General features: G+C 33.3%; 7 protein-coding genes and 1 pseudogene across 19 annotated transcripts in view; 4 read left to right on the top strand and 4 right to left on the bottom strand.

Annotated features, from left to right (window-relative positions):
• Positions 1–605: 605 nt before the first annotated feature.
• Positions 606–22,402, bottom strand: LOC129223427 (trans-1,2-dihydrobenzene-1,2-diol dehydrogenase-like). 6 transcript variants are annotated; one of them, XM_054858030.1, is made up of 8 exons: positions 22,266–22,402; positions 16,541–16,641; positions 13,100–13,211; positions 9,396–9,559; positions 7,931–8,183; positions 6,864–6,988; positions 5,672–5,822; positions 606–862 (listed from the first exon to the last, which is right to left on the bottom strand). In XM_054858030.1, the coding sequence occupies exons 2-8, from the start codon at positions 16,628–16,630 to the stop codon at positions 759–761; spliced, it is 999 nt and encodes a 332-aa protein (XP_054714005.1). In that variant the 5' UTR covers positions 16,631–16,641; positions 22,266–22,402; the 3' UTR covers positions 606–758. The 6 variants fall into 6 exon arrangements, with proteins under 6 accessions (XP_054714005.1, XP_054714009.1, XP_054714007.1 ...); XM_054858034.1 differs by having other exon boundaries at positions 16,541–16,636; positions 22,266–22,385; XM_054858032.1 differs by lacking the exon at positions 22,266–22,402 and adding an exon at positions 21,867–21,993.
• On the top strand, positions 22,139–47,222 carry LOC129223429 (serine/threonine-protein phosphatase CPPED1-like). 5 transcript variants are annotated; one of them, XM_054858035.1, is made up of 6 exons: positions 22,139–22,426; positions 31,938–32,028; positions 36,094–36,303; positions 42,135–42,364; positions 44,532–44,724; positions 46,310–47,222. In XM_054858035.1, exons 1-6 carry the CDS (start codon positions 22,379–22,381, stop codon positions 46,510–46,512), a joined length of 975 nt encoding a protein of 324 aa, XP_054714010.1. In that variant the 5' UTR covers positions 22,139–22,378; the 3' UTR covers positions 46,513–47,222. The 5 variants fall into 5 exon arrangements, with proteins under 5 accessions (XP_054714010.1, XP_054714013.1, XP_054714015.1 ...); XM_054858038.1 differs by having other exon boundaries at positions 22,139–22,364; positions 46,310–47,220; XM_054858039.1 differs by having other exon boundaries at positions 22,175–22,221.
• A 26,819-nt stretch (positions 47,223–74,041) lies between these two features.
• LOC129223426 (locomotion-related protein Hikaru genki-like) lies at positions 74,042–134,779 on the top strand. The gene is made up of 9 exons (XM_054858028.1): positions 74,042–74,306; positions 106,160–106,369; positions 107,074–107,331; positions 120,448–120,607; positions 121,268–121,416; positions 122,029–122,205; positions 129,561–129,737; positions 131,197–131,367; positions 134,089–134,779. Exons 1-9 carry the CDS (start codon positions 74,063–74,065, stop codon positions 134,283–134,285), a joined length of 1,743 nt encoding a protein of 580 aa, XP_054714003.1. The 5' UTR covers positions 74,042–74,062; the 3' UTR covers positions 134,286–134,779.
• LOC129223454 (U4 spliceosomal RNA) lies at positions 86,822–86,946 on the top strand (annotated as a pseudogene).
• Positions 134,780–134,981: 202 nt separating the features above from the next.
• LOC129223420 (uncharacterized) lies at positions 134,982–168,552 on the bottom strand. Of its 4 annotated transcripts, none has more exons than XM_054858018.1 (14): positions 168,463–168,552; positions 162,377–162,639; positions 160,988–161,096; positions 159,932–160,073; positions 157,727–157,938; positions 155,838–155,982; positions 152,442–152,858; positions 148,110–148,191; positions 145,431–145,572; positions 142,544–142,665; positions 141,102–141,254; positions 138,507–138,653; positions 136,484–136,601; positions 134,982–135,209 (listed from the first exon to the last, which is right to left on the bottom strand). In XM_054858018.1, exons 2-14 carry the CDS (start codon positions 162,608–162,610, stop codon positions 135,034–135,036), a joined length of 2,199 nt encoding a protein of 732 aa, XP_054713993.1. In that variant the 5' UTR covers positions 162,611–162,639; positions 168,463–168,552; the 3' UTR covers positions 134,982–135,033. The 4 variants fall into 4 exon arrangements, with proteins under 4 accessions (XP_054713993.1, XP_054713994.1, XP_054713996.1 ...); XM_054858019.1 differs by lacking the exon at positions 168,463–168,552 and adding an exon at positions 164,031–164,059; XM_054858020.1 differs by lacking the exon at positions 134,982–135,209 and adding an exon at positions 135,218–135,314.
• LOC129223423 (BRISC and BRCA1-A complex member 2-like) lies at positions 167,249–168,530 on the bottom strand. Its single transcript, XM_054858025.1, has one exon. It carries the CDS (start codon positions 168,433–168,435, stop codon positions 167,326–167,328), a length of 1,110 nt encoding a protein of 369 aa, XP_054714000.1. The 5' UTR covers positions 168,436–168,530; the 3' UTR covers positions 167,249–167,325.
• A 41,620-nt stretch (positions 168,553–210,172) lies between the features above and the next one.
• Positions 210,173–271,757, top strand: LOC129222986 (zinc finger C2HC domain-containing protein 1A-like). The gene is made up of 10 exons (XM_054857550.1): positions 210,173–210,182; positions 216,377–216,450; positions 219,149–219,298; positions 220,401–220,545; positions 222,409–222,560; positions 223,181–223,389; positions 234,638–234,736; positions 249,421–249,573; positions 264,561–264,611; positions 269,306–271,757. The coding sequence occupies exons 1-10, from the start codon at positions 210,173–210,175 to the stop codon at positions 269,619–269,621; spliced, it is 1,359 nt and encodes a 452-aa protein (XP_054713525.1). The 3' UTR covers positions 269,622–271,757.
• Positions 271,758–273,373: 1,616 nt separating this feature from the next.
• The window catches only part of LOC129223425 (enoyl-CoA hydratase EchA19-like), a 43,813-nt gene continuing 28,828 nt past the window's right edge, over positions 273,374–288,358 (bottom strand). The window contains exons 4-7 of the mRNA XM_054858027.1: positions 286,908–287,052; positions 280,106–280,255; positions 277,693–277,863; positions 273,374–274,379 (exon numbers count right to left, since the gene is read on the bottom strand). Coding sequence (XP_054714002.1) covers positions 274,315–274,379; positions 277,693–277,863; positions 280,106–280,255; positions 286,908–287,052 — 531 coding nt within the window. The 3' untranslated portion in view covers positions 273,374–274,314. The remainder of the gene's footprint in view (positions 274,380–277,692; positions 277,864–280,105; positions 280,256–286,907; positions 287,053–288,358) is intronic.

The following is a 288,358-nucleotide window of genomic DNA, read 5'->3' as shown; positions in this document are numbered from 1 at the left end:
CTGCTACAACCCCTCAAAAGATCAAGCTCAACAAAAGTGGTAAATATTTGCAAAACTTTTCCTCCATTATTTTTTAATTTATCCAACAGCTCTAACAATTGTGCAGATATTGGTTAATATTATTCACCATGATCAAATTAAGATACAATTCTAAAATTATTTTATTTATTCATATATATATATAAGTTCTTTTTAAGTTTCATTTTCATACTTTTGATGAAAAATGAAATTTTTTTGCATCTGTGTGTGAAGTTTAACGTTTTTTTTAACATTTATTTATGATTAATATTAAGCTCTGTTAAATTGTCAGAAAATAAAATTTGTGTTTATTTTCAATCAACCTTAATTCAGAAATGTTTATTGAAAATTTTGAGATCGTTCTGACTGCGAATTTTCAATTTTCATGAAATGAAATGCTGAACTGAATGAAATTTAATTAAACTAAATTTGAATCAATTATAGTCTTAAAAAATATTCTCAATGTAAAATCGTACTGTTCCTTGCTGTTGAAGTAAAATCTACTGTTCGTGGTTCTTTCAAAAATGGCTGATATGTTGTTTGTTCTGGGTAAAGAAAGAAAGACACATTGAACTGTATCTAAAATATAAACTATTTAATAAAATTAAAAAATATATGTATATAATTCAAACATTTCTTAGTATTCTTAAATATTTTTTTTCCTTTAAAAAAATAAGTTTTGTTTTCCACTGATTTGAATTAATTTGTGAGTGTTGATCCAATTTCATGCGGATAGCTCTTTAATCATCCGGATAAGAAACTCCAATCTGTCTGTGAATTTCATCAATCATTTCAGATAGAGTAATGGAATCCTTTAGTGGCATAATGGAACTTTCCAATTCCCCTAAAGGTAAAATTGAATGCATATGTAAATTTCATGTTTGAAATGCATTTAATTATCATTGAAAATTCAGACTGAATTTCTACTGTAACCTGTACATAATTGTGTACAGGCTGCAACAATTTACAATATTTATCGAGCTTGCAAAGATAATTCATGTTTGTTGCTCCCTGCATATTTTGTTTGATTAATACTGAGATTTTTTCAATGATTCAACTGAATTTTCATTGAGCATCTATCAATGTCATTGTGCATAATTTTTATCTTTCATTTCAAAAAAATAAATTATTACACAATTTAACTAAAATTTATTTTACTTTTGTCACATTTAAAATTGCTGATGCAGTAAAATCTGTAAAGTCGATAACCCTTGTCAATTGACCATCTGTCTCAATTGACTGCTTTTGTCAGGTACAGAATTAGATCTATATCTAAGGGATGATCTAAAAATGTTTTAAGGATGGGGCCGTTCAATTTTTAACTTACTTTTTACTAAGTATCTGATTACAGATGATTGGAAGGGAGAGGGGGGGAGGGGGCGCTGCCACAACATTTTTATCTAAAACTACTAAAATATATAGATTTAGCCAAGGAGGTCCACAAACCTATTCCTTTCCATTTCCGTTCAAAGAGGTACTCTACAACTGTGTTTTCGACCTTCAATTTTGTAGTAATTACGGGGGAATGTTTCAAGACCCTTTAACATCAAAGGTTGACTAAAAGTGTGCTTTTTGAAACTTCTGTTCCAAAAAAATTACTCAAAAAAAATCACTGAACCTATTTTTTCCCTTAACATTACCTGAGCTGTCTACAATTCCAACTGGCGAGACCTCCAAATACCTCCTATTAACATCGCCAAAGGTTGTCTAAAATTGCCTTTTTGAAACTTCTATTCCGAAAACTTTCCAGGAAGAAGATGCCCCATTCCTTTCCTTAACAGCATCAAAATGGCCTCACACTTGGCGTTTTAGAACTTCAATGCAGAAAAATTTTCGGTGCAAGGTCCGTCCTTGTCTGTATCATATGTATCCCAGGGGTGTTTGTGATCCAAAATTTCCAACATTTCCGAAAATGTTGGGTTGCGGTTTCCAAAAATTTTTATCTGGCAACCTTCTAAAACTTAAAAATTATATCAAAAAAAAATTCTTTTAAAATGGTTTTTTAAATGATTCCAATGATTTTTGCATGCATATTTGAAATTTTTAAGAAGAAGGCGGGGGAGGGGGGGGGGAGCTTCCGAAAATTATTTTGAGTCCACTTACACTCCTGATGGACCCATTATCATATACCTCTATATTTTGACTACATATTTAAGTTAATCGCCAAAGTACTGCACCACAAGTGGTCAACTTACACAGGTTTGACTGTATTTAGGTTCAAAAGAACCCCCTTAAATTATCTAGACATGGACAGTATTTAATTTTTATATGTATTATAACCAAACTATACGTTATCAGATAAAGATGAATAAGAGATTTGTTGCTTAATACGGTCAGGCGCCATAACTCAGAGCCTTATAACTGGAACATTCCTTTATCTCAAAGTTTTCATTGGGTCCCCAACTCTTGAGTTGGCTGCAGGAACTTCCCAGAACTCGAACTATTAATAACTCAAAGGTTTTAACCATTCCCTGGGACTTAAGAGTTGACTCTACTACTACATTGCAAACATTTTTCAGAAAGAAAAAAAAAGAGTTCCTTTCAGAATAAATTAAAAAGAATCAATAATAATGAACTAAAATACTTTTGAAAGAAAGGAGTACAACTTTGGGATCTGAAAAAAAAAAGTTCAAGCTTCGAATGATAGTTATAATGATTTATAAATGGAAATCAAAAGCATGCATGTGTGAATATGATCAAAATTCAGATTAAACAACAAATCATATTTTTTATGAAAAGTTTGTTGTTGACACACTTGAATATTAGGTTAATTAAAGATCATTTTCAGAATTTTCTCATTTAAAAACACTTGTGACTTTCAACCAGGCGTTATAGTTCTTACTTTATTTATACAACATGACTAAAATCTTAGAAATAAAATAAAATGTTTTGAATCCATTCCTCTAACTGTATACAATATAAATAGATTTTTTCAAACATACTTTAAGCAATCCTTTATTAGGAAATTTTTGATAATTTAACTTTCATGATTATTTTATAAATTATCATAAGTACTTAAATTTTTACTTTACTAAAGCGGCACCTCGATGGAAGGTCACTGTGATCTCCCAAAAATATCCTTATAAGGTAACGACCCCAGTAATTGGCACTTTTAGAGTTTGCCCTTAAATTTACCTCTGTTTTCATTACTTAGAAAAAAACATTTACTTGCAAATATTTTTGTATTAAAGCATTTATAATGGCACCATCCAGGGAAATTCTGGTACAATTTATAAGATGATTGTTCTCAATTGGCATGAAATTTCTCATAGGCACTTTTTCTATTTGCAATTAAATTTATGTTCACAACTTATCTGTTGGCAAAATGTAAATGCCACCATAGACTTAGTGCTGAACCTGGTCTGAGAATGCAACTTTCATCCGTAAAGTCTGATATTTAGGATATGCCTGTCATAGTAAAAATAGGTACCACCCATATCAAGAAAATTGAAATTTAAAAACATTTGTTTAAAACAAGTTGTAGATGTTTAGAGAAATTTGTGTTAAATTTTTTTGAGAAAAATATTTTTTTTCAACCAAAAAAAAAAAAAAAAAAAAAAAATGTTTTTATTGAAAATAAACCATTCCTAGACTATTGTATGCAAACTACACTAATGACGAGAAAAACGGGCTTTACAAAAAAAAAAAAAAAAAATCGACATTCAAAAGGATTCCACTTATCAAACATATTAAGAAACACTGCTCTATACACAAGGCTGAGCATATGAGGTGTAAGAAATTTTCTATTCCCCATTTTGGTTCTTGAGGTGATTATGTTGTATTATAATTTGTGCAATATGTCTTTTTGTGATTTTTAATTATGCTTCATGGTAATTCGACTATTTCAAGTTATCATACACAAAAAATACTGTTTCCTCATTTGCATGCATTTTACTTGTGCGTAATATTTGTACATTATAGACAACAGTTTTGGTCAACTTTTTAGTTCCAAAAAGTAGCAACTTGACTATAATTACTCCATTCCCCTCGCCCCCTCCATTTTCTGACACTACTTGTGAGTCAAAAACAGAGCTTTGGACAATGTGTTTGTTTTAGATATTATATTCAATGCGTTCCGTATTTTAGAATTATTGGTTTTAACGGAAGATATTTCCATTTCAGATTTTAAGGAGGGACCTCCTCTATACTTCAATTTAGAAATATAATGAGTACTCTGTTGTAATCTTTTAATAGGCATATAAGAGGAAGAGTAATTATTCATCAATTAAAGAGATATTTAGAACGGCATTAACTTTGCTATATTAAAAATATTTATTCACTTTTTCCAAAACGCATTTTAGCATATTAGAGGAGCAACTGAACTCGAAATAACTTCGAGACATGAATTAAAAACATACACTGTAATCCAAAATTAAATACACATTTTTATACATTGTTTTTTCAATAAACTAAATGCTAAACATATTTTTTTCTACGTCATATTTGTCAACAAAAACTCATTACAGGTGTTAACTATATTTTAGCCAAATGCCACTGCATAAAGGCACTTATAAGACATTTGCACGGCGGCGTTGATCAGGCTTGGCACAGACCTGTAAGGGACCATAAAAAATCAACCGATTCTCTACAGTCGCAATCTTAGACTGATGGCCAAACATATTTGTTTTTTAATAGTTCTCTTAAAAAATGAACAGTATATTCTGTAGGATTCAAACCAATAGTAGAACCCATATAATATAGTTGCTGCAAAAGTATCAGAAATCAAACTAGTGACATATTGCTCAACACATTAGTGTTTATATACACATGTGCCAATTACTGGAGACTAGCAAAACTGAAGCACCACTAAATGGCATCCATCATTATTTCAAAAATCCAAAAAGGGACAAAAATATATTTCTATGCACTAAAAGTAACACCTTTGAACTAAACAAAACTTTTGATAACGAAAATTTAAAATATATGTTAAGCCAGATTTTAATGGAGTGATGCACATGCTTCCCTTAAGTCAGAGAAGAAGCTTTTGCAACAAAAATGGCTGATTTGATACAAGCCACAATTGTTTCTTTTCCCTATGCACTGCTACCATTTAGTAACATGAATTGAAGTTATCATCTTTAAATAAATGTACATTCAGTTGGTATATAGCCTTCTACTTTTAAAAGATTGGATACAAATCTTATTTTAGGACTTTTTGTTCGAAGTGCCAATCACTGGTGATCTGCCAATTACTGGACGTGTTACCCTACGGCAAATTTTATCAGACAATTCAGCAAATTTGAAGCCATAATTGCAATATTGCAGTTTTAAAGTGGTCTAATGTCCCTTTTCATTAGATGTACATGTGCATACATGCCCATGATTTGCCTTTTGGCAAAATTATGAGTTCCATGCAGCAAATTAAGAATTTTCCCCCACCCAAAATTTAACTGAATATTCCCCCACCCAATTCCTTGTTTGCTACTCATGAATTTATAAATTACTTGATTTGAAAATTAGCCATAAAATGAGGGCTGATAATCATTATTGAATTAAAATCTCCAGTTTTTATGGAGAGAAAATGATAGAGAAGGAAACATTTTGATTACAAATTAATTTTGTAAACTATAAATAAATTTACTAATTATACCACAAATAAAAATAGAAATTCAAAGAAAAAGTAATTTTTAAGTGTAAGATTTACCATCCATACCTTTTTGAATACATTTCCTAACTTCCATGGCTTCAAATCGGAGTCCAGAGCTGTTTTCAAAATTGCAAGGAGCTATAGTATCTGGCAAAGGAAATTCTAAAACTTCATTAGGTGTTTGAATCACTGTAGGACACCACATTGGGCTCAATACCTATGATATAACACGAGAGAAATTAGAATTAGCGCCACATGCATAAAATTTTGAAAATTGCATGAAGTAAAATGTTATGCAATAAAACTCAGTATGAATTAAAAAAAAACATATTGTTTTCTTCAGATTATCAATAAACATGTTAATTATTGCACAGGAAAAAAATTAATAGTTTATCACAGAAAATGCACACACAAGGAGTGTTCCCATAGGGACTCTCCATACATGCCATACACCCTTAAACATTTTTAATCATCTTATGTGTATGGTCGCATACATATATTGTGCATACTGGATTACTGGGTGAATTTACCCTTAGAAAAATTGATGGGAAGATAATTGCCAATTTTAGTCGAAATGAGGTTCGGAGTAGACGATGTCATCGAAAAAAGAGTTCAGATCTAAACGAGTTCCAAGTTCCAAGGCAGTTCTTTATGGATGTTAGATTTTCCCATGTTCTTCAACTCATTTAGAAAACATTGTTTTTTCCTTTTTTTGATATTGGATTTAAAACTTGGCAAGTTACTTTATAATTGGAGTAGTCAAATGTTTTGAAAACAACTTACTGATGACTAAACTTGCCAGAAGTTTAAAATCCAATATCAAAGAAAGTAAAAAATTGTTTTCTAAATGATTTGAAGAACATGGGAAAATCCAACATCCATGAAGAACTGCCATGGAACTTGGTACCCGTTTAGATCTGAACTCTCTTTTCGGTAATATCGTCTACCCCGAACCTCTCATTTCAATTGAACTTGGCTCCTTTTTCACTTTATGTTTTGTTGGGATTTTAATTACAGTAGGTAGGAAGACTCTTTTAAAAGCTTTTACAAAGAGGTGAAAGTATTGCCTTGACTGTTTCATAAAACTAACTCAAAAGCTAGAATAAAAGCTAACGATGCAGTAATTTTCTGTTATGTGCAGTAGGGAAGCATAATTAGAAGTTTGCACAAGAGATGTTTCAAATATGTAAATGAATATAGCAGTCTCGATACATAATTTCATCAAAAATAGGAATGAGAACATATGAAGTATATTTACTTTTATATGGCCTTTTTTTCCAGTAATAACTAGCTCATTGGGCATTTCTGCTGTAGCAGTAGTTGCAACATTTGCAGTACGATTATTGCTAAACTGCATACTACTTGCCATACCTATATCCACTCCTAAAAGCAATAGGAAATTGGTTAGAAACTATTTATTTCAGAAGAAATAACTTTTAAATGAAAGTGAAACTTATTGTCACATAAAAAGAAAATTCAACTGTTGTTTAAGAAAGACTGAAAACAACATTCTGTCAATTGCAAATCTTTTATTTTAAAAGTTTGTTTTGTGCTGTATTAGAACTGCAATAAAATATTTTTGTTGAAAGAAAAAAAAAAAAACACACACACACACACAACTTTCAGCGAAGAATACAAGCAAAATCAAAATATAAAAATTAGAGGCAAGTTTAAGCAAAGGAAGTGGAAAGGGGAAATAGGATTTTAACCGTTACCATTGAAAGAAAAAGACTTAGGGCTAGTATGCGACATCCATCACTTGAGGTGATCAATTAATGTTGGCATCTGTGCTGAGACATTTATTTTGTTTTGCTTTAACTATCATAGCATATTTTATTACGCTGAATTTAAAGGGAAAGCATTTTGTATGATAAGAGATTAATAAATACCTTTGTGCAGAAAAGTAAAATTTAAAATAACAACACTTGATTGCACAGAACTTGCAGGATTACTGCAAAGCTAATGCAGAAATGTGCACGTTCTGGGGAATAAAACTTTGTTTTTTCCAAATTTTACTTTGAATAATAATATTTAAATTTTACTTATGGCATTTTGGCATATCTTTGACCATAAGTATAATGTTATAGCGTAAAATATTATATTTTATGTGCTTCAAAATTTTTAGATATTTATAAATTCAGAATTAAAAAAGAATTGCACTAAATGCTCAATTTTGTTGCTTCAGCATTTTACACCCTGAAAAATATTTTCTATCATTGTTTAATACTTCGGCACATAAAACTTCTTGTTCCAGAAAATCCAATTGTATTAACCAATAGAAAGATTACACAAAATTCAACTATGCTGTAACTAATGTTATCTTACCTTCATCATTTAGGTGACCAACAGCTACAATTTTACTTGGTTTTTCTCCATTGTAAACGAAATTTACAGCATTTAGTACATAAATGCCAAGATCTAACACAGTGCCTCCACCCATTGATTTCTTTACCAAACGTTCCGCATGAAGAAGTGGCTTTCCAAAAGTGACATCAACATGGACAATATCTCCAATAGTACCTTTTTGTAAGAGATCCTTCAAGGTCTTATACACTGGGAAAAATCGACTCCAAATTGCCTGCAAAAAACAATTTTGAAAATTAGTCTATCATCAAATGTTGCTCAGTTTCCAATTTGGTGAACAATTTTGTGGTGTTTTTTACATACTAATTCTTAATAAAAATAAAATTATAATAATAAAGAAAAAAAACCTGTAAAAATTTCTTCTCTGCCAGTGCATTGCTAATGCAAGAAAAACAACCAATCTGCAACATTATTATCTAATAATGATGACAGGTAAAAGTAGCAACTTAAAAAAACAATTAATTTGAATTTAGACATCTGAATTCAAATTATGCTTTTCGCAATCACGAGTGTGTGTGTAGGTGTGTGTGCTTGTGTCTGTTTGTAGGTGTGTGTGCTTGTGTCTGTTTGTAGGTGTGTGTGCTTGTGTCTGTGTGTGGGCATGAGTGTGTGAGTATGTGTGTGTGGGTATGTGTGCGTGAATGTATGTGTGCGTGAATGTATGTGTGTGTGCACGTGTGTATGCCTGTCTGTGTGTGTATGTATGCGTGTGTGTGTGTATGTATGTTTAAGTGTAGGCAAGTACGTGACGCAACCTGGAGATTTAGCTCGCTATAGGAGCAGCATCGTGAGGCCGGTTGACGCTGGTGCTGCAGAGGGAGGCGGGGGGAAAATAAAATCATAGGAATTCAAAACAGTCAAGTGAGAACAATAAGCAATGTGATTGCTCAAAAAAACAAATTTCAGTGCAAAAGTAGCAGATGAAATTGTTCCTCATCACATAACCATTGTTCAACCAAAAATCTTGTTTGACATTTAATCTATTTTCACACTTCTCTTCATAAGTTCTTCTCAAAGTGAGAAGGCAGTTTTACAAGTGTAAGCAGTAAAATCATGGAATACAAATTTGCTAAATCTTTAACACTTTTAGGACAAACAAGAAAAAAAAATCAATATAAAAATGAAGGGCTCGAGGCAAGAATGTCATATACCACATGATGCGATTTTTCAGTCGACCAATTTCCAACTTATGGAAAATATTTTTAGAATTTTTCAAAGGTATTAAACATTATATGTTCTGCAATACTAAATCCAGATATATTTTTCTCCAAATGACATAATCCATTGTCATGCTTGTTTTAATTTTAGTTACGAAAAACAAAAATTTTGATTGAAACGTCACTCCTCGTGGCTTGTCACATTTCTGCTCTGAGCTCTTCAAATTAAGATTAAAAAGACACAGCTACATATTTCCACAGCTACTTACTTCCATGAGAAACCTCCCATTCTTACGAGCAATATCCACAAGTGTTTTTGTTTGCTTTGAATTAAGACACATGGCTTTCTCCATCAGTACATGCTTCCCATTTTCCAACATTAACTTCCCCACAGGAAAATGATAAGGAAAGATTGTTCCCACATATACAACCTCTAGAAGAAAATAAAAAGCAGTGTGTATAAATAAACATTTTTCAGAGCAATTTATAATGAAACTAAGAATAAGAACTGACTACGAGATACTTTTTCAGAAATCACTTTATTTCAAAGTAGAAAAATGCTTCAATACCGTAAATTCCCAATTATCTGCGGGGCCTTTCACACATTAAAAAAAAGTTTTTCTGCCGATGACTAACCATTGTAGATAACTGCACACATTTAAACTTAAAAAGTGCAAAATCTATTTATAAACATCCCAACTTCTTTCCTTCTTCTCCAATGACATTTAACCTTCTATGATCACTGAAACCAGACTAGTTAAAACCTGGTTTTTAAATCTACACTATTTACTGCTCTGAATCTACACTACTTATTAATTTTTGGATTTACACTACTTAAGTGCATAATCCAATGACTGAACCAGTCTTATTCAAAAAACTTCCCTTCCTTCATCATTCCCTATGCATTTTTGGGGTGACCTAGCTCGATCTGTTTCAATTACTCTGTTTGCATTATTTCCTCATGTATGTGTGCAATCCATTTACAATAATGTGAGCTATCCTTTTTTTTAAAAAATCTTTTACATAAATTTTTATATTGTTATCACTTTTAGCTATAGTTCAGGGGCAGGGTTGGCAAGGTTTGGACACTACAGTAAAAACCACAGCAAAAACCCTGGTTTTTACCATCCTGTCCAAAATCTTGTGTTCAAAACTATATTTTTAGAAAAATTGTATTCTGTGAGAAAACATCAAAAACAGAGTAAAATGTATCAATGTTTCATATTGAACATTTATTCAATGAGAATATTCAACTTATTTATGCAGCAGATTTTAATCTAGCTACATAAAGTTGAATTCTTGATTAAAATTTAAATTTGTATGCATGAGTTGATTTATTTATTCTTTATTTATTTATTTTGATATTAGTAATCAAATTTCCCTATGTTTATGCATGTGTGCAAATGAAAGCAGGGTTGGCAAGGTTTTTACCATCCTGTTCAAAATCCTTGTGTCTAAAACTACTTTTTGAGAAACTATATTTTGTGAGAAAATCTGAAAAACAAAACAAAATGTGTCAAAATTATTTTTTTGACGATTTAATGTATTTATTCAATGTGAACATTCAAGTATAAATATATATATGTAACTTATTTATGCAGTTGCTTTTAATTTATTTACATAGAAATTAAACTCTTCATTAAAAATTTCAATTTGTATTTTTTTCCATAAACCAAATTTTTTGACATTTATGCAAGTGTGCAAAGGAAAATGTTCAAAATATAGTGCAATAAACACAAAAAATTACAATTTTTTAAAGTTACAGAATGTATTGCATTAAAAACATGAACTAAAAAAAGAATAGCGTTTTACAACTTAAGTGTTTAATCATTAATTTCTTTTGTTTTTTAATCTATGAATTGATATTTTTTGATAAAACACCATATAAAACTTATTTGCAAAAACCATTTTTCTTCTCAAGATTTTTCTTTTTTTTTTTTTCTTTTCTTTTTTTTTTTTGCACCTAAATATTGTACTTTAATAACATTTGTTTGAGTTATAAATGGAACTGAGATTAGTTGTCTGGGTAGTATTGTGAATTTCCTTCAAAACCCTACCAATTGTTACATGTAATAGAGTTTTTAGCAATTTTTTTAAGTAAAATATTTTCTTAAATGAACATTTCAGAGAAAAATATTATCAAATACTCATTAAAACGTATTAATATTTATTTTTATGCATTATGAATATTGCAGTAAAAACAAATTGATTATATTGCACATCTTTAGCTTTAGCATACTTTTGGATAGTTTGAGATATTTTTGGACAGTAAAAACAACCTGTCCTGTCCTAAACCAGTTTTGGACAGTCCAAAATCCAACCCTGTTCATGGGTGATAGTGAACTCAAGTAAAATTTTCTGAAGACAGTGGAATTTTCGGAAACTATGACTAAGCTTGATCCTCCCCCCCCCAACCCCACCATAAAAACTCTTTAGCATACAAAAATCATTGAAAAAATCATTATAAATATGTTTTTTTTTAAAAATAATTTTTAGTTTTAGAATGTGGTTTCAGCCCAAAATTTTCGGAAAGAACAATCCAAAATTTTCAACAAACATCTCTGCTAAAGTTAAAATATACGCTAGTGTTATTCATCTTTCTGAAGCTATTGCATAAATTAATATCGTTTTTTACTTTGTGGATTATTCACGTATTTGCTTATCGGTGGTAAACGTGCCACCCTATTCCGGAGATAATCAGTCTTTTACTCCATTATTATTATTTTACATATTTCTAATGATCAGGGGCACCCAGAATTTAAGTATTAGGGAGAGGGAAAATTAATTCTCAATTTACTGAATGAAACCCCAAATTTTACCAAATGATGAAACATGTGCATGTACATGCAAGGCAGTGAGAAGCAAAAGGACATAATAGCCAAAATTAAAATTTTGGAGGGAAACAATACAAATGATTAAGTGAACCTCTCCTCTCTTTTGGTGCAAGAGATAGTATTAGTAGCTATGGTACGTGCTGTTATACAGCATGATTTAGAAAAAAATTTCAATGAAAGACAACCTACGACCTTATCTTTAAACACATTTTACTCAAAAGTTGAAAATGTCCACTTACATCCCTTTGCTTCTCACCACAGCATACATGCATCTAATGAGAAGAGGAATCAAGCATAGTTTTAAAAAAAGAAGAAAAAATGATGCACTATTGCAATACTGTCTCCAAAGCCGTTGCCGAATTATCAAACAAACTTTAACAAATACAATAATTTTTTAAGGAGGTCACCAATCATGTCATTTTGAATTTTTATCCAGAGCAGATCAAAGGGTATAACCTCAGTGCAAATTTCATCAAAAAATATCAAAAACTCACCCACTTACGTATAAGTACATTAATTTTTCAAAGCCGGGGGGGGGGGGGGGAGGAATTTTGTTTAACAAGCATTTTTTCACTTGTAGGTAAGCATAAATTGCAATAAAATCATCTGAATATCCTGTCATTTTTCATACTGTATAGTTGTTACAAACCTCAACTGCCAACATTGTGAAGGCTATGCTGATCCTAATCACAGCATTAGAATGCTGCCAGGTTAAGCTTGCCGTGTTAAAAAAAAAAAAAATTGCCTGATTGGCGAAAGAAATACTTCAATATTGTGCAAAAATTCAGATTTTAACGGGGGGGGGGGGCATACAGCATCTGAGCCGTCCTGACTATAGTTTGAAACAAACTAAATGTATCAATCATTAAAATGGTAGGGGAGTGAAACAAGTCAAGGGACAGAATCCAACAGTATATAATGATCAAAATTTTTCCTGTTACGGGACATACATAGAACACAAACTAGTATTTCATACAGCAAAGGCTTTTAAATTCAAGATTATTTTAAGGGTATTAGTTTCAAATGACACCATAACCCACCACTCATTAAAGTAATTTGCTATTCTACTTAAATTTCAAAGAATAATTTAATGAAAAGAGAATATGAGTTCAAAAAATGACAGAAATAAAAATACAAACCAACGTCAGGATCTTTTGCTAATTCTTCATATGAACCGTACGCCTTAGATATACCATGCCGAGAAGCAAATTCTTTTGCCGAATCCAAATTTCTAGCAGCAATAGCAACAAACTAGGAAACAATTTGTGAAAGCATTAAATGGAATATGCATTCTAGTGAGTTGTACAAATGTATGATCAATAATAATAAAAGTATACTTCAGAACTTAAAATTTTTGAAAAGATTTTTTAAAATTCAGTTATATAAAAGTACAGTACAACCTCATTTATCAGAACTGACTGGGACCAAAGATAAATGAAAGAATCAAAAATTCGGACCATCAGGGTAATAAACAAGACAAATCCTTTATAACAGATTTAATATTTATTAATATCAAAAATAATGTTTGAAATAAAATTACATAAAAATATTTATAAGGCATTAACAAATATAAAATTAATGTTCATGTCATATCTCAACAAAGAATTGTTTTTTTTTTTTGTTTTAAACATTTGAATGAAGCAAGGTCATGTAAATGCTTCATCATTAGCCCATTCACCAGGCGATTTGGCACTCGGCAAAACAGACAAACCATCAATTGAAGCTTTCCTGAACCAAGGAAAGGATTACAATCCATGGTCCAAATGTCTGACCAAAAGTTGAGTAGTCCAGTAAATACTGCCCTGAAAAGGTAAACAGCAGGATCTGCAAAATTTCAGGTTTTTTTTTCTTATTTTTATTATCTATTTTACTTAAGCTTTACTGTACAAACTTCCATATTTGGTTTACACTGAAAATATTGTATGAAAAGGACGTTCAATACCAAAATTTTATTATTGTTTGTATGGAATGAAAAACTCATTTTTGTAGATACTGGTTGTTTATCTGCCACCACAGAATAAAGGTTGTAAGGCTACCATGGGAAGGTAAAGAGCAGTATCAGTAAAAATGCGTTTTTGAGATACTTGAAAGAAATGCATTTTAGATACCATACCAGTAGTAGAAAACTGTTGGAATTTGACATTTTTTCGAGCTTTATTTTAAGTGGAAACCAAATAAGCAAACTTGTACAGTAAAGCTAAAAAACAAAGCAAAAATGCAGGAAAATGAAAAATTTGCAGATACTGCCCTTTATTTTACTATGGAGGCAGAATAGTTCCGCAGGAGCTATGTCCAGCTGACGCTCTGAGTACATTACTTTTTGCATTGAAAAAGGCATTCCTTGTAACGGGAAACACATGTCTGCAGTAGTCTGCAATTTGTGCGTTTTGACGTTGATATTTCTTACTTAACTATTCAGCACAAAGGTATTTGCTTATCTCACACCATGTTTGTTAGATTATTATAATTTATTGTACAATCTATAGAGGTACAGCATATTTAAACAAAACAAAAAGCTAATGACTTACTAAAAGTTACATTTTTGTTATCATAGCCATAAACCAGGGCCCACTCCCTAAGGGCAAGGGTGCACCGCCCCTCAATATCGTGGAGACCCCCTCCCCCCCCCAAAAAAAAAACAAGAGCCTCACAACAAAAATGAGAAAAAATACCCCTCAAAACAACCCCCCTAAAAATTTCAATGGCAGTCTGCCCCATAACCCCCCCCCCTCTAGATGGGCACCCCTGTATAAACTAAAATTTGAAGATATCTGGATCCACGAGGACTGGATAAACAAAGTGGTACTGCTATTGTAGTTGCTTAAACCACTCAAATATCCAAGCTTGAGTATATAATACTACCCCATTTAAGGCAGAAAAGTATGGCTTCTATTTGTAGAGCACCATTAAAGTGGAAATCTGATTTAGCTCAAACAGCACACGATGCACAAAAGCACTATCTATTAGTGATGTGCCGGATCGTTAAAAAAAGTAGATTCGCGGATACGGATACGGACCTCAATTTTTTTTTTAACCCAATTCAACTATCCAAGTGTAGAATTTTTACGGAAGGTATTCCCGTCAGAATAATGGCAGTTTCTTCACAAAATGTCAACTGCGGCAAAAATATAATAAAGACTGTGATTTACTCTTTAAAGAAATCTCCGTTGAAATTGAGGGAGAGTTGGAAGGAATGGGTCAGCGCTGCATTAATGCTTAGATGGAATATGAAAAATTATTTCTCGCTTACTTAGTAGATGTAGGATACAGGAGCAAGAGTGTAAAGCTGCTACTGGACAGGCTAGAGATTATTTTTCGCGGTTTCTTTCAGCATAAATGCAGCGCTGACCCATTCCACCGAACTTACACTGACCGATGAAATACAGAGCCGGGAACACCTTTACAAACAGTAAATAAAGAATTTAGTCTCACTTTTTTTTTGAAGGATGCCGAGAAAAACCAAAATAAAGAATAACAGAAAAATCAAATTAATAACAAAAACTAATATTAAATTAAAAATTAAAAAAACAAGAGAGCCGACCTCATATTAAGATGAATTTCGCGGGTCAGAACACACATTTGTTAACAAATATGAACTGACAGCAGGTAAATGTTTTAAATCGTTGTGCTTTTACTCCTTATCTTCCGACTATGAAATTGCTACCAATCACTCGTATAAGGGCTTGGAATTGCATTTAAAATTTACTTAACAAGAAAATAGTTCCTACTGTATATAAGTTGGAAGTTTCAAATAAATATCAAACGCGGAAAACTTCTTTACTACCATTTTTACTACATAATTGTGAAAAATGTTAAGTCGGTTTTCAATTAATATCTGCGGTAATTAAAGTTCTACAAAAACGAGGCTAAGCTAAGAACTCTTTCGATCAAGTCACCTTTTGAACGAAAAATGAACTATCAAAATCGGTTCATCTGTTTAGGTGCTACGATACCACAAAAAAACGCACTGATACATACTTTTAAAACTTATTTTTCTTTCCTTTTTGCAACGGGGGGGGGGGGGGGAGGGGGGTACAGATTGGCTTCTGAAATGATGCCTTATAATTTAAATAGGGAATAAAACCTAGTTTAAACGGAATTTAAGAGTGTTTTATTCAAATATTTTAAAATTTTTAGAATAGAAATGATCCGTTTAAGATTCGTCAAAAAGTAACGGATACGGATACAGGTCTTTATTTTCCCTCGGATATCCGCGGATACGGATATCCGGAACATCACTACTATCTATCACCTTTCTATAACTTTTATCCAAACCAAAAGCTGAACAATCCCTAGAGTAGCTCCCCCAGAGTTATTCATTTTGATTCGGAGTAGAAATGTAGTGGCTTTGCAATCATAGCCTGTTCAACGTCCCCCCCCCCCTCCTCAGTCACCGTTAGCTAATACAGAGGATCTTCGACCGGCTGGCATTGAACCCGAAATTCATGAATTATGAATCTCATGTCTTATCATCAGGTGACCACAGCTGCTACTGTAATTAAATTGAGCAATCCAAAGCTCTAAATTCTATATATATGTCAGATCTAGTTTCTAAATCAAGGGAAGTAAAGCACACATACCTCATGTTCATTACTTTGCATACTCCTCACAGCTGTTACGAAATCATGACTTATCTTTCCTGCAGAAACCACACCCCATTTAGTTGCCATGCTTAGCTATTCTTGAAAAAATAAAAATAAAAATATTTTATTAATTTATAAAATAATAATAATTTCATGACAATCTGTAGTTTCTGTAGCTATAAATGTAGACTGTATAGTTTTATATTTCATTTCTAAAGTACAGACAAAGTACAATACTGGTGTATCCTTAATGCTTTGCTTTACTAACATGGACAATTCTTGGTGAGAAAATTCTTTTTATAATCCAGTTTCTTCCTTATTATTCAAACATTTAGCTTAGTGATTTTTTAAATTATGCTTAGGGAATTTTTAAATATATTTGAAATGTAAGAATTGTTGTTCTTATAAGTGAAACAAATAATGAATCAGCACAAAATTAGAATTATGGGGAAAAAAAACTGCATACCAGTATGAAGTTAACTTGAAAATTTTATAACAGAGAAATTCAAGACAAAGACCAGTGGTCAGAAAAACAACTTTTTTTTTGTATTTAACTAAAACCACCCTTTACTCCCAAATATAATTAACACAAATACAACTACTCCTTTTAAAAAGTAGCCTCTACAAACTACTTTCAAAATGAAACCCCCGCCCTCTTCTCCCCTACTTGACTTCCGTATTACTGAGAGATTTTGTGTCTAAATCATTGTTCCACACTTTTTTTTTTCACCTTGCTTCCAGTATACAAGAAAACAAAAAAATTTACTCAATTTACACTTTTAAAAGCTTTTTTTAGAGAAATTTGAGGAAGGATAAAGTATTTAATTGTATTTTCTGATTTTTTCTAATACTGAGCAATTTTAAAATGCAGATCAAAAATAAGCTTCTCAACATCCAGGCGTACGGAAATATAATGAGATGCTGTTTTCTATGTGACAAAATTTAAACAGAAAAAGAGGTAGATAATAAGTCACCTTATGAATGCTAAAAAAACTGTTATAGAAATGTCATTTTATCTGGTGTAAGACAATTTTACTTTAAGGGGGCTGAAGCTCCCTGTATCCGCTAGTGCACCAAAAATGTGAAAAGGCAAAGGAGGGGGGGGGGGGTAGGTTTGGTTGTGGTACCCTTACCGCTGACTTTGTATTATAATTTAAAGTTTCACGTCAAAATTGATTGAATAACCTCCACAAATGATGGATTTAACCTCAAAAATCGGGATGGATGGCTACAGGAAACTATTCTTCCAATTATTTACATTTTATGAAATAATAACTTTAAAAAATATATATAAAACCCATGCACACTTATTAAGTCAGTTCTTCATTATTTTCACATGAATCAATAAATTGTTAATTTTGAACTTGAAAAAATAAAGGGGCAAAGCCCCTTTACATTTAAAAGTAATGAGGCAGTTGCACCCCCCTCCCCCCCGGAGACGAGCAGCCTATGCATTGTGCAATTGCTCTATCACTAGTCATAACACAGAAACATTCCATTCTAGACCAAATTTCTTTCCAATCACTGATTATAATCTTATAGACATTAAATTCAACAGTCAATTTTATACCACTCTCTCTTTAGTATAGGGTAGGCATTTGAGAACTCCTAAGTTCTTCTTTAACCCGTACAAGCACTTTGTTTACGCTTTTCTGGGGATATTTTCCTACATAATTAATTTGCTATTAACAGTTAATAAAAAGCTCTCAAGAGACAAAACAGTAGGAGATAGAACAACTTGCACACAACAATAAGCACACTTTCATTTAACTGACATGTAACAAGACAGAAAAAAGGGCCATACACTTGTAAAAACACGATGCTGATGTGCACTTGCTTCACATGTCTTTACAGTGTAATTTACAGCAGCGGTTCCAAAACCTGTTAGGCCATAGAACCCTGAATGCTCCACTTTTATTCAAAGAAACCCTATTATTTTAGTAAGTGACCGCCCTATAGCCAAGGCTAAGGCAAAAATACATGAAATACCATGCTTTGCCTTCAATCTTCGAGTTGAACCGAACCATTGCTTCGGTCACTCGTCTGGTCAGTGCTAATTCTAGTTTAGCTACCAGTTTGTTTGGCACTCTGGGCTTCCTTAAAATGTTTCTCCATCTCCAGCTTAGTCACTTTCCTATCCCGGGCTGATGAGTGATAATAAGCAAGAAACTGCAGTCCTCGGCTGGAATGACTGAGCTGTCGGTGTATTTCATGAACCCTATTATTGTTTATGAGTAGAAGACAAATGTTACAGATGTTAGGAATCAAATGTTAAAGATAAAGAATTATAATTATTTGATTTTTTTTTTCTGTATGGAAGAACTTATTTGTTTTGTAAAAATTTTGCACTTTGACAGATTAACCCGCCTTAAGGTGTGCATAGCAAGCACTACATAATACGGGTGTGCATAAACAACATTTGCATTGAACAGAAAATTATTTTGTTGAAAATGAGCTCAGCAAATTGCATCAATCAAAGAAATTAAAAATTAAGAATGTGTACCATTAAAAAAACTATCACGTTTATCTAATTAGAAAAAAATAATAATAGCATGCTTTATTGCTTACTAGAGGCCTGTCCTGAACTTGTTCGGGTTGAAAAATTATCTGTCTTAAATAAACATTATACAGATTTTTTTTTTTTTGATATCAAGATATGCAATACTTTTTGTTAAGTTTTTATGAGGTTTCAAAAGAAATTGATTCACTTTATTTCCTAATCAGGAGAGACCAATTTTCTCTTTCACAAGAACAACATAACCTTCCTAAATGTAACGTCGTACTGCGAACAATTGTACGTTTGACCTTCAGTTTTAAGTACATTTACCTTCAGTTCAAATACAACGTTCCTAAAAGAAGAAGAATTTAACCAGGCTTGAAGTATATGAGCAAGTGTTCATCTAAGGAGCCACTGCAATAGTTTGATTAAAGTTACGGGGGAATGTGACGGTGAAACTTCTTAAAATCTTGTCTTAACCTTTTGGTTTTTTTAGAATTCTATCCACAGCTTCTATATTCAAACAGTGACTTATCGAACATTTGTCCTGCATTATGGGGCTGACCTCCTGAAGACGCTTTGCAAATGGACCATTTTTTTTCTTATGAAACGTACAGAGTCTTTTTAAAGAGAAACATTCAAAGTAGTTTAAATCTAGAGTGGTCACTAAGTAAGTAAAATTGCTGGAATTTAGTAAAAAAAACCTTGCAAACACATTCTTAGTCAGCATGTTGATCTTGGTCAGTGATAAATTTAATAAACATTTTTCAGTTCCAACAGGTATGCTGATAAACATTACGTTGCGCTTTGGTATCATACGCGAGTCGCTGATAGGTTACTAATTTAGTTATGTGATTATGAACGTACTTATTCAGTAACTTGCAATCATGTTTCAATCTTGCTACAGAATCGTTTTGGTCGATTCTCTGTGGCATTGGCAAAAAAAAAAAAAAACTCCCCCATTGACTCTTCGCTTCATATAACCATGGTCTTGTGTGTGTGTGTGTTTTTTGTATGTTTTATCTTTCCTTGCAATGTGTCGTCACAGAGATATTTTTTAAATGTTTGTCTTGAAGCTAAAAGATCAAGATGTTGATTTTATAGTAAAATTGTTACAAAAAATTCTCTGAGTTTAGGATTGGATTTCGAAAGCTGTATGCATCAAGTAAGGTGAGCTTCAAAGGGTATATTCTTCTAAAAGGTAGAGGAACTACGAAAATTTTAAAAAAGAATTCTTAAATTCAAAAAATACGATTAGCAAGTAGGATGAATATGATATATTCTATTAAGAGGTGAGTTTTTCTCACTCCCAGGATGTCATTCAACCTCTTGTACTTTTTTCACTTTTTTGTTTTACAATTTCTTTCGAATGGGATATTTGTAAGCTATTGTCTCGTTTCATACTCTTAAATATGGTCATCATGAAGAATAATTCTCCAAATCATTTTTATTTCTTTTTTGCTCTTCTTTGGTAATTTCTTTCGTATTGAACGTTCCTTGTTCATTAATGCTTTAACTCTTAACTGTAAATGAGCGGAAACTATGTGCGATTACTCTTTGACTTAAGAGCTTTCTAAACTAAATACAACTTAGGTGAATTCATTAGCAGACGTTTTTTTATTTCAATTTTCGTATGCATATAATACCTGAAGTAATGTATGCAAAATTGCAACTTTTAGAAACACGGATTCATTTGATTAAGCTTTTGATGGTTGTTAAGCTGACAACGTTATTCCTTTCATTTTCCTCAGCATATCACTTGAAGGGGACTTTTTTACCAGATATAAATCTACAATCAGATTTCGTTTTCACTTATATTATACTTAACAAAACAGTACGAAAGTACTGGTAGCAAAGATAACATATTCGTTGAAAAAATTCGTATAAAGACATATATGCATACTTTACAGCCTATGTCACTCAGTAAAAATGCACCTATCATGTAGTGAATGAATTTTTCAAATAGATTCAGTGGTTACGGAGGTTACCCGAAGCATATAAACATACAAAATAAACCCACTCTATTTATAATATTAGTATACATAAAAAAACACTTAAAGGATCATGCAAAATTACAACTTTTAGAAGCACGAATTATTACTGTCTATCTGCACTACTTTTGAATTCAAATACTAATTTACTGGAAGCATATCTCAGTTATAATTCGCTTAAAATTTTTTTGAAGGATAAACATTCTGCGACTTTTAATGATTTACAATTTCCTAAGCTATTAGAATGCTAGATATATTTTATCCTATGCAGCCTCAAATACATTAAAGGCTTAGGCAGTTCTTATGCCGCCATTGTGATTTTATTTGCTTTCACATTTTTCCATCCCTCAGCATTCAGTTCAAAGAGAACCTTCGACTCGTTTGTCGCTGCAAGTGACGGACAATCAGTGATTGTTTTTACGATTATAAGAACAAAACGGTACGAAACATAAACTGGTGGCGAAGACAAACTATTGGTTTAAAAAATTAATGCAAGTATATATATGCATAATTTATATCCTACGACACTCAGTAAGAATGCACCTTTCATACAGTGAAATAATTTTTCAAATAGTTGCAATGGTTCTGGAGATTACCTCAAACATACAAAAATCCGCCCTCTCTCTTTATAATATTAGTATAGATTAAGTACATATTAAAACACCGGTTCCGCGAAATTTGTTGAAATTTTCCATGATTGCCTACCTTTCAAAAAAGATCCTCACCTGGCTTTAGCAAACTGGAATTTGAATATTTTATCAATAACAACTGCCTTTAACTAAAATATGATCGTGTACAAGATTTAATGAAAATTAACGTTCATAAAATCTCTCACCCGCATGTCTCATGTTCAGAACATTTTCGTCTGCTTAAAAGATTACGATTCATGAAAATCAAAAGTAATTAAGTTTTGAAATCTTCACTGTTAGTTGGCTCAGGGCCAAATGAATAAACAAATTTAGTTACGAACTATTAATGTTAGTTTTATTTTTCTAATTCAATGCGTTAACTCATTTTCGGACCAATATACTAAATAAGAAGTTAAAGAATTTTTATAATTGTAACCGCGAGATTGATTTATTTGTTTACTTTTGTTCGATGAACGGCCTGCCATGCTCGCGTTGAATTAGATAATGTAACGCTTTTTGGGAAAGGAAGGAGCCATCGATTTGCTGAAGTTCATATCAAAAGTATATCAGTATATTCATGGAAATTTAATCAAGATTTCATTTACCTTCGTTGCTGTTTCCTGACTGAGATTACTTTCTTTTCAAAAGATATTTTAATTTACGTGTTTGTAGAAACACAAATGTGAAATCCAGTTCTTTTGAAGGTTAGAAGAGTTCGATGTATTTTAAAAGTAATGTTCACTCCTCTCCTTTCAGGTTTTTCAAGGTTAGTCCGAAAGTCCTTAGATATGATCTGTAGATAACAAAGCGGCAAACGGGCAAACCTCGATGAGCATGCCTTGAAAACACATGATCTTACTTTTACGTAATGATAAGACTTTCGACAAATCAAAATGTATGATGGGGAAAACTATAATCTATAGATATAGGAATCACTTTTTTATTATTCAATGAATTTTATGTCTATATGCATTGATTTTTTAAATTTTATTTAAACCAGTTTTAATTTCTTGCTGTTAAAAATAGGAAGAAAGACAGTTTGAGAGTGCTATTATTTTCAAATTCCTTTTTAAATGTTTTAAAGTAATTTTCATTTATCTTTTATTGTTTGATGTTTTACATTCAGACTAATTCAAGTTAATGAGAGGAATTGATTTTAAATTCACTGCTTTTATATGCTTGAAAATGAGAATAGTTTTAACAAAAGTTTTCTAAATAGAATTCACAATGAATAAATAGTGTTGTTAGATTATAATTATTTGCAATTACTTACATGTGTTTCATGTTTCTACTTGTTTGAATAACGATTGTGTTTTCTAATTTCTAAACATATTCACATTTCAATGCTTGTAACTTTGCATGCTCAAGAAACAAACAAAATATTATTTTAGTTTTTAAATCCCATTTATTATTTGCAGTGGCATTGCAATTTCTTTTAAGAATTCTTTTTTGATGCAACAACATTGCCTCAATAATGGTGTTATTTTCTTATTTGTTTATTTATTTTCAAACTATGGAAATTAAACATATTTCCCTAGATAAAGTAGCAATTGAAACAAACTCATACAATTTCTAGTTGAATTTGAACAACTGTACAGGGCTGCAAGACTTCTTTCTAAATGATTGGAATCTAAACAAAACAAAGATTCTTTTAAAAAATCTAAATGTACCACTTCTCTATTGATTCTTTGTTTCTTCAGGGGTGCCCTATGCTCGACTACCATGGCTTCCCTGGAATGAGATCTCCCCAAAAAAGGAAAAATACCTCTGAAGACCCATAAAAATTTCAATAACATAGGGGGGGGGGGGGGGTGCAATCTATATAAATGAAATAAAGAATATATGCTATGGATACAGGGTGTCCACCCTATAAGTGGACCAATAGCTGATTTTTAAACCGTTAGAGATAAGCGGTAGTTCCATTTTGAAAAAAATCTCTAAAATCCACAGGGACTCGAAATTCATGAATTTTTTGTCAAAATGTTAATTTTTTCAAAATGGAACTATACGCTTACCTCTAACAGTTTAGAAATTAGCTATTGGTTCAATTTTAGGGTGGACACTCTGTATATGTATGTATACACAGTACATACTCTATACAAATCAATAGTAGGGTCAGGTGCAGGGTTGGTCGAATTGGACCCAATGGGAGTTTTTGAAAAAACCCATTATTTAGCCCACTTTTGGGTTTTTTTTTAATTTTCTGAGAAGTTTTAAAAAAAATTTATTAATTTAAATGCTTTCACAATTTAAACTTCCTTTTTATTTTTTCTTCACCACAGACAATTAACATAAAAAATGAATTTTGAACTTTAATAGTATTTCTTAACTCTTAACGGCATTAAAAAAATACTTCAAAGATTTTAAATAAATGTATTTAACTTTTTTCTTAAACTGGTCAATAAATAACTCAAATTATCTTGACCAAGTCCTGTCACATCTGATTTTTTCAATATTTGTGGATTGTACAGAGGAAACTAATCTAGTTAAAAGGCTTTCATGTGAATCATTTTCTGCTAACCAACACGTCACAAATCTCGAATAAACACAAGGTATATTTTTTAGAAATAAACAGATTTTTCAAACGGTCGACAGAAAACAGAACAGGTACAGTATTTTCATTACCTTACGAAAAATTTCAATATTTCTTATTCTGTACACAGAAATAGAAAAACAGGCAATATAAAATTCAAAGAAATGTCTTGATTAAGCTGGAATTCAATAAAAAGGGATTTTTAAACTACTTGAGGTTCTACAGTAGTTTTGCATAACAAAATGAAATACAATAAAGTAAAATGCAAAAAAAAAAAATGCAGTAATTAAAAACGAACAATAGATTTTATCACTCGAGAAGTAACTTAGCCTTAACTGTTGGTAATAATGAAAATTATAAAATCTGAAACTTTACCATTCTTGGGTTTTTTTGTCTTTTATACTTTTATTCAGAAAATGCTGAATTTTAACTAGTTTTCCAGCTTTTTTACCCGAAGACAATTTTTGCACTTTGTCCATATACTTACGCTACAATATGCTAGCAATACCCCACATTTTCCTTAAAAAAGACAAAAAACTCACATTTCTTTTAAAAAACCCAACTTTAGTTGGTTTTTTGGGGTTTTATTTAAAAAAACCCTGGGTCCATGGGCTTTTTTAAAAAAACCCGGGTTTTTGCCAACCCTGGTCAGGTGGGATAAAATTAGTAGTCAAAATATATGGTTTTAAAAACAAATTATTTTAAATTAAATTTGAATTTTTTTGAGTGGGATATTATACTTGGCTGTTCTGAATTCTATTTCACAAAATATATTTTTTTCAATAGATTATTTTTTAGTGAGAGGTAACACTTTAAATTAAAGTAGATAAATTCAAGCCGCATGTTGTCTGCTTAAACTTCTATCTCCAGCTCCTGATTTTTGAGAAATTTTTATTGCTGTGTCATAATATCTTTAGTTGGACATTTTTGTTGCTGCTTCAACTTACAGGGAAGAAAAAATATTTTTTTTTTCTATTTTTAATCTGATATTTTGAAAATGGGTACATGGTTAGGCTTACATCATTCCAGAAAGTTGTTTTAAAAGATACAGCATATTTTCCTTTAAATGAATATTAATTCATTTGTGATTAATTTAAAATGATTGAAACATAAAAGTATGCAACGCCATGACTTGATACAATAAACTTCGCTCTATCATAATAAATAAGAAGAAGCCAGTGGTGTACTTAATCTAGAGTTTGTGTGCACTTGCGCGCAAAATAACATTTTCCTCAGAATATGCTGGGGCCAGCCTGTTGCTGGTCATCACATTTGTAGGGTCAGGTAGGGGTAAAATGGGTATAAAATAGCCTACTTTTGAATTTTAACTCAAATATTTTTGTCAAAATATTTTGTTTCTTTTTTTTTTTTTAAATGTATACATTACATATGTTGAGAGTAGAATTAAATGATTTTCACAGATAATTTGATAGAAATTTATTTTTGAGAGGAGTGTTTATGACTCTAATGTACCTTTCCCAAATTCTCTATCCAATTATCCAATTTCTCTAATGTACCTTTAAATTCTCAGAACACATCCTCGTTTCAATCTGAAAAATATGTCACAAAGCACAATTTCATCACCTTATAAAGATTTGAAAAGTGCAATATTGTCTGCAATTTCAACAAGAGCTTCAGATTTGACAACTACCTGCATGAGTCATTTAAAACAACTTAAATGTATGCTGGCAAATACAGGAAGTATTGACAAAGATGTTTTAGAAAGGCTAAGATTTGAAAGTGAAAAAGATAATGAATTAAAAAACAAGAAAATAAAAAACAATGAAAAATGAAAATTTCCATTCAGAGGAAGTATCTAGAATAGAAACTGCTAAAAATATGCTTATGAAGCAAAGTTTAACCACAGGTGCCTGGGTATATACTTAGAGGAAATAAGCAAGAAAGAATTTATTGGCAAATATATGGCTGTTGAGGGAAATATTATGAGATGAAATATTTTTAAAATGTCTGAGATAAGGGATTTTTTAAAATTTTTCCTGATGTATACGACATGGATTTCATTGAAAAACATCAAATAATAAAAAAATAAATTAATGAGCCACAATTTAACAATAAAGGCCATCACTTTTTTAAAAGAATGACAAGTATGGATATCGTGCATTGAAAGAAACCTTATTAATATTTTGTCAAATTTACTGTTTGCACTATTTTTTAAAATTAAATAGTTAAATTTTGTTAACTGACTCTTAAGCAGTGTTGGCTTTCTGCCGGCAGAAACTAGTTTTTGCTGTGCCAGTGGCAGAAACCGGTAGAAACCGGCAGAAACTGGCAGTAACTTAAAAGTGTCTTTAAGAACTTTAACTTTACTTAACTTTTATAGCAATTACTGAATGACATTCATTTAAAAACCTGAGATATCAAACTTCATTTAATCATTGTAAAAAAATAAAATCCTATGCTAATTCCCTTGATTTAGTTTAGAAAGGGAACTTCAACTGCAGATGCTTGTAATATTTGCATTGATTTTACAAAGGACAAAAATCATATGGGTTCTTAGGCAAGAGGAGTGACATATAGAACTAAATAAGCATTACTGATAGTAATTTGCTCGCTTTATATGCTTCACCTAAATTACTTGTGGTTGAAATTATCATGTCTTTCAAGAAGAAAGTCAGAATTTTGCGTGCCAATATTAACCTAGATTTTGTATGTATCTAATGTCACAGCTTTGCAAAACAAATTGGCCCCATTTCTCGAAACTTATTTTTCCAGTCAAATTTTTACCAGTTTCCCAGTTACTAGATGGTGGACCAGTTTGAAACAATATACAATCGATGAAAGTTTCACAAGCATTGTTTGTTCCTTGATGCATTGCCTGCTAGCTCTTCTGTTGCAAGAATATTCTTAAGTTTCTCATTTGTGCACATTAAATTGAGAAAACGGTTTGGATATTTGAAACCACCTTTTCTAAGAGGCAACTGCAGGGTCCAAACAATGTAACATTTGTTGCAATGTAATAATTGATTGTGCTTTAGTTTATTTTTGTGGCTGTTTCTGCCATGCCGGTTTTAACCGGTTTCCACCAGTGGTTTTAACCACCTTGGCAGAAACTAGCCAACCCTGCTCTTAAGTCTATATTATCACACTGCATTGAACAAATAGTATGCTTTTTTTGTCACTTCTTAGACTTCAATACCCATTTTACCCCACAGGCTACCCATTTTCACCTGCATAGGGTAAAATGGGTATAGAAAACATAGTCTGATATAGAAAACACTCCTCTCAAAAATAAATTTGTATCAAATTATCTGTAAAAATCATTTAATTCTACTCTCAACATATGTAACGTATACATTAAAAAAAAAAAAAAGAAACAAAATATTTTGACAAAAATATTTTTAGTCAAAATTCAAAAGTAGGCTATTTTATACCCATTTTACCCCACCTGACCCTATACATCGGATCTCGACCAAATTTAGCGGGGAGGTACTTGGGTATCCCAGAAGGAACATAGGGCTGTCTTTGACTGCCAAAAAAGCACTGAACCATTGAAATTTTAATTTTAGGACCTGAAATTGGCATTAAATGACTCTTTCTACCCGAAATGATTATTCAATCAGTTCAATTTCAGTCTCATTTGAAAGCCTGCAAAAAATACCCCTTTAGAGCAGTTTTTTTCCCGTTAGAAATGAAACGACCAAGTTCTTAATATCACCAAAATTAAAGTTATAAGCATTTTTAAGAAAGAGAAAATCAACTTGAAATAGGAAATTTATGGTCTGCCACAGTTTTAATTAGAGTGAATAAAATCAGTGAGAAGAAAGATCTATTGCCATTCTTTTCTCGACTGTGAGCTAATAAAATTCTTGCTTTTGTTTTAAAGGCTTTTCCTGAAATTGGAGGGCATAAAAATTTTCCTTTTTGATTTTTTTTTTTTGCGATCTGTCGGGAAGTTTTACACACATATATATATATATATTTTTGTTCAGACTCGATAGTTGAACACATGTCACTTGACATAACTTTTACTTTCAAGGAAAACGGCAAAAAGCTGGTCGATGCAGCTAGTTAATAAATAAAACTATTTATAAATGCCATGTTCTAAAATAAAATGTAGTGATAAATACTGTAGCATTTTATCTACCCACTCATATAGCTTCTGATAATAGAGAGGGATCTCTTGCCCTTCTATAGAAATTCTGTGTATGAGAGACCAGTGGTGGATCCAGACAATCCTGTTTTGAAGGGCGATTGAGTAATGCAAGGAGGGGGGGGGGACTAATGAAAATAAAATTTTAAAAAAGTTTAAGAACTGAAGCACTTTTTTTAATTATTTTTTCAAATAATGTGTGTTGTTCAAAGAGTTTGACTGAAACTTATAAGTGTTTGGAGTACCAAGGATAAAAAATTGAAAAAGAAAAAAGAAGTTTCTCTGCTAATATTCTGCATCTATTATCTAAATTAAACCCTTCAACTTTTGGTTCATTTGAGGAATCGTGAAGTTTTTCAGTAGGCTATTTAGGATCCTCAATTGTACTTTTTTCCTTATAAAAGAAAGGTTGCAGTTAAGATGGCATCTCTTTTTACCAATTTCCATACCAAACATAATGAAATACTAAAATTGCATTTGTTAATAAAATTTGAAGAAAGTTATGGATTTGTTTCTTGATTGAGTTGTTTAATATTCGTGCATAAGTAGGAGTGTTTGCAGGCTCTCCCCGAAATTTTTTTGTTAGGAACGCATTTTTAGACTATTTGGTGGTTCAAAGAGGAAGGGAGGTTTGGAGGTCCCTTTCTGGAGTTTTTTTGAAAGTTAAGGGTATATTTTCGAAAACACAATTATTTGCTGTCTTTGTGTTCTTGAAAGGAAGAGATGAGATTCAGGAATTCTCCCCAGTTGTTTTATGATATTAGAGCTTCCAATTTTAGATATCTTTAATAATGCTAAGAACCATGGGGTTCAGGGCCTTTCCCCCGTAAAAATTTTTGGAATTGAAGTCCTAAGAACGCAATTGTGAGTCATCTTTGATGACGTAGCAGAACACATGGGTATCAGAACTTTTCCCCAGAAACTTTTCGATGAAGGAGTTTGAAAAACGCTGTTTTAGACGATCTTTGAATAATGTTGAAAGCTGAAGAAAGAAGGACATGGTGGCTCCTCTCCGGAAATTTTTCAAAATTGTAGTTTCAAAAACGCAATTGTAAGCCATCTTTTATGACGTAGAGTTAAGGAACAGGATTTGGAATTTTCCATCAGAAATAGTTCAAAATTAGAGCCTTGAAATGTGATTGTTAGCCATCTTTGGTGGTGTTAAGGGAAGGGATGGAGTCGGTAGTTATTCCTCAACTTTTCAATATTGAAACTTAAAAAACGTAATGTTAGCGAGTCTTCATTGACGTTAGGGGAAGGACTCGAGATTGAGGGCTCTCCCCCGAAATGTTTTTGGAATTGAAGTTCTAAAACGTAAGTGAAGACCCTCATTAACAAAATTTTTGAAAACATTTTCGATTCCGGCAATTTTTTTCGAAATTGAAACTTGAAAAATTCAAAAGTTTTGACGATCTTCGATGACATTGGAGAGATGGGGTTGAGGAGTTCTCCTCTGGAAAATTTTTAGAATTAAAGTCATAAAAATACAGTTGAAAGCGATTTTTTATAATGTTCTGGGGGGGGGGGATTTGTTGATCTTTTCCCGGAATTTTTTTGAATTTACAAACCTTTGGGGGCGGGGGGTTGATCGCCCCAATGGCCCCCCCTGCCATTTTACATATTTTCATATATTCAAAATGCCATTTTACATATTTTCCGATGTGTAATTTGCAAGAACCAGTAATATGTTACATGACGTTTTCAAGGTATAAGGATCTGAAAATTGGTGTACACATTTTTCGGTTTAATTACACATATCACTTATCTTAAAGGACATTTATATTTTGTGGTGAGCTGTCAATGGACATACAGTAAAACCTTTAAAGTTGACCACCCTTGTAAGTTGACCACCTGCCTATGCTGACCGCTTTAGTTGGGAACGGAATTAGTCCTATCTTATATAATGAAGGAAAACCTCTGTAACTTGACCACCTCTCTAACTTGACCACCTGTCTATCTTGACCACTAATGTACACCAAATTTGGTTTGGAGTATTGTAAAAAACCCTTTGTAAGTTGACCACTTGGTTTATTTTTTAAAACTTAATCAAGCAAATTATTTTATTTTATTTTTATTTATTATTTTTAAAGCTTTCCGTGAGTAATTTTAATGCTTTGATGCAGGATTGCCAACTGCTCCGCTAAAATAACTTAACTCCATAGCTCCGCAAAAAAGTTATCTTGCTCCGCATTTTCCGGTCGAACGTTTTCAAGCATGACATAGTGTTTAAAGCTGTTTTTCTTTTGTTCTATATGAGATGGCCTTTCGTACTCTGTTCAATTAAAACAAGCGTCAGTAGAAAAGTACTAAGTCTTTTCTTCTACTTGTAATATTTTGTGGCAACACTGGAATTGTGCTTAAGAGTAAAGTTATTTATTTCTGGTGCAAGGGATTTAGAGATAGAATATTTTCATTTTCCACAGCCTTTATGAACTATGAGAGTCCAGCTTGTTGCTCTTTGTGTTATAAGTTTTACATAAAATGGCTTCAAAAAGAAAGTTGGTTGAACTTGAGGTTGATAAAAAATATGAAATATTAAAATTAACTGAAAAAGGGGAAAGCAAGAAAAAATTAGCTGACACATATGGAATTTTTAAAACCACAGTGTAAAACTACAGTGAATTTTTAAAACTACAGTTAGGAAAAAAACAAAAATATTTGAATAACATTTTTAATTATTGTTTCAAAGTAATGTTAAACAATGAAAGTGAGTTGAACAGAGAGAGTAAGTGAATTTGTCAAAAAAATGAATACATGATGCAAGAAATGACAAAAAAAAAAAAAAAACAAATAAATAAAAAAATAAATAAAAATCAGTACCACCCTTTATAAATTGACCACCAAAGTACTGCACCGCAAGTGGTCAACTTACACAGGTTTCACTGTATATTGCTTGTGGCCGTAAGTCTAAAACCAATTCTTAAAGTTCACCAAACTTTCTCCTCGTATTTGACTCAATGCAACGTCATAGCAGTCCTCTTAAATCCAGAAAAGGCAAGTCTAGGTATACAGGAACATCTTTTAGCAAATTAAATATGGTGTTTGCCTTGATATCTGGAATTTCATAAATGCTTGCACCCTACAAATTTGTTAAAACTTTACAATTCTCACTGACATTCCTCAAGTAGAAATAAACTCATCTTCTAGTAAAGCACTGGCTACTTTTAAAAATAAACAAACGCACACACACACACACACACACACACAAATTTTTTAATGGGGGGGGGGAGACAAGCCACTCAAACCCATAGGGGGTGTCCGTAAAAGTTGTTTGTGATGGGCCCCAAAATTTCTATGCACGCCCCTGCTCAAGCCCTATGGATTCAGTGTTAGTGACCACTAAGGAAAGACTTCAGATGCCAAAGCAAGTGAAAGTTGAAGGAGGAAAATATTGGAGATCTGGAAGGGGTTTTAATCGCATAACCCCTCCTACGGCTACACCACTGACTCCTAGGCGAGTTCCATCTTTCAACAAATACTCTTCTTTGTCCTATTTCTATGTTTATATGGGAAGAACATTATGTGTATGAGCTATATGCTCAATGCTTCAATTTATACAATGTGGAAATTGTTGAGAAAATTTTGATTTTTTTTTTTGTGTGGTGTCTCTGATTCTAAACATTTTATTTTTAGCATGTGATACATTTTTTTTCAATACAAAAGATGCAAAAAATAGAGCTATTGCGGAAAGCTGAAAGTAGAAAATATCTTGGATTTGATAAAGGTATTCAATTTTTCTGTTATTGCACTTATTTCATTGGTAGATGGTAAATTAAATGGTCTTTACACTTTGCTTACGGGCCATTTCACTCTTTCACCCAAATGTGGAGTTTGCAACATGACACTTTTTTTTGCCATAACTCTTTAAATTACTGTTTGATTATTTGATCAGCAGATTGTTTTATTTTGAGTTTATATGTTGGTAGTATTAACTCAGAACAAAATTTTATGCTAATAAAACAGTAAATTAAGTAGTTATGCATAGGCGGATTTAGGACTGAATTCCTGGGGGGGGGGGGGCAGGATGATTTTTTTAGCAACATTTTTAATTCCCCCCCCACTCCCATGTTTTTGTCTGTTTACTGTGATGCATACGTCCATGCTTTACTTTTTTGTGTGTCTTTTCATTAATGTGTGTTTTCATGCTGTCCTTTTTGAATTTACCTTAAGAGAGAGAGTTGGTATCAAAAGAGTGACGCAGGGCTCCCTTTTAAGGGGGAAATAGAATAACTCCAATTTTAGGGAGCCGGGGGCTTCTCCCCCAGAGGAAATTTATAAAATGGATATAAAATTCTGCATTTTGAAGCCATATAAAGGTTAACTGGATAGACGTAGAAATTGATAACTAGATTATACAGTTGTACAGTATTGTTCAAACTTTGTAAGAAACAGCCATTTTAAGTTTGAAAAAAAAATAAACTATAGATTTCTCATTCTAGTAACCTTTTTTTAATTATAAGTAGTGCAGAAAACGAAAAGGAATAGAGGTAGTGTATCATTTTTTTTCCTGGCTAAACAGAAAAACAATACGCAGTAAAAGTAATTGGAGCCCACTTTGCTTAGGATTTTCAAAGACTTATCTAATTATTTTCAAGGACTCTAGAATGAATAAAAATTTTTAATCACTTCATTTGTAATTTCCAGTCTCTGATATTTTAGTACTTGATTGTAAATTTTTACAGTCCTGTTCTAACTTTGTGAGAAATAGCTATTTTAAATTTAAAAGAAAAAAGAACCCATAGATTTCTCATGACAACAACTTTTCTTCAGTTGCAAGTGGGGCAGAAAACGAATCGAAATAGAAGTAGTGTGTATTTTTTTTCTGTGCTAAACAGATAGACAATATGCAGAAGAAGTAAGATAAAAGCAATCAATACAAAAGAATTTCCAAAATACTGCATTTAGGATTGAATAAATAGCAAGATATGAAATATGTGAGTCACAAAAACTTATTTCAAATAATATGTTACCAACGTGAGAACCATGGTTTTTACATTTTTAATACAGGATGTGGCAAGGAGCTGAATTTGACATATTTCGGCATTCCTCCCCCTCTACCATTTGTTAGAAATTTTAAAATTTAAGGTTTGTAGCCACACGTTTCCAAATATTCAAGGTTTTCAAGCACTTAAAAATGAAATTAGTTTTTTCAAGCAATTTCTATTTTTTAAGGAAAGAATCATGAATTTTTTTGGGAGTTAAGGACCCACTTTAAAGCAGGGGCCCTAAGCAATAGCTTGTTTATCTTATAGGCAAATTCGGCCCCATTTGTAATTCATTCTTACCTACAAGTTGCTTGATTTTTTTTGTAATTGTTATGAAAATTCGTCAGTTTTTACGGTTAAAGCATTTTTACGATTTTACCAATCTTTGTTAGGCTTTTATCGACTTTTATGAAATTTCAGCAAATTTTTCCAAAACTTTTGATTACTCAATTATTTAGATTTCAATAATGACAAGGACTGACTCATTTAGACTTTGATGATTATGACTTACCTTACTTTTTAAACAGTATTTATAAAGTAATTAAAATTGTAGTCCCCCTCTAAGTAAAAAGATTCATTTAATCTAAACACTCAGATAACTGAAATTTATTCAGTTTGCGATAGTATTTATTAGAGAGAGAAGGAAAAAAAAACTATGTTTTTTAGAATTTCTCAAAAGGCCAATTAATCTACTAAGAACATAAATATTATGCACAAATATACTTTAAATGTGGACACAAATCATAACGAGTAGATCGTTCTGTTAGCGCAAATGGGAGGGGAGGGGGGAGTTTTTTCTCCTTTGCTTTAGGTTCCAATTTGTTAAAATAATTGTCAATTATTATAAGTGTTGCAGCTTAATGTATAGCTCATTTAGCCTATATTTTCATTCATATGCTTGCCCAAATGGTTTCCAATCCAAAATAGTGAATTTAGACACATTTTCAGCACCCCAGTGACAACTGTACTATTTGTATTTAATGTTTGTTTTTTTTTTTTCCTTTTCTTTTCTCCCATCAGAAAACGACATTCGCTTTTCTCTTCATTTTCATTGAACTATTCAAAAAAAAAAAGTCATGATTTTTTTGTTTTAAGATTTTGGAAAATGTGTTGTTATTATTACATGAAGTTCTCCCAAAACTGGGGGGGGGGGCATTGCCCCCTCTGCCCCCCATAAATCTGCCTATGTAGTTACGGAAAAAAATGTGTCATGCTGTGGACTCTATCTTTGGGCAAAATACTGTGAAATGACTCTTATTATAATTTACTTTTGTTCCCTCTCAATGCTAATAATTACAAATTATTGCCTGGCAATGTGTCATGGTTAAAATAGTGTTGTTTTCAAAGAACAAATAAAAAAAATCAAATAATTATTTTACTTCTGACTTCAAATTTAAAATTTACTAATTCCTGTACATTGTACTGCAATTCAAGCAGCAACTAATGCATACCATGATAGTGCATTTGTAGATGAGCTAGCATGTTGTCAAAAATAAGCCGTAAAAATGCCCTTATATGTGCAAGGGCGCTTTGAAATGAGAACTTCCTTGCTTTTAGTACTTTTTTCTTTGCAAAAATGTAAAAACATTTCTTCTCCAGCAATTAATGAATAAGTTATTAAAAATGTCAAATTTTAATAACTGTAATCTGTACTGAAATCGGTTAATACGAGGAAAATATCCTACTAAACCATGGGGAAAATATCTGAGGCCCCCTTAAAGTTTTGCATATGGGCGCCCTTGTATATGTGTGCAGTCGATTGAGATGAAAACTGGGTCTGCTTTGCGAGCACTTCACAAAAATCTATTTTGTAAAAGTGGCCACCTCACAAAATTTAAGATCTTAAAATTAGATCTTTCACAAAATTTCATTTCTAAAAAAAAATCTTTCATCACTTTTAAGCTCATTCAATTCATCTGAAAGTAAAAAATCCTCCTGCTTTCAAGTCATTACCAGTGAAATCTTTCAGGCTAAAAGGATTTCAGATAAAATTTGATAGAAACATACTCTTTAAAATATGACAGGATTTTTTTTCACAAAAAATATCTATAAAAAAAAATGCTCAACACACTCACAAAATATGGACCTGAAAATAAGTACCTGAATTGACCCCTGGTGTGAGATTTTGTATTTCACTTTTGGAAGATGTGTTGATTTTCAAAAAAAAAAAAAAAATACATTTTAAAGAACAGGTGGAAAAATATTAATAATAGTTAATCTTCTTGCCAACTTTGTCTATAGTTAGATTGATAACCATAAGTTTTAGTGTTCTGATTTTTTTTGGAGGATTGTTAATACCGTTTCGGCATTTACTTTTTCATTACCATGAAATTGATATTCATTTATAAAGGGACACCTAGCAGGTGGTGTTATTATTGTCCCTAACAGCCTAACACAGATGTGTGATAACTGGCTTAACCATTAAGGGATGGGATCACCAGTTATCTCCACTTCCACAGTTTGGATATAAAGTTGAAGAGAAGGGATATTTTCTTTGGCCTTCCATATCCTTGGTAAACTGTTCAACAACAACCGACCACAGGACTTTCTAGCCCATAGATTTGACTCTGCATGTACTCGGTGGGTTTTTATGATCTCGGGTATCGAATTTCGGCTCTTCCAACTTCCAATCACAAATCTGATATCCTAACCACTGTGTTCCTCCCAGTCTGATTACGTATTCTGATCACAATAGTTTATCTATTTCACAGTTGTTCTTTTAAAGATATTTTTTCTATCATTTAAGTGTTAAGCAAAAATAGCTCATATATACATCTACCTATGTATTTATTTTCAATTTTTAGAGGATGAAAATGCTTGGAAGGGTCCTTTTTGCTTTATTCAAGGAGCTGACACACAGTTTGGAATGATATCGTCTTATATCAAGCATGAAAGTCTCATTGTTTGGGAGAAAGAAATGGAACTTGCAAGAGAGGCAATAAAGGCTATCAATGCAATGTCACCAAAGCCAAGGTTTTTTGTTGTTTGTGGAGATTTAATTGATGCAATGCCTGGTGAGACATTAATGTGCTTTTCCTCATAATCTAGTTTTGAAGTCATACTTGTAAATAAGAGATCTAAATAAGTTATGCATTTTGCAACTGCTGTTAAACCTTGTTAAGACGTGTTTATTTAAGAAAAAATGTTGTTTTAGACAATATCAATCCCCACCAAATATTTAAAAATTACTCTAAATTTGTTTTTTGAAGAAATTGCTAAAAATGATACTGCACTAACAGGAAAGATAGACTATATGATGAACAAAGTATTGTACCATTTGGCAACCTCAATCTCATGTTGGATTTGGATAAGAACAAGTTAGTGCCAAGCAGCAAATACTATTGGTTAATTTTTTTATTATTCCTGAGAAAATCCTCAAAAGACGCCCATAGTAGCAATCTTTCTGTCAACCTGTTTGTTTAGTTTTGGTCTAACTTTTCCATGAATAGGATATAGAGAGAGAGAGGAAAAGTATGTAATTTTTTGTGTTAAAAAACAGTTATTGGAAAATTTTGTACCCTCTTAGTGGCAATTTTCATAAATTGCAATGAACATAGTTAGAATTAATAACATCAGTTTCTCAGAAATAGACAAAGATACTCATCTAGAACAGGAAACAAAATCTAAAACGCAATTTTTGTGAAAACTTCTTTTACTAATATTAATTTAATAAATAATAAGCTGCAATTGCTCATGAAGACATTTAAAATGAGGAATTTAAAATAGTAAGAAAAATATTTGATTCAATTGCATAAAAATTTTACTAAAATCAGTGGGGAAAAGCAGAAGAATATTGCAAAGTTCTGAGTCCCTAATTCTTTCAATCTAGTTACTTGTTTTAATCAAATTATTTTTGATTAATTGGCAATTTTTAATTTTCCTTTCATTTTGCAAAACTTTTTGTACATTATACATTTTTTTTCTGTTTGGGTAAATATTTTTTTAATATTCAGATTTTGCTTTGCAAAATTAACTACTTAATTTCCTACTCATTTCCCACCTATTACTAGATAAAAAAAGTAAAATTAATGAGGTGTGAGTAGGGGAAAGTGGGGGTAAAACCGGGAAGTTGGGAGAAAACTGGGTACCCCCTTCTAGCCTCTGAAAGTGCTGCAGTCGCGTGGACAAGAGAGGAACTACCTTCCACCTCGCTTCTTTCGATCCTGTGAAGAAAATTCTGTTTGAGTGTTTTTTGCTTTAAATTTTTGAACAAAACTAGACCAATTATACTACATTCCTGCTTCTGCAAAAGTAAAGTATGTAGCTCTCTTTGTACAACATTTAATTACCTTCATTATCATTCTAAGCAATTGCCTTACATTACAGCAAAAAGTTAAAGGTGAAAACAATTAAATTTACTGACAACTCATCAATATGTGTCCTTTTATACTTATTCTATGATGTTATGACAATAGTTAATATGTGTCACTAAATAAAACTTGAATTTTGTGGAAACTTTTAAAATTTTTATTTTCCCATAGTAATAACGTGTACCTGGCTTTACCTCACTAGTGGGGCAAAACCAGGTAAAATAACGTTTTTTTTTACAAAAAAATTAACAAAAATTAAAAAAAAAAAAACTTATGGTTTTAAAACTGTGGTTACATTAGTAGATAAGTAGTGCATACTTTTGCAAAATTTTGTTCCTTTATGCTAAAAACTGTGATTTTTGAAAGCTGCAAACCTTAGGGTCCCGGTTTTACCCACTTTCTCTGATACATTACGGCATATTTGTCCATTTTTTCCCCTCAATGTCAAAGAATTGAATCTTAACTTATTAACTACACGGTGAACTTCCCAAGATTGCTTCTGTGTCTCTTAAGTTTATTTTACATAGCTTGATTTTTTTTCCCACCCGTTCCATGCTACATAAAATAAACAACCCTACAGGCAAAGAGGAAGCTGTCATTAATGCCTAATTTCCCTTGCCTTTACTCATTGTCTTGAAGTAATTAGTATACAGTAATCACAATTTCAAGAAAACATCTTTGTTTTTTAAATTAATACTGATAAAAGCGTAAAAGTTATTCCTTCTTAGCATTTTAATTTTAATTTCTAAAATTGAATGTTAAATCAAAATCAATGTTGTTTTTTTGCCATTGAATTATTCACTGTCGCTGTGTGAGATTACATGAAGGATTTTTTTTCAGACTTTAAAAATTCTTTTATTTTGTTACAAAAAAAGTAATCTTAGATTTTTTTTCAACAAACAATGAAATCATTTGAAATTGAGTAACCTGGTATGCATAAGTAAATATTTTTATTGTTTTTAAATAATTAAAATACTGTATTCATTCATTAAAACCTAAGTTCTTAATTAGAGAATATCTCAATTTGACTAGTTGTTAAAAGGTTTCAATTCGGTTTACCTATATTTGTCTATTATTTATGTAAGTAAATCTACAGTATTTCTATACTTTCACTATTACTTGTTATTCTTGCAGCAATAATTGTACTGCTTGAAAATTTGGTTCAAACTTATTTTCATATAAACTTTTTAGTTTTATCATGATTAGATATATCTTAAAGAGTGGTTTTAATAATTTCTTAGAATTCTTATTGTTACTGGTTACTGGAAGTAAAGTATTTGTTTTAAATTGCCTACAATACTTCCCTGTAGATAATTTAATATACTATTTTTACTAAAAAAAAGGAGCATTTTTTCAAAATATATTTTTATTTAACAGCTTAAAACGCTTTAAACACTACATTTTATTTAATATGCAATGGTTCTCAAGTAGGGCAAAGAAATGAAACCATTATCACTGGTAACATAAATCAGGGAAAATTGGTAAACTTAATCAGCGAAAATTCAGGGAAATTTTTTTCACAGCTCCTGCCGCCACCCTGTTATGTTCTTTTCTTTCAACTTTTTAAAACAGTAATTGTCCATAATATATTGAAAGTTCTGTTTCCGCATACCTTTTCAATAGTTAATATCATTAAAAAAATGCATATATCTTAGCTGGTAAATTTTCTGTAAATAACAATGCATGGGAAACCCTGTTCTATCCTCTGATAGGATTATTTTTATAGTCTCAATGCTCTTACAATGTATTCCTTTCTTTCACAGTCTCTCATTTTGGTGCCTATAAATTTTTAGTTTTTAACAAATCTATGCATTTTTTAATTTCTTTTGACTATCTCTGTATGAAGGGCGTATGTAAGGAGGGGGCTGAGGGGGCCCGGACCCCCTCCAAAATCTGGAAAAAATTTTAACTACATGTAGTTCTTATTTGGTTTCAGTTTGCTCACAGATAATTTTCAAAACTTTAGGCTAAAAAAAAATAAATAAACAAACAAAAAAAAGAAAAATTAATTTGAATTTCGACATCTTGAATTCAAATTATGTTTTTCACAATCACGAGTGTGTGTATGTAGGCGTGTGTGTTTGTGTGTGGGGTATGTGTGTTTGTGTGTATGGAGTATGTGTATGTGTGTGTAAGCATGTGTGTTTGTGTCTGTGTGCAGCCATGAATGTGTGGGTAGTTTTGTGTATGTGTGTGTGTTTGTGTGTGTATGTGTTTGTGTGTGTGTGTAGTTGTGTATGTATGCGCGTGTGTGTAGGACATGGATGCAACCTGAAGACGGCTTTCGCTGTAGGAGCAGCATCGTGAGGAGCCGGTCGACGGTGATGGTGCGGAGGGTGGCGGGGGGGGGGGGGGAAATAAAATGATAGGACATCAAAAACAGTCAAATGAAAGAAATAAGCAATTGTGATTGCTCAAAAATTAATGAAAAAATAATGATAGTGCTAATAATAATTATATTACGTTAGATCAGGGATTTCCGTACTGGGTGCCGCAAGAAAAAGTGAGGGGTGACGTGAACTGTCTGTGGTCACAATAATATGTATTTAAAACTAGACTAGGATGCCGTGAGAAAATTCTATTCTTTAAAAGGTGGTGCAAATCGTTAAAGTTTGGGAACCCTGCGCTAGAATGTACCAGACAATGGTGCGGTGTTCAGAAGGGGTCAGGGGCTCCATACCCCTTACTCAAGGAAAGAACACATCTTGGGAAAGCGAAGTTATTTTAACAAAAATAAAAGCAAATAATGTTGGGGAAAAAACTTGATTCTTTCAAAAAGAAATCTTTAAATTAAAAACATTAAACACCTGCAGTTTATTGCTTAGTAAATTAAGTTCCCCCTCTGTTTCTTTCATCCCCCACCCCTCTTTTTTTTCCTAGTCAGTCTGAAAAGAAGGGTCTTTAAAATGTTTCTCTCTTTAACTCTCGTCCCCTGCAAGAAATTTAAAATAAGTTTTGGTTGTTCGATTGGAGTAATAATGGAAATTGATGTCCTAAAAACGCATTTATTTAGGCCCTTTTCGACCATCAATTTCAAAACGATTATGGAGGAAGGTCCCCGAACCGACATCCTTTCACTAAGGAAACAACCAATTATTTTTAAATTAAAAAAAAAAAACACCCTTCAAAAAACACCCAGGAACTAAAAAACAAAAAATAATTGGTCACATTTACATATGACTTTCTACTCAAACCTATAAATCAAATTTATTTTACAATTCCAGTAGAAAAATCAACTAAACTAATCACCCAATTTTAAAATAAACACTGATTTTAAATACATTACGACAAATTATTTTAATACCTAACTAATTATATATTTTAAATCACTTTTTGAAGTCAGTGCCTCCTGTAAACTACTACCTAACCTAACTGACAACCCACCAAATCCTGAGATAAACACTAATTTCACTAACAAGAAATTAATCTTCAAATCCAAACCTAATAAGTTACAATAGGTTTATAGGATTTCAATTTTTAAAAATTTTGAAGGAAGATCCCTAACCGCTCCTTACTTCTGAACGTCTCTAAAGATAACCTGAAATTGAGTTTTACCTTTCAGGGGAGGATTCTCTCTTCCTTTCCAAAAATTGCCTAATGTTGGGGGAAAATATGAATTGCTTTTGAAAAAAACCTTAAAATAAAAAATTTCAAAAGTTGCTGACTAGTCATCAGGTAATCACGCTAACGTTACAAAAACAGCTAACGTTTCCAAAATTGATCTCCAATCAAATTTTTAAGACTTCAATTACGAAAATATTTCGGAAGAGGCTCCACTGCTCCTGTATGAGATCTGAAAATGAGTCCTACAATTTTAAAAAGTAGAGAGAACTTAAATCCTTCCACCTAGTATTACGGAATATCTCTTTAAAAATTCGTTTTTTAGGACTTCAATTTCAAACTAGTTTTTGGGTAGAACTTTAGAACAGGAATTTAAAGAAGTCTTGTTCCTTTCCTTGCCCTAACGTCAACAAATAGTTTATAATAGCGTTTTTAATATTTCAATTTCTAAAAATTTTCACAGAAAGCCCCCTGAAAATTTCCTCCCCATAGCATCACCAGAGACCGTCTAAAACTGCGTTCTTAGGAATACAATTTCAAAAAATTTTCTGGGGGAATCCAACGGACCCCCCCCCCCCCCGTTAGAAGCGAGAGTTTTTTACGAGTGCCATCCTAAAATTTTTTCTTTGGTTGCGCCACTGGGTGACAGTATGAAGTCCTTGTAGCACCTCAAAAAAAATTGAGAAGATCTAGACACTGTTGCTCCTCCCCCTCCAAGAAAAATGGAAATTACCAAAAAGGGGGGGGGGAGGTGAACTGTTCTCGGTTTTGGGCTCCCTCCAAAATAAAGACATATATACGCCACTGCTCTGTATATTGTTATTTTGCATGGGCACTTGATTATAAAAATATTTTTTTTAGTGAAAAGTGTTGTTCTGTTACTATTGGGAAAATATTTTTTAAATGTTCATTTGATGCTAAAAATGTAATTTTTTTTACCAAATTTATTTTAATCATACAGAAAATACTTTCAGGCAATAAGTATCGCAATGCGCAAATTGAAGATTTCAAACGTGTTTTCACGGAGTTAGATCCTGAAATACCATTAGTGTGTGTCTGTGGTAATCATGACATTGGCAACCAGCCTACTCCTGCAACTGTTGCTGATTACAGAGAGAAGTTTGGTGATGATTATTTTTCATTCGTTTGCGGCGGAGTTCTGTTCATTGTGATCAATTCCCAATTTTACGAAGACCCTTCTTTGGTAAGTGCCATTTAATGATGCAACGTTTTTTCTATTTATCGTCTCGTAAAATTTATTTTTGCGTCAACTATTAAACTGATTTTGATAATATTTTTTTGTTCAAAAGAACTTGATTGAGAGTGTTCTTAGCTTTTTTTAATGAAGATATAAATTAAGAACCTTGAAAATTACAATTTTTTTTCGTAAATTGGTAATGAAAACATACTTGCACATTTAAAGTAATAGTACCATTCAAAAGAATGAAATTTTCTGCGTCTAATGGAATTCATTTGGACTTTCCAAGTTAGATATAACTTGCATTATATCCTTGTTTTAGCAGATTTGTGTGCAAAGCCAACAAGGAAAGAAAGTTCAATGATTTAAAAATTTTATGTGTTGCTGGTTTTTACCTACTGAGAAATAAAATACTTACAATTGGTTTTAACATAGAAAAAGACTTTAAAAATTATTTTTAATTTTCCCTCTTGATTCTGCTTTTGCGACTAGCAATTTTTTCTAGTCATAATTATCTTTCCTTTTCCATTTATCATGTTATCTAGAAAACATTTAAATGTATTTAAATTTTGAATGTGTTCTGACTCGCAAAGTTCATCTTAGTGTGAGACAGTGAGAAGCAAAGGGGTGTAAATGGACATTTTCAAGTTTTGAGTAAAACAGATTTAAAGATAAGATCTTAGGCAGATTTTCATTGAAAAGTTTTCTAAATCATGCTGTATAACAGCCCCTACCAGGGCTACTAGTACTATATCTTGCTCCAAGACAAAGGAGATGCTCACCTACCATTTGTGCTGGGTATCTCCAAATTTTTAATTTTGCCACTTACATCCATTTGCTTCTTACTGCTGCATGTGTGATTTGTAATCAGGGTCGGAGTTTTTATAAATTTTTACATGAAGTTCTTGTTAGTTACTAGTACTAATATTAGTTCTTGATTCATAGACAGTGTTGTAGTGCTGAATGTTTTCTTACCAGACCGCTAGAGTAGAGGGAGAAAAAAGTCAAACCTGTTTTGTTCCTAAATCAATATAGGAAGGGGGGGGGGGATCTCTAAAAAATGGATTGATTCCTATGCAAAGTAACTGTGAAATTCTCATACATTAACAATATTACTTTTTACATGATTCACTCAACTTTCTTTTGTGAAGAAGGGTCTTCTCATAACTTCAAAATTTATGTAAGCACATTTCTTGGAAAATTTGTGTATTTAGAGGTCAGTTTATAAACTATACAGTAAAACCTGTAAAGTTGACCACCCTGGTAAATTGGCCACCTGTCTAAGTTGACCTCTATTTTCAGGCACAGAATTAGATCTTATCATATAATTCAACCTCTATAAGTTGACCACCTGCTTAAGTTGACCACTAAAGTAGTGCACCACACGTGGTCAACTTACACAGGTTTCACTGTAGCTTTATTTTTGCCAATTAAAAGTATTTGATGGTATTGTGTGGAGGAAAAATTCTTGACCATTTTAATTGCAATTGTAAAAATCTAATACACAGTTGGATAAATGTGCTGAATAATATATTTGTAAAATGCTTTCAATGGATTGATTTTTTTTTCATTGCATGAATGATTGGCAGTTAATTCAATCTGTATTGACTTGGTTATGATTGTACCAATTGAAATCTTTAGAAAGATAGCATAAGTATGGTATAAGCATAAACAGCTGTTTGGAACCATAAGCATGTGAAGAGTTTAACTTAATGTTAAACCACACGAGTGTATGCACTTTAACAATGTTTAACTGCATGTGAGCCAGAGACTTAAGGTTTTCAGTCGAATTGCCACATTTAAAAGTGACAGGTTAGGATCTCAAATCATTGAATAAAATTGTTAAATTTAAAACATATAATTTTGTTTTATGAGAAACTGTCTATGCCTGTTGCATTTAGTCTTTTTCTTTTCTTTCTTTAAAAAAAATATTTTTTGAAATCTATGGTTCTGGTCATTACTTTTCACAATGCCATATAACCTTTCTTCTATTCTTGTTACCTAACTAAACAATAAAGTATCTGTTTTAAACTTCTGCTTTACTGGTAACCCATAACTGTCATGAAATTGCAATTCTGATATGCTTTAGGTACCCAGTGCTTTCATGTGTTTACATATACTCTACGTTGTGTAGATTTGTCTGTTTTTGAAAATTAATTTTTCTTCACAATAGGTTCAGGATTTAGCCAAAGAGCAAAATGTTTGGTTGGAGAAAAAACTGGAAGAAGGTAAAAGTGGAAAATACAAGCACGTTATTATGTTTCAACATATTCCATGGTTTTTGAGAGAGCATGATGAACCCAAAGAGTATTTTAACATTGAGCCACAGCTTCGTCAGGAAATGCTTAAAAAGTTTTATGATGCTAGTAAGTAACTGAACTTTTATGTCTTTAATTTTGTGCTATATGGATGCTAAGATACTTAGCCAGTAGGCTAAAAGGTGCACACTGGGATTTTATCTTCTGTTAGAATAATGGAATATTCCAACTTTATGTTAGTTATTTTCTGTGTAATTATTTGTAGCTTTCTTCCAGTTTACAACGTAAATTAGCGTTTTAATATTTTAGAAGTTAGAGTTTCCTATTCTTCTTTTATTTTTTTATTATAATTTTTTCATGGGCTGTTTTAATTTTTCAGTTGAACATAATCATGTGGTGAATGCTTGTTTTGTATAATTTTTCTAGGGTATTGTATCTTTGTGTACCTCACCACTTTTTACTGTCTTTGAGTTCCATATTTTTGCAACTTTGCTCTTTACAATTATTATTATCAGTATTATCTTTACTACTGTCAGTGCTGCAGTTTGAAAAAAAATGTTTGGGGCAGCTCATCTTTCTATTGAGCAGATGTCATATTTAATGGAATTTTGTTAAAGCACAGAAAGAGATCTGTTTAGATTACTTTGCAAACTTTAATTTTAAAAGCAGATATTTTATTTGGAAAAGGTAATATAAATTAATTTGCATTAGATTTTTGTCATTGTTACAATGTCAAATCAAATATTTCTTAGAACAGTGTTCCTCCATGTTCCCCTTGAAAACTACAGCACTGACTGCTGATTGATTTGTCTGAGCACACCCCTTTTCCCTAAAACCTTTTTTGTCCATTATGTATTTTCTGGGTGCAGATGTCCTTGCTGTTTTTGATGACGTAACATTTCCGGTTCTGGCTACTTCAATTTTATTTGCTCACTAGTTTGTACCCGCACTGCTTTGTCCGTAGTAGAAAATTAAAAGGTCATTTGGTTTGTCTGCATATTTACAAATAATGGATGATAAACCTCTCTGCAATTTGCTATGTTCATTTGGTCGCCCATGTTACGGTTCCACATTATGTTAATTTGGTAATTTAATCTTCCACGTTATGATAATTTTGCTCGGTAAAATGTTCTTAAAATTGAAATAGAAAAAGAACAAAATTGAATTTTCGAAAAATCGCTTTGAGGTGCACACCCTCATGCTACAAACTAATTCTGTGCCAAATTTTGTGAAAATTGGCAGAATGCTATGCGCGTCACAGAGAGACAACCCGACAGATATCCCAACAGATAGCCAGACAAACTTTGAGCTTTATTATTAGTAAAGATTCTGGTCTTGTACTTCTCGTTCATTTGTCCGTCATCAGACTTTGCGAATGGTTCATTGTCGGAACCATTTTTCTTTTATGCTCTGATGAAGGGGTTTGCTTTTATAACCTCAAAGCAGCTGTTTTCAGAGTTTTTAAACTCTTTTCGATTGCTTTTATTTGTACGTGTATATATGTCGTAAATTTACTCATTTCAATGTATAAAGATTTTGACTGCTTTTTTATGTACTGACTACTATTTTTTTAAGTTTATAAGTTGTTGCATTCAGATCATTTTCTAGTGCTAACACTGTTTCCCCATGATTTATTATTATTTCAATTTTTATTTTAATGCTACTGTTTCAGAAACATTTATGCTCTTTTTAGATGTGCGAGCCATTTTTTGTGGACATTATCATCGCAATGCAGGTGGTTTTTACAAAGACCTCGAATGTGTGGTTACTTCGGCTATAGGTTGCCAATTGGGAGACGATAAGTCTGGATTCAGAGTTGTGAAACTGGATGGAAAGTCTATAAATCATAAATATTATGCTTTTGCAGAAGTGCCAAAGCACATAAGTTTTGACTAAGTGGAAGATATTATAATCATAAGTATTTGTGCATGGAAATTATCAGGAAGATATTTATCCAGTTCTATAAATTATGAATTTTACTAGTCATTGTTAAACGAAATGTTAATTGATATTTTATGTTTTAGTAGTGTCTTACCTACAGTAGTTAACTGCAACTCAAGAAGAAATATTGTGCTTGTACATGTGATAAATACAGTGCCATACCATCCTTCTCTTTTGTATGACTACTTTATATTACTACTAGCTGTGCATTGCCCGACTTTGCAGGGCTATACCTCTAAAATGAAAGTTATGTCAAGTGAAACATGTTCAACAATCGGGCTTCAATTAGATAGAAAAAAAAAATGCTGTAAAAATTCCCATCAAAATAATCATTCTTTAAGAAATACAACGGCAAATCAAAAATTCCCAAATAAATTAAACACAACCCTCCATAAATAACAACTAAAATCCTTGATTATCTCCTGCTGGCAGTACAAAAAAAAAAAGAAAGAAAGAAGATAAATCGTCAAATAATACTCAAAAGGGGAAATTTTTGTCTTAAAACAAAAACAAAATTTTATTTAGTCACAGTTGAGGAAAAAAGTGACAACCTTCTGAACGCTGATTTAAAATGAGATCGCACAAACGATAGTTTTCCGACATAAAATTTCTGTTTCATTAGGCTTAATGATGCTTTTAAATTTTTCCTTGTTTTTTTGTTAAAGAATTGTTTTTTTTTTTTTTTTTTTTTAAGTCGAAGGAATTAATTCAATTCTATGGGTATTTTTCGCGGGCTTTTGAATGGCGCTAAATTTGAACTGGTCAAATAACTATTTTGGGTCAAAAGAGCCGTTTTATGCCATTTTCGGGCACAAAAATGAAAATTCGTACGGTTCAGTTATTTTTTGGCCTTCGACCCCCCCCCCCCCTAGGTTTCTTCTTGGGCAGAGCTACCGCTACTAGAAATGAGGCTCGGTACCAATTTTAATGTCGAGCACCCATGCCCCCCTTCCCTATTGCATATCTTCATACCGTCGCTTCTTTTCCTCTCATTCACACACTAGTAACTTCAAAATGAATAGTTTCAAATTGCACTCATGTATGATGTTGCATTGTTTAGTTGCTTATGATTGAATTTTTAAATTTTAATGTAAGTTTAAAATCTAATTTGAAGTTTGCATAAAAATATATTTTCAACTACAGAATCTTTATACAGTAAAAATTGGAGAATTAGTCATATCTGAGATAACTAAGGTAGCACTGTATACTATGAATTTTCAGTAAGGTGAAGTCAGATGAACCAAGGAACTAACCCACATATAACCTCTCTGAACATCAGTTTTCAATTTATATTTAAATTAATTTACGTATATTTCCATTACTTGAACATCCAATGAATACAGGTATGCCTGCCTGGATTAAAAACAGGGCATTTAGTTTTTTTTCTTTTTCTTTTTTGTCTCTAACGTTTACTAGCATATTTTCCCATAACATACTTTCTTTTCCCCAGACTCCTGTATGACTGAGTTAACTCGTGCTACAAGTTAATGCTCAATGCCAAGACTAGCTAGAGAATTTGGTTTGTCTTGTCCAGTTGCTGATCTGGTATACGTTTTAATTTTATTTCCTAATTTACTTAATGCCTTTTCAGCTTGGGCAACAGTCAAATGGAGAGAGCAGAATATGCTAAGGGCAATACTTAGGTTAGGAAATATCGTTTGAAGGCTCCTGTTGTATAGCTCATTGACTTGAATAGGGAACAAATTCCCTTCAATTCTTCAAAACATGCACTTAAACCACTAGTAATAAAGTCCAAAACTGTAAAAATTACTTTTGTTCGAAATTATATTCACCGAGTATAAGTTTACTTTGATGTATTGTTTTTCCTTCAACATATGCTCATCCAGCAAAAAATGTTATTCTCTTTTTTATTCGTTCTTTTTTTTCGAATTTAAAAATTCCATCTCTAAATTTATTACTTCAAAAACCAATTTTGTTTCTTGAAAATTGTGGGTCAACCATCCCTTAACTTTTGAAGGTTTTTATGAATATCATTTAAAAGATTAGGTTCCACATCTAATGAAATTCCACGTGTATGAATAATTACGTTACGTTCGTCAATACATGATAGCACTTTTAACCATAAGCATGCTCTCAAAAGAACTGAAATATTTTTTTTATTGCTTTTATTTCACTGCATGCCTTCTCGGTTAAGTGTAAGGCAAGTTCTTCGCACAAACAATCGAGTGCTTTCATTAGTCCATTCAATATTCAAATAGTCCCAATGGTGCAAGGAAATGGGTTGAACATCGTCAATGCGTGTACTCTAGCGCATTTCTGAAAATCCCGTGAGAGATATTGATATATCTTCTAAAAAAAAATGAACCATCTCAAAGGACTGGCTGCAATGACACATCTTTGCAGCATTTAGTCCAATTAAATTTTATGAATGGGCCCCTCCCAAGAGGTGAAAATAGAGCAAGTAGGTTTTCGTTTAATATTCAGATTTGGATTCTCTTCGGAGCGCTCTTCATGTTCGACCCATTGTTGAACAATTGTCCTTTGCAATCTTCTAATGGAATTCTATGTCTTTTCAGGCAATTTATCAGTTTTTGAGTAATATCAAATCTTTTTTTTCCTAAGAAATTCAGAAACCCAATAAATCTTTCCTGGAATAGCTTTTTTTTTTGATGAAATAACTAATTATTATTATTGGAAAAACAGTTTCATGACTTTACGAGCCCCCCAAAGCTCCGGGCCCCAGTACTTTAGGTCCGGCATTCCCTCACAAACGAGGGCCCTGTTCTCGGATGCCCAAGTACCTCCCTGCAAAGTTTCATCGAGATCCAACATAAACTGGATTTGTAAAGGGAACATACACACACACACACACATATATATACACTTATATTCTTTTTTTTATTTATATAGATTGGATTTTGATGGAGTGTAAGAGCTGGAGTACTGACTCGACTGACAATGAAATGTGTGCCAAATGTTTACTGTTTGATGGTGTTTATATTTGATCATAAAATTAGTATTTTGATTAGAATATGAAGAATTAGCAAGATATCTGATGATTCAATAGCTTTTCAAAAATATATCTGCACAAATCATGGGCAATTTGTGTAGCTACCTCATCAAAATTGCCAATACATCTTCATTTAAAGGTTTAATATAGTTAAAGGAGGACCTAGTATTTTAAAGCAGTGATCATCTTGGGGCTCATGGCTTGTCTCAGTGTTTTGCAAATCCAAGTAATAATTTGTAAGGCACTTAGGTTATTTTTTAATAACTAGCTTTCAGGCTCTTGTGGTTTGGTTGAAGCTGCTGTCCTTTATTCAGAGGACACAGGCTTGATTCCTGACATGGGAAGAATCTACTTTACTATACTAAACTTTTAGAAGTTTATCATAAACTTCTAAAAGTTTATGTTAAAAACTAACCAGCAAGATTCTTTTTTCATGAACATTGGTTTGCGATTCACGTAAATTGAATTTACTCATTTTTTTATCATTAATCTCAAAAAATTTGGGGGTGCGACTGTCCCCTCTCGACCCCCCTATTTGCTGCCCCTGACTTCAATGAAGCTAGGCGTTGACAGTTTGAAAAAAAAAAAGAAGAATGCATCTCATTTGCCAAATATAATTCAAAAGAAAATGACACTTAGAGTAGTACTTTCTAGTACTATTTAACATTAATTTTTTAGTACTAAAAATGCAATATACTTCTTTCTTTGCTTTTGCATATAACAAACTGATACTTACATATTATATTTACTGATACATTTTGTAAAGGGTAGGATCTGGCTCAAATGAAAAAAGCTTGTAAAGATTCGCTAAAGTACTGCTAAAGTTTCTATGAGTTGGCAAAGTTTGAAGACCACAGTTTTAAAGCAATAGCATTTCAAGAAAAGCTATTCTATCTGTTTTCCTAAAAAAATGGTCCACTGTGGTCATCAATTTCTTCCTCTCTCTTTTTTATTTTTTATTTTTAAAAAAGTAATTGCATGGATGATTGAAACCACTTTTAATCTCAACTCTTGGCTGGTACGGTGCTTTTACCAGATGGTGCTTGATTCACAGAAGGTAGATAGAAAGATCAATCCTGTCAGTCGGTGGAACTTGCCATGCCTTAAAGGGATAACATGTACAGGGTGGAGCGTGAGAACTTCCCTTTTTGAGTTTGGCGTGCAAAAAGGGTGGAGCATCACAGAGTAGTAGGAACAGGTTCAAAGGAAATAACTGAATAGGAAGTTTTGTTACATCATGCTTTCAGTTGCCATCATGCTTTGGTCGAGATTGCATTGCGCTTTTACTGTAGAGGCGTATTTTTCTAACCGCAGCTCGATTGGAATGGAACTGAAACTGGCCTGCACGCTCGCCTGATTTAGCCCTCTGTGATTATTTCTTGTGGGGTTATCTGATATCGCAGGTTTATAACCATCTTCCATTAACCCTGGAGGACCTAAAGAACAGCATCCAAGCCAAAACTGGCAATATACTGGTCGACATGCTCTAAAGGAGATAAATAAATACCTTTGTGCTGAAAAGTAAAGTAAGAAATAGCAACGTCAAAAATCACAAATTGCAGATTACTGCAGACACGTGTTTTGGCGCTACAAAGAACACTTTTTTTCAATGTAAAAAAAATGAGCTTATGGATCAAAAGACATCCGACAAAAGAGGATGCCTTTTCATCCATAAGCTCATTTATTTTGCACTGAAAAAGGCGTTCCTTGTAATGCTGAAACACATGTCTGCTGTAATCTGCAATTTGTGCCTTTTGAAGTTGTTATATTTTACTTTATGCTCCAAAGAGTTGACCAAAACTCCCGAGTTCGACTGAATCGGTGTATTGACACTGGAGGGCAACACTTACAAGATGTTGTTTTCAAAACATTGTAAAGCATAATCTCCCATTATGTGCAACAGAAAAAAGATAATAATGAAGAATTTTTAGGCATGAAATTTTCTTTTTTATTTCCTTTTCAAAAAAGAAAATTCCTGCGCCTCGCCCTGTATAAAAGAATTATGTGTGTTCTAAAGAAGATGGCCTCATCTGGCTATCCCCCTTTTTTCTAATTTCTTTTCAAAAATAAAAGCATGGAAAATTGAAACCATGTATAGTCGCTTCTTTTGGGTGGTACAGCAGACCAAGTACCAGAAGTACTTGGTTTTCAGAAAATATATGGAGACAACAATCTTTATCAGTAGTTGGAACTTTCCATTTCTCAGGAAAGCATACTGTACTGTACAAATTCCGAAAAAATCTGTGACTCAGAGTGTTAATAATAAAGTTTAAACCTTGACTTCTGGAAATAAAATATTTCTGATATAAAAGCATTTTTGGCTGAGTGCTTTAAAATGAGATGTTGTTTGCTACATGCAATATACTGACAGCCCGGTTATGACATGCGACTGCAGTTTTGTACTTGTTATGGACTCATCAAACTAAAATAGTCAATAATCAAGCTGAAGGCAGATGTCATATTTTCAAAATATTACCTAAAGGTATGTTGACAATATTTATACATTATAATGAAACCAATATTTTGTAAATTTTGTGCAATAAAATTTATATTTTAATAAAAATGGTTTTTACTGTTAATTAAGAGTAAAATAAAATAGTGTTTTTTGTTTATGATCCAACATTTTCTATGTTTTGCATTCTTGACTCTGTTACAGCCATTTCAAAAATAAAATATACAATTACATTGAATCTGAGAGTATTAGTGATTGAATCTGGTAGTAGTAGTGAGTTAGCTAAGTCAGCAAACAGTGTGAAAAGATTTTTTCCTTCAAATTGCAAACAGAAAAATTTTAGAGCCATTATTTCATTTTATGCTTATTTTGTACTTGTGATTTTTTTTTTCATGGCTGGAGCACTTTTTTTTAAAGGTTAATTTATTCACTGTGGTTTAACTATTTGAAAACCCTTTATAAGTTACCTATGTACATACCATTGATATTTTATTAAGCTAATGGAGAATAAAAGAAATTTGACTAGTTGATGGAAATTATTAAAACTGATAAACAAAAATTGAAGTGACAGAATATTTCAATAGATCTAAATAAATAGGAATATCCAACTTTTGAAATGACTTGTTTCGATCACTAAGAGGTAAGACGATTATATCTAACAACACATTACTTGTTTCTTTCTTTTTAGTGTGTTTCGCCATATTCGGGCTTCGTTTTTTTTATTACACATTGCTTTAATGCATAGCATTCACAATAGTGACCCATTGGTTGAGTTGGGTTAGAGAGTCGGGCTAATAATTCGAAGGTCGTGAATTCGAACCCACATGGACTGTAAAATATTGTTTTAATGTCTTAGTTTCTTTAGCAGAATTCTAATACAAATTTCCATGAATATATAAAGCATATGGGCCATGGGCGGATTTATGGGGGGGCAGAGGGTTGCAATGCCCCCCCCCCCCAGTTTTGAGAGGACTTAATGTAGTAACAACACATCTTCCAAAAAAAAAAAAAAAAATCATTATTTTTTTGTTTTTGAATTCTCAATTATGAATTTGAATGAGTTCAGAAGAGCATGGGTGGATTTATAAGGGGGGGGGCAAAGGATGCAATGCCCCCTAGTTTTGAGAAGAGTTCATATAGTAACAACTTATCTTCCAAAATCTTACAAAAAAAAAAAAAAAAAAAAAATCATGATTTTTTTTTCTTTTTTGAATAGTTCAATGAGAATGAAGAGAATAGCCAATGTTCTTTTCTGAAGGGAGAAAAGAAAAAGAAAAAAACCGAACATTAAATACAAATAGTACAGCTGTCACTGGGGTACTGAAAATTGGTCTAAATTCACTATTTTGGACTGAAAACCATTTGGGCAAGTATATGAATGAAAATATAGGTTAAATGAGCTATGCATTCAGCTGCAACACTTATAAAAATTGACGTTTGGGACACTCCCTCCCCCTCCCCAATTTGCGCTAACAGAACGATCTACTCGTTACGATTTGTCTTCTCTCTTTTGAGAACGCTATTTTCAATTTGCGTGATTTCAAAAACTAGATGTTTGGGTTGTTACAGACGAAAGATTTTGAAGAACCTTCTGGTATCACGCGTTCAAATGAAATTGGCTGATTTGAAATGTATGCTATTGCAAAAGAAGTACATAGCTAAAAGGTTTTTATACAGCAAAATACTATCAAATGTAACAGTTAACACCATACTCAACGAATGTATGTAACAATGAAACAAAAGACTAGAAAAATTGTCCAACCATTGAACAAACATAACGTAAAATCACTGTAAACAATGCTTTAATTTTTTTAGGGGAAAAAATTAAGAATCTCAATCCCTAGCAGTTCAAAACTAAATTTCTGATTTTCCAGAATCATACATTGTAAGGAAAACGTCTGAATAAAAGAAAAAGTGAAGGAGATATATTTCCGGCACGAAAGCTTTGCACAATTCTTGTAAGATCGCATTATTACCTGATGAAATGTTTTTCTGTGTTTTCTTTATTTTTTAAAGGAAAAAATTTATATATATGAAAATAATAGTTAGAACTGTACTTCATGCGCTTGGAAAATTTTCGGCTTTTTTTTTTTTTTTTTTGAGAAAGAAAAGTAAATACTATCGCAAACTGAAAAAATTTCAGTTATCTGAACGTTTCGATTAATTGAATCTTTTTACTTAGAGGGAAAATACCATTTTCCTTACTTTCTAAATACTGTTTAAAAATTAAGGTAAGTCATAATCATCTAAGTCTAAATGAGACAATTATTGTCATTATTGAAATCTGAGTAAATCAGTCATCAAAAGTTTTGGAAAAATTTGCTGAAATTTGATAAAAACCGATAAAAACCTTACACAGATTGGTAAAATCGTAAAAATACTTTTAACTGTAAAAACTGACGAATTTTCGTTAAAATTACAAAAAATCAAACAAAAATCTGCAGGTAAGAGTGAATTACATGCAGGGCCGGATTTGCCTATAAGATAAACAAGCTATAGCTTAGGGCCCCTGCTTTGAAGTGGACCCCTAACTCCCAAAAAATTGTGATTCGTTCCTTAAAAAAATGGAAAGTGTTTGAAAAACTAATTTCATTTTCAAGTAGTTGAAAACCTTGAATATTTGGAAACCTGTGGCTATAAACCTTAAATTTTAAAATTTCTAACAAATTGTAGGGGGGAGGAATGCCAAAATATGTCCAATTCAGCTCCTTGCTACATCTTGCATCAAAAATGTAAAAATCATGGTTCTCGCGTTTGTAACATATTACTTGAAATAAATTTTTTTGTGACTCACATGCTTCATATATTGCTGTTTATTTAATCCCGAATGCAGAATTTTGGAAATTCTTTTGTATTGATTGCTTTTATCTTACTTTTACTGCATATTGTTGATCTGTTTAGCCCGGGGAAAAAATGATACACTACCCCTATTCTTTTTCGTTTTTTGCACTAATAATTTAAAAAAAAGTTGTAATGAGAAATTAAAGTTTATTTTTTCTTTTAAACTTAAAATAGCCGTTTCTTACAAAGTTTGAACAATACTGCAAATTATTGGTTCTAAAATCCCTGAAAAGAATTGGGGCAGTATAGCCTACCAGGGCTCTTCAGCCAAAAACCCAATCTTTGACAAACTTTGAAAATAATTAGACAAGTCTTTGAAACTCCCAAGCAAAGTGTGCTTCAATTTTATCTCTTATCAAGTGTATAAATTAAGAATTGTTCAAATGGGTAGTATGTTACTCTCTTTATACCTATTCTCTAAATCTGTGCACCTTTTCTTTAAAGTATTAACTTGCATCACAAATCACTTTTAATGTGTAAAACTTTTTAAAACCCTTATAAGTCTTCAAAATGCAGAATTTTATATCCATTTTATATATTTTCCTCCCGAGACCCCCGGGCCGCCTAAAATTGGAGATATTCAATATCCCACTTAAAAGGGAGCTCTGCGTCACTCTCTTAATACCAGCCCCCTCTCTTTTAAGGTCAATTAAAAAAGGACAGCATGATTAAACACAGTAATGAAAACGGCACATAAAAAAGTAAAGAATGGCCTTATGCATCACAGAAAACAGATAAAAACATGGGAGAGGTGGGGGGGGGGAGGGCAATTAAAAATGTTGCTCCAAGAAAAAATCCTGCCCCCCCCCCCCCCCCCAAGAACTCAGTCCTAAATCCGCCTATGCATATGGCTACAATATTAGGTAGGGTAAGAGCTCCAGTAATTGGCCAGTTAAGACAGCGATTGCTGTTTTTTGTTAACCTATAAATTTCAGCAATCAATTCAACAACAAAAAGATTGTTAGGCTTTAGACTATATATTTCTGATAATGATTCACTAATTTGTTTGAGAAATAAATATTGTTACAAATTCTGTAAATAGTGATTATTGTAGTAACGTAACCTGTAAATAGTTTCCCGTAATGAATATACAGCTCCTATACATTCGGTCGAAGTATATGGACCCCCTATTTTTCATTGATAAGATTCGGGAATGAATAAAAAGAAGAAATAAAATAACGGTCTACTATTTTCGAGAAGCATTTGGAATCTTGTGGAATATTTGAGAGCTCTCTTTTCGGTGTGTGTAAAAAGCGTTATGCATGATAAAGAGTTCAGTTTCGATTGAGAATTTGTACTGAGAGTGTATTAGCTCTGTTGATTGCGAGGCATTTCGCTGTGTTGTTTTTCGTATTTGGAAGTAAATACGTGTGTAACCGTTGAGTTTACGGTGTTGTGTGATATTTGCTTAATTGCTGATGATTAATTTAGGCAGTTGTTGACGATCTTCCCTGTACATAGTGTAAATAAATTTCCTGTATTCTTAATCAAGAACTGTGTCGTCCTTTCAAGAAAGTTGGAAGTCGCACCGGATCCGTCACAATATATTTTTATTTTAAAAACTAGCCTATTGTTAACACGAGAAAATGCTCCAGTAATCGGCCGCAGAGATCCAGTTCTCGGATATGTATGAGCGCAGTAGTCTCTCTTATGGGGTATGAGTGAATAAATTTAAACAAAATTTAATGCGAAACTTACAGCACAGCATTGTACACTTAACAAAATAATTTATAACAATAATTACGAAAGAATTCTGCATTCTTGATGTCTTCATAACATCCATCTTTGTATTGTTTTTCAATTTGCAATCAGTTTGAATATGCATCACATGCAATAATTTTTTTATTATTTATCTACATCACTTACTGAAGTAGTATCATATACTGCGAAAACAAAAATTGAAAAATTGAAAAGACCCAGATTTTTTTTGAAAAAGAATTTTGAAAGCATGAGAACGTAGATCCCCCCCCCCCCCCGACCCTGGCGCAAAAGTTTTAACTGTGTATGCTAAGATACAGACTGAATAAAAAAGTTGATAGAACTCATGATCGATAATGAGTGAATTGATGATCAATACAATTGACACTTGACTGGTCCATGTTCATTAGAACGAATCTTCAACATACGGTACATGAAATTAAAATTGTAGTTTTGGAAACAATTTCACCTCAAAACAAAGCAAGTAAAACTCTGCTCGAAAAATACTTGAAAGATTGGCGATCGGAGGCACATCTAAAACAAAATTTACCGTAAAAAAGGGTACTTTTATTGTGAACGAACTGCAGTAAAAGGAAGTATGTTGGAAGGTCTGTATTTTCTGGTTTCAAGGGGGGGGGGGGCAAAGGTATGAATTCATTGCATTTTATAGGGAAAAACATTTAAATACAAGCAAAAATTCCCATTTAAATTATGTTTTGAAAATACAGAGGGTCAGTTGCCCCCCCCCCCCACTCGATTGCTCAAATGACGGGCCTGTATGTGGGTAAATTGAAATTGAGAAATGGGGAACGTCATGAAGGTAATCTTACAGCTTTCAACAAGAGTATTAGTAAACAATGAATAAACTAAAATGGAGTGGGTAGCAACGTAATGCAACTTTGAAACCATGTTATTTTGAAATAAATTCACAAACTTGGCAAACTTTTAAACAAGACGTAATTTTTTATTTCCTTGTGAAGAAAACCCAGTGAATTAAATATTTGGTTAGAAGCAGTAATGAGAAGTCGTACCAACATTTGGAAGAATTAGTTTGAATAGAATTCAGGTTTCTTGAACTTTTGGTGGCGTAAATAGTTTAGCAAAATGAGCAATAAAAAGAATAATCGTAGGTTTAACGCTCATTGAAACAATTTGAACTAACGTAACTATTGAAGTATTATTTTTTAATATTTTACAATGGGAATGTTTTTTTTATTGCAGATTAAATACTAATTGAAGTCAAATCATTTGTTTTATCACTTTCATCAACGCATCATGATTTGAATTGAAAAAAAAAAAAAAAAAAAGAAAACGATAAATTGCTATTTGGTAATGACAAGTTGAGTATTAGAATATAGAACTTATATATTCTAAACCAAGGCTTCACTTGATATGCGTCTTATCAAGACGCGTATCAAGTGAAGCCTTGTCTAAACGCAATGACGGACTAAATTTACTACCTGTTTTCAACCCTGTTTTCGAGAAGTCTTCACTAAAATCAACATTAGAAGCAGTAAAATGATGAAACGACTCTATTTGTCAAAAAAAGTTAAGGCACAAAATTTAAACATTTTCTTTTAAGAAATAATGTCAGAAAAGGAATTTTTACTCAAAACAGCTAAATTGCCACTGCGTCAATAGATTATTTTAATTAATATTTGATGAACTTTAGAAAATCCATATTAAGTACGTAGTCGACTACTGGGTACGTCAACCAAACAGTACAGAACCAATGGTCAATCTGCCAATGCCATGGCCGACTGGAATGCATAAGAATTCAGTACCCAATGGTCGCCCACCCCTCCAAAAATAATTGAGTCTAAGAAGGAGTTTATTTTTTAATTGAAACGTTGTGTTATACAATCCATTTAAACATAAGTAAAAGCAAATTTACAGTAGAACGAAAAACATTTAAAGATGATGTGTCTTTTTAACAAAAAAAAAATAAGCAGAATCGCAAATTAGGATGATGGGCACACCATTTAAAATTAAATGACTGATTACTACTTAATGAAAAGTAATTACAACTTCACTGTAATTGGATGATAGTTGGGGACAAGTAAAGATGCATCATATCCGATTTTGAGTTATACATATTCTATTTATAAGCAATTTTATGTAATTGTGACCGACTACTGGAGCACTTACCCTATCTCAAAGGGAAAAAAAATTGGAAAAATTCACATACGCTACAAAAAGGTATGAGTTAAAATAACTTTTCTTGTTTTGTTTAGACAATTTAGGGGATTATTTTGAAACTCTCGGACTGTCTTAGGTTGTTGACCTACCTAATAGTATGGCGATGAAAAAGTTGGTGTGGTGTGGTGTGGTGGTGGTGGGGAGGGGGGGGGGCTTTTCCGGAAAAATAAGAATGGGAGATACCTACTTTTGCAGCTACACTTTTCATTTAATCTAAACTCATTGCAGAATTCTGTGCAACAGCTCTGTTGTTACTAAAATCAAGGAACAAGACATTTATTTTAACATGGTAAACCACAGCATAACTTTTAAAAAATATTTTTACAAAGTAGTGGCATCGATTTCCTTTTATTTTGTTGCTTTGTTACTACGCGTTGCTTTAGTGCATATCAACCCGAGAGGAAGGCCCTTTAGCTCAGTTGGGGACAGCATTGGCGTAAACTGGGGGGGGGGGGGGGCAAGTGCCCCCCTACTTTTTTGAGCCATGGGCAGAGTTATTATTTTGCCCTCCTAGTTTTTAAGCAAAGGATTTTTTTAATTGTTTGTCAAACGATCTATACCTTATTTTCAAACGATAATAAAATGTAATTCGCTTATTACCAATTCATTTTTTATGAATTATATGCAAAGATATATCCCTGTCTTCAGCCACCAATTAGTAATTTCAACCTATTGTTAATCTGTTTTTAAACTGCACTACAGCGGCGCAAGCTGAAGCCCAGAGGAGGCCCGTGTACCTGATCGCCTGATCCCAAAGGGATGATGAACTTCTCCCCCCCCCCGACAATATGTATAAGTATGTAATCCTAGTTTACTAAATTTAGGTAGTAAACTACTATTACATGCCTAAAAAAATGAGTTTTTCGGGAAAGGGCGGAAATGTTGCTGCGATTCCGAAGTTTTTCTTAAAGCTAAATTTACTTTTAATCCTTTAACTGGCACTCAAATGAATGAACAACTAACCATGTGATAGACAGGTCAAAATAAAACAGTGGCTCAACCACAAAGGGGGCCCACAGCCCCCCCCCCCCCCCCAGAATGATGAGTTGAATGTTTTTCAAGACTTCTTTATTAGAGGTAAGAAGAAAAGAACACATCTTTGGAAAACAAAGTGATTTTTAGAAATTAATAAGGCGAAAATTTTAATTTCTTTTAAAAACAAATCTTTGAATAAAAAATATTCAAAGGTAAAATCTTATTGATCAGCTAATCCCCCCTCAACCCCCTCTCCGTCCTATCTTTATCTTTTTTTTTTTTTTTTTTCTAGTTCATCTGAAAATAAGAAAGTGATCAAAATGCTGCTCCTCCGAAGGCACCCCGCCCCCCTCACACACCGGAAGCATTATGGAGCATCTGAAATTTTATTTTAGGTCTTCAATTTCACGAATTTTCCAGGGGAAAGCCCTCAATTACCGCATAACATCGAAAATCGCTTAAAATTGCGTTTTGGAGCTTTAATTTCGAAAAATTACTGCCCCTAATAAAACAAAATGTGGCTTGAATTTCAGAAAATATTCGGGCAATGGTCCGTATGCAGCTATCCTCCAATATCATTAGCAACTTGGTTTTTTAAACTACTTACAAAAATTTAAGTGGAATAGCCCCTGAATATAAAACATTGCTTTAGTTTTTCGCCTCATAATTTTGAAAATTTTATCAGGGAAGAGCTTCAGAACCTCCTTCCCGTAAAATCTTCAACGTCTGTCTAAAATTACGTTTTTGAAACCTCAATGTCCAAAGCAGGGGGAGGGGGACTTGATTTCGATCTATAAAAAAATCAATCGGGGACAGTCCTTGAGCTCCATTTGTTACCCTGACGTCGATAAATATGGCCTATAATCGTGTTTTATAAAGCTTCAATTTCTAGAAATTCCGCTGAGACCCCTGTATCTTTTGTCCCCCTAACATCAACGAAGAAAGTCTAAAAATGCATTTTTAAAGCTAAAAGTTTCAAACATTTTCCGGGGGAGAGCCCCTAGACCCCCCTTTCCTATCAGGTATAATTTTTTCTTTTCTTTCACGATGTGCCCCCCTCCCCCCATTTTTTTTTCTTGTTGCGTCACTGAAAAAGAATATCACTTTGGTTCAGGGCATAAGTCACTAATAACAGGGTGTGTGTGTACACTGTACAGAGTTTTCATTCCTGGGATCCTGGAAAACAGCTTCGGAAGAAAAAATTTTTTCCGAAGTACTTAGAATTCCTTGGACTTTCTAATTAGTCCATGGAATTATATCGGCGGTTCCGGCATTACTCTCTGTAGCTATGTTCTCTTTAAACTGAATAACATTCATTGCGTTAAAAGTTATTATGATTTCTTAAATTTATTCATTATTTTTTTTAAAAGTAAATTTTTCAGGATTTTAGTTGAATGGTAGAATATGAATCAAATAAATTTCCCTTGAAGAAAAAGTTTGCCCCCCCCCCCACTTCACGTGGCCAAGTTACGCCTCTGGGGTACAGCGTCGCGCTAATGATACGAATGTCATGGGAACAATCTTACCATGGATGCATGGATCAGAAAAGCGTTTTTGAAAGGCTAATTTTCCTCAATTGGATTCTAGTCCAAATTTCCGTGAACTTATAATCTTGACTCCTTGGGGCAGGATTCTAAATCGCAGTTGTGTTGTTGCATTGAAATCAGTGAAAAAAACCTTTATTTTATCGCGGTAAATAGCTGTATCATATATAAAGGTGTTTTTCGTGGGTTCGCCATAACTTCCTCCTTCCTGAAAACTTCATCAAAACTTCAAATGTAAGACATCTCTTGAAAGATTTTTCACTGCTATTAGCGGAAAAGTAACAAGTCATGTTTTCGTGGTAATTCAAAAACATTACTCCAAAAACCGGGTTTTTAAATTTTTTTTGTCGAGCTCAACTGTTTCGCTCGTGTTAGCTAGGGTAAGCTAATTCACCGAATGGACGGCAAAAACTGTTGCTACGCTACTTGTCTTGCCTCATAAAAAAGATGAGAGTTTCTTACCATTTGTACCGATTATCTCTTAATTTTTAAGTTTGGCACTTACACCCTTTTTCTTCTAGGTGCTTCAAATGATTGTGAAATGGGGGTAAATGACAATGATCACACTTCTCTCTGTACGTACCAAAAATAATTGGGATTGTTGAGTGTTCGTATTATCAAAATAATCTTTGCCTGTTTAGGCCCGTTGAAAGTGATATGTCTCTTCTCTTGTTGATTCCCATAACTAGCAGCAAAATATATAATTAGCAAAATTCTTGCAGGAAACTAAATGATTGTCCACCATTCTTGTATGATATATATGTGTGTATATATATATATATATATATTAAGCGAAATGAAATAAAAGCGTAAGACCAATTTATAGATGCATAAAAATTTACTTTTAGTGCTTTCCCATGTGTTAGTTATTTACATGAGCGCATGAGCCTCCCTTAAACATTAATACTTATTTTATTCTTTCTTTTCCATGTTTTTTCCGATAAAGTAGAAATAAAAACGATTGTTAACGCTAATAGCGTTTCACTACCTTCTTTGCCTTTAGAGTTTTTCGTAACGAAATGATGTAGAATTGCAATGCAAAAAGATCCGACATTACACAACATACCAGTTGACACCAAATTCAGGCCAAAAACTCCTAAGGATTATACATTTTATTGATGAATTAACCACGTTTTAAAACGTCTGGATTCTACTATAGACCACGCAGAACGTCTTAATTGACAAAAAATAACACAAAATAATGGTGTTGTTGATATTGAGCAAATAAATCGATTTAGAAAAAGGAAATAGATGCATTTACTCTTTCTCTTGGCTCTTTCTGTGCTCAGATGGGAAAATGTTTTAGTCTTTTTTTAAAAAAATTTTAAAATGAGTTTTTTACGCTATGATATGCCTCTCACGTATACTACAAATACAAATAATACTATTTTCTGAATTATTGCTTTGAAATTTGATGGTATAAAATTTTTTTATGATTTTCCCTGGTTCATTGAATTTTACAACTGCTTTAATGAAAACTTTGAAAAAAGTGACCTATAACATTTTTTCAACTGACCACAAGTTTTATTTATCTAAAACCTCGCATAAAGGACTACCTGTTTAATTTTAGTTTCAGATGTTCCATTAATCAAAGCATTATTTCCTGTTTTTTAAACATTTTGGAATTGTGACAGAACGAGCATCCTATATCAAGTCAGGTTTTTACTGAATTGTTTCATTTTTGTACATTTTTCGTGAGCTATTTCTTGTCCGTAGCGTTGAGTAGATATCTTTACGCCAAAACATTGGGTCATGCTTAAAAAATAAATGCGAGGAGCGAAAAAATGGCGCGTAAAAAAAATCCACACTCTGGCTGGGCTCCAAATTGTTCGTGATGGACGAGCTTGTGCGGCATTTGGCCGATCTGTTTTCTGCTTGTAAGTGTCAATAACACAACAGTTTTGGCGTCGGCCGCTGACACCGGCCATTACTGGCCACCGAGCATTCTAACTAGTTTAGTCGGCACTTGGAGAGAAAAGACGCACCAGATCGATAAAGTGGCATACAAAGTTTAATTTAAATCACAAGCAATGGCGAGGAAATTTTATTTTTAACCAGCGAGAACAATATGTTGGCAAGAAAATAATGTTGGCTGTACAAGTACAGATATATCGATAATCTTAACGAAAAAGGGAAAGGAAAACCGTGACTATAAGGTGAATTGAAACTTGTTCTTTCCAGATCTTCCAAAAAAATAATGTGGTGCTGGCAGAGGGTGCTGGTGGGAAAATAAAATCAGCGTAACATCAAAAACTGTCAAGTGAGAACAATAAACACTCGTGATTGCTAAAAAAAAAAAAAAAAACCTTGAAACATACCTTACCTTGAATAGCCCAAAATCTCAAAATGTGCTCTTAAAATGAGAATAAAATATTAGTTTAAAAACTAAAAAAACACGCTTTCGTAGCAAAATGAACTAAAAAGTAAAAAATAATCTTTGGATGATAGTAGTTGACCAATCACTTAATTTTAATGTAATACAAAAAAGCGTGGGGTGCTGTCTATTTACATTTTTGCATGGACAACAAGCAGAAGAAATTCAAGACAACTGATAAGAAGCCCCCCACGCTTTTTTGTATTACATTAAAATTAAGTGATTGGTCAACTACTATCATCCAAAGATTATTTTTTACTTTTTAGTTCATTTTGCTACGAAAGCGTGTTTTTTTAGTTTTTAAACTAATATTTTATTTTCTTCTTTTTAGTTTAACTTGTTTTACGGAAAAATGTCGATGTATGTGTGCGGTAATCATATCTACTTTACTTTGAAAATTTGAGATGCATTTGAATAAAAGTTTTGTTCAACAATGGTCTGATCAGCAATGAATTTCCAATTGAAGGCTCACCTAAATTTTGGCATGAAATTAGTTAAAAACAATTATATTTCATGTTCTAGTTACCTTCGAACATTGGAACAAATTTTGTCTGATGCAAAAAAATTAAAGGTTTTTGTAGATATTTTTAAATAATTTTTACGAGCATTTTTAAATGTATTTTTAAAATTTTTTCCCTTTTCACATTGTTGGATTTATGCCAAAAAATTGATTAAAATTGAAGGAAACTAACAATTAAAAGAGTTAATTAAATAATTTGATTATAGAATATTGCATTGTCATCGGGTCTGAGGTCACGTGCCAAATTTCAAAAGAATCCGATCGCAGGAAGTGGGCGAAATTTGAGCTGCAAGATTCCGTTACAAAATACATACATACATACATACATACATACATACATACAGGTGAAGCTAATAAAAGCGTGTTAAAAAAAAAAGACTCCCCCCCCCCCGCAAATTTAGTTGAAATCAGAGTTGCACAGTACGCGGAGTACTTTCTCTTTGTGCCATCTTCAAAATAACACTTATCAAAATAGACTTAGGGAAATCAAATAAATCGAATCTTCATGGTTTCTGTTTAACAATTTGAGGTCGGTTCGCTTTTTCTTGTTCGAAATTTTATTCGCTTTTATTGATTCGGGTTGGGTTAATGAGCATTTTCGTTTTATGCAGCCGAAAGCAGCAATTGAGAAGATTTACTTCTCGATTCGACGTGCAGATGAAAAATAAACCTCTTAACTTAAAATTACACTCGCAAAATTAGAGAAATCGCTCTCCACTATAAAAATGAAACGCCATCAACTCTTCACCCCTGTCCCCAAGACCAACACTTTCATAGATTGGGAAAAATATTTTGAAAATGGAATATGCCGCATTCTAATCTTTATATATTTTCGATTTCATTTGCGATGCCGATTCGTGGTATTGAGACACAACGTGCCCAAAAATGGCGCGTTTTCTTTCGGTTTAAGCTAACGACAGCGCAAATGACCATCTTGAGGGAAAAACAACCATCTGCAACGTATCCAGACTTGTCAGGTAGATTTTCCGCCTGCATCCCTTCTTATCTGCGAGTCTGACTCGCTGAGATAATTCCCAGCATCCCCGGGCCACATATACTTTGCCATTCGAGTGAAAAAATCACTCCGATCCCGAAGAATATGTACCGTGTGAAGAAAATGGCTTCTTTGACTTGCGAAAAAAAAAAGAATAAAAACAAGAATCTCTCTTGCTCATAAATAATGTCTAAACCTATGCTTCTTTTTGAAAAGCAGAAGTTGAGGGAAATGTTACTTTCTTCGTTGCACATATTTTTAATGGGAAAGATTCTCATTGAGACAGTGTGAGAACCTGAGTCCAGGAAAAAAAAGTTTCTGACAAATGAAAGTAATCGTAATCAAGGATTGCAGCCACGGTTTGAAACATTGTTTCTAATGTAATTATTTTTTTTTTCTCGTAAAGCATTTTCTTTATTTTCAAATTCCTATACTCTCTAGTTCAGTGGTGCCCAACATTTTTTAGCATCTGGCTACACCTCATATTAAAATGAATCTCGCAGGTCAAAGCACTTATAAAAATTAAAAAAAAAAAAAAACACAAAGAAACAAATCGGGATAACATGGAGGGTGGCAGAAAATTATAAACTAAGTGTTATTGTCGTCATTACTTGTTGGTTTTCCTTCATTAAATTTTTGTCTATTTACTAGAATCCAATCTCTAAATTAGGTTTACTACCAAGAAAGAGCAGGAAGGAGAAACAAAAAGTTAAATAGTTTATTGGTGAAGAGATTGATTGGCTGTGACTTGGAGGGGAGGGGGGTGTTGTTGCTGTATTGTCTAATAAGATGTTTTTTCAGTTGTTTTGGAGAGATCCAGAACATGGTTTTTTATTTGCAACATTGAACTAAACAACGGGCCATACGGATCTACTTTGCGGGCCACGTATGGCCTACGGGCTGAAGGTTGAGCACCACTGCTCTAGTTGATTATTCCGTGTTTCTAAAAGTTATAATTTTGTATTAATTTTTCAGTCTGCCTTATCGGATTTTTATTCATACTAAATTTCACACAAAAGGGACTCTCACAGATCGTAATATTTTTAAAGTTATACCATAATACATGAAGCAATAGTCAAAAAACAAATGATCTATGCAGTAAAAAATGTGCGCAAATAAATATTAAGTAAAAGATACTGTTTAAAAACTTGTTTAACTCATTTCCGATCTTATTATTTTCAAGAAAACGGTCATAAAAGTGCCTATTTTTTTCATTCAAGAAAATTACATTAATAAAGTTGTTTGTGCAATATAGGGGAATGTGGGGCAAAGGGAAATGTTGAAATATTTACTCTGCTTTTAACACCACCTATCTGGTAATATTTTAACTATATAGTAGGACATGTAGTCTATTTCAGTTAGGAAAAAAATACCTCCGAAGATTGAAGCATATTATAATACTAGCAATTTTCAAAAATCCATACTCATATTGTAATATTGTAACGGATCTGGTGCTACTTCCAACTTTCTTGAAAGGACGACACAGTTCTTGATTAAAAATACAGGAAATTTATTTACACTATGTACAAGAAAGATCGTCAACAACTGCTAAATTAATCATCAGCGACTAAGCAAATACCACACAACACCGTAAACTCAACGGTTACACACGTATTTACTTTCAAATACGAAAAACAACAGCTCAAAAAGTTTCACAAAACAGAGCAATAAATGCTCTCCAGCGTTCCGCTGCAACGATTCACAAGCAAAAACTAACTCGAAACTGAACTTTTTATCCAGCTTAACGGCTTTTATACACACCAAAAAGAGAGCTCTCAAATATTCCACAAGATTCCAAATGGTTCTCGAAAATCGTAGACCGTTATTTTATTTCTCTTCCTTCGCAAATCTTATCAATGAAAAATAGGGGATCTTATACTTCAGCCGAATGTATAGGGGCTGTATATTCATTACGGGAAATTATTTACAGGTTACGTTACTATAATGATTACTATTTACAGAATTTGTAACAATATTTTGTTGTAAGGCAAAAATTATTTCTATTAGATAAAGTTCTTGTTATTGACATTTTAAATTCAGGTCTTCTAATATTCGGTACAGTATTTATTTTGTTAAAATTAAGCATATTTGTATTTTAAATATTTTGTACAATTAGCCAAGTACATGTGGGGCAAAGTGGATGGGGCAAAGTGAAATAGTTTTTTTTTTTTTTAACTCACTCAATCCTTTACTAAATCACCAATTTGTTCATTTTGAAAAAGCTTAGTTATATTAACTATTTCCCTTTGCCCCACATTCCGCAACGAATTTATTTTTGATTTTTAGAATACTTCCTAGCTTGAAGTTTGTACGCTTTAGCCCAAAATTATCACGAGCATGAGAAATAGGAGACGGAAGCTTGGCCAGTGATTTGAAGACACCGGATTGGTCAATCGTGTATTTTGGGAGGATGAGACCCCCCATCTGAAATTTGGACCAAATGGGAAATCACCACTCTATATAAATTCCTTTCAATATCATTGGTATAAGAATTTCTGAACTTAAATATGATTTGAAGAATAGTCATTCAAGATTACTGCATTAAAGCCCCCCCCCCCATTTAAAGTTAAATAATATACCAAATGTAGGCAGGAATAAATTTATACCTACGAAAAATAGACAATCCCGAGAAAAAAAGTAAGAAGTAAAAAAAATAAACATCGCGTGTTTACATGCGAAACAAAGCTAGCGATAAAATTTATTACCTGAGATGCGATTTCCGTAAATAATTTTTCAAGCAATTGCAATGGATCATTTGACTCGCTGTGAAAAAACCACAAACGGTAAAGATCCACGGTAAAGAAATCTCAATTGCTTAAAAAAAAAGAACAAAATCAGTTTCAAAAGATCAATCAGTTCAGAATGGAGATTTTTAAAAAATCAAATGATTGATTTAAAATTTAATGCAACATAAATTTCAAATAGTAATTTTTTGAAAAATAGGAATAATATTTGGAAAAATGAAATTGGAACACTTTCATCTTTCTTAGGAAAATCTGTAAATTGTTTCAGTTTTTAAAAAAATCTATAAGTTTTGGTGACTACAACAGATTAAACGTGCACCAGTCAAAGTTAGCGAACATGGAAGATCTTTAACTAATGGCAACAAATTCGCGATCCTTAACCTACGAGTGCACTGCCGTGGGATTCCGTACTAACAGTAGGGAAATGTTGGAATTTGACTTATTTTTATTGCTTTAGTTTCAGTGGAAACAAAATAAGCAAGCTTGTAAAATAAAGCTATAAAGTACAATAGATGGGAAAAATGCACAAAAAAAAAAGGAAAAATGAATAAATTACAAATGCTGCCTTTTACCTTCCTACGGCAGTACAACGTCTTACTAATCAAGCCACCACGGCGCATAAACACGCACACACACACACACACACACCAAAAAGAAAGAAGTCAGCAATGACATTTGTCGAAGTTTGCTCTATAATCGTTGCGAGGATCATTTTGTAAATTTTTATACTCCTGACGAGGGTTTTATTTGTTGCATTTATGCAAGCAATGAAGAATGGTTCCCTGTTGTAGAGAGGAATGAACTATAAAGTTTATAATTATTCGTCAGTAAATTGCAGTGCTTTTATCAAACTATCTAGAAAATCCCGTGTCTTTTAGTATTCGCAATAAAAATCTGGATAGTATCAGCCATTTTTCCTTAGTGTGAATTCTATACCCCTTTGCAATTTTTCTGTGTTGCCAAGTCCTTAATTATACTGTCGTGCCAATATTTTCCAAGTCTTAGTTTATTTTCAGTCTAGTTTTTAAAAGTCTAAATTGCAATTTTGTTATTGCAGATACTGCGTTATGAAGTATAAAAGCAACGCTGTAGTTGGGGGGGGGGGGGAGGTTACCAAATTCTTGGTTGTATTGTAGTATCGTAAAAGTAATTCAAATTTAATGTAAACTGGTTTCAAACCTCTTCTTTTTAAAACAATAAATGTTTTTGAATGAAAGTTGGCATCAGAAATTTAAACCGGCATTGTTTGGCCTAACCAAAACTTGTCAACCATGACAACTGCTTTGGAAAAAAACGTGCGTTCCTCCAAAATATCCCCCCCCCTTCCCCCAACAACTACAGCGCCGAGTAAAAGTTTCAAGTTTCTTATTCATGAAATTATATTGATTTACAAGCGTTCACATTTATTACAGCTACTAGAAAGTCGCCCGTCAAGGTATGAGGAGGGAAAATTGTTTCTACTCTTCTACATTTGAACGAAGCAATTGCCTGTTTGGTGATACTTTGATATTTGAAATTTTAGCCCGAACTCCAGTGGATTAACCCTAAACTCCAGTAGATAGCGTTAATTTTCAACCACTTTTTTGATTCTTCAATCCCTTGAAATGACAGCCTTACCAGTAAAACAGTTAAGTTACCGGATCGAGTTCAGACTTGTCACAATAAAGCCTTTCCCTGCATGTGAAGCATTACCAAAACATATTATCAAATTATCATGCCGTGGCTTGAGTTTCATTGTTGAAAGTCTCTTGTTACTCGATCATTGGCTATTATTTGTATGAGAATATTCATTTGCAACCAATGCCGTACCATTTCCTTGTCTTCCAGCCGAAACCGCTGAAGCTTCAGACTTCAAATTTGGCAGGCATGTCCGCATGATTACAAAAGTAACCACTAAGAAAGGATTTTTCGAAATCTCAATTAGTTCGGGAGAAATCAATTAAAACCTCTTAATTTCTGCGAAATTAAAATCTGTCATTGAATTTAAATCCCTTATTTTCGAAGGCTTTTCTCCATTCAAATCATTATTCAGTACTTCATCTCAACTTTTGGTCGATAGCGAACTATAAATTTGATATTGTTTTTGTTTCTCACGTGGTTCTTCGAGGCTTTTCTCAAGTCAAATCATTATGTTTCTGTCTATTGCTTTCATTTTTTCAAAACTAGAAACGAAGTTTTTAAGAACATCATCACAGGCGGACTATCCTTTTGAATTTAGAAGAGTGGAGTTTCCTGTTAAAGTTTGCTTTGCCATAACCATTAATAAGTCACAAGGACAGACATTAAAAGTAGCAGGGACCGATTTAAGAGAAGACTTTTTTTCACACGGCCAATGCTATGTAGCTTGCTCCGAAGTCAGTTCATCAAGCAGCTTAATAATTTTAGCACCAGAAAAAAAAACTAAAAATGTTGTATACAAAGAAGTTCTTGCTTAAACATAGATATATCAATAAAATGTGGATGGCCAGTGTTTGCAAAGATAATCAATACTTTAAAAGAATCGTTAATAACAGTTAAAGATCGGTTAAGGACAAAGGCATATATGTAAGGAGTCCAGGGGCCCCGGGATCCTCCCCAAATTAGAAAAAGTTATAGGTAATAAGTAATTATTATAGGGGATTTTCGAAACTAGGTGCACGAAGCACTTTTAACCCTGCTAATTCCATTACCCTAGCAATGCCGGGTACGGGAATGCTAGTCATCTTTAATAGTTAAATCTTTACCTACCTGAGCAATAACTACAGTAAATGGTGCGTTTATCCGGAAGAGAAATATTTTTATTCATTTATCCAGAACCTGACCAAAATATTTCACGACGGCTGCAAGGAAAACATATTTGGAACATAAATTCAACCACAGGGCATTTGTAGCGAAAAAAGCGAAAGTTCTTTAAAGGGAAAACATTCATCAAACAGCCCATGGCAACAGTTTTCCGGAAAATGTTCAAACTTCAAACCGGGATTTAAATAAATATTTACATAACGTGTAAAAGAGTGAAATATGTTCCACGATTCATAACAGTGGTGAGGTAATGTGAGGAAAGAAGAAGAAAAAAATGTCAAAACTCTTGGAAACAGAAATCGTTATGAAAAATGTTTCTTCTAGAATGCGCAAATGTAAGTTTTCTCCGATTTCAAATCTAAGGTGATCAACTATGTTATGCAATCTTCTTAATTTTTTGGCGAAAAGTTGTTAGAATGATTTTTTTTTAAATTATGAAGAATTTGTATTTATATTCAATGATTTAAAAAAAATATCAAAGGCTTTTTTTTCTTCTCTACAGTATTACCGCTGATAGCGATATGACATCATGGCAAAACCTCTATATATGTGTCTAACATTCGAAATTAAAAAAATACTGGTATTGATACATGGACCAAAGACATTGTTTTTTTGACCCATCGGTGTTCCAAAACACAGGCATGCATTAATAACCTTTAAAAATGTTTTATAAAAGGTGTGAAATATAGTAACAACAATGATAATCCTCACATAAATAATAGCCGATGATCGAGTAACTCGCGTGCTTCAACAATGAAACTCGCGCCACGGCATGATAATTTGATAATATGTTTTGGTAATGTTTAACATGCAAGGAAATGCTTCATTGTGACAAGGCTGAACTCGATCCGGCAACTTAACAGTTTTACTGGTAAGACTGTCATTTCAAGGGAATGAAGAAACGAAAAACTGGTCAACAATGAACGCTACCTACTGAATTTTAAAGTTAATCCACTGGAGTTACGGTTACACTTTCAAGTCTCAAAAATATGTCACCAAACAGGCAATGACTTCGTTCAAATGTAGAAGCAATAATCACCCGTCATACCTTGACGGGCGACGTTCTAGTAATAATAATAATTGTTATTATGATATAGAGCCGCTATATATACAGGCCGACGCATCAGCTTAAGTTCAGTCATTTTGGATCGGATTTTTCATTGTTGCGGATCTAGGGTTACCAGAGCAAAGTTTCGGGCTTTTCCAAACGAGCCAAAAATAATACTTTATTTAGTAAACAATTCACGTGCCGCTAATAATTGCTGGCAGTGAGAAATTAACAAACGCGATAACTTGCTAGAAAAGACAATCACTCAAACACGCGCTCCGATCCAAAATGGCTGATCTTAAGCTGATGCGTCGGCTCCTATGTATAAAGGCCTTATTATGATGATGATCATGAATTAATAAACATAAATATTTTTCAAATTAAATAATACCAAGTAATGAATAACTGATGCATATATGAGGTAGTGAGAAGCAAAGGGATGCAAGTGGCGAAATTAAAAATTTGGAGATAACCAGTACAAATGGTAGGTGAACCTCTTGTCTTGGGGCAAGAGATTGTACTAGTAGCCCTGGTAGGTGCTGCTGTACAGCATGATTTTGAAAAAAAATTCAATGAAAGTCTACCTAGGATCTGATCTTTACACGCGTTTTACTCGAAGCTTAAAATAGTCCACTTGCATCCCTTTGCATCTCACTGCCTCATATGTAAAAGACAAAACATTGAAACATCAACACAAATGAATAGGTAAAGTTTCGCAATGAGGTTTAATTCTCTATCTGAATAACACAAAATCTACAAACTGTGGTATTTAAATTTTAGCACTAATTTAAAAATTGGAGCAATCGGGTAATATTTTCCAAACTAGATTATAAAAAAAAAAAAAAAAAGGCTTTAAAAGCAATTAAATAAGTATAAATTAAGTGTTCATTCTTATTCATTGCTCTGAAGAAAAAAAGACTTCATATTTCATTAAGTGTTTTTTAGGATCTTTAGAAATCCCTCCGACGTCGTATACAACCTGTAATTACGTCAAAGAGTGTTAAAACTCCTTGTTAATAAAGCTTTTCTCTTATTTTTAGGACATTCATATTATTTGTCTCCCATCTGTAATTTGGGAGGATCTGTGTGATGCAGCAGAAACTTTGAATTTCCATCGCCGACTGCTGTAAAAGGTCAGACGCTCGAAATTTTTCTACATTGAAGTGAAGATTTTTCCGTGTAACCCCGAAACACATATGTTCGATAGTTTTTTTTTCTCGTAATTTTATCCTCATATTATAATAGCGAATTCACTGATAGAGTACCGCTAACGTCATCAACAATGAAACTCGCACCACGACATGATAATTTGCAAATATTTTTTGGTAATGTTTGACATGCTGGGAAATGCATTATTTTGGCACACAAGGCTGAACTGGACCCGGTAACTTAACTGTTTTACTAGTAAGACTTTATCATTTCAGGAGAATGAAGAAACGAAAAAGTGTCAACAACGAACGCTACCTACTGGGGTTTAGGGTTAATCCACTGGAGTTGGGGTTAAAATTTCAACTATCTTAATATCAACAAACAGGCAATTGCATCATTCAAATGTTGAAATAATTTTCACCCGTCTTACCTCGACGGGCGATTTTCTAATACAGTAATAATGTTACTTTAATCTCCCCCTCTTTACAAAAGTAGATAGTCGCTTTATTTATTAATTATTACATTATTTTTAATTTAAAGGAAGATAAAACTGAACAGGTGACTAGAAGAAGGGCACATGGTTTTTTCTAAAACAGATCATTATCATCATTATTACTTTGCGAGAGAAAGTTAAATTTAATGTAGCAAACGCGGTTGTAATAGATTTTAGTGTTTAAAGCTACACTAGAACCTCGATAAACACCAGTTATTGAGACCGACCTTTTTCCATAGAAAATCAAGAATAATAGAGAGTACTTATAAATAAATGTCAGGAGAACGCGACAACTTTAAATCTAGATTTAAGGATGAAGACAATTTCAAAATAACAATTTAAAAAATTATTAACTGATCTCAAAAAAAAAAAAAAAAAAGTGAGAGAGAGATTCTTTTACGTCTAAGCAAATAACTCTGAAGGTTAAAGTTTCGACTTTTTGGAAGAGAAAAAAGCTAATGAAAATAATATTTTGAGATTCTTGATTTTTTACCAGCAAAAGACCTCAAGCAATCCGAGTCCTCACATTTGTTAAAGTTATTCCAAATCATACGTTTAAAGAGAAGCACAAAAGTTCCAAAAAAATGCAAGACAACCATAATCGCAAACCGTAAGTAAAACCCACTTCACCACGTCTTTAAAACTAAGTTCTCACAACTTCTAAAATCGTTGCCTCCATTTATTACTTCATACTCCTTTTGCAAGCACATTTTGTTCCGCGCATGCGCCCCAGGTCGAAAGGGGCTGCCGCGGGAGTCTCCGTTCGTCCCCTCACACGTGTCTGGACGATGGTGGTCGCGTGCCGGCTCCTGCTCGTGCTGGGGCTGCTGACCGGGGCGGCGCTTGCCGCCCGAGTGGAACAGAAGCGGAAAAAGACCACCCCCCGCACCACCACCACCCCCGCGCCCACGGAAATCAGGCGCCCCGGCAACAGGCTGCCCACCATCGACGGAAGGCCCAAGCCTGGTTAGTTTATTTTATTACTTAAAAAAATCTAAGCTATTGTTAAACTGTTACATGATAGCAAGGGGGGAAAAATGCTGTTAACAAATTTTTTACTTTCAAGGATTGCAGCTAGGTGATTACTTAGTGTTTCTCAAAGTCCTACTTTGGCGTAACTTTCAGTCAATCGTTTTAGATTTTTCACTCATGCTGAATATCTCACAAAAAAGAGCACTAACTACATAATCGCAATATTCTGGAAAATTATGCCATGACACATCAAACAATCATCAAAAATAAATTATGTGTGAAATAGTAATACTAAAAAAATAATAAAAAAAAAATCCCTTAAAAAATTGATGTATTAAAAAAAAGAGTAACCTATTTGCTTTAGATGAGACAAAGTGAAAATTAAAAACATATTCTGTCAGGGGTCTCTACCTTTCAGGATCTGCGCCCTTTTTAAACACTGATGTTAGCTCACAACCTACATCTGGCACTACCATATATGATCAATACAAGAGGACAATAAAAATTTGAAACTGAAGTTAGTTGGGATAGCTGAATCTGATTATTTTATTAAAATATAGATGATTTTTTTTAACACAATTCAATATTACTGCACACAACTTTATTTTGAACATACATTCTTATTCAAACAGATGACAGAGAGAACTAAATACACCTAAATTTGTAGTAATCTAGGTTATGTTGGCGTGTTAGTTCAGTCACTTTCACAACATCAAGACGAGGATAGTCATTTTCCTCTTGAGAAGTTGCAACTTAATATTCAAAATATTAGCTTGTAACTTATGAAAAAGCGCATCTAATGTCTATCCTTCCTCGATATTATGACTTTGTGCTTGCTAATGCTGAAAATACAGATTCACGGGTATATGTGGGCGAAAACTACGCTTCAGAATTCTCCCATGCCCCCAGGTTAAGAACCCCTGTTCTAAATTAATTCATAAAAAAATCTATGGCATAAGAAGTTCTTAGATATTATTTAAAAAAAAAAATCAGTCGCAATTCCCTTATCTAAGCGTATGAAGTTAAATAAAAACAAATAATGACGCCCCAGAACACATCTTATAACACAATTTTTGCTTTTGGGAAATCAATGTAATTTTCCAATTGGTTCTTCCATAAAAATATGAAAATCTGCATCCCCAAAAACTCGTTTTAGAGGTCAAGGAAGCGAAAAGTTAAAATTTGAGTAAAACGTATAAAATTTCAAATTTTATATCAAAGAAAAAAAAAAAAAAAGAACATCATATTTCCATTAGTAGCATACTTCAGACAAAATTCCACAAATTGATGACAGGAGACCTAGAAATGTCTAGTTTTGCCAATGTATCTTTATATCTTCTCACTGTCGCAAGTAAATCCCGAAATGCAGTAATATCATATGTGTGTTAATGGAGTTGTTTCCGAAATTTTAAAAGTATTTTTTCCTGAAAGAGCATGCTTAAAAACATATGATCTGACCATTTTGTAAATAATTTGACTAAACTTAATATTAAAAAAAAGAAAAAATTAATTTGAATTCTTAAATTTTAAATTCAAATTATGTTTTTCGCAATCACGAGTTGCGACAGGACCCTACTCATTGGTTACTACTCTACTCACTTGTTTCTAGACACGGCTCCTGTCCCTCCAAGTTTACCCTCCTGTTGAACGGAGACGTGTGTATTAGTTGTGTATGTGTAGGCTTTTGTGTGTGCTTAGACCTGTGTGTATGCACGTTGGCGTGTGTGTATCTGTGTGAGATTGTATGTGTATTAGCGTGCTTGTATCTAGGACATGGACGTCACCGATTAGGAGTGGCTACCGGAGGACGGAGCCGCGGCTGCAGGTGGCGGTGGTGGTTGAAAAAGGCACGGAACATCAAAGATGGTCAAATGAGAACAATAAGCAATCGTGATTGCTCAAAAAAAAAAAAAAAAACTTTAATCGGTGCCGATGAGATCACAAATGATGAAATTCCATTAACTGATGCACTTCGCAGAGCACAATATTTAATTCACTTCTTTACTCACATGTGTTGGCAACGATATGATTGATAGCAAGCGTAGAGTACAATCCCTAAGCGCAATATTTAATTAGCTTCCTGACTATCATAACGTAGAAACGCGGTTGGCAGATGCGCCTAAGTAGGGGAAGGTTGCCGTCAATGAAGCACATAACAGTTTTCGATTTTTTTTGAAGGAAATTCAACTTAAATTTCAGGTTAATGATAGGAACAATTTCTCAGTATATTTCTCTTTTAGTAATCATATTCACTTTCATGGTAAATATGCACAATAAAGAATGAAAATTAAAAATAAGCATTTTACCATGTGGTCCATTCATGGATACCGGTTGCTGTGGATAGACCATCGAGTTTCCATCGATGGACCACATTCTTAAGAGAGATTTATTTTCAAAAATAATATATTTTCGGGTTAACAGGAACATAAATAAACCCCAGCATTCACATAACATACAGCTGTTGTCATCACACATCGTTCACCACTTGATATTTTCCCTACCTGTGCAACTTTTGTCCACTACTGAAACCAGAAGCTTAAGTCTCAAACTACCAGAGAATATAGTACTAACATACTTTTTGTCTTAATTAAATCTATGGGGCATGTTATTTTTCTCAGTCTCTAGAAAATCCAATTCCCCCAATTTTTCGGAAGAAATTCCAAATATATCTTCTATAGTTTAAAAATATGATTCACTAATTATATTCCTATTTCGGAGGGCTTATCTCCTAAATTTCTAATAGGTGACTAAAGTAACGAAATGGTTTTGATCTCTCTCCATATTTTTATATCTCTATTTATCTCTCTCGGAGTCTGTATTGTCAACAGACTTCGTCAAGGTCCATACCACCATTTCTGTAAGCTACTGTAGCACGTTACATGCTCTCACTTGTCCACTGGCCATATTTTACCAATTTTTGCATTTTTTTTTTTTTTTTTTTTTTTTTGGGAACATCAAAAGGATTTGAAACTTTTATTATTATGTTTTAAATTTTTAATCAGTTTTATAAAAAAAATTGAAATTAAATTATAACAGAACAGTGGCGTGTATATGTTTTTATTTTGGAGGATATAAAGATTAGCACCCCCTTTTTTTTGTAATATCTTTTTTTGAGGGGAGAGGGAGCAACAGTGCCCTGATCTTCTCCTTTTTTTCGAGGTGGGACAAGGACTTCATATTGTCACCCAGTGGCGCAACCAAAAAATAGTGTGACTAGAACACTCATAAAAGTTCTCTCTTCTGGTGGGTAGAGGGTGGAGGGGGGGCAGTGGTTCTCTCCCGGAAAGTTTCTGGAATTGTAGTCCTAAGAAAGTGAAGGGTTTAGACAGTCAATGGTAATGCTACGGTCAGGGAAAATTCAGGGGGCCTGCTGCGGAAATGTTTAGAAATTGAAATTTTAAAAATGCCATTTTATAGGCTCTGTTTATTGACGTTAGTGTAGGGTCAATCAATACAGGTTCGACGGATGGGTGCGCTCGACTATTTTTAATTTTTTTGAAACTCATATCCTTAAAAGCTGCATATGAAAGATGTTTAAAACCACTTTTATTTTTCTCTTAGCTCGACCTTTGATTTTTTTAGAGGTCCTCAAATGTGGTTTTCGTTGTCAAAAATGAGACTTTCAGATCTTTGCATTTTGGCCAAAATCTATTTGAATTACATTTATGGCAGTTAATTTTACGCTTTGATGTTAAAGTGCATAAGATGATAGTCTTACATACTGAGTTACGTGGCTGTAACTTAATAATTAAAATAATGGCAACAGGTTAAAGTTCAAGGTCAAATGTAAAAATTTTTCTCTCAGTTAATAACTCGCGTAGAGGACGGAAACACAAAACGAAATCTGGCTAAAACTAATCACTGGAACCTCGCAAATAGGAATATCTAACTGTTAGTGTGTGTCTGTTTACCCTTTATAGATTACAGCTCCTCAAAAATCAGAAAAATGACAAAAATGACATTTTTAGACCCCTGTAAACCAAAAGGGGATGGAATTAAAAATAAAATTTCTTGGCCAATTGAATATTCCATTTAAGTACTATACATGTTAAATATTGTTTTGTGTATTTAGATATATTTGGACATGAATGAGTAGTTCATACTTGATTTACAGCTGAAGTAGTTAATTTATAGACAATGCTGATAATCTACACACACAAATTTTCAACACATACAAACATACACATCTGTACAATAATTTATCTAAATTGCCTCAAACATATGCAAAAACATTATGTATACAAAATTTTTCTTTAAAAAAGTGAGTTTTTTATTTCTTGTTTGAGTGTTGTTTTGAGAAAATGAACTAACCAGGTAGTACTATAGCTGTAATAGTAACTCAAACATATCGCGTTTTGGAATGCTTTACCAAGGCACCTTCATTCTAAAGCACCGATCCGGTCACATGGTTCAACTACGACGACAGAGCACATGTTTTGCGTGAACTTTCCAGTACTTTACTTTAAAATGTATCACGGGACCTAAAATCGTTGCTTTCAAGAGAGAGAGAAATGAAGGCTCTCTCTCTCTACGTTTTATCTATTCTCAATTGACATATCACAGTTGGAAATTTCACTACAAAAAGCAGAGCTGACTTTCTTATTGTCCTTTGGCAACGGGTTAAACATTTATTTCAGTTCTCGCTCAACAATAGTTTAAAATAAATATTAATCATTTGGGAGATATAACCATCCAATGTTTAAATTAATTAATTAACTAACGGAAACGTTTCCGATTCGATCCATCGCGCTTCGAAACCATGTTTGCCACAACTTAATTACACACAAAAATTTGATCAAAATTGATCCAGCCGTTTAAAAGTCTTATGGTGACAAACGTCCTTTAAAAGAAATATATAGGATATTAAGATTTTCAGTTTTTGGCAACAATTGACAAGCGAATTTCGAGAATAGTCAAGTATTGTTAGTTCGAGTATTTCGTTGTGCATAATCTATTTTCCTCATCGAAATATGTAAGTTTGTCGTGAATATGTCTAAGTGAGGCGCAGAAAGAACGAGAGTGAGGGGTGAGAGAGCAAGGCGTGATTGAAATGAGTTAAAAATGCAAAAAAAAAAAAAAAAAAAAAAAAGGATAAAACACTTCTATCATGTGTTTTAAACCTACAATTTTTTTTTCATTATAATTTTTACATTAAATAAACGAGCCGATATTTCTAAAATCGGAATCGGATGAAATAAGCACAATTCAAAAAGCACACAAATTGATTGTAAAAATTTTGGAAAAAAAAAAAACGTTGAAAAATGAAATGAGCTTACTGACTTACTTTCATTGCACTGCTGATGCTTAATGAAATTTTCAATGCATCAATAAACTTACATTTTTATCAAATAACTTGAAAAATACCGCTTTACAAAGAGATAATTTTAAACCTTTTGAGAAAAAAAAAAAAAAAAACGTCGAATGATATGAAAGACGAAAGAATTGGATTTATTTGGTAGTTGGGAAGAGTAGGTATCGATAGAAATCCAATTATTCGCTTTTCTTCAATTCTTTCTTTTCTTCTCTGAAGAGCTCTTAAGAGCGAAATAAAATCTAATTCATTTGAAAAAACTATCAAAAAGCATTTTTAGTTCCACAGTTCGTTAGAGGAAAAGAATTGAGTAAAATGTTATTTAAGAAAAAAGTTTTATAGTTTATTTTCTTTTTTCAGTAGAAATTCAAACCTATTTCTTTTAAATTAGCAATCACTACACAACGTAAAATAATAGTTTATTTTATAAATTGATGTCGTAAAGAAATGTGTATATATATTTTTAGGTTTATTTATCACAATGGTTCTTAAAGTGGTTCACATGAACTATTAAGGGACCACTCTATTCAATAAGGGTCCATCCAGGGGGGGGGGGGGGTAAAAGAAAAAAAATGGAAGTGAATGAGATGTAAATAAGGGTCCACGAGCCCGGATCCAATTTAGAAAGCTATCACTAGAACTCAGGTTGTCAGGTTGTAAAAATAAGTGCTGTTGACACATTTTTTACCTCTTCCTTTCTAAAGGGGTTGCGTTAGAGGCACAACCTTTTGCAGACCTAGTGCGATCCCCGATATAGCACCCATTCGTCACGTGACACCACTATCGGCGAATGCTTTTACCATGAGAATTTTGACGCTATGTTTCCCCATTATATGGAGACACCTGAGCTCTCTTCGATGCGATACTGCACTATTTAATTTTTTAAATCTATGCACGAACATAAAACTTACTTACGTAATAAGAATATAACGTTGTACATGACAGGAAAACGAACTCCGTCAAAATAAAATTCAAAATTTCGTTTTAAAGTTAGGGAAAAAATGTTTTTTTCTCTTTCCCGTTATACAGGAAAGACCTCCATTTTTTTTTCGGTATTGAATAACCATCGGCATCATCATATGCCACTTAGTTTCACGACAGAATAAATGCTTGGAACAACGACAGAAGAGATTTGTTAAAATTATCTGAAATGTGACCAAGCTATCGAAATTTTTTATTGCTTATTTCAAAGTTTCTAACTATTTCAAACAAACGCATGGAAAAAAAATTTCAGCACTTTACTTCTATTGTTTAGAAAGTTATGAGATATTCTAACTCATGCACCTATAGCAAAGCAAAAATTTAATGGGTTTTTCTCAGTAATCATGGTGAAGTGTGTATGTGTGTGTGTGTGTGTGTCTACATTGTTTTTTAATCCTTAAAACTTGTTAGTAGTTGGATATAGTTGGAAAAGCTGTGGATTTGATAAGCATTTTATAAATTGTTAAAATTTTTAGATCATAGAAAAACAAAATATATGAAAGAATTTTCTTTATTTTTAACGTCGTTGACAGCAAAATATTTCTATCAAATATATTGGCAAATGAATTCACAGATTTATAAAGGTTCCTATTGTGGTCACTTGACAAAAAAACTTTGAAAAAAAGTGAAAAGTAAGGGGTCACTGTATTTTTTTTTTTTTTTTTTTCAAAACGCTTGAAATTTTCAACATTTTTGTATTTCGAATTTTATTAATAAGTGGGAAATATTTATTACATTTGAAAACAAATTACAGATTCTTAGTTTTAAGTGTGAATATGAAGGTTTAAAAAATTGATCATTTTTCAAAAATTAAAAAAAAAAAAAAAAAATGATAATGCGACCCCTTAATTCTGACAAATTTGAAGTAAAATATTAAAAATGTATTTCCAAAATAAATTGTGATTACAATACTTCATGTTTTTCGTCCAAGGAAGTAAAAATGTGCTTCAAACTTATTTTTGTAGATCTGTTGACAAAAATAGAAAAGGACAATGGCAAAATATGGCAATGAGCGCCCGGAAATAAAATCGGGGGCCATGAGCATGAGTAGCCCAATAGGCTGGTTTCCATCAGTCAAAAGTACTACTTTTAGTCACTGAAATTGATAGAATGAGCAAAAAAAAAAAAAAAAAAAACCATGGAGCGAGAAAATTCTTCTTTTTTTTTTTCAAAACGCTTAATTTATAATTGATTTTTTTTAAATGTCCGATTTTTTAAACAAGGCGTGGTCTTTATGGCGTCACAATGATGCACTTTGGTGCGTATTCCACTGGCAAGCTGAATGCTTACGCTTGCTGTCTACCGCGTTATGATAATTCAGAAGCGAATTAAATATTGCGCTCTACGTTTGCTATCAACCGTATTATTACCAACACATGTGATTAAAGATGCGAATTAAATATTGCTCTCTGCGCTAATGGAATCAGTGAATGGCATTTCATCATTTGTGATGTCATGTGCAGAAGCGTAAAAAATAAAATTGAATCTGCGCACCGATTAAAAAGATGTTTTAAAAATATTCAACTTTGTCAAATTATTTAAAACGAGCTGATGACACATGACTTCCTTTTACACTAATTTAATGACAATAGTGCCTTGGACTTGGAGTACGCAAAGAAACACTTCAAATATTTTCACCCCAAGTTTGTTGCAAACCAAAAAAAAAAAAAACATTTCATGCAGAAGATTAATTTTCCCAATATTGGCAATTTTAATGTGATTCCATGGTTAACTCTCTAAATATCGCCAATAGTGGCCAAATTGAAACCAGATTTAAAAAAAACTTGGCGACCAAAAGCTTAGCGATATATTGCCAAGCATTTGCCAAATTATAACATCACTTGAGTTTGCATTGAAATTAACAATGATTTCCCCCCAAAAAGGTATGAAGGACCCCCTTTGGATAATTTAAATACAACCAAAAAGGGAGTTGCACTTCTAGACCCCACTAGCAGTCTATGTACCAAATTTCAACTTTCAAGGACATACCGCTCTTGAGTTATGCGAGATACATACGCACATACACACATACGCACATACGTACATACAGACGTCACGAGAAAACTCGTTGTAATTAACTCGGGTATCGTCAAAATGGATATTTCGGGTGTCTATACGTTATTAGGCATATATCCACGTGTGGGCGGGTTGAAAAATAAACTCAATATTCATTCGTGGGCGAGCAAAATGGAACTTGAGGTCGATTTTTGAGTGAAATTTTTTTTCATGAATACAAAACTTCCTTTTTGGTAAAAGGAAGTAAAAGTGGTTGGATTCTATAGTTTTAAGCATGCTCTTTCAGAAAAAAAAATACTTTTATAGTTTCGGAAACGACCCCATTATGTTTCATCTTGTTTCTCTCCACGCATGTTCCGCTCCGCACTACATTCCATACCAAAAATATTTCCATGCTCACACATTTAATACAGCGTTTTGAAACATTTTTTCTTTTCAGAAACTTAAATTTAGAGTTAGAGTTCTGTTTGCAACTAGCACTTTTTAATCTGGTCAAGTATATCTCTGAAACATGTGTTTTTTACATTAATTAATAAACCCGACCAACTTCAATGAGAGTAACTGTTTATAAAAACTCCAAAGAAGTAAAAAATATTTGCGTTCAAGATGAAGCCCTAATTAAAATATTTTCTTCCATTTAGTCGAACAAGGCACGATTCTCCAAAAGAGTTCTGAAGTGGAGTAAAAACACTTCGATTACGATAAAGCGTGTTTAACTAAAATCGTTTATGTTCGTCATCGTTACGAATTGTTACGGCTAATTTTCGCTGCTCATAAAGATATTGGAGAAGAGGGGATATATGTAAGTGGATAAACATTTCTCAAGTATTTCAATTAAGAAATCTATTTATTTTTTTCGTTAATCAATTCGTGTTTGAATTTGCATATTTAGGCATTCACTTGTTCTGGCTGTTGCCAGAAAATAATATGTTGTTGCTCGCCAAAATGTTCTTTTTCGACTACTTAACAACCAAACATAAAAAATACAACTGAAAAATCTGAAATAAAAAAACTAAAAGAGACAAAAATAACAAAAGAAATAAAACTGAAAAATTGTATAACTTTGCAGTAAAAAGTTCATTTAACATAATGAACATTTTAGTCCACATTTTAGTTAATTGGACGAGAATAAAAAACTGAATGTAGTTTTCTTTCTGTTTTTTTTCTATGAGAAAATACCCTATGTTCTTATGTCGATCGGTCTGTCAGTCATCCTCCCCCCCCCCCCGCCCGTAATGTTTTCTGAGGAAACTTTGTGACTGGGATAAACATTTTTTTTAATAAAGAACTTAGATGGAAAACACCTGATTGCCATGTTTTAGTTTTATTGGAACACATTTTTTTTTTTTTACTTTTAAAAAGAAAAGAAAAAAATTGAAAAGGAAAAAAATAAATCCACCAGGTATGAATGAAAAAAATGCCCATTAAAAGTTACGGCAGAACGGTGAACTTTAAGAATTTTGCGGTTAGTATATTTGTTATCACTTCACGTGTAAAAAACTGATATTTGTATTATGTATTAAGAATCCGCAATCAAAATCGTTAAAGATACTTCAAATGCCAGCGGTCTGGACAGTTAAAATTGGATGCGTTAAAATATCGGCTGTGAAAAACTGAACACTTCGAACAGAACAGTAATGATGATTGCAATGAAGCTGGGAAAAAGATTTTTTGGTTTAAAAGTGGAGCCGATGGTATTTCTTTTCCTTTTTCAGCACTAGTAAAATGAAATTGCATTACGGCATATTGTTTTAAAAATATTATTAAGAGTTCTACTTTTCGGTTTGTTAAATTTGCAAAAGTGTCGTTTGAGGAAGAATAAGTATTTTTTTGTATTTCAAGAGAATAGCAGAAGTAGTGGCTGGGAGAGCTCTGTAAAAGCATTTTTATAAAATTGCTAAAATTATGATTTCCTACTGAATTTAAAACGGGAAAAGGGGTTGCGCACAGTAGTGAAAATGGCATCGAATGATATAGAAAGAAGTGACAGCATTAAGGATGTGTCGTTCATGAACCAACGGGCCTAAAGGAACGAATCTTTAAAATGAATGGGTCAGAATGATCTCCTAAAAGATGAACAACCGTTCTTTTGAACGGTTAATAGTTTGGAACATTGTATTGATGCGCTTGTGATAAAATCGCGTTTTTTTAAAAATTACAATAAGAATCATTTTCAAACTTTTTACTCCCAATCAATCGCAAATTTGCTTCTCCTCAATTCAATATACTGCATTCATTTCAAACCATTTTTTCAATGTGTCCAATAGTAATATTTTGGGCAACTTGTTTAGGCTACTAACAAAATGTTTGACTTTCCACTTCCTATCCCACACACCTGTTAATATCCTTTTCGCGCTTTCTGTCGCCAAAACTATTTATAAAAAATCCTTTTATCTCTTTTCTGCCGAGCCCTTTGCCTATTATTGTCTGTTCTCGAACTCTGCGACTAGCAGTTGCGAACGGTTCCAATTGAAAATGGGGTGATGGTTTAAGGAAGCGCACTTCCCGATGCATTCAGTTTTCGCTTGCTAGTTACTTTCTTTTTGCTATCACCCCTGTTTTGATAAAATCAGAAGAGACCTGACGCATGCGGAAATTCGAGTAAGGTTTCACGTTAAAATATTGAACAGTATCTACGTTGATCCAAAAAATTTTTTACAAGCAGAAGCATTTGAAACGTAAACATTGTGGAGCGAATATTTCCACCCAGGGTGGTTGACAGATGGCGCTAATTATCCTACAACGATTCGACGAGGAAGTAGCGTCAGTAAGCAAAACAGTAATCGCAAGACGTCTAGAAAAATGGTGTCGCAGAGTTGCGAGCCGTAATTCGATTCTTATGGACCAAAAATTTGGCGCCATCCGAAATTCACAGACAAATCGTTGAGGTATACGGGGACAAAGCAATGAGTAGACAACTGGTAGCGTATTGGTGTCGTTCTTATCAAGCGGCAGGGAGCAAGTGGAAAACCGCAATATGGAAGCGAGCGGCCGTCCAAGTTCTGCAAAGACAGATATCAACACAGCACGTGTGGAAGAAATCGTCCAAAAGAATCGACGAGTAACCTTGCGTGAGATCGCCTCAGAGTTGGACCTGAGTTTTGGTAACGTTTAGCGTATCGTAACCGACGAGTTAGGATATTCCAAAGTTTGTTCCCGCTGGGTTCCACGTGCGTTGTCTGCGGAGCATAAAGCCACTAGAATGATGTGCAGCCTTACATTTCTTCAGCGATACCAATCAGACGGCCAAGACTTCATTGATCGCATCGTTACCGGAGATGAAACATGACTTCATCATTTCATTCCCACATCCAAAACAGGAGGTGGAGTGGAAACACGCTGGATCACCGACGAGGAAGAGGGTTACACCCTCTGCCGGTAAAGTGATGGCAACCGTTTTCTGGGATACGACTGGTATTATCCTAATCGAGTATTTGGAGCGTGGCCATACCATTAATGCCGATCGTTATTGTGCCACCTTAACGAAATTGCGTGAAGCCATCCGACACAAACGGGCTGGATTACTGAGGGAAGGTGTCATTCTTTTGCATGACAATGCCAGGCCCCATACAGTTTGCAAGACTCAGGAATTACTGCAAAGGTTCAAGTGGGAGCTCTGGAATCACCCCCCCCCCATACATTCCCGACTTGGCTCCCATTGACTATGTCTTTTTTCCGGACTTGAAGCGAAACTTATCCGGAACACGGTTTACCACCGACGATGCAGTGAAAACAGCTGCCGAGAAATGGCTCAAGGAGCAGGGCCCTGATTACTACCAAGCCGTTATAAACAATTTGGTCGAACGTTCTGACGAATGCCTAAAACAGGTTTGGCGATTATGTGGAAAAGTAAAGGCCAGATGTGTCTCTTGATTCCCATTTGTATCTTGTTTCTATTGTTAATAAATACATTTTTATTTGCCTTATAAACTTTTTTTTTATCACCCCTCTTATAACATCCTTATTAACCACTATCTATATAAATTTGGCTGTCTTTTTAACTAGCTTGGCGATTTCCAAGTCTCAATTTTACATTCAGTATCCTGAGAATTTTAATAAGGATTATTACTGTCAATTTTTTCTCTTATTTTAATACTTGCCGCGTCTCTTTTTCTTTTTTTGGTGTTATCCCATGGGTACTATGGGATCATTTTTAAGCTCTTAATATTGAAGCGAGTCCAGCTTTTGAAATTAAACTATTAGCTTTGCGCAGAGGCAGTGTCATAGCCAATGAGGTTCTACCGAAGCGTGACTATTGCTAGTTGAAAATTAAACTATTCGGTACTCCAGCTGAGTTACTGATATTTTTGTTTTGTTATATAGGATCTATTGATAGCTATATATACAACTGAACTTTCTACATCTGAACCTAAATAAAATATTTTAGATAAGTTTAGTTGTTTTTCCTTTAAAGAACATTACTGATCTAATGAAAAATTTCGAATGTACGCGAGTATGTCTTGCAGAGAAATCACCGGAAACATTTTGAATGAATGATGTCGTTCAAATGAACAAGTTCAGTGAACGTGTCAAAAGAATGAACGATCCTCTGATGAACCGATCAATAAAAAGAACGACATTGCCCATCTCTAGACATAATAGAAATGAGTCCTTAGCTTTTTGAACCCACGTGGTTTCACGTGAGCTGCTTTATCGGGAAACCTAGTTTTTGGGAGTTTAAAAATATTTCCATGTATATTATAAAATATTTTTATATTTTTTAGCTATTCAGTAAAGTAAGAGCCTTTCACCTCATACCAAAGTAGATATCTTGAACTTCAGGCATTGTTGTTTTGATTGATTTCTTTTTTGTAACGGTTTCCTGGACCATTACCTTTACGCACCGGGTGATCTGAAAGTGAGTTACTTCAGATAGTAAATAAACAGGCTAGCGGAATCAATAATAGACAAGTAAGCATTAAGGATTTACCACCCTGTATCAGCAACGAACTCTTAAATATGCAACTTTCAAATGGGTTGATCCATATGATGCAGGTCCAACCTTCACCTTTGCTACAAAAAGAATAATAATAGTCTCAAGAGCTTTAAGACATGCTTCATATCTGGATTTACTCACAATGACTTGAGGAAACCCCTGGTGAGTAAAGCTTTAAACCCGAAGGTTGTGAACTTGAAATCAGGCTGTTCGAACGAAAAGAAAGACTTCAAAATCGTCTTAACCCTCAAAAGGTCTAAGCGAGAGAGAGAGAGAGGAGTCAGATTCCAATTTCAAACAATATCTCCTACTGATAACAATAGCATCCTCCTGAAAAAAAAAAAAAACAATGAACGCAGTGATAATGTATTCAGTATGCTCTTGGGGAAGACTATGAAAGCAGTATGCTCTTGGTGAAGACTATGAAAGCAATCTGCCTTGAAGATAACAATGAATGCATTATGCCCTTGAGGAAAACAATGAATGCTATGCCCTTGGCGCAGACGATGAATCTTGTATGCACTTGGTCTAGGTGAAGAAATGAATGCACTATGACCCAGGACTCCTGGTGAAGACAATAAATTCAACATGCCTCTGGTGAAGACAATGAATTCAACATGCGTTCCCGTTACCCATTTGGAGGACAATGAATTCCCTGATGAAGACAATTTATATATGTATGCCCCTGGTGGAAATAATGAATACAGCCTGCCTTTGATGCAGACAATGGTTTTAGTACGCCCCTGGTTCTATAGTGAAGACAATGAATGCAGTATGACCCAGGCACTGGTGAAAACAGTAAATGCAGCATGTCCCAGGAACTCGTAAAGACAGTAAATGCAAAGACAATTCATTCAGAATGCGTTTCCTGTTGCCCATCGTGAGGGTAATATGACTGTCTGATGGAGACAATTGATGCAGTGTATGTCTCTGGTGAAGCGAATGAGCGCAGTACGCAGCTGGTGAAGACAGTGGATGCAGTGTACATTTTTCGCTGCTCACAGTGAGGACAATGAATGTTTTTGATGGAGAAGATTAATGCAGTAGGCCTCTGGTGAGGCAGTGGATGCGGTGTGCATTTTTCGTTGCTCATAGTGAGGACAATGAATGCCCCTGATGAAGACTATTGATGCAGTACACCTCTGGTGAAGACAGTGGGAGCCACATGCCTTCGGTGAAAACAATGAGTACAGTATGCATTATCCGTTGTTGCCAACTTGAGATTTCCTGCTTATGACTTTGTTATGGCCTTTCGAGATTGATGATCGCTAATAAGCGTGAAACAAAGTCTCTGGGCACCGTCGCAAACTTTGTAGTACACTCTTGTAGTTCTGCTTTAGCCCCGGCTATTGGACAGAAAAATATAACTTTTCATTCGGACTGTTCATCGTGAACACTGATAATAAAACTAGCAAATAAAATCGTTTTCAGAGTTTTATTCGGTGAAATCTAAATTAGATTCAGTTCATGCATTTCTCCAACAAAAAGTTAAATGAGCCCATCAAAATATTATTGAAACAAAGTAAAATTCAATATTAAAGTGAAAATGTTCTTTCTGGATGGCGTGTGTGAATTTGATACAGTCATGAAAAAAGAAAAATAGAACACTGCATCAAAAATTTTTAATGCAAAGTTTTCTTCGAAAAATGTATTTCTTTTAACGATGCTGGAAATAAAAAGTATCCAAAAAACTTCAAAATTTCCTGCATTAAGGAAATGCCACGTTCGATGATGTTGGTCGTTTTTTTTTTTTTAATGAAGAGCTCTTCCGACAGGATCTGGCAAACTGCTAACTTCCATTTCACTCCGGGCTCTCTCTCTTATCGGCTGTGGAATTAATTAACTGACGCCTCCGGGTTCGAGAGTTTCTAACGCCGTCATCTGTCTTCTGCGCGCCCTCTGGAGGATATAAATTTCGTTAAAGAGTGCGGAAGTATGAAGAGGAGTGGATAGATTAAACGCCCAATCTAATTTGGGGCGCTGGGAGAGGTCATTATAGAAACCACTGGGACGTTATGATTTTAATATCCTGCGGAATCAGATTTTTTTCTAATTTTGTGATTCCCTTTTTACATTTGCTTATTTTTGGACACATTTCATAAGAGAAGCGAAAAAATAATGTTAGTAGCTTCATCGACAAAAGAAGCTGAAAAATAATTTAATACAAATCATTTGGTTAAGTAAATTTGATAAGAGAAGAATTAAATATCTCCAGGAAAATTTTTATTTCCAACATATGTGTACTTGTGATTTTATTCTTACCGTTTCACTAGGATAATTATTTAAAAAATAGTAGACAAAACTGTCAGAGTAAGGGGTATGTACTCTTTTGAAAAGTGTATAATTCGTCATTCAATGGTTAGATTGTTATTAAAAAATATTTTTTTTAGGCATGCATTTTTTTCTTACGCCTCCGCTAATGCAGAAGCAAAAAGTACTAAAAATGTAAAACTGTAACGGCTAAGATTAAAATGAAAAAAAAAAAAAGGAATGTAACACAATTTGTCCAGCAAACGCAGCACATCGCTATTTTAAGGATAATACTGAAGGTTTGAAAATGCATTTTTAGACAATATTTGATGATGCCAAGGGAAGTGCACTAAGCATTTGTACTCTTTTGTACCTAATTGATTCAGAGCTGCTCCTACACACCTTTTTTCAAGTCTTTATATCAAATTTCAACGAAAAAATAGGGTGATATAGGGTGGATTTCTCGCATCCGGAAGTTGCTTTCGAGGAAAAGGGGTCCGGCTTGCTCCCCCTTGATCCAGCACTGAGTTGTTCGCTACCGTAAATTTTTTGTGGGACCCATTTATACTTTTATTAACTTGAATTATTTTCATTCATACTGGTTTAAGAAATCCATTTGCGGCAATTTCTGCAGAATTTTACACTTGCTGACAAAGAGAAAGAATAAGAAGATGAAGAGAGGGGCGCCGTATTTTGCTCTTCATCAGTGCAAAAGTTATAGACAAAGAAGTCGTGAGAGAACGGTCATGAAACAGCTATTTCAAGACCTTTTTGTTGTGTGTTCAGCCATATTATATCCTTGAAACAGCTAGATGCTGCATTTGTTGGACTATTTGTGCTTTAATCGCGTTGTTTTTTCATCATATTGCTACAAATTCTGTAAACAATAATTATTTTTGTGATTAATTTGTTGTAATCTGGCTAAATTTGGCGTTTATTCCATTCTTTTTCATCTAAAATTTTCTTACCTAATACTGTAAGCTGTAAATAGTTTCTTGTAATGTCCAAACAATCCCCTAACATTCGTATGATGTTATGGTCTATGGATAACATTTGTGAATGGAATAAAAAGAAAATATGAGAAATTGGTAGAACGTTGTAGGATTTTCCGGATGTTTCTTCGCTGGGTATATAACGCTGGATGTTCTTGTGAATGGGAGAGTCAGTTAATTTGAAAAGTTAGTAGAATTTCATCTCTACTGTGTTTAAAGGCTTATATCAAATTCTCAAAATTGAGAAAACTAGGACAACATCACTACACCCACAATCGGACGGCATGATGGGGAGATTTAACCGCACAATCCTGAATAGTCTCTCGCTTATGGTCTCCAGAAATCAACAGGATTGGGAAAAGAAGCTACCTTTGTTCCTGCTGGCCTACCGCAGTGCTGTCCACGAAACTATCGGGTATGCCCCATCTCAGATGCTTTTCGAACGAGAGCTTCGGCTATCTTGTGATCTCGTCTTCGGTCGCCCTCCGGATGCGCCTTCATCGCCTGAGGAGTACATCCAAGATCTCCAGGCCCCCGGTTGGAAGACGTTCATAACTTCGCACAGGAGCGAATCAGCATCGCGGCGGAGAAGATGAAGACCCGATACCACACAAGGTCCACTGGACATGAATTCCACGAAGGTGGCAAGGTTTGGTTATGGAATCCCATCCGACGGAAAGTTCTTTAACCCAAATTGCAGTCGCATTGGGATGGACCGTCCAAAGTCCTTAACCGATTGAATGCCGTCGTAGTGAGGATCCAAAAATCACCTAACGCAAAACCTAGGGTTGTACATTATGATCGGTTAGTCCTATACTATGGCCATAGCTTATGAGTAATTACGTAAGCAACCATGGTTGATAACATAAAAGCTGTAGATAAATTTTACTTTTAATTTTTAGTAATATTTCTTGTGTTTTCTTCGTCTGATTGATTATCATTTAATATGTGTATTTGTAAACTTGTGATATAAGTTTGACATCCTTTCTGGGGAGTGTACTGCCCGGGACGTGCAGTCCTTAGGAAGAGGGCAATGTTACAAATTCTGTAAATAGAAATTATTTTTGTGATTAATTTGCTGTAATCTGGCTAAAAATTTGGCGTTTATTCCATTCTTTTTCATCTAAAATTATCTTAGTAACGTAACCTGTAAATAGTTTCTTGTAATGTACATACAATCCCCTAACATTCGAGTGATGTATATGGTCCCTGGATAATATTTGCGAATGGAATAAAAAGAAAATATGAGATTTTGGTAGAACGTTGTAGGTTTTTCTGAATGTTTCTTCGCTGGGTTTATAACGCTGGACGTCTTGTGAATGAGAAAGTCGGTTAGTTTGCTTTCTAACTGTGGAGACTCGTTTTTAGCGTTCCGCTGGAAGTGTGTATTAGCCTTTGCGCTGCGTTTTTGCGTATTTTAATGTAAATACGTATGTGACCGTTGAGTTTACGGTGTTAATTGATGTTTGCCTAATTACCATGGTTAATTTAGCAGTTGTTAACGATATTAATTGTACATAGTTGTAAATAATTCTCCTGCGTTTTACTCAAGAACTGTGTCGTCATTTCGAAGAAAGTTTGAAGTTGCCCTGAACTCGTAACAATATTTTATCACAAAGCATCTTAGATCATTTTTTACATATAACAATTTCGCCAAAAATAACGTTTGAAAACTTAGCATATTACAGCACAAATTTACATTAAAAATTGTATGCATTTATTTCAGATTTTTAATGAATCTATTGTTCAGTAGGTTGAAAAGAAACTATGTAGCAGGAATAGGTGAGGGTCGCCCAAAGTTGGTATGGCTTCGTATGCCTCCCCCCCCCCCATGGTGTGTAAGCGGCGATGAATACGCATGTCGTGTTTACATGAATACCCTCGAGTTTTAATCGGTCCAAGCAAAGCACCAATGAAGCGGCATGGCAAAACCAGGCTTAAAATAAAAAATATGATACATTTCTTTAAAAAAAATGTTTTGTAACTTGTGATTAGTCGAAGTCCAGCTTATTTTTTTAATTGTCAATAATATTACGTTATTCTGACACCATCCACCTACAAACTACGGTAGTCATTTCGTTTATCTCTTTTTCAAATTTAAGGTTATAATTATTGAAATAGAAAACGTGCTTTCGGGTAAAGTGGGTTGGGCAGAGCGGATATAGGATATAATCATATATCTTAATATATAAAAATCAATGTCCTGAGATAACATATATATATATATATATATATATATATATATATCAACGCACAGCCGAAACCGCTGATGCTTCAGACTTGAAATTTGGCAGGCATGTCCGCATGATTACGAAAGTAACCACTAAGAAAGGATTTTTCGAAATCTCAATTAGTTCGGGAGAAATTAGTTAAAACCTCTTAATTTCTGCGAAATTAAAACCTGTCATTGAATTCAAATCCCTTATTTTCGAAGGCTTTCCTCCATTCAAATCATTATTCAGTACTTCATCTCAACTTTTGGTCGATAGCGAACTATAAATTTGATATTGTTTTTGTTTCTCACGTAGTTCTTCGAGGCTTTTCTCAAGTCAAATCATAATGTTTCTGTCTTTTGCTTTAATTTTTTCAAAACTAGAAACGAAGTTTTTAAGAACATCATCACAGGCGGACTATCCTTTTGAATTTAGAAGAGTGCAGTTTCCTGTTAAAGTTTGCTTTGCAATAACCATTAATAAGTCACAAGGACAGACATTAAAAGTAGCAGGGACCGATTTAAGAGAGTTTTTTTCATTTACTTTTTTTCACACGGCCAATGTTATGTAGCTTGCTCCAAAGTCAGTTTATCAAGCAGCTTAATAATTTTAGCACCAGAAAAAAAAACTAAAAATGTTGTATACAAAGAAGTTTTTGCTTAAACATAGGTATATCAATAAAATGTGGATGGCCTGTGTTTGCAAAGATAATCAATACTTTAAAAGGATCGTTAATAACAGTTAAAGATCGGTTAAGGACAAAGGCATATATGTAAGGAGACCAGGTGCCCCGGGATCCTCCCCAAATTAGAAAAAGTTAGAGGTAATAAATAATTATTATAGGGTATTTTCGAAACTAGGTGCACCAAGCACTGTTAACCCCTGCTAATTCCATTACCCGAGCAATGCCGGATACGGGAATACTAGTTTATTTATAATTTCTTGACTCGTGTGCTGACTTAGTTTTTCTATTTCAATAGGATAAGTATAACTTCAAAAAGTTATTTTTTAGGATGGCAATTAATAAGTGTATTAATTTAATCAGTTAGTTCTTTATGTTTTATAAACAAATGCCCTGACTTTAACTTTTATATATATTTTTTTAATAATGACGGGTAGCCTGTCAATTATTTTAATCATTTATAACTTCATATTTGATTGACCAAACCACAATTAGTTACACTTATCTGTTTTGGGCTCCCTGCTTGAGCAAAGCGGGTTTTTCGAATATTTGTAAAGTTTGATAGAAGATGATCGAGTAACCCGCGTGCTTCAATAATGAAACTCGCACCACGACATGATAATTTGATAATATGTTTTGGTAATGTTTAACATACAGGGAAAGGCTTTATTGTGACAAGACTGAACTCGATCCAGCAACTTAGGTGTTCTACTGGTAAGACTGTGTCATTTATAGGAATGAAGAAACGAAAAAACGGTCAACTATGAATGCTATCTACTGGAGTTTAGGGTTAATCCACTGGAGTTATGGTTAAAATTTCAACTATCAAAATATCACCAAACAGGCAATGGCTTCGCTAAAATGTAGAACAAGAGAAGTTATTTTCACCCGTCATACCTTGACGGGTGATTTTCTAGTAAATAAATGATGGGTTTGAAATAATACAAAAATCACTTTTTTATTTCGAAGTTCAAGAACCCTGCTAGGAAATAAAACTGAAAATGTTACGATAAAAATCCAAAAACTGCAATTTTCGAGCCTTCTTCGAAAACATACCCGCTTTGGGCCACCCTCCTCTAACTGTAACTTGCTTTTTACAATCATCAAAAAGCAGGCTCATTGGAAACATCTTCAAACCACGATTAGAAAAATCTCCATGTCAGGGGACAAAAGCGGATTATTGTTGCTAGAGTTTCCGACCACTCCTTAACACAGATGAAAAGCGGGTTTGTTCAAAGGTGGGATTGATCAACAGCTGGTTGCAATGATGAGTATTACAGTGGTGGTAAAAAAAAAAAAATGCATCACCCGCGCCGCAAGGAGAGGAATATCATCCCCAATGAATTCAACATACAGTCAAGTATCCCGTATCCCAGATGATTTGGGGATGTGTTTCTGATCATGGAGTTGGTGGGTTTCACTTTGTGTGAGGAACAGTAAACGCTCAGGTGTATATTGGCATTTTGGAGGAGAAATTGCTTCCTACTATCCGGGACCACTTTACTTCAGTTCCAAACGTCATTTTTCAGGATGATTCTACTCCGTGCCATAGGACAAGGCTGGTAAGTAACAATTTAAAAACCTTTATTCTGCCATTAGACTTAAATTGACATGGGGTTAAGTCATTTTTTCCCCTCTAAACTCACACGCAGGTTCAGAAATGGAAAAATGAGCATGGGGTCAGCAGTTTGCCTTGGCCCGAAAACCGCCCCGATCTATGAAAACAATTATCGGATTCCTGTTGTTAAATGCTTATTTCATAGGTTTTGCAGAATATCACATACATTCATCGTTAATCGGTCGACCAAAGCTTCTCACATAGTCCTATTGTTGTGAAAATGCGAGGCAATTTTTTTTACCAGCACTGTATGTTTACTGTGTGTGTTCTTGTGTGTTTTAAGTGAACAACGCTAATCATTCACTTTTAACGACTCATTTAAAATCGACCGATGCACTATCGGACTATGTACAAGAGTAGCTCTACAGTTCTTAATTGTTTTCTAAGCAGACAATATTTTTTCATCATATGTCGTTGTGGATGAAAGTGTTTTCAATCTCTGTATATATACTATTTTGTAGACTTTAGTGAAACATAAAAGCATGAATTTACACGAAACTGGTCAAATGACCAGTTTCATGTGTCAATGACACTTCACATGTGTCAGTGAAACACAGTTCAATGACACTTTATGTGAGGGGAAATACTGTGTTATGTGCTTTGTACTGTAAGTCACATGTTGTATCAATTGGCACTGCAAACGTTTATGTTTTCGGTTCAATTTACTGCGAACTTTTTCTGCACTGTAAACACTCCATTTTACAAAAATATAAACCCTAAAAGTTTCCTGAAATTTTAACAGTGTGGTCACTCGCGTCAGTTATGGCGAGGTCTTCTTTCACTAGCAAATCAGAAATATCATTTGCTTGATACTTTTGATAATTTTAAGGAATGGCTCAAAATTTTCAATGTGAACGTTTTTGGTTGAGTGTCATCGATGTCAGTATCCTCGTTATTTTATTCCTTCTTTGTTACTCCACAAGCTCTTCTTCCAGTTAGTTCTGAATTGTGTGAGTTTACTTATGGAAAACGCTCCGAAACCAATCGCAAGTGGCCCACGCTCGATTATTAGTTCACCAAATAGTTCGCCAAAATGCAGGCTATTGCGTGTAATATGCAAACTCAAATGTCTGTATTTTGAAAGAGGGGAAAATTTTGTCTGTTTGCAATGCTGCATCCGAGTAAAATCAAAACTCATTCGCGTAAAATAAAAAAAAAGGTGTCAAATCTAGCACCGCCTATAATCAAAACCGCGTAAAATAAACCCGCGTAAAACGAGTTGCAACAAAGTAAAAAAAAACTGCTTTTCAAGCAATCAATTAAATTAAATTAGTTACCGCGTAAAAAATATCATTCTATGAATTCAACTAATACTAAAAATAGTTTTTATTCAAAAATAATTGAAAGGTGTAAAAAATATTTTAAAGTATCGAATTTTACAGTTGCAACTTTTTTTTTGAGAATGACTCAATGTTTATGCAATTTTTAAATTTTGATTTGAATTAATATTTTTGTTTTTAAGAATAATCGGCCAAATCAGCAAGATTATAGATCTAAAACAAATGAGAAAATATGAATTTGAGCCTACGGAATGGTGATAACAATTACAAGTCATTATTCAAATATATTATAGCGACAACTATCTCCGAAAACGATTCCATAAAGACTTTTCCTCTAATTAGGACGCAGTAAAATTTTCCAAAATGCAAATCAAATGAAAATGTTGCAGCTAAGAAAATGCAGATCAAAGATACTTTTGACAAGATATTTCAATTATCAAGTCAAATGCATAAAAGAAAACGTGATACAAACAATCAATTAGGTATTGCAATCCATTGCAAGAACTGGGAAATAGATTTTAAAAAGCAAACTAATAAGAATTCTTATCTTATTTAATCTTGAAAACACAAGTTTTGGAGAAATTAATCGTGTCGTTGTTATTGTGCACGAATGAGCTTTGTATTTCGTGCCAGTTATTGCTGTATTTTTCAGATTTAGAAAATAATTGCTCGATATTTATTAAATTTTCGTAAGAAACCTATATTTTTTTCTTCAGTGGAATGTGAGGTGTTGAAATAATTGACGATTACGAGCAGCGTATATTCGATCCAATATAGTGTAGCACATACAATATGCAAACAAGGCGTTTTGAAATATTTACCACGCAAAAGTATTTGGTTTTACAATATTATTATTTATTGTTCAAATGACTAACTTTCTTTCAGCTTTTAAAGAGATTTTCATTGTATAAACTTGGATGTTATCTCATGTTTGTGAACTAAAAAAAAAAGAGGGGGGGGGGAGAATACGTTGGGGATGTTCTGCCTGTCATGAATTGTCATGAGAAATACGTTTACCTTTTCTTCTTTTTTTTAAATTTTTGTTACGATTTTTCTATTTTACTTTATTTTACTTTTTTTTTAAATACATATACCAAATTTTGTTTTATTTTTTAAGTTGTATTTCAGGTCTTAGTTTTTTCCGTCTGTTGATAATTCAGTTTGAGAGTCGACATTGGTTGGGTTAAGGAGATAAAACCACAAATCATTTTAAATCAAATAATATTTATGTAGTTAAAATCTTTTATACTAACAAGCTCATATTATATTATACAACAGTACATAGTTACTCTAATAACAACTGATTCATTTAACAATTAATTTATTTAAGCGCATGACTTAAATAAACTATACAATAGGAATACAAAATTTGCATACATTTCTTGATATTCAGAACTTTGCGCTTGTGGAATGCTGCATGCTGCAATCTGGAACCCTTTTTGTCCTCCAAAATCAGCTTTAAAAAAAATTAAAAACGTTTAATTTATCTTTTTAAATTTTCTTTCCAATAAACTGGTAGATAAAGTGAATTTATCTCACCAGCGAGTGTACTGTAAGTTACCACCCTTAAGCAATTCACGAGTCGAACCGCACCATGCATAGGTCATCATGTACTTAATTATGAAAATGAAATTATGTTTAAGTGTTTGTTTATTGCCCACATTACCCTAAATAATTATAAAATCCCAACATTTTTAAGGTAATAAGTTGCTTATTTAAAAAAAGAACAGACAAACTGATTTTTGCTTTTATTTTTGAAGGTATTATTATTATTTTAAGTAAAATATTTGTCTTTTCCAATGCAAGGGCGTCCTGTCGGGAGGGGAATGTGACCTCTTGGGTAGTTTTAAGAGGACTCTTGGGTCTTCATTGGGCTTTGATAAATTTAGAACCAGCCTCGCTGGGCCAAGAACTTGTTGCTGGTCGTCACTTTGTATTTGTAGAGAAACCTAAGCTCTATGCTCCTTCCCAACTATTATTCCAATAGAGAGCGCTGCAAGCGCTTATTGAATTAAGTAAGTTGATTATGGAAAAATTTAGTGGTAACTCTGACAGTGGAAGAGATGAAATAGAATTCGAAACACGAGCGCAAGCTCCGTGGAAGCGAGTAATTCGCTGTTTAGAATAAATGATTTGGTTTTAATCATCAATGTAAATAATGTACATAGTCTTCAATAAAAATAGTCGTGACAATTTGAACCTATCACTGAACCACCGGATCTACATAGAATTGCACATTTTTTCCCACAGTATTTACATTTGTAAAAATTCATGCTAAATTATTATTATTTTTTTTTGACGTTTAGGTTTAGTTTGTGATGCTGTAAGGAGAGTTAAAAATGATAAGTCGGATTTTATGCGGAAAGCAACTAATAAATACTGTTTCTAAGTGCTAACGCGAGATATGAAAACGAATGGGCAATCACCCACAAGATGGGCGATTGCTCTTTTAGAAATATTATTGGCTACTTGGAGGAGCAAATAATGAAAAAAGAAAAAAAAAAAAAGACAGAAATAATATAAGTTCCCCGAATGTGGCGATTGATCCTTTCCATTGAAATAAATAATTGAAATAAATAATGGAATTTTCAATAATGTTTTTTTTTTTTTTTTGGTTTTCAACTGTGATTTAACATATTTTGTATCGGCAATAAAGAATTGTTCTTCTGTTTGATAGTACTTATTGGAGGTGTTTGAGAGTTGGTCTTATTAGGGACTTGTGTTCCTAATAAGGCCAAATCTTTTTTTTTTAACTGCAGAAAAACATAGTTCATGAATTAAACTTTCACTTCCATTTTTTTCCTTACATTTTATGAATCATGCTATGCTGCCGTGGGCAGGTAAACGGCAGCAACTGCAAAAATAAGTTTTTGAGATATTTGAAAAAACGCGATTTGGGTTCAATATTAATAACAAGAAAACGTTGGAATTACACGTTTTTTTTTTCGCGTATTTTTTTCAGCGGAAATCAAATGAGCTACCTGGTACAGAAAAGCTAACGTGCAATAAATGACAAAAATGAAAAAAAAAAAAAAAATAAAAAATAAATAAATAAATAAATAAAATAAAAAGTATGCAGTTACTGCCATTTACTTGCCCTCGGCAGTATGCACGTGCAAAGTATGCTGCCGATTGATTTTTAAATGATCGAGACACTAGACCATGAACCTTAGAGTGGCTCTATTTGGCGCACTTACCATATAGAAGGCGAGTGCGCCAAATAAGGTCACCCTAATGCTTTTACAATTTGACAATTGTGGGACAATTGACATTACCATTGACAGTTGAGGCAGCGAGAAGCAAAGGTAATAAGTGCCAAAATTAAAATTTTGGAGGTAATCAGGACAAATAATAGGGGAACCTCTCCTCTGCTTTGAGGCAAGAGATAGCATAGTAGCTCTGGTGGATGCTGCTGTACAGCATGATAAACGTGTTTAACTTTTAAAAGTCCACTTACATTTCTTTGCTTCTCACTGCCTCAATTCTGCTTAGGATAAACTTTTGAAACTCCTTTTTACTTCCTTTTACAAAAAAGGAAGTATTGTATTCGCAAAAAAAATTTCACTCAAAATTCGGCCTTAATTTCCATTTTGCTCAACCCTGAATTTATGTTGAGTTTTTTTTCCACCCGACCACACGCGGATAAGTGCCTAAGAACGTATAAACACTCGAAATATCCATTTTTATATTCCCCAAGTTAATTACAACGACTTTTCTCGTGACGTCCGTATGTGCGTATGTATGTCGCATAACTCAAGAACGGTATGTCCTAGAAAGTTGAAATTTGGTACGTAGACTCCTAGTGGGGTCTCGTTGTGCACCTCCCTTTTTGGTTGCATTCGGGTGTACCTAAAGGGGTCTTTTGCCCCTTTTTGGGGGAAATCATTGTTAATTTCGATGTATACTCAAGTGGTATTATAATTTGGCGGACACTTGGCGATATATCGCCACTCTTTGGGTCGCAAGTTTTATCGCTAACTTCGCGACAAATTTGGCAATTTTCTTTTTAAATCTGGTTTCAATTTGGCCACTGGTGGTGATATTTAGAGAGTAAACTACTGAATCACATTAAAACTGCCAATAATGGGAAAATGACATTAAAATTGGAGTAAAAGGAAGTCATGTGATGCACACATCAGCTCGTTTCTTTAAATACAAGTTTTCCTTTCACCAGGGTGTGTTCGTTCACCGGTCGGGTTACCCCAGTATTTTCCACAAGACGAGATATTTTGATTAAATTATTTGTTGGAAATATGCAAATACAAAACAAAAGAATACGGAGATAAAGAAATGAAAATCAGTCAGAATCAGTGTGAAGATTTGGAATCAAGGTACTGTATCCGAAATAATTCTGCAAGAAAAAAATTGAAAAGGACACACACAAAAGAAGGTAGAATCGGTGACTTCTGGGTGAGAAGAGGTGTTTGTTTTCATCAATTGTCGCAAATACACTGAGAGATTTTTTTCTTTTTTTTTTTTTTTTTTTTGCGACCAGAGTCGAATAAAACTTTTGGGCGACCTCGCCTCGAGCTATTATACAGTAGAACCTCTCTGAGCGGCCACCCCTCCATTCCGCAAACTTTCGGCCGCTGAGAGGGGGTGGCCCCTTTAAAGAGTTTTCGTTACAGTTGCAATATAAGTCTATAATACACGATCTAAGCAAGTCTAATACATAGAATAAAGTTTGAGACAATTCTAAAAGGAGTATTTTATTTAATTATTGTTTAAATTTTTCGAAGAAAGGATACAATTTGTGGCTTAAATTTTTAATCTTCTCCAACAATTCTTTTCAAAATCGAATTCAAAATGTTGCTTGTTGGAATTCAAAATGTTTTTGAATTCAAAATGACAAATAAATTGCTCTAACTAATTTATTTGTCATTGCATCTGAATTTCCGATGATTTTCTTTATCCCCAAAATGGCTTCATTTGAAAGTTAAGTTTGCTCATGATTACAAAACGTATTAGTAAATTAATTTTCAGAGGCTGAATTAGTGCCTGAAAGGCATGAAAATGTATTTGCTCAAAATTTAAATCAATCCCAAAACTAATAGGTATGGTTGAAAAACGCTTATTTTCGCTGACTCGTTAACCAGAAGATTTTTCTCCCAGTCGGCAGTGTAATTATCAAAGCGCTTCATTGCTGTTTCATGCTGGAAAGAATTCGAAATCGTACTCTATTAATGGAGTCGTTTCCCAAATTTTAAAAGTATTTTTTCTTAAAGAACATGTTTAAAAACATGGGATCTAACCATTTTTTAAATAATTTGTTTAAGTTTAATATTTAAAAAAAAAACTTAAATCGTTGCACTTTCATTGTTAACATTTCTTGCGGATGACATCACAAATGATGAAATGCCATTCTATGTTGCCATTCACAGTGCAAAATATTTAATTCGCATTTTTACTCACGTGTATTGGCAACGATATGGTTGGTAGCAAGCGTAGAGCGCAATTTTAATTCGCTGCTTGATTATCATAACGTGGAAACGTTGTAGAAAGATGCGCTAAACTGCATCATTTGTGACGTCATAAAGACCACGCCTTGTTTTCAAAATCGGACAGTTTAAAAAATTAATTAAAAAAACAAACTGTTGGGAAGATGAAAGTATTTTCTGGATTCATGTTTTTTTTTTGCTCATTCTATCCATTTCAATGACCAAAAGTAGTACTTTTAACTGAAGGAAACCACCCCATTCTCTCGCCGATTTTCCGCGTTCATATTGCTCAGAATTTCGTGTTGTTCGAGATTCGTAAAATGATCTCCGACAGTATTGTTTGCAATCCAGATTACTACACATACACACTGACCAACTAATAAAATAAACATGTGTGACATTTTAAATCCAAAATTCGTTAAAGACTAATACAAAATCTCCTCTTTGAACTGAAAAACTGCAGATTAGAAACAGAAAATGAATAGATTTTCCTGAAAAATGGAATGGACACATCCATTTGGCGGCCGTTCAGAACTGTTAGATGGCCGTTGCTAGGGTTTTTTTTTAACATTAAGTCTATGGGCTAAAAAACCCGTGCCGCAAAAAAGTGACCGTTAAGAGGGTTGACCGCTCGGAGAGGTTTCACTGTACTTATCTTAACAGAATGGTTACTCCATCTATAAAATGTTTCATCACGTTTATTGCCAAGAAAATTGCTTTGAATCTATAGGTACAAACTTTAATAGAGTTTGTATACGATGAAACTCATTCAGTGTTAGAGTTCTATGCAGTTTCTATGAACTACATACTAAGTAGACAAATTGAACACAAAAATTTAGAAAGACAACCCCACGCCACAAGTTTCAAAAAACTTGAAAGTGGGGTTATGTAATGGAATTATGTCTGTCGGTCTGTTAGTCTGCCTGTATGTCAGTTTTTTTTCGGTTCGTTCTCCCTTCCATAACTCATGGCAGACAGACAAACTGACGTACCATAATAACTTTTAAATGATAAATTTCAACCCTATATAAAAACCTTAACTAAAAGACATGCTTTGGGCAAAGTTTGTTGAAAAAAGCTTTGCCAACAAACTTGTAGATAAGATAAATTTACCTCACTAGCGAAAGTTCGCCGCCCATAACATTAAGGGATGTAACTCATTGCTTAAAAAACGCTCTGTTACACGATATTTCCCCCCAATTTCTCATTTCTATTGACAACTAGCAAAAAGTCCAGAAGGTTTGATAGATTTAAACTGAAATGGAGAAAATGAAAGATTCGTTTACCACTTTACTGCTGAGAAATTTTCAATAAAAATGAAAGCTTGGTTGGTAAAATATATGTGTTTCATTCAAATTAAAAATTAATAAGACTTAGTAGTTTTTTTCCATTACTATTTTTACAGAATTATGCTTATTATCTTTTCATTATGCGTTTAGTATAACATGCAAGAAAATGAAATTCAGTTTTAATGCAGTATTCTTTATACTAATAATAAAGCACAAAGTCTCTCTGTCTAGATGTCTGTAGGATGTCTGTGACGCGCATTGCGCCTAGACCGTTCGGCTAATTTTCATGAAATTTGGCACAAAGTTAGTTTGTACATGGTGGTGTGCATCTCCAAGCGATTTTTCGAAAATTCGATTTTGTTCTTTTTCTATTTCAATTTTAAGAAAATTTTCCGGAGCAAAATTATTGTAAGATTGACGAGTAAATTACGAAATTAGCATGACGTGCAATGGGAGAGCGAATGAACACAGCCAATTGGCGAGAAATTCGTCATCCATTATTTGTAAATATACAGGCGAACCGAATGACCTTTTAATTTTCAACTACGGGCAAAGCCGTGTGGGTACCACTAGTAAAATATAAAAGTGAAGAACCGGAATTCGGTTTTTGCTATAAACTTCGGAAGCTCTATGTTTGTAAGAGATTAGGATGCAACTGAAGCTAAAATAAATCAAGAAAAACTGAAACTATTTACAACCGAATTGATGCTTGCTTTCTGATACAATTTTTCACTTGAAATAATAGACAGCTTTCATTTGAAGCTTTAAAAATGCTCGAGGTTTACTCTGTGCTCCGAAATCGAAGTTTACAGAAAAAAGGAGATTCTGAACGAAGCGAGTGCTGCGGTGACTTGAAAAACAAATAAACACGCGAAGTTGCAGCTTGTGCAAGAAAAGGCAACTCCAACAAGAAATCGATATTTCAATTTTGACCAGAGAAAGAGGCGTTTCAAACCATCCGAAAGACCCCTAATGGCTTTTGCGTGTACCCCTTAAGAAGAAAGAGAGAGAGAGATGTGTTCTATATTCTCGCTATTTACAAGGGGTAGACAGCAGCCGAGACAATAAATCAAAAGCTTTCGTCGTGACTGTAATGAAATTTTTTAACGTTCTCTCTCTGAAAGTAAATAGAAGAGTTTGTTCTTTTTCATTCTTTAACAAACAAACATCCGATAATTTAATTATGGTTATTTTTTTGGAAGATTATATACCGGATCCGTGCATGCATAAGTAGCTTTTAGAGATAAAAGAATCTTTAGTTTATGCTTAACATAATGTTAGCATTTATGTAACAAAATTTTAGTGCTTAGTACTTTCTACTACGAAGTTTTTAAGTGCTAGTACCAGGTACGTGCCTGTCCTTTCTGTTTTTGGTTTTTGTGTTACGTTTTCTCTATTTACGAAGATATTTTATTTAGTAACTAGTGGTACCCGCACGGCTTTGCCCGTAATAGAAAAATTAAAAGGTCTTTTGGTTCGCCAGTATATTTACAAATAATGTATGGTGAATTTTCTCGCCAATTGGCTTGTACCCATGTTACGGTTCCACGTTATGATAGTTTCGTATCTCACCAATTGACTTGTGCCCATGTTACAGTTCCACGTCATGATAATTTCGTAATTTACTCGTCCCTCTTATGATAATTTTGTTCTTAAAATTGGAATAGAAAAAGAACCGCATCGAATTTTCAAAAAATCGCTTCGAGGTGCACACCCTCATGCTACAAAAAAACTTTATGCCAAATTTCATGAAAATTGGCCGAACGGTCTAGGCGCTATGCGCTTCACAGAGATTCTGACAGAGAGACAGACATCCGGACAGAGGTCCTGACAGACAGAGAGACAGACATCCGGACAGAGGTCCTGACAGACAGAGAGACTTTCAGCTTTATTATTAGTAAAGATTTTAACATTCGATGAACTGAAGCATAATTCCTTTTATGCAAAAAACAGGGCGATTATAATTAAAGTCTCCGTTTCAAAATGCTGTACAAAAAGACCAATGTTCAGAAGGACTTCAAACTTGAACTGGATGTACTTCCTATTCCTATTCAGAGTCACAACTGACTTCAACTGTATTTATGTCGAGGACTGCATACTAAGTGCCTTGCCTCCATTATTTTATATATCGATAGATGGCAGCACCATCACCGGATCGAACAGTTAATGAGAATTTAGAACTAGTCCGAGAGCTTATAGCTACCTGGTGCTAGCACCCCCAGAGGTATTGTTTCACTTGGAGGACATTGAGACCAGGAGCATATTTAACGTCGCCCAGTCCCCTTTAATGACGACGGTGGGTCTTCGACCAGCGAGGATCGAACCCGAGACCCTCCGGCCCCGAGTCCAATGCCTTACCGATCAGGCTACCACGGCCCCTGGATGTACTTAAGAGAGGAAGAACTCTATGGCAGAGCGGTGAGGAACTTGCGACCTCGAGGCCGCATGTGGCTTCCGTGAATTTCTTGTGTGATCATCATAAAAGTTGAGTTTCAGAAATTTTAAGAAAGTGCCAAATTTAAAGAATTTGGGAGAATTTAAGGTGCCGTGTTACTTTACATTAGTCTGGATGTGGCAGGACTTTTGCAAAGAGTGTGACATATGTTTTCCATTACTCACCAGAACTCTCTAGATTCGACCACTTTTCTTAAAAGTTTGTCAGACTTTATAAACTCATATTTCGATAATAGGGACACAAGGGCAAATAATTTATTCGTTCAATTCGTGGTGAAGACGTAATCAAACCTCTAACCATAATTGACTTTTCTCCGCATTATTCCACTTCTTAGCGTTACGCCTTAGGTTTTAACCATATTTGACTGGCATTTATTTTTCATTTAGACGGTATTCCTGTGTCCAGAGAGGGTTGCTCTCCCCCGGAAGTGATGTTGAACGGAAGTGCCGTGCCCGGTGGAGGGGGAGCCACCGACTTCTCCAGTGTGCAGGAGGTGCAGTTCTTGGGAGTCATCGGGCCCCTTGAGCAGAAACGTGTCTGCAAGATCAAGTGCCTCAACGGAGTCTGGGTCGGACCCTTATGCACTATAGATCAAGGTGAGTTGAGGGGAAGGATAATGACTCATTTATTAGAGGTAAAAGATGTAGGCTTACTGTCAGTCGGTCGAAGATCATTCGTGTTCGCTAATGGTGACTGGTGCGCGTTATGTCCCAAGTCCTCAAGTTCCCATTGCAAATAAATACCTCTAAGGGTCATCGGTCATCAGGACTCCATCCTACTGGTTGAAGCACGTGTGATGACAGGCTCGAGAAGCCCTGTGGTGTAACGGCTCGGCGTTAGTAGTCCGGACCATATGCAGCATTATTGTATTCTTACCATTGTTGACACTCGGGTGAAGAGACAAACAACAAAAATTCGCAAGATATGGGAAAGCAATAAAAGCGGTCAGCAAATCAAGACTTTTACAGTGTGCTTATCAACACGGAGTTTGAGATGCGAGACGTCAATTTATATTTATTTCTCATTGCTAACGAGCACCGACACTTCACAAACAATACTTTTTGCACGAACGTTTGATTTCGGCTACCCTTGCTTCTTTTGTTTTCAAGCAATTTTGTAGTGGACTCTTCCGAAGACGATTGCCAACAACCTTCAGGTGTACTATAATAAGAAAAACATCGATTTTTTTTATTAGATATTTCGATAAATAATGTATATATTTAGTCAAAAAACTGTTTCTAGTCACATGTTTATGACAAACCTCAGTCGTTATAATCTCACTTCTTTATTCTTATGTTAGACAGCAAGAAATTTCAACCCATGCTACGCCCTTGCTTTTTGGGTCCTCCTCCACCTGATGTGTTGATGTCGTTTGAGGGACGTCAGTTGACCTTGGAGAACGAGGTAGCTTTGCCCCATGGAAGTTTGGTGGAACTGCGGTGCACCCAGGTCGGCACCTATAAGTTCGTGGGCCAACCGGCCATCCGATGTGGGAACGGACAATGGTCAGCCCCTCTTCCGGTCTGCCAAGTTACCTCCATGCAGAAAAATTTCTCCAGTAAGTAATATCTTAGCATTAAAAAAATAAAAATAAGCGGTATTTTTTAAAAATAAAAACTCACTATACTTTGTTTGTATGAAAGATAGACAAGATGTAAATAAAAATATATGCCAATAGGTTTTTTGGTGTGTACGCATTTTAGTTCAAGAAAAATGATCATTTCCTATCGAGGGAGGGGGGGGGCTTGAACTTCTTTATTTAACGGACTTCCCTTAAATTCTTAGCACGAGACGTTTCGCTGTTCTATTTTACGTTACATATTTGCGTATTTAAGTTTTTAAAATAGTGAGGTGTTTCTTTTTTTTTCTTTTTTTTTGCAAACGTTGCTTTTTGCACACTACGGGGAACAAGGAGAGAGCCTTTTTTTTTTTTTTTCAACGAGCGAAAATAATTTAAAAATCATGTTAAATGCGGACACATGTTCCTTTCGTATTCATGTGGTTATTGAAATATCAAAACACAGACTTGGTCATTAGTTCATAGTCAGGTTCTGATAAGTTGACATCTGATCTGCTGAGACTGACATGTAGGTAGCATTAATGTCAGTCAATTACCGCATTTTTAACCATTTTGCTAAAATCATCCGAAAAGTATTTTAGGAATTCAAGCACTCCATTAAATAAGGCATTAAAAACAATAAACCAAGGGGAAAAGATTTTGTAAGTTTGTGTGGAATGTATTAAAGAAAATGCTTATTGATTTGCTTTGTGAATGTCATTAAATTGCCCCCAAATTACGACTCTTTAGAAAAGCCTGTATCTTTGCTTTTTTGCCGATACACTACTTCGGCCATGTAACCCATTTTACGGTAAAACACGAATTTTTGAATCAAGTACCGTTCCATTGAAAGACACTACCACTAATGTCCTTCAACTCATACCTTATAATTTCCTTGACACTTTTCAAGAAATGAATATCAAGTCTTGGGGTAAAACAAGCAGTTGCTATTTGAAATCAACTCTTCAGATAATATTGTGAAACAAATTGATATAGTATTATGAATTTGAGATTTTTCTTGTTGGACAGTTCAAAATGATTTCTAAATTTATAGTTCTTGAGAGGGTAAATTTTATTTCCCATCCATCGAACACGATGTAATACTCCAAGAGCTCTGAAGCGTATTTTCCGTTTGAAAATTCCTGCAAGAAATATGACGGTGATCTCTAAAAACATTTTTATAGTCGTCTTGAGGATAGAAATGTTCAAGTTAATTTTAGTTAAACTCAACTATATGTGTTGGGCTTGTTCTTATGATATGTTGTGCTTGTTCTTCTATATGTTGCGCTTGTTGTTGTTTATTTTCACGTAAATTGGAAAATTAGACATGAAAGGAACGCGATTGATAGAAGTACAGTGGTGGTAAAAATAATTGCAACACCCGCGCCGCAAAGGAGAGGAATATCATCGTGACTGCATTCAACACAAAGTCAAGCATCCCGTATCCCAGATGATTTGGGGATGTGTTTCTGATCAAGGAGTTGGTGGGCTTCACTTTGTGCAAGGAACAGTAAACGCTCAGGTTTCGTATTGGCATTTTGGAGGAGAAATTGTTTCCTACTATCTGGATCACTTTACTTCAGTTCCAAACGTCATTTTCCAGGATGATTCTGCTTCGTGCCATAGGGCAAAACTGTTAAGTAACAATTTAAAAACCTTTATCCTGCATTAGACTTAAATTGACATGGGGTTAAGTAATTTTTTTTTCTCTAAACTCACACGCAGGTTCAGAAATGGAAAAATGAGCATGGGGTTAGCAGTGTGCCTTGGCCCGGAAACAGCCCCGATCTACGTGAACAAATCGGATTCCTGTTGTTCAATGTTTATTTCATCAGTTTTGCAGAATTTCACATACATTCATCGTTAATCGGTCGATCAAAACTTCTCACATAATCCCATTGTTGTAAAAATGCGAGAGTGATGCAATTTTTTTTTAACCAGAACTGTATACAAATATTAAAAATAGTTTTAACATTGTTGTAACTAAATTATTAACTACATCTACCTCGAGCACAATTTTAAGAAAATTATAATGCTTAACAATCCAGAGAATTACTTTGTTCATCTTTTCTAGAGCAGGGGCTAACGAGAGGCCCTATCGGTCTAGTCGGAGACTCAGGGCCGTCACTTGGGGGGGGGGGGGGGATCGTCTCGGAATCGGAGTGGTATAAGTTTTGAAGCTTTATAGATTGAGGGTGTCTGGCGACCAAACTGAGAAGGGGGCCGCCTTGGCTCTCGGCATCCTAGTCTTCAATAAGGACACATGTTCCTCTCGTATTCCTGTGGTTACTGAAATTCAAAACACAGACTTGTTCTTAGTTCATAGTCAGGTTTTGATATTGAAGTTGACTTCTGATCCGCTGAGATTAACATGCAGGTTGCATCAATGTCAGTCAATTACCGCAGTTTTAACCCATTAAGCGCCAAGTCTCCCATTTTGGGAACCTTCAATTAAGATTTTTTTCTTCATCTAGTAATTAAGATATCATTTTGAAATTTTTTAAAATGAATGGTATAGAACCAAACTTAACTGGTAATTTTTTCAAAAACGTTTGGAATGTAAATTCTTTTTTAAAAAAATTTTAAATTTTGCGAAAATTTCTTGTTTTTGCATTACACGGGGAAAAAATTCCCTAAAAATAATAAATGCAAATGCAGGAAATTAGGAACATGGAATATGAAGCTCAACAGACCTTTTTTCAAATCACAACAAACAGGGGCCAACAAGAATAATTTAAAGGAGTTTTAGAGGACTTTATTTACTGAAGTCCCAAAATGGGAGACTTGGCGTGTTCTGATTAGCAGAGCAAGTCATGCCCAGTAGAAATCGTCTTCACCCATTTTGCATGAATGAACTCTTCCCTTTTTTCCCACAGCCCCCCTTTGTAGTTTCTCATTGTAAACACTTTTGCTGTTCAAGGTCAAGAGTAGGTGCTTTTATCAAAACAAGTAACATTCCATTCGTTTAGAAGAAAGTTCTGAAAAATCAGGGGTGCCAATCCTCCCTAAGGAGGATGACGCATATCTCTGAATTTCTACAGATCACGAAAGAGATTTCCGTAAAAAGAGTTCAAATTCCCTTTAAAACTATTCCTCAGCCCTCCATAAAAATATTTTGTAGCTCAGTCAGCTCCATGCTCCCCTCCCACTTGAGGGCACTCCCCTTTCAATTAGGGAGGTTGAATTTCAATAGAGAAATTTCCTCACCTTTTTTTTTTTTTCTTTGAAATCAAAAATGTAGTAAGAACTTTTGACTTTGCTTCAAACACTATTAAAATAATATATTTTAGCTTAAAATAAGATGAGTGCAGTATCACTTGCTTGTGAATCGCCAAATTCCTTTCAGATAGTTGAGAAAAACACTAATCGAAATCGTTTAGATCACAGATAATGCGATAACTGTCTCACTCTACATTTTTTCTATTTATCGTAATTTGTTGGATGAAATCGGAGAAACTATGATCGTTGATAATTCTTCAATGCGAAGTATGCTAGACATTTATCTCTAAAAACATTATGATGATGAATAAATCATGACATCAAACATGTTGTGAAGCAACCGAAATGTTGACTGCAGAAAAACACTTGCCCATAATAACACAATTACACCGTCTTTTTGCTAAAAGGTAGTAAAATGTGTGGGAAAAGTTCCGTTTTGTACAAAAATGTATAAGAAGAAGGAATGCAACAAAAATGAAAACCAGACACGGAATGATGTACGGGCAGAGGGAGGGGGGAAGACGTTCTTAAGGCCCCCAACGGCTCAAGAAATTGAAAATAACTAGCATACTAATACTTATTAATGTTGCAAATATACACTGCTAGCCTCTGGGGCTGGGCTCCACAGCTTTTGTTGAAAGGGGGCCCAAAATGTATAGCTTTGGGTGTTACGAAAACTTAAAATTCTACATTTTAAAGCTTGAATATGTTAAATATGTACATAAAGTACCAATACCTAGCCATATTAATTACATAAAAACGATTTTAGGGCTTTCTAATTGGATTTAGCCAGAAATTATTCAAGTATCAACATAGTGTCAGAGATATGTATGTTGTCCCCATTAAACGCCAAGTCTCCCATTTTGGGACCATACCATATCTCGTAACCTAATAAATATTTTTGCGAAATTTCAGCTACAGATGATTAGAGATGTATATTGAATATCAAAACACATGAAAACTTAAGTATTTTCAATGTGGTTCATATAGCGGCGCTTAATGGGTTAACCATTTTGCTAAAATCATCCCAAAAGAATTTTCGGTATTCAAATACCGCATTAAATAAATCATAACAAACAATAAACCGTGGGAAAAGCTATTGTAAGTTTGTGTGGAATGTATGAAAGAAAATGCTTATTGTTTTGCTTCTTGAATGTCAGTCAATTGCCCCTTTGTCCCCCTCCCCGCCCATTACGAGATCTTCAGACAAGCCTGTATCTTTGCTTTTCTACCGGTACACTACTTCGGCCCTGTAACCCGTTTTACGGTAAAGCACGAATTTTTGAACCTAGTACCGTTTAAAAGTTCACTTGTTCATAACAATAATAATGATCATAATAATAATAATATAATTGCAAGAAATTAAACTAGGAAAGCTAGGCTCTAGTTGTTTTAAATATACTTAAAGGCAATACTTTCTGAATAAAACTTTCTAGAGCATTCCGAAAATCTCTCTGCTATTTTGTCTTAGAAAAAATTATAGTCTTTTTTTTTAAATTAAAGATATACAGAAATTATAGTGCTACTGAATGTAAAATAAAAAGAGATTTCAAGCGATATTATTATTTTGTTTCAGTCATGATGTTTTATTGCTCTTAAAAAAATTGTAAAAATACGGTTTAACAGAATATGTAACGAGTTTAAAATTGAATAATAATTATATATATAAGTGTTATTATTATTATTAATAATTATATTATGAACAAGATCTACGCTCTTTTAAACAGTATTTGATTCAAAAATTCGAGTTTTACCGTAGAACGGGCTACATGGCCAAAGTTGTGCATCGGCGGAAAAGCAAAGATACAGGCTCGTCTAAAGATCTACGAATTCATAAAATAAATGTCGAAGAAAGTTTTGTGATGGCATCAACATACTAGTTTAGAACGGTACGATTAAGATTCAGGTTTTACTGCAGAACGAAATACATGGCAAAAGTAGTGTAACGGCAAAAAAAAAAAAAAAAAAAAAGAAACATACAGGCTCGTCTAAAGATCTGGTAAATTTTAATCTTAAAACGTTTCTTCCTTACAGATAATTCTGTAATTGTTCAACAGCTTACAACCTAAAGTTAAAAAAAATATGAATTGCTATATAGTTCTGGCCCCACAATGTAGTCCCGTAAAATTTTTTAGGGCCAGAGAATTTCTCTTTAGAATCTTGATCTGTAAGCGTTCTAATGTGAGAATATCTTGGATAGACATGTTGAATCCTGCGCGAAATAATGTTACAGGTCATCAAAGATAGCGGCCATTTTGGTTCACTTGCTTATAATGTTTTTCGCAACGGGCGTACCTATGAATTTAATTTTAATTTCGAACTGAGATTTTTGGGGCCTAGAAAGTCAATTAATGTATTAATTATTTCAGAAAAGCCGCTCTTGCTGTTTCCACAGTTTTACGTGGAGATATCTCTGACAATTGTTATTGAATATTCTGATTACTAAAAATGTACAAAAATTAATAAAAAATTCAGAATGTTCATTTTAAACTCGTGTTTATCTCATACAAGTTTCTTTAACAACACAATAAACGAAAGGTACAAGATTAGTTACTTTTAAAAAAGGTTACGATCTGATTTCGCATTGCATGTTATCGCACTACGACGTCTGTATCATTTGATGCCGCAGCCACTTTTTCTGAACCATTTTTATCAGCCCAGTCTATGTATGGAACAATTCGTAGATCCGCTTCTTCTAATGAGCTATTCTAATTAAGTTCTTCAATGATCTGTCTTAAATCTCCTATGAAAACTATTGCAGATTGCTTCTTCATTAGCTGTTAAATCGGTTTATCTTCGTATCGGTTATTATCGGTAGCAGTTTTCATCGAGGATACTTTGCTAAATTGAAAATGTTCTGGCAACAGATGTTTATGCAGTTGTGCAACAATAATATTCAGCTTGGTAGGTGAATGACCATCACATAATGTGTTCGTTGGAAACACGTTGGTTCCTAGTCATGAGCTAAAATATTTTTAATTCATTCTTTCCTTTCTTTCGCTGTTTCCATGTCTCTGTACTCTTTAAAGTTGATTCTTTCCCATTAGCTTAGAAGTGATATTTTGTGAAGAACTGTGTGCATCAAAGCATGGTAGGTTGACTTTCGAAAGTAAAACAGACAATTTTTGAAACAAATTTCTCCTGTTTAAACTGGCGGTACTGTTCTGATCAATGATTCATGATACTGAAAAAGCGAATCTTGACACTACCATTCACAAGTTGTATAGTGAGAAAATTGTCAAGTTGCACTGTTTCAGAAATCTCATAGGGATTTATGTGTTGATACATAAAATCAACAAGTCTTTTGACATTTTCATCAAAATACTGACCACGATTGCCTATAACGATAATGATGCGGAACACTCTCACAGTGATCCATTAAATGGGAATTTGCAAGACCACTAAACACTTTGCATATCATTAAAATTTCATGATACTCTAAATGCCACTCGGCAACATACTTTTTCTCTTCTCCCCTGCAATATCTCCGGCACTTTTCTGTGACCGTTGAATCGTTTGTTCCAACTTCATGTCTGGCTTCACAGCATTGAATTTACCATTCTTTTTTTAACACCAAATTTAAATTGAATGATTCTTTTCTACAAGTAGGGACACTCATTTCCTAGCACCCTTATTCTCTCTATGTACCATGTTGCTTACAGTAGTAGATCATTGATGCAGTCAAATTCACGAAAGACTGGAAACAGTAACTCAACAGTTTGAACGTATAATTTGTAACTTTCTTCGCGATCAACAGTAATCAAGTGTTTTACAAGTGATACCGGTGAAGTAAACACTTCTCAATACCTGCACAGTTCCGATTTGTCACTACATCCCTTAACAAAAACTAAAACTTCAAACTCTGTTTTCAAGCTTTCAATGTTTGTGCGTAGCGGTTGAATCATTAGTTTACTTTTTTCCTTATCCTTTTGGACTAAGAGTATCCTGAACCATCTTTACTCACACCGCAGAACTTCTCTTGTAGTCTAAAATCAACACCTTATAATTATTTTCTCAAGATGCACTGTACAAATAGTTTGAAGTGTTCTGTTATTGACTGAAAATTTATGGATTCATATGTATTGTAATCAATGTTTTGAAATGATTTCATACGCAGGCATACTAGTATTTAAATTGAAGCATAAAAATAACAAATCTTTATTCTTGCGCATCTGCTGTTCACAGGAGCTTGGCGAGAAGATACTCGTCAACAAAGCAAATGTACACAAAATGCTTAAGAGCCGTTAAAATAATTACTAGTTAAGAAAAAGTGTTTTTATGGAACTAAAATGATATTTGCACTCAAGATATACAATGTTTTATAACTTTTATAGCTAAAATAAGTACAAAAATTTAAAAATTATAGGTAACTGTGGAATATGTACTCGTTGAATGCATATAAATATTATTTTTTCCTTATTTAGAAGTAAAAAATATTCGTACATGCTAGGGAAAAGTTACTGGACCTCCTGGTGTGGCTTTTTCCCATTGAGAAGGAATAGATGGAGAGAGTGCAACCCTACTATCCCGATACGGCAACAGTACCATGTGACTTGGGGAGCAATTTCGAGTTGACCGTAACCGCTGAAGAAGTTTTCATTAGCTGAAGCCATGCATGATCACAACTTTTAACTGTAGAAGGGAAAAATTAGTTTTATAGTAATAGTGCAGTATTCTAGCATTGTAAACTGTGAGGAAAAAGCCACACCAGGAGGTCCAGTAACTTTTTCCTAGCATGTACAAATGTTTTTTACTTCTAAATAAAGAAAAAAAATAACATTTATATGCATTCAACGAGTACATATTCCACAGTTGCCTATCATTTTTAAATTGTGTGTTAACTTATTTTACCTATAAAAGTTATAAAACATTGTATATATTGAGTGCAAATAACATTTTAGTTCCATAAAAACACTTTTTACTTAACTAGTAATTATTTTAACGGCTCTTAAGCATTTTGTGTACATTTGCTTTGTTGGCGAGTATCTTCTCGCCAAGCTCCTGTGAACAGCAGATGCGCAAGAATAAAGATTTGCTATTTTTATGCTTCAATTTAAATATTAGTATGCCTGCGTATGAAACCATTTCAAAACATTGATTACAATACATATGAATCCGTAAATTTTCAATCAATAACAGAACACTTTAAACTATTGGTACATGCCCGTCATTTCAAGGAATAAACATCAAAATATATGAAAAATGCAATTACATTATATTTTAAAATCCGGAAAGAAGTGGGGAGAGGGAGTTTGAATGATAGGCCTATATTTGTATCCGTTATTTATTTATTTATTTATTATTATGCGGTAAATGAGTTGAAGCCAGAGTTGCTCTGATTTGTAGCCCCGACTTCATAATAAGCGCCCTCGCGTCGTCTGAAAAATATTTAATGCCAAAAGAGCGATTGCGTGCCAAAACGCGAAAACTTCGCAGCCAAGCAAGTCACCTGACCTGGGAAACATTGGACCCCAAGCTTATTTCACTGAGACATTTGCTATGGCTCCCTCCATTAGTATTCCTTCTCAATGCTTTTTCCTCACAGTTTACAATGCTAGAATACTGCACTTCTACTATAAATCTAATTTTTCCCTTCTACAGTTAAAGGTTGTTATCATGCATGGCTTCAGCTAATGAAAACTTCTTCAGCGGTTACGGTCAACTCGAAATTGCTCCCCAGGTCACATTGTACTGTTGCCGTATCGGGATAGTAGTGTTGCACTCTTTCCATCTATTTCTTCTCAATGCTTCGAATATAAGAACTCATATTTTGGATGTGCATATAAATTCGCAGCAGAAACATTCATATCGTTGTTAAGATCTGCTACTCTGTCAAAAACTTCGTCTTGATTTGGACCTCCTTCAGTACTTTCTGATTTTTCTAAAACTTTGTTTTCACTTTCAAAATAACTTGTCTGTGAATTTTTTTTCTATCATTTTTTTAGCGTTTTTCCTCGCTTGTATTTCTTGTAGTACTGGTTGATGCAATGACACACTATATTTTCTTGCAGCGTTTTTCAATATTGCGACTTCAAGAACTCGTTTTTGGCCAGAGAACATAATTTTTCTCTTGATACCTTTTGACATATAATACATTCTCGTCTGCCAAAACTGTCTTCAGATGTCTTCAATTGCACACCAAAACTTCTTAAACTCAGTTTAGAAATATCAGCCATTGCTTAAATAATTTTTGTTTAGAAAAACATGAAACAAAACGTTTTTATAACTGTGGAATATTTATACTCGAAAAAAATTACTTTGATAGCAGACGATTAATGACCTTGAACAGTGGCGCAGTCAGGGGAGGTGCAGCTCCCCCCCCCCCGACCATTGGTTTTAACATGAATGCAATCCTAATACAGTAGCTTATACACATGAAAGGGCTACTTTTATATAAAAAAATCCTTCATAAAGTATTTTTGATCAAAAAAACCCTGTTCAAAAGGTATTTTTGATCGAAAAACCCATCTAGAAGGTATTGCTGGCTGCGCTAGTAACCTTAAAAAATATTGATTTGCACAAACGATTTTACACTTTAAAATCGTTTGGTTTTATTAAGAGTTATTAATGTTTGAACATTTTTAGTTACTTGAATGTCAAACAAAAAACGTCAGAGATATCTCTCGTAAAAAACTGTGGAAATAGCCAGAGTGGCTTTTATGACGTAACTATTACATTAATTGACTTTCTAAGCCTCAAAAATCTCAGTTCAAAACTAAAATTAAATTTATAGGTGCGCACGTTGCGAAAAACATAATGAGCAAGTGAACCAAAATGACCGCTATCTTTGCTGGCCTGAAAAATAATTTTGCGCACGATTCAACATGTCTACCCAAGATATTCTCACATTAAAGCACAAACAGATCAAAATTCTAAAGAGAAAATCTCTGGATCTAAAAATTTTTACTGGCATACATTGTGGGACCTGGAATAATATTGGCAGAAACGTTAACGAGAACTTAGCTTTGCCAGTTTAATTTATTATAATTATTATTATTATGATTAATCTACTTTTTTAAACAATATGATTCAGATTCATGCTTTTCTGTAGAACGAGCTACGTGGCAAAAGTAATCTGCAAAAACACACACACCACGATTCAGGCTCGTCTAAACGTCTGGTACTTTTTAAGCTTAATACGCTTTTCCACAACAGATAATCCTATATTTGCTTAACATCCTACCCCCCCCCCCCCAATATAATTTTATTTTTTATATTTTACAATATTTACAAAAAAAGTTTACGGGAACATAGCTTGTTTAATTTATCATTATTATTATTAGAACTATATCTACTTTTTTAAACGGAATGATTCAGATTCATGTTTTTCTGTAAAACGAGTTACGTAGCAAGAGTAGTGTATCGGCAAAAAAGCAAAGATACAGGCTCATCTAAAGAACTGGTAATTTTGGAACAATTCCTCGGACAACTGACTGACATTCACAAAACAAAACAATAAGCATTTTGTCACATACATTCCACACAAAATATACGTTATTTAAAATATCTTTTCCCTTGGTTGGTTTACTGTTTTTTTAAATCTTCTTTAATGGCAGGAATTGTGACCACCTCCCTCTAATTAAACGACTTAGCAGCGCTAGGTCACTTAGCCTAAAACTGCGTTAAGGCGTTAAGGGAGATATATTTCAAAACATTCGTACCAGACTTCCTATTTGTGCCTGAGTATTACACCTATCCCCCCTTCCGATACTGACCCCTCCGAAACCAGAACTTTAATCCGCCTTTTGTATGAAATAAGTTTAAAACTTATAGCAATATAGCAAACATTTTCCATTGTTTTTTGAAAAATAATTGTTGTTTTTACTTACTTAATAAATAAATATATTTGTGGCAGCGAGGAGCAAATGAATGTAAGTGAACTTTCTAAAGTTTTGAGAAAAAGGCATTTGAAGTTCAGATCCTAGGAAGACTTTCTTCGATTTTTGTTTTGCTAAATCTTGTTGTAGAGCAATACCTACCGGAAATACTAGTTCTATCTCTTGTCCTAAATCAGAGGAGAGGTTCTCCCGCCCATTGTACAGGTTATTTCGAAAATTTTAATTTCGGCACTTTTACATCCCATTGCTTCTTACTGCCTCATTTATTATTCTCATTTGGCATTACAACCCGTGAATAATCTTAAGATTTCTCTCGGTCCACTGATTAACTTAAAATGTGGAAATTTTCCCACTCGATTATCGGTATGTCCGTCATGTAAATAAATATGCAGGGTTAGCATAAAGAATAACCCGTTTTGAAAATTTATATTTCATAAATTATTACAATTACCACTTTTAATGATACATAAAATAAAGATAAACTGTCCAAGTTTTTTGAACATACGTAACTATTTAAACGTTCTTGTTCTGCACTAGCGCAGCCAGAAATTCCTTCTGGATGGGGATTTGTTGGTCACAGCAGTCCTTGCACGTGTATAAACTACTGTTTTAGGATTGGCAACAACATTAAAACCAAGACCTCTGAGGGTGCCCACTTTATTGCGCCACTGACGTTTCACAACGCTGGATTGGCAACAGGTGATGATAATTTACCCATTATGCGTTGGCCAGCCAGATCCCCAACCTAACCACATGTGATTTTTTTTTATGAGGTTTCGTCAAAGACACTTTTTATACACCACTATTGCCTACAACATTGCAAGAACTAAAAGATCGCATATGTGTAGCATTAAGAAAAATTGACAGTGAAATACTCCAAAAAGTATGTTAGATGTGTGTCGCGTTGCGCATACATCGAACATTTGTCAGTGAAAAGAAACTTGGACAGTTTACCTTCATTTTTATGTATCATTTACAGTGTAAGAGTTAATTAAAAATAAATTTTTAAAACCGAAATATTCTTTTATGCTAACCCTGTATTTTTTGTTTTTAACAATAATGATCGATTATGTTTAGAGTCACGTCTAAAATGCGAAGTACAAAAATCAAATTTGGGAACTACAAGTCAGCAATTACTTTCAATAGTCATTTATCTAAGCTAAATATGTCCGTGGCAAAATTTTCTAATGCGAAAAGGGCAACTGCAAAAATATTATCCATGTACATGGCTAACTCCTTTGTACTTAAACTCAGGCCCGTCATTTCAGTTTTCGACGGGACGAGAGGGGGAGGGGGGGGGGGTTATTAACATTCACTCTTCGTAGGAAAAAAAAGCAGAAAAATTCACACGCAAGAGCACATGTGTTTATGAGGGCCGGCTTAATCCGAAGAAGTGAATGACTTAGTCTTAAACTCTGCACAGTTTGTACAGTGCTAGTAAAAAAAATTGCATCACCCTCGCATTTTCACAACAATGGGATTATGTGAGAAGTTTTGGTCGACCGATTAACGATGAATGTATGTGAAATTCTGCAAAACTTATGAAATAAACATTTAACAGCAGGAATCCGATAATTGTTTACGTAGATAGAGGCTGTTTCCGGGCCAAAGCAAACTGCTGACCCCATGCACATTTTTCCATTTCTGAACCTGCGTGAGAGTTTAAAGAAAAAAATTACTTAACCCCATGTCAATTTAAGTCTAATGGCAGGATAAAGTTTTTTAAATTGTTACTTACCAGTTTTATCCTATGGCACCGAGCAAAATCATCCTGGAAAATGACGTTTGGAACTGAAGTAAAGTGACCCGGATAGTAAGAAGCAATTTCTCCTCCAAAATGCCAATACGAAACCTGAGCGATTACTGTTCCTTGCACAAAGTGAAGCTAACCAACTCATTGATCAGAAATGCATCCCCAAATCATCCGGAATAAAGGGTGCTTGACTGTGTGTTGAATGCAGTCGGGATGATATTCCTCTCTTTTGCGGCGCGGGTGGTGCAATTTTTTTTTTACCATCGCTGTATATCATGCGCAGATTAAACAAAATTTCTTTCGCAGCGGATGTGCCTCCGACAATTGTGTACAACGTGGTGTCCGGAGACGCGGGAATCTCAAAGGCGGGAGAAGTGGTTATTCTGCCCAACTCCATCATTCACTTTGACTGCCTACTCCAGAGGCAGGATGGAAACCCGAATTGGACATGGACAGCCACACACAGGTCAGTTGTCTGAAAATTACTTTTTTAAGGCAGATTCTTACCCATTATGAATGCAACAAAATGCCTCTCACAATAGACTTCCCATGACTATCAAATCAAAGACTAACGACAAAAGTAACGAACATAAAAACTGCTGCACATTGCTTGCGCTCCTGTTGGATCTTTGGTGGTTTCAAACGTTTCTCATTACCTGTTTCGTTAAAAATCTATTTTTTACTATCTCGTTTCTTTTATCATGCGTGTTTACATCCATAAACACATTCATTTTGCATAAAAAAGAGGATTCCTTGTCACACTGAAACACCAGTCTGAAATGTTTTGCAAATTTTTGATTTTATAACGTTGTTGATTTTAAAACTCCATAACCTACGACTTTAAAAGAGAGCCAAATCATTTAATGTACGTTAGTTATTGAGATGATTTAGAATAACATCAACTTCACTCTGAATTTTCCCTCGAACATTACCACAAATAAATGAAATTTGAAAATAGGGGGAGGGGAGGATTCAATTAACGGAAATTGTTCTAAAATGGACGCTGGTGAGTATTAAGAACGTTTCATTTGAAAAATGCATAAGTTGACGCGTCCTTTGTACTTGAAATCTTTTTGCAGCTGTGAGAACTGTTCTATACATTTTTTTTACGTTAAAAATATTTCAGGCAATATCCTAGCGCTTGGGCCATAGCCATAGAAGAACGTAGTTGGAAGTACCGTCTGTCCATTTACTACGCAAGAGAGACTGATGATGGAACTTTCATTTGTACCACTCCGAAAGGACATTCCAATGACGTGCGTGTTAGAGTAAGAGGTAAGAGATGTTGATAATAGATCTAATACAGTATCTTTTACTTACAATAAAGCAATATTTCATTATTTTACACAAATGTATGTTTTATGTAGACACAGAAGTTGTACAAAAAAATATTCTGATTTTTTTTTCTCAGGAATTGGATGAGATTTTTTAACCTATTAAATGTTAAGTTTTTCAAAAATAGAAAACATTTTGTGTTCAAACTATGAGCGACTATCCATGTAAGGTTTTTCAGAGATATTTTTTGTTGCAAATGGGCGAAACTTTAGGAAACCAAGAATAAGTTTCCATTGGCCAGTCAGGACCTGATAACTGAAAAGGTTCTGGGAGTTTAAATTTACCCTCGGAATTTTCAGAGGGCCCTAAACTGTAATTGAAAATTTCTGTTTCTGCTTACAAATGCATTTTTAAAAAAGTTGCAAACATTACATTATAACTGGTTCAATAAAATTTTTTTTAAGAATTTTAAAATGTGAGAACAACTGTGGACTGATTCCCTAAAATGATCTTTAAGTGCTCCCACAACCTATCTTTAAGTGTAGCATTATGGACCTCACATTAAGTGTGTTTTCTTTAGACCGATTAATTATTCATCATTATCTTCCTCAGATGTGCAGTGTCCTGCCATCGAATCCCTGGATCGCAACCGGGTGATGGCTGTGGAGGGCAACCGGATGCACAGCCAGGCGAGGTTCGCTTGCATGGAAGGATTCAACCTGGTGGGACCGGAAGAGATCACTTGCACTGCCGATGGAGCCTGGTCGAGGGAACCACCTCGCTGCGAAGGTATCATCAGACTTTAGACTTTCAAAATTATATTTTCAAAAACCAAGTACAGTAGAACGCCGATTATCCTAACTCCAATCAAACAAACTGTCTAATCATCCTCTCATTTTTTTCCGAAGGAACATGCGTGGAATTGAAAATGTTCCCCCAATGTATAAGATAATACTTGGAGAAGGAATAAATTCGAGGCTTCAAGTCAACAGAGTTCTAATTTCTTAATCCTCTTAAGTGTGAAAAATCAGGTTCAAATTAATATCGACGGTAGTTAAAGACATACAAAGATGAGAATAAGCTTAATGAAAACCTTGTCAAATTCCAAATTTTTTTTACACTTTGTTCAACCCTTAGCTCTTGAAGCGCTCGTGAGGAAATTTAATCGATTTTTCACATTGTTCATTTAATCGTGCTGATAATAAAGCATGGATATCACGACAAAAATAGCCATTCATGGAGCAACTGGTGCCAAAGTTGCACTGCCTGTTACCGTTTTGGTTCATTTGTATACCAAATTTTCTCTTAATCCTCGTATTATTTCTTGTGCTCTAGCAATCTCAATCAACCAGAAAGAGCGCTCGATTGACAGTAATAGTTTTCAATGGAGATTATTTCTGTAAATATTAGTTAGGCGACCTAGGACCCGTATAAAAAGTTAAATTTTGTACTTTTTGACTCATTTTTATTTTTGCTTCAACCTTTGTGGAAATTTTTTATAAAAATCGTCAAGTATACCTGTGTGCAAGAGGGCGCTTTTCGATATGCAAATTTCCCACCTATCGGTTCAATTTAGTTAACTGTCTTTCTGTTAATGTATCGTGGATGCGTGGCATTCGATAGCTTGATTTTGTTAATGTTGGTCGTCTCGTGGCAGTTCGAATAGCAAGGGCAATTTGGAAGCCCTTTCGTGTGTAGAATCCAAATCAAGTTAATTTATGTTTTTAGATAGTTGCCTTAGCATTTTCTTTAACCTTTCAGTAACTTTACTCTGCATCTGATTTTGAACATTTTTGCAATTGGAAGTATACATCTAGGACTAACGGTTTCAAAAATAAAGGTCTTGCAGGTTAAAACGGAACACGCTGTATATACATATAGTATTACCAATAGACCATGTACAGCGAAAAAAGTAATGAAAAATATATTGGTAACTCAGCCGGAGCAACTAACTTAATTTAAAACTTAAAACCTAAATTTTAACTTAATTAAAAAAAAAGGTTAACCTAAATATTACGGAGTTTCGAAATTATTCCACAGTACCGATGAAAACAGAAAAAGAAAACCGCAACACGTTTTTAAATGGGGGAAAAAATTAGACAGTAATAATCCTTATTAAGAATCATTGGATATTGAATGTTAAATGAGCGACTTGGAAGTCGCCAACCAAGTTAAAAATAAAGCCAAATCAATATAGATGGTAGAAGATAGGGGCGTTATTGAAGACAAAAGGATCGCAAGAAAAGTGATGAAACGTATTATTAGAAATAATTTTGACGACAGAAAGTGTGAGACGGATTTTAGCATGTGCATGGGACATTAAGTGGACAATCCAAACTTTTTGTTAGTAGTTCAAACAAGTTACGCAAAACATTACTAATGGATACATTGGAAAATTGCAAAAGAACTGCAACGGTTAAAGAAAAATGATGAATAAAGCAGAGAGTAAAAAGGTTCGAATTGAATATATTGTACTTCACGGAGAAAAAAGAAACTTGTGAGTGATTGAGAGTTAAAAATTTGAAGATGAATGTAATTAAAGAAAAAAGCAATTTTATCACAAGTGCATTAATACAATGTTCCAAACTTCTTACGTTCAAAGGAACGGTAGTTTATTTTTTACGTGAACGAACGGATCCGTTCATTTTAAGGGTTCTTTCTTTTTGACCCGTTCGTTCATGAACCACACATCCCTAATCCCTATTCCAGTCGCCTAATGTCGATCAAGCATCTGCACTAAGCACGGTGTCGCCTGGGGAGCCCTAAGGAGGAGCGCTCCAGCTCGGCCAGAAAGTGCCGCACAATGCAACAATGGGATAGTGCCTGTGAATAGGTGATTGCTGTCAAGATTTCTGAATACAATAGGGAAGTTTTCGATTTTTCAATTTTATTTTTATATGATAGAGTAACATGTATGATGAACATACGTGAAAAAATTTTTGCGATACGATAAGTAGTTTTTTTTTTAAATTAATTTTTAAAGTTCAAGCTCTTGTGACGTCAAATGGCATAGGAAGTGACGTCATCCCCTCTTCCGATAGGGGAGAAGCGAAGGTCACGCATTCGACTTCGAAGACGAAACGTAAAAGGCTTTCTCCTCGCATTTAACTCCTCGCGTTTCTGGAACATTAAACCTCTCATCCTCTCGAAAATATTCGAATATCTCATTGGTGTTACTTGAGGAAGATTATTTAGATTGTGTTTTAACGAATCCGGCCTCCATAGTGTGTTCAAAAGGATTATTGAATTTTTAAAAAATAAAAATATCAGCGCGCTCAAAATGTTCCTAGCGAAAACAAGGGATCTTCGGCGGAAGGCTGCCCATTCGCGCCCTGTGACGTAGGCTCGTGACGTTTCAGAAGCGCGCACTTTTGCGCGTGGATTTTTAAAAGTTCATTAAATTCTCAAATTTCGAATTTTGATGGATTCGAACGTTTTGAGGTGTGCTGAGTCCATTTCGACCATTTTTACTTTCTTCTATATCTAATATATAGAAGAAAGTATTGGATTCGTGCAAATTTTCGAATTTCGAATTTTGACGGATTCGAACGTTTTGAGGTGTGCTGAATCCATTTCGACCATTTTTGGAAAATGTCTGTCTGTCTGTGTGTGTGTGTGTGTATGTATGTGTGTGTGTATGTATGTGTGTCACGTCTGTGTGTGACCAGTTTTTTGTGGCCGCTCTACAGCAAAAACTACCGCATGAAATCGAACGAAATTTGGTACACATATGTGCCCATATGTGAACTTGTGCCCATTAGTTTTTGGCGCGAATTCCTCCAAGGGGGGTGGAGCAATGGGGCGTTTTTCGAGTTACGCATGCTTGCTATTCCTCAGGAAGTAACTGGCGGAATCAAACAAAATTTGGTCCATATGTTGGTATTAACAGGAACAGGTGCTGATTCAATTTTGGTGTCAATAACTCAAACGGGGGTTGAGCTATAGAACGTTTTTTGTCGTCAATTGTGACTGCTGTATCTCAAGAAATAATGAACGGAATGAAAGAAAAATTTATCGGCAAGTAGCCCTTAGTGGGTATAAGAACTGATTTTATTTTTGTGTCAACAGCTAACTAGTATGTTGTGGCCATCACGAAACTTTCTTCTATATTTTTCCTTTTTCTGATCCCTCCCCATGCTTGACGAGGAAGCAATATTCCCAACAAAAACAAAATTACACATGCAAAAACTTGACGACTATCCCAATGTCTGAATTATTGCAAAAGCAAAGCAAAGAGCGAAAATTGAAAGTTATTTTAAAAGCCTTGCTTGAATTAATTACAAATATTTTATTTGTTAACAAACATAAGATGGCAACAGTTAAAAATTTTAAATCATTGAGATAATATTTCCTATCATTTCCATACAATTAAAATCACGAGAAATACGCAGACGACAATTTATTACGATTTATCTTTCTTATTGTTGCATTAATAAAAATATTTTTATTCGCAAAAAAAAAAAAAAAAAAATCAACACCTCTTGGAGCGATCGGCGTTAAAATAGAACCAAAGCCTGTTTACATATGGATTCACATATATTCCAAATTTCAACCAGAACGTAGCATTACTTCTTGAGATAGGGCACTCAAAATGGAAAAAAAGAACGGGTGATTGCGCTACCCCCCCTTTTAGCTGTTGACACAAAACTAAAATCAGTTCTTATACCCACTAAGGGCTACTTGCCGATAAATTTTTCTTTCATTCCGTTCATTATTTCTTGAGATACAGCAGTCACAATTGACGACAAAAAACGTTCTACAGCTCAACCCCCGTTTGAGTTATTGACACCAAAATTGAATCAGCACCTGTTCCTGTTAATACCAACATATGGACCAAATTTTGTTTGATTCCGCCAGTAACTTCCTGAGGAATAGCAAGCACGCGTAACTCGAAAAACGTCCCATTGCTCCACCCCCCTTGGAGGAATTCGCGCCAAAAACTAATGGGCACAAGTCCACATAGGGGCACATATGTGTACTAAATTTCGTTCAATTTCATGCGGTAGTTTTTGTTGTAGAGCGGCCACAAAAAACTGGTCACACACAGACGTGACACACATACATACACACACACATACATACATACACACACACATACACACAGACAGACAGACATTTTCCAAAAATGGTCGAAATGGACTCAGCACACCTCAAAACGTTCGAATCCGTCAAAATTCGAAATTCGAAAATTTGCACGAATCCAATACTTTCTTCTATATATTAGATATAGAAGAAAGTAAAAAGGGGGTAGCGCAATCACCCGTTCTTTTTTTTTCCATTTTGAGTGCCCTATCTCAAGAAGTAATGCTACGTTCTGGTTGAAATTTGGAATATATATGAATCCATATGTAAACAGGCTTTGGTTCAATTTTGACGCCGATCGCTCCAAGAGGTGTTGATTTTTTTTTTTTTTTTTTTGCGAATAAAAAATATTTTTATTAATGCAACAATAAGAAAGATAAATCGTAATAGATTGTCGTCTGCGTATTTCTCGTGATTTTAATTGTATGGAAATGATCGGAAATATTATCTCAATGATTTAAAATTTTTAACTGTTGCCATCTTCTGTTTGTTAACAAAATATTTGTAATTAATTCAAGCAAGGCTTTTAAAATAACTTTCAATTTTCGCTCTTTGCTTTGCTTTTGCAATAATTCAGACATTGGGATAGTCGTCAAGTTTTTGCATGTGTAATTTTGTTTTTGTTGGGAATATTGCTTCCTCGTCAAGCATGGGGAGGGATCAGAAAAAGGAAAAATATAGAAGAAAGTTTCGTGATGGCCACAACATACTAGTTGGAAAATGTCTGTCTGTCACGTGTGTGACCAATTTTTTGTGGCCGCTCTACAGCAAAAACTACTGCATGAAATCGAACGAAATTTGGTACACATATGTGCCCTTTTGTGAACTTGTGTCCATTGAATTTTGGCACGAATTCCTCCAAGGGGGGTGGAGCAATGGGACGTTTCTTGAGTTATGCGTGCCTGCTATTCCCCAGGAAGTTAGTGGCGGAAGCAAACAAAATTTGGTCCATATGCTGCCCCTAACAGGTACAGGTGTTGATTCAATTTTGGTGTCAATAGCTCAAATTAGAGTTGAGCTGTAACGTTTTTTGTCGTCAATTGTGACTGCTGTATTTCAAGAAATAATAAACGGAATCAAACAAAAATTTATCGACAAGGAACCCTTAGAGGGTATAAGAGCTGATTCTATTTTGGCGTCAACAGCTGAAAAGGGGGTGGCGCAATCGAACGTTTTTTTCCCCATTGTAAGTGCTATATTTCAAGAAGTAATGATACGTTCTGGATGAAATTTGGAATAAATGTGAATCCATATGTAAATAGGCGTTGGTTCAATTTTGGCGCCAATCGCTCCATGGGAGGCTATTTTTTTTCTTTCTGCGAATAAAAATAGCTTTATTAATGCAACAATAAGAAAGATAGATCGTGATAGACTGTCGTCTGCGTATTTCTCCTGATTTTAATTGCATGGAAATGATCGGAAATTATCTCAATGATTTAAAATTTTTTAACCGTTGCCATCTTATAATTGCTAACAGATAAAATATTTGTAATTAATTCAAGCAAGGCTTTTAAAACAACTTTCAAATTTCGACCTTTGCTTAGCTTTTGCGATAATTCGGAAATTGGGACGGTCCTTAAGTTTTTTGTGTGCGTAATTTTATTTCTTCTCGGAATATTGCTTGCTCCTCATGCGTGGAGAAGGGTCAAAATTCATAAGAAATATATACAGTCAAGCCTTGATATCTCGAACCTCTTTATCTCAAAATCTTTGATGTCTCGAAAAAAAAAAAAAAAAAAATCCCCAGCATTTTCCATAACAACTCCTATGTATTTTCCATAGTTGTCTCGAAATTTATTTTTCGAAACCCTTGATATGTCGAAATTTTTGCACAGAAGCAAGTTTCAATCGTCATTTCTCTTTGGCAAACTTTGCTGTAAAACGAGTTCCAGGGACAGGGAGCTGTAGTAGCCCCGAGTTTAGAATCAATGTGCGTTTCTTTTGAACCTGTTGTCCACTTTGAAGACAGGACGGTCGCTTTTTCGTCACTTTTCAATCGAAAACGGAAAATGCGTTCCTCGTTTTCATCATTCTGCTTTTTTAACACTTACAAAATGGCTGCCGAAAAGTTTTTTAATGTGGGGGGCTATTGGTTGAAGATAAAATTAGAATTTTTAAATTTTTAGATGAAAAAACAAAGTCAAAATTGTTGTTCATTTCAAAATTTCAACTTGTACAGTATCGACAATTATAAAATTTCACATCCTGTAAACTATTAAAGACTTAACTTATTAATCGTAATTCAAAGTGATCCTATAGTACATACTAAATGTATGTAGCATATGTGTCTGTAATTATGAGATTTACTAGTGTAATTATTTCAAAACCTTGATAACTCGTAAACTCGATATCTCGCATTTTTCCTCGTCCCGAAAGGTTTGAGATATCGAGATTGTACTGTAGAAGAAAGTTTCGTGATGGCCACAACATACTAGTTACTAAATATTATTGTTATTTTTAATTAGGTAAAGTGAAAACTTTAACAATGAACTTTTAATCAATTATAGGTTATTTTCATACTTTTTCTACATTTGTTTTCACTTAGGGGCTGGCCATACATGTAAATTATATTAAAATTATTTCCAACACCTGTGACATCCTCCCACCTCTTCGTCTCGAAGGATCACACTTCTTAAAATCCCCTCCCCTTCCTTTTTTCACCCATTTTTTCACAAGCACATTTTCATAAAAAATTCGTGATGTCACACTTCTGGTTACACCTTCCTTCTCCTTTGTCACAATTTCACGAACCCACCCCCTCCCTCAATGCGTGAGATCATTTGTGAACAATGCCTTAATTTTATTTTCCCGTTACATGCTCGAAAAAATATGGCTCGTATATGACACACATTTCAAAGCTAATATTGATTCAGACACGAATCTGAACTCCCGAATAAAAATCATGTTGGCAGCCAGAGGTATTAACAATTGCAGTTAAAACCAAAAAGTATTTTTCGTAAACGATTTTTTTAAAAATAAAATAATCTGTTTTGGGGAAAAATTTTTTTAGTTACTTAAAAGCAAAATATTCAGATGTAATGCAACTAGATTTTTCTTTTTAGTTATCCAGTGTCCGCCACTGATATTGGAAGACCAACATCTGAGAACGGAATCTCATAATCGAACGTATGGCTCTCGGGTAATGTTCTCCTGTCCTACAGGCTATAGGCTAGTAGGCATCCCCGTCATCATTTGTCTCAAGAACCAGACGTGGTCGGATTCTACTCCAAGTTGCGATGGTAAGACTAAATCTTTGATAAAAATCTATGAAAATTTCTCACCTTGAAATACATTTAAAATCCCTATCGTTCCTATTTCATAATATATAGTAAAATTGAAAAAAGCGGTTGCGTTGAAAGCCATGTTTTATAGTTTGAAAGATAACAAGACATTTGGATGTTAACGTAGCAAGTGATCCCCACTCTAATTATCTAATTACTCAGTAGATGGCGCTTCTGAAATCATTTGTTCTTTATAAAGTTTAAATGGAGCCATCTATTGAGTAGCTAGATAACTAGAGAAGCAGATCGCCGACTCACGATACCCATTTTTGGCTCAAATGAGTATTTTAAAAACCGTTAATATTGTTAAATTACTCCTCGCGTTAAATAGCTGCAAATTAAAGCAGTGTAAATATCAATCCCGAAATATTAACATTATAAAAATACAGTATTTGCAAAAGTAACTTGAGAATAGTGTTATAAAATGCATTCTACCCAGATTTTAACGGTGAACTTATATAAAACATTTTGGTCTACTCCAATTACAAGAATTTAGTTCATTGTTGAGTTATCTCTATATATTAAAAAGAAAAAAATAACATCAAAGAAATTGTAAAATTTTATCTGTGGCGGGCTCGAGTCCAAGAACCATATAGCTCCTATAGCCTTGAAATTTGGTACAAAACTACTTTGAGCCCCTGGGTTTTTATTATTTTTGTTTTGAATTAGTTTTTTTGTAATTATTTTTCAAGTAAAAATTACATAAAAAATGCCTATTGAAGGGGTGAAACATTTCCAACATCTCTTATCCTATGTCATTCGAAAGAGATATTTTCTGCATCTGATTGAGTTTGTTCCAATTTTCTCAATTAATTAGAAAACAGATATAAGGGTTACTAATTTAGCGAACGTCCTAGGCTAAACTCAATTCATGCCCAGAGCTAAAGAGTAAAATATTACAAGAGACCACGAATTTGAAAGTAACTTTTCAAACGTACAAAACGGCCGTTTTGCTACGTTGGCGTTGTTAGGAGGCCCTAAAGCTGCAAATTTTGGTGCAAGTTAGTTTGGACTCTACAGGAGAAGTGCTCCTTTAAAAATAATTTTGTTATAGGTATTTTTATCTAATTCTTTTTGTCTTTGGATTTGAGTGGAGATTTAATATTTTTCTAAATTTAATGAGTTCTTTACTGAAACTCTACTTCAAAACGGGAAGAAGAAAGCACTTTCTAACTGTAAAGTGTATTTTAATCTGATTCTTCTTAACAAGAGCTTTAAATCTTCGCGAACCAAATAAGATTGCGCAGCAATCTTCAGGGGTTGGGAAATAACAACGAGCAGGAGGCGGAGCCATCTAGTATCAATCAATGAAACTATTAAAAGTCAAAGTCATTGAAATAAATATTTAAAACTCGTATTTTGGATTAGTAACTTCTGTTTCAATGGAAAAATTCTTCAAAGTTTTCCTCTATTCCAGCCATCGAATGTGCTCCTCCCTTAGCCCCAAGCAACGGTCGAGTGTTGGACAGCGGACGATACCTCACAGGTGACTTCTTGCAATTCACCTGCAATGCTGGATTTGTGATAGTGGGAGAATCCATTACAGTCTGCAATGACCAAGGAGAATGGACCTTTCCGCCACCAACATGTGAGTATCACAGTTCGTTTTAACTAGGAGGAAGTTGCGATTCATATTTGTATACAATGCATAAAATTTAAATTATTTACTTCCAAAAGAATTAGAAATGCATTTCAGTAAACATGGAAAATGCAGGACTTAGGGAAATTTAGCTTTGGGATGGAGCTTTATCGAATTGTAGTACATAAATGCATCCACCACAACTCGAGAAGTGTGATGGATTAGATCAGGGGTCTTCAACCTACTGCCCGCGGTCCAAATCCTGCCCACGAGCAGATTTTTCTGGGCATGCAGGAAGCTTACTGAGAACAAAAAATAAAATTATTCAATAGTATATTTCTTTTATTTATAAAAAGAGAAAACTAAGACAAGAAAATCTCAAAAACCTCTACTAAGCATGATGGTTGCCAGAGAGGGGCATGAAGGGGACTCTGCCTCTCAATACAAGAGTTTTCTTCATTGACTTTCCTCCCTCAAGTCACCAAAGATAGTTTCAAATTGCATTTTCGACTCTTCAATTTCAAAAAAATTCTGGAGGATTGTTGCTTACCAGATATTTTCCCCTCATATGACCTAAAATTATCTTTAAATGGTGCTTTAGAGATTTTAATTTCAAACTATTTCCGGGTAGAGATTCCGAGGGGCCCTTTTGAAACGTCTCAACACATATAGCTTAAAATTGCGTTTTTCAAATTTCTTTATCTAAAAACTTCTGGAACAGCTCCTGAATTCTGACTATTCTTCAAACACCATTAAATATGTCCTGAAATGTGTTTTTAGGACTTCTATCCCAAAAATTTTCTGAAGAGAGCATTTGAACCTTCTTCCTTAGCATCACAAAAGATAATATAAAATTGCGTTTTTGAAACTAATTTGTAAAGAAGAAAAGTCTTTGATGTCACCAGATGTAACCAACAACTGACTTTATCTTTGAAAAATAATTTGGAGGAGAGAAATGCAACCGCTCTTTCTCTTAATTTTACACAAAATTGCCTGAAAATGTCTACTCTGATGTGAAATTTGAGAATTTCCCCTCGGAGGAGGACGCTGAAACTTATCATCCGACCATCTCTAACGCCACCAAAAATAGACTAAAACTGTTTTCAAGACTTCAATTTGGAAAAAGTTATGGGGAATATGACTCAACCCCCTCACCTCTGTCTTTATTCTGATTCAAAGACAGCATAAAACGTTTAAGGACTAATAACTTTTGGTATCTTATCTTTTCTTCAAAGCAATAAATTGCTAATAAAGAATTTCTCAGTGTAAAACTTGTCTTACATTTTATAAATTCATGCATTTCCTTTATTGATAAAATTTTAGCATAGAAAATTGAAGCAAGACGGGTAAGGGTGGCAGCTTCAAGTCTTTGCCTGGCCTTGAAACACAAAGAAAGAAAAAACAAAGGTACTGGGCCCTTAATTAACAAAAAAAAAAAAAAAGAAAGAAATTGTGGGTGATGGGGAGGGGAGCGTAAACTAAACTACTAAACCATCTTAACTGAAACGTCTGTTGCCCCGCCCTGCCTCCAAAAATTTATGATGTGGCCTTGAGCAAAAAAGAATTAAATAAATCTAAGCAACAGAGGGACACTGCTTCAATGGTTTTTCAAGGCTTTCATAAATGCATGAGAAACCCATAAAAACCAGATAATCAGGTTCTAAATTGTGTGGATAATAGTTAATTCCATCTAGTTACTTTTGAGTAATTACATCCAAACAAGCGATTATTTATCAAAAAGAAAATGTCCTTGCAGTTTTAAAACAGCATCAAATATTTATCTCAAAGGAAGTTGTACATGGCATGTGATGAAACACTGCATAAATAACGTAACTTTGAAAAAACATTTTACTTTAGTTATCTATATATATAAAAATGAATGTTTGTCTGTATGTCATCCATGAACTCAAAAACTACCCGGCAGATTTGGCTGAAACTTTCACCGTTTGTTATTTTTGGTACTGGGAATGTTTATAGACCAGTTCGAAAAACATCCGCTAGATAGTTCCTTTTTTATTCCAATTTAAGTCACAATACATTGGATAAATACGAATAAAATTATCGGCTGCAGAAATTAATTCGCGTGAAAGATCTCATTGATAAGAAGTTAGCTGTTGCCATTTTTCTTGAGTTTGAACAAATAAATTCTTTCTTTATTGTTTTATGGCTTTTCATGCAATGGGGGGATTGAAAACTTTTTCTATTTGATATTTTTAGCGATTGATTGATCTTGCAAACTGCGTGAGTACAAAATTTGAGTATAGTCACGGCTTCACTTGATACCTGGACCAATTATTATGAAAATTGCTATATATATGTATTTTTCCACGGAGAAGGTGCATAATATGCTCATTGAAACCTATCGCCACCAGGTGGCACTGCAGAGTAGCAACTTCTGCCCCGTTCAACTAAACACTAAAATCTAGTAAAATCAAGCACCAATCTTTATAACTAGCGAATTGGCACCATTTTTTGACACAACATACAACACAATTTTTTACATTAATAGCAATGTTAAGTTTGAAAAGCTAAGACAAATATGACCCAAAGCTTTTGTCTTTCATGTTTTTTTTTTTTTTTGCAAATCCTTTCTCATACAAAACTTTCTATCATGGCCATAATTCAAGATGGCCATTTTTTTGTATGATGTCATTTCAGCTATGCCCTCCCCCTCTCACCCACCATTGTATATTCTAAAAATTTCTCTCTCTCTATTTTTTAAACTTTTAGGTAAACCAGCGTGTGAGTTTCCCGGAGAGCCAGCGCATGGTCAGGTGCTTCCCACAAAATTTCACTATGATATCGGTGAGATGGTAACTGTGCAATGTGAAAAGGGCTTCAGAGTCATTGGAGCACCTCGGCTGAGATGCACAGCCACCGGACACTGGTCCAGTCCACTAGCACATTGCAGGCCAGTTGCCTCCTAAGGAGACAGTTTCTGCTGTTGAAACAAAATGGTATGAAGTGCTACATCATTATTACCCAGTTACCTGGCAAAAAGTGGTGCAGATCATTCAACATGTCACAAAGTGATTTTGAGAAATAATTATGCTCAGCATTGATGCAGCTCACTTAATAATGCAAGACAAAGATCAACCTTCTGAGTTTCAGGTGTCACTGAACTGATATAATTAGAATGTAGGTGGTAAATATATAGATCATGTATAAATGCAATTTCATATTCATAATGCTACAAGGGCTACTATAGGTTTTGGAAGTAACAGAACAAAAGATGCATTTGTTTGAATTTAAAGTGTCTGCGGGAGGAAAAATGATTTTAATAAAACAAAACATAATATGCTGTAAAATCTAATTGATTGAAAATAGTTCACACCATTACAAGATATTTTGCAGGAATATTTTCCAAAAACTACTGGAACATGCAGAGAAAAACATTGCTCAAAAAAAAAAAAAAAAAAAAGAGGCGTAAGCAAAAAGTGAAGGAAAAGTTGCTTGTTCTCCTTTTTTTTTTTTTTTTTTTTAAGCAGCAAAGAACTGAAGCTTCATAATTACAATAGTTCTACTGTAATACAGAAATTCGGGTTGATACATTCTCAATTTTGTATTTAGAGTTAAAATAAATAAATAAATGAAACACTGAAGTCGAATGATATTTAGAAATTTATTACAGTATAGCTTTTCAATGTACATTTAACAACTATTTTTACACCTTTGTCAGCTGTCACATTTTAGTTTTTCTGAATCTAAAATCGAGTCCTTTATCAAAGACACTTTGTCGCAAAAATCTTCAACCAACTCAGGAGCACAGAAGCCTTTTCTACGAGGGACATTGTTCATTAGGGCCAAACTCCAGTTTCCTGTTTCATAGTACTTCAGAAGAACATCAAACACTGGAAAAGGGGGGAAAAGGTCAATGGCTGTTTTATCATAAATTCTTTTTAATGTTCTGAATTCAATAAGCATGCAATCAAACACCCTTCATTCTGGGGCATGTTCTGAAAATTCAAGATAAAGGTTTGAGTATTTTTGTCATTATTTACATTCAGTCTCTTCAACACACATAATAAAAAATAAATAAATAAATTGACAATTATTATCCACTAAAAGTCATTTAAAAGGTCAAATAAAGTACATCCAAATTGTTTTGCAATGTACAGGGGACAAAACATTGATTCATGTCATCAACTCAAGAAGTGTTCTTACCGCAAGGAGCTGCGAAAATCTCAGCGATTAGATGTCCCATCACCTATGGAAAAGGATGGAGAGGAAGGTTGACAAACTTAAGGTATTTTTAGCTAAAAGGAAGAGGGTGGGGGTAAAAAGTCAGACATAGGTGAGATAAGGACCTCAGGAAAGTAGAAATATAAAAAAGGAAATATTTTTATATTTTCAGTCTCAGCATGTTTGGACATTTTCATGTCCAACATTATTTAAGTGAAAAATATATTGCTGCACTTGCGGTGTAAAACACAGTATTCACTGCGGGTCAAAAACGTCACTGCAGTGCATTGTGGGAACTGTAGCAGACAAAAATCAGGTACTATAGCGTATAATAACGCTTTGGTGCGGCTTATAAACTCTTCTTTCTGTTTAAAAATGAGAGGTTTTTTAAATTTTTAACTAAGAAAAGTTATAAAAGAATATAAACGGTTCATTTAATACAAAATACTTTCTTTATTATCGTATTTTCATGGGTTTAAGCCTCTTTGGTTCCTCATCGGAAACATGATGAAAAACTCGAATTTTCTTTTTACTTTTCCCTTTTCTGGGCATTTTTAATGCAGTCATAAGTCTGTATAAGTCCTAAGCATGTTCATTATGTGCATGCAGTCCAGTAATCCTTAAATAAATCAAGTTTTTTTAGCACTGCTGATACTACGTAGTCGGTCAAAATACCGGCAGACGGACAGCTGATCATTACCAAACTGTGAATAAGGTCCATTATATTGCTTTATGTGCTGCTTGTAAATGTAAAATGAAACAAGTTGAAATGTATTACTCACTTGAAACTGCTGAAAATTATAAAACATTTTTCACAAAGTAGTTTTTTTAGTTCCGTGCCAAAAGCAAAGTGAAAAATCACAATAATAAGATGTAAAAAGTATAGTTCGAGATAAGCTGAATCTCAACATATATGATCACATTCTTGTACCCAACTGCCTACCTTGATTGACAGTCAAGACAGTAGTTCCAGGATTTTGAGAGCACTTCACTAGATATTCATGAATAGGCAAACGAGCAGTCTGGATATTGAAATTTTTAGCATGATTCAGACTAACACCCTGAAACATAAAAATAAAATAGAATTTAGTATTTTGTTTGGTAGTTAAAAAGAAAAACTAACACTGTGATGAGTTTAATTTACATTTGTTAGAGGGCAGCATTGCACATGCACTGTTCCTTTAAAAAGCCTGTCTGATGTAATCTGAATTCGATATTTTGTCGCTTGAAAAAAATAGTGACACAACTCAAAAAAATACCAAAAATGAGGTTATTAATTGACAATACTTTGTCCTAGATAGCAAAGTTACCGGTAGGTTTCAACTTTGATTAAAACCTAATTTGATCTTAATTTGATTCAAATTTCAAGGAACGTTACATAGCTGGTACAAAAACTGCATGAAATAAACAAAAATAATAGTATTAACCATTTTTAAGGGGCATTACAATAATTAAGCACTGCCATGAGTGAAACAACAACAAATTGCAACAATTCAAAAAATGGTCTCCTGCATAAGTTGCTTTTCTGAATTGTGTCACTAATTTTCTCAAGCTGTGATTTGATACCTTAATAGCAAGTGAGTGGAATATATCATCAGCATTCGAGCAAAACTTACTAAGTGCAAAACTCCCGTTTTGAGACATCGTCAATTAGAACCCTTAAAATAGATATGAAAAATAGCAAAAATCATTTCACAAACCCCTAACTCTTACAATATGTTTATTGAGGTAACTTTTAAATAACACTACATCATGAAATATAATTAACTGTTAAGTCTAATTCATTACATTGAAATTACTAGTTTTGCTTTTTGAAATTGAAAAAAAATCAACAATTTTAAGACTTTGAATGAGGCGTTAGTTTTTTTTTTTTTATCTATAAGTGATAGTATAATATTCCTTGCAGCAGGTAAAAATTTAGGAAGTTCACAGAAAAATCGAGAACATTTTATCACATTTTTTTGGGAAATAAAAGATTTAAAAAGAAGGAAAGTGAATAAGCTCGTTTAAGAATTGATGGGGCATATACAATTTTTATACTCTTGTATGAAAATGTTTTGTTTTTGAGATAGTGATCGTTTTACCATGAAGATTTTTCTTGAAATTTTAAACACTGAAAAATCCCTTTTGCAGGGAAATTAATTGCATTGAAGAGAAATTTGAGTGGTATCTACTTCATTAGGGAGTGCAGGAGAAGGCATTGAAATTCAAGTCTCCTGAGCGAATTGGGAGAGCTGGCAGCTGTGACAGTAGATGGACTGATGACAGTTTAAAAGGAGTGTCATAGAATTTGAAAAGCATGTAGTACAGTTACTGACACTTATATAAAATCACTGGATTATAAAACGATAGTGAATCTTTACTCCTAAATTCTGCTTATCAAATAACAATACAATTATATTTTAAGACTCTTGCGAACATTTTAAAAAATATACTTCAAGTTTATTTAAAATGTCAACTGTATTTTGAAACACTAAAAGTAAATGAATTAATTCATTTCTTTTTTCTCCTTCTTTGAGTATATAAATTTCAAAAGCCTTTATTTTTTTAAGTGTAAGAATGCTGGTTTATAAAATCAGCCACTTTATAAAATCAAATGTCCCCAGAACAAATGTGATTTTAATAAGTGGCGGGCACTGTACACCTTTGCCACAATTCAAACAGTAATGCTTATAATTAGGTAACACGTAACTGTAAGAACATAAAGTTTTAAAAACTGATCAATAACTTGGGAGGGATCAAAGTAGTTAAAAATATTTCTTCTCAGAATTATATCATTTTGAGAAATCAAACCTAACAATGTTTGCATTGTTGAAGGCTGGTAAATCAATAATATTTACATAAATAAACAAATAAATAACAACACTTGGTGCTTCCAATTTGTATTATTGTGTGATTATTACTGCACTATTCATGACTTAATAATCATTCAAAGCATTAACATGGGAGTCAATGAGCATTCTCACCTTTTTCACAGTTCCATCGACAATTCCTCCAATTACGTAGATTTTATCCATGTTCAAACCCTCCAAGACAGTTTCAGAATCTGGTGACAAGTAAACCAGATCTTCTACTTTAAACAGCTCTTCTGGAGCTTTGTCTGTCATTTCAACCTATTTCATAATTAAAGAAAGCAAATAAAGTTTAAAAGATTTTTATATACATACAAAGCACTAGGACAAAAATACAGCCATGTCAAAAGTACATGGCTGTACGTTTTTCCCTCATAACAGCATGTCCCTCATAACAGTTCTATTGTGAGGTACCAGAAACAGAACTGTCATTTTGGGGTAAAACTTTATTCATTCCAAAAAAATCATAGGATCATAACTTCATTGGCAGAAATGTAATAAATGCAACCTTTGTTTTAATAGAAAATCTTTCAATACAAATGCACATTCGGCATAATTGAAAAATATTGATTCTGAACAGATTTTAAGATTGATAGACTATGATGCATGGAAAACAAAACTGCTTATTTAAGTAGATTCATAAGGGTTAACATCAATTTTAATTCAAATATATTAATTGAAAACTTAAAGCATTTCTATATTTCATTGAAGTCATTAAAACTGCTATTTTTTGATAGCACAATATATAATAAGCAACATATTTTTCTTAAGTGATTTAGTTTTAAAAATGATCCCTCCAAATTTGCTTATTTTTTAAGAACCCTGAAAGATTTGATCATTTTCACTATTATGAAACGCTCTAGAAAAGTTAATCAAAATATATTAAGTGCAAAATATCTGGTGGGTGGTAAAGTCGAAAATAAAGAAGGTAACTTCTTTATGAAAACATTGGAAGTAGGGTCAAGAAACATTAAAGTAGACCTGTATAGGTAAAAATAATTTCTTATGTAAATAAATAAATCCAAAAACAATTTTCCATGTTTAAAATACTGGTCCTAGCAATACATGTTTTTTCATCACAATTATGTTTGCAAGAGCAAACCCAGAATGGGGGGTGGGGGGGGGGAGTAGCATGGGCATGAGGATATGATCCCACCTCTTTAAGAGACCCATGATAGCCTAAAGCTGCATTTTAAGATTAATATTTCAAACAAGAAATTCCGTCTAGAACTAAACGAGCCTACTTTCCCGTATACCCATATTACTTTCGAGTACCTGATCAATATTCTCAAATATAGCCAAAGTCACAAATTGTTTCAAGCATAATTTTTTAATATTTGAAGCTGATTTCTAGGAATAAAATATGCCTCACTCATCTAAAAAATTAGATGCGTAAAAAAAACAAATAAATAAACATACAAATAATATAGCAGCACCTTTTAAACAAAGCAGCTAATACACTTTATTCCATTTAAAAAAAAATTCTTTAACCGCTTTCAAAATAAAAAAATAATAATTAAAATTAATAAGCTTATTAAAATAAATACATCATATCAAAAAAAAAAAAAAAATCGTTTCTTTTTTCCCTGTTGCCAAAAATAATTTTTAATGAATTACTGCACTTACCAAAATAAATAAAAACAATAAAATGTCAACTTAAAGAAATATTTTTCATTGTCAAAAAAAAAAAAAAAAAAAAAAAAAATCGTCTGCATATATCCTAATGTAGAAACATAAATGACTTCAAGTTTATCTGCTGAAAACTGAATACCTAAATTAAAACTTTAGAGTGAAAATAAAAACAAGTCATATTAACAATAATTATTTCACAGTTAAAACTGTGGCTGCGGAGTCAATGTCAATCTCATTTTGGGATAAAGGAGTTGGAGTGGGAGTCAAATATCCAAGAATCGGAGTCGGTCATTTTTCCTCCGTGTATAAATTTTTGCCAAAGCTAGAAAGTCAGAGTCGAAGTCGGAAATTTGGAGCCCGACTAATTGTCGGGCACAGGAGTCAGAGTCAGGTGCCCCTAAATTCTCGGAATTGGAGTCTGAAGTTTTTTGTCAAGAACTATTTCCAACAAAATTTGTTTTAAGTAAATCCGCTTTCAAGTACGTAATCTACATTGACTTTCAGTTTCCACGTAGGCGCTAATGTTAAGGTATTTGAACTAAAATTTGTTCGAATCGGACTATTCACTCAAAAGTTATTGGGGAGGGGGGGGGGGGGACAGACAGACTGACAGACAGACGTTTCCCCCCATCTCAATGCCCTACTTTCCAATTTTTAATTTTTCGATATTTAATTATTTTTTTTCATTTTCGACTTTATTTTTGTTTTTTGTAATATTTTCAAGATGCATTAAGCCTTCTTTCATGCTTTTTTCTTCTTTCTCTGACTTTTACTGGGAAAAAAGGCTAAAAACTAACTCCTGATCCCATATTTATGGTTAAAAACTTTCTTTCTAGATAATAACCCTCTACAAAAACAGAAGCTGAATCTGCCAGTGTATGCTTGAGTGTTGCTTAGTATGTAATTTTCACTTGTTTAATTCTACAGGACTAATGTTTCCTTTGTATTTACAATTTTATTAAATTCATTAAAACTACTTAAAAACTTGTTAAATCACAGCTGTATGCAAAAACGATTTCAACAATAACTTTCAAAAAAGATAAATTATATGTATGAACAACTTTTAAAATCACATACCACATAGGAAGCAAAACCATCATTTTTTTCAATGCATATTTTGTACAGTTCATCTAATGGATTTAAAGCGCAGAAAAATAAATGGAGAGGTGAATCACTCTGTCTGTTGGATCCATACAATCTGCGCAGCTGAGATGACAGACGGCCGAGGTCCTAAAAAGAATGACAGAGAGTTGACTACGAATGCTTCATCTGTGTCCAAACAAAACAGAAAGAAAGAGAAGCTTAAATAAGTTTAACATCAAATTCCATATGGATAACACAATCCTTCACTGTGATTAATATGACAATGCTTTTTATTATTTCTAAATCCTTGAAGTAAATCAACATGACAAACTAAATGTTTTTTTCAGTAAACTTCCAAAACATGTCCTTAAAATTGTCACAATTTATGTATCAACACTTTATCTGGTAGGATTTTATAACATTCAGATCTATATGCAAAACCAGGATTTCTGTTGGAGGAGAGGGGAGAGAAGGGAAAAAAGTATTAACTACTCTTTGTTGCCCAAATAAAACATTTGCAACAAAATGTCGAGAAATATCTTTCATCCGCTAAATTATTTTCAAAAGCGAAAAAAACAGATTTTTTCTTTTTTTTTTTTGAAGATTGCGATTTTAATTTAAGTTTTTCCGGACATGAAAACCAAAAAGAATTTATATATTTATTTAACACAATCGGTATCCACACGGATTTGCCCGTAGTAGAAAATTAAAAGGTCATTTGGTTAGCTTGTATATTTACAACTAATGGATGATGAGTTTCTCGCCAATTTGCTTTTATACAAGCCATGATTTTTGAGTCTTTTATGGCCACAAAAGTTTGTCATCTACATTGGTTTAAGTCACTTGTAATTCAAGAGCACCAATATTTGCAGCTAGATTTAACAAATAACAACAGAGCTGATTGCCATGGCTAATTATTTAATAACTTACATTTCAAAAATCCATTCTTAAGAAAATAAGTATATTAAAGGTGACATATTTTGAAACAACATCTAACTTTCAAAATAACTAAATATTTACAAGATGCAAAAGGATAGAAATCTTAAACAGTGCATTCAATTTTTGGTGAAGCATAAGCTCAGTCTTGAGAATTTTTTAAAAATAAGGATTTTTTAAAGAGTTATTTATTGTGAAAATTCATTTGGTAAAATTTTTAAATAAGCTAATTCCTTGACTGCAGTAAATTTAATGTCAGTTTTCAACACTAACAACAAAAAAGTTTCTCACAATAATCAGATTTTTAAAAAAAATCGATAAACAATCGAATAGCAATTTTCGAAGAGTTTTAAAATCTACCTTTAAAAAAAAATCACAAAATTCAAGGACTAAAGATACATTTGAACATTTTTCAAGCACTTGAAAGTTAAACTTTTTAGTTCAAACAGTTTTCAAGGATTTTTAAAAGAATACAAACCATGTAAAAATATGTTTCTTACTTTTGTTTCCATTTCAGATGCAAAATCTAGATTAATGCAAACTCTTGGCGCAGAACCTTGAGCTTTCAATAATCTTTCCTTTATTAGCAATTTACACTGTTTCTTTGTCATTTTAACTTTTTCTGAAAGTAAGAGTATTTATTCCATTAGCTTCACATTAAAAAAAAAAAAAATAACCATACAACTAAACAAATAAAAGAATGAATAAAGAGAAGCAATAACCATAGTACAGTTAAAAATCAACTATTGTAAAGCAAAAATTAATCCTTAAAATGCTAATGTTCCTAAACGGGAACAGCAAAGAAAAAAAAATAATAAAATAATAATAATAAAGAAAAATTAATTTGAATTTTGACATCTTTAATTAAAATTATGTTTTTTGCAATCACAAGTGTGTGTGCATGTAGGCGTGTGTATTTGTGTGCGGGAGGTATGTGTGGTTGTGTGTAGGGGTACGTGTGTGTGTGTGTAGGCGTGTGTGGTTGCGTCTGTGTGCAGGCGTGTGTGTGTGTGTTTGTGTGTCTGTATGTATGCATGTGTGTTTGTGTGTGTGTGTAGGTCAGCGGTTCCCAACCCATGGGCCGCGGCCCACAAGTGGGCCGCGAACAGCGTGTTACTGGGCCGGAGACCGGTCGAGAATCTGAATCAAGATAAAACTTGGGGTCTTAATTTCGGTTTTTCGCGAAAATTCACTTATTAGATATACTGTCACTCAAAAACTCTCCCTGGCTCATCGCCAATAAGGAACTTTTGGATTAAGATTTTTCATATTTCTTAGGAACTTTCCCAGATAATGGAAGATGAAATCTAATTAATCAGAAACTTCTTTAATGAAAATTGTCAAAGTACTTAGTATTATCTTCAAGCGTCAAACTAAAAATGCTACTCTTTTGCTGAACTGGCATAACTAACTAGTGAATTGAGACACTTGAGAGGCTTTTTGACAACCTACCTATTTGAATGAGACTTTTTATTGCAGTTTAAAAAAACAAAAGTAATATAGAAATACATTGAATGTTGCAAATTATTTGAGATCAAAACTGATTCAGATATAAACTCCCTTGCAGAGAAAAAACGCCAAGAATCCCATGGAACTTTAACTTTGATGGCTTCTTTTTGAGTTGCCTTACAGCTGTGCCAGCAAAGTGAATGCAATAAAGGTATTTTCTTCATTAAAAATTACTTCGAAAATTTTTCTTGTACAGTATATTTATATCTGTGGTGCAATATATATAAATATACTGTACAAGAACAATTAATTACTGCACAAGAAAAGGGAAGTAACATCTCCAGAACTCTTGTTTTTACCGCACTTTCAGTCCTAATACGCTTAAGAACAGTTATGAATAGGTCCTCCCCCCTCCCCTCCAGAAAGTAAATTTTGGCTGTACAAGTAATGTGTAGTATTTAGTGGGCCTCAATCTTGTTTTCTACAAAACTGGTGGGCCGCACAATCAAAAAGGTTGGGAACCGCTGGTGTAGGTGTATGTACGTGTGTGTAGGTGTGTGTATGTATGTGTATAAGTGTAGGATATTGGCACAACCTGGAGACGGTTTTCGCTAGAGGAGCAGCATTGGGAGGGACTGGTCGACGGTGGTGCTGCAAAGGGTGGTGGGGGGGGGGAATAAAATCATAGGACATCAAAACAGTCAAATGAAAGCAATAAGCAATCGTGATTGCTCAATAATAATAAATAAAATAAAATAAAAATAAAAAAGTTTTGCTTATGAAGATTTAAGAAAAATCATTTTTATCATCAAAAGCAAACTTGACTTTTGGGAAGAAAAAATATTCCTCTTTTAGAACTACTGCTGCATACAAATATCGGCTGAAAATTCCGTTTTTGTTGATTTTCAAGATGATTGATTTTCTTTTTACAAAATGTTTTTAAAAAAAAAAGCTTAATATTTAGGAAATTTCAAAGTGGTAATAAGTAGGGATCATATTGATGAACAAATATTATGAAATGTGGATAAAATGTTGCGACAAAAATGTATCCTGCATGAGCTACCAAACTTCTATGTTCCCGTTTGGTAACATTGGAGTAATTCAGTATACAAAATCGTGCAATTTAAGCATCTTTATTAGATGCATAATGTGCAAAAAGGGAGTCTCAAAATAGCTAAGAACATCAGTTGACACATGTAAAAAGAAGGTTGACAGCAAAAATCTCAAAGTTTTTTTTTTTTAATTTAAAATTGTTTTACAGGTACTTAAAAAGAAAAATCAATACCATAAAAAAAAAACAATAGAACACATAATGTGGATAAATTGACAGATATAGATATATCGTCGTCTCAGAGCAACAGTAAGATATCTAATCCCAAAAATAACACTAAAACATCTTTATGTTGCTCTGAGGTGACGATATATCATTTATGCATTTAAAAACATATTTTACCTATTGAAAATTTGAAATGCACTTCAAAGACAACATCAAGCATATTTTTATACATGTTTTGTATTTTTAATAAAATATTAATATCGAGGGAAAAAAGTATTTGGAGATTCGAAAACTATACATTTGAATATTTCATTATATTTTTAATATTTTCATTATAAATGAGTTTGACTGTATCTTAGTTTCAACAACTACTTCTGGGACATTTAAATGTGCTTTTAAAACGCCTGGTGTTGAGTTTCAGGGAATGTCCATCCAAGAGGGTTTCAGTTACAATCATGAACCAAATACAATCATATCTGACAGAATTTTCTAGCAATTGGTATAATCATTTTCTTTCTTCCAATAAATCAAATATATCAAACTTTTGAATAAAGACGATGCTCTGAACGTTTGATTTTTTTAATAACATAAGAAAATAAAGAGATAAAAAGGAACAACTGATTATGGTTTTAGTTCTAAGAACAGAAATTCTGGAATCATACCTGAGTTATAATCAACATCTTCATTTTTAGTTGACTTTTCTTCAGCTATTCTTTGTTTTCTCCTGAGTTTTTGAGCCTTTCTTTTCTTTTTCTTGGCAGCAATAACTTTCTCATGATATAAGGCTTTTCTAAATTTCTTTTTCTGAGAATAAAATTAGAATTATTTTTTAAAAATCACATTAAGTGCTTTGCTGTCATGGGAGCTTCATTACAATTCTGACATACAGTTTTGATCCACTTATTTTAAAGAAAATACAGTGAAACTTCAGTAATTTGACATGCAGATACCTCTACTACCCCCCTAACCCCCCCCCAACCCAGCCGTAGGTGGGGTCTGGTCTTTGGGGGACCGGGCCCGTCCCTATGCCGGTCCCAAGCCCGGGTAAATGGGGAGGGTTTTACGATGGTGTAGCATCCACGTATGTAAAACAACCACTCTTTACTTGCGTGTGAGCAGATTTGTATCTGCCCAATGGCTATCGAGTGGAACAGTGAGTAGGCAATGGGCACCACCGGAGTCAGGTCCGTACCTGGGTCCACGGTGTCTAGAGTCGTAAGTGGTTTAGATCTCGTTCCCTTATGGGTAAGGGGGCCCCGGCCGAAAGGTCCGTTCTCTGGAAGCCCCAGATGGCAAAGCAGAGCGGGGTTCCCTGTTCCGTACCTCTACTACCCCAGCAACTCAACATTAATTTCTCTTATGGTTGACCAAATGCCAATTTCAATGGGCGAAAACCTATCTAACTTGACACAGACATGCAGGAACCCTTACAAGTTGACATCCAATTGCTATTTTAGCTCAATTTTCGCTATCAACATTCTTTCACATTGACCTTTTCTCAGAATTTTATGCATTAGTTTCTAGCTCAATCAATCCTTTTCTGGAAAGCTACTTTAGAGAATTCCATCTTTTATCCAGAGGAGTTGGCCACCACACTCTTTGCTGGTAGTGCAATTCTAAAAGGCTAGGAAATATTGGGTTAAATGTATCCAGGGGAGTCCTCTTGAGAAAAAAGGCACCATGACATGATTTTCAAGCTAGTGAGAGCAAGACTTTTTATCTTTAACAGATCTGACTGACAAAAAGTTTTTTTCTCTTTTCAAAAATTGTGTATTTATTCCTCATGACATCATGACATACTCAAATAATATTAATGATTTTATTATGTACTTTTCAAAAAAAAAAAGAAAAGAAATCAAAAAGAAACATTTACTGGAATTAATTTTCATAATATGAATGTTAAGCATTAGTAAGTAAGTGATGCAGAAACTGTTCAGGACTTAAAATTATGGAACCTCAGTAAGTTGACATCCGCTTAAGTCAACATGTTTTCATGTTCCCTTGTGGTGTCGAGTTACTAAGGTTCTACTATATTAACTAAAAGAGAACAAAGGCTGTATTAGGCCAGAAGATAATATTGATATCAGGGTTGCGAAGTCAGGCTGATTTTGGGGGTAAAGGAACCAAAGTCGGTTATTTTCTCTCAAAGTCCACAACTCTGCCCGTGCTTGCGGAGTAAGATTCAAACTGATTTTGGAGTAAAGGAGTCTGAGGCTCTAAAACTCCTGGAGTTGGTCACTTTTTCTCTGACTCTGCATTGATAGATACTAGAGAAACTTACCAGCCTCGGAAAAGTAGTCTAAACCAGGGCCCCCAAGTGTCACGACAGGCTAGATGTCAGTTTTATCATCACCTCCTCCACCCCTTCCCATAACCTTATCCTCAACAGTTTACACTATTCCAAATCTGAGCTTGGCCCCCAGTCTCTGACTTGACTAACAAACCTTCTCGATAGCCCTAATCTAAATGGCATGCATACAGATTTAGTTAGAAAAAAAATACAATTAAAAGGTTAAAGAATTACACTGCGTACAAGATGAGGCAAGGCAAAAGAAAAAAATCAAGTTTCATACTTCTTTGTGTCTTATTTTTAAAACCTATCCAAAGTACTGATTTAGGACAAAGGTTTGAATTGAAAACACAGCAACAAGGTTCTCATCAAAAGAGAAACAGGGTACGGTAATACGGCAATAAGGCATACAAGGATAATAACAGTCCACCAAAAAAAAAAAGGAATAGGATGCTCCAAAAATAAATTCCTTGCCCTAGAAAAAAGTGTGTTCTATAGTACTGCAGATTGTAATTTAATTATACGACTTAAAGAAATATTAGAGTCAACTATTGATCACAAAATGAAAGAAAAAATACAATATAATTGATACTAGTCCAACATACTCCTAAGACCTCCCTCCAAAATATACAGTCCTAATAGCTAGCCATCGTTCATTCTACATACATTTTAACAATTTTCATAAAAAAGTTAATAAGATAGGATAAAAGGAAAAATTCTAGTTTTAAATTAAAAAAAGAAAAAGAAAAAAAAAAAAAACAGAAAAATAAAGGAAATAGTAGCTCATATAAAACTGATATAGAAAAACTATTAAGGCTTGCAAAAATGTCATCATGCTAATTAACGCTAATAATTTCAATAAGGGTCCATTTTTGTGATTGTAACTCTAGCTAGGGGAATGCTTTCACAATTTTAAATTTAATTGAAAGGCTTTTTTAAAAGAGGCCTAAGCACATACATTTAAAAGAAACTATTTCATCATGTAGATTTCTTCATTGATTAACACGAAAGAATAAAATATGTATGAAAAATCTACAATTTAAATACTCACAGATAAGCCTAAATCTGAAATTTCAACACCCTCTTTTGTTGAGGAATTATTAAAGTATTTGCTGTAACAGCCTTTTGTTGTCCTACATAAAAAGAAACAAGAACCTCATGTTAGAAAATCCTTCAGACATTTACATGCACAGTACAGTATAGCAGAGATTATTCAACAAAATTGGGTAGTTTTAAGACAACTGATTTTTTACATAATAACCAAATATTTAATAATGAATCAGTGCTCCCAACCAGTGGCGGATACAAGGGGAGGAATAAAAGGTAAATGGTTTGAGTAAGCTTTCAATTCCTCAATTGTTTTTGAAAATAAATATTTGAAACACTACTACTTACTTTTCATTGCTTGTGAAATTAATTCGTAACATTTATGTCTTATCCCTGGCCGATTTGGTGGTTTTTATTAACACCTAAGCAGTTTCAGAAATTTTTCATGCCCAAAACTGTAAATTCATTCATGAGGTTAGGAGGTATTTTTTTGGGTGACCCCCACCCTCCTAAAATAATAGTCTGTATCTGGCCCTGCTCCCAACAGATGTTTAATATGTCTCTAGGAAAACACGACCAAAAAAAAACCTAAATCTTAACTCTTAAAGATTAAAATTAGGGATACACTCATTAATCGGCATTAATCCCTCAAGGACTAATTTCTCGATTATCTATAATTGGTAAACAGTCTATTTGCGGATTTTCTATAATCTGCTGAAAAATTATTTTGCAATTATAATTACTTTTGGTTCAAACAAATAACTATGCTGAATGAATTTATTTCACCTAAACAGTAGCTTCAAACTCTAGCTGTCATGCTCCTATTTGATTTGATGATTTACTTACAAATTATCATGGTAGAGGTATTTTGAACAACACATACATATAGTTAAAATAAAAATATCAAATGCAAATGAATAAAATAGGTTACAGGGAAAATTTAAAAGGAAAATGAAGTTTTAAAGAAAAAAGGGGAAATAAGGACTAGATTTTGGAAAGATTTTAGGGACTTGAAACCAAAAAGAGGACTTTTAGGAGGAAAAGGGGACCAGTTGGGTTAAATAATGTTAGTGTTAAATAATGTAAAATTTATAGGGAAAAATAACAGAAGGGCATAAGAGTAATTTAAAAAATGGCCATTTTAAATACAAAATTGTGCACACTTTATATCACATGTCTTACAAATAGTTGAGAATTGACAAGGCTGCAGATGGAATTTCTGCGTCATGCTCCAGTTTGAATATGCTGCTTACAGGCCAACTTCTGTTTCGATTGATCGGCATTTGGATGATTGATACTCTACTGCAGGGCTTCCCAAACTGTGGTTTGCCGACCCCTCCTAGGGAGTCCACCGAACCTTAGTAGGGGTTCGTGGCGAACTTCAAAATAAAATGTTTTAAAAACATTTGATGATATTTAAATTTTGCATTTCAAAACTAAAACTTTCACCTATGAAGCAAGGAGTTGTTTTTTGTGAGCCCTACTACTATCTAATATAATACTAATCTTAAGGTATAATGTTGCATGATTATGTATGGGAGATTGAACTGTTTTCAGTTTTGACAAAACTGTACAGCTTGTCGTCATGTAAATATTTGTGTTGGATAGAACATGGCTCTACTGAATACTTACGGGCTGGGGCAATCGCTGAAACCCATGGCAACAAAGAGGGCTCTACAGGCCACCCTTGTTCCCACTACTTTGCCATTGATTGGAGGATGTAGGGGTTCTTGGTGGTGCCTCTTGAGGTCAAAATGAGCAACGTCCAATCAAAAATATAAACAAATTTTGAAACATTGATTATGATTGGTGGATGCATGAGCTGCATTGAAACCTTGATATTGTTTGGTGGATGCATGAGCTGCTTTGGTTTAAAACAGAAAAGTCAAAAATTGTCAAGGCTTGTAAGTGTATTTAGTGAGGCCATGGATAAACATAACTTCAAACTGCACCTTGAAATCTACCTTTCTGGATGGACCCTTTAAATCTACCTCGAAGGTCCGACAAGTCTGACTAAAAGGAAATCCTTGGCGATTAGTTCCTTCAGAATAATAGTATTTTAAAAACCATATTATATTAAATTTTCCCTCAAACACTAAAAAAAAATAATTTGCCAGGAGCCTACAAATTTTACCGTGCAGCTTAGATCTTAAAATTTTTGTTAGTCTGTGCTTACCTTCATTTTTGGTTTTGGCTGGAAAATAAAAAGTACCATTGTTGAAAAAGCAAAGCCAGTTTTTCAAATTGTCACAACTAATCAATGCAAAACCAGATTTTCAACATATGCAGCCATCAAAACTAAATACCAAAGCTATCTAAATGCTGATTCATATTCGATTTTAGCTATCAACAATGCAGCCCATTATATTAAAATAGCATCAGTTAAAACAACCTCACTATTACCCTTAATCTGATGTTCAATTTTGAAATTCAACCACTTTATTACCCACTAGTGGTATCCGCCCGACGTTGCCCGTAATAGAAAAATTAAAAGCTCTTTTGGTTCGCCTGTATATTTACAAATAATGTATGGTGAATTTTCTCGCAAATTGGCTTGTGTCCATGTTATGGTTCCACGTTATGATAATTTCGTTATTTACTTGTCCATCTTATTATATTTTTGTTCTTAAAATTGAAATAAAAAAAGAACCACATCGAATTTTCGAAAACTCTCTTTGAGATGCACATCCCCATGCTACAAACTAACTTTGTGCCAAATTTTATGAAAATCGGCCAAACGGTCTAGGCGCTATGCACGTCACAGAGATCCAGACATCTTACAGACATCCAGACAGAGAGACTTTCAGCTTTATTATTAGTAAAGATTGATCTCTGTCTGTTCAATTTGAATTTTCTATTCCAGATTTTGCAAATAAAGTTCAAGCATTGTAAAGTGCCGATATTTTTTAAAAATAGTGATGTTCCCTTCGAATTACTAATGGTTAATTCAATTAAGTTCAATTATCTACTTGCTACAAGTATCTATACACTCTAATGACAGGGGTCTGCACTGAGCATTGAATGGGGTCTATGAAAGGGGTTTGCTGACTTTAAAGTTTGGGAAGCAATGCTCTACTGTATTAAATTTTATTTAATGAAAATTAAATATAGCACAAAAAGCATATTGCACGACTCACATGCTAAATAGGTTAGAACTAATGACCCTAACAACAAAAGTCAGAGTTCTCTAAAAAAACTTTAAAATTGCTCAAAATCCACATTTTATAGTACATTTGAAACATTAACTATCAAAACCAGCTCAATCATTTTTAAAAATTTTAGAGGAGAGAGGCAAAAAACATCTCAAGCTCAGCTAACTGAATTTTACAAAGGTGAAAAAAATTAAATTTTCTAAACTTCATGCCACCTGTGACCTTTTTACAGCAGCCCTCCAGTAGAATCCTAGATTCAAAGGCTTCCTCCCAATGGGAGGTCACTGTGATCTTCCAGAAATTCTAGACAAAATTTGGAGCTCCGTTCGGCATGATAACCCTCATTTGTCAAAATTTCAAGTTCCATCTGGCAAAAAAATCATTGTTACGCAAATTGAGAATTTCTGCCCTCTCAAAAATTTAGGCTTGGGGCTTAGATTAATCTGGTTTTAAAGTCAAACCAGTGTTTAGCAGCAGTTTTCAACCTGATTGAGAGGGATTTGTTCCAAATCACTAAGTAGTGTGGTAATATTGACAAAGAAACATCAAAATATGAAAGAAAAGAACTTTTGAAGATTCATGGATTAGGTTGGTTTTGAGGTTTTGATACTATATGGCTCATTTATGGGGGAAAAAAACAAACAAATTACTAATAATAGTGACAAATATAAAATTGGGGAATTCCATGGGTGACTGACTGACATTTTTGAAGCAAAACCACAAGCATTTTGTTACATTCCACGCAAAACATACAGTGTTAAAAAAACAATCTTACTTTTTTTCTTTTTTTTTTGTTCATTTCAAGCTGAATTTAATGTACTAATTTAATCCTGAAAATATTTTTCGGTTGATTTTTAAAAAATAATTAAAAAGATGGTAATTGACTGACACCTAGAGCATTTTAATGTCAGTCAGTTACCATGCATTTAACTATTTTTCAAAACTCAACCAAAAAATATTTTCAAAATTCAATACTAACACTAAATTCAGCTTAAAAGGAACCAGAGTAAAAGATTGTAAAAATAATGTCTATTTTGCGTGTAATGTAATAAAATGGTTGCGGTTTTGCTTAGAAAATGTCAGTCAGTTACCAGTGGAAATGCCCAATTACAATTGAAACCTACATAAACAAATGGTATGAAAATGCATCAGTAAATTATCAAGCATGAGACAAACATTCTTACCCATTATCCAATATACGTGGTCTTGAATGGCATAACCATATAGGCATGGAATGTGACACAGGTGCAGGGTTCTGACAGCTTGTTTCCATTCCTACTGTATTTTCAAGCAGTCTATGGTTGTCATTTTCAGTGTCGCTCAAAGCAGAATTTTCAAACAAACACTGAATACTGTAATTTTCATTGCAATCCATCTCTTTTTTTACATATAATACACTTTCAGAGACCAGCATTTTATTACCATTGTTTTCTGAATTGGGAGAATGGTGATTGGTTAAATGTTCGGTACTCTTGGTATTATCAATGGAAGACTCCATATGCTTCTGTGGAAAATGTTTCAAGATATCACAGACAGAATAAAAGTCAGATAATGTTGATCCTTCTGCTAACACTTTCTGCAGTTTATCATCTTGATGAATACTACAGATAAGAAAATTCATTATTGATCAATGGGGTGAAAGAAAAAAGTATTATGCTATTTATAAGGAAAATAAATTTTACAAAATATGTTGTTAAAATAGGGGAAAAATAGAGAATCATTGGTCGAAAATGCTCAATTTTACCAATGCTAACATTAACCATAAAATCATCCATCATGGCATGATAGGTGCAAATTGCTTCTTTATTAGGCAGATTTCCCGCAAAATTTGCGGTGTTCAAATTGATATAAATGTGAGAGAAATATTGATTAAATAATAATAATAAAACATACAAATAAATAATAAAAATAATAAGATTAAACATATGTTTTAAGACAAAATAAGTTTTTAAATTTATACATTGGTAAAAGAGTGCCTTATTTGGTATATTTTGATCATTGTTGAGATTCTGAAACTTGATAATAAGTAAAAATACCATAACAGTGTATATGCTATAGATACAATCTTTATATTAAATGCACAGGGGTAAATTTGTGGAAAGAAGAATGAACAAATGTGTTATACATTTTCCTCATGTTATTATTTCATAAGAATTGAAATGGAACTTTGAATTGGAAGAAGGAGTCTACTGTAGCCATCCATCTTGATTTTTGAAGCCATATCCTGAATTTTTGAAAGAAGATTATTTAATATACTAATAATACAGCCTTTCTTAAATATTTTACAGAAAAAAAACAACTACTTTGGGCATGTTTCTCCTATCCTCTGTATAAACATGCTTGCATCAGTCAAACCAATCATTTTTCTTGGTGCAGCAAGGGTGCACAAGTCTTCTTTACTAATAATAAAGCTGAAAGTCTCTCTGTCTGTCAGGATCTCTGTGACACGCATAGTGCCTAGACCGTTTGGCCGATTTTCATGAAATTTGGCACACATTTAGTTTGTAGCATGGGGGTGTGCACCTCGAAGCGATTTTTTAAAAATTCGATGTGGTTCTTTTTCTATTCCAATTTTAAGAACAAAATTATCATAAGATGGATGAGTAAATTACGAAATTATCATAACGTGGAACCGTAACATGGGCACAAGTCAATTGGCAAGACACGAAATTATCATAACATGGAACCGTAACATGGGTACAAGCCAGTTGGCGAGAAAATTCACTATACATTATTTGTAAATATACAGGCGAACCAAAAGATCTTTTAATTTTTCTACTACGGGCAAAGCCATGCGGGTACCACTAGTTACAAATACAATACAAATGTGATGACCAGCAACATGCTCTGGATCCAGCTAGGCTGATCCTTGTCAATTTATTAGTCCCCAATGAAGATCAATAGCCCTCTTAAAGCTATCCCCTCACTTGTTCATTACCACCTCTTCTGGTAAGCTGTTCCAAGAGCTCACAGCCCTACTAAAGTAGTAGTTTTTCCTAATTTCTAGGTTAACCTGAGATTTGAATAACTTAAAACAATGGCCCCCTCCTGGCAAATTCTGTGCAGTTTACACAGATTTCGTCATGTTTCTGGATAATGTTTTGCACTATATACCAGGTTTCCTTTTTTTTTCGTTGTTCAAAAAATTAAATGAGAAAATGTAACCAATAGATGAGTAGAGAACTTTGGTGCATATAAAGGAAGAAAGAATATATCAAAAGCGAGGAGTTTAGAATCGAGAATCCAAGTTTATAAAATGCATGTAGTAGCTAGAGTTTTAAGTCAACATCAACGGTCAGGAGTATTGAAAAGAATTTTGGAGCTAAAAACAGAATCATTTAAATTAAGAATATATATTTTTTCTTTTTGATTCAGATAACAGGATATGCATAAAGCAGTCATTTTTCATGCAATTTTAAGGAAAAATCTATGCTAAAATACCCGAACCTAATGACGAGTCACTTGTAGGTTGGCTATACAAATTCAAAAGACACTTAGAGAGACCTGTCTGTGTGAAGAGAACAGACATTTGCAGGAAGCTGCCAAGCATCAATACTCTATCTATCATTATTCTCAGTGTATAAAATTATTTGTGAATAGCAGAATATCATTATTCAACATTTTCTCAGATTTATACCAGAGCGTTTATCAGTATCTTGGAATCTGGATTAATTTTCTATTTAAATTACAATACTGCACATTTACTGCATAATAAAGTCAACACTTCAAACTTTTTTAAAATACAGTTGGACCCCGATTTAACAAACATTTATTTTATGAATTTCGCGTTTTAACGAATCCCCCCCCCCCCCCCCCCCCCCCCCCCCCCCCCCGAGTAAAATGAAGGCAAAAAACTCTATTTAACGAATAATAAACCTCAAATTAACAAATTATTTTAACAGCCGAAAAATTTTTTTTTGTTAATTTGAGTTTGGAAATGCTGGCTTATTTTCTAAATGATGCATCCAAATTGTCCGAAACAGAAAGACTTTGTTTTTGGAATCAGCAATTTTTGACGGGCAATGGGGCAACCAATGAACAGCGATTGTGGTGCAGGAAGTGAAAATGAAACTCCATTAGCACTGTTACTTTTTCTAATGCTTTACATGACCTGGAAACTATAAATTCATACCTCCTGCAGCAGGCTATAAATGACACAGTATTTTCTTCTCTCCATTAAGTCAAAAGAGAAAACTATTTTGAGTCAATTTCAAATAAATTGTCAAACACCTATTTCTCAGAATTTCAAAATTAACTAGTGTGCAATAAGTCATGGAATAACAAATAAAAAGTGTACACTTTCTATTTATGGCTATTTTTATGCAGTTGTTTATTAGGGCTTTCAGATAAGACAAGTGATTTTTTTTTTTTTTTTTTTTTTTGCACCCTGATATTACGAATAACCCTGATTTAAAGTATAAAAGTTTTGGTTCTAATGATTTTCTTAAGTCGAGGCACAACTGTAACTACAATTTAATTTACTTTAGCTAAAAATTGGTAAAAAATTACCTGACTAACAAGTTTGTATGTTTTCCATGCCAAAGAAATGAAATGATTAGATTCATAAAATGAAAAATTACCACAAATAAAGAATCCTAAATAGATGGCATCTGATGTGTCTGATAGGTGTGTTATATTTTTCAGCATTTTGTAAATATTCCTCTATAATTTCCCAAACTGGAGGGTTTTGTCCAGAAAACAAAGCAGGGTTATGAAGAAGAGCCTCTGTGAAATTATAAAAAAGAGCATGATTGCATTGATATGCTATCCTTTTTTTTTTTTTTTAAAGAGAGCAATAAAATTTATTTGATCAGTCAAAAAACATTTCAAAGTAAGGTAAACACACCAGTAGTGGCCATTGCTTAGTAGTGCTTCAGTAGTGACCACTTCAAAGTTTATATTTGAAAAAATAGAATTCCAGGCTTCAGAATGGATTTAAATTACCTCCTGCACGTTTGATGCACTTTTGAATGCATTAGAGGACCTGGAATACTATTTTTTCAAATATAAACTTTGAAGTGGCCACCACTGAAGCACTGGCCAGAACTGGTGTGTTTACCCTAAGTAATTTTCAAAAGTTATGTTTCTAAATACTCTTAACAGTAACTTATTCAGTTAAATAGGTACCAGAATTTTTTTAGTGTTTCCAATAAATTGGCAAACAAATTCTAACAAAACCATAATAATTTCTCAACTTTGAACTCAAAGCGTACAGTGTCAAAGAATATATATATATATATATATATATATATATTACTAAAATCAAAATTTATTATCCCATAATTATTTACCACTGCAAAAACTTACTAGTAACATCAACATTATTATAATCAACTGCTTAACAACTAACATTTTTGACTGTATAATAGCAGATAAAGTAAAGACGAGAAATCTCTTGACCTTAATTAAAATTTGAATGGAAATGTAAAAATAAAAATAAGACAGTTTACTTCAAAACCAGCACAATCCAAAATTTTTTATCAGTAAATCATTAGGAAATAATGCTTGTTTAAAATAGAAAGCAAAAATAAAGTCGAACTTCAAATGTTTTTAAATAGAAAAAAATTACAGAAAAATTGCATGGGCAGAATATGAACTGTTTTTTGTCTTTCCTATATAATTTTAAAAAATGATTGAGCAGGTCTTAATAATAAACGCCTCATATATTTACCACTAGCGCCGACTCCATGGGGCTTGAGGCCCTCCCCCCCCCCCTTAAATAATTTGTGTCTGTGTGTCTTTTTTTAGAGGGAGTGGCCAGTGCTTTACTTGAGACGGAGTTTCTTTTTGATTGAGGAGTGTTAATGACAATTGTGAAATTTTTCGGAATTTGTTGGCTTTAATGAAATTAAATATCAAGGCAAATACCCTTTTTAATTTACTAAAAGTTTTCTCATGTGCCTAAACTTGCATTTTCTGTTATAGTAAGGGAGGACTGCTATGACAATGTTTTGCGTCAAAAATGAGGGAAAAGTTTGGTGGACTTTAAAAAATGGTTTTAGGTCAACAGCTACAATCAATATAAGTCCACTGCACCCCTAACTACAAAACATAACTGTAAAAATGTCTCTTAAGACAAGTGACATTGTCTAATTGAACCATAAAATTTGTATACCAAGTTTTTAATTCTTGTATTTTCAAGATGCCACGGCACACACCGCTGGTTAATGCAAAAAGCAAACACATCAGAAAATACATAAAATTGCCTTTTAAGGAATGAAAATCTAAAATTTTTCCGCTGGATGACCTCCAAACCCCCTTTAACTGGAGGGATTTCATACCCCTTCCCCCACCAAGGACATCCCCCTCCCCCCTCAATAATTTTTCGAAGTCGGTGTCTCTGATATTGACTAATTTACAATAAGTAAAACACAAAAAGAAATGAGGGCAAGTGTCATGAAGCAACCAAACTCTTACTGGTCCTGAATGTACTTAAGGAAGTACAATGATAGTGATACTTTCACAATACCTGCCGACATGACAGCATCGGCTCCAGTATATTTCAAACAATTTTCAATGTCACTAAAGGATAATATATTTCCGTTGGAAATAACTGGAATTTTGACTTGTTCTTTTATTTCCTTAACAGCGTCCCAGGAAGCAAGACCAGTAGCATGACCTTTTTGTTCTCGTGTTCTTCCATGAACTGCTAATACAGAGCAGCCGGCATTCTCCAACATTCTACATGAAAATATACATAAACATTATCTATAGCAACAAATTCATAAATATCTGTACACAATATCACATGTTCAATATGATAAAAATAATAAGTTAAATAAAATAAAAATAATTATATGAACGTGCAAGGTGATCCAAAATTCAGTAGGAGCAGGTCAAAGATCAGAGCAACAGTAGGATATCTTAGTGTTATTCCTAGGATTAGATGACTTACTGTTGCTCTGAGGTGACGACATTTGTTGAATTATATACAATAAAATTATAGGGTTTGCAAAGGAGCGTTTTTTTTTTTATACGTCTGTTACATTTTGGACCAAAAGATGGCACTGGAGTGGAATTAATGAAACAATATAATAATAACACTTTTTTAATCAACAAAAGGGTTTAATGTTCTAGTTATTCAATGTGTTTTCTATCATTGAGAATTACAGCCTTCAGACAATGGGAAAAACCATGCACAAAGTTCAAAAGCATTTCAAAGTGAATAACTGATGCATGGCGCATGTAGCTTCTTTCAACGGGGTCAAAAAAACAGGTCATTCTCCATACATACTTGACTTTAAATAGCCTCACAAACAGAAGTCACAAGGTGTAAGATCTAGACACCTTGAATTTCCATTCTTGCGGATTCTTCACTTTTACAAAAGTTTTACAAATAAAAATTTATCACACAAAGATAGCATGCCTAAACACAGAAGGGAAAGAATAAAATTGTATAAAAATTGCTTTTGAATTCAGTTTCTTAAATTTTCGAAAATCGCGTGAGCAAAAGTGTTTCTAAAGCCACATTAAAACAATGAGTTTAGGTAATTTACAATTAATTCATAAACGTCTTCGACGCATGATAAGACTGTATTCTACATAAAACATTAGCACCACATTTTAGTCAAAAAAGGAACTAACATTAATGTTTTTTTTTTCTTTTTAAACAAAAATTCCCTATGTTTCTGAGAATTCCAGTGCAACCTCATTGTTTTGTTGCAAATATTCAGTAATTATAAGGTTTTCAAAAGTTTACTGACTTTTGGCTCACATTGTAGCATGGATTCTAGTGCAGTAGATTAGATTTGGGGAAAATCACATTTTTTAAAACATATATTTTTCTCAAAATAAGTGATTACAATAAATGATAGTCACATATGAACAGCTATCATAGATGCTCGAATTGTTGAGTTTTTTTATTGGTGCTAAAAAAGTTGAATGAAGTGAAACACACTGGCAAAATATTTTTTTTAAATGTTTTTCTCAAATATGAACTCACCACCACTATCCATGCCATAAAAAAACTGTAGACTTAATATTTTAAAAATGCAAAAACGCATAGGAGAAATTGCTGAAGAATTTTATAACAAATTCATGTTTCCAAATAATCCAAATAACATATTTAAAATAAAAATAATTGAATTATATAAAACAAATTAAATGTAACATAAATTTTAACCAAATTTTGTATTTTAAAAAGCCAAGATCCCTCTTTGTATTGTAACTGCGAAACTTTTTACGGTAAAATAAAAATTTCATTGAAATGAAAAAAATACAAACTAGCACATTTAATATATTTTGCACTTTAATGCTTTCTTTCATGACCTAATTTTGTTCATTCATCATTATCCAATTTTTAGCTCATTCAAATGGTGTTTACAATTTTTATCAAGCAATCTTATCAAAATATTAATTTAATATAGTGATGAAATTAATTTGAAACAATCAAATTAGATAATTATAATAATATGGACAAAAAAAAAGTTAGCAGTGAAATTGTTTCAACTATGTCAAGAAATTACTACTAAAAGTTTATTTGCTAATAAAACATTTTTTCAAAGAAAATAAAACAATAAACTGTTGTCATATTGACTTGCAATGTTATTTCAAATAATTTTTAAAAGAGCAATAGAAATTCCATCACATTATTGTCGAAAATGTTCAATAGATTTTAGAAAATCATGATTTGATCCCATAATTTGAAAAAACTCAGCAAAAATTAATTCCATACTTTGCAAAATAAACAGAGTTTTTGAAAGCCCCAGGGAGTATTCTCATTTTGCAAGTCACAGGGACAGGAAGATCTGCAGCTGCCTTCCTGACTATTGAATGTACTAAGTCCCAATTGTCTTGAAGGAAAGCTCCATATAATCCTGAAAAGAATTTGATTAATAGAATGAAGATCAACAGCTACTTTACCGTATTGGGCAAATGATTATAGGAACATTCATTTAGATTTGAGTCAGAATATATGTTTATTTAAACCTCATTTTCAGCACTAAGGCCACCAGACTATAGAAAGGAATTCAACACAACAATTACATTGCAAGGACTCCTCTTAAAAAGATTTCCAACACTATTGTTGTTGATTTTTACGTAAAATAACCCTATGAGTTCAAATACAACTTTTGTTTTCTCCCATCACCTATCCCTTTTGGAGATAGTGAACCTCATTCCGCCCCCCCCCCCCCAGCATCAACAGTTCCATAGGCATTATTTTTATTTGGAGGGGAAAGAAGCATTATATTAAACGTTAACATTCTTCTGAGGGGCTAGAGAGGTGAAAATTTCTAAAACATGAACCAGAGTATAAGCCTCACTCCTACAAGCTTCGTGTCTGAAATTAAAAAAAAAAAAAATTTGGAAGCATCACATGTTGCATACGAGCTGCATTGCAAATCCGCAGTCAAGACCTACCAGTTTGAGCCTATTGTTTTCTTGAAGAAACCTCTTGATCAAAGAGAAGAAGAAATAAGAAACCAAAGCTTTATCCTACTCACAAATCAATAAAATTATTATTGTACCTTTATTTTATCACAAATAACACCTTAATAAGATAATGAATGGTAAAGTATCTAATGAGGTTTTTGTTGTTTTTCTAAATCATACTATAAATAATAAACAAAAGCATTGGGCAAAGCATTTACTTATATTATTTTTAGAAACAAATTGCTGTTAAGAATTTGATCCAAAATATTTTGAAAGATAATAAAATTTGCATTCAATAATGTCAAACTCATATTCACACCCACGGTGGTCATTTTATATAATATAAAAAACATATTACCTTTTTTGGCTATTGCTTGAGGACAGCCCAAGTTTAAATCAATTCCATCACACTGGGATGAAAGCATTAAACCAGCATTGACAAAACTTTCAGGGTCATTGGCACACAACTAAGAAAAAATAAAAAAAATATCTTAGTTATAAACAAGAAGTTAACTATTGATAGCATTTAGAAATATTATAAACTATTAACATTTTATTTGAATTAGAAACAATTCACCAACTTTTTTTTTTTTTTATAATTAAATGAACACTAGAACAGACAAAGGTGAATTTTCAAAAACAGTTCATTTTATGATCTATGATAATCATCTTAAAATCTTAAACTAAGTTTTAGAAAATAACTTGATTACTCAGTTATTAGTGTCTGTTAAATTTGTATAAATCCACTTTCTGAGATTTAGGGAATTTGTTTGAGGGTAAGATTTATAATATTATTTTTATTTGATTGGATTTCATTAAAAATATTCAGTCATGTGTTTTTAATATGCACACCTATGCATATCTTTTCATTAGGGGTGCAAGTGACTCAAGTAAAATTTTTGGAGACCACGGGTCCTAAAAAACAAATAAATAACCCACCTAAGGGGGGTCAGGGTGCAGACTGCAGCATTGAATTTTTAGGGGGTTGTTTTTGAGGGGTATTCTTTGCTTCTTGGGATGGGCTTTTGAATTTGGGTTTGTCTTTGCGACATTTAGGGCGTCCACCCTTGCTCTTAGGGGGGGGGGCACTCCTGCTGAAATTATGAGGAAGCTCGACCCCCCCTCCCATATCTTCCTTTAAAAACTCTTCAAATACGCAAACAGAAACAGCACCCCAAAATTTTTGGTACTTACAGAAATTTCAGATCACAAACACCCCTGGTTTTCATGCCTTTGAAGATTACATAATTTATGCATATGTGTAACAAGTTCAAGAAGAAATGTACTTTTGTACCCATTGCCCCACCTCTTACCGTTACGCCTTAGGTTATAGTAGAAATGATGTAATCAGAAAGGCATTGGACTCACAATAGCGGAGTCGTAGGCTTGATGCCTGCTGGTTGAAGACCCTATGTACACTAATGGTAACTGGTGTGCACATTAAATCTGTCATGGTCACAATATCCACCAAGTTCCCATTCCAAATCCATTCTTCTGGATTAACATTTAGTTATACATACTTAAACACATATCGAATAAAAAACAGATGATGCAAAATATCTCTAAAGAAATAATATCCATTATAAAAATTTAATTAAAATGTAAGATTTAAGTATGTTCAAAAATAAATCATTTTAATATTTTGATAAGAACTTTTAAAGCTAGTTTATGAAAATTTTTTTAAATGTATACACAAATGCCCGCCTGTAAATACACCCAAGTATAAGCAGAAAATTTGTAGAAAAACCTGAACTATGAGAGGCCGATCATCTGCACAAGTTGAAAAATTATCTTGGCGATATAGCGAGTCTTGAAGATATTGCTGGCTGTGCAACATTGGAGAATAACAAAGTTGTGCATTGTAGTTGCGGCAAACCATTCGAAAAGATAATTCACTCATGTCCACCATCGGAGCAGCAACAAAACGAGGACTTTTTAGGACGTCATTCCAAAAATCATATCCAGTAAGTTTTGAACACATTTTGTATCAGGAAGCAGAATTTTACTATCCTGAAAAAAGTAATATGTTTGGTTTTAATCAATCTTTACATGTACTACAATTTGAAATAAGATTGCTACTTTAACTTTTTGAAGTAAAAAAAAAAAGAAAATTTTAAAAAAGGCATAAGTTTCGCACTCTTTAGTGATTATAAGCATTATTAGCAGCAGGTAAAAATTTAGGAAGTTCAGAGAAACATCAGGACATTTTACTGCATTTTTTAAAAAAATAAAAGTTTTAAAAAGAAGGAAAATGAGTTAAACATATTTCCCATAAAGCATAATACTACTAAATTTGCGACGAACATCGCAGAACGAATGCATGAGCTGCAGAACAATTCCTAATAGCTTCCAATTCAAGATAGAATTTTGCACAAATTCTGGAGATTTCTTTAAACTGGAAGAAAATCTAAAATTCTGGGAAGTTACGATAATTCGGCAGAAAGCTCACAAAAATGTTGAATTCGATAAGTCATCTGCAGGAACTTTAGATTTACCTTGAACTTAAAGAAATCTGCAGAATTTGTGCACAATTCTATGTTGAGTTGGAAGATATTTGTCGACAATCAGCAGTTTCTGCAGAAATTTCATGTTTTAAATGTGTAAAGATCTAATTTTTCTAGCAGTTTTGGTTCCCCTTTTCCTTATTTTTCCCAATCAATCTTCACCACTGCAATTTCCTCCATAAACAAATGTTTTGGAAACATGCCAGCATTGAAATACATCCATCGCTGAAAATTGAGTAGATTGTTTGACATGTCTTTTTGATTTCAGTTCTTTTGCATCCTGTATATATTTCAATTATTTTGAAAGTTTTGAAGTGTTTTTTTCACTTCCCTAACTCGACTCATTTTAGTTATTATTTTAGTCTAATTTATTATTGAATAACATTATTTTAATTATTCCTTCATACATGCAAAATTAACCAAAAAAAAAAGTGGTTTGGCTCCTAGGTTCGGATTTTTATAAAATTTTACATCTTTGCTCTTTCTATGCTTTTCAGAAAGGATATATAAAATAGTTTTGGAGAATCGCAGTCGGTTTAGATTCCACAGAAATGCATGGCAACAATAAAATTTCAAAAAACTGAAAAAAAAAAAAAAAACTCCTGTGTGAATTTTGATTTATCGCCCCCGATTTGGTCAGTTGCTTGTGTATACAATGCTTGAAGTACTTGCAGAACAACTTGGTCAAATTATTTCACGTTGCAGAACATCAAGTATTCTGCTTTGGGGCATATTTCAATAATGATCAGACTCATTCTACTTATCTACTTGTGTATGAAAAGGCTTCATTTTTTTTTATTGCTATGGTTTTGCCGTAGGAATTTTTCTCTATCACTGGAAAAACCCTTTTTTTTTGGGGAATTTCATTGTTTTTATGAAAATTTGGGAGATATTTACTTCATTAGGGAGCTTGGCCTCCAAATTTGGGAATCTTCCAAAAGAACTCTGAGAGTTGACATCTTATTTGCTATAGGAATAATTAAACGAAGTTAGTTGATGTTTAGGAACTTGCTCAATACTGCCAATGTTCATGAAGGAGACAACTTTGCAAAACTCACCAACACATACATTGACAGATAAGTATCAAGTTTGCAAACACAGTCGATGCCCCCAAATGCCTTTAAATTTTAAACTTTGACTGTTAGAGTCACTGAAAAAGAATTACGTTGGGATCATCCCAGGGCTGTGGAGTCAGAGTCAGAGTCGAACTGATTTTGGGGTAAACAAGTTGGAGTCAAAGTCACTCAAAAACATGCCGACTCCGGGTTTTTTTAATTTCTTTAATTTTTACTGACTCTCCTTGCATTTTTTAAAAAACTGACTACCTATTAATTTGATTACATGCTACTAATAAGAAAGTGCTTGTCATTATGGCAACTAGCTGGCTTTATTGTTTATCAAGCTTTCTGTAACAGCTACCTACACTGTCTCCTAGTTTGCTTATTTTTGAACTTTATTTAAGTGATAACAACTGTCAGTAGACAGTTTTGTTGCCTAACATTTCCCAAGTTAACACTTTCAAATAAAAATAATAATATAATTTTTACCTCCATCTCAGTTATAAAATAGTGGAAGAAATGTATGAATTGCTTGAGCAAGTTGGGAAACTTCTGAGGGTGCTTGTTAAATTCAAATAAGTGTTAGTTTGACCCAAACGTGCAAATCCAAAAGATCCGATAAAATATAAATGTTTTTTTTTTGTAATCTTTATCTAAGAAAGCTTGGTTATCACTAAAAAGTTCAAAATAAAATCAGTACATGATTTCTTGGTTACAACAATCAATAATTGTAGTTAATCCTAAAGACTTATTAAGGTTAATTCTAAAGCTGCCAATATAACTAAAATTAAAAATTGAGCCAAGAAATGTAGCTATAGTAAAAGCTATTCGTACAAAGCTGTATACCGCCGGATTTTGGGTAAATATTGCACCAGACGTACATGTACCCGACCTCTCCTCGCAGTATAGTGCAATATTTTTGTTGAAGTTTTTAAGATGAAATTTAAGATTTAGAGGGGGAAATAATAAATTTAGGAGGAGGGGGGATTATTGGGAATTTTTTTCAGAATTTAAGTATTTCAATTTTTATAAACTCTGAGATTAAGTTGAGGTGGTATCCACCATATGGGTGTCACCCGGGAGGGGGGAGGACCGCCCCATCAAGAAATGTTTTTTGACTAAGAAAAAAATAAATAAATAAATCCCTCAAGTTACAGCTTTCAAAAATTGAAAACACAGAATTTGATCAACATTTGTTAGTTAAACATTAAAAGCAAATTAATCCTATCCAATTTTTTTTAATGGGACTTTTAAGTAATCTCACTTTAAGAATCGCAACTATTGGATAATTTGATTTCCAAATTGAATTTCTAAAGTTGTATACATCTTAGGTTTACAATAAAATACAACGTGAAAATAGGAATATTCATAAAAATGAATTCATATTTCAATCTCTGTTTATGGGTTTTTCACCCCTTCCCATGAGGAAGGGGGATTTGGAAAAAAAAAAAAAGATAAATAATAAAAAAACTCGGAGTCGGAAATTTTTCTTCCGATTCCGCAACCCTGGAACATCCAAAAGGAGGATAATATTTTTGTTCCATTCCAATATTGTAACTGTTCACCACTCCAACACTGAACAATATACTTCAGTTAAACCACTTAGAAATCAGATCTAACCCTCTCTGAAGTACTTTATATTTCATTGTCAACAATCCTCATGTCAACAATCCTCATATTACATGAAGTGAGATATTCACCCATGAATGTACAAAATTTTAATATTTTCATTCAAAATTTAAAAATATGAAATTGATAGTGTATATAAGAAAATGTACCTAAATATAAATATACAAAACTACTGTAATTGTAACAGCAAGCATTACAAATATCAGTATTATGAAATAGCGTAGTTGACTGTGATTTCCCACTAGTCCAACGGATTACTCAATTCTATTTTATAGAGAATGACCATTATAAAAGATCACTGGTCTCGGATCATTGGATCAGCAAAAATTTCAAACTTTGTCATGTGACAAAAATTATTCAATAAATTTGAAAATAACGAAGAGCTAGCTCTCTACTTACTTTTTTTTAATTCTTCAATCTTCATAAACATTCCTAATTAAGATCATTAAACATTTTTTACCTTAGATATATTGCAGCAGCAAAATGCTAAATTTAAGCAAATTAATGGTCTTATAATTTATACTGTAAAAATCTAATGACTGCAATAAAGAATTTTCAACTTTATCTCCCCCGCCACCTGATGTAAAAAAGGACAGGAAGTTTCATGCGTGTATCTCTGTGGCATTATGGCTCTTCTATCTTGTTTGAAAGGTGACTTGATTAAGATTGTTCTTTGCTAGGTTTGTCAAACCTATTGTAGGCCATGTTACCAGTCGTTATGTTCAATGCTGTGAATCAAAAACCATATTGTGCCACTGTATATCTGCATAAAAAAAAGGGTGGAAGAGCACTTTTAGGTATGAGCTTACATTAATGAAATCAAAAGGTAAAAGGATGCTTAAAATTTTTTAAAAATTTGAGGGTTACCAGCATAAGAATTAAAAAATAGAGGAATGTCATGTACCGGTTTTTATTTTATAAGCAATCATGTTAATTTAAATTAGCAAATAAAATCATGTCAAGTACCCATTGGACATGAAATTATAATTTTTCCCATCCTAAAGAAAGTTTCTTACTCATTATATTTCTTGAGATATATGTTAACATTTTACCAACCATCATTTTCGGCCTTTTCAAATAAAATCTTTTTCACATATCCAGTTTTAATAAAAAAACAACGAAAAAAAAAAAAAAAAAAAACCTCAATGAACAATAGCTAAGAACAGTGGTGCCAGTACATAAACTGTTTTACCTGACAAACCCACTATACTCAAAGAAATCTTGAAAATTTAAATTCTTATTATTTTTTAGATAACATGCGAAAATTAGGAAAAGACAATCATGTCCCATTGGAACCCGATTCTTGTGATAGTAAACTTCAAACAAGCAGAACCTTTAATAGTTGTAATTTTAATTGAAATAGATGCCATGTATTTTAAAATCTCAATGAAAACATGAACAAAGCCATGTAAATATTTATATGCTCAATTTATTTTGACATAGTTGAATTTACAGTACTCTGATACATAACACACACATATAGTCCATAATTCATGCCATAATGTTCATGGAGATAATCCATTTTGTACAGAATTTCTTTGAAATATCATAGCATAATCTTGTATGAATTCGACTGCTTTTTCCAGCATAACTTCCGATGACCATGCTTGACTGTAAGGATAATTTATCACTGTAGTAGAAATAGGCTTTTCAAAAGATGAATGATACACTGAGCGAAAAGTGAAGGAAGGTTTATTCATAGGAAAGTTTTGAGGCAGATCGATTTGAAATATAAAATAAAAATCATTTTGTTCCAACAAGAAAGATGCCTTCAGTGCCAAATCTCTATCATACTCAATATAGCAGCCTTCAAAATTATTTAAAAATGCAGACAAATATTCTTTGCGCTTATCATAACTGTAAACTACCATATCGACTCGCTTCTTAAGCGATTCCTGTACAAATGGTACGTAGTCCATAAGGCATCCATCACTTGAAAAAGCGGGAATGCGCCAGGATATTGGAGATCCTAACGCATGCTCAATCTTTGGAGGCAAGCATAACTTTGGAGTAATTTTCGTACCTTCTGGATCATTGAAAGTGACAAGCAGTAAAGCTGTGTCTTCACCGGACTCGCTTTTAAAAATGTAAGGCAAACCAGAAAATATGACCCCAAGTCTAATTAAAAAGTTAATTGGCCCTTCCTTATCTTCCCCAATAGATACTTCAATGTCCTCCTCTTTGACATCAGTTTGCTGTATGAGCGTCGAGTATTCAAATTGAACACGAGAGTATTTTTCTAAACGAGCGGCTTGCTGTTTTTGATACTGTTGAAGAAGTTCCTTAAGAACAATCAACAGTGAGTCCCTTTTCTTTATATCCCAATTCATTAAACTTGGCACATCTTCTAAATTTAAATCGAAAGGTTCCATGAAAACAAAGTCGGGAGGATTGTCCGGAAAACTGGCTTGAAATATAATGAACCAATCTACACAGTGACCACCATATGGAATCACTAACTTAAATCTGTCATACAAAGCATTTTTTACCCAAGCTGGACAAGATGGCAAAGGATTTAATATTTTAATGGACCCAGGGCAGATTCCAATCTTCCCTCTTTTAATTATTTCTTCTAACTGCACTTGAACATGGGGCGCAAAACAAGATACAGACATATTTCTTTCAAACAAATAGTTACTAACCTAAATTATATAGTTACTCTGTCATAATAGGTATGGTATTGAATTTTAAATATCACACAACAGCATTTACAAATGTAGTTTGTTTTGTTTAACAACTTCTACTTCCACAACATTTTGATTTGTGGAGATGCCAGAAAGTGTTTCAATTCGATAAATTCAGCACCGTTCGGATCCACGATTGAGTGGAGCGTGACTAAAATGAGGACTATAATAAGTGGTTTTTTTAAAAGAACATAATTAATAAAGTTCTCCAAAATTTCATTATTATGCAGTAATATTAATAGTATCTGTTCGCCGGTCGTATATGAAAACATTCTTTGGACTCAACACGTGAAAAAATTATACATATCTACCGAATCTACTATTTTTCGAGGGAGCTTCCTGAGTTTTTAGGATGCCTCCCGATTTTCCTCTTAAGTATGATTTTTTTTCCTAGTTTTTTTCAAATTCAGATAAATGAAAATAATGATAATTTAAATTTTGACATCTAAAACTCAAACTATGTTTTTCGCAATAACGAATTGCTTATTAGGACCCTACTTGTCTGGTTTATTGTTTTTATAAACGGCTCTTGTCTCTCGGAATCGACTTTAATTTATACCTCGAACGGCTCCTGTCCCCCGGAATCGACATTACGTATGCCCCGCCCTCTTGACTTTAAACAATCCTCTTTACACACACACGACACACACACACACAAAAAAAAAAGCATCCACCACACAGCAAGCTTCCGCGAGCATGTTTCGATCCTTCTGGGTGGTGGCGTCCATGTCCTCCGGTCTAGGAAGATTGGGCGCCGCAAATTGGGCACCGGGATAATTGGGCGCCGGGAACATTGGGCACCGAGCATTTTGGGCGCCAAGCACATTGCGCCCAATGTTCTGGGACCCAATGTTCCCGGCGCCCAAAATGATCGGCGCCCAATGTTTCTGATGCCCAATCTGCGTCGCCCAATCGACGGCGCCCAATCTGCGGTGCACATTCTTCCCATTTAAGGGTGTGGCTTTGCTCCCCCTGTTTTTGAGGGAGGGGGAAATATTTCATTTTAATAAATTTTTGTTTGAAACTTTTCAACACATTTTAAATAAATTTAAAATGATGTTTTGAGAAAAATAAAAAAGAAATCTATTCATGTTAAGCAAAGGACAAATTGCAATCACGTAAGAACGTACCCCACGATCAGTGGCGGACTGGCTCTGCGCTCCATTGGCCCGCGGGTCGGTGCATGGGCTCGCCCGCCCCTGTTCGTCCTAAACACCCTCCCTCCTGTACGCCCTCGAACATTTGCTCCTTTAAACCTGTGCCTGTTCATTTTTTACTGTCTTCTATATATAATATACAGAAGAAAGTATTGAATAAGTGCAAATTTTCGAATTTTGAATTTTGACGGATTCGAACGTTTTGAGGTGTGCCGAAGTCCATTTCGACCATTTTTCGAAAATGGGTGTGTCTGTCTGTCTCTGTGTGTGTGTGTCACGTATGATGTGTGTGACCAGTTTTTTGTGGCAGCTCTACTGCAACCGCATGAAATCGAACGAAATTTGATACACTTATGTAGCCCTATGTGAACTTGTGCTCATTGGTTTTAGGGTGAGTTCCTCCAAAAGGGGTGAGTAAAGATGCGAATGAAATATTTTACTCTGTGAATGGCAACACTGAATGGCATTTCAACATTTGTGATGTCACCGGACAGAAGCGTAAACAATGAAAGTGCACCGATTTAAGTAATTTTTAAACATATTAAATTTAAACAAATTATTTAAAAAATGGTCAGATCCTATGTTTTTAAGTATGCTCTTTCAGAAAAAAAAAATACTTTTAAAATTTTGAAAACGACCCCATCATTTTAAGCAAGGCTTTTAAAATAATTTTCAATTTTCATTCTTTGCTTTGCTTTTGAGATAAATCGGGAATGGGTATGGTCGTCAAGTTTTGGCGTGTGTTATTTTGTTTTTGTTGGGAATATTGCTTCCTCGTCAAGCATGGGGAGGGATAGAATCATAAGAAAGATACAGAAGAAAGTTTCGTGATGGCCACAACATAATAGTTTCTTCTTGTTTTTGCACCTTCAAAACTGCGTGACTTCATTTTTTAAATTCTTTTAGAACTTGGTCGCCTTTTCTTTTTTAGCTCCCTCTGTGCAGTTTACTTTTTCTGTTTGTTTTCGCCCTCGAACCTATGCGCACGAGTGCTGGTCAGGGTGTACGTACAAGAGTGTGTACTTTCAACCCCTAGCTCAAAAAAAAAATTAATTCATGAAAATTGAAAAGCTAATAGAAATAATTTAAAAACTACAAAATACATCACAAAAATTACTAAACTCATGTTCATGTCTACGGGTGCCAGTAACGGCTGCATTCTCACTCCCGTTGACTTTTAAAAATAAAATAAAATTAATTAAACAAGGTCTACAAAATACTTAGGAAAAACTACAAAAAAAAAAAAAAAAAAATCAAGGGAAATATGGTTCACTTTCATGTCCATGAGCACTCGCAGTGGGCTGCTTCAAGAGAGTGCACTTTCAACCCTTGGCTTTTAAAAGTAAAATTAGTTGATTTTAAAAAGTAATATCACTTTTAAACTTTTTTCCCACTTTATAGGCTGACCACCTAACTGCAACATCTGCTCTTGCAGTGGCGGATTTACTACGGGGGATGTGAGGGCAACCGTCCCCTCCGTGACCGTCATTTTCTGAAACCAATGATATAAATTTGAAAGAACTACTGACAATCGCTACAAATACACTCCACAAATTTGCTTTAAATTAATTTTAGAAGGTTAGTGTAGTCGAGGGACCCTAATATCTTAATCGGGCCCTGACAGCCCATCGAACTCTTTGAGTCTTGAAGAGTTTGGCATCAACGTGTTTATGATGAAGACAAAAACTATATTATAAATACTGAAAAGTGTGATTCTGTACTTCACTGTCTTTCACTGCATATCTTCTTACTACTATTATATATGCGAAAGTTTGTCTGTATGGATGTATGGATGTACGGATGTTTGTTACTCTTTCACGCAAAAACTACTGAACGGATTTTCATAAAACTTTACAATAATATAGCTTATGCATCAGAATAACACATAGGGTAGTTTTCATCGCGTTATGGGGGGCAAACCCCCCTTAGGGGAGCAATAAAATACAATTTTCGTATAAATTCTCTAATATAAGGATGAAAAAATACTTGCACATATTTACATTATATGTCCATCGAAAGCTCTGATTTTTCTGCTGAAGATGGCACCTGTTCGAAATTTCTAAGTAGAATAAAAAACGAGTTATGAGCTTTTTAGTTCCATGTTCGAAGGCTTTCCTCAACTCAATACAGTATTTAGTGTATCATCTCAACTCCCTGTCGATAGCGGCAATTGTTGTATTGTTGACTATCTTTGCTTTTCGTGACTGTTCAAGGCTTTTCTCAAGTCAAATCTTGAAGTAAGATTTTTGCACAAGATTGGCAAATAATACATGATTTGGCTGATCATTTTCCACTTAAACGGAACTTCAATGTAATTAATGGTTTTTATTATTATTTATGCTGATTGAACGCTTACTCATTATCCAATCAACCAGCAGATCGCCAAAATTTTTGCAGAAAGATTTCCGTAGATGATGCATTTGGCAGTTTTTTCAACGTCGCTGTTTTTGAAGCCGAAGACTATACATCATAATATTTCTCAGCTTTCACCATGTGAACATGAATATCGCCAATCAAAGAATTTTCAAAAGACTTTTTTTACTGTGTTAAATAATCCAGCAACTAAATTAGGCAAATCCATAAACAGCACAAAACTTCCATTAATTTTCCTTTTTGCACAATTTCAAACAATCACCAGATTTTACAGCTTATTTTGGAAACATTTCGGATGAAACTGTTTAGCGCCATTTTATGGTGACCAAAAGTATCTCAGAATCTGGCGACGATATCTCTGTAACGAAAATTAATATCATATCGTTTTACAAAGGAAGGAAAGAAGGGGGGAGAATCATCGAAGGTACCCCAAAACGACTCTCGCAAATTCGGTAAAATCGCACCAAGAGCCCACAATGATTGAAATTTCCCAAAATAGCTAAAGCAAGTATAAGGGGATTACGAGCGCAGCTACTTTTTTTAAATCACTTCGTACTTCATTAGCCATACAGAGAAGGTTTTAGACTCCATGTTAAAAAAAAGTATCAGCAGATTAATCTTTTTAAACATGAGAAGATTAATTTCATGTTTTGGAAATTTGTATATGCTTAAATATAGTGCTTTCGTTTCTAAATCAATACTATTTTGTTCTTTATACTTATTGCTATTTTAGTTTTATTGGTAAGGAAGAAACTCGATTTTTAATCACGTCAAAAAGATGTGTTTTAAATTCTTTCACTTAAAACAGAAAACAAAAGCAAGTAACGATTTTTTCTCTTAATTATTACTGATCCAGGCAACGCCGGGTATTTTCACTAGTAATATATAAAAATCTTTTGTGCGGACGTTTGTCACCATAAGGCTTTTAAACGGCTGGACCGATTTTGATAAAATTTTTTGTGCGTGATTGAGTTGTGGCAAGCATGGTTTCGAAGCGCGATGGATCGAATCGGTAAGGTTTTTGTTAATTAATTAATTAATTTAAACATTGGATGGTTATATCTCTCAAATGATTAATTTTTATTTTAACTTATTGTTGAGCGAGAATTTAAATAAATATTTTACCCTTTGCCAAAGGACAATACGAAAGCCAGCTCTGCTTTTTGTAATGAAATTTCCTACTGTGATATATATACAAATACAAATACAAATGTGACGACCAGCAACAGGCTCTGGGCCCAGCTAGGCTGGTCCTAGTCAATTAATTAGTCCCCAATGAAGATCAATGGCCCTCTTAAAGCTATCCACTCCCTTGCTCATTACCGCCTCTTCCGGTAAGCTATTCCAAGTGCCCACGACCTTCTAAAGTAGTAGTTTTTCCTGATTTCCAAGTTAGCCTGAGATTTAAATAGCTTAAAACAATGACCCCTTGTCCTGCTTTCCCCGCAAAAATTTAATCCATTTACATCTTTCATTTTGATAAATTTAAATAACTGAATCATGTCCCCTCTGACTCTCCTTTGCTCCAGGCTATACATGTTAAGCCTATTAAGAGAGAGAGAGAGTGAAGCCTTCATTTCTCTTGAAAGCAACGGTTTTAGATCCCGTGATATATTTTAAAGTATAAAGTACTGGAAGGTTCACGCAAAACGTGTGTTCTGCTGTCGTAGATGGTCTTTGGTTGAACCATGTGACCGGATCGGTGCTTTAGGTTTTCCTAACCAAATAATCAGGAAGTACCGCACCTAGCAACATTTGTTTCTCGGCTCAAATCCATCTGAGTTTTGGCACCAATGTCAAGAAGATTTTAAGAATTATCTAACTAATCAGTGCATTATTAAAGGAAAAGATGATGGAATTTAAAGACGAAACAAATTTTGTTTTCGTCCAGATAAATTACAACAGGGTAGTTCTGTATACAAAAGATCAGTGCAGTGGAAGATCTTTATCTTTGAAGGAAAGAACAAACTAGGCAATATATGAAGTTTAAAAAGTTTTCGTTCAAGAGATCGGGCCGCTAATCGGTCGGAGTTGGCTTCGCACACTGATCGACTGGATTACAGTAACGTGGTGGCTTGGCGACTTTGGTTATAAACAATAGAGTTGCGTGATCATTTGTTTATATTTTAAAGCAACTTTTAATGTAACTTATTGTAATTTTTTGTTTATTTGGCGAAATATTTCAAATTGCAAAGAATTGTTTTTCGTTTTTAAAGAGTGTTTAGTCGTTTTAGTTGAAGAATGTGTTTATTTTACATCGGGAGGGGGAGGGAGGAATGAGTGATTTTCGCTTAGAGAACTGTTTTTACCTTTATCATTTTTTTAAACGATATCCTTTCGATTGTTTTATTCTTTTTCATATGGGGGATGTTGCAGCGGGATTTCCCGTTTGTTCTAGATGGGTAGTTAGAGTTTTACACTTAATATCAGAGGACGCTTTTTAGCCTTTGAGTATAGCTGAAGGAACAAACCATCAAGTACGGGAGAAAAAATAGTTAATAAAATAACTGATCAGTGGGCATTAGATAAATCAAGTTGTAATAAATATACGCAGTCTGTCACCATAGCAGCTTAAAACATTTTTTGTTAACCTATTTTTATCAACAGAACGGTTTAAACTCTTGGACAGTTTATTGAAATTTTTTGTCTTTTCAATTTACAAAGTTTGAACAAAACAACGTCTGTCGGGTCCTCTAGTAAAAAGTAAAAATATGTCAGATTGTTATCCGTGTAAAGTAGCGAAAAATCGGAGAATTTTGTTTAAACCTGTAACGGAGATTAAAGCCAAAGCCGGGTAAGACTTTTGCAATTAAATGAGATGGGTTCCTTAGCAGTTGAGTCCTTAGGAGAGGGGGGGGGGGATTATTTTGTCAAGAATAGACGATTTTTTAAGAATGTCTTCGGTTTATTTCTTAAAGAAGAAAAGTGGAGGTTTTCGAATACTTTGTCAGGTTTCAAAAGAGAACAATTAATGAACGGAATTAGGACACTTAAATGAATCTGGTTTGCCTCAGCAGTTTTGAGAAGAAGCAGCTATGTGCTTCCACTACTTACGGAATAGAGCGGTTTTAAAAGGAAAAACAGAAACCTCTTTTGAGCTATTTGGAGGAAAAAAGCCATCTATTAAACACTTCCGTGTTTTTGGCTGTAGTTCGTGTATTGGACTTCTAAAAAAGAAAATAAATTGGATATGAGAGCTAAACAGGGAGTCATGGTAGGATATGTGTTTCATACAAAAGATTATTGAATTTGGGATCCCGAAAATCGCGAAGCGACAGAAACGCTGAATGTTAAATTCGATGAAAATAAATTCTGGGCGAAAGGGAAAAAAAATCCTACAGGAACGGGAAACAGAGGGATACAGTTTTATTTCACCACTGAGTAAGTCTGAAGTAGAGAAATAAAATCGAAGAATATCCTGAAAATCATAAAATTACATGTAGTGAAATTCAATGGGTTGAAGAAATGCCAAGGCAAACTAGAGAATGCAGGCATATGTATTATTCCATCGACGCAACGCGACGGTTTTAAATCCGAATACGTTCAATCCTGAAGCCGAGGTTTATTGTTCCGAAAATAACATTGAATATGACCCAAAATATTTTGATTTCACTTGTGATGATAATTCGAGAAAAGTATCAGATTCTAATGAAGATAGGGGGAACAATTCAAGTAAGCTAGAAGCTAACATTTTCGAAGTTGTAATTCCTTCGAATTTTAAAAAAAATTGAGAACACCAGAAAGTGAAGATTGGCAAAACACAAAGCTCAAGAAATTCAGGTGATCTGAGGGAAAAAAAACAGCGTTTACGAATTGGTTCCACTGCCTGAACATTTTAGAAAGAAAAAAAGGTATAGATGGTTTTTTTTTGATTATTTAAAAACAAATGAGCAGAAGGAAATAATGCAGTTCAAGGCCAGACTGGTAATTTTAGGTAACCACCAGGTATGGGGGAATACTTTTCACAAGTGTAGCACACACACTTCTCCAATAATTTCCTTTCCTTTGATTGAGGCTTTCTTTTCAATTTTTGTGTATAAGCTACATTGAGTCCATTTCCAAGTAGATGTTTGCAATGCGATTCTCTACATGCGGATTTAAAAGAGGAGATTTATGAGATAACCTGAAGGGTTTGTCGATCCCTGAAATCTAAATTTTGTCTGTAAATTGAATAAATCATTGTACGGATTACTCCAATACGGCCGTAATTGTCTCCGTGAAATTGAAGGAGTTTTTGAGAAATTACAATTTAAGAAGCTTAATAGTTGCAATTGTATTTATGTGTACAAAAGTAGTACAGTTGTATTATGTGTACAAAGAAGTACAATTTGCTTTAGTTTATTGGATACTTAAAATATACAGAAGATTACAAACTAAATTTAGTTGTGTTGAATATGTCATAATAAATGCCTATTCTGATTCAGATTACGCCTCGAATCACGACGACCAGATTTCAATGGCGGAGGGAGGGGGGAGCCTTGTAGAGGTTCTGGTTTTGGATAGGTTACGAATAATATGGTGTACATTCAAACGAAAATGCATAGCACTGTCAACGATGGAAGCAGGGTATATTTCAATTTGTGAACAATCTAAGGAAAGTATGTGGACCAAAAGAATTTTAAATGAATTGACCACGAAAAGAATTCAGAATTTTAGATTAATTAATAGAACTCTGTACTGTGACAATCTAGTTGCGGCCGAATTTTCTAGTTCTGCAATAGAAAATTGCAAAACTAAGCAGATTGATGTAGGGTATCATTTCCTTAGGAATTTGATTGATAAAAATGAATTTGGAAATAAATTTGTTGAAAGTAAAAATAATTTAGCTGATTGTTTTACAAAACCTTTCTCTAGGGAAAACTTACGTAAAGCTTGTATAATTCTTTAGAATTGCAATGATGTATTTTCCTAGATTGCTTTTTTTTAATTGTTTCAATTATTCCATTATGTTTAAGTTATAATTTAAGCACACAAACGGTATGGCCTGAAATATATTTTTATTTTTATTCATGTCTTAAAGTACAGTAAACTCCCGACTATCCACGAGTCAACAGACTTGTCGGTTATTTGGCGGCCCCTTAATTGTTTCAAACGCATGTTCCAATATGCAGAGAGAGAGATATAGATTTAGCTTCTGGTTTAGCAAGGATAGTCATTTTACTGGACCTTAGTACTAGAAATATAAATTTAACTGTAAGGAGAAAATTCAATCAGAAATAGGAGGTGTCAGAGGGCTACCTCCTGGCATATTTTCGAAATTGAAGACATAAAAACGCAGTTTTAGACTATATTTTAAGTTGGAGAGGAAGTAGAGAGGAGGTCCAATATATCCTCTCCCAATAGTTTTTACACAAATTTAGGTTCCCAAATCACAATCGTACGTTATATTTGAGTATGAGAGGGGGTCCGGGGGCTCTCCTCCGGCAAATTTTCAAGATTTTTAGTTGAAAAACACGGATTTTAGACGATTTATGGTGATGTTATAGGAGGAACAGACTTGTAGTCATCCCCTGATAATTTTTCAAACTTCTTCAAACTCCAAGCACGCAATTGTGAATTATTTGTGATTGTGACTGGTAAAGGGGGGGGGGGGGGGGTCCGGGTCTGTCCCCAGGGAAAATTTTGAAAATTGTAGTTGAAAAATGCAGTTTTAGATGATTTTTCAGTGATATTAAGGAGAATAGAGATGCAAACGCCATCCCTCCAAAAGGTTTTGAAAATGAAAGCTTTAAAATGCGGTTGTTGACTTTCTTGTTAAAATGGAGTGCATCGCCAGTTTCTAGAAATTAAAGCTCCGAAAACGTAATTTAAACTTTACTGAACTTACTTCACTTACTTCACTGAAGGAGGAGGGGGGAGTTTTGAAGGGGCTCGCACACAGAAATGTTTCGAAATTGAAGCATTAAAAACGAGATTTAAGACGTTTTTCGCTTATGTTGGCGAGAGAGAGAGAGAGAGATGGATCATTCTCTCAAAAAAAAATTCCGATCTGTAGAAAACGTAGTTTTAGCAGATTTTTGATAATGCTAATGTTAAAGTGTGGAGAGATTCGGAGTCCTCCCCTGAAAAATTTTCAAACTTGAAATTAAATTAACACAATCGTAGGCTATTTTAAATACTGCTAGAGGAGTGGGGGGTTTGGGAGATCTCCCTCGAAAAATTTTCTGAAGCCTTAACAATAAAATTACAAAAAAAAAAAAAAAAAAATGGAATTGATAAAATTCAGAAAAACCTTAAACAATTTTTCTGTCGCACTTTCTACCAATTCGTTAATTTGATAAATGGCCAAATGTTTTCCTTAATGTTCTGGTGAGACTCAGTTCATGTTCGACAAAGCGATTGGGGCATGCTGTAGCCTTTCGGTACAGTGAATGTATGCTAGTGCCTCTTCACTATGAAAGACAGAACGATACAAACACACAGAACAATGCATTTGATTCACGTCCACCGAATTTCAACCGTTTTATTTATTTTTGACTTTTTTTTGTTTGTTTTTTGCGATATTTTTTTAGATGCATTAAGCCTCCTTTTGTGCTTTTTTCTTCTTTCTCTGACTTTTAGTGGGACAGTAGGCTAAAAAAGATATTTGTACGGGGAAAAAAAAAAGCTAAAAGATTTTTTTTTTTTTAAAGGATTTTTTTTAACAGTAGCGCAAGTCACATGATATACGGAAAAAGACTCCTTAGAAAGTTTTGTAATTTTTTCTACTGGACACTTTGAATTCCTTAGTATGCTATACAAATTGGTGAACGTGCATGTACAGAAAAAGTTTCGAATCAAAATTTTTATACAAAAGTCCCTAAATTATTAAAATTATACTCTAACTGCTAAGAGCTTTAGAGTTCGTCATTCTTTCGCCTAGTCGTACTCTAAGACAATTCAAAAGCTAATGCAAATCATTCCAAAAGAAACATTTTAAATTCTTATACGTAAGTTATACGTAATTTTAAAAAGTGCATGAACTTGGGGGAAAAAAGAAAGAGGAAAAAAACATAGGCTTTTAATTTTGATTTGCTATGAGTAACCCGTTGTCTTGGATACTCTGAAAACTTTTCCCGCTCTCCTCCAGGACTGCACTCCTGGCTGTTCAGTCACGCAAGATGGATTATGCAGATAACTGTGAACGTGACTCGAGTGCAGATGAAGAAATTGAAATTCCGAGAATTTATTTCTGTTCTACGAAAGACGGTTAAAGTAACTAGAAGATATTTATTTGAAACTAATTTATTGCTTGGCGCTGCTCTGAAGATCAAGATTAGATATTATGAATGATTAGATATCCTCATAGATATAATAGCTGATGATCGAGTAACGCGCGTGTTTCAACAATGAAACTCGCGCCACAGCATGATAATTTGATAATATGTTTTGGTAACGTTTAACATGCAGGGAAAGGCTTTATTGTGACAAGGCTGAATTCGATCCGGCAGCTTGACAATTTTACTGGTAAGACTGTCATTTTAGGCGAATGAAGAAACAAAAAAAAAAAAAAAAAAAGGCCAACAATGAACGCTACCTACTGGAGTTCAGGGTTAATCCACTGGAGTTAGGGTTAAAATTTTAACTATCAAAATATCACCAAACAGGCAATGGCTTCGTTCAAATGTAGAAGCAATTTTCACCCGTCATACCTTGACAGGCGATTTTCTAGTTATGAATAATTACTTCTGAAAAAAATCAAATAAGGGGAATAAATCTACAATACTCAAAAAAGAGGGAAAATTTATATTTGTTTACAAATAATAATAATAATAATAATAATAATAATAATAATAATAATAATAATAAACCCCTTTAATTAGGCAGAAGAAAACCATGGTCTTTAAGTTAAAAATTAACTGTAGTTTTCTCAGTTATTCTCAATGTATTTTCGATAAATGAGTCATTTAAAAGCTATGTAGAATTGATAGATAATACTGAAACTTAAAAATAAATAAATAGATAAAAATCACAGAAACAATTACTATTTAGTATTTCTTTTGTTTCTTGATTCCCTTTTAAAATGAAGAATAAGCTGTAAAAGTCATTCCAGTATTTTTAAATCTGGCTAAATATGCCAAAACTTGTACATTTATGGTATAGTCTCCTCTGGATATAGTGACCGATGTTTTTGAACTACGAGAGTCATTACAACAAACGTCGACTGTACCACATATTTCTCCCAGACAATTAAAAGACGAGTTGTCTCTCCACAGGCGTTAAAAATAAGCAACACTTCCAACTTCATGGTACGAATTCACTACAGCGTTTTAATAAGATCAAAATAATATGCATTGACATTAGTAGTTCATTTATTATAAGACCGATTTTTAAAAATTTGTATTTTCAAAACTTTTACTCATTTTGAAGTAATTGATAACGAAATACAAGAAAAATATACTAAGTGGGGGCAAGTATTCAGGGGAGCTCCAAAAATTTTTGGGAGGGTGGAAATTCTCAATTTACCAAATGGAATCCAAATTTCCATGAATGATGATAATTTAGCCAAATATAACTCTAAATGTTGCCGGATGATGATCTTCAGCTGAATAGAACTTCAAATTTTGCCGAATGGTGATAATTTTTGGAACGCCAAATTTCCCTGCATGATGATAATTTTGCCAAATAAATCTCGAAATTTTGCCGAAACGTTGGTCAAAATTTGCCGACTAAAGATTATTTTTGAAAGATCACAGTGACCTCTCTTGACCTCCTATCAGGGCATCCCTGAGTTCTCACAGTGCGTGCCTTTTGTTTCGTGACCAACATTCAATCTGTAATACAGATCGTTACACATGCCCTGTGGTCTCTTTTATGAGAATAACGTCAAAGACATTGTTTATCAACCACCGAAAACACCAGGAGTTGATAAATAATAGCGAAGATGACCAAGAATGCAGACTTAAAATGTTTTCTTAGAGTCACGTGGGTGTATTAAAATCAATATTGCCAAACCAATGCATCACTCTCTTAAAGAGTGTTTTATCCACAATGTGTGTCATACGATTCATTAATTCTAGCCATCAAGCTAAAACACTTTCATTTACCTAATGATGAATCAAGAAAAGTTGTCGGAAGATCTGCAATTAAGCTTTTTTTAAGAAAACTATTTTCATTACTTATTGAAATTCATAAACACCTGTCACGCAGCCCTGTGGCCTTCTTATCTCTCACAGATATTTTCGATGCACGATGAAGGAAAAAAAATATTGTTAATCGATGGATGGCTTTTTCCAACTTGCAATTGTTTACAGGAGAAAAAATAAACAGGTGGTAGCACTTAGAGTATATACAATGGGTTTTTCGCAAACTGTATCATCATTCAAAGTTGTCAGCTAAACTTTTTTCTTTTGGTAAGACATGTCAAGAGAAAATGTTCCGAAGTAAAGATGATAAACTTCTTAAGTTTTGTTGACAGCAGACTGCTTTATATCAATTCCTTATTTACTACAGTACTGGCCAAATTATTAAACTAAAGAGTTTTTTTTTTTTGTTTTTTGTAAACTATTTGTACTAAAATACTATTTATTTTACTGTTAAAGTACAGTACATATTGTACACTGATTATTACGTTATTTTAGCATAATTTAGTGTTTGCAGGTGGCAGCACTGTCTGCTTTGTTTATGTTCTTTGTTTATCTACCTACCAGAAACATAACCTTAATCAGCTTAAACAATTAAATGTTAATTAATTTTTAAATGAGCTGTTAATTGTAAAATATAGTAAACACAAAACGAACTCTTTGCCAGAAAAAAAATTAACTAATAAAAAAATCGTGATCGTTAAAATGGGTCATTTTAAAATACGAGAAGGCATAAAAACGTTAGGAATCATTGATTTTGGTACTTTACGTGAAAATATTCGATATGAAATGAACGAAAAAAAAATTAATTTGAATTCTGAAATTTTGAATTCAAATTATGTTTTTCGCAATCACGAACTGAGACAGGACCCTGCTCATTAGAGTTATTGTTTCTAAAAACGGCTCCTGTCCCCCCCCCCCCCAAGCCTGCCTCTCCTCCTGGGCGGTTACGTGTGCATAGTTGTGTGTGTAAGTGTGTAGGCTTGTGTGTGTGTGTGCGTAGATCTGTGTGTATGCACGTAGGCGTGTGTGAGTGTATGTGCGGGAAGTCGTGTGTGTGTGCATGTGTGTGAGTGTTTGAGCGTGTGTGTGTGTAGGACATGGACACCTCCGACCAGGAGAAGCGGATAGCTCAGGACCGGAGCAGCCGCGCCGCCTACAGAGGACGGTAGACGGTGGTGCTGCAGAGACTTCCGGTCCAAGCTGAAAAAGGTACGGACCTCAAAAACGGTCAAATGAGAAAAATAAGCAATCGTGATTGCTCCAAAAAAAAAAAAAAAAAAAAAAAAAAAACATACATTATAAAACACGCTTACTAGAGCCTAAAGAGAATGGCTCAAATAGGATTAAGCATGATGTCGTAGCGCGATATTACTTTAAACAGCAACAAAAAAAAAAACATGATCTCCAGTTTTTGCGACTTTTTTTTAATTCTTTGGTAGCATTTTCAATGAAATGGTCGCCCGTTGACGACTGGCGACCGCTAATCAAGAGCTTTACGTAAAGGACCAAAACCTGGTAAACGTCGACATTCGCCGGTGATTGTCAACATTCACAGACATCGGTGGAAGACCGAATGTTGCCGGAGAACCACTGACGAATGTTTACATTCTCCAATTTCGGTCTTTCGTGGTAACATATGGTACTATAATTTACCATGTTAAAAAATGCTTTCTTTTCTGATTTTAATGCCGCAACACAACTGCGGTTCTGAACCCTTCAGTTAGATAAAATAATATATTCATTGAAATTTTGATTAGAATTCATCTAAGAGAAATATGTCAGTCAAACAGGACCTTTTCTGGCTCATTGGAAGATCGATCCTGCGACCTTCGCATTATTAGCACGGCGCTCTAACCAACTGAACTAGTGTGGTTTTGCCTTGGGGTGTTGCACGAGCAAGTAATACGTAATAAAGTAACAAAATAAATCGAAATCAATGCCTCAGTTTTGTTAACATATTTTTAATAAGTTGTGCTGCAATTTACCTTGTCAAAACAGAAGTCTTGTTTCCTGATTTTATCAAAACCAGAATTGTATTTCAGAATCTCGCCATGCGATTAAATAATATAGGTATTCATGGAAAACTGGATTGGAGTTGTGATGATTAATATGAGTCATTGAAACAACATTTCTTTGTCCTTATCCGGATTGCTATATATTAATGCGTGATAAAAAATGAAAAATACTCTTTTTTTTCTTCTAAAAATCAGTTAAAATGTGAATTTTTTGCTTATTTTTCGCCGAAAGCAGGAATAAAGATTTTTGGGATGACTCCTTATTTATGAAGTTTGATGAAGTATTAAAGAAGTTTTTGTAGTACCACAAAAATCATCTTTGAAAAATAATTTGTATGATATTTGAAAAAAAAAAAAAAAAAAATCATCAATTTTTTGTTAGGAATGTATATATATATATATAACAATTAATTAATATATATATATATATATATATATATATATATATATATATATATATATATATATATATATATATATATATATATATATATATATATATATATATATATATATATATATATATATATATATATACAGTGAAATCCCGTTACAACGAACTTCAAGGGACCGTAAGTTTTGTTCGCTGTAGCGGGAAATTCGTTATATTGGTATTCGTTGTAATGAGATTTCACTGTATGTATATATATATATATATATATATATATATATATATATATATATATATATATATATATTATATATATATATATATATATATATATATATATATATATATATATATATATATATATATATATATATATATATATATATATATATATATATGATTCAGTCAACCAAAGTTGTCATTTTTTTTATACCGAAAAACATCTAAATATGAATTTGGAAATCAAGATTGCTTATCGTTTTCTCTATATCGTGGCTTTTTATATTTACTCTGTGCGCTGTAGATAGCGAGTCACATGATCCGTGGTCATTGCTTGAAAACTTATATTCTTTGGGGCTTTAACAATCGTGACGAAGAAATTTTATGAAAATTAAACTATTAAGTGAGGGAAAAAAAAAAACACATCTCTGGTAATAGGCATTGTCGTATGCTTTTTTCTCATATCGAAGTACAATGTTTATTTTTTTTCTCCCTTCTTTTTTAAAGAATTTATTTCTGATTGTATATTCTTTGTACTTATGTGTGTTATTTTTTCTGTATATTTTTGGACTATTATTTAACTTCAAACGCTAAGCTACCGTAATTATGAATGATTATTACTGAAAGTAGAAATAAGTAGAGAATTTATTGCACCAAAGATGTTAAATGGATTCATTTGGAACATGCTTTTTTTTTTCATTTTCTCTGCTGTAAAATAAAATTTAAAAAAAAAAACATATTACAATTCTTTCACACGTATCTTCATTTATAGGCACCCACTTCTTACTGCGTTGATAATTCATTCTGATTTAATCGTGTTCATTTTGTATCACATTTAATACTAGCGGTACCCGCACGGCTTTACCCATAGTAGAAAATTAAAAGGTCATTTGGTTCCCCTGCATATTTACAAATAATGGATAATGAATTTCCCGCCAGTTTGCTATATTCATTTGCTCGCCCATGTTATGGTAATTTGCTCGTTCACGTTATGATAATTTTCCCGATAAAATATTCTTAAAATTGGAATAGAAAAAGAACAAAATCGAATTTCCGAAAAATCGCTTCGAGATGCACACCTCTATGCTACAAGCTAATTTTGTGCCAAATTTCAGGAAAATCGGCGGAACAGTCTAGGCGCTATGCGCGTAACAGACATCCAGAGATCCAGTTATCCAGAGATAAAGATACACAGACTTTCAGCTTTACTATTAGTAAAGATGAAGAACATGAGAAATGGTAGACATAAATTTATTTAAAATTATAACTTTTAGAAATACGAAGTCATCGATTACTGAGCATCAAAATTCGAGAAGAAAAAAAAATTAAAAGCATTTCAAAAAATTAAAAAAACCGTATCTTAAAACTTGGCTGCAATGCAAACTTCAATTTGTAGAAAAAAGTTTCATATTTACATTTGTTTTTTCTTTTTCTTCAGAAAAAAAAATCATGCCGTCAATTTCCTTATGTTTTACTCAGAAAATGGTTAAAAATGTGATGTTTGTTTTAAAAAAGGAATTTCTCTTCATTTTAATATGGTGCATAAATGGCAAGGAAACTTAGTAAAAATTTGTGTTCTTCTTTTTAAATATGCAAACTAACTGTCCAGAAACATAGTGATAAGTTGAACTCTCAAAACTAATATGAAGATAAATAAAATAATAAATATATTCAAGAAAATTAATGTTACTTTCATTAAAAGAAAAACTTGCTTTTTTTTTTTGAAGAATGTACTAAAATTTTTGCAAATATCATATCTTTTTTTAGTGCGCCATTTTAATCAATTATTTGCCAAAAGTGAATAATTTTATGATGTTTGAGATAGTTTTTTTAAAAAAATGTCTATCCTTTTACTATGGTAATTTCCTGTAAACGAAAGTATCAGATCATTACCCATAAACCTGTTACTCATACATCTTCATTCCATTGAAAAGTTCCCTTTAAAATGTCAAACAAGTTAATGGAAACATACGAACTGTTTCAAACAATAAAAACAGGAGAAAAAGTTTATTAACTCCCTATTTGTAGGGACAAACGATTTTCTCTTTTTCCCTCTTTTGACTGCTCTGTCGAATCGTTAAAGCTTTGGCAGCAGTTCGCGCCGTAGGTTGCTTTTCCCGCGCTCTCTCCCCATGTTTTGTCCTTCGTGTGGTACCGACGGAAACTGACCTTTACGATCATCGACACTTGCTTCCGAACTGTGCGCCGTATGAAAGAACTTTTAAATGGTTTATGTAACAGATGCGACAACGCCGTGACAAGTAAGAAATTGTATTTTTGCTTGACTATACTGTTTAGTTAATAATTTTTTAAAAGTTTTATGCTTTGTTAGTTGTTTAAAATTGCTATAGAAAAACTCAGGGCTGTTTTCAATACCCCTACTAGAGGATGTCATGCATTGTAAATCAATAATTTGCATCAAATTTAGAAAAGCATATTTTTTACTTTTGTATTTTAAATAAGAATTTAACATCATGGAAGTCGGAAAAAAAATCAATTATAAATTAAAAAACAAAAGTTTGAATGCTTTTTTATTTTCTAAAAACAAAATTTCAAACATTCCAGACGTTAAAAATCAAAATGTCACGCTGCAGTAAAGCGCAGTATCTGCAGAAATGAATTTTTGAGATATTCTAAGAAATGCGTTTTGGATTCCATATTAACAATAGGAAATGTTGGCATTTGACTCTTTTGCTCTGTCTTTTTTCGGCGGAAACGAAATAAGCCATCTTATTGTACAATAAAGATAACGTGCAAATGGATGACAAGAATGCAAAATAAAAAAATAATAAAAAGGGGGGAACAGTTTGTAGATACTGCCCTTTATCTTCCTGCGGCAGTTTTATCTCTTCTTTCCCTGTCATTTTCCATTTCATCTTTAGAAAATTATCTTTTCTTATGGAGTTGAACAATCTTATAATCTTCACTGTTTCCATAACTCCAAAATGAAATTAACTCCTTAAAAAATAACAAAAATTTTCCTCCCTGAAAAAAAAAGAAAGAAAATCCTTTTTGGAGTGTATGCTGTTAACAAAAGGCATTAAACTTCCAAATTTATCCGTGAAACCGTTTTTAATGCGGGAAAAAAGAGGGTTTTGAATAATTTAGCGTTTTTTTTTAAACTGAATAAACTGATGTTTACAATAGATTGCAAAAGAGCAAATGAATGTTGATACTTTTAAAAAAATGTAATTCACATCTTGCTTTATCTTAAACAGAGATATTATAATCTTTGGCGGACAAATTCCAGATTTTCTAGATTTAGATACATTACGATGTTTATTTTCTCAAGTGATCCTTCCTTATTGAAAGGCGTTGATTGAATTTAAGCGTGAAGGATAGAAATTAGAAGCAGAAAATCTAGACCTATCTGATTTTTTCAGCAGTTATTAATATGTTTATTACATTCTTATTGTTAACTAATAGAAGATGTGCACTATTCGAAGGCATTTTTTGTTTTATGTTTCTTAAAAAAGGCTCGATTCTCTACCTCTTCAATGGACTGAACACTTCGAATATAAAACTTTGAGATTTGATGCTTGTCATTTTATCTTAATTTTTTAAATTAATCCTTTCGAGGCTTGTTAATTACCTATAGTCTAGCAAAATGTTATCATAATGTATGACAGCAGTCAGTTTATAGTTTATATGTTTCTTCCATAAACTCTCGTTAACCAGCAAATTTCGACACAAGGAGGTTCTCAGTTCGCAACTCCAGAGCTCGAATACGCTACCTTGCGGTGATAAACAATACTAAAGAAAAAGGTAAAACATTCTATTCCACGTGTTTTCTTTGGGGTAAATTACAGGCTTCAGACAGTTTATGGGGTAATGTAATTTCAGAAGAATAAAAAAGAAAGCTTCCCACAAACACGATGAAAAATTACTGCCATTCACAAAGCGTCAAAGCAAGTTATAAGTTACAGCATTTGTTCGTTTTACCTTTTTCATCCGCCATTAGACAGTAGTTTCAGCGCCCCTTATAGTTTATTGGAGTTGCGAATAGGTTTTTCATAGTTTAAATAATTTCCCTTGTTACGTCAAAAATCTCTTCTTTTTTTTTAATGCGAAAAATCCATTCCTAATAGGGATAATTTTGCACATTATTTTTGCTGCATAAGACACATTTTCCGCACTATTGTAATCGAATGTAATCCCGAAAAAAAACAAAAAAACCCTTTTTCCGGCCCATTTTAAGATTTTCGCAGCAATGTTATGCCGTAAATGTTGTTTTTTTACAGCAATAGAATTTATGCAGTGAAGATGATTTAACGTTTAATTTTTCGCGACGGCGACGGCTTACCTCGTCAGTGCTGATTGTTTAGCTTAATAACTGCTTCTAGATTTGTTTCATTAGTGCACTTTTTTTTGTATCTTAAAACCTATGAGATAATAATGTTTCTAAAAATTTTTTTGCTAATACAGCTGTGAAAATAAATTAGGGAATGCACTTTGAAAACAAAATCTAATCTTTTATCGTACAGTGCGAGATTTTATCCTTTACCACTGAGTTTGATATTTATATACAGGAAGGCTGTTGAATCCTTACTGTTGGCCTGTTTTAACATAAGTTCCGTGGGATAGATTTGTTTACATAAATTGTGAAAGTCTGTGTTGTTAAATATAATACATCATCTATATATATAAAAGCTTCGATATTTTTGTTCGCTAAAAATATGAGTTTTTAAAGACATTAACAAATACACAGGAAAAAGAAATACCCATTGGGATTTCGTTTGTCTATTTCTAGGAACCAGAACTATTAAACAGATAATTCTAAAAAATACAGAACTTTAACAGGGTTCAGTCAGTAATTTTTTTCCTTGATTAATGGAATCTTTATATTTGTCAAAGAATTTTTCAGAAATATCTATTACTAAAAAAACCACCCGTCAAGATATGATGGGTGAAAATTGCTTCTACATTTGAACGAAGCGCAATTACCTGTTTGGGAATATTTCCCACTTGTAACAAACATGTATTGAGCAGAATTTTTGTGAAACGTAACAGCAATGAAAAGGAAAGGAAAACTGAAATTGAGAAGCTTAGTGTAGAAGAATTTGTAGAATGGAAGTACTCTGTTTTTTAAACTAGTTTCTTCCTGTTCCGTTAACTAGCGCATACTTGTTGGGGTATATTCCTTCATAACTGGTATTTTTTTTCAAAATTTTACACATGATAGTGAAATTGTTACATGCCTTGTAAACTGAGGCTGCAATAAAAACGTTTTTCAAATTTTGAATACTGATATTAAGTTGTTTATTAAGGATAATATGTTGCGTTTTATGCTGGTCCTCCTCAAAATTATAACTGTATCTAAATTCATCTAAAATTTTCTTTTTCCATTCTAAAAAAAATCCATCTTTGAGCAATTGCATTTATAAGCAAGTTTTAAAATGAAATGGTCTAATTCTTTGTAAAAGTTCCTAATTAGCGCTTTTTCATTTTCTAGGTTTCTTAACTTTCCGGAAGAAATTTTGAACTTTTTCCTATTAAGTCATTTTAAAGAAGCATCTTGTATAATTCCTAAATCTTCTATAACAATGTGTTTATGCTCTTTTCTAATCTTTCTCTAATCTAGTTACAAATAGCTCGTTATAGACACAATGGGGTCCTTTCCGAAATTTTAAAAGTATTTTTTTCTGAAAGAGCATAGCATTTGACCATTTTTAAAATAATTTGACAAAGTTTAATATCTTTTTAAAAATATTTAAATCGGTGAGCAGGCTCAATTTCATTTTTTTTACGCTTCTGCACACGACATCACGAGTGGTGACATGCCATTCACTGATGCCATTAGCAATATTTAATTCGCTTTTTTACTCGCATGAACTGGCAAGGATATGGTTGCTAGCAAGCGTAGAGCTCAATGTTTAATTCGTTTCTTAAATATCATAATAATGGAAACGCGGTAGACAGCAAGCGTAAGTATTCGGCGCGCCAGTGTAATACGCACATAAGTTTCATCATTTGTGACGTCATAAAGACCACGCCTTGTTTGAAAAATCGGACATTTAAAAAAATTAATTAAAAAATAACCGTTGGGAAAATAAAAGTATTTTCTGGTTCCATGTTTTTTTTTTTTTTTTCTCATTCTATCAACTTCAGTGACTAAAAGTAGTACTTTTGACTGAAGGAAACAACTAAATTCTTTTCTTGTGTATTTGTTCAATACTTTAGCTGAAATATTTGTAGTTACCAAAAAGTTTTTAAAAATAAATTTTCATATTTAAATACCTTACTTATATTTTTTTTAAGGAAAAATGTCTTTACATTTTTTAAATAAATGTATATCGGCCATTCCGTGGATAACTGACTGACATTCACAAAGCAAAACGTTAAGTATTTTGAAACACAAACCAATGGCGTACCTTGCATGGGTGACACCTGGGGCGGTAATTTGGTTTGTCACCCCTTCCCCCTCTACAAACGCAAAAGAAAAAAGAATATGCAAACATAAAAACATGAATTTCATACAATTTTCAGAAACAACAAAATTTTGTGTTATAACGAAATTTTAAGTGGGCTAATGTACAAAGACATCCCGGTAATTGACTGACATCTCTGAAATTTTCTAAATATACCTATGAAAATGTTCAAAATTGAGCAGCAAAACTAATGAATAGCTTTACACTAAAGGTAAGCAATGAAAATACATTTGTAAGATTTAATATTGCTAAAATAAATATTTGCAGTATATTTACGACAAGTTGGTAACTGACTGACATATTGGAAACTTACACATATTACAAACATACAAAACAAACTAGCCATTAAAAAAAACCCATTTTCTTCTATTTTACAGGTTTCTTCAAGCTAAATTTAATGGTATAATTGAATTTCTAAAATGCATTTTAGATGATTTTTAAAAACAAAATGTTCAAAGTATGGTAACTAACTGACATAAATGCAATCTGCGGGAAAAGTAATATAGATTGAATAAAATATTTTTTTCTGGAAGCAAAATGAATTATTCATAAATTTAAATTGTTGACAAGGAATAATGAATAACAATAATGAATAACCTTTCGGCACATGGCATTTGATTTCAAAAATATTACTGCGATAAAAATTACAGTAATTAGAACAGCTTGGTAACTAACTAATATTGCTAAATTTCTATCCTAAAGTAAAAAAATCGGAATTATGCAGTAAAACATACGAATAAGTGTACACAAAAGCAGATCTTTCTTTGCCATTAGGGCTAGACCAGGGATCCCTCGGCCTATTAGGACCCCCAAAATAATTGACCAAGTAGAAAATTGTTACAAAATAAAGTTTTTATATGTTAATTAAAATTTTGAAAACAAGGGAGATAAAAAACGTATATTAAGATTGTTTTTAACATCAAAATAACTATTTTGTGCTATCTAATATTTTGTTTAAGTAGTAGTTTACACCCACAGTGTACCCTACCTTAGATTTTGAAGTAACAAAAACTGTAGGCGCTTGCAACTCTGCATCACTTCCTTCGATAGTATTGTTTAAGGTAGCGCCTATAAATGTGTTTGAACGAATATCTAACAGCCTTAAAATTTGTAAATTAAGCGAAAGATAAGAGATTAAAATATGATCCCCCCCCCCTCATCCATGTGTTTTTTTTTTTTTTTTTTTTCAAATTGCTGGAGGATTTGAATTTTTTTTCCTTCAGTATGTTAAAATAGATCACATCTCTGTGAAATTATTGAGCTATAAAAAGTAAACTACTTTTCTATTTCCTTTAAATCATTTTAGTCACTCATATGATTGAACAAGTCCTTTTTTCACGAATTCACTAGATCAAATTAATCTTTCTAAAAATATTGTTTATCACAAGAAACTGCGTAGAAATGTTTTTTACTAGCAGTCACTTCTTATACTTCTGTTTTCAGAAGGGGGTAGTTATATACATTGCAGTGATTTTAAGTCAAACAGAATGTCAGTTAGCTTCCATATTCAGTCAGTCAGTTACTGAGGAATTTTCAGTGCTCCCGATGTAAACTTCCAACACTACTTATTCAGTATTTAAATACTACTGATGTATGCAGCGAATACGCATTTTGGAAAAGTTGATTTTTCATGGTAACTGAGTGACATTGATAAAGTTGTTTTAAGATTGTTTTTGAACGAAACACTATGAAGATATTTTTTGATATAAGATTCCGGATCAAAACTGTATTATGAGTACAACCTTTTTTTTTTCCTTTTTGCTAAAAAGTTCCTAGGAAAAAGGTTAATTACTACGTAACAAATGTTCCACCGAAAATCCTGAAAGGACATAGACATTTGTTACGGCATATTTTCAATAAAAATAATATAAATTAAAATTAAACTTGGTACAGTTTAAAACATTTTATTTCAAGCTTTCAAATGATGTACAATGCTTAGAGTTTTTTTAATATTGAAATTTTGATGCTCAGGTTGACATTTTCGTGGTGTTGCCCATATACATTTATGCATGTCACGTTTTGCCTGGTTGCAATAAAATGTAATCATCAAAATTATAAATTGAATAACTTTTAAATGTAAAAATAACTCATATTTACAGTATTCAGTCAGCTTTAGAATTTCGAAAGAGAAATTAAAATTTTGAGAAAGATTTGATGAATTTCCTACAGTTTTTTTAAACTTGAGAAACAAATTGATGCCCCAAATTTTGACGCACTGGGTCCATGCCTCATGTGTCTATGCTTCAAACTGTTCCTGCATAGATGTTGCGTTTTCCCTATAATAATTCATCAGCAATGAAAAGTATTGAACATTCAACTCCTCAAAAAAAAAAAAAAAAAAAAATATTCAGTGCAAAAACATGTATGAAAACGACGTTTTTATTAACATCTCACAACCGCAAATGTTTATTTATATTAATGCTTCTGCAGTGAAATTTCGTTCTCACTTCATTCATCGAGATTATCACGAGCGATTTTTTGCCTTTATTTTCACCGTAAATCGTCTTTCTTTGCAGCAGTAGTGCTATTGCAGTGAAGATGATTTAACGTTCAATTCATTCCGGTAATATTACAGCATGCAATCGTAGTTTAAAATTATTAAATAAATAAAACGCACATTTATAGTTTTTTTCAGAACATTCTACACTAGTACATGTTTCTTTCTTTTTTTGAGACAGGTATGGTTATTAAAAAGCTCCTCGCTAAAAGGTCGATAACTCGAAAGAAAAAAAGAGAAACTAGAGGAGAATGTGGAGCACATAGAGAGATAGTTAATTTAACTTATTTTTTTTTCAATATGAGCAAATTTGAAAGCTTATCTGAAAATAACAGTGCATAAAAAAAGAATAATGAGTTTCGTAATAAAACTTGCATCGAAACATTATTTTCATTTTTGGAAGTAAATTTGATCCTTTTAAAAAAAGTGGAAATTGTCACTTTGAAATACATGACAAAGTGAAAATAAAATATTTTTCTAGTAAAATATTTTCTCTTTGAGTATTTGAAATATTTTTCATCAAATGAATAAATAAGTAAAAGAAAGAATGAATAAATGAATAAATAATGGAAGAGTAAAAGAATAATACAATAAATAACTAAGTTAATTGATATATGAGAAAAAAAAGAACGAATAAAATAGAGAATGACAAAGGAAATGAGTGAATGAATGAATAAATAAATGAAGTGAATTAATAGAGTGTGTGAATTAGTGAATTAATAAAGGAAGGAATATAAATGAATTAATTTATAAACGAATGAATAAGTAAACGAAATAAACTACTTCACTTTGCCCAATCACTTTAATCCATGTGCAAATGACAATTTACGCTAAGCATTTAGAATCAGGCTAATCTTTAATGAAGTACAGGATCGGCAACAGTATGTATCAATTAATGTTCAAAATGTTAATCACAAAACATTTATCATTTCAGAATAGGGGAGGCAAGGGGCACAGTGAAACAAAAAATATGAAATTCTATAAATTTGGAAACTTTGATTCTGCAGGAAACTTTTTAAGGTGGATTTGTAATGCAGCTTAAGTGTACAAACTTTCGAGACACAAAAAACTGCATTACTATTCAATCTCTTTGAGTTAATGTAAAAAAATAAAAAGAAAACGTAAATTTCTGCATACGGCGTACAGTGAGACAGCATACAAGGAACAAAGAGTCAGCATATAGGTTTGAGTGAAACATATGTTCAACGTTTGATATCAGAATTAAATCATAATAATAAAAAAAAAAGATTCAATTTTCATTGTGCATTTAAATAAACATTTAATTTTCAAACCACAAAAAAAGAATGATTTTGCTTCGTATCATTTCTCCGCCGGTTAATTGAATCAATGGTTAATTGAATCAGCCACTTTATTGAATCAGCCGCTTTACGGAATCAAAATTGCTTAGAACAAATGTGATTCATATAAGCGGTGGCCACTGTATACTTGGTATAAAATACTTATGAAACTTATTTGTAAGATTTTATAATGATTTAATTACATTAATATTTCAGGGTAAATCACTAAGTTAATGTAAAAAATGTCGCATAAGATGTTAATATATATATATATATATATATATATATGTATATATATATATATATATATATATATATATATATATATATATATATATATATATATATATATATATATATATATATATATATATATATATATATATATATATATATATATATATATATATATATATATATATATATATATTTTTTTTTTTTTTTAAATAAGGGACAAATCTCCCTTGACAGGGAAAAATCTTCGAAGACCGGTAAAACCTTTCTGCGGATCGGTGTCGGTCCGCCGGACTAGCGGGTAAAAACCCAAGCAACCATAAAATGAAAAAAAAAAAAAAAAAAAAAAAACTGATATATTTTGATATGTTTCCGGGAAAGACGAAAAATTGTTTCACACGCAACGTAAATACAGTTTCATCAGAGAACGCAATTCAAGGATTTGAAAAGCGTTACTTGCCTATTATGAGATGTATTAAGCTAAATGAATTGATGTCGATGGGAAAAAAATTTAGAGCAGACGCTGAAAGGAAAAACATTAAAAGACTATAAAGCGCTCCATCCAATTGGATTCAAACGTGAAACCCATATGCTTAATTAAAAAAGAAAACACCGGCGAAGAAAAAAACTGTTTTATTCTCGCGCAGGAAAATAGGTTACTAACATTAACGTAATTCGAGAGCTTAATTTCCGCTGCGGGTGTAAAACCATCTCTTTCTGTTAGGAATGAACTGCAGCATGAAAATGAAGAGGAATTATCTATGGTCTGAATAAATCATAAAGAAGATTCCCCGGAACAGGTATCTGGGTCAATTCTCTGTTTTGCGTTCGGACCCATCTGTTCTTGGAAGATTCGACGCATGCGCCACACGGTCTGTTTTTATGCACTTGGATGAGAGAGCTATTAAAAATAGATTAATAGCATTATTGATCATATGAAACAACTCAATGTTTTATATGTCAGTGATTAACCAAACAGATACTTGCTTATTGCTTGTAAAAAATAAAATTCTATTAAAAAAAATGTTTGATGAAAAAAAAGGAATAATTATAATCATTCAGGTGTAACTTTGAGGCACAATTTCTTCATTTTCAACTACCGTCACTCATATTTCAACGATTTTATTGCATTTGTTGGTAAAAAACGAAAGAAACACTCTTAAAAACCGTATAGTCATCCAAAATTAAGAAATAATAATTACGAAAACATTTAAGACGAATTATTAACTTAATTCAAAGCAATTCTGCCATTTGGGGATTACTGTGTGCCACGTCAGACATGGGATGCAAAATTAATTTCTTCAATAAAAGTAGCGCGATTTAAAGCACAGAAATAAAATTTCTAAATGTTTAAAAACACCCTCCTTGTTTTTCATGATATCACAGGATTTCTTTCACTTATAATATTGCGTATAGGATCGCAATACCGGTGTACCAGTATACCGAATACCGGTATTTTGAGCAACCGGTATTTTCTGAGAAAAATACTAGTATTTTCAGTATTAGCTGAAAATAATAAATAGTTTTAATTCAAGAATTTTCAATTTAACTTATTAAATATCTACTTATATTTTAAATGTAAGTTTATTTTTCCATGATACAGAACCGAAATCAACCTATTGATGTAAAAATTTAGCTTCAAAAGCATGAACTAATAGAATATCATTAAACAAAAGTATTTTGTGCATCATGTATTTATTTTTTCCATTTCCCTGATCGCTCATTTTTCCTTTTGGGAAAGTTAATTTCGAGTGCAATTTTGAATGCCCCCCCCCCCTTTTGTTCGATGAACAGTTTATTCAAACCATCAATTGCAGGAATGCTTTATTATTTTTTTTCTTAAATATTTGTCTCAACTGTACTAAATTTTGACAAAAACTGTTTTTTCTTAGCATTACAAATGGTACTTTGTTGGCACCAGTATTTGATTGTTGTCTCGCTATTTGGCTTCATACTTGGAAAGATAATATTTAGAAATTATATATTGCCTTTAAAATTTGCATGGAAAAGCATAAATATGTTCCACGAATTCAAAGATATTTTCAGATATTTGCATAAGTATAATTGCAAAGAATTTTGAAAAGAAAGCTAAAAGCAATAAGAGAAACCAACAAGATCAAATTTAGTTATGTTTATCGTAAATTTCAAACCAAAGGGCTGATAAAAAGTAAACACAGACCCCTCCTGTTCAAGAGAAAATGATGTTAATATTGGAAAAGTATCGTTTCTCAGGAAAGAAATTTCAACTTGCTTTAAATTAAAAAAATAATAGAAATACACACAATACGAAAGAAACGCACACACACAAAAGGGTTTATGCAAAAATGACATGCAACAGACCGATTTTTTTGAAGATAAAATACTTTCAGGCAATTAAATTAAAGGAGGTGTATCACGCATTGTTAACATTACCACCGACCTGCGTGAATTCAGAAAGAGTAGTTTCAACTGTAGGAAAGTTGAGCACTAAAATGTGTTCCAGGCTTAGAGGCAATTCAATAGATGCATTATGTTTTTTACTAGTATTGATTTTTTATTATGACATATTTGTTACTTCATTTTATATTTGATTACAATACGTTTTCATAATAATACAATTCTTGCACAAAATTATGAAATGTGGCAACGAAACAATATGTTTTCAAGCAATTTTTGAGAAATTTCAAATACCGGTATTAATACCGGTATTCCGGTATCACGTTTTAAAAATACCGAATACCGGTATTGAATTTTTGGTCCGGTATTGCAATCCCTAATTGCGCAAAATATTACAATGCAGGATGATCACTTTAGACGAATTCAAAAATAATTTTCAGACAGTAACTTCAAAATTGCAGTAGATTAAAGAAGGCAACAATCCCCAAAATATGAAAATTTGAATTTTACCGGTAAAAAATTGTTTGAATTTTGGTTCACAATGTAAGGCAGAAGAAGAATACAAAAACCTATCTCTTCATGTGTAGAATTGAGTTCACAAAATTCATCAGTAGAAACAAGGGAACTAGTCCCGTCTTTGTTATCATTTGTTTGCCATTTAATGACTTTGTATAGAATGGCATTTATATAAGACCTCTCGGAACAGTGGATCAGTTAAAGATAACCGTGTGGAGGAAAACTTGTTTTAAAGAGAAGTACAGACAACTTATTTTATTAAATGATCCTATGATAATAGTTGTTAATAGTCATATAGTACAGAACGTTGTAAGTCATGGGTAGCCTAATAGATTGAGCGTTAGACTCGGAATCAGAGGGTCCGACATTCGGAGTTCGACACTCCCAAATATCAACTGAGTACGTGCTTGTTAAATCCATGGGACCGAAAATCCTGGTGCTGGTCTCCAGCAGTTCGCTTAGGTGCATAGTACTGGAAACTCTTCCTCCTCTTCAGTATTATACCGAAATTATGTAAGTCTCGGTGACGCACTTGCTACGACTTGTTGTGGCATTTAAATCCTATAAACTAATTCAAATCGGTAAGTGTGGGGGCTTCATTGAACATTGAAATGTCTTCTAGTGGAAAATACTAGGTGATTATGTTCTAGAGGCATCTTCATCTCTAACAATCGGTCGTATTCGATTCGATTGAATTCTATCTACCAATAGTGCAGTCATAAATTACCTTCTCCCTAACTAGAAGGTAATTTTTCGTTGTGCTACTGATAAATAGAATTCGATCGAATTGAACACAATCGAGTGTGTTAGAGATGAATATGGCTCTGAAGATATCCTGTTCAGACCTTCCAAGGACTCACTCCAAAAAACGATTGTCACTGAAACTTGGTATGTATGTTATATGGACCAAGGAGAAAAGAAATATGTAATAAGAAAATATTACTCCAGGTGAATCGTAGCTTCTTTATAACTCGCAATTCTCTTCTCCAAGTTGCTACAATCAACATACACTTTTCACGCTACTTCTGAAATTGCTATACTATGCTTTTTAACATGCGATTGTAGCAACTGGAAAGCTAAGTCAATAAATTTTGTTATAAAATAAAGTTTTTAATTCCAAGATTTTTTTCTCTTCATGCACCACATTTACACTTGGTGATAAAAATTTGAGCTAGTGTTTTCTTATTGCAAACATCTTTTTCGCATACTCAAAATGCGTTTAAACAAAGTTTGAAAAACTTCTTTTACAGGGTGCCCATCCCTTCAAGGGCGACTGCACACACACCTTAAAAATTAAGGACCCCCCCCCCCCATTGAACGAGCCTGGCCCAAAAGGATATCGAAACCTTCTAAAATATACCCCCTCAATCTAAAATTTTCATTTTCTTAGCCTGCGCCATGCCCCCCTCCTCCTCCCTCCGTGAGCACCTTTCAGTTCAAAAACGAGCTCTGCTAAGGATCGAACAGGGTAGCTTTAATTATAATCACTCTGTATAATGAGCGTGTTAGTTAAACGAAATTCTTTCTCTTCCCCACATCTAGTGTTTGCAATGATATCCTGTCATGAACGCGTTTATTGATAAATTGAGCCATTTGAAAATATAAAAGGAGGAAACAAAATGTACCGTGACGTCAGGGCATGTGTTTACAGCTGCGTTGCTTAGTAACCAACCGCTATGTCATTGTGCTCTGGAGCGTATTTACCAGCCTTCGATTGGCGAGTTTTCCTTCTTACTATCGCCACACATTGAATAAGGGAATTCCTTTCAGACGCATAGGTAGGTCCACGTGGATTCTAATCCCGGAAGCATAATAACTCTGGTGTTGTGTCTGCAGTTGTCGCTCGTAAAAATGGCTTTGAAGTAAAAAAAAAAAAAACAGCTGTATTTATAGTGGGATGATTCTAGGTCAGCTGTTTCAAAGGTGAATCATTATAGTGTTTGAGAGATGTAGTCAGGGCAGTGGAGTCGAAAGGAAAATAACCGACTCCGACTCCTTTACCCAAAAATCGGTTCGACTCCACGACTCTGACTCCGAGTTTTAAAGTCTTCGATTCTCAAGTCAGACTCCTTTATCACAAAACCACCTCAACTCGGCCACCTTCCTTGCAGTAAATGATTTAGCAGAAAATTATAGTCATATTTTGAGTCTTAAGAGAGTAAATGTCAAAATTCTACTAAAAAGATTTTTTTTCTTTTTAAGTGTTGCGTTAGGGGAACTATCTTTTGCAGACGTAGTGCGATCCCCCCGAAATAGCGTCTATTCTTTCATGTAGCACCACAATCGGCGGATGCAAATGCTACGAGAAATTTGATGCCCAGTTTCTTCACCAGATGGAAGCACCTGGACTCTATTTGATGCGAAACTGCACTATAAATTTAATTTTGCTTAGAGCACTCCTTGCCAAACAATACTCGTGAGATTTTTTACATGCCGCAATCATATGATATGGACGCTGTCGATTTTTTGCATCTTGAAAATAAACCGACTCAAACAAGCACCTTTGGACGTAAGAGATAAGCGTCCAACCCCTACACCACTCTGTCGACACAAAAGAAAATTTATACTTTGTTATTTCTAAATATGCGGAGGAAACAGTAATTTGTACGAAAATTGCTGTTAAAAATTAAGATTAAATTTTAATGTTGTCAAACTGATTAAAAATTAAGTCCAAAAAGATCGACGTAATGAGAGATGAACTTGTAGTTGAAAATATCACGTTATGTAACAAGATAATATTATGAGGGACGAAAAATGCAAGAAAAGTATTTATTTTTGTCTCATAGGTTGGATGTTTTTTTCTTAATGCTTACTTTATTATGCTGCTTTTCAGCGTCACACATTCCCTTCATTGCAAACATTTGCACTAGAAAAAAACTATTGTTTTATTAATAAAACTGCTAATAATATTTTTTAAAACATTTTTTAAGTTAATAATTAAAGGGAAAAAAGTAGCATCTCGATAAGCTTGTGTACTTTTAAGGGGGGGGGGAGGCGTATTGACTTACAATTAGAAATACTGACGTATTTTTCCGCGGTTTCAATAAAACTGAACTTCAGGAGCTAATTCAAGCAATATTATCATTAACGTCTTATACTGTATCGTTGGCGTTCAATCAAAAGCCACCAAATGTTCGGTTTTTAGGAAAACGTCAGATTCCTTCCCAGGCAATCCTGACGACCTGCGCAGGCTCTAGAAATTGTTACACTGCTCGGAGCACTATGCGAGAGGACGTAAGGCTTCAAGAAAAGTAATTTGGAGTGGGTCGTTTTAAAATACCTTTGACAGACTACTGCAGAAAATTAATTTCTTATTAATTAATTTAAAATGAAAACTATTTTTACAATATAAAAATCAGTAAATTTATTGTGCATGTTAAAGGTCTGTAAAATATTTTAAATTATTTTTCATGCCGATTCAGAAACTTAACTTGACAGAATCTCAAAACATGAATTTTGACTTCAAGATCTATTGTTAAACGCCGACGATGTCCTTTCTCTCTGCAAACAACAAAACACCTTTGAACAAGCTAGAAATACACGTAAGTTAAACAAGTATTATCTCAAAATGAAAATCAAAAAGTATTTTGCATGAAAAAATGTTATTTTCTGATGAAATTTATTTAATTTGTGCATTTGTTTACCTCAAATTTACATTCAACCTTGCTTGTAACATATTTTTCAAATGCGGTACTGATTTTATGGCCTGCTCATATGCAGCGTAAGTACGGAAAAATAGCTATAGACACATCCACTATACTGCCGTGCTAAGCGCAAAAATCGTATCTGTATCTGCGTTCAAAATGAGAAATTGCCGTTTGAAGTTGTGAGCCTCTATTTATTTGATACGGATGCAACTTTTTCAAAAAAATTTTTTCAAATATTTTCCATTCATAAATGACCATAACGCATTGTATTTATGTTAAATATGTGACAAAGAATCACTTGGTGACCGTAATTCAATTTTATTAAAAAGTGCAGATACGACTTTTGTGCTTAGCACGGCAGTATATTATGTTATATTTAACTAATTTCTAATTGCAGAGAAATAAGAACAGCAATTTACCGAAAAATAATTCTCTTGTCCATTATATTATTTTCCATACATACGTTATTGTTTTTAGATATTTTCATATTCTGGAGGGAAAAAAACTACATAAAAATGATTTCATTTATAGTTTAAGACTTCACCGTTAAATCGAATACATACTAGCAAATGAGTATCCAGCAGAAAAAGAACAAAAATCATCTTATGATGTAATTAAAAGACTTGGAAGTAAATCTTTGAAACCATAGCCATGTTTAAATAAAGAATAAATACCTTTGTGCTGAAAAATTAAAAAGTCAGTAATCCAACGTTATTAAGCACAAAACTTGCAAATGATTGCAGACACGTGTTTCGGTGTTACAAGGAACACCTTTTTCAATGCAAAGAAGTGTGAGCTTTTGGATGAAAAGTCATCCGAGAAAAGGCTTTTTCTCGGATGACTTTTCATCCAAAAGCTCACACTTCTTTGCATTGAAAAAGGTGTTCCTTGTAACACCGAAACACGTGTCTGCAATCATTTGCAAGTTTTGTGCTTAATAACGTTGGATTACTGACTTTTTAACATAGCCATGTTGTTTAAGATGGTTTAAACGTTTTTTTTTTTTCATTTATAAATGGAAGAATTAAAATGTTCAGTTTAAAAAGGTAAAAGTCGTAGTTTTTGTTTGCAATAACTTAACTTTAAAAATACAACAAAGCATTATCTGTATGGAAGAATTTAATAATAAAAATACAAAAGAGCAATCCGTAAAAGAGAGGAAATCACCCAGGAGTCCGTTAAAAGGAAGACCATCGTTTTTATGTGTATGCGCGAGCCTTGCAATAAACATTAAAGGACCCCCGACGTTTATGCGTGGATAAGTGCGTAACGTACAGACACCCGAAATATCCATTTTGACAATCCTCGAGTTAATTACAACGAGTTTCCTCGTGATGTCCGTATATATGTGCGGAGGTGCGTATCTATGTCGCATAACTCAAGAACGGTATGACTTAGAAAGTTGAAATTTGGTACGTAGACTCCTAGTGGGGTCTAGTTGTGCACCTCCCCTTTTGGTTACATTCGGGAGTTCCCAAGGGGGTTGTTTACACCTTTTTGGGGGAAATCATTGTTTATTTCGATGCAAACTCAAGTGGTGGACACTTGAGTTTGCACTTGGACACTTGAAATTGGCGGACACTTGGCGATATATCGCCAGTTTTTTGGTCGCCAAGTTTTATTGTCAAATTGGCGACAAATTTGGAGATTTAATTATTTTTTTTATTTGGCTACTGTTGATGGTATTTAGAGAGTTAACTATTGAATCACATCAAAATTGCCAATAATGGGGTAATAAACATTAAATTGGTGTAAAAGGAAGTCATGTGATGCACACGTCAGCTCGCTTTATCTAGCAACAGTTCGATATGTTAATAACTAGAGGGAAAAAATCGAAACAAAATTGTAGTCACTTTTTTTTAGACACTCTTAAAATCGAGTTATCTGCAAATAAGAGTTCTACTGTTGTTTGCATTGTATTATATCTAGACATGAAAGCAATGATGAAACACTGTGGTGAAACCGCCAGAATTTACATTTTCGAGCTTATAGATTTAAGAAACTAAAGCTGAATATTTTAAGATGGGAATGAAATACTTTCAAATTTAAAAGAACCGTAATTTTCTCCAGGTGCCAAATCTCCCATTTACACATAATGAATCTTTTGTCCAAGACCTTGCAAGCGAAAGAAATGTTCTTGAATCAAGTCCTCTTTTTCTTACAGCATGTACTGAGCATCGCGTGAGCCGGTGGTCACTCATGCCCGTTTGCGTGACTATTAAAGTTCGTCTGTAAGAAAAAAAAGGCCTCGAACAACTCTCGCTGTGTGGTTAAAAGCGCGAAATCCTTCGACATAAAAGGATTTTTTCTTACCTTTGGAATTCTTTCGCATTTTTAAATATGTTCGATTGAAAAAGCTATGAGAGAAGTTTTTCAATCGACTCAGTCTACTTTGTACTCAGAGTGCTTTCGTTCATTGCTTCCATTTCCTTGTGGAAATAGAATTTTTATTTTTCTTTAAAAAAAACAGCTAAGTTCAACAACCGCAGTAAATTGTCCGTAAAAAGAAAAGCAGCGCACAAAGAATACAAGATTGACTATTCATACTTTATTCCTATTCTCCTGAGTGAGAAAAAACGAATAAACAATGGAGTTGTTACCTTCAGTCAAAAGTACTACTTTTAGTCACTGGAATTGATAGAATAAGCAAAAAATATCGCATGGAGCAAGAAAAAACTTTCATTTTCCGAACGCTTTATTTTTAATTTATTTTTTAAAATGTCCGATTTTGAAAATATGGCGTGGTCTTTATGACGTCACAAATGATGTACTTTGGCGCATCTGTCAACCGCGTTTCCACGTTATGATAATCAAGAAGCGAATTAATTGCTATCAACCATATCATTGCCTGTACAAGTGAGTAAAAACGCGAATTAAATATTGTTCTCTGTGAATGCCATCAGTGAACGGCATTTCATCATTTGTGATGTCATCGGCAGAAGCGTAAACAATAAACGCGCACCAAATAAAATATTTTTTTAAAAATATTAAACTTAGTCAAATGATTTAAAAAATGATCAAATCCTATGTTTTTAAGCATGCTCTTTCAGAAAAAAAAAATAATTTTAAAATTTTGGAAAAGACAACATTATATTTTTTTCTTTTGGGTTTTGCCATTGAAAGATCTAGAGGATGGAATTGGTTATGATGCGCCATTTGTTGTTGATATTATCACGTGATCAAAGACGCGCTGAAGGCAGTCAAATCTTCAGATATCTTGGTTTAAAATCATACTGTCTTTCCTACTATGGTATTTTATGCACATAGTCCCCGACGCATATAAACAACCTTTACTCAGTTGGAGACCTTATAATAGTATTGGGACTCCTGATTGGCCAGTCGACGCAAATGTGTCAGTCAAGTTTTTTCCCCATTCAACGTAATGAACAAAATTCGTTCCTCAGAAGTTATAAATTCACGTTTGAATGTTTTAAATGCTCGCCCTCTCTTTTCATAATGTCTAGATGACTTTTTTTGTTTCGAAATAAAAAATAATAACAGCGTGCAAAACAAGCTATACAGAATACGGATGATGTTTTCACATGGTAGCCAATTAGCAGTCCCCAAATTTTGCATGGTCTCCAGCAGAGCAAAAGTTGTTTATATGCGTCCCCGATCTTCACTGTCCAAGAAACCTCTCTTCTACAATAGCTAGGCTACGCACTGGACATTTCAAGGACATGAAGATATTATTAACTAATAATAAATTTTATCCCATCTGCAAGCACTGTCCCCATTTACAACTCACCCCCCCCCCCCCGATCATGTTTTTGATTGTCAGGCCATTATTCGCTCCCTCCTCCAACTTAGAGCACCACCAATTGAAATCCTGTACAGCCATCGGGCTCCAGAATTAGCAGATCTTATTATCAAGACTTTTGGAGGCATCTAAACCTTTCGCAGTCTGCACGTCATTAGACATGACAACAACAACAACAACATGCACATAGTAATCAAATTGCCAGAATCAATGGTCTTAAATCACATTGCCTATCTTTGTATGATATTTTATGTACATAGTAAAAAGGAAAAAAAAACAAACGTAAAAAGGCGCACATTTTGCAGTTTACTTTGTTTCATTTTCTTTTACTTTTCAAGCAGAAAGTTATGTATCCAATTCTTATTTTATGTACATGCTGGACCGTCATGACTAAGACCCGCCCTCTTTGGAAATTATTTCTGGTAGCGCTAGTACACCAGATAAATTCGTTACATTCTGATTAAAATGTTTTCAATGAAGACGAAGCATAACTCTGGTCAGAGGTTCCCCTGTGGATTCCTTTCCGATTTTTTCTGTTTTTCGTGAACCCCCTACCTAAGGCTAGTTCCAAAAATGATTAGGTAACGTAATATTTACATTTGAGCGTTCCAAAATAAGCTGATTGAAATGTTGCAACTTTTCCCAAGGTGCTCTAAACCATCGGCTGAAAGCAGAGTGTATGAAAATGTGACCAGACAAATCAGAAACTTATCCTGACAGTATGAAAGTTTACAATGAGGGTTTTGGAACGCTCTCTTAATATTGAATTTTTTGACTATGAATAACTGCAAGAGCATTGTTGATGAGTGACTGAGTAGATAAGAGACTTGCTTTGTTAGGGTTCACTGAACTGTGAAAATTATAAGGGAAAAAAAGGCGTAATATTTTGATTCACATTTTGATAAATTAAAACGGTACAAAATGCAAATATGGTAAGATTAATGTACAAAATAAGTATACAAGGAAAAAAAAAGGAAATAGAAATATGTTTTAACGGCAAGGGGGAATTCGCTGCTTTGAAAATAAGTTTTTAGTATTTGGATTAGATTTTTTCTGGCTTAAGGGGTTACTTTCATAGCTTTATTTTTAAATATTAGCAAAATAAAATTTTTTTTGAAGCCTTCGTATGCATATTATACCCTAATTTAGCAATAAAAAATTTGTTTTCGAAGATTGATACCAGGTTAAGTTCCTATTTTTTTAGATTAAAAAAAACCCTTTAATTTTGCAAAAAGTTCTAACATTTTTTTAATTATTTTTGCGCATGTTTTAAAATTGTTTCTTGCTTAATGACCATAATACTCACCTCTGAAAATCTGTACAATCATGCGTATACCCCCCATTTAATAAAAAAATATTCTTCTGTCAACTTTCTTAAAAACGAAGAAAACGTTTCATTTATCTTTTCAACACACTCTAAAACTCTTATAAAGGTTTAAAATGTCTATCTTATACTTTACGACTTTAAGTATACTTTATTATTAATAACTAGAAAATTGAACGTCAAGGTATGACGGTGAAAATTGCTTCTACATTTGAACGAAGCAATTGTCTGTTTGGTGATAGTTTGATAGTTAAATTTTAAAACTAACTCCATTGGATTACCCTAAGCTCTAGAAGATAGCGTTCTTTGTTCACCACTTTTTCGTTTCGTCATTTCCCTGAAATGAAGCAGTCTTACCAGTAAAACAGTTAAGTTACCGGATCCAGTTCAGCCTTGACACAATAAAGCATTTTCCTGCATGTCAAACATTAACAAAATATATTATCAAATTATGATGCTATGGCATGAGTTTCATTGTTGATGACGTTCAGAGCGTTACTCGATCAGTGAATTCGCTATTATATGTATGAGGATACTTTAAAGCTGTATCTAACATAAAAAGAAGCTAAGGTGCTAAGGAATCCAAAAACCATGTAAACACACACACACACACACACACATACATTACACAAAGCGACTAAAGAGAAAACGTATTTGAAAGTTTTACTTTTGCTTTAAGTCACACAGCATGAGTAACCTAAAACCACTCATAACGTTTTAAATAATTGAGTGTTTTCAGGTATTTGAGATAGTTTAAATTTTTTTAAAAAGCAATAAAAAACTCAATAATTAGAAATTAATAAATAATTAAAATAAAAATTAAATAACCTTAAATCTTCTCTACTTTCATTGCAGGTATTCTGTCACAAGAAACGTCATGTAAATGTCTTGTTAAAAACATTTTAAGTATTAATTCTGAGTTACTAATATTCGGTGCAGTATTTGGTTTATTTAATAGAAAGCTCATATTTATTTTTACACTTAGTCTAGCGCAAGCGGGGCAAAGTGGATGGGGCATATTAAAATGTTCATTTTATTTATTTATTCAGTCATTTATTAAAATTACTTACGTATTCATTTATTAATTAATTTCTTTACATTCCTTCAGTTAATAATTCACTTATTTACTATTTCATTCACTTACTTTTTTATGCATTCACTATCACTCATTTATTTTTCTAACATATTGATTAATTATTTAATTCATTTATTCGTTTATCACTTTATTACCCATTTATTTTTTCATTTATTCTTTAAGTCACCTATCTATTTGATCAAAAATATTTTAGTTATCAAATAGAACCAATTTTATTTGAAAAGTATTTTATTTTTCATTTTGCCTTATGAACAAATGAAAATGTTATACATTTTTTAAGCTACAGATTTACTGCCAAAAACTAAGAACAATGTTTCAATGCATGTTATATTATAAAATATATTGTTCTTTCTTTATGTACCGTAATTTTCAAAACAAATTTTCAATTTGTTCATTTTGAAAAAACTATTTGTCATAACTAGTATTTCAACTTGTCTCCCATTCTCCTATATAGAGGGTGTTCCGTTTTAACCTGCAAGACCTTTATTTTCGCAACCGTTAGTCCTAGATGTATACTTCCAAATGCAAAAATGTTCAAAATCAGATGCAGAGTTAAGATAGTGAAAGATTGAAGTAAAAATAAAAATAAGTCAAAAATACAAAATTTTACTTTTTATACGTGCCCCAAGTCCCCTAACTTATATTTAGGAAAATAATCTCCGTTGAAAAACAATTCCACCACAAAAAGTTTGAAATTAGTGCGACCAATATTCACCGAGATATGAAACGCAGCGTTTTGTGACTTCAACCACGCTCACCGTCAATAACACCTTTTGGAGGAAAATATAGCAGTTGACAAGTGTTTAGAATTATACATGCAGAGTGTGATTTTTAAAATTATTCAAGGTTTTGCAGTGCATTTCTGCGTATCACGGCACAGCACTTGCATGCATTTTTGAATAACAATGAAAACTACGAATACCTTGTGTTTTTTTTTTTTTACTTTGAAAACCTATCATTCTTCTGAAAAAACTTTGAACTGGAACATTTCCTGAAGTTTTGGTCGCACAAATGTTAAGTTCTTTGTGTCAGTAAAAGTTTTCAATGGATATTATTTCTGTAAACATAAGTTAGGGGACCTAGGTTCCGTATAAAAAGTTAAATTTAGTATTTTTTGACTCATTTTAATTTTTGTTTCAAACTTTCAATATCTTAACTTCTCATCTGATTTTGAACATTTTTGCAATTGGAAGTATGCATCTTGGACTAACGGTTGCGATAATAAAGGTCTTGCAGATTAAAACAGAACAACCTGTATATATATTTTTTTTCTTCCCAGTGCTCACCCTCTTAGCAAGAAGCTTTGTAATAACTATGCTCTGCTTCAAAAAAAAAAAAAAAAAAAAAAATTGAATTTTGACATCTTGAATTCAAATTATGTTTTTCGCAATCACGAGTGTGTGTATGTAGGCGTGTGTGTTTGTGTGTAGGGGATATGTGTATGTGTGTAGGCATGTGTGTTTGTGTCTGTGTGCTGGCATAAGTGTGTGGGTACTTGTGTGTATAAATGTGTGTGTGTGGGGTGGGGGGGTATGTGTGTGTAGGCATATGTGTTTGTGTCTGTGTGCAGGCATGAATAAGTGGGTAGTTGTGTGTATGTGTGTGTGTGTATGTGTAGGTATCTGTATGTATGCGTGTGTGTATGTGTTTGTGTATGTGTGTGTAGGTGTAGGTGTGTGCGTGTGTGGGGAGGATATAGATGCAACCTGGAGACGGTTGTGTATGCGTGCGTATGTGTGCGTGTAGTTGTGTATGTATGCGCGTGTGTGTAGGACATGGATGCAAAATGGAGACGGCTTTCGCTATAGGAGCAGCATCGTGAGGAGCCGGTCGACGGTGACGGTGCGGAGGGTGCTGGTGAGAAAATAAAATGATAGCACGCCAAAAACAGTCAAATGAAAGCAATAAGCAATCGTGATTGCTCAAAAAAAAAAAGAACCATTCTGCTACGATAAAATGTTCTGAAAAATCTATAAATGTGCGTTTTATTTATTTACTGATTTTAATCTACGGTTGCATGCCGGAATGAATTGAACGTTAAATCATCTTCACTGCTATTGCACTACTGCTGCAAAGAAAGACGGTTTACGGTGAAAGAATAAAGGTAAAAGATCTTTTATGTTTATCTCGATGAATGAAATGAGAAAGATATTTCACTGCAGAAGCATTAATATCAATACATCTCTCATTTTCCCTAGTTAAAATTGCGTTCGGTGATTTTGGCACTTATTGAATGTCTAAATTTCAGTAATAACTTGCTTATACGGATTCCAGATTTGAGGAGCCTAATTTGCCTCTCATGCACCCTCAATTTTTTCTTTCGTTGATATCGACCCCTTTCAGACTTACGCGGATTCCTGGAGGCCCTTGTAAACCACTTTGGGAATTACTGGTATAAGTGATTGGATAAAGATGCAGATTTCACTAATGGGGTGGTTTCCTTCAGTCAAAAGTACTACTTTTAATCATTAAAACGGATAGAATGAGCAAAAAAAAAAAAAAAAAAATAAAATAAAATAAATAAATAAATAAATAACATGGACCCAGAAAATACTCTCATTTTCCCAACAGTTATTTTTTAATTAATTGTTTTTAATGTCCGATTTTTTAAACAAGGCGTGGTCTTGATGACGTCACAAATGATGCACATTGCCGCATCTTTCTACTACGTTTCCACGTTATGATAATCAAGCAGCGAATTAAAATTGCGCTCTACACTTGCTACCATCCATATCGTTGCCAATACACGTGAATATAGATGCGAATTAAATATTTTTCACTGTGAATGGCAACACTGAATGGAATTTCATCATTTGTGATGTCATCGGCAGAAGCCGTAAACAATGAAAGAGCTCCAAAAATATTAAACGTAAACAAATTTATCAAAAAATGGTCAGATCCTATGTTTTTAAGTATGCTCTATCAGAAAAAAATACTTTTAAAATTTTGGAAACGACCCCATTGTATGTTTTACTCTGTGAACTGATTTCACTGAAGGTTTCAACAGATATATTGGTAAAGGTTGCCCAATGCGGGAAGATTTTCGAAGAACGCTCGAAAATTGTAGTTTTTGGATTTCTGTCGCAACAAACACGACATACGTATGCATCGCTGTTTACACACCATGGGGGGGGGGGGCATACGAAGGTCTACCCGCTTTGGGCGATCTACCCACTTCGGGCCGTACTCCCCTACTACTTCGAAGAGTTGTAATAATTCCTTCTCAAATTTTTCATTTCATTTTCTTCCGAAAATAGTTTTCTCGTTCTAAGATGATAAAAGGTAAAGAGAGTTGAGACAGACACAAGTACAATATGTGTCATCTGATGACACATATTGAACTTACTTGTTCTTTTCAATGAACACACTAAAGAATCTCGAGACAGGGAAACAAGTAACTTTTAATAGCGAGTTTTTATCTGCTATAAGTTTGTTCCTTAGTATATGTTTCTTAAGTATGTTTCTTAGTATGATTCCTTAGTATAGTTATAAGTTGATTAGCACAATGATCAGCTTAATTGTTACGATTTCGTTTACGTATTGCTATTGCACAGTAAGTTTTTTTTTTTTTTTTTAAGTGCTCAATAAATTTTAAAGGTGCTGAAATTTTATTGAAAAATCCACAAATGGGCAACATCACCACATTTCTCTGACCGATAGTTCCTTTATTTTTCTTCTTCTTCTTTTTTTTCTGGTGTTTAACATTTTCAAGTTGCATTATACTTGTCCTTTAATATAAAACTAAGCCATTTCTTCAAAGTTCAGCAAGTACTATGCACCACTGCATTGCCATACTTTAATAAAAAGTTTTCGGATTGCAAAACGCTGAGGTTCATCAAACATTAAAGATTCACGTTTGAGGATATCTAGAGCGAGACTATGATCACAATGACCTGTGATGCGTGATCTTCCGCAGAAGCAAATCTACAAGAGACGTTATCCAGAAATTTTCAGTGTTTAAGCCAACAAGCATGTACATTCCGCTCCTTATAAAAGCATTCTGTTTTATGCTCGCATTCACTAGCAGCAACTAGTTCTTGCACTTTTTAGTGTATGCAAAGTTTAGAATGTTCTCAATTATTTGTTTGTTTCGCGGATGCTTCACTAAAGAAACCGACACATTTTACAAGTCATGTTTTTGATAAACAATTTGATGCGTAAGTTAGGAAGTCTTGTACATTCTATGGTCACGAGAATCCTTTAATGGATCTAGAATGAATCGGTAGTTCAAGCGATCGTACTGAAAATTACCGACACGAAACATTACATATATATTTTGTTTCGCTGAGTGTTTTGTTTCGCTGTATACCTTTTTCGTTTTCGAACGAATTTCAACTTGACATGCTTATTCCAAATAATAATAGTAATAATAATAATAAATAAAGGAAAATTAGGCTTTTCTTCATCGTGGGATCTTGCAATTAGTATTACCCGAGTGAGTTACATCTTTTGTGGAATAGTACACAGCTGATGTGATGTATGGACGGGTTAGAATGATACAGTCTGACCACCGATGAGATAGAAAGACTAACATCCGGTATACAGGCGGAAAGGGGAGCATCTATTGGTTTCCAGGGAAGCTAGCTTTTGCATATCTATGTTACCCTCTAAATTAAGCAGAGTCACATTGAAATTAAAGGAGCACGCGGATCAAATATTTACTTTTCCTCCTCATTCAGATAGACTCATCTTATCTGGACGTTTGCCGATTTCATATCAACCGTGGGCAGACTCGAATTGTTTGTTGAAATTGTAAGTGAAACATCGGAACTATGTGGAACTCTCATAAGTAGAGGTATGAACTTGACAATGTTTACTTCTTTTTGTGGTAATAAGGAAGGATTATTAGATCTGAGTCGAGTTGGGTCACTTTTGATGCAGTTCTGTGAAATTATTTCAACTCAAACCTGAGCTCAACAACCTCCTTTTTCCATTGACCCCCCCCCCCCAGCAGAAGTAAACAATGTCAAGTCATCCTCAACTTATCAGAGCGACACTTTACTGAAAAATACTTGTACTGTTTTTACTAAACATTTTGGATTAAAAAAATCACGTCGTAAAAATTTTATCCACTTTGACCAAGGAAAGAAAAAAAATTCTAAAATCTATTTGAAAATGGAAAACAAAACTTGGTTCCACTATACTTTTTCGAACACTTTTCCCCCCATACTAGAATCGATTGTCCAATCATCCCGACCTTGATCGTCGATACATCGTAATTATCTGGTTTTTTCCCAAGAAAAGTGGTCAGGAATCACCTCGATTACCATGACAACGTAACATCACTATCCATCACTGAGGGTCGATGAGAGTCGAAGGCAGGTGAATTGTTGATAAAAAAAAATATGCAGTGGAAAAAAGTTATTTTTTAGTCCTTAATGGAACTCCTTTTTCAATCAGTCAGTTGAGAAAGTATTGTAAAACGGGCTATTATATTCATTTATGTGACAAGGAGATTAAATTAATGCGTTTTATTAGTTACTTTAAGATTTTTAAGCAATTGATTATTTAGAATAAAACGTTTCTTTTTTTCTCAACAGCATTATATCGCAAAAACAAAATTTTTCTTTGTGTTAACATATTAAGAGCAAAAGGCCTAACGTTTTAAAAATGAATAGTGTCAAAATTTTAGTTTAAAAAATGACCATTTCATTCTATTTTTATTTGATTAATGGCTTTTAAAAGTTAAAAAATAAGTAAACGAGTAATGTTGAAATATACTTGTTATAGAAATATTTGTTATTTCTTATACTTCTGGATTTAAACTTAGTTTTAATGTTTAAAAAACTAAATGGGGGAAAAGTTGAATAAGAAAGTTTTTATTTGATTCATGGTAATAAAAAATAAATGAATAATATTAAAACATGTATCATATATATAGAGAAATATTTTCTTATTTCTGTCACAGTGATTTTTAATTTATTTTTCAAGGAAATGAAAAAAGATAAAATCGAAAGAAAAGGTATGAAAAAAAAAAACTGGAAAAAGTTCGGAATAAAAACTATAATGATAAAAATTTCGAGGGAAAAAACTAGCCTGAAACTGTAACGTTATTTTAATTTTAATTTCATGAAAAAATTTACTTTAAGGGACCAAATTTCTCAAAAAATATTTCTTAAACTAAAAGATAAAAAGTAGTTTTTTAAAATAGTGCAATGCACAATTATTTTTAATAAAAATTTATTTTCAAAGATTCAAAATGTTTCCCAGTGTTTTTTTTATTTAACAAAACTTTAATCCATTTTTTGAAAAACAAAGCCTTTTTTAATTCATTTAAAAAAAATTATGTGAAATGACTTCAATAATCACCTCTAAAAATGAATGCATTAGTTTAAGTACATATGATGCAGTGAGCAGCAAAGAGATGTAAGTGGAGATTTTCAAGTTTTGAATAAAACGCGTTTAAAGATAACGTTTTACGTAGGCTTTCATTGAAATTTTCTTTTCTAAATCAAGCTGTACAGCAGCAACTACCAGGGCTACTAGTACCATCTCTTGCCCCAAAACAGAGGAGAGGTTCACCTACCATGTGTACTGGTTATCTCCAAATTTTTAATTTTGCCACTTGCATCCCTTTGCTTCTCACTGCCTCATATGTATTAGAAAATATTCTCTGGTCAATTATGCTGAAAACTTGAAAAAAATCTTCCATAAATGTTGTATACATGCATTATTTTTTTTAATAATTTATAAATTGCTAATCAAATGCAGTTTTATTAAATATATCATAGTGATTATAAACAATATTCTGTTCTGTTCTGAATTAAAGCTGTATCTATTAGCTGGATCTTTAACAGTAAAAAATCTTTACTGATTGAAATGCCATGTAAACGTGTTAACAAAAGAAAAAAAAAAGAAAGAAAGAAATATCATTGAGAAAAGCACTACAAAGTTGTTTTTTCTGTTGTAGAGAATATAGGACATTAGGACGAGTATAATAGCTGAAGAAAATAAAAATATTTTGCACCGTGTTCAGCACTACCTATCTGGCAATATTTTAATGTTGCTATTTAACATGTAGTTGATTTCAGCCAAAAAATTGATATATATCTGAATAGTAAGGCTTGTGATAATTCAAGTCATTTTCAAAATTTGATACTCATATTGTAATTTTTTGGTACGTACTAAATTTTTTTGTTAATTTATAAAAGTGATAAATTTCTTTTCATTAACATTTAAAATATCAGTTGAAATCTAGGGAGGACAAGTGTAGAATTTTTTCATTTGGCGATAGGCATGTTTTGATGCTAAAGTTCAATTTGTCAAGTACCATGCGGGGCAAAAAAAAAAAAAATGGAGCAAAATGAAATAGTCTATTTCATTCATTCATTTTTTTCACGTCTTTTACGTATTTATTCATTAACTAATTAATTTAGGTTCATTCATTAATTCCATTCACTTATTTATTCATTATTTTAATTTCTCATTCATTCGCCATTTTGTCCTCTCGTTCATTTACTCATTAGTTAATTATTATTTTTTTTAGTTATTTATACATTGTTTCACTTTTTTTCCATTTATTTTTTATTCATTCAGTTGTTCATTCATTTGAATAAAAATATTTTTACTAATCAAATAGAAAATAGTTTATTGGAAAAATATATTAATTATCACTTTGTCTCATAAAGTAATAATTTTCCATTATTATTTGAAGGTAGGACAAAAATAACATTTCAATGCTGGCATTATTATAAAATGTATTGTTATCTCTTAATGTCATATCGTAATTTTAAAAATAAACTTCAAATTTATTTCTTTAAAAAAAAGCAACTTATTTTACTATTTTCTTTGCTTCCATTCCCTTACTACTATCAAATTTAAAGTATTTTCAACACGACACGATAAATTTTTTTGCAGTGACCAAAATTAGAAAATTACAGACGGGAAACTAACCGAATATGTAAGATAAGTTTAACAGCAATTTCCATTCAAGAAGAAAGCATACGTTCAGTGATGAGTGTACTACTGAACACGGAACTGAATAAATCATTATCTTTCGATTGCGTTGTATTCAGTAACTTAACTTTCTGGTATGCATACAGCGAGGAAGTCAAAAAAAAAAAAAAAAAAAAAAAAACTTAATTTCATGTACTAGCTGAGAATATTCTCGATTGAAAGAAATTTCTTCTGCTTTTGTTTAGTGTATATTTTTCCTATCTTTACAGCTTTTTTTGGATTTTGAAACACTGAACAAATTTATTTCTTCTGTCAAGCAGTTCTTTTGAAGGCTTTCCAATGACTACTCAACAGCATGGAACATCCTGGTCAGTTAAAAGGTTTTGTCTCCTATTTAGTTTCACAGGTTACTTATAGTTACTTAATAAATTGTTGAATTACTTTAAACACATTTTTTAATACTTTCAGGTTCTAATTGGTAGATTTTAAAAACACAATTGGTGTGTAAAATTTTTTTTTCACTTTATGATCCAGGATAAGATAATAATTCGGTTGCCTTGACCTTGGCTTACCCCTCTTCTGATAAGACATCATTTTCTTTCGGGATACTTGGGGAATGTATCCACATTTGGGTGTTTAGTAACAATAATAACTAGCTGACCCTTGTGAAGCATTCACACCCCGCTGTAAAAAGTAGTATGTAAAATGCAACGTACCATGCGATTTATCATAAATCATAATAAAATGTTTTACTTCTTGAGTTTAACAACAACAGGGTTGTAGTTCAGAATCCTACAATGAGTTTGGATTACAATATTTACTAACATTTTTCGGAGCAGAATTCTGCAGGAGGATATTGAGTCCTAAAACGACATTTTTGCCTTTGGGTTTGAGCCCAAGATTCTCGTAACTGTTCTTTGTAACAAGGAGTTAAATTTGTTTTCCGTTGCTGATACTGTAGTGACATGTAAAGCTCGCATTTTGGTAAGATCATTTGAGCTCTAAATAGACGAGCTTTTCCTGTACTGATATTCTCCACTGCTCCGACTTACAGAGGAAGAGGTTTGCAATTTGAGTAAAAATCACATAATCAGCCTTTAAATAGCATTTTTTTTTAAATGTTTTTCACTACGATGAAAAATTTGAAAGTGGCACTCAGATTTTGTTTTCCTCCATGAAGTGGCAATCTTCCCAAAACTTTTAGCCTTCGCCGGTCTATACTATCAAGCCACACAGTAGTCTGTAACGACATCATTTCAATCAGGTCGAAAATTGGCGCTAAAATCCTGTCTTACTTTAAACCAAGCTCAATGCAAATAATTTGTATCCGTAAAAAATTAAACAGTGCTGACAATCAAACAAAAAATAAATAAAAGACAAAATTTTAATCGTACACCAAATGTTATTCAAACAAGAAATTTTTTTTCGAAGCAACGAGGATTTTTAAAAATTGACTTGAGCTGGTTTTGATATTGAACGCGTCATTATGAGGCGACTATCTGTCTTCACTGCACAAATAAAAAGCTTTAAAGTCAACTTTAATCAGTATTTTTTTTAATCAGCGTATTTATTTTCTCCAGATCCTCCAGAGGCTGGATGCACAGAGCTGAGACCATGTGCCATTTGTGGGAGAACGTTCCGGCCGGACGCTTTGGTAAGTAAACAGAAACACTTCGTTAAAAAGTAGGATGCAATCAATGGCTTAGCCATTTTTAAAACGGAGGGTTTATTTTGATGAAGGAAATAATTAGTTTCCGTACAAGAAACTTCTGAATATCAAGAAAACACCAAACAGTTCGTTACAGCATCAGAGACTACAGTTTCACGCTTATTGGAGATTATCAATCTGGGATAGCCATAACAGAGCTGGGGATCGTAAACGTCTAATTGAAACAGGGAATTGAAGCCTTTTCGCTAGTAGTTAAAATTAATTTAGCACACCGGTTAACAACCACAAGCCTGGTGGTTGACCCCATGATAAGCGCCCATATGGGGCTGAAAGTGGGGGCTCAATCCTCACTCCCCCTTAGAAATTCGAACTTCTTTTGCTTTTAGTACTGTTTTCTTTGCAAAAATGTAAAAATATTTATTCTCCAGCCATCGATGATTAAATTATTAAAAATGTCCAATTTTAATAACTCTAATCTGTACCGTAAACTGGGGCTACTTGGACCCGAAATTTCATTGTTTTTGCTAGTTTTACACTGATTTTTTGGTTAAACCCACAAGTGCACTGGTAACCTTGTTTTTATCACTTTTCAAACGTTCTGCTACCACCATAAGCTATTTTTAAACAACAATTGTAACTCTTTATATATTTTTTCTATTTTTAAAAATTGGGTTCAAGTAGCCCCGGGCAGGGGCTACTTGGTCCCACTTAGCGAAAAACTGTAAAATAGATGGTGGTATCAAGAAGGACCAATGAGTTTGAGAGAAAACTCAAAACATACATTCTAGTGAGTAAACTATTTATATAAATTGCAAATTATTTATATAAATTAACATAAAATCAACGTACATTTATAGAAACATATTTTTAGGCAAACGTATTTATCAAATAGAAATATAATCTAACTACAGCCAAAACCAATTGAAATGCTCATTATTTAAACATTAGGACGAATGAAAACTCGTCTGTTTAATGGCTTGGGTGGATTTATTTTCTGATATTATTTAATACCTGCTCTTCCTTGCTACAAATACTACAGGATGCCCAGGCTTGTTTGCGAACAATCTTTTAATTTCCTTTTTCGAGTTGATATACTTAAGTCAAAAATTTTTTTATCACAAGATCTGCAAGTTATCGGGTATACATAGTAGCTAAATTCTTTATTTTAAAAGATTACAAACTTTACTTAACATAATTTAGTGATGAAATGTGGTCTGGGGCTGCTTGAACGCTGGGTTCAAGTAGCCCCATTTTAAAGCAACCAGTGCACTTTTACTAACTTATATTAGTTACTATGTTAATTATATAGCTATAACCCCTAAAACACTGACATTTTATTAAGAAATAGAATGCAAACATAAAACTATCTTGACCTTGATGATATCAGATGTTTCCACGAACTTACATGCGAAAGTTTGCAAACAATAAAAACAACTGTTTAGACAACTTGCAATCATAACTTCAATCGGAAAAAGGCGAGAATAGCAGAAACTCTGTTTTATACTTCAGCTTCTACCTAGTACTGCTACCTGTCACGCAGAAGGTTTTTAAAGTCTATACATTGAGTTTTATAGGACCAGAACGGATTTTAAACACTTCCTTCTCAGAGGTTCAAGTAACCCCTGGAGGCTCAAGTAGCCCCAGTTTACGGTACTAAAATCGGTTTCTATGGGTAAAATATCCTGCTAAGCCATGGGGGAAAGTATCTGAGCCTCCCGCTTAGTTTTGCATATGGGCGCCCATGGTTGAGCTGGGTGGTTAGCCTCTTAAAGTGAAGGTGAAAGCTTGGGTAATTAACTGAGAAACGCAGTAACAAACTGTCTGATATTTATTCATAGTTCTGCCTTACTCCAACTAAGAAGCGGCAACTATCAGCTTAATGTTTTGAACACTTTTACCTGTCACTTACCTTTTTTTTTCTTTAAATTTTTAACCCTAAGATTTGTTTTCAATTTTTTGAGTTTTGTTGTTTGCTTGCAAAAGGTGTTTTTTCTCACACTGAGGGCGTTTACGAAAGAAATGCAATGAACAGGCTAAAAGTGGGGAATAGGGATAAACGATTGTACCGTTTATAACCGTTTCATGACTCAACTGCTAAGGAGTAGAAAGTTTCTATGCATGGGGATTTTTTTCTTGCATGGAAACCAGCTTTTTGATCAAAAAACGAGAAAACAATCTCTTTGTCACGTGTCGCCTCTTCAAATAAATACATGTTCTGGTTTATGGGAGGAATTAACAAATGACTTCTTTGATGTTACAAGTAGCACTAAGCTTAAATTTGAAAATGTTTAACAGCAAAATGTTTCTTTTGCATTCATTATTCTGAAGTTATACCGTCAGATCTCGTTTTAACAAAGTTAAAGAGAACCTTTGTTTGCAAACCAGTTTGTTTTAGTGAAATTTCGTTACACCGAAATTGCTGCAACCCTATGGCAACATAATTAGAGAGTCTCAAGAGTCTTTGCAATAACGGAATTTTCGTCATAACGGTTTTCAATTGAACAGTAAACCACTGCAAACGCTTTTCTGATCAATGTATTGAAAATCAATTTCTTATCTAACTTAGTTTTATGTTTTGAACAAAGAATATTTTTTGAAAAATCTCGCAGTGAAAAGGCCAGGAAACGTTTAATAGTGGTAAAAGCAAAAACTCTTTCACTAAATGTATTCAATTTTAATGCAGATCAGGCACCAGAATGTATGCGAAAAGAATGCTGTAAAAAAGAGAAAAGTGTTCGATTCTTCGAAACAGAGGGCTCCAGAGGAAGCGCAGAAGATTCAAACAAGAACAAAGCCCCAGCCAAAACAAGTCCCTTCAAAAAACGAGGTAAGTGTTATCCAGTTTTAAAGGTACAGCATTCTCATCTTCTAAATACTCGGCAAATTCTGAAAAGTAGCAATTTTGAAGGAAACATGAAAGTTTATTTCTTTCTATTTTAACTTTCTGTTTCATGTTAGTGTTCTTTGGATTTTTGGCAGTTAACCCTTCCATTTAAGAAATACAGACTGATGTATTTTTAATGCTCACCCTTTTTTTTTCTTTGTTTGCTCCAAGACAGAGGAGAAGTTCACCTGCCATGTGTACTGGTTATCTCCAAATTTTTAATTTTGCCACTTGCATCCCTTTGCTTTCACTACCTCAATTGAACTTGGCAAGTACAAAGCTGAGGGAAATAAAAATCTATTTATTTTTCTAAAATTTAATTAGTTGCATGTACGTTTTGTTTGCTTGAGAAAACTTACATTATTTCCTACTATTCTATGGCAAATAAGAATATACTATTTAAACAGCAAGGAATCCTCAAATATATAATAGCTAATTCACTGATCGAGTAACGCTCTTGATGTTATCAACAATGAAACTCGCCCCACGACATGATAATGTGATAATATGTTTTGGTAATGTTTGACATGCAGAGAAATGCTTTATTTTGACAAGGCTGAACTGGATCAGGTAACTTACCTGTTTTACTGTAAGACTGTCATTTTAGGAGAATGAAGAAACGAAAAAGTGTGTCAACAATGAACGCTATCGATTGGAGTTTAGTGTTTATCCACTGAGGTTAGGGTTAAAATTTCAAATATCAAAATATCACCAAACAGGTAATTGCTTCGTTCAAATGTAGAATCAATTTTCACCCGTCATACCTTGAGGGACGATTTTCTAGTTTTAACAATATTTATCAATGTTTTAGGATATTTGACTGCAAAGAATGTGTTATTTCCCAGTTAAAGAACAATGCTGCCAAATATATTTTTTGTAAATTGAACGTGCAGCTCCACTAGTAAAACCCGTTCTTAAACTTAAATATGATTTTCCAAGCATTTTCTCACGATTTACACAATAAAAAAGATCCAAAGATCATTTAGAAATAGATTTCTCAAAAATCAGGCGTTTAAGGGTTAATCTGAGACGAGTTCTCTCTTTACCCCAGAAGAACGAATCGAAACAGAAGAAGAGCAACTGGCGAGAGAAACACGAAGAACTGATCCAAACCATACAGAGGGCTCGAGGCAAAGACGATGGGAAAGACAAAGCGACGTCTGGCGAAGGCCCTGCCCAGAAGAAAGTGCCTTCAGGTAAAGATTTTATTCTCCTCAAAATTTGATTGTAAATTTACTCAAGGCGTTAAAATACTAATTGGATATTTTTTATAGAGGAGTGAAATTCCTTCTGGTGGAGTAAATTATTCAAAAACAGCAGTAAATTCCAAGGAGAAACTACCACATTTAATATATTATGTTAGTTATAACATAAACCAAGGAGAAACTAACATACAATACATTTGACAATTTGCATTTAAAACAAATCATTAAAATGTAATAGTTAAAAAATTCCACGTGCTTTTTTAAAAATTGAGCAATCAAGAAAATTGCTTATTGACCATAGCATCAGCCAAGCGATCTCTATTGTATTTTTGATTGGCCTGACCAGTCAAACGACCCTTTTTACTGAATAGCTGCTCCAAAAATGATCTCACAACAATTTTTTTTTTGTCAAAATTCGTCGAAAATTCAGATCATATGTTGTCATAAAAAAAAATTCAGACCTATATGTTGTCATAAAAAAAAATTCGAACTGTCAAAAACTTCAATGATTTTGAAAAACTAACCAGTCGACTTGGACACAAGAAAAGACATATTTACTACGCCATAGAAGCAAACTTTCATCTTTAATATCTTTTCTCCATAAAACAGTCCAAGGATCCAAGAATGTATAACTTAAAACATGCAAAAAAAAAAAAAAAAAAAAATCGATGCATTAATGCATCTAAGTTTTAATAAAATTTGAGAAACACCAGGTAATTAACTGGCTGCAATTCTTGATAGCAAAATCTTTACTGTGTAATAAACGAACTTAAGCTATTATTTCCCCCCCCCCTCCCCCATTTTCCATGATGCTAAGTTTTTAGTTCAAGTACAAACCTTATAAATGCGCTTGACGATATTTTTGAGGCGTTTTTCCATGTTTCAATGAATGAACCCACTTGTAAAAAAGCGTTGCGTTAAAAATATCTCGGAAGAGCATGTTATCAGATCGTTAAATTTGGATGCAAACAGACGCTATAATGGTCATGAACTTGATGGAACATTCATCAAAATCTCCTACGACCACGATATTTTGTGTTAGTGGGGATCAAGGGCATTTGAAACAGATATTGTAGACAGTTCTATTACTCTTTTTGGAACCATCGAAACAATGAGAAGCCAAAGAACTTTTTGACACAGAATCGACAAGAATCGATATTTGTTATAGATTTCAGAACAGGAAATAGCAAATCATTTGAGTCTAAAAGTTTTGCTTAGTTGTAATTCACAAAAAGTCAACTCTTTTCTTTCGTAATTTTTTACTCAATATGATTTCTAAATACGACAAAAATAAAGCATTACGTTTTATTTTCAGGAATTAAAGCATTAAATTAAGGTGACCAACCAACAAAATGTCTGGATACAGTCCCGTTTTAAACCTTTTTCAAATTTTGATCTCGTTTGCCGTTTTTCTTAAACTTTTGTTAATACTGAACTGTTTCTCATTTGGGTTTGCCATGAGAGTTATACTTCTTTTGGCCTTAGGAACCGTATCAATGTACTTTTGTAACTAATGCAGCTTACATATGTATTATTAAGTTGTATTTCATTGCAATTAATTTAAGGGTAAAGTTTAGAGAGAGAAAAAAAGGACTGTAAAAATGCGATTCATTGTAGTATATCATCCAGATTGTATTCGTAGTCTAAAGAGAACTATTGGTATCTTAAGAAACAATACAACAAAAGCTTTTTATGAAGCTAATGCTCAATTTTAGTTATTTAACTACCAATACCTTAGAGAAATAAAGTCATAATCTCTGAAGAAGTATTCTTTATTTCCTGAAGAAGTCTCATATATCATTTAGGGAACTAATAGTGTGAAGTTTGAACAATTTTAATCATGCATTTTTGCAGATTACGTCCAATGCCCGTCTTGCCAGCGACATTTTAACCAGCGAGCTGCAGAACGCCACATTCCCTGGTGCCAGCAGAAGAAAAACTCTCAGCCGTCCAAGTCTCCTCAGCCCATGGTTGAAGCTAAAGAGAAACTTATTGCCCGAGTGAGGGTGAGTCTAATAAATGATTTATCATTAATTGTGAGGGATAAAAACTTAATCTTAGTTCATTGGTCTAGCATGCCTTTGTTTACCAAATCTCTTATGCAATGTCATTTATTATTCCATCATTAAAAATTACTATTATCCAGAGCATCATGATTTGCTAATTGCGCCACGACGTCATTTGGAGCAAATAAACCATGGATTTAGTTTCCGGTTTTACTAAAGAGAAAAGAAAGTATAGAATTCATGTAAGAACAAACCGAATCCTTGAACTTATAAATTTCAGAAGGAGTTTCTTTCAATCTTATGATAACTTAGTAGATCCTTCAGTTTCTCACCTTTGGTTTACGTCTTGCTTTTTCAAGTGTTTTTACTTGCCCGTTTTCCTTTCTTTTACAGCAAGTAGAAATATATAAGTCTCTTTTCTTCAAAAAGTGCCATTTTAAATACCTAAAAAAGGATAATGAACGCTGATCACATTTCCAAAGAACTCGTTAACCGCCAGAAAAGTTAAACTGCCCCGAAAAAAAAAAAAAAAAACTTCCGTTTCAGCCTGACAGATTTGAATTTGTCTGGAACGAACTAAAGTTAAATTATTATTATTATTATTATTATTTTTGTTTCAGTATCGGCCACCTCAAGGAAAAGCTCGCATTCTGCATCGCAAAATGAAAACGGCCCACTCGTCACCTAATCTGAATTTAGTTTCAGAGAGACAACAAGAGGGACCTCGCTCTTCTCCACCCACTTTGCTGGACAAGCGGAATAACACAAGAAACGCCACACTGGACAGAGTCAACAACAACGTGCCTCAGAAAACCCATTACAGGAGAAGGTAAGAGGATTTTTTCACGACCCTTCAGCAGTGGCGCAACCAGAAAAAAGTCTTTTTTGGAAAGGGGGTCCTGGGGTCCTTCCCCGGAAAAGTTTTGAAACTTGTAGTATTAAAAACGCAAGCTGATGTTGGGGGGGGGGGGGGGAGCCAGGCACAGGGGTCTCAGCGGAAATTTCTAGAAATTGAAGTCTTACAAACGCGATTATAGGCCCTATTTATAGACTTTAGGGTAAGGGATGGAATTCAAGGACTCACTCCAATCGATTTTTTTTAATAGATCGAAATCAGTTCCTCAAAAACTCAATTGTGTACAAACGTTGAACATTTTACGAAAAGGGGGTTCTGAAGCCCTTCCCTGGAAAAAATTTCAAAATTATGGTCCTAAAAACTTAAGCAAAATTTTATATTCAGGGGCTATTACAATTAATTTTTTTGTAAGTGTAAGTTTAAAAAACTCAATTTTCTATGATATTAGAGAAAGGTGGTGTGGGAATCCTTGGCCGACTTGAATTCAGTCCTGAAATTCGAGTCTTAAAAACGCGATAGTAAGACTATATTTTGTAATATTAGTGCCGCAGTAATTTTTCAAAATTAAAGTTCCAAAAACGAAATTTTAGGTGATTTTCGATGTTGTCGAGTATTTGGAGACTTCCCCCTGGAATTTTTTGCAAAATTGGAGATCTGGAAACTGAATTTCAGATGCTCCAAAATGCTTTCGGTGTGCGTGCGGGGGGGGGGGGGGGATAATACTTTGAAGATTTTCTTATTTTCAGGCTTACTAGGGAAAAAAGAGAAAGAAGAGTCTTTGGATTACCCTTCTGGTTGTGCCACTGCCCTTCAGATAAGATTTCTTCGCATTTTACAAGTGCATTATGCACCCCATTTTCCCTGAAATATTCATGTTTTGTGCATCAAATATTGTAATAATAATTTTCTACATTATCATGTCAAGAAATTGTAAAATGTAGAAGTATTTCTAATGTTTTTCTTTAAGGCATACAAATACGCCTGATGATTTACAGAGGAGTTAAATATGCGAACACAATGAAGACCACAACGTTGATCAATTCTATTAAAAAATAAAAAAGGGGGAAAAAAACTTTTTTAAGGATTAAGTAGATAATGGCAGAGAAATAATAGATGCGTTTGATATCGATTCTTAACATTTCGAATGTTTGACATCTTGAATTAGATAAAACAATAAAGAAAATATCATTCAAATTTAATGTTCTAAAATTTCCAATAGCGTTTTTTCTCCATTATCACGATGCTAATTTTTTTTGTTAAAAAAACAAAGCATGAAAGTACCCTCGACAAAATTTTTGAAGCTTATTTCCAATTTTCAGCGAGTGAAATTCGTTCGTAGAGACGTTAAGAATATCTTTGGTAAAAGGAAAAGGTTCATCCGAACGCTTTCTCTTTAACCCAGAAGAAAACCAGGTTAGAGAGAGTGAAAGAAAATTACAAATACTGCTAGTAAACACTTGAACACCTTCAGGTCCTAGAAATTTAAAGGAGAAATCTACTGTATTTTTGTTTAAAACTGCACTTCAGTAATTCAGTCGCAGCTTCAAAAGTATGAAACGCACTACCTGAAAAAAGGGAAACCGTGAAAAATTTCAATAGTTTAACTTCAAATTTTGTTATTATGTTTCTCTAACATGCTGGCAAATATCCGGAAAATTTAGTACGTTTGATGGAAAACTCTGCGTGATATAAGCCGAAAACCTTTAAAAAAACTGTATTTTTTCAAATAAATGCTTATATTCCCGTGGGCATAAGAGATACTTTCACGAAAATACAAAAAAAAAAAAAATACAGTCGACTCCCGCTGCAACGCGATTCGACTTACGCGGAAGGGCTATACGCGAATTTTTCACGAGTTAGGAATTTTAGAGCTAACGCGAGTTCCTCATCGACAGCACGAATTTTTCCAGAAGGAGGTATCAGTTTTGTTATTGGCTACTAAATATTGATTTAGTGTAACGTTATCACAGCATCACTGACAGCGAAAGTTCTCACACCAAACTAGTCTACGCATCGCGCTGTTATTAGTCCGTGGTGTTTGTGACAAAAATACCCAAAACATTTCACTTCCGGATACCAGTCTGAAATTTTGCACAGTGCTTATGCACATATTTTAGAACAAAAATCCACCGGGAGGCATTTGATCAGAGGTCATAAATCCCTATGATGACGTCATCAGAATTGCCGCCTTATTACGAAACGCACGTTCGTTTAACTGCTTAGAACTTTATTATGGATCTTAATATTGTGATATTAAAGTATATCATTTAAAAGCGCTTTAAAAGAGTTGTTTAATAGTGATTGATTTTTTTTCCTATCACAAATAGTTTAAGAGTTATTACATTTATATATACCGTATAGTATATTTATATATACCGTATAGTATATACCGTATTCTATTACGGTTTGAAATCGATAACTTCGATTGTCTTCGACTGTCCATCAAGCATTTAAGTTTTCATATAGCTTGTATTCATTCCTTTACGTCATTTTTAATAAGCAAAACGTATTAAAAACTCGCAGTATTTTTTAGAATAAATTTTTCTCTTACACATAGCTTGCAATCATTTCTTTAATGTGCTTTTGAAAAAGTAAAATATTTAATGACTTGAGTGTTCGTAATCTAGGTCCCATCTACGCCCTGCTAAAATCTATTCAGTGGGTTATGCGCTATGCCGAATGAGTATGGCGAAGATAAAATGTTGGTCATGTTAGGTGGTCTCCACATAGAAATAGCTGTTTCATCTGCAATAGGTACATGGCTTGAAAGAAGTGGATGAACTGAACTCCTAGTAGAAACTCATGTAACAACATCGGGAAAAAGCAGAAGGAATACTGAAAGTTTCGCATGTGAGGAGAAGTCGATACGCTCACGATTTTTCAGTAACCACTCTCCAAATTCTATTAGAGAAAAGGTTTCAAATTCAAAAAGAGATATACACGAAACATTTACAGACTGGGTTAAGCGAAATCAAAAGAATCGTTTCAGTTTAAGTAATGGAAGATCACCATGGAGCTAAAATGTATACTTTTAAATCTGGTGCGCATTATTCGTCAAGGTAATTTCTCAGGTTTTTTTGTCACTCTTGAGAACATATGTCCATGGATCTTGATCATACAAATTATGCCCGATGGCCTTCAGTATTTCTGTTCAATTTGAAGCAGTTACAAGAGATGCATCCAGCTATTTTGCAGGAGTTTCATAGAGGAAATATATCTGGCTCCAAAGCTGAGAGAAATTTTCCAGGATGGCACACGACCATTTGCGTGAGCAAAACAACAAATTAAATTTTAAAAAATCAACTAATCTATCACGTTTGAGTCATGAGGCGTCATTAATACAACGGATGGTTGTTGGACCGGAAGTTGTGCGCATGATTGGGGAGTTTGAAGAAAATTAGTGCCTGGAAGTCTGACGTCACTACTGAAGAGCTAGATACTAGATGCATGAATATACTAGAAGCTTTTGTATCCGGTATCAAACTCATGTTTCCAGCCTAGTTGAAACATTTGAAGAACACGGGAATCCTTTTGAAGATGACGAGTTAACTACAGTAAACAGCAACAGAATTATTTTCTCGGAAGAAAGTGCCATTTCTATGATGTCAGCGTAGGCATATTCAATACATTTGTAGATCACTTAGTGTTAAAAAAAATTATCCACACATGACGTTATTAAAAGAAACAATCTCCTCTTGATGAGCAGCAAAAAAAAAAAAAAAAGAAAAAAAAATCTGTACGGTCCAAAGAAAAGCAAAAAATTGTTGATTTGAGGAGGGACAGCACTCTTTTTGTTAAGCTATATGTTGCCTGACAAGCAAGGCAAGTGGACGTAAAAGAATTTGTTCCCCATGAAAACAGTTCGTGTCCACCTTCTATATTCAACCTTGGCAAACTTAGGAAACCAAGTAATAAGTCCAACGTAGTTTCTTGTATCGTCCAATCTATTGGACTGGTTTTGACAGCTATTCCGGAAACAAATGCTTCTTTTCATATCATTGATGGGGTTGCACTGATTCACATGCTTGTTCCTCAGTCTACTCGAACTGTCCAACAATAATGCAATCAGATTGTAAAGTCGTACATTTTAATGAGACTAAAAAGCGTTTATAAGGTAGATTTAGTTTTTGATCGGTATTTAAAAGGAAGTTTGAAAAGCAGCACGAGACAATCGAGAGGATATGAGCCAAGAATAAATATTAAATCCAATAATTTGATACCAAAGTCATTTACAAAATTTCTTGCGAAAGATAAAAATAAAGAGGAGCTTTTAGACGAATTTTTGGCAGAAAATCTCGTGAAGATGGATCTACCAGATGGGAAGCAGGTTGTATGCACCTACAAAGACATTGTAATTGCTTAATATTTTGAAGCCATTTATCTCTCGTTTCCCACGAAGAAGCCGTCATGAGGCTATTCCTTCATGTGTAGCATGCAATAGAATACTCGGGTCATACAAAGTTCACCGTGAAAACTATTGACAGTGATGATGTAATGATTGCTATATTCCGAGTTCCGAAACTGCAAGAGCTATGGGTGGAGGATGGAAGTGGAAAATATCTGCAGTATCTTCCGATCCACGTTTTGCATCGTAAAATTCCACAAGGTGTTCCAGGTTTTCTGCCCTTTCTAAATGTCTTTACAGGAGTTGACACGGTGTCTTGTTTTGCCAGCATTGGTAAAACTACTACATGGAGAACGTGGATGGCGTTTACAGATGTTGACAAAGCTTTTTTTGTACTGTATCGAAGTACCCGAGAGCATCAATGAAGACGATGAGCATTTCCAACTTATTTAGCGCTTCATCGTCCTTACGTATCATTCATCAAGCTCAGTGGAAACCATTAATGAGGCTAGGAGAACTTTCTTCACTTAGCAAAACAGACCAGTTGAATGTATTCCACCATCTAGCAACGTTCTTCTGCATAACCTTAAGAGAGCAATATTGCAGTGTTTACTATAGACAAAATGTCTTCAGCGAAATTTTTAGCTCTTGGATCCATGTCAGAGTGGATGTAAAAAAAATCGGTGAAAAATCTCTGGAATGCACACCCCGAAATAACAATGGGGAAATTACAGGAAATTATATCATGCAAGTGCAAAGATATGTGTACACGCTATCGATGCGTCAGATCAGATCTCAATTGTTCACTTCTTTGTCGTTGTGAGAGTCAGTGCAATATGTAAAACGATCCTTAAAAAAACTTATTACAGTTTTCGTTATAACAGGTACTTTTTCTTTGTATTAAAACGTGTAATTTTCGTCTATTTCTCTTGTATGTTTAAAATGTAAGCATTTTTAACAAAATTTTTTTATTATATGCTAGCATTAATAGTTAAGTCCTCGATCCATTTCGGCGGTGACTTTGATTGATTATTTCTGCATTTTAACCTCTCTTTCATTCAGTATACAGGTAAAATAGTGACAAAAGGTGTTAAAACATGAAGTACAAATTTAAATTTAATGAAACTGAAAAGGTTTTTTATAATGCAGGTATAACAGTAAAATATTTACTCCAATATCGGAGAATACAGAATATCAATTTTCACGTTGATATTGTAATAATTATCAAACGGTTTGTCTTAGAAAATAAAACTAAGCACTGTTGAAGAGCTTTTTTAAACGTCTTTCATATAATGTATTTGAATTTTATAAAATTATGACCTATTATGTAGTACTAAGCAGTTAAACCAACGTACTAACCGATACATGGCGGCCATTTTGATGACGTCACCACAGGGGGTTTTGACCTCCAATCAATTGCCTCCCGGCGTTTTTTTGTTCTCTTATATGAACATAAGCTCTGTACAAAATTTCATACTGGTATCCGGAAGTGAAATGTTTTTGCACAAACTCCACCGACTATATTGCATCAAATTAACCACTCAGCATCTTTCATTTTTCATTTAATTTTTTTTCACTCTAATTTTTAAAGTTGATGAAATACAATGGCACCTTAGTGCGCTGTTTCATCCAAAGCTTGCAGATGGGGAGAAAAAGAAAGTTTCTGCTAAAAAGAAAAAAAAGTTTAAGATTCTCGATATGCTTGAAAAACTACAAAACGTCGACGGTAGCACGACAATGAGTACGAGTGAATCTTCCATACGTCCAATTAAAAGTCAAAACAAAAAGATATCCGTAAAAGTTCAGAACATAGTTTCAATTTTGAAGCTTGCAGAGTAGTGTAAGTAAAGTAAATATGTATTATGAAAATGGAAGCTGCTCTTGTACTGCGGATTAAAGAGATCTGGAAGAGAGGCTTTTGCATAAATGGAAACGTGACAAAAGAAAAAGCGAAGCAAACGTATTTAAAAATGTTTTTAAAAAGAATAACGATCTGATCCTGGAGTATAAATCATCACCATCTTTATTTTTCAATTCATGAATATTATTACAGTATCTACTGTACAGTACTATTATAATGCGGCTTTTATTATTGCTATTTAATGTGCGTGCCGTGTTGTTTTATTTTATGTCTATCCCTAAAACCGATCATTCATTTTGTGCATCTTAAAGTATTTTATGTTGAATAAAACGGCTCTTTTTATTTTTTAAAAACAGTAAAAGTTCAGCTCTTTATGTAAGAAACTGTAATGTGTCGTTGAGGGATGCTTTAAAGTAGTTTGAGGGGTGTTTAACAGTGACTAAAAGAATTTGGTACGTTTCTAAAAAATTGTATCTACATTTTTCTACAACGCGAAATTTCGACTTACGCAAGGAGTCTTGGAACGCATCCCTCGCGTAAGTCGGGACTCGACTGAAAATTCAAGATTAGTTTTTAACCTATTTCTGAAATTTATAGCTTATTCACAGATATTTACGATGAAAAATGACCAAAAACCTTTTTTTTTTTTGTTTCCTCAATTTGTTGCTGGTCCCAGAAATGAATGGTAGACTTAATTTTTATTGGAAAATGACAGCCGGAGTGTACTTTGTATGTAAAAAAAATACAGAGCAATTGGTCTTTTATTTCTCGGGAAATCCGTAAAAATGTGAATTTTTGAAAGTGTCTCAATTTTTTTGGTCATATAGTGTAATTTACTTAAAATTTTCTTTACCGATCAAAAATTCTTCTTTTGAATTATTATTCGATTCGTAGTCAAATAGAAAGCTAATTGCGATCAGGATTTCTTCTGCCTTTGCACAGCAGCTTGATGAGACCTCATTTGGAGTACGATATTCAGTTTTGGTCTCCTTATCCCTCTTTAGACCTAGCGTTCGTTGTACCGGACATAATCTTTAAACAGCTGCTAATCATTCAATATAAGGATTGGGAGACAGAGAGTGGCTCATTTTTCCAACCATGGATTCTCGTCTGAGAAACGAAGTTTTCTTTCCCCTGATTTTTTCAAAAATATATAATCTTTAATTAATTGTTTCAAACGCATATATTATGTTTTATTATTGTTTGAATAACATTTTATAATGAAGTTTGTTTGGTATTTTATCGATTTTTTTAAAAATATGAAACATTGATTTCAAAAATATAATTCCGGAATATTGGACGTGCCATGACTCTTTTAATTTTTCTATTACACAAACTTGAACTTTTGTCTATAAGGTACCCTTTACCATAGTACACTACCAAATATAAGCATTTTTGGTCAAGTATTTCATAATTCCGACGGAAGGGGTAAGAAAAATATTATTTATTGGAATGGATTCAGAGGAGGAAAACGAAGTTAGTAAATGAACTTTCTAATTCAGATTATGATTCCAGGCTTGGAAAGTTTAATATGTATATTGATGTATATGATATAATGATGTATATGATGTGTATATTATATCTCATCAAAAACAGCCCTGTTGTAAAAATTTCCCCGCCAAGAAAACCTTTAACTTTTCCGCACAAAAAAGAAAACCTGCATCCTAAACCTAAAAACCCTCAGCCAGAAAAAGTTATGATATCTAGTTTGCCCGCCAAGTATCTGCCAAACTATCATCCTCCCTCTTCTCCTTTTTCATCACAGCTACTTCCGTTAGAACCTCCTCCCACCTTCAACTCCTCAGAAATATGGATAGATCTTTTAAATTGTTTATCTTGTTTGGCGGGAAGCTTTTTGCTCACCAAGCAACCACTTCACTTTGAAAAGCTTTTCGCCAAACAGGCTAAACAATTTAAAAGATCTATCCATATTTCTGAGGAGTTGAAGGTGGGAGGAGGTTCTAATGGAAGTAGCTGTGATGAAAAAGGAGAAGAGGGAGGATGATAGTTTGGCAGATACTTGGCGGGCAAACTAGATATCATAACTTTTTCTGGCTGAGGGTTTTTAGGTTTAGGATGCAGGTTTTCTTTTTTGTGCGGAAAAGTTAAAGGTTTTCTTGGCGGGGAAATTTTTACAACAGGGTTGTTTTTGATGAGATATCACATCTTTTTGCATTTATATTATTATTTTGTCTGTATTTTTAGAATTGAGAACATCAAGTCAAAAAATTTTCAATTGAAACAACGCTGTTTTGTGTTTTTAAGGAACAACAATGGCTAGCCTAATTTTACTTCAAGTCTGACTATTAAGATTCTATGTTCATTTGCGAGAATTGGGGGGTTTAAATTTTATTACAATCCTTGTATCCTCTCTCTGTTGCAAAGAAAATTTCTTGGATAATAAAATACTTTATTTTAAATTATATTGCTTTCGAGTATTTTACAACTTCGCAATTAATTCTATTAGTTTCTTTATTTGACAGATTATTCAACATTTTCATGAAGGTTTCTTTGAATGTTTTACAGCTTGAGGGCTATTTTAATCTAGCTTTTCATTTTTTGTTTAATTACATTTTTTCTTAAATCGTGGATTATTTTACATTTTATGGGATAATTTTAATTGTTTGTGATTTATCTTTTTCTTGATAGAAGTCTTTGTCTTGTTTAATACCTAGTTTTGTTTAAAAGTTCATTTAAAAATCGAAATAACGCATGTTATTATTACCAAGCAAAAAAAAAAAAAAAAAAAACCTAAGCCATTAAATATTTTAAATTTGAATGTGTCAGAAGATCTATACAACTTTACTCGATGTCAAATCGTGGATATCCCAAATTTGCCATAGCGAATGCGCATGTTGCGCGCGGACTAAGCTCATTAAAAGTCTTGCTTAGATTAATTGCAAAAAAATTTTCAGCTAACAAATTGCTGCAAAGCACGGATATCCACACACGTATTTCATGTATTTTCAATTCATTATGTATTGTTTGTGAAAAATCCATTAATTTAGAAAATAAGCAAACCAATAAAAAAAGTGCTATTTTTCGCTTTCAATTAAAAAGTTATATGTACCGTATTCATATGCGTACAGTTTCATATAATTTGTCACGCAAAATATTGTAATGGTTTAACCCCAGTTTCGCGCCGACATTCAAAATTTCTTTCCTCCATAAATATATCAAAACTGAAAAACAGGAAGAAAAGAAATTTTGTATCGGCGAAACTGGGGGGGAGGTGGAGGAACAGCATTCTAATCTCATTCATTAATTTGTTTCTCTGCTTAAGTATAAACAAACAACATAGAATCTGAAAACAGAGAGCCCAATGAGCTAATCTGCGCGCATGCGCAGTCACTGTGGCAAATTTGCGATATCCACGATTTAACGTCTAGTTGCAACTGTTGGATATGTTTTAGTCTTGATTGAATTTCATTTCCTAAGACAACTTTGGAATAACTGTTAGATCTACTCTAACCTTGCAATTGCATTCCGAGATAAACAAACCTTATGATCTGAGAGTAAGTACATAAGAATTTAGGGAAAATTAGTGATTTTCAAACTTTAATTACTCCGGCCCATGATGTCCCTGGGGGTCGAATTTTTGTATATGTATTCAATGGCCTCCCAAGAACATGTATACAAAAATTCACTACCGTAGCCCCCCGGGGGTCTGTGATAGAACCCCGGGAAGGTACAATTTGGGGGTAAAAACGAGGGGGAAGGGGAGGGAGGTCAAATGGCACAAAAGGCACATCAGTAGGGCACAAGGAATGTGTGTGCGAAATTTCAGCTTGATTCCTTTTTTCGTCTGGGCTGTAGCCCTGTCAAAGAAAGCGAAAACATTTTGGAACAGCGATTTTATAACTTTAATACCTCCTCCCCCTGATGGTCTAGGGGATTGTATTTTGGTTTACGGCGTCAGGGACCACTAGAAATTAAGTGTACCAAAAATCAACTCCGGGGGTCTTCATGGGGCTGAGATACAGAGGGGTGAAAAACCCAAAAAACCCCAATTCGTTCTGTCGCGTAATCTTGTTCTTGGTCGCTTTCTTTTCTTTCGTCTTTGGCGGTGGATTTGCTTCTGTTGGCTGCTGACGTTTGGTTTCCTTGGCGGGGCGGGACGCTCCCGCGTCCCGTAATGTATATTGACTTGAGCGAAGGAGACTACGAAGGTGGGATCCGGCTAGTTAAGTTCAATTAGATGTTCATGGGCTAAATTTCTGCATAGATGGCAAAATCAAGGGGCTCGTTATTCCAAGCTTTTCAAACCCGAGACTATTCTTGAAATAATGAAAAATTACTAATTCAACAGGGTGGGCATATGGAATAGTTTATCGAAAGCAGCTGTTACTTGCAATCGAGTGGATAGTTTTAAGAGTGCTACTGGAATTGCATTGGGGAATGATAAATCGACTAGGATCAGCTTAACTGGATCCAGAGACTGTAGCAGGTCGTCACTTTTGTGTTTGTATTAGAATCAAGCAATCTAGTTTCGAATACATCAGTGGAATATATTATTTGGGGAAAAAAACAGAGTAAGATAAGTTAATTGTTGTGACAGTTTTTTTTTTCTTTTTAAGTATCATCACTAATTTAGGTGTAATTTTTCTTGGCTTTCTCTAAGATGAGCGGTGAGTCAACCTTAGAAACATTCCAGGAAGAGAGTACTTAGTGATAGTTAATGTGAAAAACTGAAAGCTTATGTATTGTGAAGTCGAGCGATAATCATGATTTGTCGTTTCTATCATGGAATGAGTTGGAATACTTCAGATAAACGAAAACTCGGAAGAGAAAAATATTTTCATTTGTATTAATTCAGTAGTCATATCTTCCTTTGTATTAATTAATTTTATTTATCAACCTAATGCATATTTTACGTACCATATACTTTAATACTTTCTTATTTTGTATAAAACATTTTCCTAAGTATTGGTTTAAAATGCGTATTATTTAAGTAACTTACGTTGGACAAGGTTTTATACCTTTTCTGTAATGAAAACCTTTTTCTTTTTCAGAAGTGGCAGTCGTAGTCGTGAAAAAGAGCAGACGATTACTTTGGATTTACCTCAACATATTATAAAATTCAAAGAAAAATTTCCCAATCATATTTACAAAAGGTAATTTCACGTTCGTTTGCACTATTGGATATATGTATTTTTAAGTCAATGAAGGTAAAACTCGTGCTTTTATGCTCTCCTTTTAGTGCGGATTTTCTCCGCATCAATACTTTTTGACCGATTTGTCACTAGTTTTTATTTACAGCATATCTATAATGCGTTAAAATAATTTGTTAATAATTTGTTCAAATTACTTATTAAATTTTAAAAAAGGAAAAAAATCACCGGAAGGTAGCGTATTGCAAATCATCCACATAAAAAAATAGGTATGACCATAGACTAATAATAAGAATAGACCGAGCTATGGCAACCCTTTGCTGCTCATGAACCAAACCATGTGACTAGTGGATATCCTAGCAACAGCGGGCGTTGATCGTAGCAGACGATCAATGCCCGCTAGAAATAAAATAAATAGAATTAATGGAACGCGGAATAATGATCTTTTATGGAGTCCGATTTGTAAATTTGTTATTCTAAGTTGTAAATATTTTGTTAATATAGTGAGTTTTTTGTTGAGATAGTACTGTGCATTTTCTTTAGTCAGTTTCAATAACTCTCTAAGCAATTAAAGATGCAAGCGCCCCAATACAATCGGCAAACGGTAAGCTTTTTACCTACAATTTCAATGTAAGATTCCGATTAGTACATTTTTGCGTTAACGCAAAACGTTTACTCCATTACGTTCACGCCAACGATGACGTAACAGTTCCAAATGAAATATAAGTTACTGAAAAGTGTGATCAAAAACTAATTACTAATGTCAAAATAATTCATAACTAAACGAAAAACAGTTCAATCTCTGCACCTGGAAAAAAAATTATAATGAAAACACATTACTTAAAATACATGTCGAGTGCCAAACTATAGATAATGTTGCCATCTAGCAACCATGCTGCCAAAGTTTTCGCCAAGCCTTCCACCAGTCACATGATGTATCCATGAACCAATTTTTTCATCAGTAAGTCTGGGAAAGCTCGGTCTACTCTTATTATTAGTCTATGGGTACGACTATATTTCATCAAATGTCTCAAAGTTGATGTGAAAATCTCAAATAAAAGAAGTTAAAAAAAAAAAAAAAATTCCATCTGCAACAATGTCCAGATAGTTGGAAAAACTTAGGGACAAGGATTTTTTTTTGAGCAATCACGATTGCTTATTGCTTTCATTTGACTGTTTTTGGCGTGCTATCATTTTTCCCACCGGCGCGGCGCCACCCTCTGCCAGCACCATCCGTCGCGGCGGCCGGCCTCACGATGCTGCTCTTCTAGCGAAAAACCGTCTCCAGGTTGCGTCCATATCCTACACACACACACGCATACATACACGCACCAACACACACGCACACACAAACACATACACACACACAAACACATACACACACATAAACAAACACCACCATACACACACATACACAAACACCACCATACACACACATACCCCTAAACACATACACAAACACATACACACACGCATGCATACAGACACCTACACATACACACAAATACACACAACTGCCCACACATTCATGCCTGCACACAGACACACACACACATACAAACACACACTCGTGATTGCGAAAAACATAATTTGAATTCAAGATGACAAAATTCAAATTAATTTTTTCATTTTTTTTTTCGTTTCATCAGGAATGTCATAAATTCATTTATCGATTCAAATTTTAAATAAAAAAACACATGCTATTCGCAACTCCAGAGCTCGAATTCGCAACTCCAACAAACTATAGGGGACGCTGCAGTCACTGTCTAATGGCAGATGAAAAAACTAAAACAAACGCACGCCGTAACGTATAAATTGCTTCTAAACTTAGGAAATGACAGAAATTTTTCTTCGCATGTATGATTTTTTGTTCTTTATTCATTTGAAAAGATTTTTCAAAGTCTTGGTTATTCTGACCCATATAGAAAGAGATTAGAAATCAAAAAGTATTACGAAAGTAAAAAATTAATGCAGAACACACAGTAAGTTGTTCTGAAGCAGCCATTTTCACGATGTTGAATTTGGTATTCATAAATTTTTGGTTCGCTTCGAACAGCATTTTCATTTTGTACTGTTTTTTCTATACATTAGTACATATTATGTCCAATTTCGTGACATTTTCGGCATTTTTTGACATTTTTGTGACATTTCCGGCATTTGTTGACATTTTTGTCACATAGTGCACATACGTGACAGACTGTCAAGAGTAACATTTAACGCTAGATAATTTATTTCTATGACTATATAATTGGATATCAAAAGAAATCATCATGCATTTAATTCATTCGTCATGGAAATGATTTAACTGAAATGCGAAATCTTGTCAAGATACATTATTCTTTCACACAATACTAAAACCATAGCCCTATAAGCAGATTTTTGGCGACACTCTTCTACCGATAATGACAGCTTTTGCAGAGCAATAAAATAAAGTTGGCGCGATATTTTAGCGATAAAAATTCCAAGCTTTTATTTTTTATTGTTCAGATTCTTAACGTTCTTTTTGGATTTTTCAATTTGTTCTGCGATAAATATTTTCAAGAAAATTTATTTGCATGCTGTCCATTTCAGTTGGATGCTATAGTAACAAGATTATTTAAATCATTTATGTGGAATTAGGTTAAGGAAAAGCAGTAATTTTTCAGCATGGCCCTAGTGTCCAGTCAATGCTGTTAAGTCCGCTTTTTTTCATCGAATTGAAAAACTGATATTTATTCAAATTCACTCAGAACAAGATAAATAAAATGTGTACTCACAGTTTATATCAATTTTTTTTTTGATGTTACGCTGTTGCGAATGACGGTTTCAAATGATGAATTACGCAAATAAAAAAAATACACATAACAAACTGTTTGTTTTGCCCAAAATGAACACGTGGAACGCAATGTTTTAGTTTTTTCGGCAGTTTTGTAAATCACTTCAAGGTAGCGTGTTCGAGCTCTGGAGTTGCGAATGCAGTACCTTGCGGTGTAATAATACTAAAGGAAAAGGTAAAACATTCCATTCCATGTGTTTTCTTTGGGGTAAATTACAGGTTTCATGCAGTTTGTGGTGTAGTGTAATTTCAGAAGAATAGAAAGGAAAAATTTCCACAAACACGATGAAAAATTACTGTCATTCACTAAGCGTCAAAGCAAGTTATAAGTTACGGCATGCGTTTGTTTTACCTTTTTCATCCGCCATCAGACAGTTGCTGCAGCGCCCCCTAAAGTTTATTGCAGTTTCGAATAAATAACAACATGATATCAATAACATGAAAAAATGTATTACAATATAAAACCTGACGTTCAGATAACATTAAAACTATCATCATCTTGAACAACCATACAACGTATTAACATTCAAAACCAACATTTTATTAAACAAATTTCAAAATATATTGCTTGCAGAGGTTTTGGAATTACAAGGACCTACCTCACTTTTGCAATGCATAAATTCGTGAGCTTTTGAATGTCCGAAATAAAAGTGAAGATGCTTGTCTTGAAGCTCATCATAACTTTATGTATTTAAAAAATTGAAGTTGAAACTGTATTAACTGATGAATAAGTATTTTTGAATTTTGAATCTTAATCATGAGGATCATTTTGCTTCAATTCATAATTTCATCTAACTTCTAAGTGTAAAAACAAAGAATGCTTTGATTTATCTTCTAAGATAATAAGCCTACGCTCATTTCACAAAGACACGATGAAAACAAATTTACTTATGTGTGAAATTAAAAAATGCGTTATATTAGTAACTAGTAAAAATACCCGGTGTTGCCTGGGTCAGTAATAATTGTGAGAAACAATCGCTACTTTCTTTCGTTTTCTGTTTTAACTGAAAGAATTCAAAACACACCGCTTTGACGAGATTAAAAATCGAGCTTCTTCCTTACCCATAAAAGTAAAATAACAATAAGTATAAAGAACGAACGAGTATTCATTTAGAAACGAAAGCACGAATTGAAGCATACAAAAATTTGAATTATTTCCAAGATATGAACTAACAAAAACAAAGATTACTAAAAAAACCGTGCGCTTTATTAAATTTAATAGTACACACACACAAAAAAAAAAAAAAAAGCTCTCTACTATGTTTCCCTAAGTGCAAAAAGTAGAGTTTCCAAATGTTTAAATGACTTTAAACTCATGTTTGCTCCGGAGAAGCCTGGATTCAAAATTTTCATTATGATTACTTTTAATATTGCAGTTGTAAGGCAGCGAATTTTCGTAATAACGAATTTTATATTTAATCATTTAATGGGGAAATTACATGACATTTACTGTTTTCCATCATAAAGTTTTTAAACTAAGTTTTTTAGGAATAAATTATAGCCTAAGTTGCTCCCTGATAATGTAACTATCTATGGTGAAAAAATGGTTAAAATCGGCTCAGTAATTTTGAAGATTACTTCGGACATTAATACATACATACACACAGAAGTAGCCATTTATGTATAACGATGATAAACGTTAGATTATATGATGAGATTAAAAATACGTTGGATTAGTAATTTTAAACGTATTTTTAAATATAACAATAAAAAATGCATTTTCAAAATTTTAATTTGAATTGTAGTACATGATCATTATAATAAGTATTTTTGAACATTAATTGTGAGGAATAATTTGCTTCAAATTTGTTACAAATATTGCTGCATTCAATATTTGTAACAAACTTCTAAATGTAGAAATTAAGAGCGTTTGATTTGTGTGGTCAGATGTTATAGTTACATAAATTCCACAAAAACACTAGATATACTTTCTTATTTCGTTACTGTCCAACCACGGAATTTTCAAACTTCCAGATAAGACGAATCTATGTGAATAAGAGGGAAAAGTAAAAATTTGATGCGCGTATTCCGCTCATTTGAATGAGACTCTGCTTCTGCAAAACTTGATATCGGTAAAAAAAATAATAGATTCGTCCATTTCTGGCTGTAAAACGGATGTTTGTCTCTCCATACAATCCGCGGTCAGACAGTACTTTAGATTAGTATTTCTAAACGTTCTTTTAAATCTAAAAATTAATGATGTAATTAATGGATCGCTTGAAAATTACTAAAATTAATTAAAGCGTAAAACTACTTCAAACTCAGGAATGACTCTGTATTACCTTTCTACTGCCTGAACTGAATAACTAAGGTGAAACACGATTTACAGTATCAGAAATGGCAGGGGAGGGAAGACTGAAATGTTAAAGATTGGCTTCAACACCGATTGCAAATGGTGTGGAAGAAAATAATATAAACAGTGGCGTATCTAGCATAGCTGACGCCCGGGGCGGTAACTTGTGGTGTCACCCCCACACAAACACAAAAGGGGGGAAAAAAAGGGTTTTTATATCTTTTACTAATAGTAAAGCTCAAAGTTTGTCTTGATCTCTGTCGGGATGTCTGTCCGGATGTCTCTCTATGACGTGCATAGCGCCTAAACCGTTCGGCCGATTCTCACGAAATTTGGCACAGCATTATTTTATAGCCTGGGGGTGTGCACTTTGAAGCAATTTTTTGAAAATTCGATTTTGTTCTTTTTCTATTCCAATTTTAAGAACATTTTACCGAGCAAAGTATCATAACGTGAGCGAGTCAATTTCCAAATTATCATAACGTGAAACCGTAACATGGGCGAGCAAATGAACATAGCAAATATACAGGCGAACCAAATGACCTTTTAATTTTCTACTACGGGCAAAGCCGTGCGGGTACCGCTAGTTCAATATAAAAGGAAACAGGATATTCATACAATTTAACTACATTTTGCGTTATAACGAAATTTTAGTGGTACAAAAGACAAATGAAAATTATGAAAGCTTTTCATATAAGTTGCCTAACACGCAAATGCGCAGGCCGTCGAGAGGTCAAAAAAGGAAGGGTGTGTGTATGAAACTGAGGCCCTTTAATTATATTTCAATCATATCTCTAATATGGGAAAAGATAATGGGGTCAGATGTTTGGTTTTAGAGGAAGTCACTACTAGGTCTTAGTATTGACAATATGAATCTAATCCTGAGTATAGAATTCACTCCATGATTATGGGTCCGGATTTCAAATTTGTAGTCTTAAAAACGCATTTTAGTTTCATATTTTTCAAAAACTTGCAATTCCACTTTGGGTGTCACCCCCCAGACGGGTGAAGCTTGGGAAGGACCGTCCCCCCCCCCCCCCGAAGCCATTGATGTAAAGCAACATGTTTCTTAATAAGAATAAGAGACCTAATATTTCATCGATAGCATGCATTTTTTTTTTTTGTTTTAACTATACGAGTACAAGCAGCAGCAGGTTTCCTCGTAACTTAATTTTATTTCTATTTTAATCATGCAGCCTTCGGAGACCCATTGGTTCGTCTACAAATATAATCTCATATTAAACCAAATATGAACGTGCCATTGGGGTAGTTCAGTTAGTGCATTTAAGTTTTTCGATCAGTATGGTTTAGAGCAAAAATTGAGATTTCGTTTGTTTAACATACTTATTACGAGAAATGAATTGTGTTACGTCATCTACGACTCTCTGAATTGGATAGTTATCAAGTAGAAAACGCTTGCAAAAACATTGTTGTAATATCTGGAAAACAGAAAAATGGTGAGACAAGATTCGAAACATTGAAAAAAGAAATTTGTTCAATCTCCACTGTGAATTTGTATAACAGACGAATTCATTTTGTTGTAGGCATATTTGTACACAGCAACTACAACCCAAATTCAAAATAATAGAATATCAGAACTGTTTGAACAAAACTTGTCCCTGAGTCGGGAAAAATAAACGCATGCAAATTAAGAAGAGTAAAGCTCGTTATTCATGAATGGGTGAATCAATTTAAACAACTTTTCAGATATTATTTTAACAACTTATGGATCATTAACACATTGGAAAAATAGAAAGATTTTTTATATGGGTCAAAAAATTAGAATAATCTATTCATTCAAATGTGAATTTTAAAAAGTAGCGAAAATATTTGCATACCTGGTAACCGATAGTTTGTCACAAGTATGGAACTTGGCGCCCGGACAATTTTACGCTCTTTTAAAAGCCTTTTATTGCTCAAAATGCGTCGTCAAGGTGATAAATATGGAAAAAAAAACGAAGTTACAATTTGTACTATTTCTTAAAATTAGGAAAAAGCTATCCAACTCAATGAAAATGAACGTTTTACAATCTATGGCATGTAAGATTTTAAAGGAATATAGAAGGACTGACCAACTAAAAAGTAATCGAAGTAAACGAGGTAGAAAAATTGTAACATCTGGCAGAGATGAACCCAAATTAAAGTAAATCGTCCCAAATAATTGTTGAAAAATGCTTCTTTCGTACATAAGTGTTCGAAAGAATGTATAGTTATCTTGTCCACTCAAACTACACTTGGACGGTTGCATAAACTGCAGTTTTAGTTTTAATTGCGGTTCTACGAAGTAAGACCAAAGATAAACATGAAGTAGAAACGTGCACATTCTCCTGGAGCAAAGAGAAGCTCATACACGAGCAACAAGGATGGAAAAGTATTATATTCAGTGATGAATCTTTTCTTGAAATATCTGTGAACAAAAAAAAAGTGTTCGGGTTTGACGTTTAAAAAGAAAAGCGTATGAGAATTTGACACATCTTTTTTTGGTTTGTGGGTGCATGACGGCTGCTAGAATTAGAAAATTATATACAGTGGCTCCCAAAAGTGTTCGTACACCTACGACTTTCAATGAAATAGGCCCCTATGCATTGGTTAGAATCAATATTTCGAAATAGGTATTTAATTATAAGATTTATAATCTATTTTTAACAAAACTACACGAAATTTTTTAATAAAACATTAAAACTTAATTTTTAAAAAATCAAAAACCAAAAGTGGACAATTTTTGCGGCACCAAACGCAAACGTGTGCCTCTTATCGTTATCTTGATAAAAAACAAAGTTGTTTCCGATTACCAAATTTTGGGCTAATAGTTTATGTTTTTTGAAATATTTAAATGAACAGCATGATTCATTATTTCATCAAAAAATTCCAAATTTCCAAGTCCTGGTGCTGTTATGCACGCTCCACATACGGGTATTTGATCAATCTACGCGGCCAAAAGTCAATTTTACAGAATGCTAAATGGTTACAAAAAAACTAGTTGAGTCTCTAGAGGACAGGTGTGAAAACATTACCCCGCCCCTCCCTCCTATTGTCTATGCGCCATTCAGTCGAAGTTTGATCGTTGCAATTGGTACATGAATCAGTCATCGGCATTGTTCCATGACAAACTCCAACTTTGTCAACGATTATTTATTACTTTACCTACTTTTCGCAAATAAGTGTGATGGATTCTCATACAGCAGGTAATTATTGTTAAGATTAATTTGGGTTTCCTTTATTTTTGATAATTATTAAGTTGAAATTAAGTATTTCAAGAGTTACACTTTTTTTTGCTATTAGTTTTGTTTAATTGGACATTTCAACAACGAATAAAGTTAGATCATGCTATAAATCGTTATTAGTTCAAAAATTTAAAGGTCTTAGTAACAAATAATCAAACAATTAGCCGCGGAAAAGCGCGGATAAGGATTGTATTCATATTTTGAATGTTTTTGCTCAAAACAACCAAAAATACTTATTTATATTCAAAGCAATTTTCAAGACTGTATTTTAGTTGTAGGTTCCCAAGGCATCTCAGGGGTAAAAATTGTAACCCATAAATACTTATACGATCGCATTCAAAAACTAAATTTGCCTAATTTTGAACAAAAAATAAATTTTCTAAGAGAAGAACTTCTTTTGAGTGAAAATCATACAGAAGACCAAACTGAGCGCTTGAAACGCAATTTTGCGGCATTTAAATCAAAAATCAAACACTGGTGGTCAAAAGCTCATAAAAAGGAAGACATATTTCTAAAGTACAATCATTCATGGCTAGAAGGAACGTTTGAAATTCCTGTGCTTACACAAAATCGACCAGGCCGATCACAAAAGTTATTTCAAAAGTCAAGTGAAAGGACCAAAAGGAGGAAGACTCAGGATGTTAGGTCTACTGTGGAAAGAGACATTATCATACATGCTGCCCAAGTTGAGTTGCGGAAAAGTGCTAAACGAGATGCTTCTGATATACTCAAAGACTCTCCAACACTCAAGCTCTCCAACACGAGCAACAAAGTACAAAAGATCATTTTCTGAATCAAGAAATGAGAAAAAATCTCGCCTTACGCCATTAGAAGCATTGTCAATATTTGTTGAAGCAGATTTAACTCGTCAACAATATGAAGGTTATAAGAAATACTAATAAGAAGTTTTTTTCTTGTTACACCCTTTTACAGAAAGCGAAAAAAGAATGTTACCCACCAACAGAATCGTGCAAAATAACATCCACCAGTGCCGAATGCGATTTACAACCTTTGATTGATCATACTGTTACACGTTTATGTAACAGTTTGGAAGAAATTTTAACAAGATTGAATGAACATGTTACACGTTTATGTAACAGTTTGGAAGAAATTTTAACAAGATTGAATGAACACGAGCGAGAAAGTCTGAAAATTATTTCTAAATGGGGATGTGATGGCTCTTACCAGTCCCAATTTAAACAAAAATTTGAAATTGATGATGACTCAGACGCGAATATATTTCAGAGCTGCTTCGTTCCCTTGCGGCTTGTTTGTGGCAAGGAACGCGAAAGGATATTATGGCAAAATCCAACACCTTCTTCTCCACGTTTATGCCATCCTATAAGATTTCGCTTCGTCAAAATTCGATTTCGTTTCGAAAAGAAACTGGTTTGTTAGTGGACGTACCAAAGGCTAATTTTGGAAATACCAATGACGGGAACACGAGCAGGAGATTCTTTGAAGACCCTAAATTGGCTTCAGAAATTACGGGTATCAGTTATGATTTAATATACAGATTAAAGGTCATACCAGAAACTATCTCGAGCCGGCATTTAATTGACTCTGAAAAATACGACATATATGCTTTAGAAACTGCTCGCTTATACGTAGAATTATATCCTTGGCATCCAATGACACCAACGCTGCATAAAATTCTTATCTATGGGGCAGTTGTGATAAAAAACGCATTGTTGCCGATAGGGCAACTTTCGGAAGAGGCCACGGGGGTCCGAAATAAACATTTGAGGGATTACAGGCAAGACTTTGCAAGAAAATTTTCTGGAGAAGAATGCAATAGAGACATTTTTAATCGTCTTCTTCTTACATCAGACCCTCTTCTAAGCAGCATGAGAATGGTAAAAAGAAGAAAACTGAACAGTTTTTTGCCAGAAACATTAACTTTGCTAATGCCTGCGGCGATGACTGATTCCGAGTCCTCGGAGACCGAGGAATGATAAAAATATAACTATCTAATTTTATAGTTTTACTAATGTAACATTAACTAATTTTTTAATTATACTAATGTAACATAAATTAATTTTGTAATTACACTACAATTATGTCAATAATAAAATTATAAAAAGATAATCATATTAATTGTTTTAAAATTTTATTTTTATCGTGTTTTTCTATTGTAACTTGGATATTTTAACAGTAATACATAGTTATGAATGAGACATCTTTTTTTTTTCATTTGGAGTTGATATAAATCATAAAATAATTTTGGCCGCGTAGATTGATCAAATACCCGTATGTGCGCTCGCACAAAAACACCTTCACCGTCCTGATTAACTGATCCAGCTAAGTTCTTGAGATTAAATTCCTCTTTTATTTTCTTCTGTTGACAATTATACAACAATTTCACCAAAAATATTGAATTACTAGCAAAAATACCCGGCGTTGCCCGGGTCAGTAATAGTTATGAGAAACAATCGTTACTTGCCCTTGTTTTCTGTTTTAAGCGAAAGAATTCAAAACAAACATTTTTGACGTGATTAAAAGTCGAGCTTCTTCCTTACTCATAAAACTAAAATAGCAATAAGTATAAAGAACAAATTAGTATTCATTTAGAAACGAAAGCACGACATTTAAGCGTATACAAATTTGAAGAATTTCCGAAATATGAAATTAAACTTTACATGTTTAAAAAGATTTATCTGTTAGAATTTTTTTTTTTACATCTAAAACCTTCTCTGTATGGCTATTGATGTACGAACTGTTTTAAAAAATGTAGCCGCCCGTGTTCCCTTTACACTTACTTTAGTTTTTTTGGGAAATTTCAATTATTGTGACCACTTAGTGCGGTTTAAAATGTTCCCAAATTTGCGAGAATCATTTTGGGACAACTTCAATAATACTCCTCCTTTACTAATTTTTATTACAGAAATATTGTCGCCAGATGTTGAGATACTTTTGGTCAAAATAAAATGGCGCTAAACGGTTTCATCCGAAATGCTTCCAAAATAAGTAGTAAAATTTGGCGATTGTTTGAAATTGTGCAAAAATAAAAATTTATGGGAGTTTTTTGCTCTTTATGGATTTGCCTTATTTAGTTGCTGGATCATTTTACACAGTAAAAAAGTTTTTTTTTTAAATATTTTTTGATTGACGATATTTTGTTTACATGGTGTAAGCTGAGAAACATTATTACGTAGCCTTTGGCTTCAAAAACAGCGACAGTTGAAAAAACTACCAAATGCATCAGTTACTGAATCTTTCTGCAAAAATTTTGGCGATATTTCTGCTGATTGATTAGATAGTGAGTAAGTGTCCAATCCACATAAATAATAATGAAAAAACCGTTAATTACATTTAAGTTCCGTTTAAATGGAAAATGATCAACCAAATCCATTTATTTTTAGCCAATCTTGTGGAAAAACGTTATTTAAGATTTGACTTGAGAAAAGCCTCAAACAGTCAGACGAAACACCAAAACATTCAACAATACTAACTATGAACTGGGAGTTGAGATAATACACTTAATAATGAATTGGGTTGAGGAAAGCCTTCGAACATGGAACAAAAAAAGCTCATAACTCGTTTTTCATACAACTTAGAACTTTCTAACAGATGCCGTCTTCAGCAGAAAAATAAGCGCTTTCGATGGACACATAATTTTAATATGTTCACGTATTTTTTTACCGTCATATTGGGGCATTAATGCGAAAATTTGGACAAATTAGAATAAAAAAGGAACTATCAATCGGATTTTTTTCGAACTGATCTACAAACCTCCCCAGTACCAAAAAAAAAAAACAAACGGTGAAAGTTTCAGCCAAATCTGCCGGGTAGTTTCTGAGATCTTAGGGAACAAATTTACCAAAGTCCATTTTTATATATATAGATTTTCATTTATAAATAAGACGATGTTCCAAAACGTTTTGAGCTTATTTATCATTAATTTTACGACGGAAAGCGTAAGCTTACTATTTTTCGCACGAACAAGAAAATTTCTGCGGGAAGAGGTCCCCTTTAATCCAGCTAATCAGAGAACTTGGCGAACAATTTTAGATAAAAATTAAACGTAAAATGTTTCATTCAATTCTGCAGAAGCTTTCTCAGCGCTCAAATGTGTATTTTTCATAATTTTTTTAACTGTAAACCTCCGATCACACGCTTTGTTAACTTTGCCAGTTAGCCTTTCCTTACCTTTTTTCGATCCGATTCTTGTCTTAAAAGCATTTTATCAAGCACTTCACTATAGAATGGTATAAATTAACTAATTTAGATACATTTCAAACAAATTTATGGCTACAGTGAGTTGAAAAATTCAAATTTCGAATCGTGTTTGTTGTTTTCTACGCATACCTGCCATTTTAAAATAATAAGCAGAATATTAGGGAATAAATAAACAAAAAATTAAAGGGAAATGGTTTTACAGTGTCATTACAATGCAAAAATAATAAAAAAACCACATATGATAATTTAAATCATGAATTAATTCGAAAGTATTTCAGTGTACGATGACTTTTGTGGCGTATTTTTTCTCTGTCTCATCGTTTTTTGACAAATTTCAAAAATAAAATATGGCAATATTTTGAAAAAAAAAAAAAAAAAAAAACTACTGGGTTTTATTCAGAATGATATAGGATTGGTGTGAAAAAAAATTGGATTTTATATTCGAATTCAGTTTTGCGTTATTTTGGTTTTACTACAAAATTTCAAGGTGTACGAACACTTTTGGGAGCCACTGTATATCCTAAAATAAAACAATGCGTGACTTCCACTGTTTATCAATAATACTGCATGATACTTCAACTGAGGCACAGCAGTTATACATTTAGTGACACATTTTATCTTTCAGCAAGATTCTACTCCGTGTAATGTCTCTAAATCGACTCATAGATTTTAAACAGAAAGAGGAATTTCGGTATTAAACTGGTCAAGCAATTCTACCCATCTCAATACGATCAAGAATTTGTGGTATCGTCAAATCTAAAGAAAGCTGTTTAAGACCAGGTGCCCGCAACAAAATTGAGCTCGTTGCCGCATTGAAGAGGGTATGGAAACAGTGCCAAAAACGATTAATGATAAACAGGTGGTAGAATCCGTGTGTCAAAAGATTAAAGCACTGAATTCAGCAAAAAATGCCGCATTCTAGTATTGATATATTTTTTTTTGAAAGTGTTTTTGCCCCTTTAATTTGAATTTTCTAATTTTTTGACTCAATGTAAACCTTTATCACTATAAACTTTTGGATTACTCTGTCTAAAGTTATTTTTAATTGAGTATATTTTAAATGAAAGGCACACTTTAAGTTCTAAGAAAGGTGGCACGTTCATTTAAATACCTAATTTTGCACTTATATTTTGAGATACAGCTTTGTTACCCAATAACGGGTATTCCTTCTCAACACCAAATCAAAATTTATTTAGTGAAACTGAATCTGAAAATTAGTTTCAAGCAGATGAAATCTGAAGGGCAATCATGATTCATTTTCGGGCACGGACAGTGGCATAGGTTTCTCAAACGAACAGTAATGCAGTTTTAATATTATGAAATAGTTGCACTGCGTTTTCTTCATAGAGATTGTTTCTGGCAGAAATTCCCTTTAGGAAACCAAAGCATTCTCCTCTGTTCAAAACTGTTCTTTTCAGGAAGGGAACACAAAAATTCAGTTTTTTTTAACGCTATTATTTTGTCTATCGCAACAAACGTGGTTAATGTCCCCCTCCCCCCTTGAGTGAAAACTAGCCTCTTCGTTCAGTTCACCAAAAATGTCGACAAAATATTTATCAGCCGTCGTTCCTCACGCAAAACAGCTGAAAATACTGATGCATTTCGCTCCTCCTGAAAAACTCTCATTTCATCTGGAAGTTCATACAACCTTTAAAAAACTTTTGTTTTGGATAGCCAGCACGTTTCATATGGAAAAGTAGTGATTTGTGCTGCCTACCCATGTCTTCAAAAATCTTTCTAAATAGTCTTGACTGGGGAAACGAGATTTTACAAAATAAACTAATTTTGAAGCTTCATCAAGAACTTCTTTGAGTCAGATGGTAGTAACCTTAATTATGCTGGTATGGCGATGCAAAACCCTGTGACGACTGGTAATTTAATCTGGAACGGCATTTTAGATCTTTGATATTGATTATTTCATTTTTTTAAATTTTTTTTGAAACAATTGGGAAAAAAAATATGCAACGGCTAACTAGCGGCGGAACCCTTTTTATACTTCGGTGGAGCCCAAGGGTTCCGCGGAACACGCTTTGGGAAACGCTGTTCTAGTAAATAATAATAACACATACACTACGCTTTTTTTTTTTTTTTTTTTTTCCAAAATATACACATTCTCAGTGTTTTATCTGAAAACATCGTTTCCAGCGACTAATATTCGGAGAATAATTGCTTTCAGGAATGTCGACTTAGAAGACTCATTGACGTCTGAGCAATTACGGGAGCTTTTGAGCTGCAGCCGGATCACAGACAGGTGTCCGAAGACAGTTCCTGGAGTTCGATTATCTGGGGGACACAGCGAGAGAAGCAGAAATGACAACTGGAATTACAGGTACAGACAAGAACTCATACTGCGCAGATTTTTTCCTTTTTCTTTTTCTTTTTGTATAACTTAGTGAATGAAAGAAAAACCTTTTTAAGGTCGAAAACTTCATCCAATAAAAACTCACACAAATGTATTCATGAAAGAAAACTTTTGGAAAAATTCTACAAGCTGCCTGTTTTACATGGAGTACAGAAGTAGAATTATTTGTATGCATTCAAAATATTTAATTATACACACAAAATTTCTTCGTGTAGCTTGTGTGAAAACCAAATTACCATAAATAATTAACTGAAAAAATATTATCAAATGCTTTTTTGTAAAATTAAATTTTCGATTTTGTTACTATATGTTAAATACTAAACTGAGAAAATATGAATAGGTTACGGAAGATATTCGCAACTCCAGAACTTTAATACGCTACCTTGCGGTGATTAACAATACTACCGAAAAAGGTAAAACATTCCGTTTCACGTGTTTTCTTTGGAGTAAATTACAGGCTTCAGACAGTTTATGGTCTAATATAATTTCAAAGGAATAGAAAAGAAAACTTCCTACAAACACGATAAAAAATTACTGTTATTCACTAAGTTTCAAAGCAAGTTATAAGTTACGGCATTTGTATGTTTTACCTTTTTCATCTGCAGGCAGTGGCTGCAGCGCCCCCTATAGTTTATTGGAGTTGCGTATACATAAGTTAAAACTTATGCAGATATCTCCGCAAAAAATGAGAACATTTAGAAGTTTAAACACCATGGATTTAAACTAACTTTCCTCTATTACAGCTATAAGTTTCCAAAAATTGTTTAAACAAATTTTCAAAATTAAGCAGAGCTTAAATTACTAGTGGAACAAAACATTTCAAAATTCGTAAAAATAATATTAAAATAGTGTACATTAAATTCGTAACTCCAGAGCTCGAATACGTTACCTTGCGGTGATAAACAGTACTAAAGAAAAAGGTAAAACATTCCATTCCACGTGTTTTCTTTTGGGTAAATTACAGTCTTCAGATAGATTATGTTGTAATGTAATTTCAGAAGAATAGAAAAGAAAGCTTCCCACAAATACAATGAAAAATTACTGCCATTCACTAAGCGTCAAAGCAAGTTATAAGTTACGGCATTTGTTAGTTTTACCTTTTTCATCCGCCATTAAACAGTGGCTGCAGCGTCCCCTAGTGCATTGGAGTTGTGAAGAGACTCACATAGGTAGAAAAATTCAATTAACCAAAAAGTTTGAAAAGAATTTGTATCAAACCACTTGATAAGCGACGCAAAGAAATAAAAGCTATTCCCAACTCCAGAGCTGAATACGCTACCTTGCAATGATTTATAAATTGCCGAAAAAGGTAAAACATTGCGATCCAAGTGTTCGATTTTGGCCAAAACAAGCAGTTTGTTATGTGTATTGTTATATTTGCGCAATTCATCATTTGGAATAGTCATCCGCAACAGCGTAACATCAAAAATATCTGCTTAAAAACTGTGAGTGCACATTTTATTTAGCTTGTTCTGAGGGAATTTGGATAAAGATTAGGGTTTGGTGGGGTAAAGTGGTCATAAAATCGTAGGTTTTTAACTTAATGTCTAACTAATAAATGCAATAAATTCTTTAAACACTTCAACTTTTTCTGTTGCTATTTTACATTGCATTATTGAAGAAAACAGTACATTGAATTTTAAGGAAAAAAAATATTGATTTAAGAAGTTTTATAACACTTTCTTTTCCTTATGTATTTATGACCACTTTACCCCATGGGGTGGGGGAAAGTGGTCACAGCATGGGGTAAAGTGGTCATAGTTGAAAATAGATGCAAAAGCATTATAAATAACACCATGATTTGTTTATTTTGGTTATTTTTTTGTTACAAGTATATGCACAAGTATATGTGTGTATACACGAGTCGTGTAAACATGAGTTAACACGTTCATGTATGAGTAGATAGATGTATAAATCAGATACATGCACGCACGTGCCTACTCAAGTATATACGTGTATACACGAGTATATAAGCATGTATACGTGATTACCTATAGGAGTGTGTACGTGACTACACGAGTATATATGTGTCACGTGTATATACGTGCATATCCGCGTATAAACGAGTATGATAAGCGTATATGCACTTGTATCTCGAGTACGTGCATACCAGAGTACATACGTGTATAGCAGACGAATATACGCATATGTGAGTGTACATACATATATCCATGAGTTAATTCGTTGATACATCCAGTGCATGTTTGTACGTGTCTACTTGCATATATATATATATATATATATATATATATATATATATATATATATATATATATATATATATATATATGGAAGCACGAGTATATACGTATATACAGGTATGTACAGGTGTATAAGTGTAAACACGATTATATACCTGTATAGACGCATATACGTACATTTACGTGTATACACCAGTACTTGTTTGTATACACGAGTATATACGCTTGTACACATGTACGCATACAGGGTGAATCCAAGCTAAGCAAAAATCTAAGAGATTTGAGAGGAAGGATAAGATGCAAAGAATCATAGGGAACTTATGGTAGCTGACGCGCTACATGCACACAAAGCCAGAAACTGATGGATGCAAAACAGGTCACAAATTCGTTGCACAAAGATGATTTTACCCAACATTTCAGTTTTTAAGAAATATTTAGAGCAGTTGTTAAAAGTTACGGACTGTAGGAGCTCTAATACACGCATCGCAACAAAGGCGCAGCGATTGATGAAAGTTTTTTAAAAGTCTCGTTATTGCGACAGAGAGTGCTTTGTGATTGCGACGCATGTATTACAGCTGCAGGCGTTTCATCAATCGCTTTAAAACTTTAAGACCTAAAATGTTGTGTAAAATTGTCTTTGTGTAGTAAATTTGTGACCTGTCTTGCATCCATCAGTTTCTGGCTTTGCGTGCATGTAGCGCGTCAGCATTGTGTTTATAACCTCATGTTCTATACATTTTTTGCTTCTTATTTTCCCCTGTAACACTTTTTAATGATTTGCCTTAGAGTTTAAACTACCCTGTATACTTGTATATTATATACTTGTATGTAAGTGTCTATTCAAGTACGTACGCGTATATACGTGTCTACCTGAGTATATAGGTGTTCGTATATATACGAGTATAAACGAGCATAAATGTGTATAGTTGGATGTATATCTGTATAGATAAAAAATATTTTCAGATGCCCACATACGTATTTATTAGTGCATTTATATGAATACGACTATATACTTGCCTACACGAGTAGGTATGCGTATGCATACTCGTATATTTAACCGCGTTTACTGTTAAAACAATGCTTATTAAGTGATATTAATATTTAATTTATATCTGCCTCATATTTAAAGATTAAGTGTCATTAGAAGAACAATATTCGTTAAGTCTAATATTATGATCACTTTACCCCATCTTACTTAAATTGTTCTAAAAAATTATCTAAAATAGATTTAGCTAACTGCTAATGAATAAGAGTTCTTGAGACATGTAGGAAGCTTCCTGTGTAGTCAATCTGTTCATAATTTTAACAAACAAAATTTCCCAAGGAAGTTAAAAGAAGTGTTTGGATTTTTAAATTTTTCATATTCACACAAAATATTTTTTTTTTACAAAATAAAATTTTGCCAGTTGTAAAATTTTGAATTCAAAATGTAGAGTTTCTAACCGGCTTACTCTAAAATAAAACTTTCACATTCATTCGAACATTTATTTCTAAACTATAGCCATTTATTTGACGTATGACCACTTTACCCCATTGACCACTTTCCCCCACCAGACCCTAGTTTTTCATTTAAATGAAAAAAAAGCGGACTTGATAACTTTAGCTGAACACTAGTGCCATGCTAAAACATTACTGCTTTTCGTTAACCTAATTTCACATAAATGATTTAAATAACCAGCATTTAACTGAAATAGCCAGTATGCAAATAAATATTCTTGAAAATATTAATCGAAGAACGGATTGAAAAATCCAGAAAGAGCGTCAAGAATTTGAACAATAAAAAATAAAAGCTTGGAATTTTTATCGCTAAAAAAGAGGGCAACTTTACTTTATTGCTCTGCAAAAGGAGTCTTTATCGGTGGAAGAGTTTCGCCAAAAAATCTGTTTAAGGTTATGGCTTTAGTATTGTGTGAAATAATAATGTATCTTAACAAAATTTCGCTTATCAGTTAAATCATTTCCATGACGAAAAGAATTGAATACATGATGATTTAAGACAGAAATGCCACTACATATCCGTGCGCATTTTGTAGATGATTCACACAGCATAGCATGACAGAATTTTATCATTTAGTTGAGAAATATAAACATATGAAACAGCGAGAATTAAAATAAACCGATTCGAAGAAATAACTCAATTACATAAATAAAACAATTTGCGCCAGCTAAATAAAAGAATGAAATATCATCTTCCTCTCTTAATATTGAATCATACATAGTCATCGAAATAAATTATCTAGTATTGAATGTTACTTTTGACATTCCTACGGTCATGTATGTGCACTCTGCACTATGTGACAAAAATGTCAACAAATGCCGGAAATGTCACGAAACTGGACATAATAAGTGCTAATGTACAGAAAACAAAACCCTAGTAGCACATAACGTACGACGATATCGTAAAATTTACCAATACTATATCGCTGCGTCATCGGGTCACGATATAAAACGATGTCTAATCCGACAGAGCGTGCGCTATCGTAACAATATCGTATTCGATATTACAACGATAACGGAAGCGTCATTGTGTCGTCATCGTTTTGCCCATAGTTCCGATATCTCCCTATATCGTTTATGCGTCATTGTGTCGTCGTCGTTTTGCCCATAGTTCCGATATCTCCCTATATCGTTTATGCGTCATTGTAACGATAACGTAAGCGTCATTGTGACGATATCGTAAGTGACATCGTGCTGTCATCATTTGGTTGACTATTCTGATATCAACCCTATTTCGCTTTATATGTCGACATCGCTAGCTGTAATTAAGATCATCTTTTTTTACAAAGAAATAATAAAAATCAGGTTTGCTCCCCCCCACCCCTCATCTCAACTCTCTTTCCTTTTTTTTTTTATTTTTTTCACTTTTTGGTAATTTCATTGATTTTTTTAAATTATTTATTTGATAATTTATTTATTTTAATTATTGTTGCTATTATTATTTTGATAGAAAAGATCTGTGCTATGCCAATGACACACACACAAGCTAAATAAATAAATAAATGGAAGTAAATTAATAATTGAAATTAAAAATAAATCAATAAATTTTAAAAAATGAATGCTTCCTCCCCCCCCCTTGCTTTATTTTTTTGTTTTGTTTTTTGATGCCGCAACTTGCGCCATAATCTTCCCCTGTGGGTACCTTTGATAAAAATTAATTGATAAATAGTTTAATCAAGCTTTGTTTAGTTTTAAATAGGTTTGTGGAGTCGGAGCCGTATTGATTTTGGGGTGAAGGAGAAGGAATCGAACGTTTGAAATTTCAAGAGTTGGAATGAGTCATTTTCTCCCAAAGTTTGTAATGCTGCCTGTGCTTGCGGAGTCAGAGTTTGAATCAGTCTGATTTTAAAGTAGAGTAATCAGAGAGTTGGTCATTTTTCCTCCCACTTCGCAGCTCTGGTTTTAAAGAACTATTTTTAAAAAATATTTAAACGTTAATTATAAGATTAGAAATTATTCTGATATAATTATACATGCGTAATAAAGTCTGCAATGTTAAACAAAGTAGAAAAATACGAATATTAATAACAAATTAACGTAAAAGATTTCAAATATGTTAGATAATGCAATATTTTTTATTGAGAAGTCAATTGTTTGTGGTTTTACTTGAACGTTGAAAGACATTCTTTCCTGTTTGAACACCCCCCCCCCCAGAATCCACAGACTGGTGCTCTTCCTGGGCTGTGGCATCCATGTCACCTGACCTGGAATAGATTTCATTTATGCCGGACCCACTTGACTTTATACAATCCTTTGTAGACATCCGGAACCCTGCGCACAGCATCTGGCATCCAGTTCCCTGCATTAATTTGAATTTTGACATCTTGAATCCAAATTAAGTTCTTATTAAATTATAATTACAATAGGAGGCATTTGTAAAAACAAGAATCCCAAAGAGTATGATCCTATCATAACTTGTGGCTGCGAAAAACATAATTTGAATTCAAGATGCCGAAACTCACATGTGTGCCAGGGATTGTACTCTAAATGTTGTGAGCTAAACATTAAATCTTTTTTTTTTCTTTCCTTTTTTTCTAAAAAAAATAAGGTAACTTTTTTAACATGAACTAACAAAAACCTCTGAGGACCAGTCAAATTTTTCTGTGAACCAGTTTTTGGTCCTTGGGACCATTGGTTGAGAATTGCTGATCTGCATAGTAAAATGAACACTTACTTCACAAAATTTCTTTACTTTACCTGATGCACTAGTCAACAGCAATAGCTATTCTTTGGGGTTATTCAATAGCAACCAGCAAGGTCATTAAAATGACAAAATAAAATTTTGCCTATCAAAATCACCCAGCTAGTGTTGAAATTAATTTTAAAAACTACTGAAAACATACTTTTTTCATTTTAAAAATATTTGACTTGCTCAAAATGCATGTTATTGCATTCAAACAACTACATGCATCATATCCCCCTACATAGTCAAACTTTGGCCAAGAGCTGAGTATTAAGGGACGGATACAAGGAGAGGATCATGGAGTCACTACCCAACTAAACATCCACAATCGCATGCAATTGTCATTTCAACCAATGCCTTTCGATTTTTTTTCCACAAATTTTACAGCTAACATAACTCATTTATGGTTGGTAAATTTCAAAAATGCAAACAGGATAATTTGAAAGACTGAGATTTCTACAGATTAATCATACACCAGTCACCATTAGCAAACATGGATAAACTTACACCGACAGGAATTGAAACCATGGCCATCCTGCCGGCACGGATCTGTAAATTGTAAGCGGCCCTCTTCAAAAATTTTGCAGTGTCCAAGCGGCTCACTAGATTGCCCCCCCCGCCCCCCAAACGATGAATTTTTAACCAGGTGATAGTTGCTTGTTTCTACCTGTTTCAATATTTCTTCTCAAATTTTGGATTTATTTGTTCAAGTGTTTTTATTTCATTTTATTCTTATATTATAGTTTATTGATTTTTAACTTACCTGTTTAAGCGTATCGAGGTAGTTATGTGGGTTTTTTAATGTTGATTTTGTTAAACTCATTTTGTTCATAAGTTATGTCAGCAAAGAAACAAGTTTCCCATAATTTTACAGCTCTCCGAGATTTAACCAATCTTTTAATTTCAATCCAAGTTTAAGAACCTCAAAACTGTTTCGGTTTTGAAAGAATTTTTACATTACACGGAATCAGCTTAACGTAGTACATGGTAGGGCTTTCATTCTATAAATCTTTCAAGTTAGGCTTACATTTTTGCCCGCTTTATAGGTTTTCTCCCAATTCGTGAATTTAATCATGAGTCAAACTGAACAATGCTTCATACACTCAATGGTGAGATAAATTTACTTTACCTTTCGTTAGTTGGCATTCTCAGCTTCAATGCCATTACATCTGCCTCCAGCTTGGTTATTCACTATTTTAGACTGATGAGTTCTAATAAGAGCGGAACTGCAGTCCCTGGATGTGATAACTGCAGGCTCCAATCTGCATACCCCTTTAGTGGGGGGGGGGGGAGGGGGCACGTCTTTAAGAGGTTTTAAAAAAAAACATGAGCACTACAACTTATTAACGTTGCAAATTTACACTGTTGGCCTTTGAGGGGCGGGCATACAGATTTTGTTGTAGGAGGGCCCAAAATTTATAGTTACAGGCCTCGATAACCGTGCTGTATTTCATGTATTTCTGCCTTAGCCCTAGCTTAGGAGTGGTAACTTACTGCTAAATCACTCTATATTTGTTATTGTAGCCCTGATTAAGACCACTTAAGGAATTTCGCAAAACAGTTTTAACTCAGGAGTGCCCAGCCCCTTAAAAATCACGAAGACCCCCCAAAAACCAAGAACCTCCCTAAAAAGGTAAAAAATACCCCCTAAAAACTTTTTGGACGCAGTCGGCACCATGATCCCCCCCCCCCCTCAGGTGGTCATCCCTATTTAACTAAAGTTAAATCTGTTTTAACCCTAATTTTAGTTTACGGCAAAATTTAACCAAGAGCCAAAAAATTGAAATATGATAGCCTTCCTCTATTTCAAGAGCAAAAAAATCAGAATACTATACTACAGTCGACTCTCTATAACTCGAAGGCTTATAACTTAAACATTCGTTCATTTCGAAGTTTCCATTTGGTTCCAAAATAATTAAGTTTTTCTTAATACCAAGTTGTTTCTATGTCTCAAATGTACCCCTACGACTGCACTATAGTCTTTTCTTGTAATGGCAGCAAGAAAAAACAATAAGAATAGACGAAATGTTTTGATGGAAAATTCAAGTTTTTTCTCGCCCGTTGAGGGCGGAAAATATTGTTTTACATTTTTACGCCAATAATTGTTCTTACTAATTTCAAATTTATTTAAAAAATTTCTCAACAAAAATATTTGAAAGCTGATCACTATTATTCAATTACCCAGGAAAATTATTCGATTAAGCTGGAGTCTTTAATCAGGCCGGATTACACAATAGGCCACCCTAAGCCCTGGGCTAAAAGTGCAAGCCGAAAAGGGCACACATCACGGGAAAAAAAATTAATAGCTTGTTGGAAAAAAAAAAACTGGCATGCTATTATGAAGAAGCAAAATTCAACTTTATAGATATGCAACCAGATCTTTAGACAGAAAAAAAGCTATTTGAGGAGAGCTGAGGGGGTGTATGCTTGAGTCGAGGTCCTTTTCCAGTAAAAGCAGATAATTTTCAATATCTTTGATTTGAACAATAATTTCTTCAAAGTATAGCTTTGCTCAGGGTTAGACTGGGTCCTCTCGAAGAGCTCACAGATTCAAAGGCACAAAGAAAAAGAAAAAAAAATGTTGCACAGGTTCAAGTGAGAAAAAGTTTGGGGATGTCCCATGACACCTCCATTGGGGCGCCTCTTCAAGACATATCACCTATTTTGCACAAAATATTTGCCATAGACTGCTTAAATTCTCTACACACACATCAATTGCGTGAAAGTTTCAAATTGATAGCAAATTATATACACAGTTTTATATATTTTGTTCATAATTATATCGGTTATCGGAGTTTGCTGCCAACATATTATTTTTTGGAGCATTTTTATTCAAAATTTCATCACGAAGACCCCAACAAAGTGGATAAAAATACATGGGATGCCCCAAAATATGTTTTAAATAGAAAAAAAAAAAAAAAAATAAATAAATAAAATGAAGAAAGTAATTTAGAATATGGTAAGGAAGAGATACTAGCAGTTATAAATGGTCCTAAGGTAAAAAATGAATGGTGAACAAAAGTGTATCAGGAAATTCAAGAGACATATTTAAATTTAAGTAAATAAATAAAAAAAAAAAATACATAAGATACCCACCTCAGCCCAAAGTATCAATATTTCCTTTTTCAGGGGGAACAAAAATTTGAGATTGAAATTTGAAAATTCCTTTATGGGAAAACTAAAAGTTAAATATTTTTGGAAAAGAAAATGTATGGCAGGATGCTTTACAAAATATTTTTAAAAATAAAAAATACAGTAGGCTCTCTGTTTAACGACTTTCAAGGGACCACAAAAAATCATCCTTAAGTAGAAAGCGTCCTTAAATAGAATGCTTTTAACATTATAGTGGACTATCTGGGACCGTGAAAAGCCGTCGTTAAACAGAGAGCCAACTGTATATATTACGGACAAAGCAAAATACGAGGAAGGAGGCCTTTTCTGAGCCTAACCCCATTGGGGTGGGGGCTGATTTCGATATAGTTTGGATGTGAGGTGGGGCGTCATTTCAAAGTTTGGCCTAGGGTGTATATGGAACTTAATCCAGCTCTGTCTTTAAAACTGCATCTATGGAGAAAATTTTGGTTTCAGGAGGTTTTATTCATACAATCGGTGTAGTCATTTATCTGTTACCCCATTAAGTGACAGTATCTTAAAAAATTTATTCTGTTCTCTGTAAAGCAGGGTTGGGTTTTGGACTGTCCAAAACTGGTTTAGGACAGGACAGGTGGTTTTTACCGTCCAAAACTGTCTAAAACTGTCCAAAAGTGTCTGAAACTGTCTAAAACTCTGCTAAAGCTAAAGCGGTGTAATATAATCAATTCATATTTACTGATATATTCGTAGGGCATAAATATTAATGAGGTTTAATAAGTATAAGTATTTGATGATATTATAAGTATTTGATGATATTTTTCTCCAAAATGTTCATTTAAAAAATATTTACTTAAAAACTTCCTCATGTAACAGTTGGTGGAGTTATGAAAGGAAATTCACAACACTACCAAGACAACTAATTTCAGTTCCATTTATAACTCAAAGAAATGTTATAAAATGTGCCATATTTAGGTGCAAAAAAAAAAAAAAAGCTTAATTTTTTTAATGGTTTTTGCAAATAAGTTTTATACGATGTTTTAACAAAAATTATTTTTTAAATCATAGATTAAAGAACAAGAAATTGATTATTAAACACTTATGTTATAAAACTTGTGCTTTTCTTTATTTAGTTCATATTTTTAATATAATACTTTTTGTAAGCATAAAAAATTGTAATTTATTGTATTTATGTCAATTATTGCACTATGTTTTAAACATTTTCTTTTGCACACATGCATTAATGTCGAAAAATTTTGTTTATGGAAAAAAAATATCTCCTGCATACAAATTGAAATTTTTAGTGAAAAATTTAATTTCTATGTAACTAGATTAAAATCAGCTGTATAAATAAGTTACATATATAATTATCCTTGAATGTTCACATTGAATAAATATATTAAATAGTCAAAAAAAAATTTTGTCACACTTTGTTCTGTTTTTGATATTTTCTCACAAAATATAGTTTCACAAAAAGTAGTTTTGGACACTTTTGAACACTAGGGTGTTGAATAAGATGGTAAAAACTTTGTCAACTCTGCTTTTCATTTGCACACATGCATAAACATAGGGAAATTTGGTTACTAATAGAAAAAAAAAGAACTCAAAAGAAAAGAACCAAATATACTCATGCATACAAATTGAAACTTTAATCAATAATTCAACTTCTATGTAACTAGATGAAAATCAGCTGCATAAATAAGTTGAATGTTCTCATTGAAAAAATGTTCAGTATAAAACATTACTTTGATACATTTTAATTCTCTTTTTGATGTTTCCTCAAAAATACAATTTTTCAAAAAATATAGTTTTGGACACTTTCGGACACAAGGGTTTTGGACCGGACGGTAAAAACCAGGGTTTTTACCATGGTTTTTACCGTAGTGTCCAAAACCTTGCCAACCCTGCTGTAAAGTTATTTTTATTTAATACATATTAATATTTAATTTATCCAAACTATGCATGTTATAATAGTTTATGTATCGGGCACTATTCTTGAGAAACAAAATAAAAATTATACTTGAGAATGATAGGAAAGGAAATTACGGTAACTTGAACTGCTGATTATTGGAAGGTTTTAACCACGTTCTTGGGACTTTGAGTTACCGAGAGTTCACTGTATATATTGGAATTCTATTTCACTAGCTTTCTTGTCTGTTGTTGCAACCATCATGTAGAATTTCAGGCAGTTCTAGTGCACACTAAGCCCATCATTTAAAATTTTTTCACGGGGAGCGAGGCAATGGACATATACACATTGCAAATGTTAGGAAAAAACAGTACAGTAACGCTCAATGCAATAACTTTGGGACAAATATAGTTTGATAACAATAATCGAAAAGAATCCAGCAAAAAACAACATTTTTTTCAATTAAGCATGCAATATGCTGTAAATTAAAATTGCAATCAGTCAACTAAACTGTTTTAAATTACTAAATTAGCAGAAAAGAAAAGCAGTTTTTTTCCATCAATTAAACCATTCCACCGGTGCTTTTTGGCCTATTTTTAAAACAAGATCTTCTGTGTTTTTTTCCCGCAAGGACAGTGTACTGAGAAATACTAAAAAAGGGCACAGGGTCTTCTTAAAATGCCAGGGGAAGGGGGGGGGGACATAATAAGAAAATCAAAATTTATTGGGGAAAAAATGTCAAACTATAATTCATCTTGCTGTAGAATATTCAAAATTGCAGCATTTCTAGTAATGAGATAGATAATCCAGGAGCAGGCAAGCATATCAGCCATTTTTATTGTACCGTTTAAAAAAATACTAAACCTAGTTATATACAATGCAAGTGTTTGTTTTAATGGAATTTCATCTGAAATAAATTTACTGAAGCAGCTTTGCATAAGGAATTAAATTTGTGATTTAGTTTCAATTAGCAACAAAAAAATCATGTTTCAGCCATAACAGAGTTCCATTACCTTGCATTCAAACTCACTGTCGCTAAAACAATGTTTAAATTTTAAACACAAATTCATTATTTTAGAGTTTGACTTTGAATTTTAGAGCTTGTTGACACAAAACAGTCAAATGTCATAATGTAGATCCCGAAAATTAATAATGAAATTTTCCACGTTCGCTCGAAGCAAATGTTTGTTTACACTTGAAATTTGAATTAGAAAACAGCGCGAACGCCCTCTGGCTTCTGGAAGAAGCGAAAAATATCGTTGTCATTCCTAAAAAAAAAATGAAAAAATATGAAACCTATTTTCGAACGTAGAATAAGTTATTTTTCGAAATTTCTTGTTTAGAGAGGAGTGACTATCCAATATAAATGGGTACAAGTAAAAAAAAAAAAAAGAGAAATTACAATGACGTACGACGATATCGTGAAAATAACCAATCCTATATCGCTGCGTCATCGGGTCACGATATAAAATGATGTCTAATCCGACAGAGCGTGCGCCATTGACAAAATCGTCACGCGTCATTGTAACGATAACGCAAGCGTCATTGTGCAGTCATCGTTCGCGATATCTGCCTATATCGTTTACGCGTCATTGTAACGATAACGTAAGCGTCATCGCGTCGCGATTAGAGAAGTGCGTGAAATTTCAAATATTTGAATTTTTTTTATTAAAACTGAATTATTTTTGATTTATTCCATTTTATTCATAAAATAACTGTACAGTTTTGAAATTTGACTATTATAAGCAATTTTGTAAAATGCCGTTTCGTGTGATATCGTGCCGATGACGAGCTATACAGTAGAAACGATATACGATATCGGGTAGATGAAACGATATACGGCAATGACGTACGGATGACGCTAAGATATCGGGTGCTACTAGGGAACAGTACAAAATAAAAATGTTGTTCGAAGTGAACCAAAAATTTGAATATCGAATTCAACATCGTGAAAATGGCTGCTTCAGAACAACTTACTTTGTGTTTTGCCTTAATTGTTTACTTTCGTAATACTTTTTGATTTCTCATCTCTTTCTACATAATTCAGAATAACCAAATGACTTTGAAGAATATTTTTAAAGGAATGAAAAAAAAAAAATCTTACATACGAACAAAAATGTCTGTCATTTACTAAGCTTAGAAGCACCTTATACATTACGGCGTGCGTTTATTTTACCTTTTTCATCCGCCATTAAACAGTGCAACAAACTCCAAAAAACTATAGGGGCTGCAGCGTCCCCTATAGTTTGTTGGAGTTGCGAATGGATAACAAGAACTTTTTCTATGAATTATTTAGCGCAATTCACGTATCGGTAGAACTGTTCTCAGTTTCGTTTTTAACCAGTCAAATGGACGAAATTGTATCCGGTTCACCAATCAGATGCTAAAATTGTCACAACTCCGAGTCGAAAACAAAACTGAAGTTAATCTGAGGCATACGAGAATCAGGCTGAATGACTATAAAGAATCGTCAAAAAGTCAATTATGACACAAAGTTTCTGTAATATAGTGGATGCCGGTTAATTGAAGCAGCCACTTTAATGAATCAAATTGTTAAAAACAGAATAAAATCCAGCTTTACTGAATCAGCTGCTTTATGGAATCAAAACTGTTTAGAAAAAATGTGATTCATGTAAGCGGCGGCCACTGTATTGTCAATCAAAACGATGAAACAAGGGCGGATCTACAAATGTTTCAATGAGGGGGAGGTTGATTTTTTTAAACTTAATTTTTTCTACGTATCTAATTACACATGCTTGAAGAGGAGGGGGGCGGGACTACCACTGCATTTTAATCTAAAACAACTAAGACACAGAAATTTAGTCAAGAACCCCCCCCCCCCCCCCCAAACCTATTTATTTTCCTTTCCTTTGAAAGTGGAAATCTAAAATTGCATTTTAGAGCTTCAATTTCAGACAATTTCGGAGGAATGTTTCGAAACTTCCTCGTTTTAACATCATCGAAGGTCGTCTAAAATTGCGCTTTTTGAAACTCCAGTTTTGAAATATTACCGGAGGAAAGACTGAACGCAGTTTTTCCCCTAACACTACCCGAGATGCCTACAATCACGTCTTTAAGACTTCAATTTTTGCTAAATTCCTAGTGGAAGATCTCTATAAACGCCTTCTCTAACATCGACAAAAATTGTATAAAATTGCCTTTTTGAAACTTAAATTCCGAAAAGTTTCAGGGGAGGGAGATTTGAACTCCATACCTTTCCTTAAGGCAAGCAAAAATGGAGTACACTTGCGTTTTTAGGCCTTCGATTCGGAAAAATCGCCCTTACAGGATTCCTCAAGGGAGGGGCGATCGCCCCCCCCCCCCTTGTATTTGTCCTTGCGATGAAATATATACTTTTATTACTTTGTACAACTGGATACGCATGGGGAAATTCATAAGACACGGCCCCGAACGTTGATATAAATGGGTGCAGTTTGGGGTGCTAAGTTTTGAGTAAAGTCAAACTAACAGATGTAAGTATCCTTTTAAGAGAGAAAAGAGTGATCAAAATTTTAAAACCAAAAATGATTATCACTTATGGATACAACTTAAAAACTTCGTCCTTTCGTTTCAGGAGTACAGATGTCAGCAGATCAGCTTCCAGCAGTGGTGGCTCAACGAATGGGTAAGTCAATTTTATAATGGTTCTGCCTACAATTTATTTTATCAAACATTAAGTTTTTTTTCAATACAGAAGCAATGATAGCTAAGAGGACTAGTTTGTATAAAGAAAGATTGCAAACGGAAATGGTCCCAACATTTTGCCTCATACTTCATAAGTGTGAATTATGGTTGCTCTTATTTTGAAACTAGAATTTTTATTTGGAAATGGCAAAACTTTAAAATGAAAGAAAAATACCTTGTTTGAATAGTAGAAATTTTATTGCTGACATGGTTGCCATTCGAAATTAGTTCTTTCAATGCCATGAAATTGATAATAATTTGAAAAGCAATAATAAGGACATAATTATCACATCACACATCAACGATAACTGGCTTAGTCATCAAGAGACGGCATCATCAGTAATCTTCACTGCTACAGTTTGAGTATGAGTTTGGAAGGGATAGAAATCCTGTTATTTAAATACAATTGCAACGTTTATACAAGGTAACAGATTTTCTTCAATCAAAAGATCAAAAAGGAACATTTGGGCAATTCCACGAAAAGTGGTCCTGACCCACCAAAAAAAATTTTTTCCAAAAAAAAAACAGAAACAAACCTTATTTTTTGACAAAAAAATATCTGTACTTTTCAATTCTAGCATCAATTTTGAGTTTAAAATATTTTTATATCAGATTTTTGCCTTATTTCATAACATTTATACGAAGTAAAAAAAAACACATTGTTAGTGAAATAAATGTAAGAGCCATTTTTTATACTTAATCATTCATTTTTTTGGGGGAAACTATCAAATATCATGAGCACAGATGCTTCACTATAATTATGTCTGAATTTTTTTTAATAAAGACTTTTGATAAGTTTTTAACCCCCCAAAATATGCAGGTCACTTTCTATTGGTCACACACGTAACGCAAAAGGAACAAAAGTTTTACCCCAATTTTAAATTCGAGGACTAGAAGAAAAATATCTTGTATCATAAATCACCTTGATGCATAATACCTGTAACCAGACTTTCATCTTCATACATTCGGCTGAACATTTTTAACGAGGCTTTTTGAAAGATGTCACACAATGTAACACTCTTGAATAGTTTTTATTATAAAACCATTTTTACGTACCATTTTTACGGAAAAAAGTACTTTACATAATTCAACTAAAAATATTGTGTGCCGGCACTGAAACCAAGACTCAATGAGAGTTAAAAAATAATAAATAAATAAGTAAGACTTATTTATTTCATACCCAAAGAGTAATTTAAACTAAGTATTCGCAATCTACATATTTTAAGATAAAAAGTACAATGTTCTATTTATCTTAAACTAAGTTAATATTTTTTGATAATTTTTGGTTTTTGAGAAGAGTAGTGAATAAATTCCGCAGATGGTTTAAAACATTCCAAAAAGTTTTAAACCACATAAATAACTGTTAGAAGTTTGTGAGAGTTTATTAGCTTGGCATTTTTTTTCTTCGTCTACAAATAAAAATTAATATCACTTCATTCTTTGCTTTGTGAATATATCCTTTCAGTTAAGGTATTTACTGACTGCGTTGCCCGGCATACCTCGAATATAAGAGTTTTGTCAAGCGACGCATTTTTAACAATCAGGCTTAAATAAAAGAAAGGATTAGGATTTTTTTCAATTCAAAAAATTTTATCATTGTTTATAATAGGCCTAACCATCCCGTTTCAAAGATTTTCAGGCAAAAACCCTAAGGGGAGTCAACACCCATAGGGGTTGAGGGTGCAAAAATACCCCCATGTGAATTCTTGAGCATCAAAGGACGTCTGTGCCAAATTTGGCAAAGATCCGATGACTAAATTTGAGTTAGGAAAATCCCCGTGGGAGGGGGGGAGTCACAGCCTCCCCCCAGGGGTAAAAAAATCTCCATGTCATTTCCTGAGCACCAAAGAACCTCTGTCCGCAATTTGGAAAAGATCTGATGCAGAACTGTGGATTTTTACTAGGAAATACCCTCAACTGCTGCATGTGGTCAACCATGTAACCCTCCGATGTCACACACGTAACGCTAATAAAATATTTTTTATTGCTATTGCACAAGCTATAGAAAAAAAATATTTATGGAATACTTACTTGGTATACTTAGACACATGCACAAAAAATACTGTTCATTTACCTTTCAAAACTTCAAAAAAAATTACGAAATAATATGAGGCACAGCTTATTTTCAGATTTTCTGAGTCACACATATAACGCTGCATTTAAAATTCTATAAAAATTTCAGATTTATCCTAGAAAAAAAAACACTGTCACCTAAAAACTCTTACATATGTTCTCTAACTCCAATAGAAATTATTAAGATATATTTAAAAAATATCATATTGGTTTTAATTGTTTTTTGCAAAGAAATGGTGTCAAAAAGTCACACACCTAACACTGGAATGGCCCATTTATGGGTCATTCTCCAGAAAATGTAACTTTTAAAAGCAAATATTTTTCAATTTCAAAATCCTTTGTTTTCTTTTTTCTTTTTTCATTCTTACATGTAAGTGGAAGTAACCATATACTTCCATATGGTTACTGGAAGTAACCATAAACAATGGCCCAGCTACGTACCAATTATTTTACTCATAAATGAAAGAAATTAAAAAAAGCCTTGTTCACAGAAGTAAAAAAAAAAAACAAAAAAAAAAAAAACTTTTAATGTTTAAAAACCGAGGTCAATTTAATATCAAAGTAGTAATTTTGTTAACAGTGCAAACAATGAGCTATTTTAATGATAAGTGAGAATCTAATATTAAGCTCTCTTAACTAAGGTACGACTTAATTAGTAGTTATCTTTTCAGTTCAAATATGCGTTGAAAAATAGTATTTAGTAAATTTGAGAGTATACTAGCAATTTATAATTTTGGTAGAATGCCTAAAATTCATGTATCCATCCTCCATCATTTATTTTCACCTCAGAAATAATGGCATTGATAAGGTCTGTCATGGAGGTGAGATTCACGGAGGTGAAGAATTTGCCATTAATGAATACATTTTTCAGGGAAAGATTTTTTTCTTTGTTGCTACAATCTGCACATGTTAAGCATATAAAAACATGCTCACTTCATATTTTACATTAATTTAAATCACTGAAATTCAAGTTCACGGAGGTGAGAAGTCACAATAACCACACTTAGTTTTTAAACCAAAATCTATCTTCTTGTTTTTCAACAAAAATCTCGCAGCTTCTTTATGGCTGAAAATAAACAAGGGGGCTCCCTTGTATCATGGAAAATAAAGTTTGATGTCATTACTGCCATGTGTAACTGAGGAATGGCATTTTGTGTTTAGGTAATGGAGGTGAGAAATTATTGTGTGACATGACTTCTTATTCTACTAAAACGAACTCAAACAAAATATTAAAAAAATTAAATATATTTAAACAATTAGTATTTGAGACATTTGTGAAAGGAATAATTAAAAAAAGTATACTTTTAATTAAAAAAGTTATTAAGCAACATAAACAGTCACACCAAATGTGTGACATGCCATGGAGGTGAGAATTCACATATTGTGAACCAAAAATATACTAAAATAAAAATTGTTGTTAAAAAATTGTTAGCAGGTTCAAATAGATATATTTTTGATGAAATTAAAAAGCATTGTTAAATGATTTGTTCCTTAAAGGTTTTACTGTAAAAGGAGTGTGACAGAAAAGTTACACTTTTTGAAGAATGACCCTTATAACATTAACAATTTTTCAGTAAACAACATTTAAATCATTTACTGATAGTCGAATCAAAAGTCGATCAAATCAGGAGATATTTTGCTCAATTGATTTAAATCTCTCGATACTCGAAGATGGAAGGATCAAATTACTAATGTGGAGTTGTAATAGTAATTTATTTTACAATTAAAACTCATCACTAGTAAATAAATAAATAAATGACAATTCAAGATTTATTAGTCAGAAAGCCTGACCTCTAAACAAAATTCTGTTAAAAAAATATTCATGAAATCGCACAAGCCGATTCACGCTGTCTGCTAAATTTGTTACATATCATTCAATGTTCTCATACTCTTGTCCATAGTTTAAAAAATATTACACCTATCCTCTGTTTAGCAAAAACGAAGTCCGAAAATGAGGTCAGAAGGATTGCAGTTTTCAGGAATTTGCAGTATGGAAAGTAAAATCAGGGGCATATTTACCATATCATAAATGTCGCCCATGACCATAGGAGTCACATAGGAATTACAGAAAAGGTACATGATAAACATTTCAAAATAGCTCAAAGGGTCCCCAAACTTGGAAATCCGTCATGGAATCAACCAACATTCGCCTTCTACTTGGTGTGTGATGCAGCTAACAGGAACGTATTTATTCAGGTCAATTGTCCTCTCCCGGCTTTGAAAGTTAATGTTTTTTTCACATAAGTGGTCGTGGTTTTTGCAATCTTCTGATGAAATGATTCAGGAAAAATTCCCGATGACGGGCCTGGCGGCCAAATGACAGATATCTTTATTTCTATCCAGTCAGCCTTTTACGTGAATGCAATATGGTAAATCAGTCTTAAAATGGAGCTATAATTTAATGAGGCATCAATTCTACTCATAATTGATACTAGTTAATAAGACAGTTTTAGGCCCGTTGATAGTACTTAAATCATGCTCTCTATTTTTGTTTTAATTTTCGTGAATTGATGTGTGAGCTGGATATAAAAACAACTTTCTTTTATTTCTTCATTTCAGCAGCTGGAACAAAAGGCTGACGGACCCACGTACTTTGCCAGAGGTTTCAAGCAGCGAGCTGCCTGGTACCTGGGCGTCCACAAAGCTGGGCTGGACTGGGGACCTGGATCAATCCATGAGCAGCAGTGGAAGTAGCAGTGGCGGTTCCTTGCCACCACTGAGCAGGGAGAGCAATTCTGGGGGAGAGACCAGTCCTCCAGTTGCCTTCTACTGCCATCAGTGCAACAGCAAGTTCCCACTTATTGCAGCAAAGTACTGTTGTGAGTGTGGAGCCAGAAGGAGGGGCACTGGAAGTGTATGCATTAACCAGACAGGCTGATCAGGACCATGCTAATGTCACATTGGACAGTAGCAATGACAGTGGTACTTTGATGAGAGTTTGAACTCATAACGGACAAAAAGAAAAAGATAGTGCCGCTATTGATACTTCAAGATGCGCTTAATTTTTATGGGAGCTCATGAGAACTTTGCTGTAGTACTTCTTTTCAATTTTCTGCGGATTTTTATGCATTAGACAGAATTCCGCCTAAGACTACAGAACTCCCACATATTTTTTGTTATTAGAAATTCATAACTGACTCCAAGTATACAGAATTTGAAAATTTCCATCAAGTTTAAAAGAATGGAATGAGTTCTAATAACTGATGCTAAGTGATTTTTAACCCAATACACAAAATGTTTTTTTTCTAAAAATCCTCCAAAAGCCAAAACTAGTAACGAAAAAGAAATCTGAACGCCCTACACTGATGAACGTAAAATCAAAATATCTTTTGTGACTTTTCAGACTTTGAAAATGAAAAATTACATTATTCATCTTGTTTATACACCCCTCATACCAACCGAAAGTAAGTATGAAAGAATTGAGTTATGCAAGAATGCTGATGAGCAGGAGTCGACACCATGCAAGGAAATCTGTGAGCAGGAATGCTGTGGTGAAGAAATGGCACTGTGCAAAAGAGTCTAAGTGACATTGGCAACAAAGAAATGTAATTACAGTTATCAGTATACAATGAATATTGAAGTTTATTTACGATTTTTTTTTCACAGCATGTCAAATTATTCTACTTAGTACATAAAGTTTTAAAAAAGCCAAACAATTACAGTCCGAACTGTAACAGGAAAAAAATAAGACTAAAAGTGGAAGTGATATTGGCTCTGCATCATATAAATACAAAAGGGGGAAAAATCTGTCCTTTAAATTTGATGACTGATTTTAAAAATCATAGTTAGTATTAGGACTATGTCATAAAGTGAAATTCCATAACAATGAACTTCAAGGCACAACAAATTTTGTCGGTAATGGGAATTTTGCTGTAATAGAATGCAAACAATGTAGATTAAATTAAATTGGGACAGCAAATTTATTTTAATGAAACAGATATTTCGTAGTACTGGTATTCATAGTAACCGTAGTTCACTGTATAGGTAAATATTATTAAATACAATTACATCCTTACCTCAGAGCAACAGTACAATATCTAAATATAGAAACAATGATAAGATATCCTACTGTTATTCTGAGGTGACGATATGTTAAATGGAAATTTGAGTTAAAAAATAAGATAAATTTAAAATATTTCTATTATTTCTAATAGAGTAGAAAATAATTTTTAAAGCAGAAAGTAGATAGCATTTTGTGATAAACATTGAAACCATTTGAAAGAAAATTCTCAAAATGTGGTAGCTGTCCTATATGAATATTTTTTAAATCCCAGCTGTAAATATAAGTTATGCAATTCACCCTGCTTTGCCCAACACCAATTAGGTATACTTCTAGCTCTTTTTCTGTCCGAATGGAGGGATCTTATGGTACTTTGAAAGAGAGAATTTGAAATTTAAATATGTTCCTAAACATTATTGTTGAATTTTTTTCATGTGTATAATGCTTCTTGAGAGAGCCAAAAAATTATCATTAAACATATAGATTAATATATTCCTTAATAGAAACTTATTGGGTCTCATGTTTTGATGGAATAAATACCTTCAAAGTTTGAAATCCCCCCATGTTATTTCTTCCAACGTTGCTGAATAAAATAATCTATTTATTTATTACTGAGCTGTCCATTTTGATAGTGGGACAAGTCTATTTTTGAAAAAAAAAAAGAAAAAAAAGACAATGGTAATTACAGTTAAAACTTAGCATGATCTTTTTATCTATAATAGTAACTTATAGCCCAAAAAAAAAAAAAAAAAAAAATCAGAACTTAAATATTTGGGCGTTTTAGTTCTTGATTAATAAAACTGATCATAGAAAAGCTTTCCCTTAAATATCTCGCAAAAACAAAAATGGACTTTCCCTATTTTCAAAATAAATGGCTCAACTATAGACAGAAAAATTTATCATTATTAGTGAAAACTTTTTCCTCTTGCTTTTGTGTTTTATTATTATATCCTTATCTGTTTCAAGAAAATATGAAGAAATTATTTACCAGTGCTTACTTATAGTAAAATTTACTTCACTAAAGAAAAGTCTCTGTGATTATTGCATTATGAACATTTTTTTTATGCTTATGAGAGTGTCCAAAATACTGGCGCAACAAAAGGGGGGGGGGGATTTGGGGGTGAACACATCTTCCAGATCCATTGCTTTTAACATAAATGCAAATTCTGATACAGTAGTTTATGCATATGAAAGGGTCGTTTTGATCAAAAAATCCCCTTCAGATGGTATTTTTCATCACCCCCCTCCAGAATGTATTTTTGATCTAAAAACCCCCTCCAGAAGGTATTTCTGGCTGAGCTAGTGAACGGAAATAATAATAGTATTGTCCTGAACAGCAGCTCCCATGCTCGTCCAAGTTCGCCTCTCACTCCCTGCTTGACCCCTGACCCCTAACCAGATGTGGGGGCTTCTTACGACTGGGAACATTTTAAAACAATCATAATATACCAGATGTACATATTTATATGAATTGTGATGCGTCCCTTTTTGCTAAATAAAATAAACTTGAGACTAAAGTGCTGACTTTTACTTGCATATCGGAGCGGAAAACCAGCCCAAAATATGGAAACCTACCCAACGTGGTACTCTACGTAAAAATTTTATATGAAAGCACGATTCGCGACAAGTATTGCTTTGTTACTATTTCTGCAGAAAGAATGTTCCAGCTGAAAAATTTGACTCTGCTTATGTACAGATCATGACAATTTTGAAGTACAGTCAAGTCTCGAAAATCGGTAATTGGGACTCACCTCACTTGGGATTACTGACAACTCGGATTATCCAAAAAATTCTTTCGGATCAATTATTTACACTATTCGTATGACATAAAGCAGAGCATTTTTTTCCTTGTATAAAGAAAAAGAGATACTGTCTTTACAAAAAGTTTATCACTCAAATTCAACATAAATTTCTCTTTTAACTGCATCAAACAAATTTTGACTTTAGTTCTTCTTGATATCTGTATGCATTTATATGTGAAAGATAACCAAAACATGCATTTTCACTGTACATGAATCCATTTTGATGAGTTTTGTCATGACCTCTGTATCAATGTGCGTGCGTATGCAAATATCTTGGATTACACAAAAATGGTTAAGTGGTAGGATGGTTTAAATTTCATATATTCAGCTCACATAGCATCAAGTTGTGCACCTCTTTTATTTATTACAATGCGATATTCCAAAAGGGATGTTAACAAGTTCTTTGTAGCAACTCAATGTCAATTTTACGTTTCAGCTTATTATCTCTTAGGTGCATATCTCTTAGTCGATAAAGATTTCATGCCACTTAGAGAGCTGTTGAAACTAAACTCTATGATGTATTATTTATTGTATGTTGTTAATAAGTTTTACTGCAGCAAAATATTTCTATTTTCAGATTTTAATTAAAATCAATTTTTTAGCTACTAAAAAATTTAACTTCAAATATAAATGAAACACCTTGGATTAAACAAAACCTCGAACTTTCGAGAAACTTGGATTTTTGAGACTCTGCTGTACCAAATTTGCTCCATAGTCAAAAAGGAAAATATAGTTAACAGTATTAATGATTGAATGCTTACTTGAAATACCAAAACATTCATGTTACAAGACTACACTTATTTGATACATTTAAATGGTATGTTTTATTAATAGAAACAAGTTTTGTACAAACTATATAATAGAATATTAATTTTACAAAAATATAATCATTCAGCAGCTTTTCAAAATGCAAAAAATTATCTGAAAAAGAGCATTCTTGAAAAGAACCAAATAACATTTTAAGTCAATTTTATCAACATATTTACAGAACTTTTAAAGACCTTTCATTTTTTAACAAAAAATTAACTATTTTAAACATGGAAGACTGAATCTTTTGCTTTAACAGCCAAAATTTCTGCCTGAGAGTGGAGACTCATATAGTTTTTACATGTATATACATATTAACATACTAGGATTGGTAATATAGTCTTAAACCACAGGCTCTGGTATAATGGGGGCTGAACTCTTCAAAATCCTCTCGTCAGATCCCTTTGAATTAGGAAACAGTAAGGCATCTTAATTTATCTATGTTCCAAATTTTAAGAATTTTACTTTAGTACATTAAAACCATTTAGGTTCAACAACATCTCATTTTTGTGAACTTGGATTTTTTTTTTCTTTTTAATTCAGTATATTACTTAGAGAATTGTGTAAAAATGAATGACATGGAAATCAATGGAAACAACTTTCCTATTTAAAATTTTCATTAAATAAAGTTCTTAGGATTGAAAACGCTGTGAAAGAAAGTAACTTCAATTACATTTATGAAAATTCATACATAGCATTAAATACATGAATTTGAAAGATCAGTGACTATTTTCACAATAATAGCAGTTGACGCCTGAGTGTACAAACTCTTTGGGACCACAAAAAGTATTCATAAAATCAAGAGTTTGTAAAATCAAACAGTATTGCTTCAATAAAAAACATTTCGTGACTTGTAAACTATTCATAAAGTCCTGAGTGTTCGTAAGGTTTTGAAAACTCAGAGTCAATTGTATAAGATTCTTGAGAGCTGATGAAATGAGGTTAACTTTGTTCAATAATTTTCAGTGTTTATTTGTATCTTCTGGAGAATTTTTCAACTTTGACTGGCCAAAAAACTTAGAAGCACCTGTTTAAAATTGTGATAAATGAAACAAAATCAAAATGCAAGCAACTTAACAAATCAATAATTAGTTACTTTATAAAAATATTTCAAGTTTATTTTAAAAAACAAATTTAAGAACTATACCATAGCCATCAAAAATTTTGTTCAATGAAAAAAGCATACTCTCCCTTTCTTCCCCAGTTTTACAGTTATTTTTAATAGAAACAATGGAAAATATTTAAAGAAATGACGGTACTGAAATACTTTTTGACACATAGAAATAGTCCTCTGAGAGAAAATACTCCCCACCCCTCTAAGGTATATATAGCATTAGTGGGTAGCGGCTATTTAATGAGTGAATACCATTCAAGAGATTCTACACTTTGAAAACTTAGTTGCAATTTAAACAAAACCATTAAAAATTGAAAAAGGTTTTTAATTTAGTTTTTCTGCTCATAAATATCCTTTAAAATAAAATATTTGTTTACAAGCATTCCTTGTTATCAAAGCTCACTTCAAATATTTCTTATTTTCTGAATGTGAAATTAAAGAAATCATACAATAAGTGCTGTAGCTAGATTGTATTTTAATCTTTATCTTTACTAATAATAAAGCGGAAAGTCTCTCTGGATGTCTGTAGGATGTCTGTGACACGCATAGCGCCTAGACCATTCGGCCGATTTTCATGAAATTTGGCACAAAGTTAGTTTCTAGCATGGGGGTGTGCACCTTGAAGCGATTTTTCAAAAATTCGATTGTATTCTTTTTCTATTTCAATTTCAAGGACATTTTCCGGAGCAAAATTATCATAAGATGGACAAGTAAATTACGAAATTATCATGACGTGAAATGGGAGAGCGAATAAACATAGCCAATTGGCGAGAAATTTGTCATCCATTATTTGTAAAAATACAGGTGAATCGAATGACCTTTTAATTTTCAACTACGGGCAAAGCCGTGCGGGTACCACTAGTCAATAATAAAGCTGAAAGTCTGTCCGGAGGATGTCTGTGACGTGCATAGCGTCTAGACCGTTCAGCCGATTTTCATGAAATTTGGCACAAAGTTAGTTTGTAGCATGGACAGGGTTCATACTCTGTTTGGATGAAAAAATTCCATGACTTTTCCAAGACTTTTTCATGACTTCATTGAAAATTTTCATGACCTCATTACACGAAGAGAATAGCACTATTTAATCTCAAACTTGGTTTTATTTGGAAATGAGCATTAGCAAAACGTCTATACGAATGCTGCAGCCTCATTGAAGCACTTACTCGTAATGGAAAAAATATAAGTGCACACTTAGAAAAACTAAACTATTCTTATTTATCTTCATCATATAAATTTAAGTAAAGTAAAAATACAGTGAAGCAAATATGATGATGCTTAAATGTCTGATACTTTTTCAAAAACAGGCAGAATGATATTGAATGGGACAAAGCTTGAATGAGTCCTCACTAAGTTTCAATAAATTTGCTTCAAAAGTTACCTTTTAGTGTCAACAGTGCCTTTAATCATCTAAGTAACTTGACAGTATTTTGGTTCTTTAAAGTAAAGCCACATAGTTTAGTTCTTTATGTTTCTAAACCAAGTCTTTTTTGAAAAAACCGTTTAGTAATGAATCAATCTTCTGATTCAAGAGTATATTTGTTTTGTTTACAAATTTGCACATTTTCAAATGCATATAAATTAATAGCTTCAGAAATTCCAGAACACGTTTAATTTTCGACATTGAACGTAGCGATGGGTCGCATGGATTAGTTTTGCATGCCGTATGTTGGGCACTACTGTTTTAGAGCATTAGAATTCCTCTTTTTCTGTGTTCTATCGCCTGACTTAAGATCTTTATTTTCTAAAACATTCAACAAATTAAGATAAACTCTGATAAATTTAATAATAAAGTCCTTACGAGTGATGGAATCGAACTCGCATGCAATTGAATTACTATTTGAGTGGGAGTGGCAAAACTAAGAACCTGAAATTTTTTCTACTACAGAATATGAAACATAAGTGTTGAAAATAACAGAAAATTCAAAATAAGTGATGTCCCGGCAGTAAAATCACATAGCAAAAAATGGCAAGCGGCTGCGACAGAAGTGGATGCAATGAGATTTCAAAATTCAGATTTGATTTTTGGATCGTTCAATTTTCCACTTTTAATAGCTTTTATGTGCTATACTGTTAAATCACTCATGATTTCTAATGTTCCTTTAGTTACTTTTCCTTTCTCTTTGTCCAGGACATTTTTCCATGACTTGAAATAAATTTCCATGACTTTCAATGAAAATTTCAATTTTCCATGACTTTTCCAGGTCTGAAATTCTGTTATTTGTTTTCCATGACTTTCCAGGATTTCCATGACCTGTACGAACCCTGCATGGAAGTGTGCACCTCGAAGCAATTTTTCGAAAATTCGACGTGGTTCTTTTTCTATTCCAATTTTAAGAACAAAAATATCATAAGATGGACGAGTAAATTACGAAATTATCATAACGTGTAACCATAACATGGGCACAAGCCAATTGGCGAGATACGAAATTATCATAACGTGGAACCGTAACATGGGTACAAGTCAATTGGCAAGAAAATTCACTACACTATATTTGTAAATATACAGGCGAACCAAAAGACCTTTTAATTTTTCTATTACAGGCAAAGCCGTGCGGGTTCCACTAGAATAAAATATAAATGGCTTAACATTCTTGAAAATCTTATCTAAAAATTCAAATTATGAATAAGATTTTGTTAAAAATATATTTTCTTAAATTAAATATGTGTGGCAGAAAACAGTGCAAAGCATTGAATGGAGCAAAGGAGGATCAGAAGGGACATGATTCAGTTGTTTAAATTTATCAAAATGAATGATGTTAATGGATTAAATTTTTTCCCGAAAGCAGGACGAGGGGGTCATTGTTTTAAGCTATTTAAACCTCAGGCTAACCTGGAAATAAGGAAAAACAACTACTTTAGTAGGGTTGTGAGCACTAGTAACAGCTTACCGGAAGAGGTGGTAATGAGCAAGGGGGTGGATATCTTTAAGAGGGCCATTGATCTTTATTGGGAACTAATAAATTGACTAGGACCAGCCTAGCTGGGATAAGAGCCTGTTCCTTGTTGTCACATTTGTATTTGTATTTGATTCAAATGTGCAGTAGGTAATACTTCCTGCGTGTTTGATGCACTTTTGAGTCCATTGGGAGACCTGGAATCCTATTTTTTTAAATATAAACCTTGAAGTGGTCACTACTGAATCACTGACCACTACCAGCGTGTTTACCTTACTCTTTACATAATAAAACTAAACATCTTTGAATTAAGGCAAAAAAATATGTATTACCTAGAGAAGCATCCTTCAGTACAGGAATAGCTCTATTTATTTCAATTTTAAAAGCTTCTTCTAAAGAGTGAGCATCATAAACTACTTCTTTTGTTGAATTTTTATCAACATTCATGCCTTTTTGAGGAAACTTTGCAATATCATTGGCTAGACTTATAGCTGACTGAAGAGCTGAAAAATAAAGCATAAGCATAATAACTCGAGCTTATAAAAATATTTCTAAAAATTTTTACAAGACATTTATGCAATCAATTGAAGTGCAGTGCATTGTGGTAGCTCCTCTTGCTTCCACCCTGCAGACCCAAGCACGATAAGATTGACTCAGCCTTTCATCTTTTCGGTAGGTCAATAAAATGAGTACCATGAGTGCTTGGGAACTAAAAACTGGTGGTTCCACGTTTGGCTGACCATCTAACCAAAACATCTGCCTTTGACTCAAAGAGCCTTGGTCAAGAAAACTGAGATGGGCATAGTAGGCCTTAATGGAACTTAAGTATTACACCACTCCCACCTTTACGCTAATAAGCCAACGAAGTGCATTTGGTGCATTCGCTGTTCGAATGCAGTTATCTTTTGGATTACTTGTTGCCTTGTTTTGGCAACAAGGGAAAGCTGCCATACATTATAAAAACCGGCAAATCTGTAGCTACAGTGGCGTTAATATGTAAGTACCGCCTTGGTCCCCATTGGCTGTTGTGCCCTGAGTTCTTGGTTTATGTATTCAATTATGTACTAGCATCTTTTTCATTTATAAAACTATAATTCTAATAGCATAAAGATAATGAATTGTTGAGTTTTTTTTTTTGGGGGGGGGGGTGAGGCATAGATAGATAATATAGATGTGCAGCATGCCATGTGCAGATACATTTGCTGTAGATATGTGCAACACCTGATAATTGTTAATATCGATATGAAACATTGATCACCTTCAAAATTGGTTAATAAATTAATGAAAAAGAATCACCTTTCGCTTTATTGAATGCATGACTGAAAGAAAAAGATATTGTCTTGCTAAACATTTTGTCGATCCGCTGCATATCGTTTTTCATAATTGCGCCAAGTTTTGAGTTTTGTGCACAGAAACTAATTTTTTTCTCACTATGGAAAGGGAGGGGGGGAGTAGTTTTACTAGTTTTCTGTGGAGTAAAAAGGAAAATTTCTGCATTTCAGGGGAAGAGGATACACATCCCTCTAATTCATTACACCTGTTAAAAGCATCAAATCAGAGTGTTTCTCACAACAATACCACATTAAATACCAGAACTGTAGAACAGTTTAACTAGTTGGCCTGCGGAACAATGGATCCTTCTAACATTTATCTCAATTCCTGCGAGTGCAGAAGGATCACAGGTTGGCATTTTAATGAAATAATTACTAGTACAAATGCTGTACGACTCCAGGTCCAAGAGGCTAAGCTTTAAAACGAAATATTTAATCAGAACATTGGCCAGTATTTGTACAGCCCTGGTTAAAATTACCAAAAGAAAAAATAGGAATACAATTGAGGCAGTGAGAAGCAAAGGGATGTAAGAGGACATTTCCAACTTTTGAGTAAAACATGTATAAAGATTACGTCCTAGGTAGGCTTTCCTTTATTTTTTTTTCTAAATCATTCTGTACAGCAGCACCTACCAGTGCTACTAGTACTATCTCTTGCCCTATGACAGAAGAGAATTTGGAGATAACCATTTATACTGGTTATCTCCAAATTTTTAATTTTGCCACTTGCATCCCTTTGTTTCTCACTACCTCAATTATACTCAAACTAAAAAATTTTTTTATGTAAGGTTCCTGAAAACATTATGGGTATTAACTGCTGATGAATGTATTTAAAAAAATAAAAGGCATAATAATGAAGAAAAAAATTGAATAGGGCAAGATGGTACAGAAGATGGTGTGACAAAATGCATAATATTTTGGATACAATTTTTTTTCAACATCTATCAGAGATTATTTTTGACCAATGTTACATCAATTACATTAAAACCTTTTAAACGAAAATGTTTTATGTTTCTTTAGTAATGCACAATCCAGTGTTACAGTTTGAACAACAAAAACAGGAGTAAAAATAATATTGAACTATGTAGGAAATACAGCACAGATACATGACTGATAAAAGTATCTCACTAAGTTTAATTAAAAAAATCTTTAATTCCACTCTATGTTTGTTCAGGGGCTTTAGGAAGACAATTTAAGCAGGCGATGGGCCCCACCAAACAAGGTCTTATATCTGAATCTACAGTCACAAAAAAATAGAGCAATTTCAAAGGTAATTGAAGTGAACATGCACCCCCTGTTTGGGGAGTAAATCCATAGAAACCCCATATGATAGAAATGGTGTGCGCGCCCCATTCTGAACCCCTCACCCATGCGGAAGCCAAAAGGGATATACTGTATGCAAGTAAGTTTATACCTTCTCCTTTCTTGCATAACTTTGTTACAAGTCCCATTTCTGAGGCCTCTTTCCCACTAATACCTCGCCCAGTCAAGATAAGATCCAGTGCTCTAGCAAGACCAATGAGTCGAGGAAGTCTCACTGTACCACCATCAATCAAAGGAACACCTGGAAAACAAAATAATAATTAGTTTTGGTACAAATGCAGGAAAACCCAGCCAGTAAATGAGCCCACCCACAGCCAATGCTCAAAAAAAAAAAAAAAAAAAATCTCACAAAAGTCTTCGTACACTTTGAAAAATGTCTATATATTATTGAATAATCTAACTTTTTACAAAGTTTTTATTTAGTAGAATATCATGCAGTATCAACAACAGCTTTTAAACATCTGGGAATAGATTTCATTGTTTTTTCTTTCCTTTTTTATGCAATTTCTGAGTAAGTGTTCAGCTGCTCTTCGAGTCTTTCAGTTTCTATTTCGCTTTTCGTTTCAATGGTGTATTTTCGTAATCTAGCCGCCACATATCTCCAAATACGTTCCATTAAGTTTAAATCTGGTGATTGAGGAGATATTTCTCAGTTTAAGGACAATTTTTGAGGAACCAAATGCAAAAGTGTACTTCTTATCGTTTTATTGATAAAAATAAAGTTGTTTACAATTACCAAATTTTGGGCTAATCGTTTAAAATTGTTTTTTAAAATATTTAAATGAACAGCATTCTTCATTATTTCTTTTAAAAATTCTAAATTTCCAAGTCCTGATGCAGTTATGCACCCTCACACAAGAACACCTTCACCGTCCTGATTAAGTGATCCAACTAAGTTCTTAAGATTAAATTCCTCATTTTTTCTTCTATTGACAGATATACAACAATTTAACCCAAAATATTGAATTTATTTTCATCTATAAGTAAGACGTTGTTTCAAAACGTTTTGAGCTCATTTATCATTGATGTTACGATGGAAAGCGTAAGCTTACTGTTTTTCGCACGAACAAGAAAATTTCTGCGTGAAGAGATCCCCTTTAATCCAGCTAATCAGAGAACTTGACGAACAATTTTAGGTAAAAATTAAACATAAAATGTTTCATTCAATTCTGCAGAAACTTTTTCAGCACTTAAATGTGTATTTTTCATAATTTTTTTTAACTGTAAACCTTCGATCACGCTTTGTTAATTTTGCCAGTTGACCTTTTCTTACCTTGTTTGCAATCCGATTCTTGTCTTTAAATCATTTTATCAAGCACTTCACTATAAAATGGTATAAATTAACTAATTTAGAGACAATTTAAACCAATTTATGTCTACCGTGAGGAGAAAAAATCAAATTTCGAATCGTGTTTGTTGTTTTCTACTCATACCTGCCATTTAAATATAATAAGCAGAATATTAGGGAATAAATAAACAAAAAATTAAAGGCAAATGACTTTACAGTGTCATTACAATGCAAAAATAATTTTAAAAAAACCACATACAATAATTTAAATTATGAATTTATTCGAAGATATTTCAGTGTACGATGACTTTTGTGGCGTATTTTTTCTCTGTCTCTTTGTTTTTTGACAAATTTCAAAAATTAAATCCGGCAATATTTTGAAAAAAACTACTGGGTTTTATTCAGAATGGCATAGGAATGGTGTGAAAAAAAAAGGACTTCATATTCGATTTCAGTTTTGCGTTATTTTGGTTTTACTACAAAATTTCAAGGTGTACGAACACTTTTGGGAGCCACTGTAATATAAGGGAGGGTGGCCCAAAGTGGGTAGGTTTTCGAAAAACGCTTGAAAATTGTAGCTTTTGGATTTTAATCGCAACAATTTTGGTTTTATTTCATAGCAGGGTTCTTGAACTTCAAAATAAAAGTGATTTTTGTATTATTTCAAACCCAATAATTGTTTATTATCAAACTTTACAAAAATTTGAAAAACCTGCTTTGCCCTACCAGGGAGCACAAAGCGGGTGAGCTTAAATAATTGTGATTTGGTACATTTGCAAATCAAGTATGAAGTTAACTAGTATGTTGTGGCCATCACGAAACTTTCTTCTATATTTTTTTTTTCTGATCCCTCCCCATGCTTGACGAGGAAGCAATATTCCCAACAAAAACAAAATGACACATGCAAAAACTTGACTATCCCAATGTCTGAATTATTGCAAAAGCAAAGCAAAGAGCGAAAATTGAAAGTTATTTTAAAAGCCTTGCTTGAATTAATTACAAATATTTTATTTGTTAACAAACATAAGATGGCAACAGTTAAAAATTTTAAATCATTGAGATAATATTTCCTATCATTTCCATACAATTAAAATCACGAGAAATACGCAGACGACAATCTATTACGATTTATCTTTCTTATTGTTGCATTAATAAAAATATTTTTATTCACAAAAAAAAAAAAAAAAAAAAAAAAAAAATTAACACCTCTTGGAGCGATCGGCGTCAAAATAGAACCAAAGCCTGTTTACATATGGATTCACATATATTCCAAATTTCAACCAGAACGTAGCATTACTTCTTGAGATAGGGCACTCAAAATGGAAAAAAAGAACGGGTGATTGCGCTACCCCCTTTTTAGCTGTTGACACAAAAATAAAACCAGTTCTTATACCCACTAACGGCTACTTGCCGATAAATTTTTCTTTCATTCCGTTCATTATTTCTTGAGATACAGCAGTCACAATTGACCACAAAAAACGTTCTATAGCTCAACCCCCGTTTGAGTTATTGACACCAAAATTGAATCAGCACCTGTTCCTGTTAATACCAACATATGGACCAAATTTTGTTTGATTCCGCCAGTAACTTCCTGAGGAATAACAAGCACGCGTAACTCGAAAAACGTCCCATTGCTCCACCCCCCTTGGAGGAATTCGCGCCAAAAACTAATGGGCATAAGTTCACATAGGGGCACATATGTGTACTAAATTTCGTTCGATTTCATGCGGTAGTTTTTGTTGTAGAGCGGCCACAAAAAACTGGTCACACACAGACGTGACATACATACATACACACACACACACACACATACATACACACACACACACACACACACACACACACAGACAGACATTTTCCAAAAATGGTCGAAATGGACTCAGCACACCTCAAAACGTTCGAATCCGTCAAAATTCGAAATTCGAAAATTTGCACGAATCCAACACTTTCTTCTATATATTAGATATAGAAGAAAGTAAAAATGATTAAAATAATTGACTAGTTACCTGCCATTATAAAAAAAACATAAAAAGTTGTACTTGTCCAATTTAAAGTCAGCACATTTGTTTATAAAACATAAAGAAATAACTGAGTTAATTAATAGACTAATTAATTGTCATCCTAAAAATAACTTTTTAAAGATATACTTACTCTATGTCTGTCCGTTTCTCTGTCTACCCGCCCCCCCCCCTAATAACTTATGAGCGAATAGTCCGATTCAAATAAAAAAAATTTTATACGCAAGATCTCAGCGAGGAAATTTCATTCCCACATTTCATTTCTTAATTTGAACAATTTTTCGTTTAATTTTGAACAGTTAAAAAAACTTAGCATTAGCACCTATGGAGAAATTCAAGGCAAACATAAATTCCACGAACTGAGAGTCAAATTCGCTTCAAACAAACTTTGTAGGAAATAGTTTTTGATGAAGAACATGTATAGAAAATGTCTTTTTAATTTAACCATTTTCCATTTAATGTTAAACAGTGCAAATTCTTTAACATTAGTGCCTACGGGGAAACTAAAAGTCAATATAGATCCCGCACTTATAGGTGGATTTGCTTCAAAAAATTTTTGTTGAAAATAGCTCTTGATGACTAACTTCCGACTCCAACAATTTTAGGACAGTTGACTCAGACTCCGTAGTTTTGGCAGAAATTTAGACACTGAGGAAAACAACCTACTCTGACTCTTTTAAAGTCTTCATATCTGACTGTGACTACGACTCCAAAAATATTGACAGAGTAGCGAACTGTAAGGGAAAGTGACTGATTCCGACTCTGAGTCTTGGAATTAAAAACCTTCAATTTCCGAATCTGATTCTTTTTCCCCAAAATGAAACCGACTGCAACACTAACACTGTAGCCGTGGTTTTTACTTTAAAATAGTTATTGTTAATATGATTTGATTTTAGTTTCACTCTTAAGTTTATGTGTTCAGTGTTTGGCAGAGAAATTTGGAGTCCATTTTTTTTTTTTTTTTTTTTTTGATAATGAAAGTTATTTCTTTAAGTTGACATTTTATTGTTCTTGCTTATTTGAAAAGTACACTTATTCACTTTTTAAAATTATTTTTTTAGTAACAGGGTAAAAAACAAACATTTTTTTTTTTTTTTTTTTTTGACATAATATACTGCAGTTGAACCTCCATATATCAAAGTAGCAAACTGAGGGGGAAAAATTCGATACATAGAAACAATCTTAGTTTATCAAAAAAGTTTCCTAAAACATGAAAATTAAAGCTAATTTTTGCCAACTGTAATGCCTTTTCATGTTTTTAAGTGACTGTTAAAACTTTCCGTAATAAAAGTTTCAATACTTTTATTTCGGCTTTCCGATATCTCATAATAGCAGGTACACTGCTTGAGAAAACACTGAATATACCAGAAATGACATTTTTGCGCCTTCATACATCTCTATTCTTCGGCAATTCAACTTGATCAGCAATATTAGGGTATTACTAATACTGGTTGCAACTAAGATTTGAAATAAACTTGAGGGAATTTAAGAACTCCAGAATGGAACAGCGACCAATCTATACACCCCGCAACCCCAGATTCCTTGTGAGTTTTGTAGCAACCTTTAGTGAATAAAATTTTCTCCTCTAACCTTCATTTTTCATGAGACAAACAGTCTAAAGTGGAAAAAAAAATCTATGAATGTCTCGAAAAAATTTTCGATATATAGAAACAATTTTTCTATGTAATATGGACATGGAAATTTGCTGGGACTTCGATATATAGAAAATTTCAGTATGTGGAAGTTCGATATATGGAGGTTAAACTATATTTAATTTAATAAACTTATTTCATTCTTTATTCTTCTTTTTGAAAGCAAATTAAGATTTTTTTAATTAATAAAAATGTATCAATTAAATTTTTTAATTGATTTTTTTAAATTTAATTTAATTAAAGATTTTTTAAAATTGATAAAAATGTATTAGCTGTTTTTTTTTTTTTGGTGCTACTATTTAATTCGTTCTTTTCTTTCTTTTTTTACGCATCTTTTTCTGTAGATGAGCAAAGCATATTTTATTTTAGAAAACAGATTAAAATGTTAAAAAGTAATGTTTAAAATAATGAGCGATTTCAGCGAATTTTTAGAAGATTGATCAGATACTAGAAAGTCGATAATCCGTATACGGGAGAGTAGGCTCGTTTAGTTCTCGACAGAACTTCTTGTTTAAAAAAAGTTTCAAACTAATTTCTTGGACGAATTAGAAGCAATAACTTCAATATATATATATATATATATATATATATATATATATATATATATATATATATATATATATATTAGAAAATGGCGTGTTTTGTACTGGTTAGGGGGTGTTTATACATAGGGCTGGTGCTTTTTATTTTAAAATAATTACATACACTAATTTAAACGCTTTTACTGCCAAGTACCAAACGATAGTTTTTAACAATGTAATGAATTTTTTGAAATCAAATTTGTTCCTAAGTGTTGTCACTAATTGATCAACCCCATTTAGATTCTATTTAGTACTCAAAACGTCTTTTTTTGAAAACTTTAAACATGCTATTCAAATCCATTTTGAAAAAAAGAAAAAAAACTAAGAAGTTTTCAGGAAAGAATGTAAAAAATATCAGCAGAACAGTTTAGGAATTTTCCAAAGATTTAGGTATAATCAAAATAGTATATTATTCTTTGGAATTTTTTTTCAGGCCTCCAAACAAGTTTCAGTTTTTTAAAAAAGATTTAACATTTGCAATTGAAGGATTTAAAGTGTTGTGTACAACCAATGAATTACTCAAAATTACTTGAAGAAAATTCAAGAAGTTATTTGCAATAAAATTACAATTCATATTGAAGGCTTTAAAATTAAATCTCTAGTTTGAAATCATTGACAAATTTTACTATGACACTACATACTTTATAGAGCAACATTAACCAAATGCTCAAAACATTACTTACAAGATTTGTACATACTATAAAATACAAGAAAATACAGCACTAAAGTCAGATCATAACATTTTAGCATTAAAATTTTAAGTAACTGCAGCACTAAAAATACCATGCATTTTATAATTAGTTAAGCAACTGTTTGAACATTGAACAAAAAACAAACCAGGACCATAAGCCTTTCTTTCCATAAAGAAAGAAAATTGGATACCAGATAGCTGTGCTCTTAATGTTAAAGTTGAATTTGAGTAGGGTTTTTTGCATTTGTATTCAGAGTACAAAATCTATAATTTTAATCAGAATAGAATTGATGTAGTGAGAACGAAAAGGATGCAAGTGGCAAAATTAAAAATTTGGAGGTAACCAGTACAAATGGTAGGTGAACCCTCCTCTGTCTTGGGGCAAGAGATAGTACTAGTTGCACTGGTAGGTGCTGCTGTACAGTATGATTTAGAAAAAAATAAAAGAAAGCCTATCTAGGACGTAATCTTTATACATGTTTTACCCAAAACTTGAAAATGTCCACTTACATCCCTTTGCTTCTCACTGCCTCAATTGCTGAGAGATAATGCATGCATTTAGCGCTGAAAACATTTGGAATATTTTTCAACAAATGAAAAGGCAGACTTTGAAAACATTTGAAAGCTTCACTTGCTAGCAGAAAAATGATGCAATAGTTTTACCAAATCGTCTGCAAAAAACTCCCATAGTGGCTGTTTCTTCCACTACACGGAGATCACACCATAAAGCAAGCTCAAATCCACCAGCTACAGCATGACCATCAACAGCAGCTATAACTGGCTTTGTAATTTTCATTCTTGTTGGTCCCTACAAAATTAAATCTTACAATCAAATTAAAATAAAAAATAAAATTTTGAACAAATTCAAGAAATACTTAAAAAACAAACAAGAAGAACGAACAAACCAGCAAGTTTCAAAAAGGTATGCAAACTTGTGAAAAATGGATAAGAAGTAGAATAACAATTCGATATATTTTGGATTGAAATTTAAAGAAAAAATTTAATTTTACGAAAAGCCCAAACAAGCAGCAAAAATTTAAGAAATACGTCTTTTAAACATTAAAAAAGAATTTTATTAGTCTTTTGTTTCATATAAGTAAAGATAAGTAAATTTTTCTTGTGTGGTAAATTTCAAAGCACGAGATACAGAGGCCAACATTACAATCTGGACAGTAGTACCAAAATTCCTTCCTGAATCTCTGAAATTGCATTTAAAATCTGCAATTACATTTAAAATTGACTGCTGATGCCATCTAGTGTATAAAAAAAGAAATAAAATGTATTTGGCGGGCAAAAGAAATGAATTTATTTTAATCGTTTCATCACATTAATATTGCACACCTCAGCAAGGTAATATCACGGGCGCGAGAAATGAAGATGGAAACCCCAGCCCGGCATATTCACGGGAGCGAGAGGGAAGGGATTATTAGACGTTTAATCGAAGGAGAAGGACTTTGATGAAATACTAACAATGTTATTTAACACTAGACTTATTTAACTGCTGTTTTAGCACACAACTAACTCTTATGATCTTTCAATTGAGCTTTTAGATCATGTTCGGTATCTCCAGTATACAAGAAACCACAATAACAATTTTATAAATTAAAGTAGTAGTTTGTGTGATTAATGGTATCTTTCAGAGAAAGGAATGTTTATTAGTCAGAAAGAATAAACATGGAATCAGGGACTGATAAAAGGAGAGGGCCATGGGGGTCATGACCCCATCACTCAAACTGTCAACAATAGTATCCATCCAAATTGTGTTCAATCACTTTAAGGGTACCTCAAAAATGATGAAACGACCAAAAATTTTTTTATTGCTTATTTCAAAACTGAAAACTATTCTGAACACAGGGGAAAAGCTTCATTGCTTTAGTTCAAATATTTAAAAAGTTATGAGTGGTTTTAGGCCATGCTCGTTATGTGTTCTTACGCAAAAGAAAAACTTTAAATTGTTTTTTCTCGATGACGTTTTTTTGTGTTTTCATGTCATTAGAATCCCTAAGAATTCTTTTCTATTAAAGATACAGCTTTAAAGTAATACTTTTTGCAATTGTGATAACATATTTGACAAAACTGTGCATTGGATAGGCATTTTATAAATTACTCTAATT

Source organism: Uloborus diversus, chromosome 5 (genome assembly GCF_026930045.1).
Source record: "Uloborus diversus isolate 005 chromosome 5, Udiv.v.3.1, whole genome shotgun sequence".
NCBI classification, from domain to species: Eukaryota; Metazoa; Arthropoda; class Arachnida; order Araneae; family Uloboridae; genus Uloborus; species Uloborus diversus.
This window is presented reverse-complemented; position numbering and strand designations above follow the sequence as displayed.

What these genes read in the sequence shown, in the direction of transcription:
- LOC129223420 (XM_054858018.1), bottom strand. Translation starts at nt 162,610, where the DNA reads ATGTGTTCAAAACTTACTGGATATGATTTTTGGAATGACGTCCTAAAA. An exon ending in CGATGCTGTCATGTCGGCAG is followed by an intron (nt 155,983 to 157,726) that starts GTATTGTGAAAG and finishes ATAATTTCACAG; the next exon opens with AGGCTCTTCTTCATAACCCT. An exon ending in TGTCTTGACTGTCAATCAAG is followed by an intron (nt 135,210 to 136,483) that starts GTAGGCAGTTGG and finishes CCCCTTTTCCAG; the next exon opens with TGTTTGATGTTCTTCTGAAG.
- LOC129222986 (XM_054857550.1), top strand. An exon ending in CGTTCCGGCCGGACGCTTTG is followed by an intron (nt 216,451 to 219,148) that starts GTAAGTAAACAG and finishes ATTTTAATGCAG; the next exon opens with ATCAGGCACCAGAATGTATG. An exon ending in AGTGGTGGCTCAACGAATGG is followed by an intron (nt 264,612 to 269,305) that starts GTAAGTCAATTT and finishes TCATTTCAGCAG; the next exon opens with CTGGAACAAAAGGCTGACGG.
- LOC129223423 (XM_054858025.1), bottom strand. Translation starts at nt 168,435, where the DNA reads ATGTCTGTATCTTGTTTTGCGCCCCATGTTCAAGTGCAGTTAGAAGAA.
- LOC129223429 (XM_054858035.1), top strand. Translation starts at nt 22,379, where the DNA reads ATGTATTTTAAAAGTAATGTTCACTCCTCTCCTTTCAGGTTTTTCAAG. An exon ending in CTCCTTTCAGGTTTTTCAAG is followed by an intron (nt 22,427 to 31,937) that starts GTTAGTCCGAAA and finishes TTTTATTTTTAG; the next exon opens with CATGTGATACATTTTTTTTC. An exon ending in TAAAAAGTTTTATGATGCTA is followed by an intron (nt 44,725 to 46,309) that starts GTAAGTAACTGA and finishes TGCTCTTTTTAG; the next exon opens with ATGTGCGAGCCATTTTTTGT.
- LOC129223427 (XM_054858030.1), bottom strand. Translation starts at nt 16,630, where the DNA reads ATGGCAACTAAATGGGGTGTGGTTTCTGCAGGAAAGATAAGTCATGAT. An exon ending in TGCAAAGTAATGAACATGAG is followed by an intron (nt 13,212 to 16,540) that starts GTATGTGTGCTT and finishes ATTGTTTCCTAG; the next exon opens with TTTGTTGCTATTGCTGCTAG. An exon ending in ATGGGAGGTTTCTCATGGAA is followed by an intron (nt 8,184 to 9,395) that starts GTAAGTAGCTGT and finishes TGTTTTTTGCAG; the next exon opens with GCAATTTGGAGTCGATTTTT.
- LOC129223426 (XM_054858028.1), top strand. Translation starts at nt 74,063, where the DNA reads ATGCGCCCCAGGTCGAAAGGGGCTGCCGCGGGAGTCTCCGTTCGTCCC. An exon ending in CATGCAGAAAAATTTCTCCA is followed by an intron (nt 107,332 to 120,447) that starts GTAAGTAATATC and finishes TTTCTTTCGCAG; the next exon opens with CGGATGTGCCTCCGACAATT. An exon ending in TTCTACTCCAAGTTGCGATG is followed by an intron (nt 129,738 to 131,196) that starts GTAAGACTAAAT and finishes CCTCTATTCCAG; the next exon opens with CCATCGAATGTGCTCCTCCC.